The sequence below is a fragment of the Coregonus lavaretus genome (assembly GCF_964263955.1).
Source record: "Coregonus lavaretus genome assembly, contig: HAP1_SCAFFOLD_461, whole genome shotgun sequence".
Taxonomy (NCBI): Eukaryota; Metazoa; Chordata; class Actinopteri; order Salmoniformes; family Salmonidae; genus Coregonus; species Coregonus lavaretus.
In genome coordinates, this window is record NW_028157144.1 from 143,740 (window position 1) to 380,000 (window position 236,261).

A 236,261-nucleotide genomic window follows, 5' to 3' on the forward strand; every position below is an offset into this window, starting at 1 on the left:
GTATTGTATTCGGCTGAGCCCGGTGTAGCACGAAGCTAGCTGGCTAATCCACTACCTAGCGGGTAGCTACTGGAAACTATTAGCAACGGTATAGTTGTTTCACGCCTGAGTGCCTGTAATTACGCCAGCTGGCTGCCTACAATAATTACATACACTATTTGCCTACCATTCAGCTGTTTTCTAACCTCATTGTGTGAACCGTTAACGTTAGGTAGTAAGAGGCTACTGTGCTTGAAATTTAGCTAGCTTGTTGCTACCTGGATAGCAACTAGTAAACAATAGCTGGAACGACCTAGCGAACAGACGCGAACTGGCTGAGTCAATTCAGTGGCTAGCTTTGCACTTGGCTAGCTAACAGTAGCTGCTAGGGGTAAGTCATAACCTACATTTGTGTTTTATTTTTTACATATTGGTAGCTAGAGTCGTCCAAGGAATTCGGGACATGGGTGAATAGTTAACGTTAGTTTTGCTCTCTCTGTGTGCTCGTGCCGTGAAAGGAAGGGTTTCTTCTTTGTCTGAAAGCAATGGCTAGCTAGTATGCTAACTATTCTAGCTAACTAACTGGCTGAATAAGTTGACGACGGACTCGCTCAAGCTGTCGGGACTAACACACAACGTTAGACACAGACACGAACGATCTGCTTGGCGTGTTGACACACTGGTGGTTTGTTGTGGCCGAGTATTGGTGCTAAACCGTGTTGTTGGAGTCCGGTATGCTAGCTGGCTGTGGCGTCTTATGACTAGGTGCCCTGGACGATTTTCACGGAAGAATACTGTACCTAGTTAGCTAGCTGAATAAACTAAGTTAGTCTATTCCTAGAAACATTGAACCACTGTAGTTTACAACAATTATAGTTTCTGAGGTGGAAGTTGGGAGAGTTATATTTGGGTGTTGTGGTGAGGGAGGCCCCGCTCTCTCCTTTCCCAGATGTTTAGTTCATTTCATTCCGATCTCCTTTGCAGTATTGTAGCCATTTTCTGCAGCCTGTCAACTATGCCTCTGCCTATCCCTGTTCTCTCCTCTCCGCACAGGCTATACAAACGCCTCACACCGCGTGGCTGCTGCCTCTCTAACCTGGTGGTCCCTGCACGCACCACCCACGTGGAGTTCCAGGTCTCAGGCAGCCTCTGGAACTGCCGTTCTGCTGCCAACAAGGCAGAGTTCATCTCAGCCTATGCTACCCTCCAGTCCCTCGACTTCTTGGCGCTGACGGAAACATGGATTACCACTGAAAACACTGCTACTCCTACTGCTCTCTCCTCATCTGACCATGTGTTCTCGCATACCCCGAGAGCATCTGGTCAGCGGGGTGGTGGCACAGGAATCCTCATCTCTCCCAAATGGACATTCTCTATTTTTCCCCTGACCCATCTGTCTATCTCCTCATTTGAATTCCATGCTGTCACAGTCACTAGCCCATTTAAGCTTAATATCCTTGTAATCTATCGCCCTCCAGGTTCCCTTGGAGAGTTCATCAATGAGGTTGACGCCTTGATAAGTTCCTTTCCTGAGGATGGCTCACCCCTCACAGTTCTGGGGGACTTCAACCTCCCTACGTCTACCTTTGACTCATTTCTCTCTGCCTCCTTCTTTCCACTCCTCTCCTCTTTTGACCTCACCCTCTCACCATCCCCCCCTACTCACAAGGCAGGCAATACGCTTGACCTCATCTTTACTAGATGCTGTTCTTCTACTAATCTCACTGCAACTCCCCTCCATGTCTCCGACCACTACTTTGTATCCTTTTCTCTCAACTCTCCTCCAACACTACTCACTCTGCCCCTACTCAGATGGTAATGCGCCGTTGCAACCTTCACTCTCTCTCTCCCGCTACTCTCTCCTCTTCCATCCTATCATCTCTTCCCTCTGCTCAATCCTTCTCCCTCCAATCTCCTGATTCTGCCTCCTCAATCCTCCTCTCCTCCCTTTCTGCATCCTTTGACTCTCTATGTCCCCTATCCTCCCGGCCGGCTAGGTCCTCCCCTCCAGCTCCGTGGCTTGATGACTCATTGCGAGCTCACAGATCAGGGCTCCGGGCAGCCGAGCGGAAATGGAGGAAAACTAGACTCCCTGCGGACCTGGCATCTTTTCACTCCCTCCTCTCTACATTTTCTTCATCTGTTTCTGCTGCTAAGGCCACTTTCTACCACTCTAAATTCCAAGCATCTGCCTCTAACCCTAGGAAGCTCTTTGCCACCTTCTCCTCCCTGCTGAATCCTCCTCCCCCTCCCCCCCCTCCTCCCTCTCTGTGGATGACTTCCTCAACCATTTTGAAAAGAAGGTTGACGACATCCGATCCTTGTTTGTTAAGTCAAATGACACTGCTGGTCCTGCTCACACTGCCCTACCCTATGCTTTGACTACTTTCTCCCCTCTCTCTCCAGATAAAATCTTGCGACTTGTGACGGCCGGCCGCCCAACAACCTGCCAGCTTGACCCTATCCCCTCCTCTCTTCTCCAGACCATCTCCGGTGACCTTCTCCCTTACCTCACCTCGCTGATCAACTCATCCTTGACCGCTGGCTATGTCCCTTCCGTCTTCAAGAGAGCGAGAGTTGCACCCCTTCTCAAAAAACCAACACTCGATCCCTCTGATGTCAACAACTACAAACCAGTATCCCTTCTTTCTTTTCTCTCCAAAACTATTGAGCGCGCCGTCTTTAGCCAACTCTCTTGCTATCTCTCTCAGAATGACCTTCTTGATCCAAACCAGTCAGGTTTCAAGACTGGTCATTCAACTGAGACTGCTCTTCTCTGTGTCACGGAGGCTCTCCGCACTGCTAAAGCTAACTCTCTCTCCTCTGCTCTTGTCCTTCTAGACCTGTCTGCTGCCTTTGATACTGTGAACCATCAGACCCTCCACTCCACCCTCTCCGAGCTGGGCATCTCCGGCGTGGCTCACTCTTGGATTGCGTCCTACCTGACCGGTCGCTCCTACCAAGTGGCGTGGCGAGAAGCTGTCTCCGCACCACGTGCTCTCACCACTGGTGTCCCCCAGGGCTCAGTTCTCGGCCCTCTCCTATTCTCGCTATACACCAAGTCACTTGGCTCTGTCATATCCTCACATGGCCTCTCCTATCATTGCTACACAGACGACACACAACTGAACTTCTCCTTTCCCCCTTCTGATAACCAGGTGGCGAATCGCATCTCTGCATGTCTGGCAGACATATCAGTATGGATGACGGATCACCACCTCAAGCTGAACCTTGACAAGACGGAGCTGCTCTTCCTCCCGGGGAAGGACTGCACGTTCCATGATCTCGCCATCACGGTTTACAACTCTGTTGTTTCCTCCTCCCAGTGCGAAGAGCCTTGGCGTGACCCTGGACAACACCCTGTCGTTCTCCGCTAACATCAAGGCGGTGACCCGATCCTGTAGGTTCATGCTCTACAACATTCGGAGAGTACGACCCTGCCTTACACAGGAAGCGGCACAGGTCCTAATCCAGGCACTTGTCATCTCCCGTCTGGATTACTGCAACTCGCTGTTGGCTGGGCTCCCTGCCTGTGCCATTAAACCCCTACAACTCATCCAGAATGCCGCAGCCCGTCTGGTGTTCAACCTTCCCAAGTTCTCTCACGTCACCCCGCTCCTCCGCACACTACACTGGCTTCCAGTTGAAGCTCGCATCTGCTACAAGACCATGGTGCTTGCCTACGGAGCTGTGAGGGGAACGGCACCTCCGTACCTTCAGGCTCTGATCAGTCCCTACACCCAAACGAGGGCATTGCGTTCATCCACCTCTGGCCTGCTGGCTCCCCTACCTCTGCTGAAGCACAGTTCCCGCTCAGCCCAGCCAAAACTGTTCGCTGCTCTGGCACCCCAATGGTGGAACAAGCTCCCTCACGACGCCAGGACAGCGGAGTCACTCACCACCTTCCGGAGACATTTGAAACCCCACCTCTTTAAGGAACACCTGGGATAGGATAAAGTAATCCTTCTACCCCCCCTTACCCCACCCCAAAAAAAAACATATTGTAAATTGGTTATCCCACTGGCTATAAGGTGAATGCACCAATTTGTAAGTCGCTCTGGATAAGAGCGTCTGCTAAATGACGTAAATGTAAATGTACAAGGTGCCGAAAGCGTCCCACTGGGATGCTGGCCGATGTTGACTCCAATGCGTCCCACATTTGTGTCAAAATGGCTGGATGTCCTTTGGGTAGTGGACCACTCTTGATACACACAGGACACTTTTGAGCATGAACAACCCAGCAGCGTTGCAGTTCTTGACAAACACCTGTGTGCCTGGTACCTACTACCATACCCCGTTCAAAGGTACTTAAATATTTTGTCTTGCCTATTCACCATCTGAATGGCACATTTACACAATCCATGTCTCAATTGTCTCAAGGCTTAAAAATCATTCATTAACCTGTCTCCTCCCCTTTATCTACACTGATTGAAGTTGATTTAACAACTTACATAAATAAGAGATCATATCTTTCACCCGGATTCACCTTATCAATCTATGTCATGGAAAAAGCAGGTGTTCATAATGTTTTCTACACTCAGTGTATTAAAATATATGACATAAACAACTAATTATAAGCAGATGCCTTACAGTATATACTCAGATACACAAAATACATCTGGTTTCAGATCTAGAAGATTCTCCTCTTCAATAGTAATATGATACATTTTTACCTAGGGTCAAAGGTCACTGGTCCATTACTAAAATGTATAGGATGATCCATAGAGAAGTCACTCTTCATGGACAGATGACTGGGTACTGGAGAGGCTGATCTCCGAATTTGGTTGGAGATTCTGGAAAACATAATAAATCCCCATGAAACTACATTTTAAAATATATCAAAATTATATTTCAAGAGATAAAATACATTACATGAAGCAATAAAATATATGCCATTACATAAAGCAAAAAACATACACTGAGTATACAAAACATTAAGAACACCCTCCTAATATTGAGTTGCTGCCCCCCCCCCCCCCCTCCCTTTTCGCCCTCAGAACAGCATCAACTCGTCAAGGCATTGACTCTTCAAGGTGTCGAAAGCGTCCAACAGGGATGCTGGCCCATGTTGACTCCTATGATTCCCACAGTTGTGTCAAGTTGGCTGAATGTCCTTTGGGTGGTGGACCTTTCTTGAGACACACAGGAAACTGTTTAGCGCGAAAAGCCCAGCAGCGTTGCAGTTCTTGATACAAATCGGTGCGCCTGGCACTGATTGAAATGGATTCAACAAGTGACATCAATAAGAGATCATATCTTTCAGCTGGATTCACCTCATCAATCTATGTCATGGAAAAAGCAGGTGTTCATAATGTTTTGTACACTCAGTGTACATAAAGCATTAAAATATATGCCATTGCATAAAGCATTAAATTATGTGACATTACACAAAGCATTTAAATATATGCCATTACATAAAGCAACAAACAAACAGTGTAAAAAACATTAAGAACACCCTCCTAATATTGAGCCTCCTGATTCACTTCCTCATCTCAGTTCCACTTTAATCCTTAAGAGTCTATTCATGCACATACTTTATAATATGTCCATATATAGTTATAATCTGTTCTAGGAACATCTACCCAAAATATTACACCTTCTTTATTACTTCACCAAACATACACTACATGATCAAAAGTATGTGGACACCTGCTGCTCCAACATCTCATTACACCCGCTGGTCCAACATCTCATTACACCTGCTGGTCCAACATCTCATTACACCTGCTGGTCCAACATCTCATTACACCTGCTGTTCCAACATCTCATTACACCTGCTGGCCCAACATCTCATTACACCTACTGGTCCAACATCTCATTATACCTGCTGGTCCAACATCTCATTACACCTGCTGGTCCAACATCTCATTACACCTGCTGGCCCAACATCTCATTACACCTACTGGTCCAACATCTCATTACACCTGCTGGTCCAACATCTCATTACACCTGCTGGCCAACATCTCATTCCACCTGCTGGTCCAACATCTCATTACACCTGCTTCTCCAACATCTCATTACACCTGCTGGTCCAACATCTCATTACACCTGCTGGTCCAACATCTCATTACACCTGCTGGTCCAACATCTCATTACACCTGCTGTTCCAACATCTCATTACACCTGCTGGTCCAACATATCATTACACCTGCTGGTCCAACATCTCATTACACCTGCTTCTCCAACATCTCATTACACCTGCTGGTCCAACATCTCATTACACCTCCTGGTCCAACATCTCATTACACCTGCTGGTCCAACATCTCATTACACCTCCTGGTCCAACATCTCATTACACCTGCTGGTCCAACATCTCATTACACCTGCTGCTCCAACATCTCATTACACCTGCTGGTCCAACATCTCATTACACCTCCTGGTCCAACATCTCATTACACCTACTGGTCCAAAATCTCATTACACCTGCTGGTCCAACATCTCATTACACTTCTGGTCCAAAATCTCATTACACCTGCTGGCCAACATCTCATTACACCTGCTGGTCCAACATGTCATTACACCTGCTGGTCCAACATCTCATTACACCTGCTGGCCAACATCTCATTACACCTGCTGCTCCAACATCTCATTACACCTGCTGGTCCAACATCTCATTCCAAAATCATGGCCATTAATATGGAGTTGGTTCCCCCTTTGCTGCTATACCAGCCTCCACTCTTCTGGGAAGGATTTCCACTAGATGTTGGAACATTGTGCGGGGACTTGCTTCCATTCCGTGGTCCTCTGTAGCTCAGCTGGTAGAGCACGGCGCTTGTAACGCCAAGGTAGTGGGTTCGATCCCCGGGACCACCCATACACAAAAATGTATGCACGCATGACTGTAAGTCGCTTTGGATAAAAGCGTCTGCTAAATGGCATATTAATATTATAAGATAATTAGTGAGGTCGGGCACTGATGTTAGGCGATTAGGCCTGGCTCGCAGTAGGCATTCCAAAGGTGTTCGATGGGGTTGAGGTCAGGGCTCTGTGCAGGCCAGTCAAGTTCTTCCAGTTCAAACCATTTCTGTATGGACCTTGCTTTGTGCACAGAATCGTCTAGAATGTCATTGTATGCGGTAGCGTTAAGATTTCCCTTCACTGGAACTAAGGGGCCTAGCCCGAACCACGAAAAACAACCCCAGACCATTATTTCTCCTCCACCAAACTTTACAGTTGGCACTATGCATTAGGGCAGGTAGCGTTATCCTGGCATCCGCCAAACCCAGATTTGTCCGTCGGACTGCCAGATGGTGAAGCGTGATTCATCACTCCAGAGATCGTGTTTCCACTGCTCCAGAGTCCAATGGCGGCGAGCTTGTTGGAAATGTTGCATCCTATGACCGTGCCACGTTGAAAGTCACTGAGCTCTTCAGTAAAGCCATTCTACTACTAATGTTTGTCTATGGAGATTGCATGGCTGTGTGCTCGATTTTATACACCTGTCAGCAACGGGTGCGACTGAAATAGCCGAATCCACTAATTTGATGGGGTGTCCACATACTTTTGTATATATAGTGTATGTGTAAAAATAAATACATATATACAGTACCAGTCAAAGGTTTGGACACAGCTACTCATTTAAGGGTTTTTCTTAATTTTTACTATTTTCTACATTGTAGAATAATAGTGATGACATCAAAACTATGAAATAACACACATGGAATCATGTAGTAACCAAAAAAGTATTAAACAAATCAAAAAATATTTTATATTTGAGATTCTTCAAAGTAGCCACCCTTTGCCTTGATGACAGCTTTGCACAATCTTGAGCAATTTCCAAACGCCTGAAGGTACCACATTCATCTGTACAAACAATCGTACGCAAGTATAAACACCATGGGACCATGCAGCTGTCATACCGCTCAGGAAGGAGACGCGTCCTGTCTCCTAGAGATGAACGTACTTTGGTGCGAAAAGTGAAAATCAGCAAAGGACTTTGTGAAGATGCTGGAGGAAACGCGTACAAAAGTATCTATATCCACAGTAAAACGAGTCCTATATCGACATAACCTGAAAGGCCGCTCAGCAAGGAAGAAGCCACTGCTCCAAAACCGCCATAAAAAAGCCAGACTACGGTTTGCATCTGCACATGGGGACGAAGATCATACTTTTTGGAGAAATGTCCTCTGGTCTGATGAAACAAAAATTTAACTGTTTGGCCATAATGACCATCGTTATGTTTGGAGGAAAAAGGGTGTTGCTTGCAAGCCAAAGAACACCATCCCAACCGTGAAGCACAGGGGTGGCAGCATTATGCTGTTGGGGTGCTTTGCTGGTGCACTTCACAAAATAGATGGCATCATGAGGAATGAAAATTATGTGGATATTTTGAAGCAACATCTCAAGACATCAGTCAGGAAGTTAAAGCTTGGTCACAAATGGGTCTTCCAAATGGACAATGACCCCAAGCATACTTCCAAAGTTGTGGCAAAATGGCTTAAGGACAACAAAGTCAAGGTATTGGAGTGGCCATCATAAAGCCCTGACCTCAATCCTATAGAAAATTTGTGGGCAGAACTGAAAAAGCGTGTGCGAGCAAGGAGGCCTATAAACCTGACTCAGTTACACCAGCTCTGTCAGGAGGAATGGGCCAAAATTCACCCAACTTATTGTGGGAAGCTTGTGGAAGGCTACCCGAAACGTTTGACCCAAGTTAAACAATTTAAAGGCAACGCTACCAAATACTAATTGAGTGTATGTAAACTTTTGACCCACTGGGAATGTGATGAAAGACATTTAACATTCTTAAAATAAAGTGGTGATCCTAACTGACCTAAGACAGGGAATTCTTACTAGGATTAAATGTCAGGAATTGTGAAAAACTGAGTTTAAATGTATTTGGCTAAGATGTATGTAAACTTCAGACTTCAACTGTAGATTGTAATATGTATTTTTCTGGCTTGTCTTCCCCAGTGATTTGACCCACGCACTCCTACTGCTTATTATGTGACTTGTTAAGCGCATTTCTACTCCTGAAACTTTTCAGGATTGCCATAACAAAGGGGTTGAATACTTACTGATTCAAGACATTTCAGCTTTTCATTTTTAATTACATTTGTAAAGACTTCGTAAAACATAATTCCATTTTGACATTATGGGGTATTGTGTGTAGGCCAGTGACCAAATAAATCTGAATTTTATGCATTTTAAATTCAGGCTTTAACATAACAAAATGTGGAAAATGTCAGTCAAGGGGTGTGAATACTTTCTGAAGGCACTTTATATACCTAAAATCCGGCAAATTGAGAGCTCTCCACTAAAGTTTTACAAACAATAAAAACCTTGGGGTGCCCGAAAATATTATTAAAAAGTTTGGTCCTTGGACACAGAGGGGTTAAACACTAAAGTTACCGTCCATCTAGTGAAGAGGAGAACCGGACAGAGGGATGGTAGGTAGCCAGCATCCGTCAACGAGAGAGGGAGAAGCCCTCCACGGTATTTAACAGGTGGAAGAAACAACCAGGGAGCTCCATCGGTCCACAAGAAATGCAGGCAGCCGGTGATGATGTAGTGGTAGCTAGGATAACTAGGATGCTGCTGGTAAAGAGTAGCTAGCTTAGCTAGCTGTACCGACTAGCTTGGCTAGCTAGCAGGTCGTTCGTCTGTCCCTCGAGGATGATGACGAATCCGGTGAACCACAAGATGAAACAAGGATAGCGAGTGAAAAGGATCTGGCTACACTCATACTGTCACTGACCATTACGCAAAAAAAGCAAATTGAACAATAAACTTCGGCGTCTCAACACTGTAGCGAACTCCGTCGTTGTTCCCCAACATCACCTCAGCCCACTCTGCGCGTAACTGGACAATATGCTTGGCGCCAAACCGTCCGTGGACGCGGACAGTTCTGTACGGGGACGCGGACAGTTTCAGAGCGCGGACATGAGCAGAGCCACACAATAAACTAAACCAAGTCTTTAAAGTCGGGTACATTAGTAATATTATTTTATTTATTATGTCAAACAAAAGAAAATCGTTTTTTAAAACAAGATTTTGAGATCTGGGCACGTATCCAAAAAGCGTCTCAGAGTAGAAAAATTGGTCCTCTCTCTCCCCAGACAGACTCATTTAATACTGGGTCGTTACAATATTTTGAGATCTGGGCCCATATCCAAAAAGCGTCTCAGAGTAGAAAATGTGTCGTATAAGTGCTGAGAATAAAGCCATTTTAGTCCTACTCTTATGGGTATAAATTAAAGCTATGCATGAAGCCTCTTTATTCATAAGTGTCCCACCTAGTTGGCAGATATTTAGGACACCTCATGAGCTGTCCTAACCAGTTAAGAGGTACCAGCAGGTGTCTTGATAATAGAAACATGCAGCGAGTCAGTGGTTCCTGTGCAACATGTAATTGCTTTGGAGCAGTGGCGACCTGTCATTCAGGGCAGAGCCCCACCTGTTTAGCAGATGCTCTTACCCAGAGCGATTTACAGTAAGTGCATTCATCTTAAGATAGCTAGGTGAGACAACCAGATAATACAGTCAAATATACAGGATACGAACATTCAATTTCAGCTAAACAATGGATATATAGCGTTTTGCAATAATAATAATAATAATAATGATATACATTTAAAATCTATTAATTAAACATCTGAGAACAGTAATATTGAAGGTACCCATAAGCAACCATTTCTGACTAAAAAACACATGTGAAAAATTGTGGAAATAGCATTTAGGAAATAAACTCTTAATAATTCTTAAACAAAATTGTCATCTCACCTCTTAGCTTTGGTGTCATGTTCCCCAGAGAGACTCATTTTAGAGGCAGGACCCCCCTCCTCTCTCTCCCCAGAGAGACTCATTTTAGAGGCAGGGCCCCCCTCCTCTCTCTCCCCAGAGAGACTCATTTTAGACCACTGACCCCTAAACAGAGATCCAACATGTTGGTTGTAGTTAACACAGTAATTCTTGAATGTGAATTGTTATAATTTATTAATGATCTCTTACACAACATTTACTAACAGACATATCGAAACAGTCAGGTGATTTAATGCAATCACATGAATATGTAGTTGTGACATCTCTTCTCCATGGCCATGTCACACACTTATTTGTATTCATTAAAAGTCGGCCATTTATTATCTTTGAATCTGTTCTTTTCTAAACGTATCTGAGAATGTAGACAGAAGGGCTAAAACAGGCTTGATTGATCTGGGGGGGATCAGTGATCTATACAGAAAGTTTTTTTGCAACAATTAAGAGATTCTTTATAATTTAAAGTCGGCTAGGTTATAATGTATAACAGTTTATTTTTTTGTGTAAAGCAGATCAAGGTCTATACCTCAGCCAGTGGCGACCCGTCATTCAGGGCAGGTGGCCTTTCCTGTTTTGCATGTTATTGTGGCATTAATACATGTCACATATCAGTTCGCTAACAACGTAAAAAATATATACACTACCGGTCAAAAGTTTTAGAACACACACTCATTCAAGGGTTTGTCTTTATTTTTACTATTTTCTACATTGTAGAATAATAGTGAAGACATCAAAACTATGAAATAACACATATAGAATCATGTAGTAACCAAAAAAGTGTTAAACAAATCAAAATATATTTAATATTTGAGATTCTTCAAATAGCCACCCTTTGCCTTGATGACAGCTTTGCACACTCTTGGCATTCTCTCAACCAGCAACCCGTTATTCAGGGCAGGTGGCCTTTCCTGTTTTGCATGTTATTTTGGCATTAATACATGTCACATATCAGTTTGCAAAAAATGTAAAAATAAATAAATATATATATCATTGAGTTAATAAAGCCGCATACAAACATGGTCTCCTTTTTGTTTTCTTGAGTAAGGCAGCTCCAAAATGCCGGTGTTTCAGCCTAGCTCAGTGCTTTCTGTGGTGGTGGGGTAAGACAGAAGAAAATACGGAGCGCTGTGCCGTGATTGGCTCAGTGTTCTGTCATTCATGGGGACACTACGTCACCGCCAAGTCTAAGGGTAGAGCTAGAAAATGCAAGCCCCTTGGGTGCTGCCATAGAGTTACATTAGAAGTGCCCATCCAAGAAGGTCATTGGCCAACAGATAAAATGACCTCAAATCACATTATATCTACAGTAGCTTTGATTGGACTGATCATGTCAACATCATACTTTCAAAATCTTAGCCAGCAGTCATCATCATGAATCAAGTCGACAATCTACAGGCAAATCCTTTTTAATCCTTGTCATATGAAGATAAATAATGAAGAGAAATGATAGGACAGCTGTTGGGACTCTGCTGTTGGGACTCTGCTGTTGGGACTCTGCTGTTGGGATTCTGCTGTTGGGACTCTGCTGATGGGACTCTGCTGTTGGGACTCTGCTGTTGGGACTCTGCTGTTGGGACTCTGCTGTTGGGACTCTGCTGTCGGGACTCTGCTGTTGGGACTCTGCTGTCGGGACTCTGCTGTCGGGACTCTGCTGTCAGGACTCTGCTGTTGGGACTCTGCTGTTGGGACTCTGCTGTTGGGACTCTGCTGTTGGGCCAGCTTTATGTAGGCCCTAATAGTTTGTAGTTTAGCCTAGACCTACGAGAGTCTGCCCGTCTTTCCTACATATCAACACATTTATCCCACTTCTAATGTTACCGAGAAATACGTGCCACAGTTTCAACAGCCATTGTGTAACTGCGTAGGCTACACACTTACTTTCACGTTCATATGAGGAAATCACATAACTTCTTACAGTCGCTGGTGCAGCCGCCTGTTCTCTTGCAGATGAAGTAGCTTTTATAGGCAACTCATTCAACCAGCCTAAACAACAGTAAATAAAAGATGTCAAATGGTCAAAAGTGAATCCTGATATAGCCATGTACATCAAAGAGAGGTGTATTGCTACAGATGTAGGATCTTAATTTTAGCCAGTTTGCTACAGCAGGAAAATAATCCTGCAGCAACAGGACATTTGAATTATTATGGGAATGGCCGGCAGGGATGTAGCTCAGTTGGTAGAGCATGGCATTTGCAACGCCAGGGTTGTGGGTTCGATTCCAGTATAAAAAATAAAAATGTATGCGCTCGCAATGTATGTAAGTCGCTCTGGATAAGAGCGTCTGCTAAATGACTAAAATGTAAAAAATCACCATGTAGAATTATGTGTCCAGATGTAGGATCTTAATTTGATCACCCCCCACAGCAGAATAACTTTCCCTCAACGCAGTAAATGTAAAACTTGTAGTGTATTTGAGGTTTTAAAATGCTTCTGAAGTTTGTAATTTCCACTTGGAAATGGCAGACTTGAGTTTCCCTTACTAAAAATGTATCAACCGATACAAAAATGTCCATTAATTATAAATCACATTTACTGTTGCTGCAGGAATATTTTCCTGCTGTAGCAAACTGGCTCAAATTAAGATCCTACATATGTACATGCAAATGTACTTGGTGAATAAAGGTGATTCTGATTCTGCAAAGGTTGAGTCTCTAGATTCCCTTGCTGCTCTGGGGAAATAATGAAATGGATACCATGGGCGATTTAAACTGGGACTGGTTATCTCCAAACTTTGAGACTATGTCATTTGTTATATTTCACCCTATTGATAAAGGAAGCTAGAAGGCTGAACCCAGAAGACAACTTTAAATCAACACTTACTGATATTATCCTAAAATCCTTTCACTCATATTGTTGTGTCTCTTTGTTCAACGGACGTCGGGTAGCCTGTGATATTAATATTGTAGCAAACAGCGGGGCAGGGCAGTGAACCCAGGTCGCTGGCTAAAACTAGGTTAACCCTATTGCTGCGATGGGAATTGTAACCTGTCTCACACTGCCCCCTATAAAAGCAAGTCTCGTGCTTCGACTACTCAGACCCCTCACACATCCGGGCCGTGCATTCTGATGGCCTCACAGACACCATACTACTTCTGACACCAATGTAGCAAACAGCGGGGCAGGGAAGTGAACACAGGTTGCACTTGTAAAAAGGCAAACAACCTACGCATCGCGCCATTGGCGCCAATTGGGTTACTTGGTTGGAATTGCATCATAGTACATGGGAATGATGATGCATTTTATTTAGTAAAGTGGTTTCTTGCATCAAACACAACAACATTTTCAGTCACCTCCTCCTTGTGTGAAGGACAAGTAGATAAACAGGTTAATGTCAAGCTCTGCATGTTTTTTGGAATGTCTCATGGAATGTAGGCTTACATTGAACACCACACATTGGCTGCTACTGTAGGCTGAATGATAGAACAGCTATTTCCATGTTAAATGTTATTGGAGACCTTTTTTACATTATGATCAAATAGCCTACTTGGTCTCTGTCTAAACTGTAACTTAAAGTGGGTACAGCCTCAGTGTTCACAGTAAACTCACGCCGGAAGTTGCACAGATCGCTACACTATAGTAGAACTATGATACAATTACATTTATCATACGAAATGTGAAATGTAGAACTATGACGAATGAATATTGATGTATTGAATTCACAGGAGGTTGGTGGCACCTTAATTGGGGAGGACGGGCTTGTGGTAATGGCTGAAGCGGAATAGGTGGAATGGTATCATTAATATGAGCCGTCCTCCCCTCAGCAACCTCCACTGATTGAATTTGACTTGCCCACGTCCAGTTAGCGCCATTTTGTATGATTAAACTGTCAAGTCATTATATATTTTCCGTTCTGAGAGCACCTTCCTGATGACTGGCACTCTGTACATTCCTATGGATTAGGCCTGAGTTGGAATGTGAAGATAACTGAAGCTAGCTAACTTTAGAAAACCAGTATATCTAGCTTACATCATAGTACACCCCTCAGGCTAAGTTCAGGTTACAGCATCAGGCAGACATCAACAGCCGAGTTGTAGGCTACAACCTGGGTCGTATTCATTAGTTTACACAGCAGCCAACAGTTTTGCAACAATGCTTAAACAGTTTACTCCAAACGCTGTACAACGTGACCTAAACGGTTTCTGTTGCCAAACGTTTTGCTACGGTGGGCACTAATGAACACACACAACCTGTTTTGAGGAAGTGTAAATTGTTGTTAGTCTTTCCACAGTATTTATTTGTCTCTCTTTCACACAACATACCTTCCTGAGTGAAAAGAGTTAACAGTAGATTAGAAAGAGAAAATGTTGTTGCTTGTTGTGTTTTAAGCCTGTTTTGAGAAGACAAGTCTATAGACCTATGATACAGTACACTCTTAGAAAAAAGAGTTCCAAAAGGGTCCTCTGGCTGTCCCCACAGGAGAACGCTTTTGGGTTCCAGGTAAAACCCTTCTGGCTTCCATGTAGAACCCTCTGTGGAAAGGGTTCTACCTAGGACCAAAAAGGGTTCTACAAAGGGTTCTCCTATGGGGACAGCCAAAGAACCCTTTTAGATTCTAGATAGTGTAGGAGCGATCACCCTGGGGCACACAGATGGAAACAGAACGAATTCACCCCACGCATCTAATTTATATCCAAACATTTTAAGGAGAGTAGGCCTATTATAACACTGTCCACAAAACATATCATCAACTATATGAATACACATAACAATATCATCAACTATATGACTACACATAACAATATCATCAACTATATGAATACACATAACAATATCATCAACTATATGAATACATATAACAATATAATGAACTATATGAATACACATAACAATATCATCAACTATATGAATACACATAACAATATCATCAACTATATTAATACACATAACAATATAATCAACTATATTAATACACATAACAATATCATCAACTATATTAATATCATAACAATCGTCGTTTTACCTTTTATATATCTCCCTCAATAGAAGTAGAGTCTGGAATGATCATTCGGTGGTGGAAAGTTCCTTTAGTTTGTTCTGCTCATTTCCATATCAGGTTCTACCTGTTCTCTCTCCCACTCCCTGTCTCTTTATAGCTCTTACAATGTGCCTTGGCAAACATTCTACAAGGGTCTGGAACTCCAAATGTAGTTCACCTGGAGTACTTCTCCTGTCTTATCCAGTGTCCTGTGTGAATTTAAGTATGCTCTCTCTAATTCTCTCGTTCTCTCTTTCTCTCTGAGAACCTGAGCCCTAGGACCATACGTCAGGACTACCGGGCATGATGACACCTTGCTGTCCCCAGTCCGCCTGGCCTTGCTGCTATTCCAGTTTCAACTGTTCTGCCTGCGGCTACGAAACCCCTACCTGTCCCAGACCTGCTGTTTTCAACTCTTAATGATCGGCTATGAAAAGCCAACTGAGAGACCTGAGCCCTAGGACCATACGTCGGGACTACCGGCCGTGGTGACTCCTTGCTGTCCCCAGTCCGCCTGGCCTTGCTGCTATTCCAGTTTAAACTGTTCTGCCTGCGGTTATGGAACCCCTACCTGTCCCAGACCTGCTGTTTTAAACTCTAATGATCGGCTATGAAAAGCCAACTGAGATTTATTCCTGATTATTATTTGACCATGCTTGTCACTTATGAACATTTTTGAACATCTTGGCATGGTTCTGTTATAATCTCCACCCGGCACAGCCAGAAGAGGACTGGCCACCCCTCATAGCCTGGTTCCTCTCTAGGTTTCTTCCTAGGTTTTGCCTTTCTAGGGAGTTTTTCCTAGCCACCGTGCTTCTACACCTGCATTACTAGCTGTTTGGGGTTTTAGGCTGGGTTTCTGTACAGCACTTCGAGATATTAGCTGATGTAAGAAGGGCTATATAAAATAAAATTGATTGATTGATTGATTGAGTTCTGATTTAGTGTTCCAAATGAAAACAATTTGATTAAACTGGTTAATATGGTTAAAATACATTAAGACTGAGTAATGCTGTGATTGTTTTTATTATTTTGTTATGTATTGAAATGTTTGACTTTATTTTCCCTATGTCCTTTCAATATAGGAACAATTTGTGAAATGACAGCCTTCTGTAAATATGGACAAAAGTCTATGGATTCATTTGATGGTATGTGTCTTGCAACATTATGTAAAATGACAGGTTGAGAAACACTGCATCTTCCTAGGTGCATATGTGAGAAGGAACGCAAACTGTCTCCCTATGTGTGTGCCATCCCTAAACATCAAGTGTTTGTGTTTCATTAAAATGTTTATTGTCAAGGTTGAAAAAAGAAAAAAGAAGAAAATAAAAGTGTCTTGAACTTTATTGGAGGGAAGTGACATCATTCTTCCACAAGAAATTCCATAATTTAGTGTTTTGTTGATGGTTGTCTTCAATTGGGTTGAGACCTGGTGACTGAGACGGCCATGGCATATTGTGAAACATCAGCAAGTTCAGCAGTCTTTATCACTGAAGCTCCTGCCAAACGTGCCCCAAAAATCACCAATCGTTAAGCTCTTCCCGAGCAGGGTTGCAGTCTCTCTTCGTTGCAGCTCCTCTCTCCCCAGGGGTAACAGCTCCTCTCTCCCCAGGGGTATCAGCTCCTCTCTCCCCAGGGGTAGCAGCTCCTCTCTCCCCAGGGGTAGCAGCTCCCCTCTCCCCAGGGGTAGCAGCTCCTCTCTCCCCAGGGGTAACAGCTCCTCTCTCCCCAGGGGTAGCAGCTCCTCTCTCCCCAGGGGTATCAGCTCCTCTCTCCCCAGGGGTATCAGCTCCTCTCTCCCCAGGGGTAACAGCTCCTCTCTCCCCAGGGGTAACAGCTCATCTCTCCCCAGGGGTAGCAGCTCCTCTCTCCCCAGGGGTAGCAGCTCCCCTCTCCCCAGGGGTAGCAGCTCCTCTCTCCCCAGGGGTAACAGCTCCTCTCTCCCCAGGGGTATCAGCTCCTCTCTCTCCAGGGGTAACAGCTCCTCTCTCCCCAGGGGTAGCAGCTCCTCTCTCCCCAGGGGTAGCAGCTCCTCTCTCCCCAGGGGTAACAGCTCCTCTCTCCCCAGGGGTAACAGCTCCTCTCTCCCCAGGGGTAACAGCTCCTCTCTCCCCAGGGGTAGCAGCTCCTCTCTCCCCAGGGGTATCAGCTCCTCTCTCCCCAGGGGTAACAGCTCCTCTCTCCCCAGGGGTAGCAGCTCCTCTCTCCCCAGGGGTAGCAGCTCCTCTCTCCCCAGGGGTAACAGCTCCTCTCTCCCCAGGGGTAGCAGCTCCTCTCTCCCCAGGGTTAGCAGCTCCTCTCTCCCCTAGGATTTGAAGACATTAGTGGCTTAGCCCATAGCCAGTAGGAGGGTCCGGGAAGGAATTTTAACAGCTAAATCCATGAATACATCACCAGTGTATTGCCAAAAACCACTCAAGAACTTCAAACATAGACTCTGACCTGTCCAATGAGCTAAACTGATTAAAGAATCCCTCAGTACCTAAACTCCCTCTCTCTCTCTCTCTCTCTCTCTCTCTCTCTCTCTCTCTCTCTCTCTCTCTCTCTCTCTCTCTCTCTCTCTCTCTCTCTCTCTCTCTCTCTCTCTCTCTCTCTCTCTCTCTCTCTCTCTCTCTCTGCAGTAATTAGAATCCCTATATCAGCTTTTAGTGATAGTCTACTGTGTGATCTCCCCTCCTCTGTCTCTCTCCATCACTTTCTCTCTGTCGTCTATTGATGTCTTTCATCTTGTCTGGTGTCTCTCTCCATCAACATAAATATTGGTGAGGGTTAGGCCTACTCCAATACAACATCTCTCTCTCTCTCTCTCCTGTGTGTTCTCCCCTCCTCTGTCTCTCTCCATCATATCCTATTCTTCTGTTGCTGTCTCTGTGTCTTGTCTGGTGTCTCTCTCCATCATATCCTATTCTTCTGTTGCTGTGTCTGTGTCTTGTCTGGTGTCTCTCTCCATCATATCCTATTCTTCTGTTGCTGTCTCTGTGTCTTGTCTGGTGTCTCTCTCCATCATATCCTATTCTTCTGTTGCTGTCTCTGTGTCTTGTCTGGTGTCTCTCTCCATCATATCCTATTCTTCTGTTGCTGTCTCTGTGTCTTGTCTGGCGTCTCTCTCCATCATATCCTATTCTTCTGTTGCTGTCTCTGTGTCTTGTCTGGTGTCTCTCTCCATCATATCCTATTCTTCTGTTGCTGTCTCTGTGTATTGTCTGGTGTTTCTCTTTAGTTTTGCAATCCAAAACGATCAAGGGGATACTGGGGTCGCTTAACAATGTTTTGGACCTCTATAGGGCTGTTGGGGTGACTGTATCACTGCCACACCGGCAGTCATCAGTCATCAGTCATGACCGCAGTCATCAGTCATCAGTCATGACCGCAGTCATCAGTCATCAGTCATCAGTCATCAGTCATCAGTCATCAGTTATCAGTCATCCGTCATCCGTCATCCGTCATCCGTCATCCGTCATCAGTCATCAGTCATGACCGCAGTCATCAGTCATCAGTCATCAGTCATCAGTCATCAGTCATCAGTCATCTGTCATCAGTCATCAGTCATCAGTCATGACCGCAGTCATCAGTCATCAGTCATCAGTCATCCGTCATCTGTCATTAGTCATCAGTCATCAGTCATCAGTCATCAGTCATCAGTCATGACCGCAGTCAAATTCCACAAGACTGTTGAGTAATCTCTTCTGATGCATCATGCAGCCCATATATGTTTTGATTTCTAAGACATTCTAGGTATCAGAAGAGTATTATTAGTATTATTATTAATAATAATAGTATTGGGGCCGAGTGAAGAGAACAAATAACAAACAGAGAAAGGTGGGATTATAAATTATTATTAAAATGGTTCTTGGATTATAAATTATTATTAACATGGTTCTTGGATTATAAATTATTATTAACATGGCTCTTGGATTATAAAATATTATTAACATGGTTCTTGGATTATAAATTATTATTTAAATGGTTCTTGGATTATTATTATTTGCAGGTTTGTATCATTCACAGCTGAAGTTTCCAAATAACTGTTTCAAATGATCACTTTTATGCTCATCATAGCTACTTCATATGCGCACATGCTCCGGAATGGGAAAAATATCCTTTCTATTTTATTCAGCTTAATTCAATGATATTCTTCTTACTATAAAATCATATGATGTAAAATAATGTCCCAGGACTCATAAGCATAGGCCTGTCTTGTCTGCTTAATGAACAAGCCTACAGCCTATGGCCTGGAGCATAGAGAGATAACATACAGTAGGACACTCATATTCTGTTCTTCTGAAATACATTTTCTTCATATCATGTTTATTTAGATCTGCACTAAAATAAATAATGGATTGATTGTATACATTAAATTGATTTATTAGACTTTTTAAATATAGGTTTTCCAAAGGCGCGCATCAGTGGCTTGCATGCGGCTTGTATGCAGTGGAGGCCTGGAGATGCTAAATGTGTTTATGTTAATTAACGGTAAATTACTGTGAGACCGACAGTCTTTTACATGACAATAACCAGCTGACCCAATGTAGTGACAGCCTCAGCCCAAGGCCTGTGTCTGGGTCACCTAAACCATCCTCCTCCCTACCATGTGCCCCTGGCTGCTGCTGTTCTAAGGGATCCAATGTAGTGACAGCCTCAGCCCAAGGCCTGGGTCTGGGTCACCTAAACCATCCTCCTCCCTACCATGTGCCCCTGGCTGCTGCTGTTCTAAGGGATCCAATGTAGTGACAGCCTCAGCCCAAGGCCTGGGTCTGGGTCACCTAAACCATCCTCCTCCCTACCATGTGCCCCTGGCTGCTGCTGTTCTAAGGGATCCACTGGCCTGCTGTTGTCATCTGTCCTCCTCCTTGGATCATCTGAAAGGTAGAAAGGTTGAGGTGCAACATGTCATTAGTTAGTTTTAAAGGGCGACTGCGCTTCCTGATTTGGCCTCTTTTTAGATTGGGTTCGTTAAGAAATATTAGCGGCCATGACTGAATTCAAACGTGAGTTGGTTTTGGGGTGTGGTTTGATGTGGGTGTCTCTTGTGTGTGTTTACAGGTTCCCAAATGTCACCTGACTGACTTTGGATAGCCTATATCAGGGTCTAGTTAGGGACATGTCACCTGACTGGCTTTGGATAGCCTATATCAGGGGCTAGTTAGGGACATGTCACCTGACTGGCTTTGGATAGCCTATATCAGGGTCTAGTTAGGGACATGTCACCTGACTGGCTTTGGATAGCCTATATCAGGGGCTAGTTAGGGACCGGCAATAAATTACACAATGAAAATGAGACAATAGTGTCATATCTTTACATTTTCTCTTTAAATTCTTTCAATATTTGTAAATGAACAATAGTGTCATTGTCTCATTTAAACATTCATTTGTATATGAATTTCAAAAATGTATAGTTGATTTGATTTTTAAGTAATTTAAGCTATTTGGAGCTATTGACATTTTTACATATTGTCCCATGAACATTGTGTAATTTACCGATGGTCCCTAACTAGCCGCATAGAGATATCTAAAGTCATCCTAAATGTACCACAGACATTAGGACCGGGTGGCGTGCAGCTTCACTCCAAATGGATGATTACTTGTGTGCTGCCAGCCGTCATCTGCCAGCCTCTTTACATTCTGTAGTCAATTTTGACAGAAGAATGAATGTTTCTCACTCATTTCGGTCCCCCAGAGGCTGTTTTCTAAATGAGAAGTGTGTTTTTTTAGGTGCAGTTCCTCTTTAAAGTTTCTGTATACTGACAGGACCAAGGCAACTCAACTATAAAGGCATAACAGCGCAACACAACTCCAATCATGACAGATACGAAGCTACATGGCCCCCAGGGTATATGAATATAAACACGAGACAAAACAAATGAGCCTGTAGAATGGAATAAGTTATAAGACCTCTATGATTCATTTCATTTCGTCAGCTAATGTGAGATTTTTAGATGAAATAATATTTGAGGACACATTACTTAAGGGCCTGTGTATTTTCTAAGTTATGTTCACCTACAATCTAACCACAAAGCTGGCCATCTTTTCTCCTCTATGGCTGACCTCCTCCTTCCTTTCTAAGTTCAAGTGTGTTTATTTATTATATACACATGATATACACTGTGTGGACAAAACATTAGGAATACCTGCTCTTTCCATGACATAGACTGACCAGGTGAATCCAGGTGAAAGCTATGATCCCTTATTGATGTCACCTAAAGCTGTGTCGGTCATGACATTCTGTCAGCCGGTGACTGTCATTCAGATAACTGCCGGTCTCATGGTAATTCACCCTTAATTAACATCAACACGTTTAGCATCTCCTGGATTCCACTCATAGCCTGCAAGCCACTGATGCGGACCTTTGGAACATCTACATTTAAAAAGTCTAATAAATCCATGTAATATAGCCTACACCACCACAATAACTCCATTATTTATTTTAGACAGGTCTAAAGAAACATGACATTAAGAAAATGTAGCCTATTTCAGAAGAACACACTAAGAATTAGGGGTTCAATTAGGAAAGTTGAAATGTAAAAAAAGGTTCTTACATTTGGAGAGTTCCTCTGGGAACCTTTCCTTATCAATGGGTTCATATTGGAACCTTTCTTATCATAAATGGTTCTTGGAGGAACCTGAAGGTGAAAAGGTTCCTGGAGGATCCTTTCAATATGCTGACGCCCTCTTAATATCAATAGGTTCCACATGACTACTACCACCCATATCAACAGTTTCTCCAAATGTACACAAAAATCTCCTGCTAAGTGGTGGTCCCTGTTCTCCTGCATTCTTTAGGGAGAAGAACATCTAGGAAAGTTTTGCTAGCTAGCCCCCCCGCAAACCCAATCCAGAGTTTAAAGCAGCACTCCGTTTTTTGACGGCTGTATGGGCGCAGGCTCCCCACCTGCCCAGCCCCCCACTGGGTTTGATTGAATTAAAAGACAGTGTCCTTCGCTCCCGCCTGCCGAACCCCTCCCCTCGCCGTCGTTAACAGAACAGTGGTAAAACAGTGCCCAACAGGCAGGGGGCGAAGGACACTGTCTACAGGTGTACAGCTAGCTAGCTACTGTTGTCGCCCTCGCCCCTTCTTCTTCGGCGGCTGGCATCCAACCTTATTGTGAGCTGAGAAACCGGTTAGTAAATCACCTGGTTACTGTGCTCAGTACAATGTTTGTGTTATATTGTCAAGTTGAAGGTCCTCTGTATTAAGGGAAGTTACATTCTGTGTACCTCTGTGTTCATCCTGTGCAGTGCAGTCAAGATGAGCCATCCAAGATGTCCACCCTCTTGGACAATCTTTAAATTATAATCCCTGCCCACATTTAATGTGATCAATCCCTCTATATGCTACTCAATGCTAAGTCGTTTTCTCTCAATACAATCTCAGGGTTGGATCATTGCTGCTCTGTCTGAATATCTGGTGACTGACTGCCCATGGTTTTCACTAATTGTCCCAGTTCACCACTTCCATAAGGTCTGTAAAGTCAGTCTATTTCCAGCCTGCAGTCATTTGATCCTAGATTTGCTGTTTTCCTTTTCACTGTATGTATTTTCCAATGACAGCCTGTGTTGTGATATCAGCAAGAAAACATTCTGATAAGTGTCATGTTATTATAGGAAGGGACAGTGATTTGGCACTTTTGCAGTTACCTTTTGGTAATTTGACTAGAACATTTCTGATAAAGAAATATTTTCTTTGAGTTCAGGTCTGGTGATTCCCTCCATTGGACGACATGATGTGAATGTCCCCATTCCCTGTTGACCTTGGTGATCAGGAGAACCTCCCCCTTACTTCCCCCACAAACTCACTGGGTCACTCAGGTCTTCCACTGCTGGACATCTCATCATCCAACCCACTGGGTCACTCAGGTCTTCCACTGCTGGGCATCTCATCATCCAACCCACTGGGTCACTCAGGTCTTCCACTGCTGGACATCTCATCATCCAACCCACTGGGTCACTCAGGTCTTCCACTGCTGGACATCTCATCATCCAACCCACTGGATCACTCAGGTCTTCCACTGCTGGACATCTCATTATCCAACCCACTGGGTCACTCAGGTCTTCCACTGCTGGACATCTCATCATCCAACCCACTGGGTCACTCAGGTCTTCCACTGCTGGACATCTCATCATCCAACCCACTGGGTCACTCAGGTCTTCCACTGCTGGACATCTCATCATCCAACCCACTGGGTCACTCAGGTCTTCCACTGCTGGACATCTCATCATCCAACCCACTGGGTCACTCAGGTCTTCCACTGCTGGACATCTCATCATCCAACCCACTGGGTCACTCAGGTCTTCCACTGCTGGACATCTCATCATCCAACCCACTGGGTCACTCAGGTCTTCCACTGCTGGACATCTCATTATCCCCAAACCCAACGTTCACCGTTTTGGCAACAGGACATTCTCCAGGGCAGCACACAAACAATGGAACTCCCTGCTTCCATCTGTCTGTGGCTGTTGGTAACCAATGGTTATTTAAATGGTTTAAACTTAAAATGTTAACTTTGACCATAGCATACTTTGCTGTCAGACCTCGCATGCAAATACATTTTTCATATTGTGTGGAGTAGGGTGAATAATGTATGTGCCCGAATCAAAACTTTCCAAGTTAGGTGTGGCATCAAAGTAATGCGGTGACCACTTCAAGGTCGTAGGCTTTCATAATATAATATCTATAGAATATATGGATAATATCCATTCATTTAAATAAAGTGTTAACCACAAAGTATGGGCTTGTTGTTTTGTTTTGGATTCATTGTTTCATGTTTATTCGTGTTGTTTCATGTTTCATGTTTAATATTGACAGATGTGTCATATCAATAAGTTGATTAAACAGCATGATCATTACACAGGTGCACTTTGTGCTGGGGACAATAAAACGGCACTCTAAAATGTGCAGTTTTGTCACACAACACAACGCCACAGATGTATCAAGTTTTGAGGGAGCATGCAATTGGCATCCTGATTGCATGAATGTCCACCAGAGCTGTTGAATGAGAATTGAATGTTGAATGTACATTTCACTACCATAAGCCGCCTCCAACGTTGTTTTAGAGAATTTGGCAGTACGTCCAACCGGCCTCACAACCGCAGACCACGTGTAACCAGGCCAGCCCAGGAACTCCACATCTGGCTTCTTCACCTGTGGGATCGTCTGAAACCAGGAGATGTGTCGCGCTGCATGAGGCAATTTACATTTTAATTAGGCCTACATGAAACATGAAACAACAATATTAAACATGAAACATGAAACAACAATAATAAACATGAAAGCAATGAATCCAAAACAAAACAACTTTGTGGTTAACACTTTTTTTAAATGAATGAATATTATATATTCTATAGAAATTATATTATGAAAGCCTACGACCTTGAAGTGACCTTGAAGTGGTCATCACGTTACTTTGATGCCACACCTCATTCATGGAGGAACCAATGAGGTCAAAACGTTAGCTAGCTACACCAGGTAGAAAAATTTGCCAGCTAGCTAGCAAAACTGTCGTTGACGTTCTTCTCCCTAAAGAAGGCAGGAGAACAGGGACTGTCACTAAGCAGGTTTCTTTTTGTGTACATTTCTAGAAACTGTTGTTGTTTTCCAGTGAGTGTTGTCGTGTAGCGACCAGTCTGTCTCCAAGGCCGTTCCTGGAATGGAATGTTGATGTGGGTGGTAGCAGTTGTGCAGGAGCTATTGATAATAAGAGGGCGCCAGCATGATTGTGTTCATGAGTGTGTTCTTCTGAAGTAGGCTACATTTTCTTCATGTCATGTGTCTGTATACCTGTCTAAAATAAATACATAGATTTATTGTGATGGTGTAGGCTATATTCAATGGATTTATTAGACTTTTGCAAATGTAGATGTTCCAAAGGTCCGCATCAGTGGCTTGCAGGCTATGGGTGGAATCCAGGAGATGGTAAATGTGTTGATGTTAATTAAGGTCAATGACAATCACCGGCTGACAGAATGTCATGACCACCACAGTCCTCCGTAACATCAATAAGGGATCATAGCTTTCACCTGGATTCACCTGGTTAGTCTAGGTCATGGAAAGAGCAGGTATCCCTAATGTTTTGTCCACACAGTGTATATCATGTGTATATAATAAATAAACACACTTGAACTTAGAAGGGAAGGAGGAGGGCAGCCAGAAAGGGAGGGGAAAAGATGGACAGATTTGTGGTTAGATTGTAGGTGAACAAAACATTGAAAATACATAGTCTTAAGTTATGTCCTCAAATGTTATGGAATCTAAAAATATCACATTAGCTGGTAGAACTGACGAATGAAATGAAAATGAATCTTAGAGATCTTATAACTTATTCCATTCTACAAGTCTCATGTCTCTTTATATTCATATACACTAGGGCATTGGTGCCCAGGACGTCGATCACTGTCGACCGGTCGATCGCAAACTTCTTTCTAGTAGGCCGCATAAAAGTTTTCAAAATGTATGCACTAAAAATATATATTTTGTCAATTCACAGCGTTACCATCGAGTCTGCTTAAAAATAATGAGGTCCACATTTCTGAAGCACCGTATGCTTTTCTTACAGGTTAGCTTCTTTGTTGAATGTTACTGCACAGCCAAAATATAAAAAAACTGCTTGATTGACATAAAATTGGAAAAACATACATTTGTTTTCCAAATTGTCGCTACCATAGCAACCGTCTGCAGTTAGTACGTTTACATTTCCACGCTTGCGAGACCTGTAATAGACCTGTAATAGACCTGTAATAGACCTGTAATAGACCTGTAATAGACCTGTAACAGACCTGTAATAGACCTGTAATAGACCTGTAATAGACCTGTAACAGACCTGTAATAGACCTGTAATAGACCTGTAATAGACCTGTAATAGACCTGTAATAGACCTGTAATAGACCTGTAATAGAACTGTAATAGACCTGTAATAGACCTGTAACATACCTGTAATAGACCTGTAATAGACCTGTAACAGACCTGTAATAGACCTGTAATAGACCTGTAATAGACCTGTAATAGACCTGTAATAGACCTGTAACAGACCTGTAATAGACCTGTAATAGACCTGTAATAGACCTGTAATAGACCTGTAATAGACCTGTAACAGACATGTAATAGAACTGTAATAGACCTGTAACAGACCTGTAATAGACCTGTAACAGACCTGTAATAGACCTGTAATAGACCTGTAATAGACCTGTAATAGACCTGTAACAGACCTGTAATAGACCTGTAACAGACCTGTAATAGACCTGTAATAGACCTGTAATAGACCTGTAGCAAACCTGTAATAGACCTGTAATAGACCTGTAATAGACCTGTAACAGACCTGTAATAGACCTGTAATAGACCTGTAATAGACCTGTAATAGACCTGTAATAGACCTGTAATAGACCTGTAGCAGACCTGTAATAGACCTGTAACAGACCTGTAATAGACCTGTAATAGACCTGTAGCAAACCTGTAATGGACCTCTAATAGACCTGTAATAGACCTGTAATAGACCTGTAATAGACCTGTAATAGACCTGTAGCAAACCTGTAATAGACCTGTAATAGACCTGTAATAGACCTGTAATAGACCTGTAACAGACCTGTAATAGACCTGTAATAGACCTGTAATAGACCTGTAATAGACCTGTAATAGACCTGTAATAGACCTGTAATAGACCTGTAACAGACCTGTAGCAGACCTGTAATAGACCTGTAACAGACCTGTAATAGACCTGTAATAGACCTGTAATAGACCTGTAGCAAACCTGTAATGGACCTGTAATAGACCTGTAATAGACCTGTAATAGACCTGTAATAGACCTGTAACAGACCTGTAATAGAACTGTAATAGACCTGTAATAGACCTGTAATAGACCTGTAACAGACCTGTAATAGACCTGTAATAGACCTGTAATAGACCTGTAATAGACCTGTAACAGACCTGTAACAGACCTGTAATAGACCTGTAATAGGCCTGTAATAGACGTGTAATAGACCTGTAATAGACCTGTAATAGACCTGTAGCAGACCTGTAATAGATCCGTAACAGACCTGTAATAGACCTGTAATAGACCTGTAACAGACCTGTAACAGACCTGTAATAGACCTGTAATAGACCTGTAACAGACCTGTAATAGACCTGTAACAGACCTGTAATAGACCTGTAACAGACCTGTAATATACCTGTAATAGACCTGTAACAGACCTGTAATAGGCCTGTAATAGACCTGTAACAGACCTGTAATAGACCTGTAATAGACCTGTAAAAGACCTGTAATAGACCTGTAACAGACCTGTAATAGACCTGTAATAGACCTGTAATAGACCTGTAATAGACCTGTAACAGACCTGTAATAGGCCTGTAATAGACCTGTAACAGACCTGTAATAGACCTGTAATAGACCTGTAATAGACCTGTAATAGACCTGTAACAGACCTGTAATAGACCTGTAATAGACCTGTAATAGACCTGTAATAGACCTGTAATAGACCTGTAATAGACCTGTAACAGACCTGTAATAGACCTGTAATAGACCTGTAATAGACCTGTAATAGACCTGTAATAGACCTGTGATAGACCTGTAACAGACCTGTAGCAGAATATTCTGTGTTGTTCCAGTGGTAGTTGTTTTTTTACTACGTTTCTTTCTATGAAGTTGTGGTTACATGTTTAATATGAGTGCTGGACCAAGCACCAAGAAACAGAAAATCTACCACTTTCACAGTGAGTGGGAGGAAGATCATTTTTTCACCACAACAAATTCAAAATGTGTGTGTCTGATCTGCCATTCAAAAGTAGCTCTTGCTAAGAAGGGAAATGTCGAGAGGCATTTCAAAACTGTTCACAAGAAATATGAGCTAAAAGTGAACTATGTAAGAGAAAAGTAAAAGAGTTTCAACTAGCTGCCCAACAATCAATCTTTACAAGGCCCAGCTCAAAGAGTCTCAACTAGCTGCCCTACAATCGATCTTTACAAAGCCCAGCTCAAAGAGTCTCAACTAGCTGCCCAACAATCAATCTTTACAAGGCCCAGCTCAAAGAGTCTCAACTAGCTGCCCAACAATCAATCTTTACAAAGCCCAGCTCAAAGAGTCTCAACTAGCTGCCCAACAATCAATCTTTACAAAGCCCAGCTCAAAGAGTCTCAACTAGATGCCCAACAATCAATCTTTACAAGGCCCAGCTCAAAGAGTCTCAACTAGCTGCCCTACAATCGATCTTTACAAAGCCCAGCTCAAAGAGTCTCAACTAGCTGCCCAACAATCAATCTTTACAAGGCCCAGCTCAAAGAGTCTCAACTAGCTGCCCAACAATCAATCTTTACAAGGCCCAGCTCAAAGAGTCTCAACTAGCTGCCCAACAATCAATCTTTACAAAGCCCAGCTCAAAGAGTCTCAACTAGCTGCCCAACAATCAATCTTTACAAGGCCCAGCTCAAAGAGTCTCAACTAGCTGCCCTACAATCGATCTTTACAAAGCCCAGCTCAAAGAGTCTCAACTAGCTGCCCAACAATCAATCTTTACAAGGCCCAGCTCAAAGAGTCTCAACTAGCTGCCCAACAATCAATCTTTACAAGGCCCAGCTCAAAGAGTCTCAACTAGCTGCCCAACAATCAATCTTTACAAGGCCCAGCTCAAAGAGTCTCAACTAGCTGCCCAACAATCAATCTTTACAAAGCCCAGCTCAAAGAGTCTCAACTAGATGCCCAACAATCAATCTTTACAAGGCCCAGCTCAAATAGTCTCAACTAGCTGCCCTACAATCGATCTTTACAAGGCCCAGCTCAAAGAGTCTCAACTAGTTGCCCAACAATCGATCTTTACAAGGCCCAGCTCAAAATCAAAGGCAGCCACGATTGCATCATTCCGAATGAGTCGCATACTAGCAAAGCACAAGAAACGGGGGGGGGGGGGGGGGGGGGGGTTAGACCGTGTTAGGAAGAGGGTGGATAAAGTAGATCCTGTGTAACTAAAGTGTGGGCTTCTTGTCTGTCATGTTTGGAGTTGTGTTGCGCTGTTATGCATACACTTTATTTTTTTTCTCCAGTTGAGTTGCCCTGGTCATGTCAGTATACAGTAACTTTAAAGATCAACTGCACCTTAAAACCAACTTCTCATTTGGAAAACAGCCTATGTGGCATCGATATGAGTCAGAAACATTTATTATTCTACTGTCAAAATTAACTTTAAAGTGTAAATAGGATAATTTTGGACATAAAGTCAGTCTTGTCCAAAACTGAGTTTTATGAGACTTGTGGTCGTGACTGCATCACAACGTAAATGAAGGTTTCCCACATATCCACAGCTGGCAGCAAACAAGTAATCATCAGTTCAGGGTGCAGCTGCATGCGACCCGATAGTAATGCCTGTGGTAAATTTGGGTTGACTTTGGATATCCCTATGGGACTAGTTAGGGACCATCAGTAAATTACACAATGTTCATGGAACAACATGTTTACATTTACATTACATTTTAGTCATTTAGCAGACGCTCTTATCCAGAGCGACTTACAGGAGCAATTAGGGTTAAGTGCCTTGCTCAAGGGCACATTAACGTCATTTAGCAGACGCTCTTAGCCAGAGCGACTCACAAATTGGTGCGTTCACCCTATAGCCAGTGGGATAACCACTTTACAATTGGGGGGGGGGGGGGGGGGGGGGTACAAGGATTCCTTTATCCTATCCCAGGTATTCCTTAAAGAGGTGGGGTTTCAAATGTCTCCGGAAGGTGGTGAGTGACTCCGCTGTCCTGGCGTCGTGAGGGAGCTTGTTCCACCATTGGGGTGCCAGAGCAGCGAACAGTTTTGACATGGCTGAGCGGGAACTATGCTTCCGCAGAGGAAGGGGAGCCAGCAGGCCAGAGGTGGATGAGCGCAATGCCCTCGTTTGGGTGTAGGGACTGATCAGAGCCTGAAGGTACAGAGGTGCCGTTCCCCTCACTGCTCCATAGGCAAGCACCATGGTCTTGTAGCGGATGCGAGCTTCAACTGGAAGCCAGTGGAGTGTGCGGAGGAGGGGGGTGACGTGAGAGAACTTGGGAAGGTTGAACACCAGACGGGCTGCGGCATTCTGGATGAGTTGTAGGGGTTTAATGGCACAGGCAGGGAGGCCAGCCAACAGCGAGTTGCAGTAGTCCAGACGGGAGATGACAAGTGCCTGGATTAGGACCTGTGCCGCTTCCTGTGTAAGGCAGGGTCGTACTCTCCGAATGTTGTAGAGCATGAACCTGCAGGAGCGGGTCACCGCCTTGATGTTGGCGGAGAACGACAGGGTGTTGTCCAGGGTCACGCCTAGGCTCTTCGCACTCTGGGAGGAGGACACAGCGGAGTTGTCAACCGTGATGGCGAGATCATGGAACGGGCAGTCCTTCCCCGGGAGGAAGAGCAGCTCCGTCTTGCCAGGGTTCAGCTTGAGGTGGTGATCCGTCATCCATACTGATATGTCTGCCAGACATGCAGAGATGCGATTCGCCACCTGGTTATCAGAAGGGGGAAAGGAGAAGATTAGTTGTGTATCGTCAGCGTAGCAATGATAGGAGAGACCATGTGAGGATATGACAGAGCCAAGTGACTTGGTGTATAGGGAGAAAAGGAGAGGGCCTAGAACTGAGCCTTGGGGGACACCAGTGGTGAGAGCACGTGGTGCGGAGACAGCTTCTCGCCACGCCACTTGGTAGGAGCGACCGGTCAGGTAGGACGCAATCCAGGAGTGAGCCACGCCGGAGATGCCCAACTCGGAGAGGGTGGAGAGGAGGATCTGATGGTTCACAGTATCAAAGGCAGCAGACAGGTCTAGAAGGACAAGAGCAGAGGAGAGAGAGTTAGCTTTAGCAGTGCGGAGAGTCTCCGTGACACAGAGAAGAGCAGTCTCAGTTGAATGACCAGTCCTGAAACCTGATTGGTTTGGATCAAGAAGGTCATTCTGAGAGAGATAGCAAGAGAGTTGGCTAAAGACGGCACGCTCAATAGTTTTGGAAAGAAAAGAGAGAAGGGATACTGGTCTGTAGTTGTTGACATCAGTGGGGTCGAGTGTTGGTTTTTTGAGAAGGGGAGCAACTCTCGCTCTCTTGAAGACGGAAGGGACATGGCCGGCGGTCAAGGATGAGTTGATCAGCGAGGTGAGGTAGGGGAGAAGGTCACCGGAGATGGTCTGGAGAAGGGAGGAGGGGATGGGGTCAAGCGGGCAGGTTGTTGGGCGGCCTGCAGTCACAAGTCGCAGGATTTTATCTGGAGAGAGAGGGGAGAAAGAAGTCAAAGCATAGGGTAGGGCAGTGTGAGCAGGACCAGCAGTGTCATTAGACTTAACAAACAAGGATCGGATGTCGATTACAATTACAATAGCTCCAAATTTCAAGCCGCTGATGCGCGCCTTTGGAAAACCTATATTTAAATTAATCAATTTAATATATACAATCAATCCATTATTTATTTTAGGCAGATCTAAATAAACATGATATGAAGAAAATGTATTTCAGAAGAACAGAATATGAGTGTCCTACGGTATGTTATCTTTCTATGCTCCAGGCCATAGGCTGTAGGCTTGTTCATTAAGCAGACAAGACAGGCCTATGCTTATGAGTCCTGGGACATTATTTTATATTATATGATTTTATAGTAAGAAGAATATCATTGAATTTAGCTGAATAAAATAGAAAGGATATTTTTCCCATTCCGGAGCATGTGCTCATATGAAGTACAGTAGCTATGATGAGCATAAAAGTGATAATTTGAAACAGTTATTAGGACACTTCAGCTGTGGATGATACAAACCTGCAAGAAACAATAATCCAAGAGCCATTTTAATAATAATGTATAATCCAAGAACAATGTTAATAATAATTTATAATGCAAGAGCCATTTTAATAATAATTTATAATCCAAGAACCATTTTAATAATAATGTATAATCCAAGAACCATGTTAATAATAATTTACAATCCAAGAACCATTTTAATAATAATTTACAATCCAAGAACCATTTTAATAATAATTTATAATCCAATAACCATTTTAATAATAATTTATAATCCCACCTTTCTCTGTTTGTTATTGTTTCTCTTCACTCGGCCCCGATACTATTATTATTAAGAATAATACTAATAATATTCTTCTGAAACCTAGAATGTCTTAGAAATCAAAACATATATGGGCTGCATGATGCATCAGAAGAGATTACTCAACAGTCTTGTGGAATTTGACTGCGGTCATGACTGATGACTGATGACTGATGGCTGATGGCTGATGACTGATGACTGATGACTGATGACTGATGACTGATGACTGATGGTCTGATGACTGATGACTGATGACTGATGACTGATGACTGCGGTCATGACTGATGACTGATGACTGATGACTGATGACTGATGCCTGATGACTGATGACTGATGACTGATGACTGATGACTGATGACTGATGACTGCGGTCATGACTGATGACTGATGACTGATGACTGATGACTGTTGACTGATGACTGATGACTGATGACTGATGACTGATGACTGCAGTCCTGACTGATGACTGCCGGTGTGGCAGTGATACAGTCACCGCAACAGCCCTATAGAGGTCCAAAACATTGTTAAGCTGCCCCAGTATCCCCTTGATCGTTTTGGATTGCAAAAGACACAAAGACAGCAACAGAATAATAGGATATGATGGAGAGAGACACCAGACAAGACACAGAGACAGCAACAGAAGAATATGATATGATGGAGAGAGACACCAGACAAGACACAGAGACAGCAACAGAAGAATATGATATGATGGAGAGAGACACCAGACAAGACACAGAGACAGCAACAGAAGAATAGGATATGATGGAGAGAGACACCAGACAAGATACAGAGACAGCAACAGAAGAATGGGATATGATGGAGAGAGACACCAGACAAGACACAAAGACAGCAACAGAAGAATATGATATGATGGAGAGAGACACCAGACAAGACACAGAGACAGCAACAGAAGAATATGATATGATGGAGAGAGACACCAGACAAGACACAGAGACAGCAACAGAAGAATAGGATATGATGGAGAGAGACACCAGACAAGATACAGAGACAGCAACAGAAGAATAGGATATGATGGAGAGAGACACCAGACAAGACACAAAGACAGCAACAGAAGAATATGATATGATTGAGAGAGACACCAGACAAGACACAGAGACAGCAACAGAAGAATATGATATGATGGAGAGAGACACCAGACAAGACACAGAGACAGCAACAGAATAATATAATATGATGGAGAGAGACACCAGACAAGACACAGAGACAGCAACAGAAGAATAGGATATGATGGAGAGAGACACCAGACAAGACACAGAGACAGCAACAGAAGAATAGGATATGATGGAGAGAGACACCAGACAAGACACAGAGACAGCAACAGAAGAATATGATATGATGGAGAGAGACACCAGACAAGACACAGAGACAGCAACAGAAGAATATGATATGATGGAGAGAGACACACTAGACAAGACGAGGAAGACATATTGATGGGGAGAGAGGAGCTGTTACCTCTGGGAGAGAGGAACTGCTACCCCTGGGGAGAGAGGAGCTGCTACCCCTGGGGAGAGAGGAGCTGCTACCCCTGGGGAGAGAGGAGCTGTTACCCCTGGGGAGAGAGGAGCTGTTACCCCTGGGGAGAGAGGAGTTGCTACCCCTGGGGAGAGAGGAGCTGTTACCCCTGGGGAGAGAGGAGCTGTTACCCCTGGTGAGGAGGGGCTGCAACCAGGAGAGACTGCGACCCTGCTAAGGAAGAGCTTAACGATTGGTGATTGTTGGGGCACGTTTGGCAGGAGCTTCAGTGACAAAAACTGCTCAACTTGCTGATGTTTCACAATGTGCCATGGATGTCTCAGTCACCAGGTCTCAACCCAATTGAACACTTATGGGAGATTCTGGAGAGGTGCCTGAAACAACATTTTCCACCACCATCAACAAAACACCAAATGATGGAATTTCTCGTGGAAGAATGATGTCACATCCCTCCAATAGAGTTCCAGACACTTGTAGAATGTATGCCAAGGCACATTGTAAGAGCTATAAAGAGACAGGGAGTGGGAGAGAGAACAGGTAGAACCTGATATGGAAATGAGCAGAACAAACTAAAGGAACTTTCCACCACCGAATGATCATTCCAGACTCTACTTCTATTGAGAGACATATAAAAGGTAAGACGACGATTGTTATGATATTAATATAGTTGATGATATTGTTATGTGTATTAATATAGTTGATGATATTGTTATGTGTATTAATATAGTTGATGATATTGTTATGTGTATTAATATAGTTGATGATATTGTTATGTGTATTAATATAGTTGATGATATTGTTATGTGTATTCATATAGTTGATGATATTGTTATGTGTATTAATATAGTTGATGATATGTTTTGTGGACAGTGTTATAATAGGCCTACTCTCCTTAAAATGTTTTGGATATAAATTAGATGCGTGGGGTGAATTCGTTCTGTTTCCATCTGTGTGCCCCAGGGTGATCGCTCCTACACTATCTAGAATCTAAAAGGGTTTTTTGGCTGTCCCCATAGGAGAACCCTTTGTAGAACCCTTTTTGGTACTAGGTAGAACCCTTTTGGGTTCCATGAAGACTCCTTTCCACAGAGGGTTCTACATGGAAGCCAGAAGGGTTCTACCTGGAACCCAAAAGCGTTCTCCTGTGGGGACAGCCGGAGGTCCCTTTTGGAACTATTTTTTCTAAGAGTGTACTGTATCATAGGTCTATAAACAGGCTTAAAACACAACAAGCAACTAACATTTTCTCTTTCTAATCTACTGTTAACGCTTTTCACTCAGGAAGGTATGTTGTGTGAAAGAGAGACATATAAATACTGTGGAAAGACTAACAACAACTTACACTTCCTCAAAACAGGTTGTGTGTGTTCATTAGTGCCCACCGTAGCAAAACCTTTGGCAACAGAAACCGTTTAGGTCACGTTGTACAGCGTTTGGAGTAAACTGTTTATGCATTGTTGCAAAACTGTTGGCTGCTGTGTAAACTAATGAATACGACCCAGGTAGTAGCCTACAATTCGGCTGTTGATGTCTGCCTGATGCTGTAACCTGAACTTAGCCTGAGGGGTGGACTATGATGCTAGCTAGATATACTGGTTTTCTAAAGGTAGCTAGCTTCAGTTATCTTCACATTCCAGCTCAGGCCTCATCCATAGGAATGTACAGAGTGCCAGTCATCAGGAAGGTGCTCTCAGAACGGAAAATATATAATGACTTGACAGTTTAATCATACAAAATGGCGCTAACTGGACGTGGGCAAGTCAAATTCAATCAGTGGAGGTTGCTGAGGGGAGGACGGCTCATATTAATGATACCATTCCACCTATTCCGCTCCAGCCATTACCACAAGCCCGTCCTCCCCAATTAAGGTGCCACCAACCTCCTGTGAATTCAATACATCAATATTCATTCGTCATAGTAATACATTTCACATTTCGTATATGATAAATGTAATTGTATCATAGTTCTACTATAGTGTAGCGATCTGTGCAACTTCCGGCGTGAGTTTACTGTGAACACTGAGGCTGTACCCACTTTAATTTACAGTTTTAACAGAGACCAAGTAGGCTATTTGATCATAATGTAAAAAAGGCCTCCAATAACATTTAACATGTAAATAGCTGTTCTATCATTCAGCCTACAGTAGCAGCCAATGTGTGGTGTTCAATGTAAGCCTACATTCCATGAGACATTCCAAAAAACATGCAGAGCTTGACATTAACCTGTTTATCTACTTGTCCTTCACACAAGGAGGAGGTGACTGAAAATGTTGTGTTTGATGCAAGAAACCACTTTACTAAATAAAATGCATCATTATTCCCATACCATTATTGGCTGCCTATTGGCTACTTAGTTTATTCAAGCATGTCTCAAAATAAAACATTGCCCCTTTAAGACAAAAAAAGCTCTTTACCTGACGCACTTTTTAAAGATGTCTAGAAATGTACACGTTTTGTGCTGTTGTAGGAAGCAATCCCACCCCTATTGCTGACTACAAATGATCTATAACTGGGATAATAACTCACTAACTATCAAAGGATATAAACACATGATCTATAACTGGGATAATAACTCACTAACTATCAAAGGATATGAACAAATGATCTATAACTGGGATAATAACTCACTAACTATCAAAGAATATGAACAAATTATCTATAACTTGGATAATAACTCACTAACTATCAAATGATCTATAACTGATCTATAAAAGGGACGTTTCTTTTTTGCTGAGTTTATGTAGGATCTTAATTTGAGCCAGTTTGCTACAGCAGGAAAATATTCCTGAACAAAAATACTTAACTACTGGGTCGCATCCATAGATACAGAACAAAAAGACTTAACTACTGGGTCGTGTCTCTGGCAACCGAACCGATATGGTAGTGTACAGTTCAGAGATGGCTTGATGTGGTGAGCAGCATAGAGTGTATAGTCCTTTAGTCTCTATGGACCAGATGGTAGTGTACAGTTCAGAGATGACTTGATGTGGTGAGCAGCGTAGAGGGCATAGTCCTTTAGTCTCTATGGGACCAGATGGTAGTGTACAGTTCAGAGATGACTTGATGTGGTGAGCAGCGTAGAGGGCATAGTCCTTTAGTCTCTATGGACCAGATGGTAGTGTACAGTTCAGAGATGGCTTGATGTGGTGAGCAGCATAGAGGGCATAGTCCTTTAGTCTCTATGGGCCAGATGGTAGTGTACAGTTCAGAGATGGCTTGATGTGGTGAGCAGCATAGAGTGTATAGTCCTCCATCTGCATATCACTAACAAACCACTATTATATATTATAACCTAGCCTACTTTACATAATATAAATCTCCTACTTGTTGCAAAAATACTTTCTGAATGTATCAATGATTTCCCCTCAGATCAATCATGCCCGTTTTAGCCCTTCTGTCTACATTCTCAGATTGAAAGACAACAAATGGCCGACTTTTAATGAATACAAATAAGTGTGAGACACGGCCTTGTGTTGCTGCACTGTCTATAACTACCTTAACAAACAGTGACTTATTATTATTATTGACAGTTAACATTGAGAAGAGATGTCACAACCAGATGTTCATCTGATTGCATTAAATAGCCTGACTGTTTCGATATGTCTGTTAGTAAATGTTTTATTTCTAAGAGATCATGAGTAAAAGAGAACAATGGACATTCTAGAATTAGTTGTCACTGTGTTCACCACAACCAACATGCTGCATCTCTGTTTAGGGGTCAGTGCTCTAAAATGAGTCTCTCTGGGGAGAGAGAGGAGGGGGTCCCTGCCTCTAAAATGAGTCTCTCTGGAGAGAGAGAGGAGGGGGGCCCTGCCTCTAAAACGCGTCTCTCTGGGGAACATGACACCAAAGCTAAGAGGTGAGATAACAATTTTATGAAGAATTTGTTAAGTTTATTTCTAAAATAAATAGCTATCTTAAGAGCTATCATAAATCGCTCTGGATAAGAGCATCTGCTAAATCAGGAGTTCTCAATCCGGGGTCAGTGGAGGTACTGCAGGGGTTCAGCAGCACCCTGACTGGACTCGTTGCAATGGAAGACATTTGATAGAATTTTCACACGACACGAACACTTTGCCTACTCTTCATTATTGCCTAATATAATGGAATGCATATTTTTTTAACCAATTCTGATGGTTGTTACAAGCGGAATTTTGACAATATTACCATTATACCAACACACTCTTCACACCCGTTTAACAACTCTAAATAGCTTTGGTATAGTAGGCATCAAGTCCCTTGCCAATAATGTTGCCTACTACGTTGCATACAATGTTCATTTTCATCGAACACATATTTCGCCCTAGATGCCTTCAATTGGCCATTTTATAGCCATGCCCAAATTAGAAGTATTTTCTAACAACGTGATGTTGCGCTCCAAAGGGATAACTTGAAATAACATGAAGTAGGTAATTAAATAATCAAAAGAAAAACGTGTTTATTATACACTTAGAAAAGAAGGTTCATTATAGAACCAAAAAGGCGTCTATCACTTCCTTAATATTTGGAACCACTAAAAGTTAGATATATTGTTGGGTTTAGTGAAGAAGAACCTCTAGAGTTCTGATCAACAAAAGGTGAATGTTTTGAGGATGTGAACCCAGCAGCCCTCCAGTGGTCAGTTCAAGCCCGCCTGTTTTTCCAGCGCCCGGCCCGGGATTCGAACCAGCCACCTTTCTGCCATAGGTCCAACTCCTGCCACAGCTCAAACTCTTTAGCCGCTGGGCGAAAACCTGAGTTACTCTTCAGAAATAAGCATGAGTTGATCTGCCAAAATGAAGACCAAATGCTATGCAGACATACATGGTATCACTTATACATAATTATTATACAGAAATCATTGCCAAAAGCACAAGACATACTGTTGCATGTAGGTCTATATTATTTCTGGATTGATCATATAGAAATATAAAAATATTATTTTGAACTACTCCAAAGCAATTACATGTGGTGCAGGAACCGCTGACTCACTGCATTATTATATAGTATTATCAAGACACCTGCTGTTAACTCTTAACTGGTTAGGACAGCTCATGATGTGTCCTAAATATCTGCCGACTAGGTGGGACTAGAGGCTTCATGCATAGCTTTAATTTATACCCATAAGAGTCAAATGTATTTATTCTCATCAAGACCAATTTTCTACTCTGAGACTTTGTGGATATGGGCCCAGATCTCAAAACTTTGAATGTTTGTTTTACATATAAAAAATAAATAAATGAATATTACTAATGTAAGCCACTGTAAAGACTTGGTTTAGTTTATTGTGTTGCTCTGCTCATGTCCGCGTTCTGGAACTGTCCGCGTCCCCGTACAGAACTGTCGTCCGGTGTCGTCCACAACGTCCGGTGTGGCGCCAGGATATTGTCCAGTTAGGAGCAGAGTGGGCTGAAGTGATCTTGGGGAATAACGACAGAGTTCATTTCAGTGTTGAGATGCCGGAGTTTATTGTTCAATTTGCTTTTTGATTAAGGACAGCATGTATATAGTTAACACTGTAGGCTTACCTCAAGTAACTTATTATTATCAAGGTTATTGACACTTGGTGAGAGGGTTACTGCTCCCCTGAGTAAACTTTGTGTTCACCGAACATGTAAGCGATGGCTGGCGGATATCCATCAAACGTTAAACCGTTTCTGGTCATGGTTAACCATATTTGTTTTCAGAAAAGGGTGTACAACCTAAACAAAACACATGTCCCTGTCCTCTTTTTCAAGATGTGGCTGATTTAAACAGCCAGAATACATTTTTTAATTAAGAAATAACCATTTTTCTTTGACGATTTGTTGTTTCTAAATGGCTGCTGGGTAATTTGATATGTATCGAAACCTTTGTTCAGGCATCAAATTGAGCGAATGCTGCGCAGGTTCACTGAGTTGCAAACCAAATGGGTATAATGGGGTGATTGTTGTCTAATCGGGTGGTCTAGCTAATGGATTTGTAGATCTGACGCAGTTGCTACCTCAGATTCTGAGCCTAGCAAGTGTCATGAATGAGTTATGTAGTACCCACATACGGCCACAGGGAGGAGCAAGAGAGCTATAAACCCATACTGTTTTTTGCCTTAAAAACAGTAAACCTAACAATCAGTCAATCAAAAGTATTTATAAAGCCCTTTGTACTTCAGCAGATGTCACAAAGTGCAATACAGAAACTCTAACCCTACGTATAACCTATTTTAGCCTCAACCCTTAACCCTAATTCTATTTTAGCCTTAACCCTAACCCCTAACCCTAGTTATAACCTATTTTAGCCTTAACCTTAACCCTAATTCTAGGGTAGGGTAGCCTAGAACACTTTTAGAAACTATTTTAGTAATAATATTATCTTAGTAAATACAATTATAGTACTAAATAGCATTTTCAATTTTTTGTTGATCAAAACCTGTCAAACATTTTGCTTTTTTTTGTTGTTATTACTTATTTTATGATATGTATTATTGCAAGACAGAACACTTGATAAATAAGACACTTTTGTTTTATTTTTCAAACGTGGCTTGAACTGGGTGACCTAGTAACCTCTGTTTGAAAGTCCAGCAATTGGCGTGGGATAGGTGGGGCAGGTTTGAGACTGATCTAAGGAATTATCAAGAAAAATACACTTTATTCTCAGCTGCCTCACCAATGTCTGTACGTGAATTAATAACTTTGATTTGCTAAATATTTCCAATATATGGCAGCATAAGACAACGAAGCATCAGTTATAGGCTACAAGCAGCAATATGATTGACATAAAATAGCATGCAACCAAATACTATATGTCCCATGATTTTCTAAAATGGTCACTCATTACTTTAGTTAGCTATAAATCTCGTATTAGGCCTGTGATGGTTTTGGAAGAGCAATTAAATAGTGACTATAGCAGGTGTTGAACCCCTGGTAAATAATCACTAGTCAGATGCGCTAACCTCAACCCTAGTATACATGCATTTTTAAATATCTAATATTGCGATTAAACAACCTCGGAATAGATAAGACAAGGGTGCGTCTTCCAGACCGCCAATAAATTACATCATGCAACCCTCCCAGTTAGCAAATGTACCTCAACATGCCCCTCGCTTGTGCTAGAAGGCAGAGTGCTCGCTGCTGGTTGATGAATCTGACAATGAATGAATACTAGGAAAATACGTTTTTCTCGACCAGAGGTGACTAAATTAATGTTCAGGCTTATTGATAATCGTTATAGTAATGAAGTATAATTTCAAAACATGAGCATAAAAACAGCTAATAATAAACATGAATCATCATTATATTACTTCTCAGTAATCTGTTAAATGCTTTTTCAGTCATTCCTCTTGCGTTAGCAGTGTGGAAAGGGACAGTAAAAAGCGTGTGCAGGAGTTTTCCTGTGAGGGGGAGTGGTGGTGTATCCAGGGAGAAAACTAAACTAACCTTCTGAAATGTCATTCGTTGTCTTATGCTGCCATCTATTGGAATTATTTAGTAACTGCAGTAGTACTGAATAAAGTATATCCTTACTAAAGTAGTAATTACTCAGAAATTTCAAATTATTACATTTTCTAGTTCATTTTACCACTTACAACAATAAAATAACAATGTATAGCATAACAAACAATGAAACTGACATAAACCAAAAACAACATACATTTTGTTAATTATAAAAAAAACTATGTATTTAGATGGGTGATGTTATCTGCCAAAGTAACACCTCGAACGAGCGGTCTTTTTGATGATTATTACTTTGTAAAACCTAGCAGTACTACTTATTTCTCTGAGAGTGAGGCAGATATATATATTATTACTGTGTAAAACCCAGCAGTACTACTTATTTCTCTGAGAGTGAGGCAGATATATATTATTACTGTGTAAAACCTAGCAGTACTACTTATTTCTCTGAGAGTGGGGCAGATATATATTATTACTGTGTAAAACCTGGCAGTACTACTTATTTCTCTGAGAGTGAGGCAGATATATTTTTACTGTGTAAAACCTAGCAGTACTACTTATTTCTCTGAGAGTGAGGCAGATATATATATATATTATTACTGTGTAAAACCTAGCAGTACTACTTATTTCTCTGAGAGTGAGGCAGATATATATTATTACTATGTAAAACCTAGCAGTACTACATATTTCTCTGAGAGTGAGACAGATATATATTATTACTGTGTAAAACCTAGCAGTACTATTTATTTCTCTGAGAGTGAGGCAGATATGTAGCATTTTGCAATAAAAACATGATTATTTGTCTCTCTGAAATGAAACCATCAAGTGATAGATTTAAAACAAATACATGTCTGTCATTGAACATGCCATGATTAGATGGTGAAAAAATACACCAATCTCTTTCATCATTTCTTTAAACTATAAAAGCTAATTTACAAACATTTCTGAAAATGGATATATAGCGTTTTGGAATGAAACTCTTGTTTTCCCATCTGAGCTCAGAGTAGATGAGAGACGTAATGTTTGTCTCTGTTGTGTTGAAGTCCAATCAAGCAGGAGAGACCAGCCTCCCCTGTACCCAGCTGTGTGTCCATGAACAGTGACAAGTCTATGGGTCATCCTATATACTTTAGAGAGGGAGACTTTTCTGCTGAACAAATGTAAGAAGAACTCATGGGTCATGGTCAGTGAGTTAAACAACACTGTCTCTAGTCATTTCTCCTCTCCCATTTTCCCATTTATTTTTGTTGTTTTCATAATCCATACGCTAATCATTTTTTCCATTTTCACAGTCCTAAAACAATATTAAACTAACACAACATTCCCTCCCTGTGTGTGTGCGTGTGTGTGTGTGTATGTGTTAAACTAACACAACATTCCCTGTGTGTGTGTGTGTGTGTGTGTGTGTGTGTATGTGTGTGTGTGTGTGTGTGTGTGTGTGTGTGTGTGTGTGTGTGTGTGTGTGTGTGTGTGTGTGTGTGTGTGTGTGTGTGTGTGTGTGTGTGTGTGCACTCCCTGGATGAGGAGATGTAATCTCATGTTTTGTCCCCAGAAACCAACAGGAGAGATCAGAGTCAGAGATTCTCAGTGGTCAGTCTTCCCAGAGTCATCAAACAGACCTGGCCTCCATATTCAGTGTATGTGGTCCTGTTATTTACATTTGTTTTTGTTTACCTCAAGTAAAGTTGATCTGTCAATCATTCATTCATGTGTTAATGAGAAAGCATTTAGTCTCTTGCTTAACTTATTTACTTGATATATTTCAGTTGCTTGAAGAGAATATTATGACATTTGTGAAGAACGAGCTGAAGATGTTCAAGAGGATTCTTAGTCCAGAACTCCCAGAAGGCTTTGAGAGTCAGAAGCAGGATAAGGAAGTGGTGGATGCTGAAGATGAGAAGCAGGAGAGCAGTGCCAGAGAGGGGGCTCTGAAGATCACACTGCACGTCCTGAGGAAAATGAACCAGAAAGAGCTTGCTGACACACTGGAGAAAAGTAAGAGCTGTCTGCCTCATGTTGAATGCTGTTTTAGAACAAACATTTAAAAGCTGTAGCTAAAGTACAGCTAAAGTAGCTGTGTAACTCAATGATATTGTAGCAGCCTTAACACAACACCTAGTGACCTCATCAAGTAGCAGCAGGCATGTGTTGTGTTGTGTTGTGTTGTGTTGTGTTGAGAGAGAGAGAGAGAGAGAGAGACAACATTAATAATACCATCAATAATACCAATAATGATATAATCAGTCACACCAGTTTGTAATGCATTATGAAAACATTTACAGATTTATACACTCAGTTAAGGGAATAAATTATTATTACATTTACATTTTACATTTTAGTCATTTAGCAGACGCTCTTAACCAGAGCGACTTACAGGAGCAATTAGGGTTAAGTGCCTTGCTCAAGGGCACATTAACGTCATTTAGCAGACGCTCTTAGCCAGAGCGACTCACAAATTGGTGCGTTCACCCTATAATGTACAACTTTATAACACAGTCCAACAATACTGTAGGCATTAAAACAGACGTAATATTAATATCCTCTGTGTTATTTCTTCATTCAGATGAGCTTGCTGTGATTTACCAACGTGAACTCAAATCTAATCTAAAGAAGAAGTTTCAATGTGTATTTGAAGGGATCGCTAAACAAGGAAACCCAACACTTCTCAATAAGATCTACACAGAGCTCTACATCACAGAGGGTGGAACAGGAGAGGTCAATAATGAACATGAGCTGAGACAGATTGAGACAACAACCAGGAAACAAGCAAGACCAGAGTCTGCAATCAAATGTAACGACATCTTCAAACCCTTAACTGGACAAGACAAACCTATCAGAACTGTGCTGACAAAGGGAGTCGCTGGCATTGGAAAAACAGTCTCTGTGCAGAAGTTCATTCTGGACTGGGCTGAAGGAAAAGCAAATCAGGATGTCCAATTTGTATTTTCATTCCCTTTTCGGGAGCTGAATTTGATGAAAGCTGAAAAACACACTTTCATTGAACTTCTCAATCACTTTTCAAAGGAAACCAAAGAATCAAGAATCTCCAACTACGACAAGTACAAAGTTCTGTTCATCTTTGATGGTCTGGATGAGTGCCGACTGCCCTTAGACTTCCAGAAGAACAAGATTTGTTTTGACGTCACAGAGTCAACCTCAGTGGATGTTCTGCTGACAAATCTCATCAAGGGAAATCTGCTTCCCTCTGCTCTCCTCTGGATAACTACCCGACCTGCAGCAGCCAATAAGATCCCTTCAGTGTGTGTTGACCAGGTGGCAGAGGTACGAGGGTTCAATGACCCACAGAAGGAGGAGTACTTCAGGAAGAGATTCAGTGATGAGGACCTGGCCAGCAGAATCATCTCACACATAAAGACATCAAGGAGCCTCCACATCATGTGCCACATTCCAGTCTTCTGTTGGATTTCTGCAATCGTCCTTGAACACATGCTGAAACATAAGAGAGAAGAGATGCCCAAGACTCTGACTGAGATGTACTCACACCTTGTGGAGTTTCATACCAAACAGAAGAATGAAAAGTATCTTGGGAAAGAAGAGACAGGTCCACACTGGAATAAAGAGAGCATTCTGTCACTGGGAAAACTGGCTTTTCAACAGCTTGTGAAGGGCAATCTGATTTTCTATGAAGAAGACCTGAAAGAGGCTGGCATTGATGTCAATGAAGCCTCAGTGTACTCAGGATTGTGCACACAGATCTTTAAAGAGGAATGTGGGCTGTACCAGGACAAGGTGTACTGCTTCGTGCATCTGAGCATTCAGGAGTTTCTGGCTGCTGTATATGTGTTCCTCTCATTCATAAACAACAATGAGAATCTTATGGCCGAACCGCAAGTTACTGAAGTTACTGTCTACAAGAGTGCTGTGGATAAAGCCTTACAAAGTGAGACGGGAAACCTGGACCTTTTCCTCCGCTTCCTTCTGGGCCTCTCACTGGAGGCCAATCAGAAGCACTTACGAGGTCTACTGACAAAGACAAGAAGCAGCTCACAGAGCCATGAAGAAACAGTCAAGTACATCAAGGAGAAGATCAGGAAGAATCCCTCTCCAGAGAGGTGCATCAATCTGTTCCACTGTCTGAATGAACTGAATGACCATTCTCTAGTGGAGGAGATCCAAAGCTACCTGAGCTCAGGAAGTCTCTCAGAAGCCAAACTGTCACCTGCACAGTGGTCAGCTCTGGTCTTTGTGTTGCTGACTTCAGAAAAGGAGCTGGATGTGTTTGACCTGAAGAAATACTCCAGATCAGAGGAAGGTCTTCTGAGGCTGCTGCCTGTGGTCAAAGCCTCCAGAGCTGCTCTGTGAGTACATAAAATCATCAGGAAGAAATATTCAGTTTAGAGAAATATATATATATTATAATATATATATAATATATAATATTACATTGAAAAACTTACTGAATCAATGCATTGATGTTCACATTAGTATAACAATATGACCATACAATTCTAGGAGACGGAAGATTAATCTATATGTTGTTTAAGAGAATAAACCAAATGCATTTGCCATTGTCCTTCTACACTACTGGTGTTAAATTAACAATGTGTTTGTGAAATCATGATGATCTCTTTGTCAGGCTGTCAGGCTGTGGAGTCACAGAGAAAGGCTGTGCTTCTCTGGTCTCAGCTCTGAAGTCAAACCCCTCACACCTGAGAGAACTGGATCTGAGCTACAGTCACCTGAAGGATTCAGGAGTGAAGCTGCTCTCTGCTGGACTGGGGAATCCCCACTGTAAACTGGAGACTCTGAGGTCAGTATTCCTGTAGTTGGTCAACAAGTGATAACTGTTCACCAGATCCACATGTGTTTACCAGGCACACATAGTCCACACCATATGTGTTTGGACAGTGAAGCTTACAGTTTTACATTTGGTGCTATGCTCCAGCATTTTGGATTTCAGATAAAATATTTCATATTAGGTGACAGTACAGAATGTTGCCTGTTATTTGAAGGTAATGGTGAGAGGTTAGCATGTTTTGTTGTAGCCTCTGTAACTTTGTCATTCATATGATTATTCTCAATCATGGCATCATCAGGATTACTTTAGTAGTGTTTAGAAACATGTTATCTACTCACTTAGAAAGAAAATGACTCAACACCAACGAATAGCAGTGTGGTTTTAATATGATTTGACTCTTTGCAGGCTGTCAGGCTGTCTAGTCACAGAGGAAGGCTGTGCTTCTCTGGTCTCAGCTCTGAAGTCAAACCCCTCACACCTGAGAGAGCTGGATCTGAGTAACAATGACCTGAAGGATTCAGGAGTGAAGCTGCTCTCTGCTGGACTGGGGAATCCCCACTGTAAACTGGAGACTCTGAGGTCAGTATTCCTGTAGTTGGTCAACAAGTGATAACTGTTCACCAGATCCACATGTGTTTACCAGGCACACATAGTCCACACCATATGTGTTTGGACAGTGAAGCTTACAGTTTTACATTTGGTGCTATGCTCCAGCATTTTGGATTTGAGATATAATGTTTCATATTAGGCAACAGTACAGAATGTCACCTTTTATTTGAAGGTAATGGTGAGAGGTTAGCATGTTTTGTTGTAGCCTCTGTAACTTTCTCACCCATTATTATTCATGATTCATTCATGATCCTTCTCAATCATGGCATCATCAGGATTACTTTAGTAGTGTTTAGAAACATGTTATCTACTCACTTAGAAAGAAAATGACTCAACACCAACGAATAGCAGTGTGGTTTTAATATGATTTGACTCTTTGCAGGCTGTCAGGCTGTCTAGTCACAGAGGAAGGCTGTGCTTCTCTGGTCTCAGCTCTGAAGTCAAAACCCTCACACCTGAGAGAGCTGGATCTGAGTAACAATGACCTGAAGGATTCAGGAGTGAAGCTGCTCTCTGCTGGACTGGGGAATCCCCACTGTAAACTGGAGACTCTGAGGTCAGTATTCCTGTATCACTCAATGAACACACACACACTGGACACACACACACAGGACACAAACACACAGGACACACACACACACACACACTGGACACACACACACACACACACACACACACACACACACACACACACACTGGACACCAGTGGCGGCTCCTGAAAAAATTCTCAGGGGGGGCAATTTTTCTGACGATTTAGGTGACCTACACACATTTTAAAAAATATATGTCCAGCAACAACATGAAGACAGGGGCAGCATATAAGTCAATACCAGAAGCATTTATTGACTGATCTCAAAAGTGTTGGCTTACAAAAGCAAAATAAGTTATCACAGTAAAAATAATCAAGGGTGTTCTTTCACATTCCTCAACACTGCATAAACAATATGCATTTCCATAAACAAATGAAATATCAGCTGAAAATACAGCATCTTGGTATTTGTTCAGATTGCAGGATCAACAAGAGCTTTTACCACATTTTTTGCCTCATGGTTGAATTGGAAATATGTGCACCTGAGCATAATTCACAACAAGCAAGCAGGAGCTTTTGATAGAGGCTACTGAAAACATTGATGCAAGTTATTGGTAATAATAAATTTTTATAGACTTCCATATTCTGCCCTCTTGTTTAGATTTGTGAAAATGAACAGTGATAGACATTTCGCCTGAAAACAGAATTTGAAAGTAATTTCTAGAAAAGGTAAACACAGCTATCTGTATGGCTTTGTAAAAATGAACAACCATATTCTGGCCAATTGTATAGATTTGTAAATATGAACAACCATATTCTGGCCAATTGTATAGATTTGTAAAAATGAACATGAACAGATTTTTTATTTTTTTGAATGGCAGTACCTTTCAAACATGTCTGCTTGCAGTAAGGTAGCACTCACAAGGTGGCCAGAGAAAGAGAACCTTTCTTTGGTGTGATCCAGGATGGTGTTGCAGACCTCTTCAGACAGCCTCTGCTTCTCCTCTTCTCTCAAAGCTGTTCTGGGTCTTTTGGCTCCTGTTGCTTCTTGCAGCTGCTGTTGAGAGGAGTCCCTGAAGGCAAACAGACCAATGTGTTTGTTGGCTTTGTACAGTATTGTTGTCTATGTGAATGAACCCGTGAATGAATGAACCCGTCCGGATGGCTTCAAAACATTCTATGAGGTCGTCTCGATTCTCGTAGACAGTGTTCACGACTCTGCTGTTGCTAACCTCATCGTTGTGGCGGCGGACAGCTAGTGTCGTCTCAAACAGCTATCCATGTGGGTCTTTGACAGCTCATTTTTCTTAATCTTTTCTGAAAGATGGTGCATGTCGGTTACACCAGTCGCTGTCCAAGCGGTGCTGTCTGCCGTGCCGCCTTCAGGGTGAAAGAGTAGTTTCTTAGTTACGTTCATGGTTATGTTACGTTACGTATGACGAAAGCGTGTAAGTGCAAGCCCTCAGAAACCCATAGAGATTGTATTGAAAGCTCTGATATTTGAAAAAAAAATATTTTACATTAGAGGCTATGAGAGACTTCTGGGCGATTTTCAACCTGACTGAAATCGCCCCAAAACGGGCGGGGACATTTGAAGCACGACTTTAGCCTGATTGGACATTTAGTGGCAGATCAGACGACTAGATTAGAACACTGTACTACTGTTGCCGTGATATAATTGATTAGAAAAAAAATCCCTTCCTTTTCCCGTTTGGCAGTGCGTCGCCCATATCGCCCTAATGAACACACCGCCCCTGCTGGACACACACACACATACACACACACTCTGGACAGACACACACACACTGAACACACACACACTGGACACACACACACACACATATTAATTTAGTAGTGTTTAGAAACATGTTATCTACTGTTAATAATGATACATTAATTAATTTATATACAGTACCAGTCAAAAGTTTGGACACACCTACTCATTCAAGGATTTTTCTTTATTTTTACAATTTTTACATTGTAAAATAATAGTGAAGACATTAAAACTATGAAATAACACATGTGAAATCATGTAGTAACCAAAAAAGTGTTAAACAAATGAAAATATATTTCATTTTTGACATTTTTCAAATAGCCACCCTTTGCCTTGATGACAGCTTTGCCCACTCTTGGCATTCTCTCAACCAGCTTCACCTGGAATGCTTTTCCAACAGTCTTGAAGGAGTTCCCACATATGCTGAGCACTTGTTGGCTGCTTTTCCTTCACTCTGCGGTCCGACTCATCCCAAACAATCTCAAACGGGTTGAGGTCGGGGGATTGTGGAGGCCAGGTCATCTGACGCAGCACTCCATCACTCTCCTTCTTGGTAAAATAGCCCTTACACAGCCTGGAGGTGTGTTGGGTCATTGTCCTGTTGAAAAACAAATGATAGTCCCACTAAGCGCAAACCAGATGGGATGGCGTATCGCTGCAGAATGCTGTGGTAGCCATGCTGGTTAAGTGTGGTTAAATTCTAAATAAATCACAGACAGTGTCACCAGCAAAGCTCCCCCACACCATCACACCTCCTCCTCCATGCTTTACGGTGGGAAATACACATGCAGAGATCATCCGTTCACCTACACCGCTTCTCACAAAGACACAGCGGTTGGAACCAAAAATCTCCAATTTGGACTCCAGACCAAAGGACAAATGTCCACAGGTCTAATGTCCATTGCCCGTGTTTGTTGGCCCAAGCAAGTCTCTTCTTCTTATTGGTGTCCTTTAGTAGTGATTTATTTGAGGCAATTCGACCATGAAGGCCTGATTCACACAGTCCCCTCTGGACAGTTGATGTTGAGATGTGTCTGTGACTTGAACTCTGTGATGCATTTATTTGGGCTGCAATTTCTGAGGCTGGTAACTCTAATGAACTTATCCTCTGCAGCAGAGGTAACTCTGGGTCTTCCATTCCTGTGGCGGTCCTCATGAGAGCCAGTTTCATCATAGCGCTTGATGTTTTTTACGACTGCACTTGAAGAATCTTTCAAAGTTGTTGAAATGTTCCGTATTGACTGGCCGTCATGTCTTAAAGTAATGATGGACTGTCATTTCTCTTTGCTTATTTGAGCTGTTCTTGCCATAATATTGACTTGGTCTTTTACATTTACATTTACGTCATTTAGCCAAATAGGGCTATCTTCTGTATACCCCCCTATCTTGTCACAACACAATTGATTGGCTAGAACACATTAAGAAGGAACGAAATTCCACAAATTACCTTTTAAGAAGGCACACCTGTTAATTGAAATGCATTCCAGGTGACTACCTCATGAAGCTGGTTGAGAGAATGGCAAGAGTGTGCAAAGCTGTCATCAAGGCAAAGGGTGGCTATTTGAAGAATCTCAAATATAAAATATATTTTGATTCATTTAACACTTTTTTGGTTACTACATGATTCCATATGTGTTATTTCATAGTTTTGATGTCTTCACTATTATTCTACAATGTAGAACATAGTAAAAATAGTGATAGTGTATATATACATATATGAATAGATATGGCAGGTTTCAGGACACTGAAAGAATATATTTTCACACCAAAGAATAGCAGTGTGGTTTTAATATGATTTTACTCTTTGCAGGCTGTCAGGCTGTCTAGTCACAGAGGAAGGCTGTGCTTCTCTGGTCTCAGCTCTGAAGTCAAACCCCTCACACCTGAGAGAGCTGGACCTGAGTAACAATGATCTGAATGATTCAGGAGTGAAGCTGCTCTCTGCTGGACTGGGGAATCCCCACTGTAAACTGGAGACTCTGAGGTCAGTATTCCTGTAGTTGGTCAACAAGTGATAACTGCTCACCAGATCCACATGTGTTTACCAGGCACACATAGTCCACACCATATGTGTTTGGACAGTGAAGCTTACAGTTAAAAATTTGGTGCTATGCTCCAGCATTTTGGATTTCAGATATAATGTTTCATGTTAGTGTCACGATCGTCTAATGAGGAGGACCAATGCGCAGCGTTGAAGGTGAACATGACTTTATTAAATTAAAGCCTAAACACGAAAACAACAAACAATGACGAAACGTGAAGTCCTCCGTTACAATGACTGACAAGGAACAAAAACCCACAACCCCAAGGTGAACAATGACAGTTTAAATATGGCTCCCAATCAGAGATAACGAGCCGACAGCTGACACTCGTTACCACTGATTGGGAGTCACTGGACCAAACAATGAAACACAACCAAATACAACACAACCAAATGAACACACCCTGGCTCACAATACACAGTCCCGGAGCCAGAGCGTGACAGTACCCCCCCCTAAAGGCGCGGACTCCGACCGCGCCTACACCCCAAATAGGGAAGGGCTGGGTGGGTATTGTTCCTCGGAGGCGGCTCCGGCTCCGGGCTTGACCACCACCCTATTACAATCCCCCCGTAGTGCCCCCAGTCCGATCTGACCCAGTTAGCTGGATCAGGACTGCCGACGCGCACCCCTGGCTTGGCGCGTGAGGCAGGAATGGACCGGACCTGGCAGACGATACGCACCCTTTGCATGGTGCGTGGAGCCGGAACAGGCCTCACCAGGCTGAAGACTCGCATCCCTGGCTTGGTGCGAGTAGCAGGAATGGGCTGAATCCGGCTGACGACTCGCACCTTTGGCTTGGTGCGAGTAGCAGGAATGGGCTGAATCCGGCTGACGACTCGCACCCTTGGCTTGGTGCAAGTAGCAGGAATGGGCTGAATCCGGCTGACGACTCGCACCCTTGGCTTGGTGCGAGTAGCAGGAATGGGCCGGACTGGGCTGGCGACGTGCACCACAGACCTGGTGCGGAGAGCAGGAACGGGCAGAGCCGGGCTGACGAGACGCACCACAGGCTTGATGCGGAGAGCAGGCACGGGCAGAGCCGGGCTGACGACGCACACCACTGGCTTGGTGCGGGAAGCTTGGATGGGCCGGACTGTACTGGGGACACACCACTGGTCCTACACCGGGATCTGGAACGGGCCGGACCGGACTGGCAACACACGCCAGTACCTCTCGCCGTGCCTCTACTTCCTCCATCCCCTCTTCGACCAGTGGCCCCCGTAACCCGGCGGCCTTCTCCGGCAACCCACTGGGCCGCTCTATCGCGGCCTCCTGCTGGTCCGACGTCGTGAGCCCCCCCCTAAAAATTTTCGGGCCGTCTCTCCTACCCGTGGACCAGGTCTCCATATTGCTCGCCAGCCTCTCGCCCTTCTGCCATAGTGTCAAGCCCTTCTCCTCCTCACTCGGCTTGACCCAGTCCAGGAGGCGAAGGAGATCTGTGAGGGATCTCCCTGGCGACGGCTCCTGGACACGCTGCTTGGTCCCATCTTGGTGGGTTTTTCTGTCACGATCGTCTAATGAGGAGGACCAATGCGCAGCGTTGAAGGTGAACATGACTTTATTAAATTAAAGCCTAAACACGAAAACAACAAACAATGACGAAACGTGAAGTCCTCCGTTACAATGACTGACAAGGAACAAAAACCCACAACCCCAAGGTGAACAATGACAGTTTAAATATGGCTCCCAATCAGATATAACGAGCCGACAGCTGACACTCGTTACCACTGATTGGGAGTCACTGGACCAAACAATGAAACACAACCAAATACAACACAACCAAATGAACACACCCTGGCTCACAATACACAGTCCCGGAGCCAGAGCGTGACAGTTAGGCAACAGTACAGAATGTCTCCTTTTATTTAAAGGTATTCATATATATATATATATATATATATATATATATATATATATTTATTTTACCGTTTAGAAATGAAAGCACTTCATGTATCTTGTTCTCCCATTTGAAAAAGTCGTAATAATTTGGACATATTCACTTATATTGTATTAAAAGTAGTCATAAGTTTAGTATTTGGTCCCATATTCCTTACCTGCAGTGATTATATCAAGCCTGTGATTCTACAAACTTGTTGAATGCATTTGCAGTTTGTTTTGGTTGTGTTTTGGATGATGTTTTTCCCAATAGAAACTGAATGGTGAATAATGTCCTGTCATTTTGGAGTCACTTCACTTGTATTGTCAGTAAGAATAGAAGATGTTTCTGAACACTTCTACATTCATGTGGATGCTACCATGATTATGAATAATCATGAATGAATCGTGAATGATGATGAATGAGAAAGTTACAGAGGAACAAGGATCATACCCCCTCTGTTGGTAATGGTGAGAGGTTAGCATGTTTTGTTGTAGCCTCTGTAACTTTCTCACTCATTATTATTCATGATTCATTCATGATTTTTCTTAATCATGTCATCATCAGGATTGATTTAGTAATGTTTAGAAACATGTTATCCACTCACTTAGACAGAAAATTACTCCAGTCATCATCCACCATTCAGTTACTATCGGGCAAAACATAACCCAAAACACAACCAAAACAAACTGCAAATGCAACCAACGAGTTTGGGACCAAATACTAAACTTTTGACTACTTTAATACACTATGAGTGAATTTATCAAAAAACTTATGACTTCTTCAAAAGTGGGGGACTAGATACATAAAGTGCTTTCATTTCTAAATGGTGAAACAGATATGTATGAAAATACCCTCAAATAAAAGGTGACATTATATACTGTCACCTCATATGAAACATTTGATCTCAAATCCAAAATGCTGGAGTATAGAGCCACATTTAAAATGTTAGCTTCACTGTCAAAATAGATATGGTGTGGACTGTATACTCAATACAATCTACGGTAAATCTGATACCTCACTGTCTGTCTTTTGACTGATACTGCTTTTTAAACTGCTCTGGTCAGTCTACTCAAATATTTGAACTATACATGTTTCTCTCTACAAGCAATACTTTGATAATTTGTCATTTCTAATAATGAAACATTCATTTATGAATGGATATGGCAGGTTTCAGGACACTGATATATCTGAATATGTTGAAAAAATATACTGCCACTATTTTCACCACCAAAGAATAGCAGTGTGGTTTTAATATGATTTGACTCTTTGCAGGCTGTCAGGCTGTCTAGTCACAGAGGAAGGCTGTGCTTCTCTGGTCTCAGCTCTGAAGTCAAACCCCTCACACCTGAGAGAGCTGGATCTGAGTAACAATGACCTGAAGGATTCAGGAGTGAAGCTGCTCTCTGCTGGACTGGGGAATCCCCCCTGTAAACTGGAGACTCTGAGGTCAGTATTCCTGTAGTTGGTCAACAAGTGAGAACTGTTCACCAGATCCACATGTGTTTACCAGGCACACATAGTCCACACCATATCTGTTTGGACAGTGAAGCTTACAGTTTTAAATTTGGTGCTATGCTCCAGCATTTTGGATTTGAGATAGAATGTTTCATATTAGGCAACAGTATGTAATGTCACCTTTTATTTGAGGGATTTCATACATATCTGTTTCAACGTTTAGAAATTAAAGCACTTTATGTATGTAATTCTCACAGATGAAAAAGTCGTAATTATTTGGGCAAATTCATTTAGTCAAAAGTGTAGTATTTGGTCCCATATTCCTTACCCACAGTGATTACATCAAGCTTGTGATTCTACAAACTTGTTTAATGCTTGTTTGTTTTGGTTGTGTTTTGGATGATGTTTTTCCCAATATAAACTGAATGGTGAATAATGTCCTGTCATTTTGGAGTCACTTCACTTGTATTGTCAGTAAGAATAGAAGATGTTTCTGAACACTTCTACATTCATGTGGATGCTACCATGATTATGAATAATCATGAATGAATCGTGAATGATGATGAATGAGAAAGTTACAGAGGAACAAGGATCATACCCCCTCTGTTATTGGTAATGGTGAGAGGTTAGCATGTTTTGTTGTAGCCTCTATAACCTTCTCATTCATTATTATTCATGATTCATTCAAGATTTTTCTTAATCATGGCATCATCAGGATTAATTTAATAGTGTTTAGAAACATGTTATCTACTCACATAGACAGAAAATTACTCCAGTCATCATCCACCATTCAGGTACTATTGGACAAAACATAACCCAAAACACAATCAAAACAACCTGCAAATGCAACCAACGAGTTTGGGACCAAATACTCAACTTTTGACTACTTTAATGCATTATAATTGAATTGGTCAGAATACGTTTGACTTCTTCAAATAGGGGGACTAGATACATAAAGTGCTTTCATTTCTAAACGGTGAAACAGATATGTATTAAAATACCCTCAAATAAAAGGTGACATTATATACTGTTACCTCATATGAATTATTTGATCTCAAATCCAAAATGCTGGAGTACAGATCAACATTTAAAATGTCAGTTTTAAAGAATAGCAGTGTGGTTTTAATATGATTTGACTCTTTGCAGGCTGTCAGGCTGTCTAGTCACAGAGGAAGGCTGTGCTTCTCTGGTCTCAGCTCTGAGGTCAAACCCCTCACACCTGAGAGAGCTGGACCTGAGCTACAATCACCCAGGAGACTCAGGAGTCAGACTGCTCTCTGCTGGACTGGAGGATCCACACTGCAGACTGGAGAAACTCAAGTATGTAGAGGGTTTATGTCAATGTTCATATCAGACATGTTGGAGTTATCAGGCTAGTTAAGACAAACATTCTGACCACCACTTGGACTAAGTTATATAAAGACTGTGTGTGTGTGTGTGTGTGTGTGTGTGTGTGTGTGTGAGTGAGTGAGTGAGTGTGAGTGAGTGTCTGTGTGTGTGTGTGTAGGTCCAGTGTGTGTGTGTGTCCGGTGTGTGTCCGGTGTGTGTACACGTGCACACACACTGGACACACACACACTGGACACACACACAGATTGGACACACACACACACTCACACTGGACACACACACACACACACTGGACACACACATTCACTTGAAAAACACACACAAACACACACACACACTGGACACACACTCACAGGGCACACACACACACACACACACACTGGACACTCACACACAAACAGGACACACACACTGGACACACACACACCACACACACACTGGACACACACACACGCATACTGGACACACACACAGACACACACACACACAGACACACACACACTGGACACACACACAGATTGGACACACACACACGCACAAACACACACACACACTTGACACACACACACACTGGACACACACATTCACTTGACAAACACACACACACACTGAACACACACACTGGACACACACTGAACACTCACACTGGACACAAACTGAACACACACACTGGACACACACACACACACAGGACACACACACACACACACTGGACACACACAAAGAGGACACACATACACACACACTGGACACACACACACACACAAACAGGACACACACACACAAACACACACACTGGACACCACACACAAAACTCACACACTGGACACACACACATACAGACACACACACACTGGACACACACACACACACACACTGGACACACACACAGACAAACATTCTTACCACCGCTTGTACAAAGTATGCTGAATGTGTGTGTGTGTGTGTGTGTGTGTGTGTGTGTGTGTGAGTTCAGGTGTTTCCCTCATTGACTGTCTGTTCTTCTGCTTACCGCTACAGTGTGGAACATGGTGGAGAGAACACAATGAAACCTGGACTTAGAAAATGTGAGTGTTGACTGCTGTGAAGAATATGACTAAGAATAAGTCTTAATTCAAGTGAAGTCAAAGTCAAAGACCACCATCATTACTTACTTGGTCATATTAAATATCAGCTGTAGTTCTACAGAAGCACAAATCAGGGACACCAAAGTTTACAAAGAGTTGCTTTGACAATGTGTGTGTCTGTGTATGTTGTGGCGTGTTCGTGTTACGTTAGAAATGTGTGTGTGTGTGCGTTCATGCATGAAAGTGTGAGTGTGTATGTGTATCCAGTGTGTATGTGTGTGTTCAGGATGTGTGTGTGTGTGTGTTCAGTGTGTGTGTGTGTTCAGGGTGTGTGTGTGTGTTCAGGGTGTGTGTGTGTTCAGGATGTGTGTGTGTGTCCAGTGTGTGTTCAGGATGTGTGTGTGTGTGTGTGTGTGTGTGTGTGTGTGTTCAGGATGTGAGTGTGTTTCCGGTGTGTGTGTGTGTGTTCAGGATATGTGTGTGTGTGTTCAGTGTGTGTGTGTGTGTGTGTGTTTGTGTGTGTGTTCAGGATGTGAGTGTGTATCCGGTGTGTGTGTGTGTGTGTTTGTTCAGGGTGGGTGTGTGTGTGTGTGTGTGTGTGTGTGTGTGTGTGTGTGTGTGTTCAGGATCCTGTGTGGCGCGTTCATGTTACGTTAGAAATGTTTGTGTATGTTCAAGATGTGTGTGTGTGTGTGTGTGTGTGTAATTAATGGGAATAAGTGTGTTTTATATTACCATACAGTATAACATATGATCATTCAACAAGTCTCAAGTTACCTTAACTTCTCCTTTTGATACTTAGAAACATCTACATTAAATGAATTAGTGAAAAGTGAGTTAACATTCTAATGTGAATGATGATGATTTCTAATATTGTGTCTGGTTTCATCCATCAGATGTCTGTGATCTCACACTGGACCTAAACACAGTAAACAGATTCCTCTCTCTGTCTGAGGAGAACAGAAAGGTGACATGGAGGAGAGAGGAGCAGCCGTATCCTGATCACCCAGAGAGATTTGAGGACAGGAGACAGGTGCTGTGTAGAGAGGGTCTGACTGGACGCTGTTACTGGGAGGTAGAGTGGAGTGGGAGTTGGGCTGGTATAGGAGTGGCATATAAAGGAATCAGCAGGAGAGGAAGGGGTTATGACTGTATGATCGGATACAATGACAAGTCCTGGAGTCTGTTCTGCTCTGACAACAGTTACTCTGCCTGTCACAATAATAAGTCCACTACCATAGACGTCCCCTCCTCCAGCTCCCACAGAGTAGGAGTGTATCTGGACTGGCCAGCCGGCACTCTGTCCTTCTACAGAGTCTCCTCTGACACACTGACCCACCTGAACACATTCCACTCCACATTCACTGAGCCCCTCTATCCAGGGTTTAGTGTTTGGTATGATGGGGACTCAGTGTCCCTGTAAATAATAACCATGTTAATGTTTAATAACCCTATGTTAAATACATACTGGACACACACACACACTCACACTGGACACACACACACACTGACACACACACACACACACTGGAGACACACACACACACACTGGACACACACACACACACTGGACACACACACACACTGGACACACACACACACTGGACATACACAAACACTGGACACACACACACACACATACTGAACACACACACACACTGGACACACACACTGACACACACTGGACACACACAAACACTGGACACACACACACACACATACTGAACACACACACACACACTGTACACACACACACACACACACACACACACACACACACACACACACACACACACTGAACAAACACATTGAACACACACACACCGGACAAACACACACTGGACACACACACACTGATCACACACACACACACTGGACACACACTGGACAAACACACACACAATGGACACACACACTCTGGACACACACACACACTGGACACACACACACTGGACACACACACACACACACACACAGAGGACACACACACACTGGACACACACACACACACACTGGACACACACACTTGACACACACACACACACACAGTGGACAAACACACACACACTCATACACACTGGACACACACACATACACACTGGAAACACACACACAGGACACACACATACACACTGTACACACACACACACCTGACACACACACACACAGTACACACACACAGGACACACACACACACACACACACACTGGACACACACACTCACACACACTGGACACACACACACAGGACACACACACACAGGACACACACACACACACAGGACACACACACACACTGGACACACACACACACACACTGGACACACACACTCACACACACTGGACACACACAAACACACACAACACTTGACACACACACTGGACACACAAACATACGCTGGGGACGCACACACACTGGACACACACACACTCACACTGGACCCACACACATACACACTGGACACACACACACACGACACACACACATACACACTGGACAAACACACACCTGACACACACACACACTGGACACACAGGACACACACACTGGACACACACACACACACTGGACACACACACACACACACCTGACACACACACACCTGACACACACACACACAGGACACACACACACACTGGACACACACACACACACTGGACACACACACTGGACACACACACATACACACCTACACACACACACACACACTCACACACACTGGACACACACACTGGACACACACACTCACACACACTGGACGCACACACTGGACACACACACATACGCTGGACACACACACACTGGACACACACACACACATTTGAAACATTTCCATGTGTTGGATTTTGATGAAAGGAAATCCCATATAGCCTACTGGACAGGACTTTGCTATGGCATCTTCTGTTTGGGTGTCTCAGGTCAGGTCTGAGCCATGATCAGAATGTGTCTCTGTGTCTATTTCCAGCCCTGCCATTTCTACCTGTCCTGATCTAGTGTTTCACCCCTGACCTCCTCACACTGTCTCACTGTCCATGTCTGCTTTTAGCTCCCACCTCTACTTCACTGTGTTATAATGGACCTTATGCTTGTTATGTCACCTCTGTAACCAGTTATCAAACATACTGACCTTTCTGACCCTATCCCATGGCCCTACTTTCTACAACTGAACATTTAAATTCCTCTATGAGTTTTGTTTAGTGTCCATTTACTTATCTATGTATTTGTTGTATATTGGGATTGTGCTGCAGAGCATCATGGGGGTTTGTATGTGTTGAGATGATCACGTTCCAGATAAATGGTTGATCTGATTCCTGTCTCCTGTCTCATCATTATTGAATTGTTATACAGACGTGGGTATGAAACCCATGAGACATAACAAAAGATTGGCGATGAGTAAGTCTGAATCTACAGGAACTATTCTGTCTGGAAGAAGTGAGTTTTTACAACTGTTTAAAACTGTTATTTTCTGTGGTCCAGTCTAGGCTAATGTTAGCACAGTGTATTGATAGCAGAGGCAAGTGCATAGTCGAGCTAGCTAAGAAAGAGAGTTAACCAGTGGTGTAAAGTACTTAAGTAAAAATACTTTAAAGTACTACTTAAGTAGTTTTTTGGGGGTATCTGTACTTGACTTTACTATTCATATTTTTGACTACTTTTACTTTTACTTCACTACATTCCTAAAGAAAATAATGTACTTTTTACTCCATACATTTTCCCTGACACCCAAAAGTACTTGTTACATTTTGAATGCTTAGCAGGACAGAAAATGGTCCAATTCACGCACTTATCAAGAGAACATCCCTACTGCCTCTGATCTGGCGGACTCACTAAACACAAATGCTTTGTTTGTAAATTGTCTGAGTGTTGGAGTGTGCCTCTGGCTGAATGTAAATTTAAAAAACAAAAAAAATCGTCTGGTTTGCTTTGTGTAAGGAATTTGAAATGATTTATACTTGTACTTTTACTTTTCATACTTAAGTATATTTTAGCAATTACATTTACTTTTGATACCTAAGTATATTTAAAACCAAATACTTTTTGACTTTTACTCAAGTAGTATTTTACTGGGTGACTTTCACTTTTAGTTGAGTCATTTTCTATTAAGGTATCTTTACTTTTACTCAAGTATGACAATTGGGGACTTTTTCCACCACTGGAGTTAACATCGTCATGGACGGCAGAAAAGGACTGGAGACGGACATCGGAGCGGGAAAACAACGTGATTAAAAAGGGAGGAACATACAGTGATTAAAGGAAAGGACATTTATTCAACTGTGAAAACAAACCTTTTAATTAAATCTGCTAAATGAGCGAACTTAGGAGGAAACATCAGTGAGTGAAGTGAATGAAGATCACGTGACTGAGTAAAATATTGCTGTGGTTGAGGACAAAATTGAAGTGATTGACAATCAGGAGCTTATTGAGAAACAAAACATTATTGGAATTGTTGGAAACATTGGACAGTTTGATGAAAGTATTGAGCAGTGGAGCTCATATACAGAACGGTTTGAATATTTTGTTCTTGTAAATGACATGGATGAGGGCAACATTGTGCCTCCATGTTTTAGTGTAATGGGGCCAAAGACATTTAATGTACTAGGCAGCCTGCTACAGCCAGACAGAACAGGTAATAAGACGTATGGGGATATTGTGGAGATACATAAAGGACATTTTTCACCAGAACCACTAGTTAATGCTGAAAGGTTCAGGTTCCACAGGAGACATCAGGAAGAGGGAGAATCAGTAACAATGTTTGCTGCTGCATTAAAGAAACTATCAGAACACTGAGTTTAATGCTGTTCTAAATTACATCATTAGAGACAGACTAGTATGTGGGCTACGGAGTGAAGCTACACAAAAGAGACTGTTGACTGAAAGTCATCTGGCCTTGGCAAAGGACATTGGAATCAGTGTGTCCATGGAACTAGCTGCTAAAGAGGCTCACCAGTTGAGTTCATCAGGAACTTAGTGGGTTCATCTAACAATCCTAATCATCAGCTGATACATTTTAATCTCATACACAGGGTAAATCTTCCACCAAGAAAACATAATTTAATAGAAATCCCAACCACTCCTCTGTGTGATCTATGTAATCAAGGTGCCTTGGGCTCCTTTAATTATATGTACTGGGAGTGACCAGGGGACATGTTTTGGAAAGAGGTATCCTCGTACCTTGTTCCCCCAAACTGTTATTACTGAATGATAATTCACCACTGTCATTACAGCCAAGACGTATAATGTTGTCAGGTTGGACAGCAGCTAAAAAGATGTTGGAACTAAGATGGCAACCACCACACCTCATTGGATCAGCACTTTTAAAGATATCATTTATTTAGAACTATCCACTGCTAGGATCCATGGGGCTAGCCAAACAACAATTGCAGCTGAAACCATAAAATAACTCCTGTAATGGGTTTTACCCAACAGATTGACCGTTAATTATAATTTTTGTGCAAATGTGTACCTTGATTTAGTATTTCATTTAATGGAAATCAGGTTGGGTGTGTTGGGGGGGTCCCAGGAGGGGTTGGAGGGTGTGTCGGGGTGGTCCCAGGAGGGGTTGGAGGGTGGGTTGGGGTGGTCCCAGGAGGGGTTGGAGGGTGGGTTGGGGTGGTCCCAGGAGGGGTTGGAGGGTGGGCTGGGGTGGTCCCAGGAGGGGTTGGAGGGTGGGTTGGGGTGGTCCCAGGAGGGGTTGGAGGGTGGGTTGGGGTGGTCCCAGGAGGGGTTGGAGGGTGGGCTGGGGTGGTCCCAGGAGGGGTTGGAGGGTGGGTTGGGGTGGTCCCAGGAGGGGTTGGAGGGTGGGTTGATGCAGCTGAGGTTGGTGATTGTATATGTGGTTTATTATGATTGTATTTATCTGCAATAGCTAGTTTCCATAATATACTGATATATATTTTAACAGTATTGTGTCTCTAGCTGTATAACCATTCCTGCTGCTATTTGTTCTGATGTATATTTTAACAGTATTGTGTCTCTAGCTGTATAACCATTCCTGCTGCTATTTGTTCTGATATATATTTTAACAGTATTGTGTCTCTAGCTGTATAACCATTCCTGCTGCTATTTGTTCTGATATATATTTTAACAGTATTGTGTCTCTAGCTGTATAACCATTCCTGCTGCTATTTGTTCTGATATATATTTTAACAGTATTGTTTCTCTAGCTGTATAACCATTCCTGCTGCTATTTGTTCTGATATATATTTTAACAGTATTGTGTCTCTACTTGTATAAACATTCCTGCTGCTATTTGTTCTTGTCTGTGTTCCTTTCAAATAAATAAAAAGTTTCAACAGAGTTTCAACTGAAAATCAGAGACCGGGAAATCAAGTCACATGCTGGTGTAAGGACATGTATTGTCTAGCCTGTGGTAAAAAGGGCAACATCGGACAAGTCTCCAGAAACAAAAAGAGAACAGAGAAATCACAAAAACGGGAAACAAGAAACAGACATTCCAACGAAAGACACATAGACATGTTCACACTGTTGAGTAAGAGAACACTGAGGTGAGTGACTCATCAGACGAGGAAGTCACACTGAAAATCCTGACTTTTTCCTGGCGGGCCGCACGGCTACTATGTCTCCCCCTTGCTAGAGGGACAGCCGGTGGGTATGGAGATTGACACAGGGGCAGCTGTATCTCTTGTGTCAGAAAAAATACACTGAAACACCTTCCACTTCAACCAGCGCACCTCGTGTTAAAGACTTACACAGGTGAATCTGTCGCTGTGAGAGGCATCACTGATGTCACAGTTCAGGTAAACAGACAATCTGAAAAGCTGTCACTCTATGTTGTGAAAGGAGACTATGCATCACTACTGGGATGTTCATATTTGGAGAAAATCACACTGGACTGGCCATCAGGGCATACAATGACACATGGAGACACAGACCTACCTGCCATCTTAAAGAAACATGGAGAAGTCTTTAATGGACAGCTGGGTAGTATGAACAACATTACAGGGAAGCTTAGCATTAAGCCAGACAGCAAACCAACGTTTCTGAAAGCAGGACCTGTACCTTATGCTATCAGACCAGAAGTCAAGGCTGACTTGGACGCTTTAGTCAAGAACAAAGTACTGGATCCGCTCACCATGAGTGAATACATGAGCAACACCCATCTACCAGTCCTTAACACTGGATCCGCCTGTTCTTTCAGCATATAAGAACCCGCTAGAGAAAGTTACCAGGCGTCCACTTTAGCATATGCATCAGATGCATATCAACCAGCAAGGTGCAAGGTGTGTAAACATGGTTGATAAATAAATGCTTGATAAATAGTGCATTAACTGTTGTAAATTATTTTTTGCATGAAGAAATATTAGTGGAAATATATCAATAAAATAACAACAATAGTTAATTCTACAAAGTAAAAATAAAATCGGCCTATAGCCTATTTCTGTTTCCCTTACAATAAAAACATTACAGTGTAAACCATTTAATCAACTGTATTTGTACATTCAATTAGTAATAGAGTTAATAAAGTCGATTTACAGTTTATTTTGATAAAGTACAAATGAAAAAAGTATAATAATAATAATATAACTAGCCAGGTGTTCAGGTGAAATTATTTGCTGTATTCCTAAACAAAAGCACCAGTGCATGAACAATTGTAAAGGATGAATTGCATAAATACATTTTTGTGGAAATATATGTATGACATCATGTAAAAACAATAATGTGTTGATTGTATCAGACACTGTACCGAGCCTTTACACATGAACCAATCACGTCTTCTCTTAATGGTTCGGTTCCACAAACAAATCAAATCGGTTCCCTGCACACAGTTTTCATGGGCCTTGTTCGGTGTGTACCTGCTGTCTTGACATTGTGTATTTTTCCCCAGTGGGAGCTGTGGTTCTTGGGGAAGAGGGAGAACAGGACCTGCTGTCTTGACATTGTGTCTTTTCCCCAGTGGGAGCTGGAACAACAACACGTGTTGATAGCAGCCATGTTGAGCATATTGTAGAACACCTCAACAGGCCAGAGGAGAGTACCCCCTTTTACAGAGTACAGTCAACAGGCCAGAGGAGAGTACCCCCTTTTACAGAGTACAGTCAACAGGCCAGAGGAGAGTACCCCCTTTTACAGAGTACAGTCAACAGGCCAGAGGAGAGTACCCCCTTTTACAGAGTACAGTCAACAGGCCAGAGGAGAGTACCCCCTTTTACAGAGTACAGTCAACAGGCCAGAGGAGAGTATCCCATTTTACAGAGTACAGTCAACAGGCCAGAGGAGAGTACCCCCTTTTACAGAGTACAGTCAACAGGCCAGCGGAGAGTACCCCCTTTTACAGAGTACAGTCAACAGGCCAGAGGAGAGTACCCCCTTTTACAGAGTACAGTCAACAGGCCAGAGGAGAGTACCCCCTTTTACAGAGTACAGTCAACAGGCCAGAGGAGAGTACCCCCTTTTACAGAGTACAGTCTGGACATCTGGTCGAGTGCATCCACACCAACCTTTAACATAAAATAAAATAGAATAGAAAAGGTTATAATTATATACAATGATATTACTAATAGTAATAATATGAATGTAATATAATAAAAGGGGATCCAAGAAATTTGATCATATTACTCCAGTGCTAGCTTCCCTACACTGGCTTCCTGTTAAGGCAAGGGCTGATTTCAAGGTTTTACTGTTAACCTATAAAGCGTTACATGGGCTTGCTCCTACCTATCTTTCCGAGTTGGTCCTGCCGTACATACCAATACGTACGCTACGGTCACAAGACGCAGGCCTCCTAATTGTCCCTAGAATTTCTAAGCAAACAGCGGGAGGCAGGGCTTTCTCCTATAGATCTCCATTTTTATGGAACAGTCTGCCTACCCATGTGAGAGACGCAGACTCGGTCTCAACCTTTAAGTCTTTACTGAAGACTTATCTCTTCAGTAGGTCATATGATTGAGTGTAGTCTGGCCCAGGAGTGTGAAGGTGAACGGAAAGGCTGGAGCAACGAACAGCCCTTGCTGTCTCTGCCAGGCCGGTTCCCCTCTCCACTGGGGTTCTCTGCCTCTAACCCTGTTGCAGGGGCTGAGTCACTGGCCTGCTGGTGCTCTTTCATGCCGTCCCTGGGAGGGGTGCGTCACTTGAGTGGGTTGAGTTACTGACGTGATCTTCCTGTCTGGGTTGGCGCCCCCCCCCCCCCTTGGTTTGTGCTGTGGTGGAGACCTCTGTGGGCTATACTCGGCCTTGTCTCAGGATTGTAAGTTGGTGGTTGGGGATATCCCTCTAGTGGTGCGGGGGCTGTGCTTTGGCGGAGTGGGTGGGGTTATATCCTTCCTGTTTGGCCCTGTCCGGGGGTTTCTTCGGATGGGGCCACAGTGTCTCCGGACCGCTCCTGTCTCAGCCTCCAGTATTTATGCTGCAGTAGTTTATGTGTCGGGGGGCTGGGGTTAGTTGGTTATACCTGGAGTACTTCTCCTGTCTTATCCAGTGTCCTGTGTGAATTTAAGTATGCTCTCTCTAATTCTCTCGTTCTCTCTTTCTCTCTGAGAACCTGAGCCCTAGGACCATACGTCAGGACTACCGGGCATGATGACACCCTGCTGCCCCCAGTCCGCCTGGCCTTGCTGCTATTCCAGTTTCAACTGTTCTGCCTGCGGCTACGAAACCCCTACCTGTCCCAGACCTGCTGTTTTCAACTCTAAATGATCGGCTATGAAAAGCCAACTGAGAGACCTGAGCCCTAGGACCATACGTCGGGACTACCGGCCGTGGTGACTCCTTGCTATCCCCAGTCCGCCTGGCCTTGCTGCTATTCCAGTTTAAACTGTTCTGCCTGCGGTTATGGAACCCCTACCTGTCCCAGACCTGCTGTTTTAAACTCTAATGATCGGCTATGAAAAGCCAACTGAGATTTATTCCTGATTATTATTTGACCATGCTTGTCACTTATGAACATTTTTGAACATCTTGGCATGGTTCTGTTATAATCTCCACCCGGCACAGCCAGAAGAGGACTGGCCACCCCTCATAGCCTGGTTCCTCTCTAGGTTTCTTCCTAGGTTTTGCCTTTCTAGGGAGTTTTTCCTAGCCACCGTGCTTCTACACCTGCATTACTAGCTGTTTGGGGTTTTAGGCTGGGTTTCTGTACAGCACTTCGAGATATTAGCTGATGTAAGAAGGGCTATATAAAATAAAATTGATTGATTGAAATTGATTGATCCTATTTGGTGTTTGGCAGATGGGAAGGCTATCTGTATATGGTAGAGATACTGTATATACCTTTGTGTGATTGTAGTCTGTCACTGTCTCCGGTTTCTTCTTCTGGTCACTGCCGGTGGCAACAGTGGGGTGCATGGTGCTGAGGAAGCTAACACTTATTTATTTAACATCTGTACACCGTGAGTGTTGCTTTACCACTCTCCATCACACCGTGAGTGTTGTTTTACCACTCTCCATCACACCGTGAGTGTTGCTTTACCACTCTCCATCACACCGTGAGTGTTGCTTTACCACTCTCTATCACACCGTATATGTTGCTTTACCACTCTCCATCACACAGTGAGTGTTGCTTTACCACTCTCTATCACACCGTGAGTGTTGCTTTACCACTCTCCATCACACCGTGAGTGTTGCTTTACCACTCTCCATCAAACAGTGAGTGTTGCTTTACCACTCTCTATCACACCGTGAGTGTTGCTTTACCACTCTCCATCACACCGTGAGTGTTGCTTTACCACTCTCCATCACACCGTGAGTGTTGCTTTACCACTCTCCATCACACCGTGAGTGTTGCTTTACCACCCTCCATCACATCGTGAGTGTTGCTTTACCACCCTCCATCACACCGTGAGTGTTGCTTTACCACTCTCCATCACACCGTGAGTGTTGCTTTATCACTCTCCATCACACCGTGAGTGTTGCTTTACCAGCAGCTTCTGCCTTTGTTTGTTCACTGTTCTGAGCAGGATAGTCTTCTTTACGTTCTGTTTCATCTCAGCCCCCTCCCCATCCTGATAATCAAGTGTTTTATTGATATCTTCCACATGATGGCAGTAAACACCTGCTGTAACTAGACTACGACTTCGGTTTCTTGGTCCTGGTGACTCCTGGGCCCTTATTCATAAAGGCAGTTTCCCAGAGGAGGAGTGCTGATCTAGGATCAGGTCCCCCCTGTCCATTTAATCTGTTTCATTATGATCTAAAAAGCAAAACTAAATGAACTGCTTTGACATGAACAGATCTGTGAGGTCTTAACTTAAAGGTACTATATAGACTTTATGGTCATTTTAATGGGGTTGAACATTCATCCCATCAGATTGTGTAAAGGATTTTATGAGTTCAGAAAAATACTGACTTGGAAGCATCTCTCTGACCTCACCCTGCTGAAACACACCCAAGTAAAGACCACATAGCTACAGTTATATGCTTTTCTGTTTTTACCCACTTTTACAGCCAATGAATGGACTGGTATCAATATGAATCAGTGGAATAAACAGACTAGTTAACCATGAATAATGTTTCCAGATCTTGCACTACTCATCTCATATGTATATACTGCATTCTATTCTATAATATTCTACTGTATCTTAGTCAATGCCGCTCTGTCATTGCTTGTCCATATATGTATATATTCTTAAATTCCATTCCTTACTAGTTTTGTGTGTATTGGGTATATGTTGTGAAATTGTTAGATATTACTTGTTAGATATTACTGCACTGTCGGAGCTAGAAGCACAAGCATTTCGCAACACCCGCAATAACATCTGCTAAACACGTGTATGTGACAAATAACATTTGATTTGATTTGATGAGGACTGTTATTTATTTAATCAATTGTAGAATGCTGTAACGTAACAAAATGTGGAAAAAGGTCAACGGGTCAGAATCCTTTCTGAATGCCCTGTATCCTCCTCTTTCTACCTGGTTTCCTTTTCCTCTCTCAACCACCAGCCTCTCATCTCCAAGACAAATGAATGAGGTGAGAAAAGGAAGAGGTGGATGTACTGAGGCGGCAGGTATTTAAGGGGGTCAGCCGCAGCACTAGCCGGGACTCCGGACTAATCACTAATTCTTACTCTGAATGTATCCTGCAGCGCGCAAGGATACCATATTTGAGTAATCTAATGTAGTGCCACATAACTACCTTCATTAGCAGCCAAGCATCGATCAACATGTCACCAGAATAAGACCCTGGATATTTATTGGAAAGGAGCATCAATCTCATCACCTTGCACGTTCACCATCATTTATTTCACCTGTAACCCAGGCCCGGCGGTAGGATTAACTCGGCAAGGGGGCATCAGAAATTACTAAGGGGGCACAACTATTTTCGCTTGCTGATAACACAGGGTGGATAATAATCGATAGTACAATTACACACAATGTATTTGCAGCTGTCTTGCCGCAAGAATACAGGCTACTGCACCGCTTTACAAACGTGGACAATTCATAACCGCCTCCAGAAATTGCAAGTTATGACAACGCTACACAGCTACATGCAAAATACCCATCAATCCAATGCAAAACAGTTGCTAATTACCGTAATAACACTTCCTCATGCCAATACAATGCAAAACAGTTGCTAATTACCGTAATAACACTTCCTCATGCCAATACAATGTATTTCCAATCGCGGAAAGCAAACAATAATGTACAATGCACTACCAGGACTTATCGGTCCAATGCAGCTTGGACGCAGCTACCAAGCTGTCTTCCCACCAGAGTGCCGTCCTACGCTGCGAATGATAACAGAGACATTAGTATTCCATAGCAACAAGTTGTTAATGGCAACACTATAGCTACATCGTTACTCAACCATTGGTCAAGGTCTGCCCACCTTCATCAATGTAATGCAAAGCACCTCTTCTACATTATAAAACAACATTAAAAACAATCCCATGATATTATAAACCAAACATTTCCAATCACATCACAGAAATCAAACAGTAGACTTGGCATCAACGCCAATAAAGAAAATCATGTCTACGCCTATTTCTGACGTTTGCCACGCATTTCCAAAAGCTAGCAAATAACTAAATACTACAAGCCCAGCCAGGCTGCCTGTTCTCACCCAGATTCAAAAGAGTTGCAGCCTCCTTGATGCTGTGCTGAACCTCCTCAGCAGTCTCTCCTTCCACTCCCCACCAAATTTGCTTGTAAGATCCCTCTCAAATGCCAATTGAATCAGCTGCTCTTTCCTCCTGTGCAACATGCTCCGTCTGTGCTCACTGAATACGTTTTTCTATGTTGAAAAGGAGTTCTGGCAAGTTGCCCTTGGATGCTCCAAATGTTAATCCCAGCTTCAATGCCATCATCACAGTAGACATTGCTGTTAGAGGCCCGGAGAATCTCTCCAAAATGCTCTGCGTTGTTCATTTGTCTTCTCCAGATCGGGCGATTTCAGTCTGTAGAAACTGGCGTGCGACAGTAAACTCAGTTTCCACAAAATCTCCTGAGATTTAGTCCAGCAGTGGTTCCACTTTTTCCACATCCATAAAGGTGTCATTCTCTGGGTGCAAGGCACACAGGGCCTCAACAAGTTGGCTGTTTCGTTGGTTAAATCTTGCTGACATTTCTCCCAGTACAGCATCCAGAGTGCTGAAAAACTGTCTGTTACACTCCCTCTCATTGTCCTCTTCTAGCTGGCCCATTGTTTTGTTTCGACCACATATTCTTTCAGATAACTACTCACTACTCTTTGCCGTTTGCTTGGAGCAGGGGTGTCCGAGTGCTTGTATCTCTCCCATAACTCATCAAACTGCATCTGCCTTGCAGCAGTCACTCTCTGCCTTTGAACCACGTGCCTCAAAATGTCAGTTTTCTCCCACAGTACAGCCAGGTTGGGTATTTCCCCAGACAAACCTGCGCTGGCTCCTCATCACATTTTACATTTACATTTTAGTCATTTAGCAGACGCTCTTATCCAGAGCGACTTACAGGATCAATTAGGGTTAAGTGCCTTGCTCAAGGGCACATTTACGTCATTTAGCAGACGCTCTTAACCAGAGCGACTCACAAATTGGTGCATTCACCCTATAGGCAGTGGGATAACCACTTTACAATTTTTTTTTGGGGGGGGCTAGAAGGATTACTTTATCCTATCCCAGGTATTCCTTAAAGAGGTGGGGTTTCAAATGTCTCCGGAAGGTGGTGAGTGACTCCGCTGTCCTGGCGTCGTGAGGGAGCTTGTTCCACCATTGGGGTGCCAGAGCAGCGAACAGTTTTGACTGGGCTGAGCGGGAACTATGCTTCCACAGAGGAAGGGGAGCCAGCAGGCCAGAGGTGGATGAACGCAATGCCCTCGTTTGGGTGTAGGGACTGATCAAAGCCCGAAGGTACAGAGGTGCCGTTCCCCTCACTGCTCCTTAGGCAAGCACCATGGTCTTGTAGCGGATGCGAGCTTCAACTGGAAGCCAGTGGAGTGTGTGGAGGAGGGGGGTGACGTGAGAAAACTTGGGAAGGTTGAACAACAGACGGGCTGCGGCATTCTGGATGAGTTGTAGGGGTTTAATGGCACAGGCAGGGAGGCCAGCCAACAGCGAGTTGCAGTAGTCCAGACGGAAGATGACAAGTGCCTGGATTAGGACCTGTGCCGCTTCCTGTGTAAGGCAGGGTCGTACTCTCCGAATGTTGTAGAGCATGAACCTGCAGGAGCGGGTCACCGCCTTGATGTTAGCGGAGAACGACAGGGTGTTGTCCAGGGTCACGCCAAGGCTCTTCGCACTCTGGGAGGAGGACACAACGGAGTTGTCAACCGTGATGGCGAGATCATGGAACGGGCAGTCCTTCCCCGGGAGGAAGAGCAGCTCCGTCTTGCCAGGGTTCAGCTTTAGGTGGTGATCCGTCATCCATACTGATATGTCTGCCAGACATGCAGAGATGCGATTCGCCACCTGGTTATCAGAAGGGGGAAAGGAGAAGATTAGTTGTGTATCGTCAGCGTAGCAATGATAGGAGAGGCCATGTGAGGATATGACAGAGCCAAGTGACTTGGTGTATAGGGAGAAAAGGAGAGGGCCTAGAACTGAGCCCTGGGGGACACCAGTGGTGAGAGCACGTGGTGCGGAGACAGCTTCTCGCCACGCCACTTGGTAGGAGCGACCGGTCAGGTAGGACGCAATCCAGGAGTGAGCCGCGCCGGAGATGCCCAGCTCGGAGAGGGTGGAGAGGAGGATCTGATGGTTCACAGTATCAAAGGCAGCAGACAGGTCTAGAAGGACAAGAGCAGAGGAGAGAGAGTTAGCTTTAGCAGTGCGGAGAGCCTCCGTGACACAGAGAAGAGCAGTCTCAGTTGAATGACCAGTCCTGAAACCTGACTGGTTTGGATCAAGAAGGTCATTCTGAGAGAGATAGCAAGAGAGTTGGCTAAAGACGGCACGCTCAATAGTTTTGGAAAGCAAAGAAAGAAGGGATACTGGTCAGTAGTTGTTGACATCAGTGGGATCGAGTGTTGGTTTTTTGAGAAGGGGAGCAACTCTCGCGCTCTTGAAGACGGAAGGGACATGGCCAGCGGTCAAGGATGAGTTGATCAGCGAGGTGAGGTAGGGGAGAAGGTCACCGGAGATGGTCTGGAGAAGAGAGGAGGGGATGGGGTCAAGCGGGCAGGTTGCTGGGCGGCCTGCAGTCACAAGTCGCAGGATTTTATCTGGAGAGAGAGGGGAGAAAGAAGTCAAAGCATAGGGTAGGGCAGTGTGAGCAGGACCAGCAGTGTCATTAGACTTAACAAACGAGGATCGGATGTCGTCAACCTTCTTTTCAAAGTGGTTGACGAAGTCATCCACAGAGAGAGAGGAGGGGGGGGGGGGGGAGGATTTAGCAGTGAGGAAAATGTGGCAAATAGCTTCCTAGGGTTAGAGGCAGATGCTTGGAATTTAGAGTGGTAGAAAGTGGCCTTAGCAGCAGAAACAGATGAAGAAAATGTAGAGAGGAGGGAGTGAAAAGATGCCAGGTCGGCAGGGAGTTTAGTTTTCTTCCATTTCCGCTCCGCTGCCCGGAGCTCTGTTCTGTGAGCTCGCAATGAGTCATCAAGCCACGGAGCTGGAGGGGAGGACCGAGCCGGCCGGGAGGATAGGGGACACAGAGAGTCAAAGGATGCAGAAAGGGAGGAGAGGAGGGTTGAGGAGGCAGAATCAGGAGATTGGAGGGATAAGGATTGAGCAGAGGGAAGAGATCATAGGATGGAAGAGGAGAGAGTAGTGGGAGAGAGAGAGCGAAGGTTGCGGCGGCGCATTAACATCTGTGTAGGGGCAGAGTGAGTAGTGTGGGAGGAGAGCGAGAGAGAAAAGGAAACAAAGTAGTGGTTGGAGACATGGAGGGGAGTTGCAGTGAGATTAGTAGAAGAGCAGCATCTAGTAAAGATGAGGTCAAGCGTATTGCCTGCCTTGTGAGTAGGGGGGGACGGTGAGAGGGTGAGGTCAAAAGAGGAGAGGAGTGGAAAGAAGGAGGCAGAGAGAAATGAGTCAAATGTGGACATAGGGAGGTTGAAATCCCCCAAAACTGTGAGGGGTGAGCCATCCTCAAGAAAGGAACTTATCAAGGCGTCAAGCTCATTGATGAACTCTCCAAGGGAACCTGGAGGGCGATAGATGACAAGGATATTAAGCTTAAATGGGCTAGTGACTGTGACAGCATGGAATTCAAATGAGGAGATAGACAGATGGGTTAGGGGAAAAATTGAGAATGTCCACTTGGGAGAGATGAGGATTCCTGTGCCACCACCCCTCTGACCAGATGCTCTCGGGGTATGCGAGAACACATGGTCAGACGAGGAGAGAGCAGTAGGAGTAGCAGTGTTTTCAGTGGTAATCCATGTTTCCGTCAGCGCCAGGAAGTCGAGGGACTGGAGATTAGCATAGGCTGGGATGAAGTCAGCTTTGTTGGCAGCAGAACGGCAGTTCCAGAGGCTGCCTGAGACCTGGAACTCCAGGTGTGGGGTGCGTGCAGGGACCACCAGGTTAGAGAGGCAGCAGCCACGCGGTGTGGGGCGTTTGTGTAGCCTGTGCAGAGAGGAGAGAACAGGGATAGGCAGAGGCATAGTTGACAGGCTGTAGCAAATGGCTACAATAATGCAGAGGAGATCGGAATGAAATGGGCTAAGCATCTGGGAGCGGAGAGAGCAGGGCCTCCCTCACCAAAACTTCTACCTCGGAAACTAAAATTGTTTCACTGAACCACCCAAAGAAAAAAACTCTCCCAACTTCCGCCTTTGGAAATCAGAATTGTTGTGAACCACAGCGGTTCAATGTTTAAAGGAATAGACTCAACCCACTTTGTTCAGCTAGCCAACTATGACTCCATAGCTAACTAGCAAGCTAGCATCCAATAACAATAACACACCGTTTAGCGCCAACACTTGGTCACAACAAACCACCAATATTGTGATAACACACTAAACAGATCATTCGTGTCTGTGTCAAGTTCCTTTCATGACGCAGCAATGATTAGACGTTGGCTAGCTAGGACAAGTAAATTGTGGTTAGCTACTACAGTACAGCCAGCTGGTCATGTTGGGTAGCTAGCAATGGCCACTGTGTCGACTCTGTTTGAAGAACGGCTAGCTAGCTAGCTTCGTGCTACAGCTGGCACGGCCGAGGACACTGCCAAGACACAGTAACTACCCACAACAACCCACGAAGCCTAGCTATGACGCCGTAGCCAACCTGCAAGCTAGCATCCATTAACACACTTGATGTGGTGTGCAGCATAGAGTGTATAGTCCTTTAGTCTCTATGGACCAGATGGTAGTGTACAGTTCAGAGATGGCTTGATGTGGTGTGCTGCATAGAGTGTATAGTCCTTTAGTCTCTATGGGCCAGATGGTAGTGTACAGTTCAGAGATGGCTTGATGTGGTGAGCATCATAGAGTGTATAGTCCTTTAGTCTCTATGGGCCAGATGGTAGTGTACAGTTCAGAGATGGCTTGATGTGGTGAGCAGCATAGAGTGTATAGTCCTTTAGTCTCTATGGGCCAGATGGTAGTGTACAGTTCAGAGATGGCTTGATGTGGTGTGCAGCATAGAGTATATAGTCCTTTAGTCTCTATGGACCAGATGGTAGTGTACAGTTCAGAGATGGCTTGATGTGGTGAGCAGCATAGAGTGTATAGTCCTTTAGTCTCTATGGGCCAGATGGTAGTGTACAGTTCAGAGATGGCTTGATGTGGTGAGCAGCATAGAGTGTATAGTCCTTTAGTCTCTATGGACCAGATGGTAGTGTACAGTTCAGAGATGGCTTGATGTGGTGAGCAGCATAGAGTGTATAGTCCTTTAGTCTCTATGGACCAGATGGCCAGTTGGTGAGGGCCACAGCATGGGGAAAGAAACTGTTCAGATGGGGGTCTATAACATCCAATCACATAGGTTACCAGCAGCGGACAGTTGAAAATTCATCGCTACTAACTCAAACTGCATTGGTTTAAATAAAGACAATTTCTGTAAAGATAAAAAAGTATATAACTTTTAAATTATGAGCCTCATCTTGAGGAGTCACCTGTGACAGTATTCATAAAGAGTAGGAGTACTGATCTGGGATCAGTTTAGCCTTTTAGATCATAATGAAACAGATTAAATGGACAGGGGGGACCTGATCCTAGATCAACAGTCAGCAGGACCAGGAAACCAAACACATGGTGTTGTAAAGTCTAGTTACAGCAGGTGGTTACTGCCATCTAGTGGAAGATACCAATAAAACACATGGTGTTGGAAAGTCTAGTTACAGCAGTGGTTTACTGCCCTCTAGTGGAAGATACCAATAAAACACTTTATTATCAGGGTGGGGAGACGGCTGAGCTGAAACAGAAAGTAAATGTTTCTTTTGTACAGGATCCATTTTGAGACGACCGCGCAGAAAACACTATATGGAGAGAACTGAAAAATAAAGTAAGTATTTCTGAACAATAATCTATTCTAATGGACAGAGTAAGAGAATGAATACCTGGAATGAGATAGTACTAGTTAGTAGAACTGCTACTTGAGCTTAGTTGCTGACAGACAGCAGTTTTCAAAATGGAAACTAATCAGTAGGCCTACATGTTATCAGCAAAACGTCTGGTAAAGATGGTGCAGGAGCTTTTCAATGATATGGTTTGATGTTTATCTCAGGGTTTCTCAATCCTTTTGTTCTTGGCCAGCATATACACACCTGATTCAACTAATCATCAAATATTTTAAGACAGTTTATTTGAGGACTGTTAACAATTATTATAGGCTTACAGTAAATCATATTTCGGAGAGAAAAAAACACAACTAAACCTGGTTTGGAGTATATTATAAGTTTAGCTAAATAATGTAAGAGATGTCTTGAAGAAGCACTAAAAAAATGTTAATCAAGATTTAGCACAATGTCAGGAGTTACTGCAATCGCATGCAACTGACTGTTAGCGCCACCCTCTGGTTACTATTGGTATATAAATGGGTGAGGCCATGACTGCAGTTGAAACTGAAAATAACAAAGTATCTGTACAGGGGCCATTTTGAGATGACAGAGCAGCTCATAGTTTAATCTCTAAACTGCAATGCAGTTTGAAAGTAAAGTGAGTATTTCAGGTTAATAATCTAGAATAAAAGGAACATTTGGAATTCACCAAACTAGTGTTGGAGTGCTGCTGGGCCATTCCTACCATGCAGAGCCTTTTCTGGCCCCAGGAAATATCACTTCTTATTTAGTGGAAAATGTGGATTCCAAAAGGCTTTAAATATAAAGTCAGGTGTCCTTTACCTTAAACTGGAGGGGAAAGAAACACACACCTGTTTAGGAGAGGTGCTGGGTAAGAGAATAGAAGACCTGTTTAGGAGAGGTGCTGGGTAACAGAGGAGAACACCTGTTTAGGAGAGGTGCTGGGTAGCAGAGTAGAACACCTGTTTAGGAGAGGTGCTGGGTAGCAGAGTAGAACACCTGTTTAGGAGAGGTGCTGGGTAGCAGAGGAGAACACCTGTTTAGGAGAGGTGCTGGGTAACAGAGTAGAACACCTGTTTAGGAGAGGTGCTGGGTAACAGAGGAGAACACCTGTTTAGGAGAGGTGCTGGGTAGCAGAGTAGAACACCTGTTTAGGAGAGGTGCTGGCTAACAGAGTAGAACACCTGTTTAGGAGAGGTGCTGGGTAGCAGAGGAGAACACCTGTTTAGGAGAGGTGCTGGGTAACAGAGGAGAATACCTGTTTAGGAGAGGTGCTGGCTAGCGGAGTAGAACACCTGTTTAGGAGAGGTGCTGGGTAGCAGAGGAGAACACCTGTTTAGGAGAGGTGCTGGCTAACAGAGTAGAACACCTGTTTAGGAGAGGTGCTGGGTAACAGAGTAGAACACCTGTTTAGGAGAGGTGCTGGCTAACAGAGTAGAACACCTGTTTAGGAGAGGTGCTGGCTAACAGAGTAGAACACCTGTTTAGGAGAGGTGCTGGCTAACAGAGTAGAACACCTGTTTAGGAGAGGATGTTGGCTAACAGAGGAGAACACCTGTTTAGGAGAGGTGCTGGGTAACAGAGTAGAACACCTGTTTAGGAGAGGTGCTGGGTAACAGAGTAGAACACCTGTTTAGGAGAGGTGCTGGGTAACAGAGTAGAACACCTGTTTAGGAGAGGTGCTGGGTAACAGAGTAGAACACCTGTTTAGGAGAGGTGCTGGGTAACAGAGTAGAACACCTGTTTAGGAGAGGTGCTGGGTAACAGAGGAGAACACCTGTTTAGGAGAGGTGCTGGGTAACAGAGTAGAACACCTGTTTAGGAGAGGTGCTGGGTAACAGAGTAGAACACCTGTTTAGGAGAGGTGCTGGGTAACAGAGGAGAACACCTGTTTAGGAGAGGTGCTGGCTAACAGAGGAGAACACCTGTTTAGGAGAGGTGCTGGCTAACAGAGTAGAACACCTGTTTAGGAGAGGTGCTGGCTAACAGAGTAGAACACCTGTTTAGGAGAGGTGCTGGGTAACAGAGTAGAACACCTGTTTAGGAGAGGTGCTGGGTAACAGAGTAGAACACCTGTTTAGGAGAGGTGCTGGGTAACAGAGGAGAACACCTGTTTAGGAGAGGTGCTGGCTAACAGAGGAGAACACCTGTTTAGGAGAGGTGCTGGGTAACTGAGTAGAACACCTGTTTAGGAGAGGTGCTGGCTAACAGAGTAGAACACCTGTTTAGGAGAGGTGCTGGGTAGCAGAGGAGAACACCTGTTTAGGAGAGGTGCTGGGTAGCAGAGGAGAACACCTGTTTAGGAGAGGTGCTGGCTAACAGAGTAGAACACCTGTTTAGGAGAGGTGCTGGCTAGCAGAGGAGAACACCTGTTTAGGAGAGGTGCTGGGTAGCAGAGTAGAACACCTGTTTAGGAGAGGTGCTGGCTAACAGAGTAGAACACCTGTTTAGGAGAGGTGCTGGCTAGCAGAGGAGAACACTTGTAAAAGAAAAGGAGAGTCTCACTCTATGAGCTCAGATGAAATAATGTAATAACCTGATAACCGAAGTTTCAACAGACAGCAGTCTTCATCATTTACCTTAAAAATACCAAAATATGGATCCTGAAAGGGAATTTGATGCATTTTCAAATGGGTTAATGTCGACTATGCTTATGGAAAACCATATCATGCGAAGGTTTTTACACTCAGTTCTTGGGTTTCGCGAGTGGATATTTGACATTTTGAAAATGGAAGTTATGGAACTCCAACATGTGCTTCCGTGATGAGAAAAACTCCACAATGAAATTGACATTAAATGTGGAGAATGATAGATCTGTTGGCCATTAAATAGCCTATTAATTTGTACAGTGATGGAAAAAAGTATTTGATCCCCTGCTGATTTTGTACGTTTGCCCACTGACAAAGAAATGATCAGTCTTTAATTTTAATGGTAGGTTTACTTGAACAGTGAGAGACAGAATAACAACAAAAAAATCCAGAAAAAACGCATGTCAAAAATTTTATAAATTGATTTGCATTTTAATGAGGGAAATAAGTATTTGACCCCCTCTCAATTAGAAAGATTTCTGGCTCCCAGGTGTCTTTTATACAGGTAACGAGCTGAGATTAGGAGCACACTCTTAAAGGGAGTGCTCCTAATCTCAGCTTGTTACCTGTATAAAAGACACCTGTCCACAGAAGCAATCAATCAATCAGATTCCAAACTCTCCACCATGGCCAAGACCAAAGAGCTCTCCAAGGATGTCAGGGACAAGATTGTAGACCTACACAAGGCAGGAATGGGCTACAAGACCATCGCCAAGCAGCTTGGTAAGAAGGTGACAACAGTTGGTGCGATTATTCGCAAATGGAAGAAACACAAAATAACTGTAAATCTCCCTCGGCCTGGGGCTCCATGCAAGATCTCACCTTGTGGAGTTGCAATGCGGTGAGGAATCAGCCCATAACTACACGGGAGGATCTTGTCAATGATCTCAAAGCAGCTGGGACCATAGTCACCAAGAAAACAATTGGTAACACACTACGCCGTGAAGGACTGAAATCCTGCAGCGCCCGCAAGGTCCCCCTGCCCAAGAAAGCACATATACAGGCCAGTCTGAAGTTTGCCAATGAACATATGAATGATTCAGAGGAGAACTGGGTGAAAGTGTTGTGGTCAGATGAGACCAAAATCGAGCTCTTTGGCATCAACTCAATACGCCGTGTTTGGAGGAGGAGGAATGTTGCCTATGACCGTAAGAACACCATCCCCACCATCAAACATGGAGGTGGAAACATTATGCTTTTGGGGGTGTTTTTCTGCTAAGGGGACAGGACAACTTCACCACATCAAAGGGACGATGGACGGGGCCATGTACCATCAAATCTTGGGTGAGAACCTCCTTCCCTCAGCCAGGGCATTGAAAATGGGTCGTGGATGGGTATTCCAGCATGACAATGACCCAAAACTCACGGCCAAGGCAACAAATGAGTGGCTCAAGAAGAAGCACATTAAGGTCCTGGAGTGGCCTAGCCAGTCTCCAGACCTTAATCCCATAGAAAATCAGTGGAGGGAGCTGAAGGTTCGAGTTGCCAAATGTCAGCCTCGAAACCTTAATGACTTGGAGAAGATCTGCAAAGAGGAGTGGGACAAAATCCCTCCTGAGATGTGAGCAAACCTGGTGGCCAACTACAAGAAACGTCTGACCTCTGTGATTGCCAACAAGGGTTTTGCCTACCAAGTACTAAGTCATGTTTTGCAGAGGGGTCAAATACTTATTTCCCTCATTAAAATGCAAATCAATTCATAAAATTTTTGACATGCGTTTTTCTGGATTATTTTGTTGTTATTCTGTCTCTCACTGTTCAAATAAACCTCCTATTAAAATTATAGACTGATCATGTCTTTGTCAGTGGGCAAACGTACAAAATCAGCAGGGGATCAAATACTTTTTTCCCTCACTGTATGTCTATGTAGGCTACTGTAGTCTACAGTTTTATACTATAAATATGTTGAAATGACTGGAGTCGATGCAAATCATTTTGTGCCACTTGTGTAGCCAACCTGGAGCTGGCAAACAGATGTAATAAATAGCCTTTAACTTCAGTTTATTGTTGTTGTAGCCTTGTGTTATTATGTAATTATTAATGGCCGTGTTTAGTTAATTCAATTGGAAGTTATCAAGTGTCACCATGGTCACAGTTCTATTGCAATTGCTGATCAGATGTTAGAATGCATTAGATTGAAGGTAACAGTCAGCCAGATTAGGCTACAGGTATAATAATAACCTGGCTGTTGTTGACAAGCATGGACCTATTCAGTTCATATCCATATTATTAAAATTTGATTCATTGATTGAAATTACGACCCCATCCTCAGTAGCCTATTCCAGCAGGCTACTGGGCAACAGAAGCACTTCCTACCTCAAAATCGCCTTGCTGTTCATGTCAAATAAATTAGTCTGTCTACTTGAACTAAGCAAGCTGCTAAATCATTCAGCTTACATCTTGCCTACATCTTGCCCAGACTACTGGAGGCTATCTGAAATAAGATGTAGGCCTATCAGGGTCTATGTTTTGGCCTAGTTTTCAGGCCTGGTGGAGTAGTCATTGGGCTAGAAAAAGTAATTGCTTTAAATCACCTAACTGTTTGGATGTGTCTGTTAGTAAACTGTTTTATTTCTAAGAGATCATGAGTAAAAGAGAATAATGTACATTCAATAATTAGTTGTCACTGTGTTCACCACAACCAACATGCTGCATCTCTGTTTAGGGGTCAGTGGTCTAAAATGAGTCTCTCTGGGGAGAGAGAGGAGGGGGTCCCTGCCTCTAAAATGAGTCTCTCTGGGGAGAGAGAGGAGGGGGGCCCTGCATCTAAAAGGAGTCTCTCTGGGGAGAGAGAGGAGGGGGCCCCTGCCTCTAAAAGGAGTCGCTTTGGGGGACATGACACCAAAGCTAAGAGGTGAGCTGAAAATATTGTTTAAGAATTTATATTCCAAAGTGCTATATAGGAGAAAGAAAATCACATTTGTGTTTTTTCATGAGAAATGATTACTAATGGGTACCTTCAATGTAACTATTGTAGATTTGAGATGTGATTCAAAACCATTGTTTTGCTGGAATGTAATGTTCGTATCCTGTATATTTGACTGTGATACGTGGTCGTCTCACCTAGCTACCTTAAGATGAATGCATTTACAGATGCCATATCTTAATTTGACCCAGTTTCTCACAGCAGGAACATAATCCTGCAGCAATAGCAAATGTGCATTTTTATGTGGATTATAATTAAGGGATATTTTCTGTAGGGGTTCATACATTTTTAATGAGGGAAAATCAAGTCTGACATTTTAAAGTGGAAATTACCCACTTTAGACACCTTTATAAAGCCTTGTAGTGGTTTAATAATTTCTTTAAACAATAAAAGCTAATTGACCAACATTTCTGAAAATGGATATACATAGCGTTTTGGAATGAAACTCTTGTTTCCCCATCTGAGCTCAGAGTAGATGAGAGATGTAATGTTTGTCTCTGTTGTGTTGAAGTCCAATCAAGCAGGAGAGAACAGCCTCCCCTGTACCCAGCTGTGTGTCCATGAAGAGTGACCAGTCTATGGGTAAACCTATAAACTTCAGAGAGGGAGACTTTTCTAGTGAACAAAGGTAAGAAGAACTCATGGGTCATGGCCAGTGAGTTAAACAACACTGTGTCTATTCATTTCTCCTCTCCCATTTTACCATTTATTTTTGTTGTTTTCATAATCCATAGGCTAATCCTTTTTTCCATTTTCATAGTCCTGAAACAATATTAAACTAACATAACATTCCCTCCCTGTGTGTGTGTGTGTGTGTGTGTGTGTGTGTGTGTGTGTGTGTGTGTGTGTGTGTGTGTGTGTGTGTGTGTGTGTGTGTGTGTGTGTGTGTGTGTGTGTGTGTGTGCACTCCCTGGATGAGGAGATGTAATCTCTATCCTGATTGCCTAGTCACTTTTACCCCTACCTACATGTACATATTACCTCAACTACCTGGTACCCCTGCACATTGCCTCAGTACTGGTACTCCTTGTATATAGTCTAGTTATTACCTCAACTACCTGGTACCCCTGCACATTGACTCAGTACTGGTACTCCTTGTATATAGTCTAGTTATTACCTCAACTACCTGGTACCCCTGCACATTGACTCAGTACTGGTACTCCTTGTATATAGTTTAGTTATTACCTCAACTACCTGGTACCCCTGGACATTGACTCAGTACTGGTACTCCTTGTATATAGTCTAGTTATTACATCAACTACCTGGTACCCCTGCACATTGACTCAGTACTGGTACTCCTTGTATATAGTCTAGTTATTACCTCAACTACCTGGTACCCCTGCACATTGACTCAGTACTGGTACTCCTTGTATATAGTTTAGTTATTACCTCAACTACCTGGTACCCCTGGACATTGACTCAGTACTGGTACTCCTTATAGCCTCATTAGTGTTATTTCATTGTGTTACTATTTACTTTTTCTTTGTTTTTAACTGCATTGTTGGGAAAGGGCTCGATAGTAAGCATTTCATGGTAAAGTGTACAGCTGTTGTATTCAGCGCATGTGAGAAATACAATTTGATTTGAAGGTCATTGGCTCTAACGGTCATCTCGTGCCGAACAGCGCATGTTCGGATGTTGAAGCACTGTGGCTAGGAAAAACTCCCTAGAAAGGCAGGAACCTAGGAAGAAACCTAGAGAGGAACCAGGCTCTGAGGGGTGGCCAGTCCTCTTCTGGCTGTGCTGGGAGGAGATTATAACAGTACATGGCCATTAAGGCCAGATCGTTCTTCAAAATATTCAAATGTTCATAGACGACCAGCAGGGTCAAATAATAATCACTGTGGTTATAGAGGGTGCAACAGGTCAGCATCTCCGGAGTAAATGTCAGTTGGCTTTTCATAGTCGAGCATTCAGAGGTTGAGACAGCAGGTGTGTGTGTGTGTGTGTGTGTGTGTGTGTGTGTGTGTGTGTGTGTGTGTGTGTGTGTGTGTGTGTGTGTGTGTGTGTGTGTGTGTGTGTGTGTGAGAGAGAGAGAGAGAAAAAGGCAACAGGTAAGAGAGAGAGAGAGAGAGAGAGAGAGAAGGAGAGAGAGAGAGAAGGAGAGAGAGAGAGAGAGAGAGAAGGAGAGAGAGAGAGAGAGAGAGAGAAGGCAACAGGTAAGAGAGAGAGAGAGAGATTAGGCAACAGGTAAAAAAGAAATTACCTGGCTGTTGTTGACAACCATTGTCCTAATCAGTTCATATCCATATTATTAATATTTGATTCAGTGATTGAAATTACGACCCCATCCTCAGTAGCCTATTCCAGCAGGTTACTTGGTAACAGAAGCACTTCCTACCTCAAAATTAGTTAAATAAATTAATCTGTCAATTTGAACTAATCAATTTGAACTAAGCATCATTTTATACGTCCCTTGTTTGCATCAATTGCAAAGACATTTGCAACTTTGTATTTGTTGTCAACTTTGTTCTGAATTTATCTGCGGTCACAAAGAGACGGATAAACCATGTGATTCTATGTTTAGCGGAGATCTTCTGTGTATAAAGTGACGCGGGAGGGCAAAAAAGCATCTATCGACGCACTCAGCTGTTCTACAAGTGGTCTGAGGCAGGTGTTAGAATATGAGTGTTTTCAAGTGCAACGTTAAAAATGATGGTTTTGGGAAACAGCTCAGAGATTTTACAATGCTCCTACGAAGGTTCTAATGATGAACTTAGCCTTAAGATGCTTTTGGGATACCAGGCCCCGGACAAAAACATCTGCTAAATTCAAAGGTAAATGTTTTACATACAGATCTCATATTACTGGATTTATTTTTATAAACAATTTTTTATATTGATGTTACAAATGTATTATGTGTACAGTTCTTTATAAAAAATGTAGTTATTTGTTACATTTGACTGTGTAAAACCTAGCAGTACTACTTATTTCTCTGAGAGTGCGGCAGATGTACATTCAATAATTAGTTGTCACTGTGTTAACCACAACCAACATGCTGTATCTCTGTTTAGGGGTTAGTGGTCTTAAATGAGTCTGTCTGGGGAGAGAGAGGACCAATTTTCTACTCTGAGACACTTTTTGGATACGTGCCCAGATCTCAAAATATTGTTTTAAAAAACGAATAATTTTTGTTTGACATAATAAAAAAAGAATATTACTAATGTACCCGACTGTAAAGACTGGGTTTAGTTTATTGTGTAGCTCTGCTCATGTCCGCGTTCTGGAACTGTCCGCGTCCCCGTACAGAACTGTCCGCGTCCACGTACGGTTTGGCGCCAAGCATATTGTCCAGTTACGCGCAGAGTGGGCTGAGGTGATGTTGGGGAACAACGACGGAGTTAGTTACAGTGTTGAGACACCGAAGTTTATTGTTCAATTAGCTTTTTTGCGTAATGGTCAGTGACAGTATGAGTGTAGCCAGATCCTTTTCACTCGCTATTCTTGGTTAATTGTGTGGTTCACCGGATTCGTCATCATCCTCGAGGGACAGACGAACAACCTGCTAGCTAGCCAAGCTAGTCGGTACAGCTAGCTAAGCTAGCTACTCTACCAGCAGCATCCTAGTTATCCTAGCTACCACTACATCATCACCGGCTGCCTGCATTTCTTGTGGACCGATGGAGCTCCCTGGTTGTTTCTTCCACCTGTTAAATACCGTGGAGGGCTTCTCCCTCTCTCATTGACGGATGCTGGCTTCCTACCATCCCTCTGTCCGGTTCTCCACTCTTCACTAGATGGACGGTAACTTTAGTGTTTAACCCCTCTGTGTCAAAGGACTGAACTTTTGAATATTATTTTCGGGGCGCCTCAAGTGACATTTTTTACAACGTTTATTTCTGATAAAATTAGTTCATTGCATCCGCCATGGAGCCCAGTTTCATAATATTACCTTCTGTCCCTGGTTATGAAGTAATTGCGAAAAAACAAGCCTTATGTTTGGGTATTTTTCACCCTACCAGCTCCTATTAGTTCTATTGAGCTCCGTGGCACCGACTCGCCTTCAGAACGTTCTATTCCCAGTCCATTGTTCTGCGTCACAATGCCAGCTTCACTATTGTTATCAATAAGACCTGCCTGCTTTAACCCTGTAGGTTTACCTCAGGTAACTTATTATTAACAAGGTTACGGCTACTTGGTGAGCGTTAACCCTGTAGGTTTACCTCAGGTAACTGATTATTAAAAAGGTTACGGCTACTTGGTGAGCGTTAACCCTGTAGGTTTACCTCAGGTAACTTATTATTAACAAGGTTATGGCTACTTGGTGAGCGTTAACCCTGTAGGTTTACCTCAGGTAACTTATTATTAACAAGGTTACAGCTACTTGGTGAGCGTTAACCCTGTAGGTTTACCTCAGGTAACTTATTATTAACAAGGTTACGGCTACTTGGTGAGCGTTAACCCTGTAGGTTTACCTCAGGTAACTTATTATTAACAAGGTTACGGCTACTTGGTGAGCGTTAACCCTGTAGGTTTACGGCTACTTGGTGAGTGCGCTGACTGTTACATTTTAGTCATTTTGCAGACCTTCTTATCCAGAGCAATTTACAGGAGCAATTAGGGTTAAGTGCCTTGCTCAAGGGCACATTGACAGATTTTTCAACTAGTCAGCTCAGGGATTAGAACCAGCGACCTTTCGGTTACTGGCACTATGCTCTTAACCACTAAGCTACCTGCAGCTCAGTTCCCCTGAGCACACGTTCTGGTCACAAATAGTGCTAGCGATGGTGGGCGGATATCCATCAAACGTTAAACATTTTCTGGTCATGTTTAACCATATTTGTTTTCAGAAAAATGTGTACAACCTAAACAAAACGTATGTCCTATCCTCTTTTTCAAGATGTGGTCAATTTAAACAGCCAGAATACATTTTTTAATTAAGAAATAAAAAAAATTCTTTGACGATTTGTTGTTTCTAAATGGCTGCTGGCCATTAACAATTTTGTTAATCAAAACCTGTCTTAGCGTTTACTGTTTTTTTGTTTGTTATTAGTTATTTTATGATATGTATTATTGCAAGGCAGAATGCTTGATAAACAAGCCACATTAGTTTTTATTCTCAGCTGCCTCACCAATGTCTGTAAGTGAATTAATAACTTTGATTTGCTAAATATTTCCAATATACAGTAGGGAAAAAAAGTGTTTAGTCAGCCACCAATTGTGCAAGTTCTCCCACTTAAAAAGATGAGAGAGGCCTGTAATTTTCATCATAGGTACACGTCAACTATGACAGACAAAATGAGGAAAAATAATCCAGAAAATCACATTGTAGAATCTTTAATGAATTTATTAGCAAATTATGGTGGAAAATAAGTATTTGGTCAATAACAAAAGTTTCTCAATACTTTGTTATATACCCTTTGTTGGCAATGACACAGGTCAAACGTTTTCTGTAAGTCTTCACAAGGTTTTCACACACTGTTGCTGGTATTTTGGCCCATTCCTCCATGCAGATCTCCTCTAGAGCAGTGATGTTTTGGGGCTGTCGCTGGGCAACACGGACTTTCAACTCCCTCCAAAGATTTTCTATGGGGTTGAGATCTGGAGACTGGCTAGGCCACTCCAGGACCTTGAAATGCTTCTTACGAAGCCACTCCTTCATTGCCCGGGCGGTGTGTTTGGGATCATTGTCATGCTGAAAGACCCAGCCACGTTTCATCTTCAATGCCCTTGCTGATGGAAGGAGGTTTTCACTCAAAATCTCACGAAACATGGCCCCATTCATTCTTTCCTTTACACGGATCAGTCGTCCTGGTCCCTTGGCAGAAAAACAGCCCCAAAGCATGATGTTTCCACCCCCATGCTTCACAGTAGGTATGGTGTTCTTTGGATGCAACTCAGCATTCTTTGTCCTCCAAACACAACGAGTCGAGTTTTTACCAAAAAGTTCTATTTTGGTTTCATCTGACCATATGACATTCTCCCAATCCTCTTCTGGATCATCCAAATGCACTCTAGCAAACTTCAGACGGGCCTGGACATGTACTGGCTTAAGCAGGGGGACACGTCTGGCACTGCAGGATTTGAGTCCCTGGCGCCGTAGTGTGTTACTGATGGTAGGCTTTGTTACTTTGGTCCCAGCTCTCTGCAGGTCATTCACTAGGTCCCCCCGTGTGGTTCTGGGATTTTTGCTTACCGTTCTTGTGATCATTTTGACCCCACGGGGTGAGATCTTGCGTGGAGCCCCAGATCGAGGGAGATTATCAGTGGTCTTGTATGTCTTCCATTTCCTAATAATTGCTCCCACAGTTGATTTCTTCAAACCAAGCTGCTTACGTATTGCAGATTCAGTCTTCCCAGCCTGGTGCAGGTCTACAATTTTGTTTCTGGTGTCCTTTGACAGCTCTTTGGTCTTGGCCATAGTGGAGTTTGGAGTGTGACTGTTTGAGGTTGTGGACAGGTGTCTTTTATACTGATAACAAGTTCAAACAGGTGCCATTAATACAGGTAACGAGTGGAAGACAGAGGAGCCTCTTAAAGAAGAAGTTAAAGGTCTGTGAGAGCCAGAAATCTTGCTTGTTTGTAGGTGACCAAATACTTATTTTCCAACATAGTTTGCAAATAAATTCATTAACAATCCTACAATGTGATTTTCTGGAATTTTTTTTAATCTATTTGTCTGTCATAGTTGACGTGTACCTATGATGAAAATTACAGGCCTCTCTCATCTTTTTAAGTGGGAGAACTTGCACAATTGGTGGCTGACTAAATACTTTTTTTCCCCACTGTATGGCAACATAAGACAACAAAGCATCAGTTAGCAGGAAGCAGCAATATGATTGACATAAAATAGCATGCAACCAAATACTAAATGTCCCAATATATCTCATATTAGGCCTGTGTTGCTTTTGGAAGAGCAATTAAATAGTGACTATAGCAGGTGTTGAACCCCAGGTAAATAATCACTAGTCAGATGCTTTAACATCAACCCTAGTATACATGCATTATAAAATATTCGGAGTAAACAACCTCGGAATAGAAAAGACAAGAGTGCGTTTCCAGCCGGCCAATAAATTACATCATGCAACCCTCGCGGTTAGCAAATGTACCTCAACATGCCCCTCGCTTGTGCTAGAAGGCAGAGTGCTTGCTGCTGGTTGATGAATCTGACAATGAATGTACTAGGAAAATACGTTTTTCTCAACCAGAGGTGACTAAATTAATGTTCAGGCTTATTGATAATCGTTATAGTAATGAAGTATAATTTCAAAACATGAGTATAAAAAGAGGTAATAATAAACATGAATCATCATTATATTATTTCACAGTAATCTGTTAAATGCTTTTTCAATCGTTCCTCTTGTGTTAGCAGTGTGGAAAGGGACAGTAAAAAGCGTGTGCAGGAGTTTTCCTTTTAGGGGGAGTAGTGGTGTATCCAGGGAGAAAACGAAACTAACCTTCTGAAATATCATTTGTGGTCTTATGCTGCCATCTATTGGAATTATTTAGCAACTGCAGTAGTACTGAATAAAGTATATCCTTACTGAAGTAGTAATTACTCAGAATTGCAAAATATGACTTTCTAGTTCATTTTACCACTTACAACCATATAATAACCATTTATAGCATTTACAAACAATGAAACTGACATAAACCAAAAACTCCATACATTTAGTTAACTATATATATATATATATATATACTATTTATTTAGATGGGTGACATTATCTGCCAAAGTAACACCACTGTAGATAAAGAAGAGCTCTCCAGTAGGTGAACCAAAACATTCAAAGCCATTTTCTCAAAATTGAGGTTACAAGTTTATCATCTTTCAATGCAGAATTACTTTCCCATTGTTCCTCATCTATAGTGTATGATATACCATTTTCTAGCTGAATCTGTACTTTTATCCAATGTCAAAAACACAATTTCAAATTTTGCTACATAAGACCGAATCGAGCCGGTCGGTCACATTTTACTGTGTAAAACCTAGCAGTACTACTTATTTCTCTGAGAGTGAGGCATATATATATATATATATTATAACTGTGTTAAACCTAGTAGTACTACTTATTTCTCTGAGAGTGAGGCAGATATATTATTACTGTGTAAAACCTAGCAGTACTACTTATTTCTCTGAGATTGAGGAAGATATGTAGCATTATGCAAAAAAATAACATGATTATTTGTCTCTCTGAAATGAAACCATCAAGTGATAGATTTTAAACAAATACATGTCTGTCATTGAACAACCCCATGCCATGACTAGATGGTGAAAAAACACACCTATCTCTTTCAGAATTTCTTTGAACAATAAAAGCGAATTTACGAACATTTCTGAAAATGGATATATAGCGTTTTGGAATGAAACTCTTGTTTCCCCATCTGAGCTCAGAGTAGATGAGAGACGTAATGTTTGTCTCTGTTGTGTTGAAGCCCAATCAAGCAGGAGAGACCAGCCTCCCCTGTACCCAGCTGTGTGTCCATGAAGAGTGACTGGTCTATGAAACCACCTCTAAACTTTAGAAAGGGAGACTTTTCTACTGAACAAAGGTAAGAAGAACTCATGGGTCATGGTCAGTGAGTTAAACAACACTGTCTCTAGTCATTTCTCCTCTCCCATTTTCCCATTTCTTTTTGTTGTTTTCATAATCCATAGGCTAAACCTTTTTTCCATTTTCATAGTCCTGAAATATTATCAAACAAACACAACATTCCCTCTGTGTGTGTGTGTGTGTGTGTGTGTGTGTGTGTGTGTGTGTGTGTGTGTGTGTGTGTGAGTGTGTGTGAGTGTGTGAGTGTGTGTGAGTGTGTGTGTGTGTGTGAGTGTGAGTGTGAGTGTGTGTGTGTGTGTGAGTGTGAGTGTGAGTGTGTGTGTGTGTGTGTGTGTGTGTGTGTGTGTGTGTGTGTGTGTGTGTGTGTGTGTGTGTGTTTGTGTGTGTGTGTGTGTGTGTGTGTGTGTGTGTGTGTGTGTGTGTGTGTACTCCCTGGATGAGGAGATGTAATCTGATGTTTTGTCCACAGAAACCAACACGAGAGATCAGAGTCAGAGATTCTCAGTGGTCAGTCTACCCAGAGTCATCAAACAGACCTGGCCTCCATATTCAGTGTATGTGGTCCTGTTATGTACATTTGTTTTTGTTTACCTCAAGTAAAGTTGATCTGTCAATCATTCATTAATGTGTTAATGAGAAAGCATTTAGTCTCTTGCTTAACTTATTTACTTGATTTATTTCAGTTGCTTGAAGAGAATATTATGACATTTGTGAAGAACGAGCTGAAGATGTTCAAGAGGATTCTTAGTCCAGAACTCCCAGAAGGCTTTGGGAGTCAGAAGCAGGATAAGGAAGTGGTGGATGCTGAAGATGAGAAGCAGGAGAGCAGTGCCAGAGAGGGGGCTCTGAAGATCACACTGCACGTCCTGAGGAAAATGAACCAGAAGGAGCTTGCTGACACACTGGAGAAAAGTAAGAGCTGTCTGCCTCATGTTGAATGCTGTTTTAGAACAAACATTTAAAAGCTGTAGCTAAAGTACAGCTAAAGTCAAATCAAATGTTATTTGTCACATACACGTGTTCAGCAGATGTTATAGCGGGTGTAGCGAAATGCTTGTGCTTCTAGCTCCGACAGTGCAGTAATATCTAACATGTAATATCTAACAATTTCACAACATATACCCAATACACACAAATCTAGTAAGGAATGGAATTTAAGAATATATACATATATGGACAAGCAATGACAGAGCGGCATGGACTAAGATACAGTATAATATTATAGAATACAGTATATACATATGAGATGAGTAGTGCAAGATATGTAAACATTATCTCCCGAGTGGCGCAGTGGTGTAAGGCATCACAGTGCTAGCTGTGTCACTAGAGATCCTGGTTCGAATCCAGGCTCTGTCGTAGCCGGCCGCGACCGGGAGACCCATGTGGCGGCGCACAATTGGCCCAGCGTCGTCCAGGGTAGGGGAGGGAATGGCCGGCAGGGGATGTAGCTCAGTTGGTAGAGCATGGCGTTTGCAACGCCAGGGTTGTGGCTTCGATTCCCACAGGGGGCCAGTATGGAAACAAAATAATGAAAAATAATAGGTTATTTTCCTGGCACCACACTCCCAGAGCCCTCACCTCCTCCCTATAGGCTGTCTCGTCATTGTTGGGAATCAGGCCTACTACTGTTGTGTCATCTGCAAACTTGATGATTGAGTTGGAGGCGTGCGTGGCCATGCAGTCATGGGTGAACAGGGAGTACAGGAGGGGGCAGAGCACGCACCCAGTGTTGAGGATAAGTGAAGTGAAGATGGTGTTTCCTATCTTCACCACCTGGGGGCGGCCCGTCAGGAAGTCCAGTAGCTGTGTAACTCAGTGATATTGTAGCAGCCTTAACACAACACCTAGTGATCTCGTCAAGTAGCAACGAAATGTGTTGTGGTGATTAATTTAGACAGAGAGAAGAGAAGAGAGAGAGAGAGAGAGAGAGAGAGAGAGAGAGAGAGAGAGAACATTAAAGATACCATCAGTGATACATAATAATAATAATAATAATAATGTAATCAGTCACACCAGTCTGTAATGCATTATGAAAACAATTACACATTTATACAGACAGTTAAGAGAATACATTATTACAATTTAAACTTTATAACACAGTCTTACAATACTGTAGGCATTAAAACAGATGTAATATTAATATCCTCTGTGTTATTTCTAGATTCAGATGAGTTTGCTGTGATTTGCCAACGTGAACTCAAATCTAATCTAAAGAAGAAGTTTCAATGTGTATTTGAGGGGATCGCTAAACAAGGAAACCCAACACTTCTCAATAAGATCTACACAGAGCTCTACATCACAGAGGGTGGAACAGGAGAGGTCAATAATGAACATGAGCTGAGACAGATTGAGACAACAACCAGGAAACAAGCAAGACCAGAGACTGCAATCAAATGTAACGACATCTTCAAACCCTTAACTGGACAAGACAAACTTATCAGAACTGTGCTGACAAAGGGAGTCGCTGGCATTGGAAAAACAGTCTCTGTGCAGAAGTTCATTCTGGACTGGGCTGAAGGAAAAGCAAATCAGGATGTCCAATTTGTATTTTCATTCCCTTTTCGGGAGCTGAATTTGATGAAAGGTGAAAAACACACGTTGATTGAACTTCTCAATCACTTCTCAATCGAAACCAAAGAATCAAGGATCTCCAACTACGACAAGTACAAAGTTCTGTTCATCTTTGATGGTCTGGATGAGTGCCGATTGCCCCTAGACTTCCAGAAGAACAAGATCTGTTGTGACGTCACAGAGTCAACCTCAGTGGATGTTCTGCTGACAAATCTCATCAAAGGAAATCTGCTTCCCTCTGCTCTCCTCTGGATAACTACCCGACCTGCAGCAGCCAATAAGATCCCTTCAGTGTGTGTTGACCAGGTGACAGAGGTACGAGGGTTCAATGACCCACAGAAGGAGGAGTACTTCAGGAAGAGATTCAGTGATGAGGACCTGGCCAGCAGAATCATCTCACACATAAAGACATCAAGGAGCCTCCACATCATGTGCCACATTCCAGTCTTCTGTTGGATTTCTGCAACAGTCCTTGAACACATGTTGAGTACAGACAAGACAGAAGAGATGCCCAAGACTCTGACTGAGATGTACTCACACCTTGTGGAGTTTCATACCAAACAGAAGAATGAAAAGTATCTCGGGAAAGAAGAGACAGGTCCACACTGGAATAAAGAGATCATTCTGTCACTGGGAAAACTGGCTTTTCAACAGCTTGTGAAGGGCAATCTGATTTTCTATGAAGAAGACCTGAAAGAGGCTGGCATTGATGTCAATGAAGCCTCTGTGTACTCAGGATTGTGCACACAGATCTTTAAAGAGGAATGTGTGCTGTACCAGGACAAGGTGTACTGCTTCGTGCATCTGAGCATTCAGGAGTTTCTGGCTGCTGTATATGTGTTCCTCTCATTCTTCAATAACAATGATAATCTAATGGCTGAACCTCAAGTTCCTGAAGTTACTGTCTACAAGAGTGCTGTGGATAAAGCCTTACAAAGTGAGACAGGAAACCTGGACCTGTTCCTCCGCTTCCTTCTGGGCCTCTCACTGGAGTCCAATCAGAAGCACTTACGAGGTCTACTGACAAAGACAAGAAGTAGCTCACAGAGCCATGAAGAAACAGTCAAGTACATCAAGGAGAAGATCAGGAAGAATCCCTCTCCAGAGAGGTGCATCAATCTGTTCCACTGTCTGAATGAACTGAATGACCATTCTCTACTGGAGGAGATCCAAAGCTACCTGAGATCAGGAAGTCTCTCAGAAGTCAAACTGTCACCTGCACAGTGGTCAGCTCTGGTCTTTGTGTTGCTGACTTCAGAAAAAGAGCTGGATGTGTTTGACCTGAAGAAATACTCCAGATCAGAGGATGGTCTTCTGAGGCTGCTGCCAGTGGTCAAAGCCTCCAGAGCTGCTCTGTGAGTACATAAAATGACATTTAAGTACTAATCATCAGGAAGAAATATTCAGTTTAGAGAAATATATGTATTATAATATGTATATAATATATAGTATTACATTGAAAAACTTACTGAATCAGTGCATTGATGTTCACTTTAGTATAACAATATGACCATACAATTCTAGGAGACGGAAGATTAATCTATATGTTGTTTGAGAGAATAAACCAAATGCATCTGCCATTGTCCTTCTACACTACTGGTGTTAAATTAACAGTGTGTTTGTGAAATCATGATGATCTCTTTGCAGGCTGTCAGGCTGTGGAGTCACAGAGAAAGGCTGTGCTTCTCTGGTCTCAGCTCTGAAGTCAAACCCCTCACACCTGAGAGAGCTGGACCTGAGCTACAATCACCCAGGAGACTCAGGAGTCAGACTGCTCTCTGCTGGACTGGAGGATCCACACTGTAAACTGGAGACTCTGAGGTCAGTATTCCTGTATCACTCAATGAACACACACACACTGGACACACACTGGACACACACACACACTGGACACACACACACACTGGACACACACACACACACACACACACACACACACTGGACACACATACACACACTGGACACACACACACACACACACAAAGATTAATTTAGTAGTGTTTAGAAATATGTTATCTACTGTTAATAATGATACATTAATTCATTTATATACAGTACCAGTCAAAAGTTTGGACACACCTACTCATTCAAGGATTTTTCTTTATTTTTAAATTTTTTTACATTGTAGAATAATAGTGAAGACATCAAAACTATGAAATATCACATATGGAATCATGTAGTAATCGAAAAAGTGTTAAACAAATGAAAATATATTTTATATTTGAAATTTTTCAAATAGCCACCCTTTGTCTTGATGACAGCTTTGCACACTCTTGGCATTCTCTCAACCAGCTTCACCTGGAATGCTTTTCCAACAGTCTTGAAGGAGTTCCCACATATGCTGAGCACTTGTTGGCTGCTTTTCCTTCACTCTGCCGTCCAACTCATCCCAAACCATCTCAATTGGGTTGAGGTCGGGTGATTATGGAGGCCAGGTCATCTGATGCAGCACTCCATCACTCTCCTTCTTGGTAAAATAGCCCTTACACAGCCTGGAGGTGTGTTGGATCATTGTCCTGTTGAAAAACAAATGGTAGTCCCACTAAGCCCAAACCAGATGGGATGGCGTATCGCTGCAGAATGCTGTGGTAGCCATGCTGGTTAAGTATGCCTTGAATTCTAAATAAATCACAGACAGTGTCACCAGCAAAGCACCCCCACACCATAACACCTCCTCCTCGATGCTTTACGGTGGGAACTACACATGCCGAGATCATCCGTTCACCCACACCGCTTCTCACAAAGACACAGCGGTTGGAACCAAAAATCTCCAATTTGGACTCCAGACCAAAGGACAAATGTCCACCTGGGTATGTCATTGCCCGTGTTTGTTGGCCCAAGCAAGTCTCTTCTTCTTATTGGGGTCCTTTAGTAGTGATTTATTTGAGGCAATTCGACCATGAAAGCCTGATTCACACAGTCTCCTCTGAACAGTTGATGTTGAGATGTGTCTGTGACTTGAACTCTGTGATGCATTTATTTGGGCTGCAATTTCTGAGGCTGATAACTCTAATGAACGTATCCTCTGCAGCAGAGGTAACTCAGGGTCTTCCATTCCTGTGGCGGTCCTCATGAGAGCCAGTTTCATCATAGCGCTTGATGTTTTTTGCGACTACACTTGAAGAAACTTTAAAAGTTCTTGAAATGTTCCTTATTGAATGACCATCATGTCTTAAAGTAATGATGGACTGTGGTTTCTCTTTGCTTATTTGAGCTGTTCTTGACATAATATGGACTTGGTCTTTTACCAAATAGGGCTATCTTCTGTATACCCCCCTACCTTGTCACAGCACAACTGATTGGCTCAAACGCATTAAGAAGGAAAGAAATTCCACAAATTAACTTTTAAGAAGGCACACCTGTTAATTGAAATGCATTCCAGGTGACTACCTCATGAAGCTGGTTGAGAGAATGCCAAGAGTGTGCAAAGCTGCCATCAAGACAAAGGGTGGCTATTTGAAGAATCTACAAAAGAAAATATAGAACATTTGTTTAACACTTTTTTGGTTACTACATGATTCCATATGTGTTATTTCATAGTTTTGATGTCTTCACTATTATTCTACAATGTAAAAAATAGTTTTTAAAACACTAAACAAAAATTTGAATGAGTAGGTGTGTTCAAACGTTTGACTGGTACTGTATATATACATTTATGAAAAGATATGGCAGGTTTCAGGACTCTGATGTATCTGAATATGTTGAAAAAATATATTTTCACCACCAAAGAATGTCAGTGCGGTTTTAATATGATTTTACTCTTTGTCAGGCTGTCAGGCTGTCTAGTCACAGAGGAAGGCTGTGCTTCTCTGGTCTCAGCTCTGAGGTCAAACCCCTCACACCTGAGAGAGCTGGATCTGAGTAACAATGACCTGAAGGATTCAGGAGTGAAGCTGCTCTCTGCTAGACTGGGGAATCCCCACTGTAAACTGGAGACTCTGAGGTCAGTATTCCTGTAGTTGGTCAACAAGTGATAACTGCTCACCAGATCCACATGTGTTTACCAGGAACACATGGTCCACACCATATGTGTTTGGACAGTGAAGCTTACAGTTAAACATTTGGAGCTATGCTCCAGCATTTTGGATTTGAGATATAATGTTTCATATTAGGCAACAGTACAGAATGTCTCCTTTTATTTAAAGGTATTCATATATATATATATATATATTTTACCGTTTAGAAATGAAAGCACTTTATGTATCTAGTTCTCCCATTTGAAAAAGTCTTAATAATTTGGACATATTCACTTTTAAAGTAGTCATAAGTTTAGTATTTGGTTCCATATTCCTTACCTGCAGTGATTATATCAAGCTTGTGATTCTACAAACTTGTTGAATACATTTGCAGTTTGTCTTGGTTGTGTTTTGGATGATGTTTTTCCCAATAGAAACTGAATGGTGAATAATGTCCTGTCATTTTGGAGTAACTTCACTTGTATTGTCAGTAAGAATAGAAGATGTTTCTGAACACTTCTACATTCATGTGGACGCTACCATGATTATGAATAATCATTAATAAATGGTGAATGATGATGAATGAGAAAGTTACAGAGGCACAAGTCTTTTGACTGATACTGCTTTTTAAACTGCTCTGGTCAGTCTACTCAAATATTTGTACTATACATGTTTCTCTCTACAAGCAATATTATGATCATTTCTAATAATGATACATTCATTTATGAATGGATATGTCAGGTTTCAGGACACTGATATATCTGAATATGTTGTAAAAATATACTGCCACAATTTTCACCACCAAAGAATTGCAGTGTGGTTTTAATATGATTTTACTCTTTGCAGGCTGTCAGGCTGTCTAGTCACAGAGGAAGGCTGTGCTTCTCTGGTCTCAGCTCTGAAGTCAAACCCCTCACACCTGAGAGAGCTGGATCTGAGTAACAATGACCTGAAGGATTCAGGAGTGAAGCTGCTCTCTGCTGGACTGGGGAATCCCCACTGTAAACTGGAGACTCTGAGGTCAGTATTCCTGTAGTTGGTCAACAAGTGATAACTGTTCACCAGATCCACATGTGTTTACCAGGCACACATAGTCCACACCATATGTGTTTGGACAGTGAAGCTTACAGTTTTACATTTGGTGCTAAGCTCCAGCAATTTGGATTTCAGATATAATGTTTCATATTAGGCAACAGTACAGAATGTCAGCTTTTATTAGAGGTTTTTCATACATATCTGTTTTTCCGTTTAGATAGGAAAGCATTTTATGTGTCTAGTTCTCCCATTTGAAGAAGTCGTAATTATTTGGACAAATTCATTTAGTCAGAAGTTTAGTATTTGGTCCCATATTCCTTACCTGCAGTGATTATATCAAGCTTGTGATTCTACAAACTTGTTGAATACATTTGCAGTTTGTCTTGGTTGTGTTTTGGATGATGTTTTTCCTAATAGAAACTGAATGGTGAATAATGTCCTGTCATTTTGGAGTCACTTCACTTGTATTGTCAGTAAGAATAGAAGATGTTTCTGAACATTTCTACATTCATGTGGATGCTACCATGATTATGAATAATCATGAATGAATCGTGAATGATGATGAATGAGAAAGTTACAGAGGAACAAGGATCATACCCCCATCTGTTATTGGTAATGGTGAGAGGTTAGCATGTTTTGTTGTAGCCTCTGTAACTTTCTCATTCATTATTATTCATGATTCATTCATGATCTTTCTCAATCATGGCAGTCACAGGCTTGATTTAGTCATTGCATTCAAAGAATATGGGACCAAATACTAAACTTTTGACTACTTTAATACACTATAAGTGAATTGGTCAGAATACTTATGACTTCTTCAAATAGGGGGACTAGATACATAAAGGGCTTTTATTTTTCTAAATGGTGAAACAGATATGTATGAAAATACCCTCAAATATAAAGTGACATTATATACTGTCACCTCATATGAAACATTTGATCTCAAATCCAAAATGCTGGAGTATAGAGCCACATTTAAAATGTTAGCTTCACTGTCAAAATAGATATGGTGTGGACTGTATACTCAATACAATCTAAATCTGATACCTCACTGTCTGTCTTTTGACTGATACAGCTTTTTAAACTGCTCTGGTCAGTCTACTCAAATATTTGTCATATGCATTTTTCTATCTACAAGCAATACTTTGATAATTTGTCATTTCTAATAATGATACATTCGTTTATGAATAGATATGGCAGGTTTCAGGACACTGGTGTATCTGAATATGTTGAAAATATACTGCCACTATTTTCACCACCAAAGAATAGCAGTGTGGTTTTAATATGATTTGACTCTTTGCAGGCTGTCACGCTGTCTAGTCACAGAGGAAGGCTGTGCTTCTCTGATCTCAGCTCTGAGGTCAAACCCCTCACACCTGAGAGAGCTGGATCTGAGTAACAATGACCCAGGACATTTAGAAGTCAGAATGCTCTCTGCTGGACTGGAGGATCCACACTGGAGACTGGAGAAACTCAAGTATGTAGAGGGTTTATGTCAATGTTCATATCAGACATGTTGGAGTTATCAGGCTAGTTAAGACAAACATTCTGACCACCACTTGGACTAAGTTATATAAAGACTGTGTGTGTGTGTGTGTGTGTGTGTGTGTGTGTGTGTGTGTGTGTGTGTGTGTGTGTGTGTGTGTGTGTGTGTGTGTGTGTGTGTGAGTTCAGGTGTATCCCTCAATGACTGTCTGTTCTTCTGCTTACCGCTACAGTGTGGAACATGGTGGAGAGAACAGAATGAAACCTGGACTTAGAAAATGTGAGTGTTGACTGCTGTGAAGAATATGACTAAGAATAAGTCTTAATTCAAGTGAAGTCAAAGTCAAAGACCACCATCATTACTTACTTGGTCATATTAAATATCAGCTGTAGTTCTACAGAAGTACAAATCAGGGACACCAAAGTTTTGCTTTGACAATGTGTGTGTGTGTGTGTGTGTGTGTGTGTGTGTGGTGTGTTCGTGTCACTTTAGAAATGTGTGTTTGTGTTCATGCATGCATACCGCTGTGTGTGTATGTGTGTGTGTAATAAATGGGAATAAGTGTGTTATTTTACCATACAGTATAACATATGATCATGAGCAAATCTCAAGTTACCTTAACTTCTCCTTTTGATACCTAGAAACATCTACATTAAATGAATTAGTGAAAAGTGAGTTAACATTCTAATGTGAATGATGATGATTTCTAATATTGTGTCTGGTTTCATCCATCAGATGTCTGTGATCTCACACTGGACCCAAACACAGTAAACAGACACCTCTCTCTGTCTGAGGAGAACAGAAAGGTGACATGGAGGACAGAGGAGCTGCCGTATCCTGATCACCCAGAGAGATTTGAGAACTGGGGACAGGTGCTGTGTAGAGAGGGTCTGACTGGGCGCTGTTACTGGGAGGTAGAGTGGAGTGGGTTAGGGGCTGTTATAGGAGTGGCATATAAAGGAATCAGCAGGAGAGGAGAGGATAATGACTGTAGGATTGGATGGAATGACAAGTCCTGGAGTCTGATCTGCTCTGACAACAGTTACTCTGCCATGCACAATAAGAAGTCCACTACCATAGACGTCCCCTCCTCCAGCTCCCACAGAGTAGGAGTGTATCTGGACTGGCCAGCCGGCACTCTGTCCTTCTACAGAGTCTCCTCTGACACACTGACCCACCTGAACACATTCCACTCCACATTCACTGAGTCCCTCTATCCAGGGTTTAAGGTTTGGTATGACTCCTCAGTGTCCCTGTAAATAATAACCATGGTAACACTGACACACACACACACACACACTGGACACACACACACACACAAACACATTAAACACACACACACACACATACACACACACACTGTACACACACACACACTGAACACACACACTGGACACACAAAAACACACACACACACACTGGACACAAACAAACACACACACACACACACACTGGACACACACACACACTGGACACACACACACACACACACTGGACACACACAGACTGGACACACATACACACTGGACACACACACACTGGACACATACACACACACTGGACACACACACACTGGACACACTCACACTGGACACACACACTCACACACACACTGGACACACACACACACACACCAGACACACACACACACACACACATACACTGGACACACACACACACACACACACACACACACACACACACACACACACACACACACACTGAACACACACACTAGACACACACACACTGGACACACACACACTGGACACACACAAACACACACACACACACACACACTGGGCAAACACACACGCTGGACACACACACTGGACACACACAAACACACACTATAACACAATGCACACACACACACACACACACACACACACACAAACACTGGACAAACACACACATTGGATACACTCACACTGTACATGCACACACACACTGGACACACACACACTGTACACACACACACACACACACTGAACACACACACACTGGACACACACACACTGGACACGCACAAACACACACACACTAACACAAACACTAGACAAACACACAAACTGGACAAACACACAAACTGGACACACACACACTGGACACACAAACACAAACACTAGACACACACACACACTGTACACACACACACACACGCACACACACTGGACACACACAAACACATACACACACACACACACACAAACACACACACTGGACACACACACACACAGTGGACACACACACACACACTGGACACACACACACACACACACACACACACACACACACACTGGACAGACACACGCAGGACAAACACACACACACACTGGACACACACACACACACACATACACTGGACACACACACACACTCAACACACACACACACTGAACACACACACACTGGACAAACACACACATACACAAACACACTTGGGAAACACACACACACACACACACGAGACACACACACACACACACTGAACACACACATTGGACACACACACAAACACACTGAACACACACACACACTAGACACACACACACTGGACACACACACACTGAACATACACATGCTGAACACACACACACACACACTGGACACACACACTGAACACACACTGGATACACACACACACACACACTAGACACACACACACAATGGACACACACACAAACAGTGGACACACACACTCTCACACACTGGACACACACACACACACTGGACACACACACACACACTGGACATACACACACACACACACACACACACACAGGACACACACACTGGACACATTTCCATGTGTAGGATTTTGATGAAAGGAAATCCCATATAGCCTACTGGACAGGACTTTGCTATGGCATCTTCTGTTTGGGTGTCTCAGGTCAGGTCTGAGCCATGATCAGAATGTTTCTCTGTGTCTATTTCCAGCCCTGCCATTTCTACCTGTCCTGATCTAGTGTTTCACCCCTGACCTCCTCACACCGTCTCACTGTCCATGTCTGCTTTTAGCTCCCACCTCTACTTCACTGTGTTATAATGGACCTTATGCATGTTATGTCACCTCTGTAACCAGTTATCAAACATACTGACCTTTCTGACCCTATCCCATGGCCCTACTTTCTAGAAATGAACATTTAAATTCCTCTATGAGTTTTGTTTTGTGTCCATTTACTTATGTATTTGTTGTATATTGGGGTTGTGCTGCAGAGCATCATGGGGTTTTGTATGTGTTGAGATGATCACGTTCCAGATAAATGGTTGAACTGATTCCTGTCTCCCGTCTTATCATTATTGAATTGTTGTACAGAAGTGGTTATGAAACCCACGAGACATAACAAAAGATTGGTGATGAGTAAGTCTGAATCTACAGGAACTATTCTGTCTGGAAGAAGTGGGTTTTTACAACTGTTTAAAACTGTTATTTTCTGTGGTCCAGTCTAGGCTAATGTTAGCACAGTGTATTGATAGCAGAGGCAAGTGCATAGTCCAGCTAGCTAAGAGAGAGTTAACCAGTGGTGTAAAGTACTTTAGTAAAAATACTTTAAAGTACTACTTAAGTAGTTGTTTTGGGGGTATATGTACTTGACTTTACTATTTACATTTTTGACTACTTTTACTTTTACTTCACTACATTCCTAAAGAAACTAATGTACTTTTTACTCCATACACTTTCCCTGACACCCAAAAGTACTTGTTACATTTTGAATGCTTAGCAGGACAGAAAATGGTCCAATTCACACACTTATCAAGAGAACATCCCTACTGCCTCTGATCTGGGGGACTCACTAAACACAAATGCTTTGTTTGTAAATTGTCTGAATGTTGGAGTGTGCCTCTGGCTGAACGTACATTTTAAAAACAAGAAAATATTCAACTGTGAAGACAAACCTTTTAATTAAATCTGCTAAATGAGCGAACTTAGGAGGAAACGTCAGTGAGTGAAGTGAATGAAGATCATGTGACTGAGGAAAATATTGCTTTGGTTGAGGACAATATTGAAGTGAGTGACAATCAGGAGCTTATTGAGAAACGAAAAATGGCTGGAATTGTTGGAAACATTGGACAGTTTGATGAAAGTATTGAGCAGTGGAGCTCATATACAGAACAGACATGGATGAGGACAACATTGTGCCTACATGTTTTAGTGTAATGGGGCCAAAGACATTTAATTTACTAGGCAGCCTGCTACAGCCAGACAGAACAGGTAATAAGACGTATGGGGATATTGTGGAGATACTTAAAGGACATTTTTCACCAGAACCACTAGTTAATGCTGAAAGGTTCAGGTTCCACAGGAGACATCAGGAAGAGGGAGAATCAGTAACAATGTTTGCTGCTGCATTAAAGAAACTACCAGAACACTGAGTTTAATGCTGTTCTAAATGACATCATTAGAGACAGACTAGTATGTGGGCTACGGAGTGAAGCTACACAAAAGAGACTGTTGACTGAAAGTCATCTGACCTTGGCAAAGGACATTGAAATCAGTGTGTCCATGGAACTAGCTGCTAAAGAGGATCACCAGTTGAGTTCATCAGGAATTTAGTGGGTTCATCTAACAATCCTAATCACCAGCTGATACATTGTAATCACCTTACACCTAGAAAACATAATTTAATGAAAATCTTAACCTCTCTGTGTGATCTATGTAATCAAGGTGCCTTGGGCTCCTTTAATCATATGTACTGGGAGTGACCAGGGGACATTGTTTGGGAAAGTGATACCCTCTGTCTTATCTGCTGTAGTGGATATCCTCATACTTTGTTCCCCAAAACTGTTATCACTTAATGATAATTCACCACTATCATTACAGAAAAGACGTTTAATGTTGTCAGGTTTGACAGCAGCTAAAAATACAGTGGGGAAAAAAAATATTAAGTCAGCCACCAATTGTGCAAGTTCTCCCACTTAAAAAGATGAGAGAGGCCTGTAATTTTCATCATAGGTACACGTCAGCTATGACAGACAAAATGTGAAGAAAAATCCAGAAAATCACATTGTATGATTTTTTATGAATTTATTTGCAAATTATGGTGGAAAATAAGTATTTGGTCACCTACAAACAAGCAAGATTTCTGGCACTCACAGACCTGTAACAACTTCTTTAAGAGGCTTCTCTGTCCTCCACTCATTACCTGTATTAATGGCACCTGTTTGAACTTGTTATCAGTATAAAAGACACCTGTCCACAACCTCAAACAGTCACACTCCAAACTATACTATGGCCAAGACCAAAGAGCTGTCAAAGGACACCAGAAACAAAATTGTAGACCTGCACCAGGCTGGGAAGACTGAATCTGCAATAGGTAAGCAGCTTGGTTTGAAGAAATCAACTGTGGGAGCAATTATTAGGAAATGGAAGACATACAAGACCACTGATAATCTCCCTCGATCTGGGGCTCCACGCAAGATCTCATCCCGTGGGGTCAAAATGATCACAAGAACGGTGAGCAAAAATCCCAGAACCACACGGGGGGACCTAGTGAATGACCTGCAGAGAGCTGGGACCAAAGTAACAAAGCCTACCATCAGTAACACACTACGCCGCCAGGGACTCAAATCCTGCAGTGCCAGACGTGTCCCCCTGCTTAAGCCAGTACATGTCCAGGCCCGTCTGAAGTTTGCTAGAGTGCATTTGGATGATCCAGAAGAGGATTGGGAGAATGTCATATGGTCCGATGAAACCAAAATATAACTTTTTGGTAAAAACTCAACTCGTCGTGTTTGGAGGACAAAGAATGCTGAGTTGCATCCAAAGAACACCATACCTACTGTGAAGCATGGGGGTGGAAACATCATGCTTTGGGGCTGTTTTTCTGCAAAGGGACCAGGACGACTGATCCGTGTAAAGGAAAGAATGAATGGGGCCATGTATCGTGAGATTTTGAGTGAAAACCTCCTTCCATCAGCAAGGGCATTGAAGATGAAACGTGGCTGGGTCTTTCAGCATGACAATGATCCCAAACACACCACCCGGGCAACGAAGGAGTGGCTTCGTAAGAAGCATTTCAAGGTCCTGGAGTGGCCTAGCCAGTCTCCAGATCTCAACCCCATAGAAAATCTTTGGAGGGAGTTGAAAGTCTGTGTTGCCCAGCGACAGCCCCAAAACATCACTGCTCTAGAGGAGATCTGCATGGATGAATGGGCCAAAATACCAGCAACAGTGTGTGAAAACCTTGTGAAGACTTACAGAAAACGTTTGACCTGTGTCACAAATAATCAGCCAAGACCTCAGAAAAATAATTGTAGACCTCCACAAGTCTGGTTCATCCTTGGGAGCAATTTCCAAACGCCTGAAGGTACCACGTTCATCTGTACAAACAATAGTGCGCAAGTATAAACACCAGGGGACCACGCAGCCGTCATACTGCTCAAGAAGGAGACGCGTTCTGTCTCCTAGAGATGAACGTACTTTGGTGCGAAAAGTGCAAATCAATCCCAGAACAACAGCAAAGGACCTTGTGAAGATGCTGGAGTAAACAGGTACAAAAGTATCTATATCCACAGTAAAACGAGTCCTATATCGACATAACCTGAAAGGCCGCTCAGCAAGGAGAAGCCACTGCTCCAAAACCCCCATAAAAAAGCCAAACTACGGTTTGCAACTGCACATGGGGACAAAGATCGTACTTTTTGGAGAAATGTCCTCTAGTCTGATGAAACAAAATAGAACTGTTTGGCCATAATGACCATCGTTATGTTTGGAGGAAAAAGGGGAACGCTTGCAAGCCGAAGAACACCATCCCAACCGTGAAGAACAGGGGTGGCAGCATCATGCTGTGGGGGTGCTTTGCTGCAGGAGGGACTGGTGCACTTCACAATATAGATGGCATCAAGAGGAAGGAAAATTATGTGGATATATTGAAGCAACATCTCAAGACATCAGTCAGGAAGTTAAAGCTTGGTCGCAAATGGGTCTTCCAAATGGACAATGACCCCAAGCATACTTCCAAAGTTGTGGCAAAATGGCTTAAGGACAACAAAGTCAAGGTATTGGAGTGGCCATCACAAAGCCCTGACCTCAATCCTATAGAAAATGTGTGGGCAGAACTGAAAAAGCGTGTGCGAGCAAGGAGGCCTACAAACCTGACTCAGTTACACCAGCTCTGTCAGGAGGAATGGGCCAAAATTCACCCAACTTATTGTGGGAAGCTTGTGGAAGGCTACCCGAAACATTTGACCCAAGTTAAACAATTTAAAGGCAATGCTACCAAATACTAATTGAGTGTATGTAAACTTCTGACCCACTGGGAATGTGATGAAAGAAATAAAAGCTGAAATAAATCATTCTCTCTACTATTATTCTGACATTTCACATTCTTAAAATAAAGTGGTGATCCTAACTGACCTAAGACAGGGAATTTCTACTAGGATTAAATGTCAGGAATTGTGATAAACTGAGTTTAAATGTATTTGGCTAAGGTGTATGTAAACTTCCGACTTCAACTGTATCTATAAAAGTGCTGATCCAATGAGGCGTGGTGGTTGACAACATATTTTTTGCTGCTGTCAAACCTGACAACATTAAACGTCTTTTCTGTAATGATAGTGGTGAATTATCATTAAGTGATAACAGTTTTGGGGAACAAAGTATGATGATATCCACTACAGCAGATAAGACAGAGGGTATCACTTTCCCAAACAATGTCCCCTGGTCACTCCCAGTACATATGATTAAAGGAGTCCAAGGCACCTTGATTACATAGATCACACAGAGAGGTTAAGATTTTCATTAAATTATGTTTTCTAGGTGTAAGGTTTACCCTGTGTATGAGATTAAAATGTATCAGCTGATGATTAGGATTGTTAGATGAACCCACTAAGTTCCTGATGAACTCAACTGGTGAGCCTCTTTAGCAGCTAGTTCCATGGACACACTGATTTCAATGTCCTTTGCCAAGGTCAGATGACTTTCAGTCAACAGTCTCTTTTGTGTAGCTTCACTCCGTAGCCCACATACTAGTCTGTCTCTAATGATGTCATTTAGAACAGCATTAAACTCAGTGTTCTGGTAGTTTCTTTAATGCAGCAGCAAACATTGTTACTGATTCTCCCTCTTCCTGATGTCTCCTGTGGAACCTCGACCTTTCAGCATTAATTAGTGGTTCTGGTGAAAAATGTCCTTTAAGTATCTCCACAATATTCCCATACGTCTTATTACCTGTTCTGTCTGGCTGTAGCAGGCTGCCTAGTAAATTAAATGTCTTTGGCCCCATTACACTAAAACATGTAGGCACAATGTTGTCCTCATCCATGTCATTTACAAGAACAAAATATTCAAACCGTTCTGTAAATGAGCTCCACTGCTCAATACTTTCATCAAACTGATTTTCACTCACTTCAATATTGTCCTCAACCAAAGCAATATTGTCCTCAACCACAACAATATTTTCCTCAGTCACGTGATCTTCATTCACTTCACTCACTGATGTTTCCTCCTAAATTCGCTCATTTAGCAGATTTAATTAAAAGGTTTGTCTTCACAGTTGAATAAATGTCCTATCCTTTAATCACTGTATGTTCCTCCCCTTTAATCACGTTGTTTTCCCGCTCCGATGTCCGTCTCCAGTCCTTTTCTGCCGTCCATGATGATGTTAACTCCAGTGGTGGAAAAAGTACCCAATTGTCATGCTTGCGTAACAGTAAAGATACCTTAATAGAAAATGACTCAACTAAAAGTGAAAGTCACCCAGTAAAATACTAATTGAGTAAAAGTCTAAAAGTATTTGGTTTTAAATATACTAAAGTATCAAAAGTAAATGTAATTGCTAAAATATACTTAAGTATCAAAAGTAAAAGTACAAGTTTAAATAATTTCAAATTCCTTACATAAAGCAAACCAGACGATTTTCTTTTTTTTAAAATGTACATTCAGCCAGAGGCACACTCCAACACTCAGACAATTTACAAACAAAGCATTTGTGTTTAGTGAGTCCCCCAGATCAGAGGCAGTAGGGATGTCCTCTTGATAAGGGTGTGAATTGGACCATTTTCTGTCCTGCTAAGCATTCAAAATGTAACGAGTACTTTTGGGTGTCAGGGAAAATGTATGGAGTAAAAAGTACATTATTTTCTTTAGGAATGTAGTGAAGTAAAAGTAGTCAAAAATATAAATAGTAAAGTCAAGTACAGATACCCCAAAAAACTAATTAAGTAGTACTTTAAAGTATTTCTACTTAAGTACTTTAAACCACTGGTTAACTCTCTTTCTTAGCTAGCTCGACTATGCACTAGCCTCTGCTATCAATACACTGTGCTAACATTAGCCTATTCTGTACCCCAGAAAATAACAGTTTTAAACAGTTGTAAAAACCCACTTCTTCCAGACAGAATAGTTCCTGTAGATTCAGACTAACTCTTCACCAATCTTTTGTTATGTCTCGTGGATTTCATAACCACGTCTGTATAACAATTCAATAATGATGAGACAGGAGACAGGAATCAGTTCAACCATTTATCTGGAACGTGATCATCTCAACACATACAAACCCCCATGATGCTCTGCAGCACAACCCCAATATACAACAAATACATAGATAAGTAAATGGACACGAAACAAAACTCATAGAGGAATTTAAATGTTCAGTTGTAGAAAGTAGGGCCATGGGATAGGGTCAGAAAGGTCAGTATGTTTGATAACTGGTTCCAGAGGTGACATAACAAGCATAAGGTCCATTATAACACAGTGAAGTAGAGGTGGGATCTAAAAGCAGACATGGACAGTGAGACGGTGTGAGGAGGTCAGGGGTGAAACACTAGATCAGGACAGGTAGAAAAGGCAGGGCTGGAAATAGACACAGAGACACATTCTGATCATGGCTCAGACCTGACCTGAGACACCCAAACAGAAGATGCCATAGCAAAGTCCTGTCCAGTAGGATATATGGGATTTCCTTTCATCAGAATACAACACATGGAAATGTGTCCAGTGTGTGTGTGTATGTGTGTCCAGTGTGTGTGTGTGTGTCCTGTGTGTGTTTGTCCAGTGTGTGTGTGTGTGTGTGTGTGTGTGTGTCCTGTGTGTGTGTCCTGTGTGTGTGTGTGTGTTCAATGTGTGTGTGTCCAGTATGTGTTTGTGTTCATAGTGTGTGTGTTCAGTGTGTGAGTGTGTGTGTGTCCAGTGTGTGTCTGTCCAGTGTGTGTGTGTGTGTGTCCAGTGTGTGTGTGTGTGCGTGTGTTTGTGTGTATCCAGTGTGTGTGTGTGTGTCCAGTGTGTGTGTGTTTCTGTCCAGTGTGTGTGTGTGTGTGTGTGTGTGTGTGTGTGTCTAGTGTGTGTGTGTGTGTCCAGTGTGTGTGTGTGTGTGTGTGTGTATGTGTCCTGTGTGTGTGTGTGTCCAGTGTGTGTGTGTGTCTAGTGTGTGTCTAGTGTGTGTGTGTGTGTGTGTGTGTGTGTGTGTGTGTGTGTGTGTGTGTGTCCAGTGTGTGTTTGTATCCAGTGTGGGTTTGTCCAGTGTGTGTGTGTGTATCCAGTGTGTGTGTGTCCAGTGTGTGTGTGTATCCAGTGTGAGTGTGTGTGTACAGTGTGTTTGTCCAGTGTGTGTGTGTGTGTGTGTGTGTGTGTGTACAGTGTGTGAGTGTGTGTCCAGTGTGTGTGTGTGTGTGTGTGTGTCAGTGTTACCATGGTTATTATTTACAGGGACACTGAGTCCCCATCATACCAAACCCTAAACCCTGGATAGAGGGGCTCAGTGAATGTGGAGTGGAATGTGTTCAGGTGGGTCAGTGTGTCAGAGGAGACTCTGTAGAAGGACAGAGTGCCGGCTGGCCAGTCCAGATACACTCCTACTCTGTGGGAGCTGGAGGAGGGGACGTCTATGGTAGTGGACTTCTTATTGTGACAGGCAGAGTAACGGTTGTCAGAGCAGAACAGACTCCAGGACTTGTCATTGGCTCCAAGCCAACAGTCATCACCCCCTCCTCTCCTGCTGATTCCTTTATATGCCACTCCTATATCAGCCCCTCTCCCACTCCACTCTACCTCCCAGTAACAGCGCCCAGTCAGACCCTCTCTACACAGAACCTGTTCCCAGACCTCAAATCTCTCTGGGTGATCAGGATACGGCTGCTTCTCTCTCCTACCTGTCACCTTTCTGTTCTCCTCAGACAGAGAGAGGAATCTGTTTACTGTGTTTAGGTCCAGTGTGAGATCACAGACATCTGATGGATGAAACCAGACACAATATTAGAAATCATCATCATTCACATTAGAATATTAACTCACTTTTCACTAATTCATTTAATGTAGATGTTTCTAGGTATCAAAAGGAGAAGTTAAGGTAACTTGAGACTTGTTGAATGATCATATGTTATACTGTATGGTAATATAAAACGCACTTATTCCCATTAATTACACACACCCACACACACACACACACACACACACACACACACACTGGACACACACACACACACACACATTTCTAAAGTAACCCAAACATGCCACACACACACACAGACACACACATTGTCAAAGCAACTCTTTGTAAACTTTGGTGTCCCTGATTTGTGCTTCTGTAGAACTACAGCTGATATTTAATATGAACAAGTAAGTAATGATGGTGGTCTTTGACTTTGACTTCACTTGAATTAAGACTTATTCTTAGTCATATTCTCCACAGCAGTCAACACTCACATTTTCTAAGTCCAGGTTTCATTGTGTTCTCTCCACCATGTTCCACACTGTAGCGGTAAGCAGAAGAACAGACAGTCATTGAGGGATACACCTGAACTCACACACACACACACACACACACACAAACAGCATATAACTTTGTGTGTGTCTAGTGTGTACAGTGTTTGTGTGTGTGTGTGTGTGTTTGTGTCCTTTGTGTGTATGTGTCCAGTGTGTGTGTGTGTCCAGTGTGTGTGTGTGTGTGTGTGTGTGTCCAGTGTGAGTGAGTGAGTGTGTGTGTCCAGTGTGTGTGTGTGTGTGTGTGTGTGTGTGTGTGTGTGTGTGTGTCCAGTGTGAGTGAGTGAGTGAGTGAGTGAGTGTGTGTCCAGTGTTTGTCCAGTGTGTTTGTGTGTGTGTCCTGTGTGTGTGTGTGTGTGTGTGTGTGTGTGTCCACTCTGTGTGTGTGTGTGTCTGTCCGGTGTGTGAGTGTGTGTGTGTGTGTGTCCAGTGTGTGAGTGTGTGTGTGTGTGTCCAGTGTGTGTCCAGTGTGTTTGTGTGTGTATCCAGTGTGTTTGTGTGTCCATTGTGTGTGTGTGTGTGTGTGTGTATGTGTGTGTGTGTGTGTGTGTCCAGTGTGTGTGTTTGTCCAGTGTGGGTGTGTGTGTGTGAGTGTGTGTGTCCAGTGTGTGTGTGTGTGTGTATGTGTGTTTGTCCAGTGTGTGTGTGTTTGTCCAGTGTGTGTGTGTGTCCAGTGTGTGTGTGTGTGTATGTGTGTGTCCAGTGCGTGTGTGTGTGAGTGTGTGTGTGTGTTTGTGGGTCCAGTGTGTGTGTGTGTGTGTCCCGTATGTGTCCTGATACAAATGCACACACACACACTGGACACACACACACACACACACACACAAACACACACACACACACACACACACACACACACACTGGACGGACACACACACACACACACACACACACACACACACACACACACACACACACACAGTCTTTATATAACTTAGTCCAAGTGGTGGTCAGAATGTTTGTCTTAACTAGCCTGATAACTCCAACATGTCTGATATGAACATTGACATAAACCCTCTACATACTTGAGTTTCTCCAGTCTGCAGTGTGGATCCTCCAGTCCAGCAGAAAGCAGTCTGACTCCTGAGTCTCCTGGGTGATTGTAGCTCAGATCCAGCTCTCTCAGGTGTGAGGGGTTTGACTTCAGAGCTGAGACCAGAGAAGCACAGCCTTCCTCTGTGACTAGACAGCCTGACAGCCTGCAAAGAGTCAAATCATGTTAAAACCACACTGCTATTCTTTGGTGGTGAAAATAGTGGCAGTATATTTTTTTCACCGTTTAGAAATGAAAGCACTTTATTTATCTAGTCCCCCATTTGAATAAGTCATAAGTATTCTGACCAGTATTTGGTCCCATATTCCTTACCTGCAGTGATTACATCAAGCTTGTGATTCTACAAACTTGTTGAATGCATTTGCAGTTTGTTTTGGTTGTGTTTTGGGTTATGTTTTGCCCAATAGTAACTGAATGGTGGATGATGACTGGAGTAATTTTCTGTCTAAGTGAGTAGATAACATGTTTCTAAACACTACTGAATTAATCCTGATGATGACATGATTAAGACAAATCATGAATGAATCATGAATAATAATGAGTGAGAAAGTTACAGAGGCTACAACAAAACATGCTAACCTCTCACCATTACCAATAACAGAGGGGGTATGATCCTTGTTCCTCTGTAACTTTCTCATTCATCATCATTCACGATTCATTCATGATTATTCATAATCATGGTATCATCCACATGAATGTAGAAGTGTTCAGAAACATCTTCTATTCTTCCTGACAATACAAGTCAAGTGACTCCAAAATGACAGGACATTATTCAACTTTCAGTTTCTATTGGGAAAAACATCATCCAAAACACAACCAAGACAAACTGCAAATGCATTCAACAAGTTTGTAGAATCACAAGCTTGATGTAATCACTGCAGGTAAGGAATATGGGACCAAATACTAAACTTATGACTACTTTAATACAATATAAGTGAATATGTCCAAATTATTACAACTTCTTCAAATGGGAGAACTAGACACATAAAATGCTTTCATTTCTAAACGGTAAAACAGATATGTATGAAAAACCTAAAATAAAAGGTGACATTCTGTACTGTTGCCTAATATGAAACATTATATCTCAAATCCAAAATGCTGGAGCATAGCACCAAATTTAAAACTGTAAGCTTAACTGTCCAAACACATATGGTGTGGACTATGTGTGCCTGGTAAACACATGTGGATCTGGTGAACAGTTATCACTTGTTGACCAACTACAGGAATACTGACCTCAGAGTCTCCAGTTTACAGTGGGGATTCCCCAGTCCAGCAGAGAGCAGCTTCACTCCTGAATCCTTCAGGTCATTGTTACTCAGATCCAGCTCTCTCAGGTGTGAGGGGTTTGACCTCAGAGCTGAGACCAGAGAAGCACAGCCTTCCTCTGTGACTAGACAGCCTGACAGCCTGCAAAGAGTCAAATCATATTAAAACCACACTGCCTATTCTTTGGTGGTGAAAATAGAGTGGCAATATCTTTTTTCAACATATTCAGATATATCAGTGTCCTGAAACCTGCCATATCTATTCATAAATTAATGAATGTTTCATTATTAGAAATGATCATATATTGATTGTAGAGAGAAACATGTATAGTACATATATTTGAGTAGACTGACCAGACTAGTTTAAAAAGCAGTATCAGTCAAAAGACAGACAGTGAGGTATCAGATTTAGATTGTATTGAGTATACAGTCCACACTATATCTATTTTCACAGTAAAGCTAACATTTTAAATGTGGCTCTGTACTCCAGCATTTTGGATTTCAGATGAAATGTTTCATATGAGGTGACAGTATATAATGTCACCTTTAATTTGAGGGAATTTTTATACATATCTGTTTCACCATTTAGAAAAATAAAAGCCCTTTATGTATCTAGTCCCCCCATTTGAAGAAGTCAAACATATTCTGACCAATTCACTTATAGTGTATTACAGTAGTCAAAAGTTGAGTATTTGGTCCAAACTCGTTGGTTGCATTTGCAGTTTGTTTTGATTGTGTTTTGGGTTATGTTTTGCCCAACAGTAACTGAATGGTGGATGATGACTGGTTTAATTTCCTGTCTAAGTGAGTAGATAACATGTTTCTAAACACTACTAAATTAATCCTGATGATGACATGATTAAGAAAAATCATGAATGAATCATGAATAATAATGAATGAGAATGTTACAGAGGCTACAACAAAACATGCTAACCTCTCACCATTAACCTCAAATAAAAGGTGACATTCTGTAATGTCATATAATATGAAACGTTTTATCTCAAATCCAAAATGCTGGAGTATAGCACCAAATGTAAAACTGTAAGCTTAACTGTCCAAACACATATGGTGTGGACTATGTGTGCCTGGTAAACACATGTGGATCTGGTGAACAGTTATCACTTCTTGACCAACTACAGGAATACTGACCTCAGAGTCTCCAGTTTACAGTGGGGATTCCCCAGTCCAGCAGAGAGCAGCTTCACTCCTGAATCCTTCAGGTCATTGTTACTCAGATCCAGCTCTCTCAGGTGTGAGGGGTTTGACTTCAGAGCTGAGACCAGAGAAGCACAGCCTTCCTCTGTGACTAGACAGCCTGACAGCCTGCAAAGAGTCAAATCATATTAAAACCACACTGCCTATTCTTTGGTGGTGAAAATAGTGGCAGTATATTTTTTCTACATAATAAGATATATCAGTGTCCTGAAACCTGCCATATCTATTCATAAATGAATGTATCATTATTAGAAATGACAAATTATCAAAGTATTGCTTGTAGAGAGAAAAATGTATAGTACAAATATTTGAGTAAACTGACCAGAGCAGTTTAAAAAGCAGTATCAGTCCAAGACAGACAGTGAGGTATCAGATTTAGATTGTATTGAGTATACAGTCCATACCATCTCTATTTTGACAGTGAAGATAACATTTTAAATGTGGCTCTGTACTCCAGCATTGTGGATTTGAGATCAAGCGTTTCATATGAGGTGACAGTATATAATGTCACCTTTTATTTGAGGGTATTTTAATACATATCTGTTTCACCGTTTAGAAATGAAAGCACTTTATGTATCTAGTCCCCCCATTTGACGAAGTCAAACGTATTCTGACCATTTCACTTATAATTCATTAAAGTTGTCAAAAGTTGAGTATTTGGTCCCAAACTCGTTGGTTGCATTTGCAGTTTGTTTTGGTTGTGTTTTGGGTTATGTTTTGTTGAATAGTAACTGAATGGTGGATGATGACTGGAGTAATTTTCTGTCTAAGTGAGTAGATAACATGTTTCTAAACACTACTAAATTAATCCTGATGATGCCATGATTAAGAAAAATCATGAATGAATCATGAATAATAATGAGTGAGAAAGTTACAGAGGCTACAACAAAACATGCTAACCTCTCACCATTACCAATAACAGAGGGGGTATGATCCTTGTTCCTCTGTAACTTTCTCATTCATCATTATTCACGATTCATTCATGATTATTCATAATCATGGTAGCATCCACATGAATGTAGAAGTGTTCAGAAACATCTTCTATTCTTACTGACAATACAAGTGAAGTGACTCCAAAATGACAGGACATTATTCACCATTCAGTTTCTATTGGGAAAAACATAATCCAAAACACAACCAAGACAAACTGCAAATGTATTCAACAAGTTTGTAGAATCACAAGCTTGATGTAATCACTGCAGGTAAGGAATATGGGACCAAATACTAAACTTATGACGACTTTAATACAATATAAGTGAATATGTCCAAATTATAACGACATATACAAATGGGAGAAATAGATACATAAAGTGCTTTCATTTCTAAACAGTAACACAGATATGTATGAAAATATCCTCAAATAAAAGGTGACATTATATACTGTCACCTAATATGAAACATTTGATCTCAAATCCAAAATGCTGGAGTATAGCACCAAATGTAAAACTGTAAACTTCACTGTCCAAACACATATGGTGTGGACTATGTGTGCCTGGTAAACACATGTGGATCTGGTGAACAGTTATCACTTGTTGACCAACTACAGGAATACTGACCTCAGAGTCTCCAGTTTACAGTGGGGAATCCCCAGGACAGCAGAGAGCAGCTTCACTCCTGAATCCGTCAGGTCATTGTTACTCAGGTCCAGCTCTCTCAGGTGTGAGGGGTTTGACTTCAGAGCTGAGACCAGAGCAGCAAAGCCTTCCTCTGTGACTAGACAGCCTGACAGCCTGCAAAGAGTCAAATCATATTAAAACCACACTGCTATTCTTTGGTGGTGAAAATAGTGGCAGTATATTTTTTCATTCATACCAGTGTCCTGAAACCTGCCATTTATATATTATTATTAGAAAAAAATCATAATATTGCTTGTAGATAGAAAAATGTATAGTACAAATATTTGAGTAGACTGACCAGAGCAGTTTAAAAAGCAGTATCAGTCAAAAGACAGACAGTGAGGTATCATATTTAGATTGTATTGAGTATACAGTCCACACCATATATAGTTTGACAGTGAAGCTAACATTTTAAATGTGGCTCTATACTCCAACATTTTGGATTTGAGATCAAATGTTTCATATGAGGTGACAGTATATAATGTCACCTTTTATTTGAGGGTATTTTAATACATATCTGTTTCACCGTTTAGAAATGAAAGCACTTTATGTATCTAGTCCCCCATTTGAAGAAGTCATAAGTATTCTGACCAATTCACTTATAGTGTGTTAAAGTAGTCAATAGTTTAGTATTTGGTCTCAAACTCGTTGGTTGCATTTGCAGTTTGTTTTGGTTGTGTTTTGGGTTATGTTTTGTCCAATAGTAACTGAATGGTGGATGATGACTGGAGTAATTTTCTGTCTAAGTGAGTAGATAACATGTTTCTAAACACTACTAAATTAATCCAGATGATGCCATGATTAAGAAAAATCATGAATGAATCATGAATAATAATGAATGAGAAAGTTACAGAGGCTACAACAAAACATGCTAACCTCTCACCATTACCAATAACAGAGGGGGTATGATCCTTGTTCCTCTGTAACTTTCTCATTCATCATCATTCACGATTCATTCATGATTATTCATAATCATGGTAGCATCCACATGAATGTAGAAGTGTTCAGAAACATCTTCTATTCTTACTGACAATACAAGTGAAGTGACTCCAAAATGACAGGACATTATTCACCATTCAGTTTCTATTGGGGAAAACATAATCCAAAACACAACCAAAACAAACTGCAAATGCATTCAACAAGTTTGTAGAATCACAAGCTTGATGTAATCACTGCGGGTAAGGAATATGGGACCAAATACTAAACTTATGACTATTTTAATACAATATAATTGAATATGTCCAAATCACCTAATATGAAACATTCTATTTCAAATCCAAATTGCTGGAGCATAGCGCCAAATTAAAAACTGTAAGCTTCACTGTCCTAACACATATGGTGTGGACTAAGTGTGCCTGGTAAACACATGTGGATCTGGTAAACAGTTATCACTTGTTGACCAACTACAGGAATACTGACCTCAGAGTCTCCAGTTTACAGTGGGGATTCCCCAGTCCAGCAGAGAGCAGCTTCACTCCTGAATCCTTCAGGTCATTGTTAATCAGATCCAGCTCTCTCAGGTGTGAGGGGTTTGACTTCAGAGCTGAGACCAGAGAAGCACAGCCTTCCTTTGTGAGTCCACAGAATGAAGAGATCATCAAGATTTCACAAACACACTGTTAATTTAACACCAGTAGTGTAGAAGGACAATGGCAGATGCATTTGGTTTATTCTCTTAAACAACATATAGATTCATCTTCAGTCTCCTAGAATTGTATGGTCATATTGTCATACTAATCTGAACACCAATGCACTGATTCAGTAAGTTTTTCAATGTAATACTATATATTATATACATATTATAATACATATATTTCTCTAAACTGAATATTTCTTCCTGATGATTAGTTCTTAAATGTCATTTTATGTACTCACAGAGCAGCTCTGGAGGCTTTGACCATTGGCAGCAGCCTCAGAAGACCTTCCTCTGATCTGGAGTATTTCTTCAGGTCAAACACATCCAGCTCCTTTTCTGAAGTCAGCAACACAAAGACCAGAGCTGACAACTGTGCAGGTGACAATTTGGCTTCTGAGAGACTTCCTGATCTCAGGTAGCTTTGGATCTCCTCCACTAGAGAATGGTCAGTCAGTTCATTCAGACAGTGGAACAGATTGATGCACCTCTCTGGAGAGGGATTCTCCCTGATCTTCTCCTTGATGTACTTTACTGTTTTTTCATGGCTCTGTGAGCTGCTTCTTGTCTTTGTCAGTAGACCTCGTAAGTGCTTCTGATTGGACTCCAGTGAGAGGCCCAGAAGGAAGCGGAGGAAAAGGTCAAGGTTTCCCGTCTTACTTTGTAAGGCTTTATCCACAGCACTCTTGTAGAAAGTAACTTCAGGCTTGTCTCTGAATAGCACAAAAAAGTATTTGGACAATGATTGAGGTTCATCCATTAGATTTTCATTGTTGTTGATGAATGAGAGGAACACATATACAGCAGCCAGAAACTCCTGAATGCTCAGATGCACGAAGCAGTACACCTTGTCCTGGTACAGCCCACATTCCTCTTTAAAGAGCTGTGTGCACAATCCTGAGTACACTGAGGCTTCATTGACATCAATACCAGCCTCTTTCAGGTCTTCTTCATAGAAAATCAGATTGCCATTCATAAGCTGTTGAAAAGCCAGTTTTCCCAGTGACGGAATGCTCTCTTTATTCCAGTGTGGACCTGTCTCTTCTTTCCCAAGATACTTTTCATTCTTCTGTTTGGTATGAAACTCCACAAGGTGTGTGTACATCTCAGTCAGAGTCTTGGGCATCTCTTCTTTCTTGTCTGTACTCAACATGTGTTCAAGGACTGTTGCAGAAATCCAACAGAAGACTGGAATGTGGCACATGATGTGGAGGCTCCTTGATGTCTTTATGTGTGAGATGATTCTGCTGGCCAGGTCCTCATCACTGAATCTCTTCCTGAAGTACTCCTCCTTCTGTGGGTCATTGAACCCTCGTACCTCTGTCACCTGGTCAACACACCCTGAAGGGATCTGATTGGCTGCTGCAGGTCGGGTAGTCATCCAGAGGAGAGCAGAGGGATGCAGATTTCCCTTGATGAGATTTGTCAGCAGAACATCCACTGAGGTTGACTCTGTGACGTCACAACAGATCTTGTTCTTCTGGAAGTCTAGGGGCAGTCGGCACTCATCCAGACCATCAAAGATGAACAGAACTTTGTACTTGTGGTAGTTGGAGATTCTTGATTCTCTGGTTTCGATTGAGAAGTGATTGAGAAGTTCAATCAAAGTGTGTTTTTCACCATTCATCAAATTCAGCTCCCGAAAAGGGAATGAAAATACAAATTGGACATCCTGATTTGCTTTTCCTTCAGCCCAGTCCAGAATGAACTTCTGCACAGAGACTGTTTTTCCAATGCCAGCGACTCCCTTTGTCAGCACAGTTCTGATAAGTTTGTCTTGTCCAGTTAAGGGTTTGAAGATGTCGTTACATTTGATTGCAGTCTCTGGTCTTGCTTGTTTCCTGGTTGTTGTCTCAATCTGTCTCAGCTCATGTTCATTATTGACCTCTCCTGTTCCACCCTCTGTGATGTAGAGCTCTGTGTAGATCTTATTGAGAAGTGTTGGGTTTCCTTGTTTAGCGATCCCCTCAAATACACATTGAAACTTCTTCTTTAGATTAGATTTGAGTTCACGTTGGCAAATCACAGCAAGCTCATCTGAATAAAGAAATAACACAGAGGATATTAATATTACGTCTGTTTTTATGCCTACAGTATTGTGGGACTGTGTTATAAAGTTGTACATGATAATAATTCATTCTCTTAACTGACAGTATAAATGTGTAAATGTTTTCATAATGCATTCCACACTGGAGTGACTGATTATATCTCTCTCTTATATTATTATTGGTATTCTCTCTCTCTCTCTCTCTCTCTCTCTCTCTCTCTCTCTCTCTCTCTCTCTCTCTCTCTCTCTCTCTCTCTCTCTCTCTCTCTCTCTCTCTCTCTCTCTCTCTCTCTCTCTCTCTCTCTCTCTCTCTCTCTCTCTCTCCTCTGTCTTTTTTTTATTTTTTATTTATTTCACCTTTATTTAACCAGGTAAACCAGTTGAGAACAAGTTCTCATTTACAACTGCGACCTGGCCAAGATAAAGCATAGTAGTGCGATAAAAACAACAACACAGAGTTACATATGGGGTAAAATAAAACAAAAATCAAAAAAAATACAACAGAAATACAATTAATATACAGTGTGCAAATTTAGCAAGTTATGGAGGTAAGGCAATAAAATAGGCTATAGTGCAAAATAATTACAATTTAGTATTAACACTGGAATGATGTGCAAGAGATGATGTGCAAATAGAGATACTGGGGTACAGATGAGCAAAATAAATAACAATATAGGGATGAGGTAGTTGGGCGGGCTAATTTCAGATGGGCTGTGTACAGGTGCAGTGATCGGTAAGGTGCTCTGACAACTGATGCTTAAAGTTAGTGAGGGAGATAAGCGTCTCCAGCTTCAGAGATTTTTGCAATTTGTTCCAGTCATTGGCAGCAGAGAACTGGAAGGAATTGCGGCCAAAGGAGGTGTTGGCTTTGGGGATGACCAGTGAGATAAACCCGCTGGAGCGCAGACTACGGGTGGGTGTTGCTATGGTGACCAGTGAGCTAAGATAAGGCGGGGATTTGCCTAGCAGTGATTTATAGATGGCCTGGAGCCAGTGGGTTTGGCGACGAATATGTAGTGAGGACCAGCCAACAAGAGCGTACAGGTCACAGTGGTGGGTATTATATGGGGCTTTGGAGACAAAACGGATGGCACTGTGATAGACAACATCCAATTTGCTGAGTAGAGTGTTGGAGGCTATTTTGTAAATGACATCGCCGAAGTCAAGGATCGGTAGGATAGTCAGTTTTACAAGGGCATGTTTGGCAGCATGAGTGAAGGAGGCTTTGTTGCGAAATAGGAAACCGATTCTAGATTTAACTTTGGATTGGAGATTCTTAATGTGAGTCTGGAAGGAGAGTTTACAGTCTAACCAGACACCTAGATATTTGTAGTTGTCCACGTACTCTAGGTCAGACCCGTCTAGAGTAGTGATTCTAGTCGGGTGGGCGGGTGCAAGCAGCGTTCGGTTGAAGAGCATGCATTTTGTTTTACTAGTGTTTAAGAGCAGTTGGAGGCTACTGAAGGAGTGTTGTATGGAATTGAAGCTCGTTTGGAGGTTTGTTAACACAGTGTCCAATGAAGGGCCAGATGTATACAAAATGGTGTCGTCTGCGTAGAGGTGGATCTGAGAGTCACCAGCAGCAAGAGCGACGTCATTGATATACACAGAGAAAAGAGTTGGCCCAAGAATTGAACCCTGTGGCACCCCCATAGAGACTGCCATAGGTCCAGACAACAGGCCCTCCGATTTGACACATTGAACTCTATCTGAGAAGTAGTTGGTGAACCAGGCGAGGCAGTCATTAGAGAAACCAAGGCTATTTAGTCTGCCAATAAGAATGCGGTGGTTGACAGAGTCGAAAGCCTTGGCCAGGTCAATGAAAACGGCTGCACAGTACTGTCTATTATCGATCGCGGTTATAATATCATTTAGGACCTTGAGCGTGGCTGAAGTGCACCCATGACCAGCTCGGAAACCGGATTGCATAGCGGAGAAGGTACGGTGGGATTCGAAATGGTTGGTGATCTGTTTGTTGACTTGGCTTTCAAAAACTTTTGAAAGGCAGGGCAGGATGGATATGGGTCTGTAACAGTTTGGATCTAGAGTGTCACCCCCTTTGAAGAGGGGGATGACCGCGGCAGCTTTCCAATCTCTGGGGGTCTCAGACGTTACGAAAGAGAGGTTGAACAGGCTAGTAATAGGGGTTGCGACAATTTCGGCGGCTAGTTTTAGAAAGAAAGGGTCCAGATTGTCTAGTCCAGATGATTTGTAGGGGTCCAGATTTTGCAGCTCTTTTAGAACATCAGCTGTCTGGATTTGTGTGAAGGAGAAGCGGGGGGGGCATGGGCAAGTTGCAGCGGAGGGTGCAGAGCTGGTGGCCGGGGTAGTGGTAGCCAGGTGGAAAGCATGGCCAGCCGTAGCAAAATGCTTGTTGAAATTCTCGATTATTGTAGATTTATCGGTGGTGATAGTGTTTCCTAGCCTCAGTGCAGTGGGCAGCTGGGAGGAAGTGCTCTTATTTTCCATGGACTTTACAGTGTCCCAAAACTTTTTGGAGTTAGTGCTACAGGATGCAAATTTCTGTTTGAAAAAGTTAGCCTTTGCTTTCCTAACTGCTTGTGTATATTGGTTCCTAACTTCCCTGAAAAGTTGCATATCACGGGGGCTATTTGATGCTAATGCAGTACGCCACAGGATGTTTTTGTGCTGGTCAAGGGCAGTCAAGTCTGAGGAGAACCAGGGGCTATATCTGTTCTTAGTTCTGTATTTTTTGAATGGGGCATGTCTATTTAAGATTGAGAGGAAATTACTTTTAAAGAACAACCAGGCATCCTCTACTGACGGAATGAGATCTATATCCATCCAGGATACCTGGGCCAGGTCAATTAGGAAGGCCTGCTCGCTGAAGTGTTTTTGGGAGCGTTTGACAGTGATGAGGGGTGGTCGTTTGACCGCGGACCCGTTACGGACGCAGGCAATAAGGCAGTGATCGCTGAGATCCTGGTTGAAGACAGCGGAGGTGTATTTAGAGGGTAAGTTAGTCAGGATGATATCTATGAGGGTACCCATGTTTACGGATTTAGGGTTGTACCTGGTAGGTTCGTTGATAATTTGCGTGAGGTTGAGGGCATCTAGCTTGGATTGTAGGATGGCTGGGGTATTAAGCATATCCCAATTTAGGTCACCAAGCAGTACGAACTCTGAGGATAGATGGGGGGCAATCAGTTCACATATGGTGTCCAGGGCACAGCTGGGGGCTGAGGGGGGTCTGTAGCAAGCGGCAACAGTGAGAGATTTATTTCTGGAAAGGTGGATTTTTAGAACTAAAAGCTCAAACTGTTTGGGCACAGACCTGGATAGTATGATGGAGCTCTGCAGGCTATCTCTACAGTAGATTGCAACTCCACCCCCTTTGGCAGTTCTATCTAGACGGAAAATGTTATAGTTGGGGATGGAAATTTCAGAATTTTTGGTGGCCTTCCTAAGCCAGGATTCAGACACTGCTAGAACATCAGGGTTGGCGGAGTGTGCTAACGCAGTGAATAACTCAAACTTAGGAAGGAGGCTTCTGATATTTATGTGCAGAAAACCAAGACTTTTACGGTTACAGAAGTCAATAAATGATAGCTCCTGGGGAGTAGGAGTGATACTGGGGGCTGCAGGGCCTGGGTTAGCCTCTACATCACCAGAGGAACAGAGGAGGAGTAGAATAAGGATACGACTAAAGGCTTTAAGAACTGGTCTTCTAGTGCGTTGGGTACATAGAATAAAGGGGGCAGTTCTCCGGGCGTTGTAGAAAAGATTCAGGGCATTATGTACAGAAAAGGATATGGAAGGATATGAGTACAGTTCAGGTAATCCTAAGTGTTGGGTAACAATGAAAGAGATAGCATCATTGGAGACATCGATTGAGCCGGTCTCGGCTTGTATGGGGGGGGGAACAAAGGAACTATATGAGACAGTTTGAGAGGGACTAGGGGTTCTACATTGAAATTGTATAATAAGAACTAACCCAAACAGCAATAGGCAAGGCATAATTGACACGGGAGAGAGGCATAAAGCAGTCACGTGTTATTAAAGAGAGCTAAGACAACTGGAAATAGCGATAACGTTTGGGCTAAGACTAAACAGAAAAAAAACAGGACAGAGTACCGTGTAAAGGAACAGTCCAGCGGGCATCAGCTGTGCAGCTAAGTGATCATAAGGTCCAGTGAACAGCAATATGTGAGTCCGAGAGCAGTTCAAATTGGTGCTTCAGCACAGCTAGCAGGGAGCTAGCAGGCTAGCTCAAGGCTAACTGGTGCTTGCTATATGGCAATGGTATCAGCCAGCAACAGGTTGCAGCTAGCTAGCTGGTTGTGATGATCCGGCGCTAGGGTCCAGTGATTCCGGCAGAAAGTCCAATAAGCTATGGGTCGATAGCACGCTGGGTCGATAGCACGCTGTGAAGACTGGCCGACGAATTGTCCAGGCTAGCTAGAGCTGGCTGGTGGATAGTGTAGGCCACGGACAATGATGAAGACGCTAACAGTGACTAATAACATGTAGCTATTTAGTTGCAGCTAGCTAGCTGGTTGTGATGATCCGGCGCTAGGGTCCAGTGATTCCGGCAGAAAGTCCAATAAGCTATGGGTCGATAGCACGCTGGGTCGATAGCACGCTGTGCAGACTGGCCGACGAATTGTCCAGGCTAGCTAGAGCTGGCTGGTGGATAGTGTAGGCCACGGACAGTGGTGGAGACGCTAACGTTAACTAATAGCAGGTAGCCAATTCAGATTGCTGCTACACACGTTTCTGTTTACGGTTCTTGATGAAAGTTATAAAGAAATAATATAATCCTTTCCACGTTGGGTGAGGCGGGTTGCAGGAGATTATATTTAGTTAAAGAATGAAAGTAAAAAAATTGAGAAATATAGACAAAAAAAACAAGAAACGGGATATTTACACAGGACGAAAAATAAAAGCGACCGTACTGCTACGCCATCTTGGAAAAAAAAGTCTTTCCTCTTCTCTGTCTAAATTAATCAACACAACACATTCTGCTGCTACTTGACAAGGTCACTAGGTGTTGTGTTAAGGCTGCTACAATATCATTGAGTTACACAGCTACTTTATCTGTACTTTAGCTACAGCTTTTAAATGTTTGTTATAAAACAGCATTCAACATGAGGCAGACAGCTCTTACTTTTCTCCAGTGTGTCAGCAAGCTCCTTCTGGTTCATTTTCCTCAGGACGTGCAGTGTGATCTTCAGAGCCCCCTCTCTGGCACTGCTCTCCTGCTTCTCATCTTCAGCGTCCACCACTTCCTTATCCTGCTTCTGACTCTCAAAGCCTTCTGGGAATTCTGGACTAAGAATCCTCTTGAACCTCTTCAGCTCGTTCTTCACAAATGTCATAATATTCTCTTCAAGCAACTGAAATAAATCAAGAAAATAAGTTAAGCAAGAGACTAAATGCTTTCTCATTACCACATTAATGAATGATTGACAGATCAACTTTACTTGAGGTTAATAAAAACAAATGTACATAACAGGACCACATACACTGAATATGGAGGCCAGGTCTGTTTGATGACTCTGGGAAGACTGACCACTGAGAATCTCTGACTCTGATCTCTCCTGTTGGTTTCTGTGGACAAAACATCCAAGGAGTTCGCACACACACACACACACACACACAGACACACACACACACACACACACACAACACACACACACACACACACACACACACACACACACACACACACACACACACACACACACACACACACACACACACACACACACACAAACACAGGGAGGGAATGTTGTGTTTGTTTAATATTGTTTCAGGACTATGAAAATGGAAAAAATTATTAGCCTAAGGATTATGAAAACAACTAAAAGAAATGGTAAAATGGGAGTGGAGAAATGACTAGAGACAGTGTTGTTTAACTCACTGACCATGACCCATGAGTTCTTCTTACCTTTGTTCAGAAGAAAATTCTCCCTCTCTGAAGTTTATAGGTTGACCCATAGACGTGGCAGTCTTCATGGACACACAGCTGGGTACAGGGGAGGCTGGTCTCTCCTGCTTGATTGGGCTTCAACACAACAGATACAAACATTATGTCTCTCATCTACTCTGAGCTCAGATGGGGAAACAAGAGTTTCATTCAAAAACGCTATATATCCATTTTCAGAAATGTTGGTAAATTTGCTTTTAATGTTTAAAGAAATTATTAAACCACTACAAGGCTTTATAAAGGTGTCTAGAGTGTGTAATTTCCACTTACAAATGTCAGACTTGATTTTCCCTGATGAAAAATTTATGAACCCCTACAGAAAATATCCCTTAATTATAATCCACCTAAAAATGCACATTTGCTATTGCTGCAGGACTATGTTCCTGCTGTGAGAAACTGGGTCAAATTAAGATATGGCATCTGTAAATGCATTCATCTTAAGGTAGCTAGGTGAGACAACCACGTATCACAGTCAAATATACAGGATACGATCATTACATTCCAACTAAACAATGGTTTTAAATCACATCTCAAATCTACAATAGTTATATTGAAGGTACCCATTAGTAATCATTTCTGATGAAAAAACACAATTGTGATTTTCTTTTCTCCTATATAGCGTTTTGGAATATATATTCTTAAACAATATTGTCAGCTCACCTCTTAGTTTTGGTGTCATGTTCCCCAAAGAGACTCATTTTAGAGGCAGGGACCCCCGCCTCTCTCTCCCCAGAGAGACTCATTTTATAGGTAGGGCCCCCCTCCTCTCCCTCCCCAGAGAGACTCATTTTAGAGGCAGGGCCCCCTTCCTCTCCATCCCCAGAGAGACTCATTTTAGAGACAGGGCCCCCCTCCTCTTCTCCCCAGAGAGACTCATTTTAGAGCACTGACGCCTAAACAGAGATGCAGCATGTTGGTTGTGTTGAACACAGTGACAACTAATTCTAGAATGTCCATTGTTCTCTTTTATTCATGATCTCTTAGAAATAAAACATTAACTAACAGACACATCCAAACAGTCAGGTGATTTAATGCAATTACTTTTTCTAGCCCAATGCCTCCTCAAAACCCACCAACAAGGCCTGAAAACTAGGCCAAAACATAACCCCTGATATGCCTACATCTTATTTCAGACAGCCTCCAGTAGCCTGGGCAAGATGTAGGCAAGATGTAAGCTGAATGATTTAGCAGCTTGCTTAGTTCAAATTGACAGATTCATTTATTTAACATGAATAGCAAGACGATGTTGAGGTAGGACGTGCTTCTGTTGCCCAGTAGCCTGCTGGAATAGGCTACTGAGGATGGGGTCGTAATTTCAATCACTGAATGAAATATTAATAATATGGATATGAACTGAATAGGCCTATGCTTGTCAACAACAGCCAGGTTATTTTTATACCTGTAGTCTAATCTGGCTGACTGTTACCTTCAATCTAATGCATTCTAACATCTGATCAGCAATTGAGATAGAACTCTGACCATGGTGACACTTCCAATTGAATTAACTAAACACGGCCATTATTAATTACATAATAACACAAGGCTACAACAACAATAAACTGAAGTTAAAGGCTATTTATTACATCTGTTTGCCAGCTCCAGGTTGGCTACACAAGTGGCACAAAATGATTTGCAACGACTCCAGTCATTTCAACATATTTATAGTATAAAACGGTAGACTACAGTAGCCTACATATACGTACATACAGTGAGGGAAAAAAGTATTTGATCCCCTGCTGATTTTGTACGTTTGCCCACTGACAAAGACATGATCAGTCTATCATTTTAATAGTAGGTTTATTTGAACAGTGAGAGACAGAATAACAACAAAATAATCCAGAAAAACGCATGTCAAAAATGTTATAAATTGATTTGCATTTTAATGAGGGAAATAAGTATTTGACCCCTCTGCAAAACATGACTTAGTACTTGGTAGGCAAAACCCTTGTTGGCAATCACAGAGGTCAGACGTTTCTTGTAGTTGGCCACCAGGTTTGCTCACATCTCAGGAGGGATTTTGTCCCACTACTCTTTGCAGATCTTCTCCAAGTCATTAAGGTTTTGAGGCTGACATTTGGCAACTCGAACCTTCAGCTCCCTCCACTGATTTTCTATGGGATTAAGGTCTGGAGACTGGCTAGGCCACTCCAGGACCTTAATGTGCTTCTTCTTGAGCCACTCCTTTGTTGCCTTGGCCGTGTGTTTTGGGTCATTGTCATGCTGGAATATCCATCCACGACCCATTTTCAATGCCCTGGCTGAGGGAAGGAGGTTCTCACCCAAGATTTGATGGTACATGGCCCCGTCCATCGTCCCTTTGATGTGGTGAAGTTGTCCTGTCCCCTTAGCAGAAAAACACCCCCAAAAGCATAATGTTTCCACCTCCATGTTTGATGGTGGGGATGGTGTTCTTACGGTCATAGGCAGCATTCCTCCTCCTCCAAACACGGCGAATTGAGTTGATGCCAAAGAGCTCGATTTTGGTCTCATCTGACCACAACACTTTCACCCAGTTCTCCTCTGAATCATTCATATGTTCATTGGCAAACTTCAGACGGGCCTGTATATGTGCTTTCTTGGGCAGGGGGACCTTGCGGGCGCTGCAGGATTTCAGTCCTTCACGGCATAGTGTGTTACCAATTGTTTTCTTGGTGACTATGGTTCCAGCTGCTTTGAGATCATTGACAAGATCCTCCCGTGTAGTTCTGGGCTGATTCCTCACCGCATTGCAACTCCACAAGGTGAGATCTTGCATGGAGCCCCAGGCCGAGGGAGATTTACAGTTATTTTGTGTTTCTTCCATTTGCGAATAATCGCACCAACTGTTGTCACCTTCTTACCAAGCTGCTTGGCGATGGTCTTGTAGCCCATTCCTGCCTTGTGTAGGTCTACAATCTTGTCCCTGACATCCTTGGAGAGCTCTTTGGTCTTGGCCATGGTGGAGAGTTTGGAATCTGATTGATTGATTGCTTCTGTGGACAGGTGTCTTTTATACAGGTAACAAGCTGAGATTAGGAGCACTCCCTTTAAGAGTGTGCTCCTAATCTCAGCTCGTTACCTATATACTGTACCACAGTATACTGTAAGTAAATATATGTTTCAGTACATCACTGTACCAATGTACTGTAGTATTGTATTGGAGGGTTGGTCTAACTGTTTGTAGGCCTAGTATTCCATGTATATTTTTTGTAACTCCATGTTCTCTTTTTGTAGAATTGAAAGACTGCCACATGGGGGTGGGAGGACAGGTATGTTCTCCCCACACCAAGAGACCCTAATTGTTGATATGGTCCGTGAGAACAATGCCATTAAACTGAGCGAAATTCAGCAGAAGATCATTGAGGACCATTTAAATTTTGAGGGTATCAACAGTGTCAATCAATCAATCAATTTTATTTTATATAGCCCTTCTTACATCAGCTAATATCTCGAAGTGCTGTACAGAAACCCAGCCTAAAACCCCAAACAGCTAGTAATGCAGGTGTAGAAGCACGGTGGCTAGGAAAAACTCCCTAGAAAGCCGAAAACCTAGGAAGAAACCTAGAGAGGAACCAGGCTATGAGGGGTGGCCAGTCCTCTTCTGGCTGTGCCGGGTGGAGATTATAACAGAACCATGCCAAGATGTTCAAAAATGTTCATAAGTGACAAGCATGGTCAAATAATAATCAGGAATAAATCTCAGTTGGCTTTTCATAGCCGATCATTAAGAGTTGAAAACAGCAGGTCTGGGACAGGTAGGGGTTCCATAACCGCAGGCAGAACAGTTGAAACTGGAATAGCAGCAAGGCCAGGCGGACTGGGGACAGCAAGGAGTCACCACGGCCGGTAGTCCCGACGTATGGTCCTAGGGCTCAGGTCTCTCAGTTGGCTTTTCATAGCCGATCATTAAAGAGTTGAAAACAGCAGGTCTGGGACAGGTAGGGGTTTCGTAGCCGCAGGCAGAACAGTTGAAACTGGAATAGCAGCAAGGCCAGGCGGACTGGGGACAGCAAGGTGTCATCATGCCCGGTAGTCCTGACGTATGGTCCTAGGGCTCAGGTTTTCAGAGAGAAAGAGAGAACGAGAGAATTAGAGAGAGCATACTTAAATTCACACAGGACACTGGATAAGACAGGAGAAGTACTCCAAGTATAACCAACTAACCCCAGCCCCCCGACACATAAACTACTGCAGCATAAATACTGGAGGCTGAGACAGGAGCGGTCCGGAGACACTGTGGCCCCATCCGAAGAAACCCCCGGACAGGGCCAAACAGGAAGGATATAACCCCACCCACTCCGCCAAAGCACAGCCCCCGCACCACTAGAGGGATATCCCCAACCACCAACTTACAATCCTGAGACAAGGCCGAGTATAGCCCACAGAGGTCTCCACCACAGCACAAACCAAGGGGGGGGCGCCAACCCAGACAGGAAGATCACGTCAGTAACTCAACCCACTCAAGTGACGCACCCCTCCCAGGGACGGCATGAAAGAGCACCAGCAAGCCAGTGACTCAGCCCCTGCAACAGGGTTAGAGGCAGAGAACCCCAGTGGAGAGGGGAACCGGCCCGGCAGAGACAGCAAGGGCTGTTCGTTGCTCCAGCCTTTCCGTTCACCTTCACACTCCTGGGCCAGACTACACTCAATCATATGACCTACTGAAGAGATAGGTCTTCAGTAAAGACTTAAAGGTTGAGACCGAGTCTGCGTCTCTCACATGGGTAGGCAGACTGTTCCATAAAAATGGAGATCTATAGGAGAAAGCCCTGCCTCCCGCTGTTTGCTTAGAAATTCTAGGGACAATTAGGAGGCCTGCGTCTTGTGACCGTAGCGTACGTATTGGTATGTACGGCAGGACCAACTCGGAAAGATAGGTAGGAGCAAGCCCATGTAACGCTTTATAGGTTAACAGTAAAACCTTGAAATCAGCCCTTGCCTTAACAGGAAGCCAGTGTAGGGAAGCTAGCACTGGAGTAATATGATCAAATTTCTTGGTTCTAGTCAGGATTCTAGCAGCCGTATTTAGCACTAACTGAAGTTTATTTAGTGCTTTATCCGGGTAGCCGGAAAATAGAGCATTGCAGTAGTCTAACCTAGAAGTAACAAATGCATGGATTAATTTTTCTGCATCATTTTTGGACAGAAAATTTCTGATTTTTGCAATGTTACGTAGATGGAAAAAAGCTGTCCTTGAAACAGTCTTGATATGTTCGTCAAAAGAGAGATCAGGGTCAAGAGTAACGCCTAGGTCCTTCACAGTTTTATTTGAGACGACTTTACAACCATCAAGATGAATTGTCAGATTTAACAGAAGATCTCTTTGTTTCTTGGGACCTAGAACAAGCATCTCTGTTTTGTCCGAGTTTAAAAGTAAAAAGTTTTCAGCCATCCACTTCCTTATGTCTGAAACACAGGCTTCTAGCGAGGGCAATTTTGGGGCTTCACCATGTTTCATTGAAATGTACAGCTGTGTGTCATCCGCATAGCAGTGAAAGTTAACATTATGTTTTCGAATAACATCCCCAAGAGGTAAAATATATAGTGAAAACAATAGTGGTCCTAAAACGGAACCTTGAGGAACACCGAAATGTACAGTTGATTTGTCGGAGGACAGACCATTCACAGAGACAAACTGATATCTTTCCGACAGGTAGGATCTAAACCAGGCCAGAACTTGTCCGTGTAGACCAATTTGGGTTTCCAGTCTCTCCAAAAGAATGTGGTGATCGATGGTGTCAAAGGCAGCACTAAGGTCTAGTAGCACGAGGACAGATGCAGAGCCTCGGTCTGACGCCATTAAAAGGTCATTTACCACCTTCACAAGTGCAGTCTCAGTGCTATGATGGGGTCTAAAACCAGACTGAAGCATTTCGTATACATTGTTTGTCTTCAGAAAGGCAGTGAGTTGCTGCGCAACAGCTTTTTCTAAAAAAAAAATTTGAGAGGAATGGAAGATTCGATATAGGCCGATAGTTTTTTATATTTTCCGGGTCAAGGTTTGGCTTTTTCAAGAGAGGCTTTATCACTGCCACTTTTAGTGAGTTTGGTACACATCCGGTGGATAGAGAGCTGTTTATTATGTTCAACATAGGAGGGCCAAGCACAGGAAGCAGCTCCTTCAGCAGTTTAGTAGGAATAGGATCCAGTATGCAGCTTGAAGGTTTAGAGGCCATGATTATTTTCATCATTGTGTCAAGAGATATAGTACTAAAACACTTAAGTGTCTCTCCCGATCCCAGGCCCTCGCAGAGCTGTGCAGATCCAGGACAGCTAAGCCCTGGAGGAATACGCAGATTCAAAGAGGAGTCCGTAATTTGCTTTCTAATGGTCATGATCTTTTCCTCAAAGAAGTTCATGAATTTATCACTGCTGAAGTGAAAGCCATCCTCTCTTGGGGAATGCTGCTTTTTAGTTAGCTTTGCAACAGTATCAAAAAGAAATTTTGGATTGTTCTTATTTTCCTCAATTAAGTTGGAAAAGTAGGATGATCGAGCAGCAGTGAGGGCTCTTCGGTACTGCACGGTACTGTCTTTCCAAGCTAGTCGGAAGACTTCCAGTTTGGTGTGGCGCCATTTCCGTTCCAATTTCCTGGAAGCTTGCTTCAAAGCTCGGGTATTTTCTGTATACCAGGGAGCTAGTTTCTTATGACAAATGTTTTTCGTTTTTAGGGGTGCAACTGCATCTAGGGTATTGCGCAAGGTTAAATTGAGTTCCTCAGTTAAGTGGTTAACTGATTTTTGTCCTCTGACGTCCTTGGGTAGGCAGAAGGAGTCTGGAAGGGCATCAATGAATTTTTGTGTTGTTTGAGAATTTATAGCACGACTTTTGATGCTCCTTGGTTGGGGTCTGAGCAGATTATTTGTTGCGATTGCAAATGTAATAAAATGGTGGTCCGATAGTCCAGGATTTTGTGGAAAAACATTAAGATCTACAACATTTATTCCATGGGACAAAACTAGGTCCAGAGTATGACTGTGGCAGTGAGTAGGTCCAGAGACATGTTGGACAAAACCCACTGAGTCGATAATGGCTCCGAAAGACTTTTGGAGTGGGTCTGTGGACTTCTCCATGTGAATATTAAAATCACCAAAAATTAGAATATGATCTGCTATGACTACAAGGTCTGATAGGAATTCAGGAAACTCAGAGAGGAACGCTGTATATGGCCCAGGAGGCCTGTAAACAGTAGCTATAAAAAGTGATTGAGTAGGCTGCATAGATTTCATGACTAGAAGCTCAAAAGATGAAAACGCCATTTTTTTTTTTGTAAATTGAAATTTGCTATCGTAGATGTTAGCAACACCTCCGCCTTTGCGGGATGCACGGGGAATATGGTCACTAGTGTAACCAGGAGGTGAGGCCTCATTTAACACAGCAAATTCATCAGGCTTAAGCCATGTTTCAGTCAGGCCAATCACATCAAGATTATGATCAGTGATTAGTTCATTGACTATGACTGCCTTTGAAGTGAGGGATCTAACATTAAGTAACCCTATTTTGAGATGTGAGGTATCACGATCTCTTTCAATAATGGCAGGAATGGAGGAGGTCTTTATCCTAATAAGATTGCTAGGGTGAACACCGCCATGTTAAGTTTTGCCCAACCTAAGTCGAGGCACAGACACAGTCTCAATGGGTATGGCTGAGCTGACTACACTGACTGTGCTATTGGCAGACTCCACTAAGCTGGCAGGTTGGCTAACAGCCTGCTGCCTGGCCTGCACCCTATTTCACTGTGGGGCTAGAGGAGTTAGAGCCCTATCTATGTTGGTAGATAAGAGGAGAGCACCCCTCCAGCTAGGATGGAGTCCGTCACTCCTCAGCAGGTCAGGCTTGATCCTGTTTGTGGGTGAGTCCCAGAAAGAGGGCCAATTATCCACAAATGTTATCTTTTGGGAGGGGCAGAAAACAGTTTTCAACCAGCGATTAAGTGCTGAGACTCTGCTGTAGAGCTCGTCACTTCCCCTAACTGGGAGGGGGCCAGAGACAATTACTCGATGCCGACACATCTTTCTAGCTGATTTACACGCTGAAGCTATGTTGCACTTGGTGACCTCTGACTGTTTCATCCTAACATCGTTGGTGCCGACGTGGATAACAATATCTCTATACTCTCTACACTCGCCAGTTTTAGCTTTAGCCAGCACCATCTTTAGATTAGCCTTAACGTCGGTAGCCCTGCCCCCTGGTAAACAGTGTATGATCGCTGGGTGATTCGTTTTAAGTCTAATACTGCGGGTAATGGAGTCGCCAATGACTAGGGTTTTCAATTTGTCAGAGCTAATGGTGGGAGCCTTCGGCGTCTCAGACCCCGTAACGGGAGGAGTAGAGACTAGAGAAGACTCAGACTCAGACTCCGACTCGCTACATAATGGGGAAAACCGGTTGAAGGTTTCTGTCGGCTGAATGAGCGACACCGGTTGAGCATTCCAACAGTATTTCCCTCCAGAAGCCATGAGAAAGTTGTCCGGCTGCAGGGACTGTGCGGGGGGATTTATACTAACGTTACTGTCTGTACTTACTGGTGGCACAGACGCTGTTTCTTCCTTTCCTACACTGAGATTACCCTTGCCTAACGATTGCGTCTGAAGCTGGGCTTGTAGCACAGCTATTTTCGCCGTAAGGCGATCGTTCTCCTGTATATTATGAGTACAGCGACTGCAATTAGAAGACATCATGTTAATGTTACTACTTAGCTTCGGCTGTTGAAGATGTTGATGAACCATGTCCAGATAAAGCGTCCGGAGTGAAAAAGTTGAATAAGGGAAAAAAAAGTTGCGATGGAAAAAAGGAAAATAACGTAAAGTTGGCAGCTAAAACGCACAGGAAAATGACTCTTCTGTCTCGGGATAAACGTCCGGGGTGAAAAAGTTTAACGAAAAAAGATGAGTGAGGACAAAACTAAAAAGTTGGTAAATTTGTTGAACACAAAGATTGATTAAACGTTTATTAAAAGTAAAACGTGAATAGTTTGGCAGGTAGCCAAGTAGCAACAAACAGCACAGCAGTCAGCCTCTCTACTGTTGATCGTGTCCTCAAGCGCAACAGACTGCACATGAAACAGCTATACAGAGTGCCCTTTGATCGCAACTCAGACAGAGTCAAAGAGCAAAGATTCCAGTATGTACAGGTTGGCATATATCCAGACACATTCAATGTTGATTACTCTAAGTATTGATTTACTGTAGTGGCCTAAATCACTTTTTCCGTATCACTTACAAAACTATATCTATTTCTACAGAGGGTTTTTCAACTGGATGCAATGGAAAGACCCCATCAATACATCTACATGGATGAAGCTGGGTTTAATCTCACCAAAAGGAGAAGGAGAGGCCGTAATGTGATTGGCCATCGGGCCATTGTTGGTGTTCCTGGGCAGCGTGGTGGCAATGTCACATTATGTGCTGCCATCAGCAATCATGGGGTTGTCCACCATCATGCCAACCTGGGGCCCTACAACACTCACCAGCTCCTCATTTTCCTCAATCACATGCGAGATGCTTTGTTAGGGCAGCAGGATGAGCATCCCATCTATGTTGTTGTTTGGGACAATGTGAGTTTTCACAGAGCCCTCCAGGTTAGAGAGTGGTACAATTTGAACCAAGGTTTTATCAATCTTTGCCTTCCACCGTACTCCACTTTCCTAAACCCCATTGAGGAATTCTTCTCCTCATGGCGGTGGAAGGTATATGAACGCCAACCTTACACCAGGGTAAATCTCCTGCAAGCCATGGGACTTGCCTGTGGTGACATAGGTGTGGAGGCATGCCAAGCCTGGATACGGCATGCCAGGGGTTTTTTCCCCCGTTGCCTGGCCAGACAAAATGTGGCCTGTGATGTGGATGAAGTCCTGTGGCCTGACCCAGTACGGAGACATGATGCTGTGGCTGAGTAATGCACTTATTTGTATATTTTTGTACTTTATTTTTTACATGGGCTTACTGTACACAAGTGGAAAATGCATAAGATTTCTGTTTGTTTTTACAAGTGCTACATGTAAATGCACAAGATTTCTGTTTTGTCTTTTTGTACAAGTGCTAAATGCACAGTTTTTTTTTTCTTTTGCAACATGCATTTAGCCTACAGTGAACAATAAACATTTATTTCTCCAGCTTCATGTCCTGAGCATTGTGTTTTCTATTTTTCTACGTAGTGTTTAGTGACTGTTCAGTAGTGTTTTTTATTTTGATTGACTCGGGGCACGATTTGACAACATAGTTCAGTTTTGAGCACAGATTTAACTGTTTTGAGGTGAAAGTTTGGTTTTGCAAGAAGAGTCTGAGGTTTTGTGAATGTAGCTTGAAAATTGGGTTTTGTGTTCACAGTTAAGAGAAAAGGAGAGCAGCTTTCAAGAAATGTGTCTTAGCAATCGAGAAAAACTGTAACACGGTTTAATGCAATTTCCTTTTACTAAAATAGTTTAGTCATGTTAATTTGTAGTTCTCTCTGTATGGCAGATTCTCAGTAGGTTTCCATAGTCCATTAACCTAACAGCCTGGCAGGGAGGGAGAGAGAGAGAGAGAGAGAGAGAGAGAGAGAGAGAGAGAGAGAGAGAGAGAGAGAGAGAGGACTGGATAACACTCAGTCTGCCTCCTCAAATGGCACCCTATATAGTGCACTACTACAGCCCTATTGGTCCTGGTCTAAAGTAGTGCACTATGGAGGGAACAGGGTGTCATTTGGGACGGTGCTTCAGACTTGAATCACTGGACCTGGACACTGCAAGTTGTTCATACCGTATTGTTTTTAATGATTAACCTTGTCCTGCAGTGGCCTAAATCAGGGTCACACAGTTTTTCTTGGTATTCTTAAACAAATCTACTTTGAAACCAAAGTACACACCTCACACACATGGTTATGGGCTTAATAAAAAGAAGACACCTGGACCATGTCAGATATAGAGTAGAAAGACCCCTGGACCATGTCAGATATAGAGTAGAAAGACCCCTGGACCATGTCAGATATAGAGTAGAAAGACACCTGGACCATGTCAGATATAGAGTAGAAATGGATTACATTTTGAGTCTACATCCCAATATTACACTTTATATACATGACAGAAGACTGAAATGTAACAAAACTTGTATTAATTATGAAATTATTAAAAATATAAATGCCATTCCATCCATGAGACCTCTAGCAGTAGCTACACAGCCATGTTGTAAACCCATGGCTTTTCTCCTAAACAGGTTCAACTGGTTTTCTGATTATTCTGACATGGGGTCAATGTCACTAGACTTTAGCAGATGTTAAATTAATCAGTAACAAAAATGACACAAAGTCAGTTGACATTGGGGAGGTTTCTTTCTCAGCACAAAGGAAAATCTCAATGATTTGACATGTTCTGTTTTTGAATTCAGGCTGCAAGGTAAGGATCCTACCAGGGATTATTTATGTATGATGTTGGTAGAATGTATACATTGGGATAGTATTAAGGATCCTACCAGGGATTATTTATGTATGATGTTGGTAGAATGTATACATTGGGATAGTAGTAAGAGGCCGGTGGGTAAATGACTAAGATTCAAGCCTCCTGTCAATTAGGGAGATTTGTTTCTTTATTGTGTGTTTAGTTGTACCTTTACCTTCCTGTAGTTGGCCATTTGGAAGGATTCTAAATTGAGGAATGGTCTAAGATCACTCCTAATGTGTTCTCCAACTCATAAAACATTTTAGAAAAAGGCTCAGTGCCGTTATCCTCGCAAGGGAGGTATTGAAAGGGGGGGTCAATTTTGACCCCGACCTTTTTGAGAAAAGAAAGTATTACTTGTTAAACAAAATCTCTTTCTCTGAGCAAACGTATTAGTATAAAATAATTTAATCTACCATTGTTTTGAGCATTCAATATAGCTCAGTATTTGAATGATATATTTTATACAGTCATTTTTACTCATCTTTATCAAGGGAGTCAATAATTTGGGACCTAATTGTATACTTCAAAGTTAGAGATATGTTGGAACTGGATCCATCATTATTGTATTATTATTATGATCATTATTAATATTATTATTATTATTATTATTATTATTAGTTCCACTACATGGAGAAAAGGTTAAAAATATCAGTCATGACTACATGTTGATGTGATTGCATTAAATCTCCTGACTGTTCGGACGTATCTCTTAGTAAATGTTGTATTTCTAAGAGATAATGAATAAAATAGAACAATTGACTTTCAATAATTAGTTGTCCCTGTGTTCACCACAACCAACATGCTGCATCTCTGTTTAGGGGTCAGTGGTCTAAGATGAGTCTCTCTGGGGAGAGAGAGGAGGGGGGCCCTGCCTCTAAAATGAGTCTCTCTTTGGAGAGAAAGGAGGGGGGCCCTGCCTCTAAAATGAGTCTCTCTGGGGAGAGAGAGGAGGGGGGCCCTGCCTCTAAAATGAGTCTCTCTGGGGAGATAGAGGAGGGGGGCCCTGCCTCTAAAATGAGTCTCTCTGGGGAACATGACACCAAAGCTAATAGGTGAGATGACAATTTTGTTTAAGAATTTATAAGGAGTTTATTTCTAAAACGTTATTCCCACAATTGTTTCACGTTTGTTATTTTACATCAGAAATGATTGCTTATGGGTACCTTCATGTGCGTGTAAAATATTGTTGTTCTAAGATTTTTATTAATAGATTTTTGTGCATACATTTTTGTTTAGCAAAACGCTATATAGCTGGAATGAAACGTTTGTATCCTGTATATTTGACTGTGATATGTGGATGTCTCACCAGCACACACACACACACACAAACACACACACACACACACACACACACACACACACACACACACATCTTTATCATCATACACACACATCTATAGAAGTTCTGCATGACACAATCATTGATCCTACTCTTAGTTATTGTCTAATATGTTGTCATGCAGAACCTTATTGTTTTTACTAATTCTGATCGTTGTTACAAGCGGAATTTTGACAATACTATCGTCAAATCAACACACTCTTCACTCCTGTTTTAACCAAAAAGGTTATATCACTTGCTTAATATATCGAACCACTAAAAGTTCTATATAGAAAACTTTTATAGGGTTCTTTGATCAGAACTGCTGGGGATTTGGAAAGCCATAGTCAGTCAATCAACAACAGAATAATACTCTTACGAAAAATATATATCTTTAACTTACAGTCTGTGGATACTATGCGACTAGAAAGGTTAAAAATGCATGTATGACATCACAGCACAGTTGAAAAAAACATGGCAGGTGGAAATCAAAAGAGGATGTTCTACGGAGATAGGTGGGCGGGGCTGAGAGTAGCAGAGGGGTGGGATTAAAAAAGATCATGATCGGTAATAGTCATTACTGTAAACACTATAGATGTCTGAGTACTATCTATCCAAAATGTAATGTGTATAAGAAATTATTATTATTATTAGTATTATTATTATTATTATTATTAGTATTATTATTATTATATATAAAAAAGTAATTACTGTGTATAAAAGTATTGTATGGGGGGTAGAATTGATCTTCGTTATATGCAAACACACTGGTGGCCAGGGAGGCATCTCTTTGTTTGAACGATGGCCCACGTATGCTCCGTCCTTAACCACTCCAAACAGCAGACCTCACACATACATTTGAGACCAGGACAGGTTCAAGCTGCAGTGCAGCACCCCTGGATAAAGAGCATGTTGTGGGGTTAAGGGCCTTGCTCAAGGGCCCAACGAAAGGTGAATGTTTTGAGGACGTGAACACAACAGCCCTACAGTGATCAGATCAATTACGCCCCTTCTTTCCAGCGCCTGGCCCGGGATTCAAACTGGACACTTTTCGGCCACAGGTCCAACACCTGCCACAGCTCCAACTCATTTGCCAGACTGAGCCAAACATAGATAGATGGTGTGTTAAAAGTCATGGAATGATTAACTAGGCTATTGAATCACCAACACTTATTATACATCATTATTATACAGAAATCATTGTCAAAAGCTGAAGAGATACTGTTCCATGTAGTTCTATATTATTATGGATTGATCATATAGAAATATAGAAACATTTTTTAAACTACTCCAAAACAATTACATGTGCCGCAGGAACCACTGACTCGCTGCATTATTCTATAGTATTATCAAGACACCTGCTGTTAACTCTTAACTGGTTAGGACAGCTCATGAGGTGTCCTAAATATCTACCGACTAGGTGGGACTAGAGGCTTCATGCATAGCTTTAATTTATACCCATAAGAGTAGAAGTCTTTATTCTCAGCACTTATACGACCAATTTTCTACTCTGAGATACTTTACGCCCAGACCTCAAAATATTGTTATAAAAAACGTTGAATGTTTGTTTTAGGTCTGCTTCATTCATTTTTTTACATCAGCAGTTGTCACAAAGTGTTTATATAGAAACCAGTCTAAAACCACAAACAGAAAATGCAAAAAAAACATTTGTCTCTCTGAAATGAAGCCATTAAGTGATCGATTTTAAACAAACACATGTCTGTCAATGAACAACACCATGCCATGATTAGCTAGTGAGAAAACACAGCCATTTATTTGATAATTTCTTAAAACAATAGAAGCTAATTTACAAACATTTCTGAATACGGATATATAGCGTTTTGGAATGAAACTCTTGTTATGTTTCCAAATCTGAGCTCAGTGTAGATGAGAGACGTAATGTTTGTCTCTGTTGTGTTGAAGCCCAATCAAGCAGGAGAGACCAGCCTCCCCTGTACCCAGCTGTGTGTCCATGAAGAGTGACCGGTCTATGCATCAACCTATACTGTTTAGAGAGGGAGACTTTTCTACTGAACAAAGGTAAGAAGAACTCATGGGTCATGGTCAGTGAGTTAAACAACACTGTCTCTAGTCATTTCTCCTCTCCCATTTTACCATTTAATTTTGTTGTTTTCATAATCCATAGGCTAATCCTTTTTTCCATTTTCATAGTCCTGAAACATTATCAAACAAACACAACATTCCCTGTGTGTGTGTGTGTGTGTGTGTGTGTGTGTGTGTGTGTGTGTGTGTGTGTGTGTGTGCACTCCCTGGATGAGGAGATGTAATCTCTATCCTGATTGCCTAGTCACTTTTACCCCTACCTACATGTACATATTACCTCAACTACCTGGTACCCCTGCACATTGACTCAGTACTGGTACTCCTTGTATATAGTCTAGTTATTACCTCAACTACCTGGTACCCCTGCACATTGACTCAGTACTGGTACTCCTTGTATATAGTCTAGTTATTACCTCAACTACCTGGTACCCCTGCACGTTGACTCAGTACTGGTAGTCCTTGTATATAGTCTAGTTATTACGTCAACTACAGTGAGGGAAAAAAGTATTTGATCCCCTGCTGATTTTGTACGTTTGCCCACTGACAAAGAAATGATCAATCTATAATTTAAATGGTAGGTTTATTTAAACAGTGAGAGACAGAATAACAACAACAAAATCCAGAAAAACGCATGTCAAAAATGTTATAAATTTATTTGCATTTCAATGAGGGAAATAAGTATTTGACCCCCTCTCAATCAGAAAGATTTCTGGCTCCCAGGTGTCTTTTATAACAGGTAACGAGCTGAGATTAGGAGCACACTCTTAAAGGGAGCGCTCCTAATCTCAGCTTGTTACCTGTATAAAAGACACCTGTCCACAGAAGCAATCAATCAATCAGATTCCAAACTCTCCACCATGGCCAAGACCAAAGAGTGCTCCAAGGATGTCAGGGACAAGATTGTAGACCTACACAAGGCTGGAATGGGCTACAAGACCATCGCCAAGCAGCTTGGTGAGAAGGTGACAACAGTTGGTGCGATTATTCGCAAATGGAAGAAAAACAAAAGACCTGTCAATCTCCCTCGGCCTGGGGCTCCATGCAAGATCTCACCTCGTGGAGTTGCAATGATCATGAGAACGGTGAGTAATCAGCCCAGAACTACACGGGAGGATCTTGTCAATGATCACCAAGAAAACAATTGGTAACACACTACGCCGTGAAGGACTGAAATCCTGCAGCACCCGCAAGGTCCCCCTGCTCAAGAAAGCACATATACATGCCCGTCTGAAGTTTGCCAATGAACATCTGAATGATTCAGAGGAGAACTGGGTGAAAGTGTTGTGGTCAGATGAGACCAAAATGGAGCTCTTTGGCATCAACTCAACTCGCCGTGTTTGGAGGAGGAGGAATGCTGCCTATGACCCCAAGAACACCATCCCCACCGTCAAACATGGAGGTGGAAACATTATGCTTTGGGGGTGTTTTTCTGCTAAGGGGACAGGACAACTTCACCGCATCAAAGGGACGATGGACGGGGCCATGTACCGTCAAATATTGGGTGAGAACCTCCTTCCCTCAGCCAGGGCATTGAAAATGGGTTGTGGATGGGTATTCCAGCATGACAATGACCCAAAACACACGGCCAAGGTAACAGGCGTTTTTCTGGATTTTTTTGTTGTTATTCTGTCTCTCACTGTTCAAATAAACCTACCATTATAATTATAGATTGATCATTTCTTTGTCTGTGGGCAAATGTACAAAATCAGCAGGGGATCAAATACATTTTTTCCCTCAATATATACTTTTTATTTAGATGGGTGACATTATCTGCCAAAGTAATACCACTGTAGATAAAGAAGAGCTCTCCAGTTGGTGTACCAAAACTTTCAAAGGCCATTTTTCTCAAAATTGAGGTTACAAGTTTATCATCTTTCAAAGCAGAATTATGAAGATGTTCAAGAGGATTCTTAGTCCAGAACTCCCAGAAGGCTTTGAGAGTCAGAAGCAGGATAAGGAAGTGGTGGACGCTGAAGATGAGAAGCAGGAGAGCAGTGTCAGAGAGGGGGCTCTGAAGAGCACACTTCACGTCCTGAGGAAAATGAACCAGAAGGAGCTTGCTGACACACTGGAGAAAAGTAAGAGCTGTCTGCCTCATGTTGAATGCTGTTTTAGAACAAACATTTCAAAGCTGTAGCTAAAGTACAGCTAAAGTAGCTGTGTAATTAAATGATATTGTAGCAGTCTTAACACAACACCTAGTGACCTCGTCAAACTTTATAACACAGTCGTACAATACTGTAGGCATTAAATCAGACAGAATATTAATATCCTCTCTGTTATTTATAGATTCAGATGAGCTTGCTGTGATTTGCCAACGTGAACTCAAATCTAATCTAAAGAAGAAGTTTCAATTTGTATTTGAGGGGATCGCTAAACAAGGAAATCCAACACTTCTCAATAAGATCTACACAGAGCTCTACATCACAGAGGGTGGAAAATGGGAGGTCAATAATGAACATGAGCTGAGACAGATCGAGACTACAGCCAGGAAACAAGCAAGACCAGAGACTGCAATCAAATGTAACGACATCTTCAAACCCTTAACTGGACAAGACAAACCTATCAGAACTGTGCTGACAAAGGGAGTCGCTGGCATTGGAAAAACAGTCTCTGTGCAGAAGTTCATTTTGGACTGGGCTGAAGGAAAAGCAAATCATGATGTCCAATTGGTATTTTCATTCCCTTTTCGGGAGCTGAATTTGATGAAAGGGAAAAAACACACTTTGATTGAACTTCTCAATCACTTCTCAATGGAAACCAAAAAATCAAGAATCTCCAACTACGACAAGTACAAAGTTCTGTTCATCTTTGATGGTCTGGATGAGTGCCGACTGCCCCTAGACTTCCAGAAGAACAAGATCTGTTGTGACGTCACAGAGTCAACCTCAGTGGATGTTCTGCTGACAAATCTCATCAAAGGAAATCTGCTTCCCTCTGCTCTCCTCTGGATAACTACCAGACCTGCAGCAGCCAATAAGATCCCTTCAGGGTGTGTTGACCAGGTGACAGAGGTACGAGGGTTCAATGACCCACAGAAGGAGGAGTACTTCAGGAAGAGATTCAGTGATGAGGACCTGGCCAACAGAATCATCTCACACATAAAGACATCAAGGATCCTCCACATCATGTGCGACATTCCAGTCTTCTGTTGGATTTCTGCAATCGTCCTTGAACACATGCTGAAACATAAGAGAGAAGAGATGCCCAAGACTCTGACTGAGATGTACTCACACCTTGTGGAGTTTCATACCAAACAGAAGAATGAAAAGTATCTTGGGAAAGAAGAGACAGGTCCACACTGGAATAAAGAGAGCATTCTGTCACTGGGAAAACTGGCTTTTCAACAGCTCGTGAATGGCAATCTGATTTTCTATGAAGAAGACCTAAAAAAGGCTGGCATTGATGTCAATGAAGCTTCAGTGTACTCAGGATTGTGCACACAGCTCTTTAAAGAGGAATGTGGGCTGTACCAGAACAAGGTGTACTGCTTTGTTCATCTGAGCATTCAGGAGTTTCTGGCTGCTGTATATGTGTTCCTCTCATTCATCAACAACAATGAGAATCTAACGGCCAAACCGCAATCAACGTCCAGGAATGTTTTTGCGCTGTTCAGAGACAAGCCTGAAGTTACTTCCTACAAGAGTGCTGTGGATAAAGCCTTACAAAGTGAGACGGGAAAGCTGGACCTTTTCCTCCGCTTCCTTCTGGGCCTCTCAATGGAGTCCAATCAGAAGCACTTACGAGGTCTACTGACAAAGACAAGAAGCAGCTCACAGAGCCATGAAGAAACAGTCAAGTACATCAAGAAGAAGATCAGAGAGAATCCCTCTCCAGAGAGGTGCATTAATCTGTTCCACTGTCTGAATGAACTTAATGACCATTCTCTAGTGGAGGAGATCCAAAGATACCTGAGATCAGGAAGTGTCTCCAGTGAAGAACTTTCACCTGCACAGTGGTCAGCTCTGGTCTTTGTGTTGCTGACTTCAGAAAAGGAGCTGGATGTATTTGACCTGAAGAAATACTCCAGATCAGAGGAAGGTCTTCTGAGGCTGCTGCCAGTGGTCAAAACCTCCAGAGCTGCTCTGTGAGTACATAAAATGACATTTCAGTACTTATTATCAGGAATAAATATTCAGTTTAGAGAAAAATATGCGTTATAATATGTACAGTGGGGGAAAAAAGTATTTAGTCAGCCACCAATTGTGCATGTTCTCCCACTTAAAAAGATGAGAGAGGCCTGTAATTTTCATCATAGGTACACGTCAACTATGACAGACAAAATGAGAAAAAAAAATCCAGAAAATCACATTGTAGGATTTTTAATGAATTTATTTGCAAATTATGGTGGAAAATAAGTATTTGGTCAATAACAAAAGTTTCTCAATACTTTGTTATATACCCTTTGTTGGCAATGACACAGGTCAAACGTTTTCTGTAAGTCTTCACAAGGTTTTCACAGACTGTTGCTAGTATTTTGGCCCATTCCTCCATGCAGATCTCCTCTAGAGCAGTGATGTTTTGGGGCTGTCGCTGGGCAACACAGACTTTCAACTCCCTCCAAAGATTTTCTATGGGGTTGAGATCTGGAGACTGGCTAGGCCACTCCAGGACCTTGAAATGCTTCTTACGAAGCCACTCCTTCGTTGCCCGGGCGGTGTGTTTGGGATCATTGTCATGCTGAAAGACCCAGCCACGTTTCATCTTCAATGCCCTTGCTGATGGAAGGAGGTTTTCACTCAAAATCTCACGATACATGGCCCCATTCATTCTTTCCTTTACACGGATCAGTCGTCCTGGTCCCTTTGCAGAAAAACAGCCCCAAAGCATTATGTTTCCACCCCCATGCTTCACAGTAGGTATGGTGTTCTTTGGATGCAACTCAGCATTCTTTGTCCTCCAAACACGATAAATTGAGTTTTTACCAAAAAGTTATATTTTGGTTTCATCTGACCATATGACATTCTCCCAATCCTCTTCTGGATCATCCAAATGCACTCTAGCAAACTTCAGACGGGCCTGGACATGTACTGGCTTAAGCAGGGGGACACGTCTGGCACTGCAGGATTTGAGTCCCTGGCGGCGTAGTGTGTTACTGATGGTAGGCTTTGTTACTTTGGTCCCAGCTCTCTGCAGGTCATTCACTAGGTCCCCCTGTGTGGTTCTGGGATTTTTGCTCACCGTTCTTGTGATCATTTTGACCCCACGGGGTGAGATCTTGCGTGGAGCCCCAGATCGAGGGAGATTATCAGTGGTCTTGTATGTCTTCCATTTCCTAATAATTGCTCCCACAGTTGATTTCTTCAAACCAAGCTGCTTACCTATTGCAGATTCAGTCTTCCCAGCCTGGTGCAGGTCTACAATTTTGTTTCTGGTGTCCTTTGACAGCTCTTTGGTCTTGGCCATAGTGGAGTTTGGAGTGTGACTGTTTGAGGTTGTGTCTTTTATACTGATAACAAGTTCAAACAGGTGCCATTAATACAGGTAACGAGTGTAGGACAGAGGAGCCTCTTAACCCTCCTGTTATGTTGTGGGTCAATTTGACCCGTTTCCACTTTTGCGTTGTCTAAAATACTAGTTAACCACTCTTTTTCGCCATGAAATTACATGACTTTTCCTCATTTAGGGTCATGAACCTAACTGCAAAATGTGGACACACTGATGTGTTGTGGAATGTCTGTGTACATTTTGTATACAAACATGATGTTGTGGGTCATTTTGACCCGGAGGCTTTCATGTGTATATATATTTGCACAGGTGCAAAACAAAAAAGTGTCTTTGATTTATTTTGTTTTGACTGGTCCTGGTTGCACTTTTAGAATTGTGTTTGGGTTAAAAAGGGCTTTCCCAAGCTTCTCCTCAGTGTGAGAGCAGCAGGTCCCTGACACAGACACTCAAAAATGAGCTCCAAAAGATTTTCAATCAATGAAGTCTTATCACAAATTCTGGACTGTGACAGTGAAAAAGAAGAAGAGGTTTCAGAGACAGAGGATATTTCAGAGATAGAGGACAATGCTGTTGATGATCCAGATTTTGTCTTCATTGAAGAGGATTCAGAGGAGGAGTCTGCCGTACCATCCCCTACATCAGATGAGAGACAGAGCATGCAACAAGCATCATCAAGAGAAGAGAAGACATGGAAGTCTAAAGATGGTCATATTGAATGGTCACCGTCACCACAACGAGGTCAAGGTAGACTCTCAGCTTCCAATGTAATAAAAATGGTTCCAGGACCTACACGATTTGCTGTCACTCGAGTCCATGACATACAATCAGCTTTTGAGCTCTTTTTACCCCAAGCAATAGAGAAGATTGTTCTGGACATGACCAACTTGGAGGGGAGCCGTGTGTTTCAAGAGAACTGGAAGCCACTGGATCGGATTGACTTGCATGCATACATTGGATTGCTCATATTAGCTGGAGTCTACCGGTCAAACGGAGAAGCAACGGCCAGCCTGTGGAATGAAGAGAATGGAAGGCCAATATTTCGGGCAACAATGTCTCTACAAGAATTCCACATAATTTCTCGGGTGATTCGCTTTGATAACCGTGATACCAGACCGGGTCGACGTGAAAGAGACAAACTAGCTGCAATCAGAGATGTATGGGATAAATGGGTGGAAATTCTACCGTTACTGTACAATCCCAGTCCTCATGTTACAGTTGATGAACGCCTTGTTCCATTCAGAGGACGTTGTCCCTTCAGACAGTATATGCCAAACAAGCCTGCAAAATATGGCATCAAAATATGGGCAGCATGTGATGCCACATCAAGCTATGCATGGAATATGCAAGTTTACACTGGGAAGCCACCCGGCGGAGTGCCTGAGAAAAACCAGGGGATGCGGGTGGTGCTGGATATGAGTGAAGGGCTGCAAGGTCATAACATCACGTGTGACAACTTCTTCACATCCTACCGCCTTGGTGTTGAACTACAGAAGAGAAAGCTGACCATGGTTGGAACAATCAGAAAAAACAAACCTGAACTTCCCAGTGAGCTTCTGAAAATGCAGGGCAGAACTGTGCATTCCTCTAAATTTGCTTTCTCTGAAAATGCAACTGTTGTTTCATACTGCCCAAAGAAGAACAAGAATGTTCTTGTAATGAGCACAATGCACAAAGATGCATCGCTGAGTGCAAGAGAGGACATCAAGCCACAAATAATACTGGACTACAATTCCACCAAAGGAGGAGTTGACAATTTGGATAAAGTCACAGCAACATATAGTTGTCAGCGCATGACTGCCCGCTGGCCTTTGGTGATTTTCTACAACATTGTGGATGTGTCTGCTTACAATGCCTATGTCCTGTGGACTGAAATCAACCAGCAATGGAATGGTGGCAAATTGTACCGACGCCGGCTTTTCCTAGAGGAGCTCGGCAAAGCTCTCATCACTCCCAAGATCCAGAGGAGAGTCCGGCCTCCTCGGTCGACAGCAGCTGCATCTGCCGTCCAGAAAATTCAAGCTGGACCATCAACACATGCCTCCAATCAACCAGAAATTGATCCAGTGGATACAGGCAGTGGCAAGAAACGGAAAAGATGCCAGCTCTGCCCCCCTCGACAAGACAGTAAAACAAGCACCACTTGTGTAGAATGCAATAAATACATCTGCAGAAAGCACACACACACATTGTGTTCAACATGTAGAGAGAAAGACTGAAGGGATAATATGGACCAATAGGGGGGGAAAAAACCTACTTGGGGAAACTGAAAAATCTTGTTTGTGAGAAAGGAAATATGTTTAACAAATAGTTCTTAAATATTGTTTAAAAAAAATAAAAAGTATTGTATTTCTTCTTTCTGAAATGTCTGATAAGACAAAATAAAGTTGTTTCTGTTTTTACTTAATTCTTTGACTGTCTTGAGTGTGTTTAAACTGTGCGGGTCAATTTGACCCGTAACATAGTGGATGTAATTTTTTTTTAGCATAACAGGAGGGTTAAAGAAGAATTTACAGGTCTGTGAGAGCCAGAAATCTTGCTTGTTTATAGGTGACCAAATACTTATTTTCCACCATAATTTGCAAATAAATTCATAAAAAATCCTACAATGTGATTTTCTGGAGAAAAAAAATCTCAATTTGTCTGTCATAGTTGACGTGTACCTATGATGAAAATAACAGGCCTCTCTCATCTTTTTAAGTGGGAGAACTTGCACAATTGGTGGCTGACTAAATACTTTTTTCCCCCACTGTATATAATATATAATATTATATTGAAAAACATATTGAATCATTGATGTTCACATTAGTATAACAATATGACTACATACAATTCTAAGATAAATCTATATGTTGTTTGAGAGAATAAACCAAATGCATCTGCAATTGTCCTTCTACACTACTCGTGTTAAATTAAAAGTGTGTTTGTGAAATCTTGATGATATCTTTGTCAGACTGTCAGGCTGTGGAGTCACAGAGAAAGGCTGTGCTTCTCTGGTCTCAGCTCTGAAGTCAAACCCCTCACACCTGAAAGAGCTGGACCTGAGTAACAACGACCTGAAGGATTCAGGAGTGAAGCTGCTCTCTGCTGCACTGGGGAATCCTCACTGTAAAGTTGAGACTCTGAGGTCAGTAGTCCTGTATTTGGTCAACAAGTGATAACAATTTGATTGTTAGTGTATATCAATTCCCCATTATGTATATCACTAGTAGTACATTTACCGTTAATTCGTATAATTTATAATCTACAATATTTGTTACTGTGGTTACGGTAATGTATTTTAATATATTCAATATTATTATTCCAGTCTTCCCGTTCTCATTGTCAGAGTGGACACATTGTTTGCAGAGCACACAACCTATGCTACACTTGTGAGAAAAAGTCATGGTTTATTTCATTCCATTTACGAGTTTTGTCAATTTAGTCATTGTCTTTTGTTTGGAGCGCTCCTGTCAATGTTGAGTAAGGACGCACACGCATAGAAGTAGCCCTATAGGCTACCTGGCCTGCGCGCAAATGTAGGCATATACTGTAAATGTGCCCATTTGGGGATCTGATAGTATTTCTGATTGGCTTAACGCATCACCACTAATGACCTTTGGAGTTTCTCAAAATAATGTTTTCTTCACCTCAAACAGAAAGCAAATTAAGTCTATTTTTACATCCATTGAGAATTACAATAGTTCCTCAATGTGTTTGAAAAATCTTTCCAGCTCTCTCCCTTTCAATAACCACATAGTGTGAAAGGGAAAAATGCTCTAATCCAGTGGAAACATCATAAAATAGGCCTACCTGATTACTACTTATCAGTGCTTGACTTGGTCTGAAACAGGTTCCGGTACTATTTTTGGGTGCTGGAACTGTATATATTTAGGTGCAGGAGCTCCACAATACTTTTGAGCTAATATTCTATAAGAGGAACAGGAGCTCAAGCAGTAGAACATTTGAGGTGCCGGTACTCAGCTCCGGTCAGCTCCTGCCCAAGTCAAGCACTGCTTCTTATCCCTTGCGCCTACAGCTGTGTCTGTCCCGAGCTCACTGGAGCAGGAAACTCTGAGGGCCCATAATATTTTATACAATGTTGCAAGTTTGCTAGTACAAGCTTCCTGCCAGGTCCAAGTTAACAGTTTATACAATGTTTCAAGTTCCTTGCAGACAGGCCAATGTGATTTATAGGAGATGTATTTTTATCAGGATATTTTCTACCTGCAGGCTGCAATGTTTTTATTTTTTGGCTTTATGTAGGCTATTTTTACAAAGTTGGAAATGGCAACAGAAGTTACTTTTCATTTAGATTTGGATAGAATTTTGATTAACCACATGACAATGATTTTTAGATATAAAAAAAAAACTGTTTCACAAACATTTGCATATGAAAACCATAACTGGCACGCAGATCGGTAGAAATGTGAAGATAAATTGGCATTCCACATGAGAATGGTTTGCCGACTCCTCGTGTAGCCTCACGAGCAACGTCAGGAGAGTAATGGCAGGATCTGAGAAAGTCAGCAGGAAAGGGAGGAGAATAGTTGGGTCAGGTTACGTTTTTGTTCTTCTGGTTATCTAGATCTCTGGTGCCCTCTTGAGGCATTTGTCTTATTTAATCAAACCGTAAGCTTTAAGCATCAGACAAGCTCAGTGCATATTGTTGATTTTAAATGACATGCACAGCACAATTATTTAAACTGACACACAGAGAGCCAAACATCTTCTCAAGTCTCCAAAAGTCTAAACACATTTTCTGCTTTACACACATTTTGCAATTCAAAATGGCACTTTTTAAATGCACTGCACACGGTTCTCTGCATAAGACACAACAATCTGACATAAAGTCACATGTTTGCCATTTCAAAACACTGCCATTCAAAATGACACTACATGAGCTAATTGGCCAATACATGTGCCACCTGGCCAGACACCTCAATGGTTAATTGTTACCACTTCAATCAGGAAGTAAGCACTATGAAAAGACCACAGGTGAGCACCTTTTATTTTACAACAACAATGGAAGATGTTGCAGAGAGAGGAAGAGGAAGAGGAATAGGAAGAGGAAGGGTGAGAATGAGAGGGGGAGGAAGAGTGAGAGGTAGGGGTAGAGCTGGTAGAGGAGTTCATGGCCAAAGAAGACAACAACTTTCAAATGAAATCAGAGCAACCTTAGTTGATCATGTCATCAACCATGGGCTGACAATGCGAGAGGCTGGACAGAGAGTGCAGCCCAACTTGAGCCGTTTTACTGTCGCCTGTGTCATCCGGACATTTAGATTGGAGTACAGGTATGTAACCAACATTTCTTTCACACTATGTAGTACACCCCATGTCATAGTGTATCAGTTGGGTGACACCTGTTTACTTCATGAATGGCTGATGTCTACATGTTTCCTGTACAATTTACTCTACTGTGGGGGAAATATCTTAAGGCTGCATTGTCCAAGCCCTATATTTTAGTTTTTTTGTTTTTCTAAAGGACTGAGAGCCATGGTGGAGGAAGGGGTCAAATGTTCACCGGGGTACAGGAAGCTGCCATTGTAAACTTGGTTTTGGAAAATAATGAAATCAGATTACGAGAAATTCAAAGCCACATCATCCAAGACAACACCATATTCAACAACATTCAACGAGTCAGTCTGTCCACATTGGCTCGCATTCTCAAGCGAAACCAAATCAGAATGAAACAACTTTATAAGGTGCCGTTTGAGAGAAACTCTCAAAGAAACAAAGAGGTCAGACGAGCATATGTGGATGTAAGTACAATATTGACTGCAGTACACTACACGCAACATTGTTTCCTAGTGTACTGGATAACACCATATTGATTGCTTTTGTTATTTGTTTTCAGGGAGTACTGGAAATGGATGCTCATGCAATCCCACATGAGTTCATCTTTATAGATGAGGCTGGGTTCAACCTAGCAAAGACCAGAAGAAGTGGGAGAAACGTCATTGGCCACAGAGCCATTATAGATGTTCCTGGCCAACGTGGTGGGAACATCACAATGTGTGCTGCCATCTCCAATACGCATGGTATCCTCCACCGTCATGCCAACCTTGGACCATACAACACAGCCCATATTCTGACATTTCTGGACAGACTCCACAACATTCTCATACCACCAGAGCGTATGAATGATGCAGACCATCAACGAACCCGGTACGTTGTAGTATGGGACAACGTGAGCTTTCATCGTGCAGCCCCAGTCCAAAACTGGTTTGCTGACCACCCACCATTTCTCGTGCAATACCTCCCACCATACTCACCATTTCTGAACCCCACAGAAGAGTTATTTTCGGCATGGCGGTGGAAGGTATACGACCGGCAGCCCTTTGTGCGCATGCCTCTTGTGCAGGCTATGGAAGAGCCATGTGATGAGATTGATGTGGGTGCGATTCAGGGATTGATAAGGCACTCAAGGCGCTTCTTCCCTCGATGTCTGGCAAGGGAAGATATTGCCTGTGATGTGGACGAGGCGTTGTGGCCAGACCCAGCTGTGATGTGGACGAGGCGTTGTGGCCAGACCCAGCTGTGATGTGGACGAGGCGTTGTGGCCAGACCCAGCTGTGATGTGGACGAGGCGTTGTAGCCAGACCCAGCTGTGCGGCAAGATGCTGCCTAATTATTTTTCTTGCCTCTTTTTTTTTTAGTATATATATTTTTTCTGCAAATTTTTTCTGCAATTTTCTTTTTCAGTTTACTGTTTTTTGTGAGCATATTTTTTTCAGTGCAATGTAAATATATCTGCTGTGCATATGTTGCACTGACTTGTTTGGTGAAAAATAAAAATACAAATGTTTCAACAGCATGTGTGTATCTGCAAATATTTCTGTGCATGTGAACAATCTGAAGAATTTTCTACAATTTGAACTATTTTAGTATTATGGCAAAGCATACTAAAGATGACAGTGCTTTTCATTATGCCCAACAGAGTGTAGTTGGTTAGACAAAAATCTGGTAATATGAATGAAGTGTGTGCCATTTCGTGCAAACTTTTGATTTTGATAATGCTATATGTAGTTTTTGGTTGCAGTGCTTCATTTTGCAGGATATATTAGGTATTTTCCAGTTTGGGTGTGTGGTTTTGTGAATTGTGTTAAGTATTTTGATAAAACCAGCCTAGTTTGCAAAATTGTGTTTTAGCAATTGGGAAAAACTAAAACACATAGGGTGTGTCTATCTATGGAAAAATACACTTTTTGAAATTTCGACCAATCATTGGTTGAAAGAACTGACGACTTTCGGTAAACCAATATTTTTTCTGGGTCGGAGACAGCCCTAGTGTGGACTGTATACTCAAAACAATCAAAATATGATACCTCACTGTCTGTCTTTTGACTGATACTGCTTTTTAAACTGCTCTGGTCAGTCTACTCAAATATTTGGACTATACATGTTTCTCTCTACAAGCAATGCTTTGATAATTTGTCATTTCTAATAATGATAGATCCATTTCTGAATAGATATGACAGGTTTCAGGACATTGATATATCTGAATATGTTGAAAAAAATATACTGCCACTCTTTTGACCACCAAAGAATAGCAGTGTGGTTTTAACATGATTTTACTATATGCAGGCTGTCAGGCTGTCTAGTCACAGAGAAAGGCTGTGCTTCTCTGGTCTCAGCTCTGAGGTCAAACCCCTCACACCTGAGAGAGCTGGACTTGAGTAACAATGACCTGAAGGATTCAGGAGTGAAGCTGCTCTCTGCTGGACTGGGGAATCCCCACTGTAAACTGGAGACTCTGAGGTCAGTATTCCTGTAGTTGGTCAACAAGTGATAACTGTTCACCAGATCCACATGTGTTTACCAGGCACACATAGTCCACACCATATGTGTTTGGACAGTGAAGCTTACAGTTTTAAATTTGACGCTATGCTCCAGCATTTTGGATTTGAGATATAATGTTTCATATTAGGTGACAGTATATAATGTCACCTTTTATTTGAGGATATTTTCATACATATCTGTTTTACGGTTTAGAAATGAAAGCACTTTATGTATGTAGTTCTCCCATTTGAAAAAGTCTTAATAATTTGGACAAATTCACTTATTGTCTATTACAGTAGTCAAAAGTTTAGTATTTGGTCTCATATTCCTTGCCCGCAGTGATTATATCAAGCTTGTGATTCTACAAACTTGTTGAAAACATTTGCAGTTTGTTTTGGTTGTGTTTTGGATTATGTTTTTCCTAATAGAAACTGAATGGTGAATAATGTCCTGTCATTTTGAAGTCACTTCACTTGTATTGTCAGTAAGAATAGAAGATGTTTCTCAACACTTCTACATTCATGTGGATGCTACCATGATTATGAATAATCATGAATGAATCGTGAATGATGATGAATGAGAAAGTTACAGAGGAACAAGGATCATACCCCCTCTGTTATTGGTAATGGTGAGAGGTTAGCATGTTTTGTTGTAGCCTCTGTAACTTTCTCACTCATTATTATTCATGATTCATTCATGATTTTTCTTAATCATGGCATCATTAGGATTAATTCAGTAGTGTTTAGAAACGTGTTATCTACTCACTTAGACAGAAAATTACTCCAGTCATCATCCACCATTCAGTTACTATCGGGCAAAACATAACCCAAAACACAACCAAAACAAACTGCAAATGCAACCAACAAGTTTGAGTCACAAGCTTGATGGAGTCATTGCGTTCAAGGAATATGGGACCAAATACTCAACTTTTGACTATAAGTGAATTTGTCAAAATACTTATGACTTCTTCAAATTGGGGACTGGATACATAAAGTGCTTTTATTCTTCTAAACAGTGAAACAGATAAGTATGAAAATACCCTCAAATAAATATACTGTCACCTCATATGAAACATTTGATCTCAAATCCAAAATGCTGCAGTATAGAGCCACATTTAAAATGTTATCTTCACTGTCAAACTAGATATGGTGTGGACTGTATACTCAATACAATCTAAATCTGATACCTCACTGTCTGTCTTTTGACTGATACTGCTTTTTAAACTGGTCTGGTCAGTCTACTCAAATATTTGTAATATACATTTTGATCATTTGTAATTTTTTATAATGATACAGTACATCCATTTCGGAATACATATGGCAGGTTTCAGGAAACTGATGTATCTGAAAAGTTGAAAAAAATATATACTGCCACTCTATTTTCACCACCAAAGAATAGCAGTGTGATTTTAATATGATTTGACTCTTTGCAGGCTGTCAGGCTGTCTAGTCACAGAGGAAGGCTGTGCTTCTCTGGTCTCAGCTCTGAGGTCAAACCCCTCACACCTGAGAGAGCTGGACCTGAGCTACAATCACCCAGGAGACTCAGGAGTCAGACTGCTCTCTGCTGGACTGGAGGATCCACACTGCAGACTGGAGAAACTCAAGTATGTAGAGGGTTTATGTCAATGTTCATATCAGACATGTTGGAGTTATCAGGCTAGTTAAGACAAACATTCTGACCACCACTTGGACTAAGTTATATGCTGTGTGTGTGTGTGTGTGTGTGTGTGTGTGTGTGTGTGTGTGTGTGTGTGTGTGTGTGTGTGTGTGTGTGTGTGTGTGTGTGTGTGAGTTCAGGTGTATCCCTCAATGACTGTCTGTTCTTCTGCTTACCGCTACAGTGTGGAACATGGTGGAGAGAAAACAATAAAACCTGGACTTAGAAAATGTGAGTGTTGACTGCTGTGAAGAATATGACTAAGAATAAGTCTTAATTCAAGTGAAGTCAAAGTCAAAGACCACCATCTTTACTTACTTGGTCATATTAAATATCAGCTGTAGTTCTACAGAAGCACATATCAGGGACACCAAAGTTTACAAAGAGTTGCTTTGACAATGTGTGTGTCTGTGTGTGGCGTGTTCGTGTTACTTTAGAAATGTGTGTGAATGTTCATGCATGCATGAAGGTGTGTGTGTGTGTGTGTTCAGGGTGTTTGTGTGTGTGTGTGTGTTCAGGATGTGTGTGTTCAGGATGTGTGTGTGTGTTCAGGATGTGTTTTTGTTTGTGTGTGTGTGTGTGTTCAGGATGTGTGTGTAATTTTAATGGGAATAAGTGTGTTTTATATTACCATACAGTATAACATATAATCATTCTAATATGAATGATGATGATTTCTAATATTGTGTCTGGTTTCATCCATCAGATGTCTGTGATCTCACACTGGATCCAAACACAGTAAACAGACACCTCTCTCTGTCTGAGGAGAACAGAAAGGTGACATGGAGGAAAGAGGAGCAGCCGTATCCTGATCACCCAGAGAGATTTGACTGGAAACAGGTGCTGTGTAGAGAGGGTCTGACTGGGCGCTGTTACTGGGAGGTAGAGTGGAGTGGGAGAGGGGCTTACATAGGAGTGGCATATAAAGGAATCAGCAGGAGAGGAAGTGGTAATGACAGTGGGATTGGATGGAATCACAAGTCCTGGAGTCTGTTCTACTCTGTCAACAGTTGTGTTGCCTGGCACAATGATAATCCCACCACTATAGACGTCCCCTCCTCCAGATCCCACAGAGTAGGAGTGTATCTGGACTGGCCAGCCGGCACTCTGTCCTTCTACAGAGTCTCCTCTGACACACTGACCCACCTGTACACATTCTACACCACATTCACTGAGCCCCTCTATCCAGGGTTTCATGTTTGGTTTGATGTCACCTCAGTTTCCCTGTGTCAGGTGGTCCCTGTGTCAAACACAACATGATGTTTCAATCTGATCATGGTCATGTTCAGTAAGACACACTGGAGCAACAATGTAGAATATCTCTCTAGTGTGTAAACATATGATTGTAAATATTCATGAATACACACCGTTGAAGTTTACAGAGATTGTCAACTAGTCATTCATTAATAGAATGAATCACCACACTGTGTTGTAAAAACTGGTTTCAATTAGACATCATTGATCTTGTTGTTATTGGGCTTCTATGTGTTTGTAAATATTGTTGTCTGTATAATGTTTATTTGTCAAATTCTTGACAAAACAATCTTGTTTCTGTATGAACTCAATTCCACTGAATGAAATGTACATGTGACAGATTTGACTAATAAAGGTTCATCAAACAGATGAAAGAAGAGGTTGAAATGTTGTAATATTGATCAGAACATGGCAGTACAGGAAATGGAATACAGTAATAAGGGTTGTGTTCAGTACATAGAAATGGGTCTTATTCAGGTGAAGAGGAAGGCTTGATGTCACATGTCTCTCCCTCTCCCCCTCTCTGGCGCTAGACGTCACCGGTCTACTAACCACCGGTCCTGGCAACCCATAATTTGACTCAGCTGGCAACCTTCATTACTCACATCTGCTCCTCAACATTACACACACCTGGCAACCTTCATTACTCACATCTGCTCCTCAACATTACACACACCTGGCAACCTTCATTACTCACACCTGCTCCTCAACATTAGAAACACCTGGCAACCTTCATTACACACATCTGGCAACCTTCATTACTCACACCTGCTCCTCAACATTACACAAACCTGGCAACCTTCATTACTCACACCTGCTCCTCAACATTACTCACACCTGTCCTCAACATTAGACACACCTGGCAACCTTCATTACTCACACCTGCTCCTCAACATTACACACACCTGGCAACCTTCATTACTGACACCTGCTCCTCAACATTACACACACCTGGCAACCTTCATTACTGACACCTTCTCCTCAACATTAGACACACCTGGCAACCTTCATTACTCACACCTGCTCCTCAACATTACACAAACCTGGCAACCTTCATTACTCAAACCTGCTCCTCAACATTAGACACACCTGGCAACCTTGATGACTCACACCTGCACCTCAACATTAGACACACCTGGCAACCTTCATTACTCGCACCTACTCCACAACATTAGACACACCTGGCAACCTTCATGACACACACCTGCTGCTCAACATTACACACACCTGGCAACCGTCATTACTCACACCTGCTCCTCAACATTAGAAACACCTGGCAACCTTCATTACTCACACCTTCTCCTCAACATTAGACACACCTGGCAACCTTCATTACTCACACCTACTCCTCAACATTAGACACACCTGGCAAACTTCATTACTCACACCTTCTCCTCAACATTACACACACCTGGCAACCTTCATTACTGACACCTGCTCCTCAACATTACACAGACCTGCCAACATTCATTACTCAAACCTGCTCCTCAACATTAGACACACCTGGCAACCTTCAATACTCACACCTGCTCCTCAACATTAGACACACCTGGCAACCTTCATTCCTCACACCTGCTCCTCAACATTAGACACACCTGGCAACCTTCATTATTCACACCTGCTCCTCAACATTAGAAACACCTGGCAACCTTCATTACTCACACCTGCTCCTCAACATTACACAAACCTGGCAACCTTCATTACTCACACCTGCTCCTCATCATTAGACACACCTGGCAACCTTCATTACTGACACCTGCCTGCTCCTCAACATTAGACAGACCTGGCAACCTTCATTACTGACACCTGCTCCTCAACATTAGACACACCTGGCAACCTTCATTACTGACACCTGCTCCTCAACATTACACACACCTGGCAACCTTCATTACTGACACCTTCTCCTCAACATTAGACACACCTGGCAACCTTCATTACTCACACCTGCTCCTCAACATTACACAAACCTGGCAACCTTCATTACTCACACCTGCTCCTCAACATTAGACACACCTGGCAACCTTGATGACTCACACCTGCACCTCAACATTAGACACACCTGGCAACCTTCATTACTCGCACCTACTCCACAACATTAGACACACCTGGCAACCTTCATGACACACACCTGCTGCTCAACATTACACACACCTGGCAACCGTCATTACTCACACCTGCTCCTCAACATTAGAATCACCTGGCAACCTTCATTACTCACACCTTCTCCTCAACATTAGACACACCTGGCAACCTTCATTACTCACACCTACTCCTCAACATTAGACACACCTGGCAAACTTCATTACTCACACCTTCTCCTCAACATTACACACACCTGGCAACCTTCATTACTGACACCTGCTCCTCAACATTACACAGACCTGCCAACATTCATTACTCACACCTGCTCCTCAACATTACACATACATGGCAACCTTCATTACTCACACCTACTCCTCAACATTACTCACACCTCTTCCTCAACATTAGACACACCTGGCAACCTTCATTACTCACACCTGCTCCTCAACATTAGACACACCTGGCAACCTTCATTCCTCACACCTGCTCCTCAACATTAGACACACCTGGCAACCTTCATTATTCACACCTGCTCCTCAACATTAGACACACCTGGCAACCTTCATTATTCACACCTGCTCCTCAACATTAGAAACACCTGGCAACCTTCATTACTCACACCTGCTCCTCAACATTACACAAACCTGGCAACCTTCATTACTCACACCTGCTCCTCATCATTAGACACACCTGGCAACCTTCATTACTGACACCTGCTCCTCAACATTAGACACACCTGGCAACCTTCATTACTGACACCTGCTCCTCAACATTAGACACACCTGGCAACCTTCATTACTGACACCTGCTCCTCAACATTAGACACACCTGGCAACCTTCATTACTGACACCTGCTCCTCAACATTAGACACACCTGGCAACCTTCATTACTGACACCTGCTCCTCACCATTAGACAGACCTGGCAACCTTCATTACTGACACCTGCTCCTCAACATTAGACACACCTGGCAACCTTCATTACTGACACCTGCTCCTCAACATTAGACACACCTTGCAACCTTCATTACTGACACCTGCTCCTCAACATTAGACACACCTGGCAACCTTCATTACTGACACCTGCTCCTCAACATTAGACACACCTGGCAACCTTCATTACTGACACCTGCTCCTCAACATCTCCTCTCTGATGACTTCCCCTTTATCCAGCACTCTGATGTCACCCATCAGGCAGTATTGGTTTTGTTTCTATGTTAGACGCTGCTCTTGTTTTGTGTCGCTCCATGTCATTAAACTCACTAACTGCACCTGCTTCCTGACTCCCTGCGTATACCTTACACTTTATGATCACACACACACACAAACATAGTGCTGTGTTCAGTACGTAGAAATGGGTCTTATTCAGTTGAAAAGGAAGCTTTTATGATCACACACACACACTAATCATTGTATGTTTTTACGACTGTATGATACTGAGAGAACAGGACAATGGGAGCATCTCAGCAATCTGAAGTGGCCTCCTCTCCTTATCTCCTCTCCTTTCTCTTGACTCATCTGAAAACACAAGATAGGTCAAAGTAATATGTTGGCTGTCTACCGGGACATTGCTTTCACCTGTCCAGTTCTCTCATGTCAGCTGAGATGAAGGAAGTTAGACAGAAAATCCACTGGAACGCCCCTCCTACTGGTTATTAGTGGGAGACCCATCTATCAATCCACTGGAACGCCCCTCCTACTGGTTATTAGTGGGAAACTCATCTATCAATCCACTGGAACGCCCCTCCTACTGGTTATTAGTGGGAAAATCATCTATCAATCCACTGGAACGCCCCTCCTACTGGTTATTAGTGGGAGACTCATCTATCAATCCACTGGAACGCCCCTCCTACTGGTTATTAGTGGGAAACTCATCTATCAATCCACTGGAACGCCCCTCCTACTGGTTATTAGTGGGAGACTCATCTATCAATCCACTGGAACGCCCCTCCTACTGGTTATTACTGGGAAACTCATCTATCAATCCACTGGAACGCCCCTCCTACTGGTTATTAGTGGGAAACCCATCTATCAATCCACTGGAACGCCCCTCCTACTGGTTATTAGTGGGAAACCCATCTATCAATCCACTGGAACGCCCCTCCTACTGGTTATTAGTGGGAAACCCATCTATCAATCCACTGGAACGCCCCTCCTACTGGTTATTAGTGGGAAAATCATCTATCAATCCACTGGAACGCCCCTCCTACTGGTTATTAGTGGGAGACTAGTCTATCAATCCACTGGAACGCCCCTCCTACTGGTTAATAGTGGGAAACTCATCTACCAATCCACTGGAACGCCCCTCCTACTGGTTATTAGTGGGAAACTCATCTACCAATCCACTGGAACGCCCCTCCTACTGGTTATTAGTGGGAAACTCATCTATCAATCCACTGGAACGCCCCTCCTACTGGTTATTAGTGGGAAACTCATCTACCAATCCACTGGAACGCCCCTCCTACTGGTTATTAGTGGGAGACTCATCTATCAATCCACTGGGACGCCCCTCCTACTGGTTATTAGTGGGAAACTCATCTATCAATCCACTGGAACGCCCCTCCTACTGGTTATTAGTGGGAGACTCATCTATCAATCCACTGGAACGCCCCTCCAACTGGTTATTAGTGGGAAACGCATCTACCAATCCACTGGAACGCCCCTCCTACTGGTTATTAGTGGGAAACTCATCTATCAATCCACTGGAACGCCCCTCCTACTGGTTATTAGTGGGAAACCCATCTACCAATCCACTGGAACGCCCCTCCTACTGGTTATTAGTGGGAAACTCATCTACCAATCCACTGGAACGCCCCTCCTACTGGTTATTAGTGGGAAAATCATCTATCAATCCACTGGAACGCCCCTCCTACTGGTTATTAGTGGGAGACTAGTCTATCAATCCACTGGAACGCCCCTCCTACTGGTTAATAGTGGGAAACTCATCTACCAATCCACTGGAACGCCCCTCCTACTGGTTATTAGTGGGAAACTCATCTACCAATCCACTGGAACGCCCCTCCTACTGGTTATTAGTGGGAAACTCATCTATCAATCCACTGGAACGCCCCTCCTACTGGTTATTAGTGGGAAACTCATCTACCAATCCACTGGAACGCCCCTCCTACTGGTTATTAGTGGGAGACTCATCTATCAATCCACTGGGACGCCCCTCCTACTGGTTATTAGTGGGAAACTCATCTATCAATCCACTGGAACGCCCCTCCTACTGGTTATTAGTGGGAGACTCATCTATCAATCCACTGGAACGCCCCTCCAACTGGTTATTAGTGGGAAACGCATCTACCAATCCACTGGAACGCCCCTCCTACTGGTTATTAGTGGGAAACTCATCTATCAATCCACTGGAACGCCCCTCCTACTGGTTATTAGTGGGAAACCCATCTACCAATCCACTGGAACGCCCCTCCTACTGGTTATTAGTGGGAAACTCATCTACCAATCCACTGGAACGCCCCTCCTACTGGTTATTAGTGGGAAACTCATCTATCAATCCACTGGAACGCCCCTCCTACTGGTTATTAGTGGGAAACTCATCTATCAATCCACTGGAACGCCCCTCCTACTGGTTATTAGTGGGAAACTCATCTATCAATCCACTGGAACGCCCCTCCTACTGGTTATTAGTGGGAAACTCATCTATCAATCCACTGGAACGCCCCTCCTACTGGTTATTAGTGGGAGACTCATCTATCAATCCACTGGAACGCCCCTCCTACTGGTTATTAGTGGGAAACTCATCTACCAATCCACTGGAACGCCCCTCCTACTGGTTATTAGAGGGAAACCCATCTATCAATCCACTGGAACGCCCCTCCTACTGGTCATTAGTGGGAGACTCATCTATCAATCCACTGGAACGCCCCTCCTACTGGTTATTAGTGGGAGACTCATCTATCAATCCACTGGAACGCCCCTCCTACTGGTCATTAGTGGGAGACTCATCTATCAATCCACTGGAATGCCCCTCCTACTGGTAATTAGTGGGAGACACATCTATCAATCCACTGGAACGCCCCTCCTACTGGTTATTAGTGGGAAACTCTGAGCTTCCTACATGTTATGAATGTAGCATCAGTAACAGGTTGGGGTGAGTTGCTCTGCTCAGACGTTGCTGACTCCTGCCAGATCTTCCAACTCCTGGACAGGTGTTTTACATCAGTAACAGGTTGGGTGAGTTCCTCTGCTCAGACGCTGCTGACTCCTGCCAGATCTTCCAACTCCTGGACAGGTGTTTTACATCAGTAACATGTTGGGGTGAGTTCCTCTGCTCAGACGCTGCTGACTCCTGCCAGATCTTCCAACTCCTGGACAGGTGTTTTACATCAGTAACAGGTTGGGGTGAGTTCCTCTGCTCAGACGTTGCTGACTCCTGCCAGATCTTCCAACTCCTGGACAGGTGTTTTACATCAGTAACAGGTTGGGGTGAGTTGCTCTGCTCAGACGTTGCTGACTCCTGCCAGATCTTCCAACTCCTGGACAGGTGTTTTACATCAGTAACAGGTTGGGGTGAGTTGCTCTGCTCAGACGTTGCTGACTCCTGCCAGATCTTCCAACTCCTGGACAGGTGTTGTACGTATCAGCATACCACATCAGATGCTATAGAAATCTGGTGCCTGACAGCAAAGTCCATGACGTGGCACGGAACCATTGCTCGATGCATGCAACGTCTGAGCAGGGGAACGCAACCGTTAACTTTCCTAACAGTGCGTGTACAATCAAAGATGGTGGCTGAATGAAGATGTCGCACTCAGGCCCGTTTACCATTGAAACAATTTGTCACAGTTCCGGTCTACTTTAAGAGGCAATCAGCAGTTGCTACATCCATTAATGATGTGTCCCCATTGATTCTTGAAGAATGTAACTCATAAATGCATCATGAGCTTAGTTGAAGTGTTGTACCCAATCAGAAGCCAGAATATAAGCCTGTTTTACTCCAATGTTTGTAAACAAAGAAAATGTAAACAAACACTATATAGCCTCAAAACATCATGGATAAAACTATCATGTTTATATAATGGATGGTCAGTCCTCGCATCCCTTAGCTCTGTCTATTGATTAGAGAGCCCCATCCCTCAGCTGTTTACTGAATTAGGGGCGGGGCTCATCCCTCAGCTGTTTACTGAATTAGGGGCGGGGCTCATCCCTCAGCTGTTTACTGAATTAGGGGCGGGGCTCATCCCTCAGCTGTTTACTGAATTAGGGGCGGGGCTCATCCCTCAGCTGTTTACTGAATTAGGGGCGGGGCTCATCCCTCAGCTGTTTACTGAATTAGGGGCGGGGCTCATCCCTCAGCTCTTTACTGAATTAGGGGAGGGGCTCATCCCTCAGCTGTTTACTGAATTAGGGGAGGGGCTCATCCCTCAGCTCTTTACTGAATTAGGGGCGGGGCTCATCCCTCAGCTCTTTACTGAATTAGGGGAGGGGCTCATCCCTCAGCTGTTTACTGAATTAAGGGCGGGGCTCATCCCTCAGCTGTTTACTGAATTAGGGGCGGGGCTCATCCCTCAGCTGTTTACTGAATTAGGGGAGGGGCTCATCCCTCAGCTCTTTACTGAATTAGGGGCGGGGCTCATCCCTCAGCTCTTTACTGAATTAGGGGAGGGGCTCATCCCTCAGCTGTTTACTGAATTAGGGGCGGGGCTCATCCCTCAGCTGTTTACTGAATTAGGGGCGGGGCTCATCCCTCAGCTGTTTACTGAATTAGGGGCGGGGCTCATCCCTCAGCTGTTTACTGAATTAGGGGCGGGGCTCATCCCTCAACTGTTTACTGAATTAGGGGCGGGGCTCATCCCTCAGCTGTTTACTGAATTAGGGGCGGGGCTCATCCCTCAGCTGTTTACTGAATTAGGGGAGGGGCTCATCCCTCAGCTGTTTACTGAATTAGGGGCGGGGCTCATCCCTCAGCTGTTTACTGAATTAGGGGCGGGGCTCATCCCTCAGCTGTTTACTGAAATAGGGGCGGGGCTCCCACTTTGTTATTGTTTCTGCTGCTGATTGACGCTTTAAGGGGTGGCTCTCTGTTAGTGCTATCTGGGATCCTTGGGACGTCCCGGCCCTAAACCCTAACATTAACCCTTACCCTAACCTTAACCCCTACCCTAACCCTTACCCTAACCTTAACCCCTACCCTAACCATAACCCTTAAAAGGGAAAGACTGGGACAGAGCTGCTGCTGTCTCCAAGTCCCAAACCAGACCTACGGTAGCTTGCAAAACGTCACCTTTTTCTAGTCTCGCTGTGTTGTAGACACAGATTTCATCGTGGCCATGAAAGATTGACCTCTAAAACAAGAGTTGTTGCAGCACAGTTTCACACTCAATACGTGCAATATTATTTACAAAAAGTATTGCAGAAGATTTTGTGCAACTTCATTCGAGGGAAAATACAAGTTTCTGTGTCTCACGCCCTGGCCTTGAGAGGCCGGTGGTCTTTAGTTGGTTTGGTCAGGGCGTGAGAATCTATGCTAGAAATTCTATGTTTATGTTCTAGGTATTGTAGTTCTATGTTTGGCTGGGTGTGATTCCCAATCAGAGGCAGCTGTCGCACGTTGTCTCTGATTGGGGATCATACTTAAGTAGCCTGTTTGCCTACCTTAGTTGTGGGATCTTGTTCCGTGTTTTAGGCTTGTATGTGTACAGCCTGAGGACTTCACGTTACGTTGTTTCTTGTTTTGTTTATGTTTATTGAGTTGAATAAATATGTATGCTTTTCACGCTGCACCTTGGTCTGACCCGTCTCTCAACGATCGTGACACTGTGCGACTTCATTCATAGGAAACTTTTAGCAAACTTCAGAACAATCATTTGAAAGTTGAAGCAATGCTTGATGGACAGTGGTGTTCTAAACTGCCTTGTTCTGTGTCCTATGTTTCTGTCAAAAAACAAACGTGTTAACCCAATATTGTTCATCATATAGGTAATGCATTTTATACAAGGCTACATCGGAGATCGGTCTCGCATCTTGAGTGTTGCCAGATTGTAGAAAAACACCAGACTGTTTCTTTGTTGTTGATGGTGGTATAAATGATAAGGAGTCTACGGTCCATTGGGCCTAAGCCTTATCAACACTCAATTCGTGTAATAACATGCTAAAAGTATTGTAGCAGATTTTGTGAATTTTTGCGTTCCACATTTATTTCTTCTTATTTCATGATTTAATATTTGAGTTCGTTTTGAAGTATAAGTTTACAGTACAGCGATTCATCATAGAGGGAGTGGAGTCATCTTCATCATCATAGTCCAGCTCCTATACCCATTCCCTATGTACCTTGAGTCATGCCACGTTCACCTGCTGGTCAGAACTAGGAAACTCTGACATTTTCGACTTGCTAACTGGTAGTAGTTCTACACGACAACAGAAGGGTGTGGGTCAACGTGTGTCCAGCCCCTATACCCATTCCAGACCACTGCGGAGTGTGTCAGTAGCCTTCTGTGTCCGTGCTATGTGCAGTCAACTAGTATAATTACTGCTTGTGAAGTAAGTATGGTGATTATTATTAAGGTGCTGGTCATCTGAGATGCCAACAAGTATACAACAAACAAGATAACTATAGAATTAAGAAACTAAAGTAAATAAATTAATAATTAAAACAATACTAAAAATACAATAATAAAAATGTAATATCAATTCATCATATGTTTGGTTGCTTTGAGACTAATGAGTCTTATGTCTTCACAATACTATTTACAAGGAGCGTTTCCCATCTTATTTCACATACATCTGTCTGCAGTTTTATTTTATGGGTGATCTTTTCCATTAAATACATTTCTTTCTCTCTACAAATCCACTCTTCCATAGTAGGTATGTCGCTATTTAACCAACGTTCTGTACTACGTCTTAGCTGCAGACAAGGATATTCAACAGGTTGGCATTTTGGAATCCTTCAGGCATTACTCCAGGGAACATCTGAATACATTGTTTACAAAGTCCAAAACATTCCAGAATGTCATTATTGCAGGACAAGACCAAGCAATCTGTAGGTAGTTTGAGGACAATTCCCCACATTCTCTCCAGCATTCACTGGTTGTTTCTGGTCTCATCTTCCCCATTATGCCTGGAGTTAGAAAGTACCTGATGATTTTCCATTGATACTCTTTCCATATGTTTGAGGGGTAATGGTGTCAGCATTCCTACAGCTCGCCTCGCACTTCCCACATTTATTTATTTAAAAAAACAAACGTGTAAACCCAATATTGTTAATCAACCAGTTTGTCATCTAAATAATTCTAATAGAGTAGCCTTATGTTAAAAAGAAAATCAATGCTGTTTTCTATGCTTGATAAAGGATTATGGATATACTGACTAAATACAGGTCTCTCCGCCCTAAAAATGGGCGTCATCAAAGCAGCACTGTGGGCCGTCTAGCTCCCATCTATCCTTTCTTTGGATTGGTGGATACATCTCATTATTGTAATCGTTGTTTGCATATTCGATAAGGGTTGATGACATCAACAGCCTGTATTCAATGGAGAGAGATGCTACTAGCCTCAGATGGTTGGCTTCCAATATGTTGCATTATCGCCCCCCACTGGACTATAGTATATATCCATGATCCTTTATGATGCAAAAATAATACTACTATAAAAACATTAAACAATAAACACCCTTCCAACTAACCCTAAACTCATTAAAGCCGACGACCCCATTCTACTACGTTGACCCCATCTGCTCCTGCACCATGCCAACGGCCTGGGAGGACGGGACACCACCACTCAACACACCCTGGAACTCTTCTGAACGCTAAGAAGACAAACTGACAATAAGGCCCTAGGGGGTGTGGTATATGGCCAATATACCACGGCTAAGGGCTGTTCTTACGCACGACACAACGCAGATATTGGCAATATACCACAAACCCCAGAGGTGCCTTATTGCTATTATAAACTGATTACCAACGTAATTGGAGCAGTAAAAATAAATGATTTGTCATACACGTGGTATGATTGGCTTTCAGCCAATCAGCATTCAGGGCTCGAACCACCCAGTTTATAATGAAGCATACAGTGGGGAGAACAAGTATTTGATACACTGCCGATTTTGCAGGTTTTCCTACTTACAAAGCATGTAGAGGTCTGTAATTGTTATCATAGGTACACTTCAACTGTGAGAGACGGAATCTAAAACAAAAATCCAGAAAATCACATTGTATGATTTTTAAGTAATTAATTTGCATTTTATTGCATGACAAAAGTATTTGATCACCTACCAACCAGTAAGAATCCGGCTCTCACAGACCTGTTAGTTTTTCTTTAAGAAGCCCCCTTGTTCTCCATTCATTACCTGTATTAACTGCACCTGTTTGAACTCGTTACCTGTATAAAAGACACCTGTTCACACACTCAATCAAACAGTCTCCAATCTCTCCACAATGGCCAAGACCAGAGCTGTGTAAGGACATCAGGGATAAAATTGTAGACCTGCACAAGGTTGGGATGGGCTACAGGAAAATAGGCAAGCAGCTTGGTGAGAAGGCAACAACTGTTGGCGCAATTATTAGAAGTGCAAGATGACAGTCAATCACCCTCGGTCTGGGGCTCCATGCAAGATCTCACCTCATGGGGCATCAATGATCATGAGGAAGGTGAGGGATCAGCCCAGAACTACACGGCAGGCCCTGGTCAATGACCTGAAGAGAGCTGGGACCACAGTCTCAAAGAAAACCATTAGTAACACACTACGCCATCATGGATTAAAATCCTGCAGCGCACGCAATGTCCCCCTGCTCAAGGCAGCGCATGTCCAGGCCCGTCTGAAGTTTGCCAATGACCATCTGGATGATCCAGAGGAGGAATGGGAGAAGGTCATGTGGTCTGATGAGACAAAGATAGAGCTTTTTGGTCTAAACTCCACTCGCCGTGTTTGGAGGAAGAAGAAGGATGAGTACAACCCCAAGAACACCATCCCAACCGTGAAGCATGGAGGTGGAAACATCATTCTTTGGGGATGCTTTTCTGCAAAGGGGACAAGACGACTGCACCGTATTGAGGGGAGGATGGATGGGGCCATGTATCGCGAGATCTTGGTCAACAACCTCCTTCCCTCAGTAAGAGCATTGAAGATGGGTCGTGGCTGGGTCTTCCAGCATGACAACGACCTGAAACACACAGCTAGGGCAACTAAGGAGTGGCTCCGTAAGAAGCATCTCAAGGTCCTGGAGTGGCCTAGCCAGTCTCCAGACCTGAACCCAATAGAAAATCTTTGGAGGGAGCTGAAAGTCCGTATTGCCCAGCGACAGCCCCGAAACCTGAAGGATCTGGAGAAGGTCTGTATGGAGGAGTGGGCCAAAATCCCTGCTGCAGTGTGTGCAAACCTGATCAAGACCTACAGGAAACGTATGAACTCTGTAATTGCAAACAAAGGTTTCTGTACCAAATATTAAGTTCTGCTTTTCTGATGTATCAAATACTTATGTCATGCAATAAAATGCAAATTAATTACTTAAAAATCATACAATGTGATTTTCTGGATTTTTGTTTTAGATTCCGTCTCTCACAGTTGAAGTGTACCTATGCTAAAAATTACAGACCTCTACATGCTTTGTAAGTAGGAAAACCAAATATCCAAGTATCAAATACTTGTTCTCCCCACTGTATATCACTCGTCAGCCTATCCCTCTGTGCTGGCACAGATCTACTCCTTACAGGAATCCTCTCAGGATGCCTCACCCTTGACCCTTGACCCATCCTCCTCTACTCTCTTCACTGCCTCAGCATACGACATCTTCTGCACTACTCTGACTCTTGTCACCTCAACCTGCCTCTCTCGCACCGGACACTTCCGATCCCCAGCAACATGGGCTGCCCTACAGTTGGCACACACAACTTTATCCACCAAACTACCCAATCCTCTGTCCCATGACCTCCTGCACACTTCCCACATCTTGGAATATCCCTCCTACACACTGCTGTGACATGAACATAACCGTTGCACCTGAAACAGCACAGTGAATTCGGCACAAAAGCTCTATCAGGATAACTTCTATATCCTAACATGACTTTGTCGGGTAAAGACTCTGACTAAAAACTCAAAAGGACTGACAGTGACTCCTCTGTTTCACCACGCTCACCACCGGGTCTGCGTCGCACCAAACGGCAGGCAATACAAACACCAGGAATCTTCAACTTCAATTGCTCCACTTCCACTCTTAACACTACCCCAGAAATCACTCCTTTCAATGGTGTCCTGTTCCTAAGAGCAAAGCAAGAAACGGATCTTAACCCAAGTTGCGTGACACTGAGTGCCCGCTCCCTCTGGGCTGAAGAAACACAAACAACTATCACAAGTCCACTATGGGTTTCCCTCACTGATTCAACTGCACCTAACTCCTTTCCTACCCTGAAACTACAACTGGATCAGCCAAAAAGAAAGGATCCACTCTCTCCAAAGATGTCACTCCTACTGGACCAGATTCTTCTTTATCAGGTCCATCGATGGCTCGGACTCCAAGCTCTTCACAACACCTTCCACCTCACTTAACTCTCCCTCATTCACTTCCATTTCCCCTCCAGAACTCAGTCTGGCATACAGCTCACTCTGTTTGGACTTGACAACCATCTTCTTCTTTGACACAATCTGTCTTTTTTTTATTTTCCTCCATATTCAGATTGACTCAACGTCTCTCTCTTCAACCTGTTCTTCCTCTCTTTTTCCCTCCATTCCTCCTCCAAAATCCAATGAAACTATTTCTTGTAAAAGTACTCGACTTTTCCGAATAGAAATCTCTTTCTTGCCTTCTCAAGCGACGTCATCTATCAAAAAGCCAGCATCCACTGAGTTTACCAATTCCAAACTCCCGACCCAGCCTCCCCAATCTTCTATCCATCCTGTTGATAAATATCTCTTTATCCAACCTCTGGCTGCTTTATAAGGAAATGGAGACTTTGTCTAGTTTAATTCACATTTGCTACCCATTTCTTGTGTTCTGACAAACCAAACCAGGTTGTAAAATACAAACCAACTGAAGGAGACTATCCAAAAACTGTATTTAAAAAAAAGTAACCAAATCCCACTGGCCTGGGTACTGTTTCTTCTGTCAACTAGCGACGCTCATTCCACTATGCACCTGAGGTTATGGTACTGTTTCATCTGGCAACTAGCGATGCCCATTCCACTATGCACCTGAGGATATGGTACTGTTTCATCTGTCAACTAGCGATGCTCATTCCACTATGCACCTGGGGTTATGGTACTGTTTCATCTGGCAACTAGCGATGCCCATTCCACTATGCACCTGAGGATATGGTACTGTTTCATCTGTCAACTAGCGATGCCCATTCCACTATGCACCTGAGGTTATGGTACTGTTTCATCTGTCAACTAGCGATGCCCATTCCACTATGCACCTGAGGTTATGGCACTGTTTCATCTGGCAACTAGCGACGCTCATTCCACTATGCACCTGAGGTTATGGCACTGTTTCATCTGGCAACTAGCGACGCTCATTCCACTATGCACCTGAGGTTATGGTACTGTTTCATCTGGCAACTAGCGACGCTCATTCCACTATGCACCTGGGGTTATGGTACTGTTTCATCTATCAACTAGCGACGCTCATTCCACTATGCACCTGGGGTTATGGTACTGTTTCATCTGGCAACTAGCGACGCTCATTCCACTATGCACCTGGGGTTATGGTACTGTTTCATCTGTCAACTAGCGATGCTCATTCCACTATGCACCTGGGGTTATGGTACTGTTTCATCTGTCAACTAGCGATGCCCATTCCACTATGCACCTGGGGTTATGGTACTGTTTCATCTGGCAACTAGCGATGCCCATTCCACTATGCACCTGAGGTTATGGTACTGTTTCATCTGGCAACTAGCGACGCTCATTCCACTATGCACCTGGGGTTATGGTACTGTTTCATCTGGCAACTAGCGACGCTCATTCCACTATGCACCTGAGGTTATGGTACTGTTTCATCTGGCAACTAGCGACGCTCATTCCACTATGCACCTGAGGTTATGGTACTGTTTCATCTGGCAACTAGCGACGCTCATTCCACTATGCACCTGAGGTTATGGTACTGTTTCATCTGGCAACTAGCGACGCTCATTCCACTATGCACCTGAGGATATGGTACTGTTTCATCTGTCAACTAGCGATGCCCATTCCACTATGCACCTGAGGTTATGGTACTGTTTCATCTGTCAACTAGCGATGCCCATTCCACTATGCACCTGAGGTTATGGCACTGTTTCATCTGGCAACTAGCGACGCTCATTCCACTATGCACCTGAGGTTATGGCACTGTTTCATCTGGCAACTAGCGACGCTCATTCCACTATGCACCTGAGGTTATGGTACTGTTTCATCTGGCAACTAGCGACGCTCATTCCACTATGCACCTGGGGTTATGGTACTGTTTCATCTATCAACTAGCGACGCTCATTCCACTATGCACCTGGGGTTATGGTACTGTTTCATCTGGCAACTAGCGACGCTCATTCCACTATGCACCTGGGGTTATGGTACTGTTTCATCTGTCAACTAGCGATGCTCATTCCACTATGCACCTGGGGTTATGGTACTGTTTCATCTGTCAACTAGCGATGCCCATTCCACTATGCACCTGGGGTTATGGTACTGTTTCATCTGGCAACTAGCGATGCCCATTCCACTATGCACCTGAGGTTATGGTACTGTTTCATCTGGCAACTAGCGACGCTCATTCCACTATGCACCTGGGGTTATGGTACTGTTTCATCTGGCAACTAGCGACGCTCATTCCACTATGCACCTGAGGTTATGGTACTGTTTCATCTGGCAACTAGCGACGCTCATTCCACTATGCACCTGAGGTTATGGTACTGTTTCATCTGGCAACTAGCGACGCTCATTCCACTATGCACCTGAGGTTATGGTACTGTTTCATCTGGCAACTAGCGACGCTCATTCCACTATGCACCTGAGGTTATGGTACTGTTTCATCTGGCAACTAGCGACGCTCATTCCACTATGCACCTGAGGTTATGGTACTGTTTCATCTGGCAACTAGCGACGCTCATTCCACTATGCACCTGGGGTTATGGTACTGTTTCATCTGTCAACTAGTGATGCTCATTCCAAAATGCACCTGAGGTTATGGTACTGTTTCATCTGGCAACTAGCGACGCTCATTCCACTATGCACCTGGGGTTATGGCACTGTTTCATCTGGCAACTAGCGACGCTCATTCCACTATGCACCTGAGGTTATGGTACTGTTTCATCTGGCAACTAGCGACGCTCATTCCACTATGCACCTGAGGTTATGGTACTGTTTCATCTGGCAACTAGCGACGCTCATTCCACTATGCACCTGGGGTTATGGTACTGTTTCATCTGGCAACTAGCGACGCTCATTCCACTATGCACCTGAGGTTATGGTACTGTTTCATCTGGCAACTAGCGACGCTCATTCCACTATGCACCTGAGGTTATGGTACTGTTTCATCTGGCAACTAGCGACGCTCATTCCACTATGCACCTGAGGTTATGGCAGGGAGCCTATATCTAGGCTACAATAGCAGCCAACAGTTAGTAGGACACATTGTTATGTTCCAGTGTGGAATGAGGGGAAATGGCTTAGCCTCAGGCTTAGGTTCAGCACCAGGTCCATTATCAGATCCGACCCAAATGATTGAGTCATTGAAACCCATGTCACCTTCAAACACCTTCACACACAGCACTTCCTTAACGGGTTTGAGAAGGGTCAGGGCTTGACCGTTGAATGTGAGCTCAAGGTCTGCTCCTTAGTTGGCCAAACTCTCTTTATTAATGACTATTGTTAGTGTTGTTTTTATCTCACAATCTTGAGTTCTCCTTGTCAATTCAAGCCCCATGCCAGAGTGGACGTCGCTGGTGCATTGCATCAGTCAAGGCTGTGTGTATAGGGCTATTCTTTCTGATATCCACCTTTCATACACAATGGCTCCTGGCTCCACCTGTAAGCTTTGTCCTAGCTGTAAAACTTCAATACGAGTAGTGTCAAAGAAATGCTAGTTCTGTGGTACAGCTAAAGGTAATGTTAGAGGACAAAGAAATGAAGGAAACAGATGAATGGGCAAATAAGAAAATGAAAGAAGGAAGATATGAACCTTGGTTAATGCAGCAAACAAGCTGGTCCACTTTATTACGTTTTCCTCTAAAAAATATTTCTGCATTTCTAGCGTTGGGAAATGATAGTCCCTATGCACTTATTTTTAATTGTTTCATTTAAGACGGTAAATCTAAATGTCATTATTTGACTGATATTTGTTGTTTCTGGAACTGATTTAGTCATTAATGATTCCAGGTACATAGGAGTGTACCCCCTGCTACTCCTCAGCAAGAGGAAGAAGGATAATATTTAGTCGTCGCTCATCAGGTACGGGGTGTGTCTGTGTGTCTGTGTGACCCCTGATGTATACCTAGAGTTAAAGGACTAGTCCTCACAATGGGATGATGAATCAGACGTCAATGGCAGCGATCCAAAGGTTGTATGAGGCAATTGTGAAAGGTATTTGGACAGAAATATGCGTCTGTCTATCTAAAAATCTTATCCTTCAACCACCACATCTGTCAGACTGTAAAAACCTAATTATTCCACTTACGCAATATGTGACTTGTTTCAGGAAACTAGGCATATGTCGCGCGTCACTAGTTCACAGGAGAGGCATTTGAACGTAAACTTTTTTTTAAATCGAAATGCGTTTTTGGGGCAGAAATGAACTTTCATGTGCCTTAATAACAAACTAGTATGCCATCTGTAAATACAAATACAATTGTTAAATTACGAGCCTAGTTGGTTTAGCCTTGGAAAAAGACAGGAACCTTCCCGCTAGCCATGATTGGCTGAGATAATGGATGGGCTGGACATGCCGAGAGATGAGTTTGGATTGGTCTGCCATGTAGCACGGCTCTCTCTATAACATGAGCTGGTCAGTATGTGTAGGTAATCCTTTCTAACGTGGCTTTAATATATATATATATATATATATATATATATATATATATATATATATATATATATATATATATATATATATATAAACATGTAGAACCGCAACTTGTTGCTCTCCACTTTCTGGAGGAATACGTTTTGAAATCAGTGGAATGCTCTGTGGAAGCAGAGTATGACAGCTAAGGAGATGGAGAAAATTCTGGCTTTTGATTGCAAATATGCAGAGGAACTTGAAAAGAGAACACAGAAAGCTGTTGTATAAAACACTTGTCCCCGGATGACATCTTCAAACTAAGGGCAACCATGGCATCTGTGACAGAGAGGGAGATGGGTTCATCCATGTATATGGGTAAGAGAGTCTAGCTAGCTACATTTTCAAATATGATACTTTTCTAATTTTGTCAGAAAGTCGTTTTCATTGCAAGTTAAAGCGTACTGTTAGCTAGCTAACGTTAGCTTACTGGCTCGCTAGCTAACGTTGCTTGTATGATTTGTTTAGTAATAAAATGTGTATATCAGAGCCATTTGCATTGCTAGTTATAGCCTAATGTTAGCTAGCTAACATTGAACCTGGTTGGTTAGCAACCAGCAGATTCATGCAGGGTAGTAACGTTATGATTTGGGATTATGGTTCATTGTTTAGCTAGCTAGCTAGCTAGCTACATGTCAAAACAAAAGACTCCACTATGCGAGTAACACTTTCAGTGTACCGTTTACACCTTATTCATCCTGTTCATGTGACACATAAACTTAGATTTTGTTTGATATAGTGTGTGTGTTTACCAGAGACGGTAATGTGAAGAACAACATGACCTGCACCAAAGTCAAATTAGGATATAATGTTAGGCCAACGAGACAGTGTCCAAGTTATAAAATCCTCTGCTAGAATGCCCTGCTTTTATTTCATCACACTCACAACCGTAAGCTATTTTCTGTAATTAGCTCGCCATTAACTTGTAAAATAATGATTTTGTTGTGAGTTTATTTTCCTGTAATAAGGAATATAAATGAGTTAAAGGGAAGACATTGTCAGCTATATGATATGGTCATTATTGGAACTGGCTAGCCAGCTAACTTAACGTTAGTTAGTCAGCTAACAAGCTAGAAACAAACCAAAACATTGTTTAGAAAGTTGCTTTTAGTCAACTGGTTTGCTAGTTTGACATTCATTTTTAAACAGGTGGGTTTATTGGTGTTAAAGAACACTAGTTATGCTATTTTGGACCACCAGGCTGCTGATGAACAGGAGACCAGATACACCACCATCATCAACCAGGTTGAACCCTGATAACCCCCACCCCCCAGGAGACCAGATACACCACCATCATCAAGCAGGTTGAACCCTGATAACCCCCCAGGAGACCAGATACACCACCATCATCAACCAGGTTGAACCCTGATAGCCCCCCAGGAGACCAGATACACCCCCATCAACCAGGTTGAACCCTGATAACCCCCACTCCCCAGGAGACCAGATACACCCCCATCATCAACCAGGTTGAACCCCTCATAACCTACTCCCTAGGAGACCAGATACACCACCATCATCAACCAGGTTGAACCCTGATAGCCCCCCAGGAGACCAGATACACACCCATCAACCAGGTTGAACCCCTCATAACCCACTCCCCAGGAGACCAGATATACCACCATCATCAACCAGGTTGAACCCTGATAACCCCCAACCCCCAGGAGACCAGATACACCCCCATCAACCAGGTTGAACCCCTCATAACCCACTCCCCAGGAGACCAGATACACCCCCATCATCAACCAGGTTGAACCCCTCATAACCTACTCCCCAGGAGACCAGATACACCCCCATCAACCAGGTTGAACCCCTCATAACCTACTCCCCATGAGACCAGATACACCCCCATTATCAACCAGGTTGAACCCCTCATAACCCACTCCCCAGGAGACCAGATACACCCCCATCAACCAGGTTGAACCCCTCATAACCCACTCCCCAGGAGACCAGATACACCCCCATTATCAACCAGGTTGAACCCCTCATTACCTACTCCCCAGGAGACCAGATACACCCCCATCATCAACCAGGTTGAACCCCTCATAACCTACTCCCCAGGAGACCAGATACACCCCCATTATCAACCAGGTTGAACCCTGATAACCCACTCCCCAGGAGACCAGATACACCCCCATCATCAACCAGGTTGAACCCCTCATAAACCACTCCCCAGGAGACCAGATACACCCCCATCAACCAGGTTGAACCCTGATAACCCACTCCCCTGGAGACCAGATACACCCCCATCATCAACCAGGTTGAACCCCTCATAACCCACTCCCCAGGAGACCAGATACACCCCCATCATCAACCAGGTTGAACCCCTCATAACCCACTCCCCAGGAGACCAGATACACCCCCATCATCAACCAGGTTGAACCCCTCATAACACATTTATAAAAAATAAAAACAGAAATATAAGTATTCAGACCCTTTACTCATAACTTTGTCTAAGCACCTTTGGCAGTGATTACAGCCTCAAGTCTTCTAGGGTATGACGCTACAAACTTGGCACACCTGTATTTGGGGAGTTTCTCCCATTCTTCTCTGCAGATCCTCTCAGGCTCGGTCAGGTTGGATGGGGAGCGTTGCTGCACAGCTATTTTCAGCTCTCTCCAGAGATGTGGTTCATTCGATCGGGTTCAAGTCCGGTCTCTGGCTGGGCCACTCAAGGTCATTCAGAGACTCGTCCCGAAGTGTGCTTAGGGTCGTTGTCCTGTTGGAAGGCGAACCTTCACTCCAGTCTGAGGTCCTGAGTGCTAAGGAGCAGGTTTTCATCACGGATATCTCTGTACTTTGCTCCGTTCTTCTTTCCCTTGATCCTGACTTGTCTCCCATCCCCACAGCATGATGCTGCCACCACCATGCTTCACCTTAGGGATGGTGTCAGGTTTCCTCCAGACTTGATGCTTTGGCATTCAGGCCAAAGAGTTCAAGCTTGGCTTCATCAGAACATAGAATCTTGTTTCTCATGGTCTGAGAGTCCTTTAGGTGCCTTTTGACAATCTCCAAGCGGGCTGTCATGTGCCTTTTACTGACGAGGGTTTTCCGTCTGGCCACTCTACCATAAAGGCCTGATTGGTGGAGTGCTGCAGAGATGGTTGTCCTTCTGGAAGGTTCTCCCATCTCCACAGAGGAACTCTGGAGCTCTGTCAGAGTGACCATTGGGTTCCTCGTCACCTCCCTTACCAAGGCCCTTCTCCCCCGATTGCTCAGTTTGGCCGGGCGGCCAGCTCTAGGAAGAGTATTGGTTCCAAACTTCTTCCATTTAAGAATGATGAAGGTCACTGTGTTCTTGGGGGACCTTTAATGCTGCAGAAATGTTTTGGTACCCTTCCCCAGATCTGTGACTTCGACACAATCCTGTCTCGGAGCTCTACGGACAATTCCTTCGACCTCATGGCTTGGTTTTTGCTCTGACATGCACTGTCAACTGTGGGATCTTATATAGACAGCTGTATGCCTTTCCAAATCATGTCCAATGAATTGAATTTACCACAGGTGGACTCTAATCAAGTTGTAGAAACATCTCAAGGATGATCAATGGAAACAGGATGCACATGAGCTCAATTTTGAGTCTCATAACAAATGGTCTGAATACGTATGTAAATAAGGTATTTCTGTTTTTAAATTTTAATACATTTGAAAACATTTCTAAAACCCTGTTTTCGCTTTGTCATTATGGGGTATTGTGTGTAGATTGATGACGAAAAACATTAATTTAATCCATTTTAGAATAAGGCTGTAACGTAACAAAATGTGGGAAAAGTCAAGGGGTCTGAATACTTTGTTTATTCATAAGTCTTATTGATGTCAATAACTTTAATGTTTTTAATCAATGAACACAAAAATGGCCGTGATTGATGATCCCCTACTTAGCAGGAGGCTGACATAGTCTAAGGCTAGGTGGAGATGTAAAGTTAATACTGCTAATGACTGGCACTTGATTCATGTTCAGATGGGGGTGATTGAAAGACTTTATTTATTGTTTCAGTGTCCAGTGCATCCGGAGGCAAACCATTTCCCCCATTCTAGAAATGATTGCCAATAGAACTTCCAAGGAGGTAAGTCATCTGCAGTACATTGAAATGATTGCCAATAGAACTTCCAAGGAGGTAAGTCATCTACAGTACATTGAAATGATTGCCAGTAGAACTTCCAAGGAGGTAAGTCGTCTGCAGTACATTGAAATGATTGCCAATAGAACTTCCAAGGAGGTAAGTCATCTGCAGTACATTGAAATGATTGCCAATAGAACTTCCAAGGAGGTAAGTCATCTACAGTACATTGAATTGATTGTGACTGTATTTACTGAGCCTTTACTAGTCCTTTATTAACACACTGATGTAACCGTCTGTAGTGTGGGCTAAATATTTTTTTTCAGCCTCCCCACAATTATTTTCATCATTCTTCAAACTCTGTCAAGATGTTGGGGATCATGACAGCAGTTTCAAGTCTTACCATGGATTTTCAATGAGATTTAAGTAGAATATCTAACTTGGCCACTCAGGAACATTCACTGTCTTCTTGGTAAGCAACTCCAGTTTAGATTTGGCTTTGCGTTGTAGGTTATTGTCCTGCTGAAAGGTATATTCCACTCCCAGTGTCTCAGGAATTTGTTATGTTGGATTTGCCCCAAACATAAGGCTTTGCATTTAGGCCAAAACGTGTATTCCTTTGCAGGGTGTTTCTTGCAGTATTACTTTAGTTCCTTGTTGTACCAGATGCATGTTTGGGAGTATTTCTATTCTGTATATTTCTATCCTTCTGTTCAATATATCATCAAAGTCAGTATTGTGGAGTCACTACAATGTTGTTGATCCATTCTCAGTTTTCTCCCATCACAGCCATTGAACTCTGTAACTGTTTTAAAATCACCAATGGCCTCATGGTAACATCCCTGAGCAGTTTCATTCCTCTCCTGCAGCTCAGTTCAGAAGGACGACTGTATCTTTGATGTGTCTGGCTGGTTTAATACATCATCCACAGCATCATTATTAACTTGACCATGCTTAGAGAGCTATTCAGTGTCTGATTTGTTGTTGTTACCCATCAACCAATCACTGCCCTTCTTTATGAGGCTTTCGAAAAAGCTCCCTGGTCTCTGTAGTTTAATCTGTGCTTGAAATTCAATACTTGACTGAGGGACCTTCCAGATGCTATATGTATGGGGGACAGAGGAAGGGTCAGTCATTCAGAAATCATGTCAACCCCTATTATTTCACAGAGTGAGTCCAGGTAACTTATTATGTGATTTGTTAAATCAAATGTTACTCCTGAACTAATTTAAGCTTAAACAAAAGGGCTGAATACTTATGCAATGACTATATCTAATTTGTATTCATCTCTTTAAAACAAAAAGATCTTCCACTTTGATATTACAATTTAATCCGACTTTGTAACACAATAAAATATGAAGAAATCCAAGGGGTCTGAATACTTTAGCAAGACACAGTAGTTTAAAACAAAGACAGTATTTGAGAGGAGAAGAAGGTGTCAGACCGACGTGAGACAAGGTGCAACCAAAAATCATAAAACCCTTTGTAAGGAATAGGTCCACAACTTGCTCACGATTAAATAATGAATGATTTATTTGCTATTTCTGCTTAAAAACATGACTTCCTTTTTATGTTTTCTTGCTAGTCTTACAGTGGCAAGACCAGGGACAATGACTGGATCAAGGCCGAGGACTGGGTTTCTCCAGTTTAATCTATACTTTACGCACAAATGTATTGCTCACCCTGCCTTCACATTTATCACTGTCAATCGTGAATGATATGGTCAATTCTTCATGATTTACCGGTGAAACGTTCCTGGAGCATATGCATGCCAACCAATGTCCCCTCTAAGCTGTGCACTTCCTCCAGGACTGCCGCGCAGAAGAAAGGCCTTGTGTTGTTAACATGTTTGTTTTATATATATAAATAAATGTGGGACACAAAAAAAGTAAGTGTAGAACACCGTTGCCCATCATGCATTGCTCTAATAACTTTCAAAAGATTGTTCTGAAGTTTGCCCCCCAGAAAATATATTTTCCTATGAATTAAGACGCACGAAAATGTGTGTATTTTCATATTTACATTTACATTTTTGTCATTTAGCAGACGCTCTTATCCAGAGCGACTTACAGTTAGCGCATACATGAATTAAGACACACAAAAACTCACAAAATCTGCTGAAATATTTTTGTACATATTTGCACGAATTGAGTCTGAGATTGTGTTGCAACACACATATAGGCTACTGTAGGGTATCCTGTATCATAGAAATCAAACGCTACTTCCTCCACGACTGCTGTGCAGAAGAAATGCCATGCTGCACAAAGACGCAAGACATTGAACTTCACTGCGTTCGCCCCCTTGGTTTGCACTATATTACAGATCAATGTTTTTTCTGTGATCGAACCAACATTATATCAGCCCTTTTTCAATGCAAAAAACCCAAACAAATATAACTTTGCAAGACTGAGTGTGTGATTTAGTTGTAGGCAGAGCCAGAGCGCAACGGAGTAAAATTCTATTGGTGGGATCAGCTCAGATCGGAGCGCATTTGTCGACATTCTTTTCTAGCGAGTTATTATCCCCGTTATAGATAAGCACAGGTCGGCAATGAGAAGTTACTGCTCCCTACAAGAGCACAAAACGTCTAGGCTACATTTCAAGCTGTCTTTGAAAAGCCAGTCAGGGAAAAAGCTTACGTCTTAATTAAAGGGGCAGTGTCTTATTTTGAGACATTGTCTAATTCTCTGTCTGGTAATAATAATTAATTGTATTTTGCAAAGTGGTTTCTTGCATCATACAACACAATACAATGCAATTTACAATCAGCTATTTGGCCCATGGAGTTTCAGACCAAGTAAGAAATAATTAATGCCAAGCCCTTCATAATGTAAAAACGTTTTTAAAAGTCTCATTCAATGTAGGCCTTCATTGAACACCACATATAGGCTACTGTAGGCTCTATCATAGAAATCAAAAGTTATTCCCATGTGAAAATGTTCTGGGATTTACTCCATTGGTTTTGTTGTTAGACCTACATTATGCTCAGATAGACACAATAACCTGTTGGCTACTGTCTAAAACTGTAAGGGTACAGCCTATTGGCTACTGTCTACAACTGTCAGGGTACAGCCTATTGGCTACTGTCTACAACTGTAAGGGTACAGCCTATTGGCTACTGTCTACAACTGTCAGGGTATAGCCTATTGGCTACTGTCTACAACTGTCAGGGTACAGCCTATTGGCTACTGTCTACAACTGTCAGGGTACATCCTATTGGCTACTGTCTACAACTGTCAGGGTACAGCCTATTGGCTACTGTCTATAACTGTAAGGGTACAGCCTATTGGCTACTGTCTAAAACTGTAAGGGTACATCCTATTGGCTACTGTCTAAAACTGTCAGGGTACAGCCTATTGGCTACTGTCTACAACTGTCAGGGTACAGCCTATTGGCTAATGTCTACAACTGTAAGGGTACAGCCTATTGGCTACTGTCTACAACTGTATAGGTACAGCCTATTGGCTACTGTCTACAACTGTAAGGGTACAGCCTATTGGCTACTGTCTACAACTGTAAGGGTACAGCCTATTGGCTACTGTCTAAAACTGTAAGGGTACATCCTATTGGCTACTGTCTACAACTGTCAGGGTACAGCCTATTGGCTACTGTCTACAACTGTCAGGGTACAGCCTATTGGCTACTGTCTACAACTGTCAGGGTACAGCCTATTGGCTACTGTCTACAACTGTCAGGATACATCCTATTGGCTACTGTCTACAACTGTCAGGGTACAGCCTATTGGCTACTGTCTACAACTGTCAGGATACATCCTATTGGCTACTGTCTACAACTGTCAGGGTACATCCTATTGGCTACTGTCTACAACTGTAAGGGTACAGCCTATTGGCTACTCAATCAATCAATCAATTTTATTTTATATAGCCCTTCTTACATCAGCTAATATCTCGAAGTGCTGTACAGAAACCCAGCCTAAAACCCCAAACAGCTAGTAATGCAGGTGTAGAAGCACGGTGGCTAGGAAAAACTCCCTAGAAAGGCGAAAACCTAGGAAGAAACCTAGAGAGGAACCAGGCTATGAGGGGTGGCCAGTCCTCTTCTGGCTGTGCCGGGTGGAGATTATAACAGAACCATGCCAAGATGTTCAAAAATGTTCATAAGTGACAAGCATGGTCAAATAATAATCAGGAATAAATCTCAGTTGGCTTTTCATAGCCGATCATTAAGAGTTGAAAACAGCAGGTCTGGGACAGGTAGGGGTTCCATAACCGCAGGCAGAACAGTTGAAACAGGAATAGCAGCAAGGCCAGGCGGACTGGGGACAGCAAGGAGTCACCACGGCCGGTAGTCCCGACGTATGGTCCTAGGGCTCAGGTCTCTCAGTTGGCTTTTCATAGCCGATCATTAAGAGTTGAAAACAGCAGGTCTGGGACAGGTAGGGGTTTCGTAGCCGCAGGCAGAACAGTTGAAACTGGAATAGCAGCAAGGCCAGGCGGACTGGGGACAGCAAGGTGTCATCATGCCCGGTAGTCCTGACGTATGGTCCTAGGGCTCAGGTTCTCAGAGAGAAAGAGAGAACGAGAGAATTAGAGAGAGCATACTTAAATTCACACAAGACACTGGATAAGACAGGAGAAGTACTCCAGGTATAACCAACTAACCCCAGCCCCCCGACACATAAACTACTGCAGCATAAATACTGGAGGCTGAGACAGGAGCGGTCCGGAGACACTGTGGCCCCATCCGAAGAAACCCCCGGACAGGGCCAAACAGGAAGGATATAACCCCACCCACTCCGCCAAAGCACAGCCCCCGCACCACTAGAGGGATATCCCCAACCACCAACTTACAATCCTGAGACAAGGCCGAGTATAGCCCACAGAGGTCTCCACCACAGCACAAACCAAGGGGGGGGCGCCAACCCAGACAGGAAGATCACGTCAGTAACTCAACCCACTCAAGTGACGCACCCCTCCCAGGGACGGCATGAAAGAGCACCAGCAAGCCAGTGACTCAGCCCCTGCAACAGGGTTAGAGGCAGAGAACCCCAGTGGAGAGGGGAACCGGCCTGGCAGAGACAGCAAGGGCTGTTCGTTGCTCCAGCCTTTCCGTTCACCTTCACACTCCTGGGCCAGACTACACTCAATCATCTGACCTACTGAAGAGATAAGTCTTCAGTAAAGACTTAAAGGTTGAGACCGAGTCTGCGTCTCTCACATGGGTAGGCAGACTGTTCCATAAAAATGGAGATCTATAGGAGAAAGCCCTGCCTCCCGCTGTTTGCTTAGAAATTCTAGGGACAATTAGGAGGCCTGCGTCTTGTGACCGTAGCGTACGTATTGGTATGTACGGCAGGACCAACTCGGAAAGATAGGTAGGAGCAAGCCCATGTAACGCTTTATAGGTTAACAGTAAAACCTTGAAATCAGCCCTTGCCTTAACAGGAAGCCAGTGTAGGGAAGCTAGCACTGGAGTAATATGATCAAATTTCTTGGTTCTAGTCAGGATTCTAGCAGCCGTATTTAGCACTAACTGAAGTTTATTTAGTGCTTTATCCGGGTAGCCGGAAAATAGAGCATTGCAGTAGTCTAACCTAGAAGTAACAAATGCATGGATTAATTTTTCTGCATCATTTTTGGACAGAACATTTCTGATTTTTGCAATGTTACGTAGATGGAAAAAAGCTGTCCTTGAAACAGTCTTGATATGTTCGTCAAAAGAGAGATCAGGGTCAAGAGTAACGCCGAGTTTCTTCACAGTTTTATTTGAGACGACTTTACAACCATCAAGATGAATTGTCAGATTTAACAGAAGATCTCTTTGTTTCTTGGGACCTAGAACAAGCATCTCTGTTTTGTCCGAGTTTAAAAGTAAAAAGTTTTCAGCCATCCACTTCCTTATGTCTGAAACACAGGCTTCTAGCGAGGGCAATTTTGGGGCTTCACCATGTTTCATTGAAATGTACAGCTGTGTGTCATCCGCATAGCAGTGAAAGTTAACATTATGTTTTCGAATAACATCCCCAAGAGGTAAAATATATAGTGAAAACAATAGTGGTCCTAAAACGGACTACTGTCTACAACTGTCAAGGTACAGCCTATTGGCTACTGTCTACAACTGTAAGGGTACAGCCTATTGGCTACTGTCTACAACTGTAAGGGTACAGCCTATTGGCTACTGTCTAAAACTGTAAGGGTACAGCCTATTGGCTACTGTCTAAAACTGTAAGGGTACAGCCTATTGGCTACTGTCTAAAACTGTAAGGGTACAGCCTATTGGCTACTGTCTACAACTGTCACGGTACAGCCTATTGGCTACTGTCTACAACTGTCAGGGTACATCCTATTGGCTACTGTCTACAACTGTAAGGGTACAGCCTATTGGCTACTGTCTAAAACTGTAAGGGTACAGCCTATTGGCTACTGTCTACAACTGTAAGGGTCCAGCCTATTGGCTACTGTCTACAACTGTCAGGGTACAGCCTATTGGCTTATGTCTACATCTGTCAGGGTACAGCCTATTGGCTACTGTCTACAACTGTAAGGGTACAGCCTATTGGCTACTGTCTACAACTGTCACGGTACAGCCTATTGGCAACTGTCTACAACTGTCAGGGTACAGCCTATTGGCTACTGTCTACAACTGTAAGGGTACAGCCTATTGGCTACTGTCTAAAACTGTAAGGGTACAGCCTATTGGCTACTGTCTAAAACTGTAAGGGTACAGCCTATTGGCTACTGTCTACAACTGTAAGGAAACAGCCTATTGGCTACTGTCTGCAACTGTAAGGGTACAGCCTATTGGCTACTGTCTACAACTGTCAGGGTACAGCCTATTGGCTACTGTCTACAACTGTCAGGGTACAGCCTATTGGCTACTGTCTACAACTGTCAGGGTACAGCCTATTGGCTACTGTCTAAAACTGTCAGGGTACAGCCTATTGGCTACTGTCTACAACTGTCAGGTTACAGCCTATTGGCTACTGTCTACAACTGTCAGGGTACATCCTATTGGCTACTGTGTACAACTTTCAGGGTACAGCCTATTGGCTACTGTCTACAACTGTAAGGGTACATCCTATTGGCTCCTGTCTACAACTGTCAGGGTACAGCCTATTGGCTACTGTCTACAACTGTAAGGGCACAGCCTATTGGCTACTGTCTATAACTTTCAGAGTACATCCTATTGGCTACTGTCTACAACTGTCAGGGTACAGCCTATTGGCTACTGTCTACAACTGTAAGGGTACATCCTATTGGCTACTGTCTACAACTGTCAGGGTACATCCTATTGGCTACTGTCTACAACTGTAAGGGTACAGCCTATTGGCTACTTTCTACAACTGTAAGGGTACAGCCTATTGGCTACTGTTTACAACTGTCAGGGTACAGCCTATTGGCTACTGTCTACAACTGTCAGGGTACAGCCTATTGGCTACTGTCTAAAACTGTCAGGGTACAGCCTATTGGCTACTGTTTACAACTGTCAGGGTACAGCCTATTGGCTACTGTCTACAACTGTAAGGGTACAGCCTATTGGATACTGTGTACAACTGTCAGGATACAGCCTATTGGCTACTGTCTAAAACTGTCAGGGTACAGCCTATTGGCTACTGTTTACAACTGTCAGGGTACAGCCTATTGGCTACTGTCTACAACTGTAAGGAAACAGCCTATTGGCTACTGTCTGCAACTGTAAGGGTACAGCCTATTGGCTACTGTCTAAAACTGTCAGGGTACAGCCTATTGGCTACTGTTTACAACTGTCAGGGTACAGCCTATTGGCTACTGTCTACAACTGTAAGGGTACAGCCTATTGGCTACTGTCTACAACTGTCAGGGTACAGCCTATTGGCTACTGTCTACAACTGTCAGGATACAGCCTATTGGCTACTATCTACAACTGTAAGGGTACAGCCTATTGGCTACTGTCTACAACTGTCAGGATACAGCCTATTGGCTACTGTTTACAACTGTCAGGGTACAGCCTATTGGCTACTGTCTACAACTGTAAGGGTACAGCCTATTGGCTACTGTGTACAACTGTCAGGATACAGCCTATTGGCTACTGTCTACAACTGTCAGGGTACAGCCTATTGGCTACTGTCTACAACTGTCAGGGTACAGCCTATTGGCTACTGTCTACAACTGTCAGGGTACAGCCTATTGGCTACTGTCTATAACTGTAAGGATACAGCCTATTGGCTACTGTCTACAACTGTCAGGGTACAGCCTATTGGCTACTGTCTACAACTGTCAGGGTACATCCTATTGGCTACTGTCTACAACTGTAACGGTACAGCCTATTGGCTACTGTCTACAACTGTAAGGGTACAACCTCAGTGTTTACTGTAAACATGTTCCAGAAGTTGCATAAAATTCTCAAAACTTTCAAGTTTCCGCTCACTAGACCTAAAATGTGCTCTGGGCTCCCATAAATTCGAGCGAACATTGATGCAAACCATTTGAACTTAGTTAGTCATGTTGGCAACAGAATAAGCTTTCAAATGATGCCCACTTTTCCTGTTTGAAAATTGTAATGGATTGTTTTTGGATTGTGCAAACAACAGCCGTAATGGTGATGATGCAGGGCCGTGTTCCAGGTGGGATCGCTTCAGCGCCTCAACGGCAGAGCTAGGAAAGATCAAATAGGACCTCATAGCTGAAGGCTCTTTCTCAACGGCATAGCTAGGAAAGATCCAATAGGACCTCATAGCTGAAGGCTCTTTCGTTGGGTCATAAAAGTGTTTTGGAATGACTTAGGAAGTGTTCATAAAATTGTAATATATACAGTACCAGTCAAAGGTTTGGACACACCTACTCATTCAAGGGTTTTTCTTTATTTCGACTATTTTTTACATTGTAGAATAATAGTGAAGAAATCAAAACTATGAAATAACACATATGGAATCATGTAGTAACCCCCTAAAAAAAATATATATAAATACAAAAAAAAATCCTTTGTCATCAGCCCTTGAAAAGATAAATGAAACATAAATGACATATGAAATATACACAGTGTACAAAACATTAAGAACACATTCCTAATATTGAGTTGCACCCACATATTGACTTCAATGCTTCCCACAGTTGTGTGAAGTTGGCTGGATGTCCTTTGGGTGGTGGACCACTCTTGATACACACAGGAAATTGTTGAGCGTGAAAAACCCAGCAGCGTTGCAATTCTTGACACAAACCTGTGCGCCCTTCGCTCCTGCTTGACAAGCACTACTGTCTGGCAATGGCTGGGAAGTAGCTACTAAAACTAACTCAGACTCAATGGGAAGTATCTACTAAAACTAACTCAGACTCAATGGGAAGTAGCTACTAAAACTAACTCAGACTCAATGGGAAGTAGCTACTAAAACTAACTCAGACTCAATGTGTCACGGTTTCGGCCGAGGCTGCTCCTCCTCCTGGTTCGGGCAGTCTTCGGCGGTCGTCGTCCCCGGAGTACTAGCTGCCACCCATCGATGTTTCATGTTCGTTTGGTTTTGTCTTTATGTTTTACACCTGTGTCTTGTTAGTCCTCGTTAGTGTCCTATTTAGTTCTCGTTAGTTGTGTTTGTCTTTGTGTATGATTGCTCATCTGTTTTCGTGTTGGAGCTACGTACTTCCCTCCAGTGTTTTGGAGAGGGTTTTCGCTCATGTTTGTGCGCCATTTGTTTGACGCCTGTGTGCGCCGTGATTTCGCCTTCGGGCTTATTGTGCTTATTTTCTACGTGATTATTGCACTAAAGTCTTTTGGACTGAGCTTCTGCGTCCTGCGCTTGATTCATGCACCACACCCACCTTCAGCACCCCTTGACAGAATCACACACCCGAATGGAATCAGCAGGATCTGCAGTTACGCCTGAGTCGCTCGAGGAGCATGTCCGCGGCCAAGATGACCAGATACGACAACTGGGGACCGCTCTACAGGATGTCATCAACACCTTGCACCGATGGGAGGCCAGCGGGGTACCCACGCCTCCACCTACTCTGCCAACCCCATCGGCCAGTCCACCAGTCCCAGATCCGGAACCCAGGGGGATTCGGCTCTCGCTCCCGAGGGCGTATGACGGAACAGCTGCCGGGTGTCAGGGGTTCCTCCTGCAGGTGGAGCTCTACCTGGCCACTGTACACCCGGTGCCCTCGGGACACGAGAGCGTTTCCGCCCTCATCTCCTGTCTCACGGGCAAGGCGTTGGAGTGGGCTAACGCCGAGTGGAGGAAGATGGACGCCAACACCATCTCCTACGCCGAGTTCTCCCGTCGCTTCAAGGCCGTGTTCGACCATCCACCTGAGGGCAAAGCGGCGGGGGAGCGTCTAGTCCACTTGAGGCAGGGGAGGAGGAGCGCACAGGCGTTTGCTCTAGAGTTCCGGACTCTAGCGGCGGACGCAGGGTGGAATGAACGGGCCCTCATTGACCATTTTCGATGTAGCCTACGGGAGGACGTTCAACGTGAGTTGGCCTGCAGGGATACCCATCTTACCTTCGACCAGTTGGTCTATATGTCCATCCGTCTGGACACCCTGCTGGCCACCCGTGGACGTCCCGAGGGGGGTCCGTCCATTCCGCTCTCCGGCACCTCCGAGCCGAGCCCTATGGAGCTCGGGGGTGCCGGCGCTAGAGAAAGGAGGAGGAGGAGCCCAAGGGGGCCTGTCTCCTGCACCAAGTGCGGTCGTGGAGGGCACACTGCAGCCAGGTGCTGGGGAGGTTTCTCCGGGGGAGAAGACAACAGGCCACGCACTGGGGGGGCCTCCCAGGTGAGTAGACGTCCCACTTACCCAGAGCTCTCTGTTGCGCACTTTTGTCTACCTGTTTGTTTTCCACAGGTTGCACCTCATTCCCAGCATAAGGCGCTAGTAGATTCAGGCGCAGCTGGGAATTTTGTCGATCGGATGTTTTCTGTAGATTTAGGGATCCCTCTCCTACCTGTTGACAAACCTTTTCCCGTTCATGCCTTAGATAGCCGCCCGTTGGGGTCGGGGTTGATTAGGGAGATCACAGCGCCACTTAGGATGTGTGCGCAGGGGGGTCATGAAGAGACTATACAGCTGTATCTGATCGACTCTCCTGCGTACCCAGTGGTGCTGGGAATTCCCTGGTTAAGCACCCATAACCCTGCTATTTCGTGGCAACAGAGGGCTCTCGATGGGTGGTCTGCTCAGTGCGAGGGGCGATGTCTGGGTGTTTCCGTGGGGGCGACTTCGGTGGAAAGTCCAAACCAAGTGCCCGCACTGCACATTCCGCCTGAATATGGGGATTTAGCTCTCGTGTTTAGCAAGACTAGGGCGACGCAGTTGCCTCCTCCTAGACAGGGGGATTGTGCGATTGATCTCCAGGCAGGAGCAGCGCTCCCACGGAGCCATGTGTATCCTTTGTCTCAAGAGGAGAGAAAAGCAATGGAGACTTACATAGCCAAATCTTTGAGACAGGGATACATTCGGCCCTCCACTTCTCCCGCCTCCTCAAGCTTCTTTTTTGTGAAAAAGAAAGATGGAGGGTTGCACTTGGCATTGATTACCGTGGTCTCAATCAGATTACTGTGAAATACAGTTATCCACTCCCTCTGATTGCGACCATGACGGAGTCATTGCATGGAGCGCGGTTTTTCACAAAACTGGATCTCAGGAGTGCGTATATCTTGATGCGCATTAGGGAGGGCGACGAATGGAAGACAGGGTTTAGTACCACGTCAGGTCATTTCGAGTATCTTGTCATGCCATATGGGTTGATGAATGCTCCATCAGTCTTCCAATCCTTCGTAGATGACATTTTCCGGGATATGCAGGGACAAGGGGTGGTCGTGTACATTGATGATATTCTGGTGTACTCGTCTACCCGAGCCGAGCATGTAACCCTGGTGCGTCGTGTATTGAGGAGGCTGTTGGAGCACGACCTATATGTCAAGGCAGAGAAATGTCTGTTTTTCCAGGAGTCGGTCTCCTTTTTGGGTTATTGGTTGTCCGCGTCAGGGGTGAGAATGGAGGTGGATCGTGTGTCCGCTGTGCGTAATTGGCAAACCCCAACCACTGTAAAAGAGGTGCAGCAGTTCTTGGGCTTTGCGAATTACTACCGGAGGTTTATCCAGGGTTTTGGACAGGTGGCAGCTCCCATCACGTCCCTTCTGAAAGGGGGTCCGGTGCGCCTGCAGTGGTCAGCTGATGCGGACAGGGCCTTTGGGAGACTGAAGGACCTGTTTACGTCGGCTCCGGTGCTGGCGCATCCGGATCCCGCATTACCCTTTCAGGTTGAGGTGGACGCGTCTGAGGCAGGTATAGGGGCCGTTCTCTCTCAATGGTCCGGCTCGCCACCTAAACTCCGCCCCTGTGCTTTTTACTCAAAAAAGCTCAGCCCGGCGGAGCGTAACTATGACGTTGGGGACAGGGAGCTGTTAGCTCTAGTTCAAGCACTTAAGGTGTGGAGGCATTGGCTTGAGGGGGCTCAACACCCTTTCCTCATTTTGACTGACCATCGGAACCTGGAGTACATCCGGGCAGCGAGGAGACTGAACCCTCGCCAGGCTCGATGGAGTATGTTTCTCACCAGGTTCGTATTTAAAATCACGTACATCCCTGGGTCCCAGAATGGTAAGGCAGAGGCACTGTCCCAGCGGTATGACATGGAGGAGAGGTCCGTTTAGCCTACTCCCATACTACCGGAGTCTTGCCTTGTGGCACCGGTGGTGTGGGAGGTCGATGCCGAAATCGAGCGAGCGTTGCGAACCGACCCCAGCCCTCCACAGTGTCCTGAGGGTCGGAAGTACGTTCCGCTCGAGTTTCGGGATCGACTCATTTACTGGGCTCACACGTCACCCTCCTCTGGACATCCGGGTATTGGCCGGACAGTGCATTGCCTTAGCACTAAATACTGGTGGCCTACTTTGAGTAGGGATGTGAGGGTTTATGTCTCCTCCTGCTCGGTGTGCGCCCAGTGTAAGGCGCCCCGACATCTGCCCAGGGGTAAGTTACAACCCCTGCCCGTTCCACAACGACCATGGTCCCACCTCTCGGTGGATTTTGTGACAGACCTTCCCCTCTCTCAGGGGAATACTACCATCCTGGTCGTTGTGGACCGGTTCTCAAAGGCCTGTCGTCTTCTCCCTATGTCGGGTCTTCCTACTGCCCTACAGACCGCTGAGGCCCTATTTACCCACGTCTTCCAGCATTACGGGGTACCCGAGGATATAGTGTCTGATCGAGGCCCCCAGTTTACCTCCTGTGTTTGGAGAGCGTTCATGGAGCGTTTGGGGGTCTCGGTTAGCCTTACCTCAGGGTACCACCCGGAGAGTAACGGGCAGGTAGAACGTGTCAACCAGGATGTGGGTAGGTTTCAGAGGTCGTATTGCCAGGACCGGCCTGAGGAGTGGGCACGGTACATTCCCTGGGCCGAGATGGCCCAGAACTCTCTCCGCCACTCCTCTACCAATCTAACCCCCTTCCAATGTGTGTTAGGTTACCAGCCGATTCTGGCACCGTTGCAGCAGAGCCAGATCGAGGCCCCTGCGATGGATGATTGGATGAGGCGCTCGGAAGAGACGTGGAACGCTGCCCACGTCCACCTGCAGCGGGCCGTCCTTCGTTACAAGGCGAGCGCCGATCTCCACCGCAGTGAGGGGCCGGTGTACGCACCTGGAGATCGAGTCTGGCTCTCTACCAGAAACCTACCCCTCCGCCTGCCCTGCCGGAAGCTGGGTCGGCGGTTTGTGGGGCCCTTTAAAAGTCCTGAGAAGATTGAACGAGGTGTATTATAGGTTACATCTACCTGTTGAGTATAAGAATATTAACCCCTCGTTCCATGTGTCTCTTCTCAGGCCGGTGGTAGCTGGTCCACTCCAGGACATTGAGATAGGAGAGACTCCTCCGCCCCCACTGGACATCGAGGGGGCTCCGGCGTACACCGTTCGGTCCATCTTGGACTCCAGACGCCGGATGGGGGGTCTCCAGTATCTCGTGGAGTGGGAGGGGTACGGCCCGGAGGAGCGGTGCTGGGTCCCGCGGAGGGACATCCTAGACCCATCTCTCTTGTCGGAGTTCCAACGTGACCATCCCGCGCGCCCTGCTCCGCGTCCTCCTGGTCGTCCCCGAGGCCGGGGTCGGCGCACGGCTGGAGGGTACTGTCACGGTTTCGGCCGAGGCTGCTCCTACTCCTGGTTCGGGCAGGCTTCGGCGGTCGTCGTCCCCGGAGTACTAGCTGCCACCCATCGATGTTTCATGTTCGTTTGGTTTTGTCTTTATGTTTTACACCTGTGTATTGTTAGTCCTCGTTAGTGTCCTATTTAGTTCTCGTTAGTTGTGTTTGTCTTTGTGTGTGATTGCTCATCTGTTTTCGTGTTGGAGCTACGTACTTCCCTCCAGTGTTTTGGAGAGGGTTTTCGCTCATGTTTGTGCGCCATTTGTTTGACGCCTGTGTGCGCCGTGATTTCGCCTTCGGGCTTATTGTGCTTATTTTCTACGTGATTATTGCACTAAAGTCTTTTGGACTGAGCTTCTGCGTCCTGCGCTTGATTCATGCACCACACCCACCTTCAGCACCCCTTGACAGAATCACACACCCGAATGGAATCAGCAGGATCTGCAGTTACGCCTGAGTCGCTCGAGGAGCATGTCCGCGGCCAAGATGACCAGATACGACAACTGGGGACCGCTCTACAGGATGTCATCAACACCTTGCACCGATGGGAGGCCAGCGGGGTACCCACGCCTCCACCTACTCTGCCAACCCCATCGGCCGATCCACCAGTCCCAGGTCCGGAACCCAGGGGGATTCGGCTCTCGCTCCCGAGGGCGTATGACGGAACAGCTGCCGGGTGTCAGGGGTTCCTCCTGCAGGTGGAGCTCTACCTGGCCACTGTACACCCGGTGCCCTCGGGACACGAGAGCGTTTCCGCCCTCATCTCCTGTCTCAAGGGCAAGGCGTTGGAGTGGGCTATCGCCGAGTGGAGGAAGATGGACGCCAACACCATCTCCTACGCCGAGTTCTCCCGTCGCTTCAAGGCCGTGTTCGACCATCCACCTGAGGGCAAAGCGGCGGGGGAGCGTCTACTCCACTTGAGACAGGGGAGGAGGAGCGCACAGGCGTTTGCTCTAGAGTTCCGGACTCTAGCGGCGGACGCAGGGTGGAATGAACGGGCCCTCATTGACCATTTTCGATGTAGCCTACGGGAGGACGTTCAACGTGAGTTGGCCTGCAGGGATACCCATCTTACCTTCGACCAGTTGGTCGATATGTCCATCCGTCTGGACACCCTGCTGGCCACCCGTGGACGTCCCGAGGGGGGTCCGTCCATTCCGCTCTCCGGCACCTCCGAGCCGAGCCCTATGGAGCTCGGGGGTGCCGGCGCTAGAGAAAGGAGGAGGAGGAGCCCGAGGGGGCCTGTCTCCTGCACCAACTGCGGTCGTGGAGGGCACACTGCGGCCAGGTGCTGGGGAGGGTTCTCCGGGGGAGAAGACAACAGGCCACGCACTGGGGGGGCCTCCCAGGTGAGTAGACGTCCCACTTACCCAGAGCTCTCTGTTGCGCACTTTTGTCTACCTGTTTGTTTTCCACAGGTTGCACCTCATTCCCAGCATTAGGCGCTAGTAGATTCAGGCGCAGCTGGGAATTTTGTTGATCGGAAGTTTTGTGTGGATTTAGGGATCCCTCTCCTACCTGTTGACAAACCTTTTCCCGTTCATGCCTTAGATAGCCGCCCGTTGGGGTCGGGGTTGATTAGGGAGATCACAGCGCCACTTAGGATGTGTGCGCAGGGGGGTCATGAAGAGACTATACAGCTGTATCTGATCGACTCTCCTGCGTACCCAGTGGTGCTGGGAATTCCCTGGTTAAGCACCCATAACCCTGCTATTTCGTGGCAACAGAGGGCTCTCGATCTGTGGTCTGCTCAGTGCGAGGGGCGATGTCTGGGTGTTTCCGTGGGGGCGACTTCGGTGGAAAGTCCAAACCAAGTGCCCGCACTGCACATTCCGCCTGAATATGGGGATTTAGCTCTCGTGTTTAGCAAGACTAGGGCGACGCAGTTGCCTCCTCCTAGACAGGGGGATTGTGCGATTGATCTCCAGGCAGGAGCAGCGCTCCCACGGAGCCATGTGTATCCTTTGTCTCAAGAGGAGAGAAAAGCAATGGAGACTTACATAGCCGAATCTTTGAGACAGGGATACATTCGGCCCTCCACTTCTCCCGCCTCCTCGAGCTTCTTTTTTGTGAAAAAGAAAGATGGAGGGTTGCGCCCGTGCATTGATTACCGTGGTCTCAATTGTGATTATTTTCTATGTGATTATTGCACTTAAGTCTTTTGGACTGAGCTTCTGCGTCCTGCGCTTGATTCATGCACCACACCCATCTTCAGCACCCCTTGACACAATGGGAAGTAGCTACTAAAACTAACTCAGACTCAATGGGAAGTAGCTACTAAACTAACTCAGACTCAATGGGAAGTAGCTACTAAAACTAACTCAGACTCAATGGGAAGTAGCTGCTAAAACTAACTCAGACTCAATGGGAAGTAGCTACTAAAACTAACTCAGACTCAATGGGAAGTAGCTACTAAAACTAACTCAGACTCAATGGGAAGTAGCTACTAAAACTAACTCAGACTCAATGGGAAGTAGCTACTAAAACTAACTCAGACTCAATGGGAAGTAGCTACTAAAACTAACTCAGACTCAATGGGAAGTAGCTACTAAAACTAACTCAGACTCAATGGGAAGTAGCTACTAAAACTAACTCAGACTCAATGGGAAGTATCTACTAAAACTAACTCAGACTCAATGGGAAGTAGCCACTAAAACTAACTCAGACTCAATGGGAAGTACCTACTAAAACTAACTCAGACTCAATGGGAAGTAGCTACTAAAACTAACTCAGACTCAATGGGAAGTAGCTACTAAAACTAACTCAGACTCAATGGGAAGTAGCTACTAAAACTAACTCAGACTCAATGGGAAGTAGCTACCTAGTAGCTGGGTGACAGCTGCACACGCATTCTACACATGAACTACACTCATCATCAATACTTTTAATCACAAATAAACAATCATCAGTTTTAGAACTGACAATGTACCATTATTTGTGTAAAACTAACAGTGAAATACAACTCACACTCATCCTCTGGCTTAAAAACAGAAGTCCAAACTCTGGTGGTACGGTATCTCAATGTACGGTAGTTTCCTGGGAAGACACAGAAGAAAAACAACACTTCTCAATCAAAATCGTCTAACCTATAGCAGAGCGCTTTGACACACCCACTCCTTTTCCACACGCCCACTACTTTCCTTTCGACACACCCACTCCTTTTCCACACGCCCACTACTTTCCTTTCGACACACCCACTCCTTTCCACACGCCCACTACTTTCCTTTCGACACACCCACTCCTTTTCCACACGCCCACTACTTTCCTTTCGACACACCCACTCCTTTTCCACACGCCCACTACTTTCCTTTCGACACACCCACTCCTTTCCACACGCCCACTACTTTCCTTTCGACACACCCACTCCTTTTCCACACGCCCACTTCTTTCCTTTCGACACACCCACTCCTTTTCCACACGCCCACTACTTTCCTTTCGACACACCCACTCGGCCATACTCCGTTGGCCATATTTGGATGCAGCTACCCCCTTTCCAGTGGAAAGCCAAAAGGTGGTTCCACCCAGAGCCATGTGTTTAGACTGAGCCAGCTCACAGTACAATTCCACCCTATCCGCTTAGGGGGTAATGTTTTGGTTGGCCAACAATATTTTAAGACTATTTTAATGCCTGTCTGTTTAGTGGTCCTTGCTTGATGTTGCTGAACCCTTATTGGGAGGTGGCTAACTAGTCTGTATATTCCACTGATTCATATGGATACCAGTCCATTCATTGGCTGTCTGTTTAGTGGTCCTTGCTTGATGTTGCTGAACCCTTATTGGGAGGTGGCTAACTAGTCTGTATATTCCACTGATTCATATGGATACCAGTCCATTCATTGGCTGTCTGTTTAGTGGTCCTTGCTTGATGTTGCTGAACCCTTATTGGGAGGTGGCTAACTAGTCTGTATATTCCACTGATTCATATGGATACCAGTCCATTCATTGGCTGTCTGTTTAGAGCTCCTTGCTTGATGTTGCTGAACACTTATTGGGAGGTGGCTAACTAGTCTGTATATTCCACTGATTCATATGGATACCAGTCCATTCATTGGCTGTCTGTTTAGTGGTCCTTGCTTGATGTTGCTGAACCCTTACTGGGAGGTGGCTAACTAGTCTGTATATTCCACTGATTCATATGGATACCAGTCCATTCATTGGCTGTCTGTTTAGTGCTCCTTGCTTGATGTTGCTGAACCCTTATTGGGAGGTGGCTAACTAGTCTGTATATTCCACTGATTCATATAGATGCCAGTCGGCTGTAAAAAGTGGGTAAAAACAGAAAAGCATATAACTGTAGCTATGTGGTCTTTACTTGATGTGGTGTGCAGCATAGAGTGTATAGTCCTTTAGTCTCTATGGACCAGATGGTAGTGTACAGTTCAGAGATGGCTTGATGTGGTGTGCAGCATAGAGTGTATAGTCCTTTAGTCTCTATGGGCCAGATGGTAGTGTACAGTTCAGAGATGGCTTGATGTGGTGAGCAGCATAGAGTGTATAGTCCTTTAGTCTCTATGGACCAGATGGTAGTGTACAGTTCAGAGATGGCTTGATGTGGTGTGCAGCATAGAGTGTATAGTCCTTTAGTCTCTATGGACCAGATGGTAGTGTACAGTTCAGAGATGGCTTGATGTGGTGAGCAGCATAGAGTGTATAGTCCTTTAGTCTCTATGGACCAGATGGTAGTGTACAGTTCAGAGATGGCTTGATGTGGTGTGCAGCATAGAGTGTATAGTCCTTTAGTCTCTATGGACCAGATGGTAGTGTACAGTTCAGAGATGGCTTGATGTGGTGAGCAGCATAGAGTGTATAGTCCTTTAGTCTCTATGGGCCAGATGGTAGTGTACAGTTCAGAGATGGCTTGATGTGGTGTGCAGCATAGAGTGTATAGTCCTTTAGTCTCTATGGGCCAGATGGCCAGTTGGTGAGGGCTACAGCATGGGGAAAGAAACTGTTCAGATGGGGGTCTATAACATCCAATCACATAGGTTTAGAGCAGCTGACAGATGCAAAATCATCGCTACTAACTCAAACTTCCTTGGTTTAAATACAATTTCTGTAAAGATTTTTTTTTAAAAAGTATATAATTTATAAATCATGAGCCTCATCTTGAGGAGTCACCTGTGACAGTATTCATAAAGAGTAGGAGTACTGATCTGGGATCAGTTTAGCCTTTTAGATCATAATGAAACAGATTAAATGGACAGGGGGGACCTGATCCTAGATCAGCACTCCTCCTCTGGGAAACTGCATGTATGAAACCGAACACATAGTCGTAGTCTAGTTACAGCAGGTGTTTACTGCCATCTAGTGGAAGATACCAATAAACACTGTATTATCAGGGTGGGGAGAACGCTGAGCTGAAACAGAAAGTAAATGTTTCTTTTGTACAGGATCCATTTTGAGACGACCGCGCAGAAAACACTATATGGAGAGAACTGAAAAATAAAGTAAGTATTTCTGAACAATAATCTATTCTAAAGGACAGAGTAAGATAATGAATACCTGGAATGAGATATTACTAGTTAGTAGAACTGCTACTTGAGCTTAGTTGCTGACAGACAGCCGTTTTCAAAGTGGAAACTAATCAGTAGGTCTACGTGTTATCAGCAAAACGTCTGGTGAAGATGGTGCAGGAGCGTTTCAATGATATGGTTTGATGTTTATCTCAGGGTTTCTCAATCCTTTTGTTCTTGGCCAGCATATACCCACCTGATTCAACTAATCATCAAATATTTTAAGACAGTTTATTTGAGGACTGTTAACAATTATTAAAGGCCTACAGTAAATCATATTTTGGAGAGAAAAAACACAACTAAACCTGGTTTGGAGTAAATTATAAGTTTAGCTAAAATAATGTAAGAGATGTCTTGAAGAAGCACTATAAAAAAAAAATGGAATCAAGATTTAGCACAATGTCAGGAGTTACTGCAATCACATGCAACTGACTGTTAGCGCCACCCTCTGGTTACTATTGGTATATAAAGGGGTGAGGCCATGACTACAGTTGAAACTGAAAATAACAAAGTATCTGTACAGGGGCCATTTTGAGATGACACAGCAGCTCATAGTTTAATCTCTAAACTACAACGCAGTTTGAAAGTAAAGTGAGTATTTCAGGTTAATAATCTAGAATAAAGGGAACATTTGGAATTCACCAAACTAGTGTTGGAGTGCTGCTGGGCCATTCCTACCATGCAGAGCCTTTTCTGGCCCCAGGAAATATCACTTCTTATTTAGTGGAAAATGTGGATTCCAAAAGGCTTTAAATATAAAGTCAGGTGTCCTTTACCTTAAACTGGAGGCAAAAGAAACGCACACCTGTTTAGGAGAGGTGCTGGGTAGCAGAGTAGAACACCTGTTTAGGAGAGGTGCTGGCTAACAGAGTAGAACACCTGTTTAGGAGAGGTGCTGGGTAACAGAGTAGAACACCTGTTTAGGAGAGGTGCTGGGTAACAGAGTAGAACACCTGTTTAGGAGAGGTGCTGGGTAACAGAGTAGAACACCTGTTTAGGAGAGGTGCTGGGTAACAGAGTAGAACACCTGTTTAGGAGAGGTGCTGGCTAACAGAGTAGAACACCTGTTTAGGAGAGGTGCTGGGTAACAGAGGAGAACACCTGTTTAGGAGAGGTGCTGGCTAGCAGAGTAGAACACCTGTTTAGGAGAGGTGCTGGCTAGCAGAGTAGAACACCTGTTTAGGAGAGGTGCTGGCTAACAGAGGAGAACACCTGTTTAGGAGAGGTGCTGGGTAGCAGAGGAGAACACCTGTTTAGGAGAGGTGCTGGGTAACAGAGGAGAACACCTGTTTAGGAGAGGTGCTGGGTAGCAGAGGAGAACACCTGTTTAGGAGAGGTGCTGGGTAACAGAGGAGAACACCTGTTTAGGAGAGGTGCTGGGTAACAGAGTAGAACACCTGTTTAGGAGAGGTGCTGGCTAACGGAGTAGAACACCTGTTTAGGAGAGGTGCTGGCTAGCAGAGTAGAACACCTGTTTAGGAGAGGTGCTGGCTAACAGAGGAGAACACCTGTTTAGGAGAGGTGCTGGCTAACAGAGGAGAACACCTGTTTAGGAGAGGTGCTGGGTAACAGAGGAGAACACTTGTAAAAGAAAAGGAGAGTCTCACTCTATGAGCTCAGATGAAATAGTGTAATAACCTGATGACCAATGTTTCGTTAGACAGCTGTCTTCATCATTTACCTTAAAAATACCAAAATATGGATCCTGAAAGGGAATTTGATGCATTTTCATATGGGTTAATGTCGACTTTGCTTATGGAAAACCATATCATGCGAAGGTTTTTACACTCAGTTCTTGGGTTTCGCGAGTGGAAATTTGACATTTTGAAAATGGAAGTTATGGAACTCCATCATGTGCTTCTGTTATGAGGAAAACTCCACAATGAAACTGACATTAAATGTGGAGAATGATAGATCTGTTGGCCATCAAGTAGCCTATTAATTGTTATGCCTGTCTAGGCTACTGTAGCCTGCCATTTTATACTATAAATATGTTGAAATGACTGGAGTCGTTGCAAATCATTTTGTGCCACTTGTGTAGCCAACCTGGAGCTGGCAAACAGATGTAATAAATAGCCTTTAACTTCAGTTTATTGTTGTTGTAGCCTTGTGTTATTATGTAATTAATAATGGCCGTGTTTAGTTAATTCAATTGGAAGTTATCAAGTGTCACCATGGTCACAGTTCTATTGCAATTGCTGATCAGATGTTAGAATGCATTAGATTGAAGGTAACAGTCAGCCAGATTAGGCTACAGGTAAAGAAATAACCTGGCTGTTGTTGACAAGCATGGACCTATTCAGTTCATATCCATGTTATTAATATTTGATTCATTGATTGAAATTACGACCCCATCCTCAGTAGCCTAATCCAGCAGGCTACTGGGCAACAGAAGCACTTCCTACCTCAACATTGTCTTGCTGATCATGTCAAATAAATTAGTCTGTCTACTTGAACTAAGCAAGCTGCTAAATCATTCAGCTTACATCTTGCCTACATCTTGCCCAGGCTACTGGAGGCTGTCTGAAATAAGATGTAGGCCAATCAGGGGCTATGTTTTGGCCTAGTTTTCAGGCCTTGTGGGTGGGTTTTGAGGAGTCATTGGGCTAGAAAAAGTAATTGCTTTAAATCACCTGACTGTTTGGATGTGTCTGTTAGTAAACTGTTTTATTTCTAAGAGATCATGAGTAAAAGAGAATAATGTACGTTCAATAATTAGTTGTCACTGTGTTCACCACAACCAGCATGCTGCATCTCTGTTTAGGGGTCAGTGCTCTAAAATGAGTCTCTCTGGGGAGAGAGAGGAGGGGGTCCCTGCCTCTAAAATGAGTCTCTATGGGGAGAGAGAGGAGGGGGGCCCTGCCTCTAAAATGAGTCTCTCTGGGGAGAGAGAGGAGGGGGGCCCTGCCTCTAAAATGAGTCTCTCTGGGGAACATGAAACCAAAGCTAAGAGGTGAGCTGACAATATTGTTTAAGAATTTATATTACAAAATGCTATATAGGAGAAAAGAAAATCACATGTGTGTTTTTTCATCAGAAATGATTACTAATGGGTACCTTCAATATAACTATTGTAGATTTGAGATGTGATTTAAAACCATTGTTTAGCTGGAATGTAATGTTCGTATCCTGTATATTTGACTGTGATACGTGGTTGTCTCACCTAGCTACCTTAAGATGAATGCATTTACAGATGCCATATCTTAATTTGACCCTGTTTCTCACAGCAGGAACATAATCCTGCAGCAATAGCAAATGTGTATTTTTATGTGGATTATAATTAAGGGATATTTTCTGTAGGGGTTGATACATTTTTCATCAGGGAAAATCAAGTCTGACATTTTAAAGTGGAAATTACACACTTTAGACGCCTTTATAAAGCCTTGTAGTGGTTTAATCATTTCTTTAAACAATAAAAGCTAATTTACCAACATTTCTGAAAATGGATATATAGCGTTTTGGAATGAAACTCTTGTTTCTCCATCTGAGCTCAGAGTAGATGAGAGATGTAATGTTTGTCTCTGTTGTGTTGAAGCCCAATCAAGCAGGAGAGACCAGCCTCCCCTGTACCCAGCTGTGTGTCCATGAAGAGTGACCAGTCTATGGCTGAACCTATATGGTTTAGAGAGGGAGACTTTTCTGCTGAACAAAGGTAAGATGAACTCATGGGTCATGGTCAGTGAGTTAAACAACACTGTCTCTAGTCATTTCTCCTCTCCCATTTTCCCATTTCTTTTTATTGTTTTCATAATCCATAGGTTAATCCTTTTTTTCCATTTTCATAGTCCTGAAACAATATTAAACAAACACAACATTCCCTTCCTGTGTGTGTGTGTGTGTGTGTGTGTGTGTGTGTGTGTGTGTGTGTGTGTGTGTGTGTGTGTGCACTCCCTGGATGAGGAGATGTAATCTCTATCCTGATTGCCTAGTCACTTTTACACCTACCTACATGTACATATTACCTCAACTACCTGGTACCCCTGCACATTGACTCAGTACTGGTACTCCTTGTATATAGTCTAGTTATTACCTCAACTACCTGGTACCCCTGCACATTGACTCAGTACTGGTACTCCTTGTATATAGTCTAGTTATTACCTCAACTTCCTGTACCCTGCACATTGACTCAGTACTGGTACTCCTTGTATATAGTCTAGTTATTACCTCAACTACCTGGTACCCCTGCACATTGACTCAGTACTGGTACTCCTTGTATATAGTCTAGTTATTACCTCAACTACCTGGTACCCCTGTACATTGACTCAGTACTGGTACTCCTTGTATATAGTCTAGTTATTACCTCAACTACCTGGTACCCCTGCACATTGACTCAGTACTGGTACTCCTTGTATATAGTCTAGTTATTACCTCAACTACCTGGTACCCCTGCACATTGACTCAGTACTGGTACTCCTTGTATATAGTCTAGTTATTACCTCAACTACCTGGTACCCCTGGACATTGACTCAGTACTGGTACTCCTTGTATATAGTCTAGTTATTACCTCAACTACCTGGTACCTCTGCACATTGACTCAGTACTGGTACTCCTTATATATAGTCTAGTTATTACCTCAACTACCTGGTACCCCTGGACATTGACTCAGTACTGGTACTCCTTGGATATAGACTAGTTATTACCTCAACTACCTGGTACCCCTGCACATTGACTCAGTACTGGTACTCCTTATATATAGTCTAGTTATTACCTCAACTACCTGGTACCCCTGGACATTGACTCAGTACTGGTACTCCTTGTATATAGTCTAGTTATTACCTCAACTACCTGGTACCCCTGGACATTGACTCAGTACTGGTACTCCTTGTATATAGTCTAGTTATTACCTCAACTACCTGGTACCCCTGCACATTGACTCAGTACTGGTACTCCTTATATATAGTCTAGTTATTACCTCAACTACCTGGTACCCCTGCACATTGACTCAGTACTGGTACTCCTTATATATAGTCTAGTTATTACCTCAACTACCTGGTACCCTGCACATTGACTCAGTACTGGTACTCCTTGTATATAGTCTAGTTATTACCTCAACTACCTGGTACCCCTGCACATTGACTCAGTACTGGTACTCCTTATATATAGTCTAGTTATTACCTCAACTTCCTGGTACCCCTGCACATTGACTCAGTACTGGTACTCCTTGTATATAGTCTAGTTATTACCTCAACTACCTGGTACCCCTGCTCATTGACTCAGTACTGGTACTCATTGTATATAGTCTAGTTATTACCTCAACTACCTGGTACCCTGGACATTGACTCAGTACTGGTACTCCTTGTATATAGTCTAATTATTACCTCAACTTCCTGGTACCCCTGCAGATTGACTCAGTACTGGTACTCCTTGTATATAGTCTAGTTATTACCTCAACTTCCTGGTACCCTGCACATTGACTCAGTACTGGTACTCCTTGTATATAGTCAAGTTATTACCTCAACTACCTGGTACCCTGCACATTGACTCAGTACTGGTACTCCTTGTATATAGTCTAGTTATTACCTCAACTACCTGGTACCCCTGCACATTGACTCAGTACTGGTACTCCTTGTATATAGTCTAGTTATTACCTCAACTACCTGGTACCCCTGGACATTGACTCAGTACTGGTACTCCTTGTATATAGTCTAGTTATTACCTCAACTACCTGGTACCCTGGACATTGACTCAGTACTGGTACTCCTTGTATATAGTCTAGTTATTACCTCAACTACCTGGTACCCCTGCACATTGACTCAGTACTGGTACTCCTTGTATATAGTCTAGTTATTACCTCAACTACCTGGTACCCCTGCACATTGACTCAGTACTGGTACTCCTTGTATATAGTCTAGTTATTACCTCAACTACCTGGTACCCTGCACATTGACTCAGTACTGGTACTCCTTGTATATAGTCTAGTTATTACCTCAACTACCTGGTACCCCTGCACATTGACTCAGTACTGGTACTCCTTGTATATAGTCTAGTTATTACCTCAACTACCTGGTACCCTGCACATTGACTCAGTACTGGTACTCCTTGTATATAGTCTAGTTATTACCTCAACTACCTGGTACCCCTGCACATTGACTCAGTACTGGTACTCCTTGTATATAGTCTAGTTATTACCTCAACTACCTGGTACCCCTGCACATTGACTCAGTACTGGTACTCCTTATAGCCTCATTATTGTTATTTCATTGTGTTACTATTTCCTTTTTTTATTTAGCTAATTTTTCTTACTTTTTAACTGCATTGTTGGGAAAGGGCTCGTTAGTAAGCATTTCACGGTAAAGTGTACACCTGTTGTATTCAGCGCATGTGAGAAATATAATTTGATTTGAAGGTCATTGGCAGAAACACGTCATTGGCTCTAACGGTCGTCTCGTGCCGAACAGCGCATGCCTGGATGTTGAAGCACTGTGGCTAGGAAAAACACCCTAGAAAGGCAGTAACCTAGGTAGAAACCTAGAGAGGAACCAGGCTCTGAGGGGTTGCCAGTCCTCTTCTGGCTGTGCCGGGTGGAGGTTATAAGAGTACATGCCCATTAAGGCCAGATCGTTCTTAAAGATGTTCAAATGTTCATAGATGACCAGCAGGGTCAAATAATAATCACAGTGGTTATAGTGGTTGCAACAGGTCAGCATCTCAGGAGTAAATGTCAGTTGCCTTCTCATAGTCGAGCATTCAGATGTCGAGACAGCAGGTGTGGCAGAGAGAGAGAGAGAGAGAGAGAGAGAGAGACAGAGAGAGAGAGAGAGAGAGAGAGAGAGAGAGAGAGAGAGAGAGAGAGAGAGAGAGAGAGAGAGAGAGAGAGAGAGAGAGAGAGAGAGAGAGAGAGAGAGAGAGAGAGAGAGAGAGAGAGAGAGAGAGAGAGAGAGAGAGCTACAGGTAAAAAAAATAACCTGGCTGATGTTGACAAGCATATGCCTATTTAGTTCATATCCAATTTATTAATATTTGATTCATTGATTGAAATTACGACCCCATCCTCAGTAGCCTATTCCAGCAGGCTACTGGGCAACAGAAGCACTTCCTACCTCAACATCGTCTTGCTGTTCATGTCAAATAAATTAGTCTGTCTACTTGAAATAAGCAAGCTGCTAAATCATTCAGCTTACATCTTGCCTACATGTTGCCCAGGCTACTGGAGGCTGTCTGAAATAAGATGTAGGCCTATCAGGGGCTATATTTTGGCCTAGTTTTCAGGCCTTGTGGGTGGGTTTTGAGTAGTCATTGGGCTAGAAAAGTAATTGCATTAAATCACCTGACTGTTTGGATGTGTCTGTTAGTAAATGTTTTATTTCTAAGAGATCATGAGTAAAAGAGAATAATGTACGTTCAATAATTAGTTGTCACTGTGTTCACCATAACCAACATGCTGCATCTCTGTTTAGGGGTCAGTGGTCTAAAATGAGTCTCTCTGGGGAACATGACACCAAAGCTAAGAGGTGAGCTGACAATATTGTTTAAGAATTTATATTACAAAATGCTATATAGGAGAAAATAAAATCACATGTGTGTTTTTTCATCAGAAATGATTACTAATGGGTACCTTCAATGTAACTATTGTAGATTTTAGATGTGATTTAAAACCATTGTTTAGCTGGAATGTAATGTTCGTATCCTGTATATTTGACTGTGATACGTAGTTGTCTCACCTAGCTACCTTAAGATGAATGCATTTACAGATGCCATATCTTAATTTGACCCAGTTTCTCACAGCAGGAACATAATCCTGCAGCAATAGCAAATGTGTTTTTTTAGGTGGATTATAATTAAGGGATATTTTCTGTAGGGGTTGATACATTTGTCCTCAGGGAAAATCAAGTCTGACATTTTAAAGTGGAAATTACCCACTTTTGTCAAGGCTGAGGTGTATGTGGTGTGGGAGTCAGGCGCAGGACACCGAAGCTTAGTCCAACAAAGTTTACTGGTGAAACTACAAGGCAAAGACACAGTAAACGGCCTCAAGAAAAACAGAGGCGAGCTATACGCAAACTATGCGTAAAACAAAAAACATTGAAACAGAGACAAAACACGCAGCACTACGGACAGGCGAAAAACAACACACAACCTAACCAATACAACACAGGCAACTTATAGAACACGTAATCAGACACAAACGGACACAGGTGTAACAGACAGACAAAAGCAATCACACATAGAAACATTCAACGGTGGCAGCTAGTACTCCGGGGACGACGAACGCCGAAGCCTGCCCGAACTAGGAGGAGGAGCAGCCTCGGCAGAATCTGTGACAACTTTAGACACCTTTATAAAGCCTTGTAGTGGTTTGATAATTTCTTTAAACAATAAAAGCTAATTTACCAACATTTCTGAAAATCGATATATAGCGTTTTGGAATGAAACTCTTGTTTCCCCATCTGAGCTCAGAGTAGATGAGAGGCGTAATGTTTGTCTCTGTTGTGTTGAAGCCCAATCAAGCAGGAGAGACCAGCCTCCCCTGTACCCAGCTGTGTGTCCATGAAGAGTGACTGGTCTATGGTTCAACCTCTAAACTTTAGAGAGGGAGACTTTTCTACTGAACAAAGGTAAGAAGAACTCATGGGTCATGGTCAGTGAGTTAAACAACACTGTCTCTAGTCATTTCTCCTCTCCCATTTTCCCATTTCTTTTTATTGTTTTCATAATCCATAGGCTAATCCTTTTTTTAATTTTCATAGTCCTGAAACAATATTAAACAAACACAACATTCCTTCCCTGTGTGTGTGTGTGTGTGTGTGTGTGTGTGTGTGTGTGTGTGTGTGTGTGTGTGTGTGTGTGTGTGTGTGTGTGTGTGTGTGTGTGTGTGTGTGTGTGTGTGTGTGTGTGTGAGCACTCCCTGGATGAGGAGATGTAATCTCTATCCTGATTGCCTAGTCACTTTTAACCCTACCTACATGTACATATTACCTCAATTACCCCAACTACCTGGTACCCCTGCACATTGACTCAGTACTGGTACTCCTTGTATATAGTCTAGTTATTACCTCAACTACCTGGTACCCCTGCACATTGACTCAGTACTGGTACTCCTTGTATATAGTCAAGTTATTACCTCAACTACCTGGTACCCTGCACATTGACTCAGTACTGGTACTCCTTATATATAGTCTAGTTATTAACTCAACTACCAGGTACCCTGCACATTGACTCAGTACTGGTACTCCTTGTATATAGTCTAGTTATTACCTCAACTACCTGGTACCCCTGCACATAGACTCAGTACTGGTACTCCTTGTATATAGTCTAGTTAGTACCTCAACTACCTGGTACCCTGCACAATGACTCAGTACTGGTACTCCTTATATATAGTCTAGTTATTAACTCAACTACCTGGTACCCTGCACATTGACTCAGTACTGGTACTCCTTGTATATAGTCTAGTTATTACCTCAACTACCTGGTACCCCTGCACATTGACTCAGTACTGGTACTCCTTATATATAGTCTAGTTATTACCTCAACTACCTGGTACCCTGCATATTGACTCAGTACTGGTACTCCTTGTATATAGTCTAGTTAGTACCTCAACTACCTGGTACCCTGCACAATGACTCAGTACTGGTACTCCTTATATATAGTCTAGTTATTAACTCAACTACCTGGTACCCTGCACATTGACTCAGTACTGGTACTCCTTGTATATAGTCTAGTTATTACCTCAACTACCTGGTACCCCTGCACATTGACTCAGTACTGGTACTCCTTATATATAGTCTAGTTATTACCTCAACTACCTGGTACCCCTGCACATTGACTCAGTACTGGTACTCCTTATAGCCTCATTATTGTTATTTCATTGTGTTACTATTTCCTTTTTTTATTTAGCTAATTTTTCTTACTTTTTAACTGCATTGTTGGGAAAGGGCTCGTTAGTAAGCATTTCACGGTAAAGTGTACACCTGTTGTATTCAGCGCATGTGAGAAATATAATTTGATTTGAAGGTCATTGGCAGAAACACGTCATTGGCTCTAACGGTCGTCTCGTGCCGAACAGCGCATGCTTGGATGTTGAAGCACTGTGGCTAGGAAAAACACCCTAGAAAGGCAGTAACCTAGGTAGAAACCTAGAGAGGAACCAGGCTCTGAGGGGTTGCCAGTCCTCTTCTGGCTGTGCCGGGTGGAGGTTATAAGAGTACATGCCCATTAAGGCCAGATCGTTCTTCAAGATGTTCAAATTTCATAGATGACCAGCAGGGTCAAATAATAATCACAGTGGTTATAGTGGTTGCAACAGGTCAGCATCTCAGGAGTAAATGTCAGTTGCCTTTTCATAGTCGAGCATTCAGATGTCGAGACAGCAGGTGTGGCAGAGAGAGAGAGAGAGAGAGAGAGAGAGAGAGAGAGAGAGAGAGAGAGAGAGAGAGAGAGAGAGAGAGAGAGAGAGAGAGAGAGAGGGAGAGAGCTACAGGTAAAAAAAAATAACCTGGCTGATGTTGACAAGCATATGCCTATTTAGTTCATATCCAATTTATTAATATTTGATTCATTGATTGAAATTACGACCCCATCCTCAGTAGCCTATTCCAGCAGGCTACTGGGCAACAGAAGCACTTCCTACCTCAACATCGTCTTGCTGTTCATGTCAAATAAATTAGTCTGTCTACTTGAACTAAGCAAGCTGCTAAATCATTCAGCTTACATCTTGCCTACATCTTGCCCAGGCTACTGGAGGCTGTCTGAAATAAGATGTAGGCCAATCAGGGGCTATGTTTTGGCCTAGTTTTCAGGCCTTGTGGGTGGGTTTTGAGGAGTCATTGGGCTAGAAAAGTAATTGCATTAAATCACCTGACTGTTTGGATGTGTCTGTTAGTAAATGTTTTATTTCTAAGAGATCATGAGTAAAAGAGAATAATGTACGTTCAATAATTAGTTGTCACTGTGTTCACCATAACCAACATGCTGCATCTCTGTTTAGGGGTCAGTGGTCTAAAATGAGTCTCTCTGGGGAACATGACACCAAAGCTAAGAGGTGAGCTGACAATATTGTTTAAGGATTTATATTACAAAATGCTATATAGGAGAAAATAAAATCACATGTGTGTTTTTTCATCAGAAATGATTACTAATGGGTACCTTCAATATAACTATTGTAGATTTGAGATGTGATTTAAAACCATTGTTTAGCTGGAATGTATTGTTCGTATCCTGTATATTTGACTGCGATACGTAGTTGACTCACCTAGCTACCTTAAGATGAATGCATTTACAGATGCCATATCTTAATTTGACCCAGTTTCTCACAGCAGGAACATAATCCTGCAGCAATAGCAAATGTGTTTTTTTAGGTGGATTATAATTAAGGGATATTTTCTGTAGGGGTTGATACATTTGTCCTCAGGGAAAATCAAGTCTGACATTTTAAAGTGGAAATTACCCACTTTTGTCAAGGCTGAGGTGTATGTGGTGTGGGAGTCAGGCCAGGACACCGAAGCTTAGTCCAACAAAGTTTACTGGTGAAACTACAAGGCAAAGACACAGTAAACGGCCTCAAGAAAAACAGAGGCGAGCTATACGCAAACTATGCGTAAAACAAAAAACAATGAAACAGAGACAAAACACGCAGCACTACGGACAGGCGAAAAACAACACACAACCTAACCAATACAACACAGGCAACTTATAGAACACGTAATCAGACACAAACGGACACAGGTGTAACAGACAGACAAAAGCAATCACACATAAAAACATTCAACGGTGGCAGCTAGTACTCCGGGGACGACGAACGCCGAAGCCTGCCCGAACTAGGAGGAGGAGCAGCCTCGGCAGGATCCGTGACAACTTTAGACACCTTTATAAAGCCTTGTAGTGGTTTAATCATTTCTTTAAACAATAAAAGCTAATTTACCAACATTTCTGAAAATGGATATATAGCGTTTTGGAATGAAACTCTTGTTTCCCCATCTGAGCTCAGAGTAGATGAGAGACGTAATGTTTGTCTCTGTTGTGTTGAAGCCCAATCAAGCAGGAGAGACCAGCCTCCCCTGTACCCAGCTGTGTGTCCATGAAGAGTGACCAGTCTATGGCTGAACCTATATGGTTTAGAGAGGGAGACTTTTCTGCTGAACAAAGGTAAGATGAACTCATGGGTCATGGTCAGTGAGTTAAACAACACTGTCTCTAGTCATTTCTCCTCTCCCATTTTCCCATTTCTTTTTATTGTTTTCATAATCCATAGGTTAATCCTTTTTTTCAATTTTCATAGTCCTGAAACAATATTAAACAAACACAACATTCCCTCCCTGTGTGTGTGTGTGTGTGTGTGTGTGTGTGTGTGTGTGTGTGTGTGTGTGTGTGTGTGTGTGAGCACTCCCTGGATGAGGAGATGTAATCTCTATCCTGATTGCCTAGTCACTTTTAACCCTACCTACATGTACATATTACCTCAATTACCTCAACTACCTGGTACCCCTGCACATTGACTCAGTACTGGTACTCCTTGTATATAGTCTAGTTATTACCTCAACTACCTGGTACCCCTGTACATTGACTCAGTACTGGTACTCCTTGTATATAGTCTAGTTATTACCTCAACTACCTGGTACCCCTGCACATTGACTCAGTACTGGTACTCCTTGTATATAGTCTAGTTATTACCTCAACTACCTGGTACCCCTGCACATTGACTCAGTACTGGTACTCCTTGTATATAGTCTAGTTATTACCTCAACTACCTGGTACCCCTGCACATTGACTCAGTACTGGTACTCCTTGTATATAGTCTAGTTATTACCTCAACTTCCTGGTACCCTGCACATTGACTCAGTACTGGTACTCCTTATAGCCTCATTATTGTTATTTTATTATGTTACTATTTCCTTTTTTTATTTAGCTAATTTTTGTTACTTTTTAAAGGGAAAGGGCTCGTAAGTAAGAATTTCACGGTAAAGTGTACCACTGTTGTATTCGGTGCATGTGACATACAATTTCATTTGATTGAATTTGAAGGTCATGCGTAAAAACATGTCATCAGGTCGAGCAGTCGTCTCATGCCGAACGGTCGTCTCACGCCGAACTGCGCATGTGCAGGCCGTCAAATCAAAGGCACTCCTTCGATATAAAGTTGTTTTTGACTAACATGAAAACGTGTCAGTTTGTCACTTTCACAAGGTTGAAGTAATAATGTGTTCAACTACTAAAGACAGAACATTTATAAAATGAACAAATCAATCAATCCAAATTAGATTTGTCACATGCTCCTAATACAACAGGTGTAGACCTTACTGTGAAATGCTTACTTACGAGCCCTTAACCAACAATGCTGAGTTAAAAAATGTTTTACTAACAACTAAGGAAGTCATTTTTACTTATTTGACTTCTCAAACCCTAAACCCTGGCCTGGTCTGCTTCATATGCGTACCACAATTATATATTTTTTTACATCAGCAGTTGTCACAAAGTGCTTGTATAGAAACCCAGTCTAAAACCCCAAAGAGCAAGCAATGCAGATGTAGAAGCACGGTGGCTAGGAAAAACTCCATAGAAAGGCAGCAACCTAGGAAGAAACCTAGAGAGGAACCAGGCTCTGAGGGGAGGCCAGTCCTCTTCTGGCTGTGCTGGGGGGAGGTTATAAGAGGATATGGCCATTAAGTACAGATCGTTCTTCAAGATGTTCAAATGTTCATAGATGACTTGCAGGGTCAAATAATAATCACTGTTGTTATAGTGGTTGCAACACGTCAGCACCTCAGGAGTAAATGTCAGTTGGCTTTTCATAGCCGAGCATTCAGAGGTCAAGACAGCAGGTGTTGTAGAGAGAGAGAAGGAGAGGGAGAGAGAGAGAGGGTCGAAACAGCAGGTTTGGGACAAGGTCGCACATCCGGTGAACAGGTCAGAGTTCCAGATCCGCAGGCAGACCAGCAGAAACTGGATCAGTCACGTCCGGTGGAGCATGTGTCGATACTGATAGGATCGAAAGAAGGGGAGTGCTGCTCTCGGATCAGTTTTCTCCATTAAAATCTTTCCTTAACATTATAATTATTTCACAATACTGACCACGGATCAGCTTCTAGAAAGATATGACTACCTACGGCTGCAAATATTGAGGTAGTTTATTCTAATGCTTACACAATAAAAATGCACTAAATCACAGATTTGGCACATCATTGGGCACATGTTAGGCTACACATCATGAAATATATTGAGACAATTTACAGACAGTAGCCTACAGGTAGCAAAATAAAACTAAATATATTGAACATGGAATATATTTCAATATGATTGAAATAGGCCTATAGCCTACTGTTTATATTTTAATGCAGTCATCTCGGTTTTCATTTGATGTCAGAAGGCGACGGTGAAATGCGGTAGGCGAAGTCAAACGCAGGACACAGAGCTTACTGGAAACGTACTTTACTAGAAAGTAACCAGAGCAGAAAACCATCTCCATACAAGGAGGAAAACAACCCGCACACTGACACTGTCGAAGACGAATACAATAACACACAACACACAATGCACGACAGAGGGTTAAATAGGGGAAACAATACAACATAATGGGAAACAGGTGTACACAATCAGGACAAAACAAGTCAAACACCGAAACATAGATCGGTGGCAGCTAGTACTCCGGGGACGACGAACGCCGAAGCCTGCCCGAGCAAGGAGGAGGAGCAGCCTCGGCTGATTCCCGTGACAGTACCCCCCCCTTGACGCGCGGCTCCAGCCGTGCGCCGACCCCGGCCTCGGGGACGGCCAGGAGGACACGGAGCAGGGCTAGTCGGATGACTCCGGTGGAAGTCCCTCAACATGGAGGGATCTAGAATGTCCCTCCTGGGGACCCAGCACCATTCCTCCGGACCGTACCCCTCCTACTCCACGAGATACTGCAGGCCCCCCGTCCGACGCCTCGAATCCAAGATGGAACGGACTGAGTACGCCGGAGCCCCCTCGATGTCCAACGGGGGCGGAGGAGCCTCTCGTACCTCATTCTCCTGGAGTGGACCAGCCACCACCGGCCTGAGGAGAGACACATGGAACGAGGGGTTAATGCGATAATACCTGGGCAGTTGTTACCTATAACATACCTCGTTCAATCTCCTCAGGACTTTAAAGGGCCCCACAAACCGCCGACCCAGCTTCCGGCAGGGCAGGCGAAGGGGCAGGTTTCGGGTCGAGAGCCAGACCTGGTCTCCTGGTGCGTACACCGGAGCCTCACTGCAGTGGCGATCGGCGCTCGCCTTTTGCCGCCTGATGGCACGCTGCAGATGGACATGCGCAGCTTTCCAAGTTTCCTCCGAGCGCCGAAACCACTCGTCCACCGCAGGGGCCTCGGTCTGGCTCTGATGCCAAGGTGCCAGAACCGGCTGATAACCTAACACACACTGGAAAGGCGTCAGGTTAGTGGACGAATGGCGGAGGGAGTTTTGGGCTATCTCTGCCCAGGGAATATATCCCGACCACTCCTCTTGCCGGTCCTGGCAATATGACCTCAGAAACCTACCCACATCCTGGTTAACTCTCTCCACCTGCCAATTACTTTCGGGGTGAAAACCTGAGGTAAGGCTAATCGAGACCCCCAGACGTTCCATAAATGCCCTCCAGACTAGAGGTGAACTGGGGACCCCGATCAGACACTATATCCTCAGGCACCCCATAGTGCCGGAAGACATGTGTAAACAGGGCCTCAGCAGTTTGTAGGGCAGTAGGGAGACCTGACAGGGGAATGAGACGGCAGGCTTTAGAAAACCGATCCACAATGACCAAGATCGTAGTGTTCCCCTGGGAGGGGGGAAGGTCCGTGACAAAATCCACCGAGAGGTGAGACCACGGCCGTTGTGGAACGGGTAGGGGTTGTAACTTCCCCCTGGGCAGGTGTCTAGGCGCCTTACACTGGGCGCACACCGAGCAGGAGGAAACATAAACCCTCACGTCCTTGGCTAAGGTTGGCCACCAGTACTTCCCGCTAAGACAGTGCACCGTCCGACCAATACCAGGATGACCAGAGGAGGGTGACGTGTGAGCCCAGTATATCAACCGGTCGCGAACCTCGAGCGGCACGTACCTCCGACCCTCTGGACACTGTGGAGGAGTAGGGTCGGAACGTAACGCCCGCTCGATTTCCGCATCCATCTCCCACACCACCGGCACCACTAAACAAGACTCCAGGAGTATGGGAGTGGGCTCAATGGACCTCTCCTCTGTGTCATATAGTCAGGACAGGGCGTCTGCCTTAGCGTTCTGGGACCCTGGTATATAGGTGAGCTTAAAGACAAAGCGGGAAAGAAACATTGACCACCTTGCCTGGCGAGGATTCAGCCTCCTCGCTGCCCGGATGTACTCCAGGTTACGATGGTCAGTCAGAATGAGAAAAGGGTGTTTAGCCCCCTCAAGCCAATGTCTCCACACCTTCAGGGCTTGAACCACAGCCAGCAGCTCCCTATCCCCCACGTCATAATTGCGCTCCGCCGGACTGAGCTTCTTAGAATAGAAAGCACAGGGGCGGAGTTTAGGTGGCGTACCCGAGCGCTGAGACAGCACAGCGCCGATCCCAGCCTCGGAAGCGTCCACCTCCACCTGGAATGCCAAAGAGGGATCCGGATGCGCCAGCACCGGAGCCGAGGTAAACAGGTCCTTCAGACGTTTAAATGCCCTATCCGCCTCAGCTGACCACTGCAGGCGCACCGGACCCCCCTTTAGCAGAGAGGTAATGGGAGCTGCTACCTGTCCAAAGCCCAGGATAAACCTCCGGATGCACCTCCTTTACCGTGGTGGGAGTCTGCCAATTACGCACGGCAGAAACGCGGTCAATCTCCATCTCTACCCCTGACGCGGACAACCGATGTCCCAGGAAGGAGATGGGACTCCTGGAAGAACAGACATTTCTCCGCCTTCGCATACAGGTCATGCTCCAACAGTCTACCATGCACTCGCCGCACCAGGGACACATGCTCGGCTCGTGTAGCGGAATATATTAGGATGTCATCAATATATACCACAACACCCTGTCCATGCAAGTCCCGAAAAATCTCGTCCACAAATGATTGGAAGACTGAAGGAGCATTCATTAATCCGTATGGCATGACGAGGTACTCATAGTGACCCGAGATGGTACTAAATGCTGTCTTCCACTCATCTCCCTCCCTAATGCGTACCAGATTGTACGCGCTCCTGAGATCTAATTTTGTGAAGAATCGCGCCCCGTGTAATGACTCCGTCATGCTAGCAATCAGAGGAAGAGGATAGCTGTATTTGATGGTGATCTGACCACGGTAATCAATACACGGGCGTAAACCCCCATCCTTCTTCTTCACAACAAAGAAACTCGAGGAAGCAGGGGAAGTAGACGGCCGTATGTACCCCTGTCTCAAAGATTCGGTGACGTAGGTTTCCATAGCGGCCGTCTCCTCTTGAGACAGAGGGTACACGTGACTACGTGGAAGCGCAGCGCCTACCTGGAGGTCTATCGCACAATCCCCCTGTCGATGAGGTGGTAATTGAATCGGCATACTCAGGTGGAATGTGCAAGGCGGGAACTTGGTTCGGGCTTTCCACCGTCGTTGCCCCTACGGAAACACCTACACACCGCCCAGTACACTGATCAGACCATCCCTGGAGAGCTCTCTGCTGCCATGAAATGTTGGGGTCATGAGCTGTTAACCAGGGAAGCCCCAACACCACGGGACACGCAGGAGAATCAATCAAATACAAACGTACTATCTCCTCATGACCCTCCTGCGTTTTCATCCGGAGAGGTGCCGTGACCTCCCTAATTAACCCAGACCCCAACGGGCGTCTATCTAGGGCATGAATGGGGAAGGGCACATCAACAGGTACGATAGGAATCCCTAACTTATAGGTGAACTGGCAATCGATAAAATTCCCAGCTGCGCCTGAATCTACTAGCGCCTTATGCTGGGAGTGAGGAGAAACCTTGGGAAACACCACTTTAATACACATATGATCAGCAGAGAGCTCTGGGTAAGTTGGGTGCCTACTCACCTGGAATGACTCATCAGTACGTCGCCCACTGCCTCGATTCCTAGGAGACCCTCCCCAGCACCGACCAGCAGTGTGTCCTCTGCGGCCACAGTTGGTGCAGGGGACGGCCTCCCTCCTGGTCTCCCTCCTGGTCTCCCTAGCACCAGCACCCCCGAGCTCCATAGGGGTCGGCTCGGAAGTGCTGGGGGATGGAATGGACGGCCCCGAATCCGGGTGTCCGTGGGTAGCCAACAGGGTATCCAGGCGAATCGACATGTCCACCAGTTGGTCAAAGCTGAGGTTGGTGTCCCTGCAGGCTAATTCCCGACACACGTCCTCCCGCAGGCTGCATCTGTAGTGGTCGATGAGGGCCCTCTCAATCCATCCCGTGTTGGCTGCTAGCGTCCGGAAGTCCAGCGCGAACTCCTGCGCGCTCCACCTCCCCTGTCTAAGGTGGAATAGACGCTCACCCGCCGCTTTACCCTCTGGGGGATGATCGAATACTGCCCGGAAGCGGCGGGTGAACTCCGTATAGCTGACCGTAGCGGCGTCTATCCCACCCCATTCGGCGTTGGCCCATTCCAGCGCCTTGCCGGACAGATAGGAGATGAGGGCGGACACGCTCTCGTATCCCGAGGGCACCGGGTGGATGGTTGCCAGGTAGAGTTCTACTTGGAGCAGGAAACCCTGACACCCGGCTGCGGTGCCATCATAAGCCCTCGGGAGCGAGAGCCGAATCCCACTGGACTCCGGAGAAGGACCGATGGGTATGGCTGATGGTGGTGGTATCGTAGGATGAGGTGTGGGCAAACCTCCACTCTCCCATCGCCTCAAGGTGTCCATCACCCCTTGGATGGTGGTGCCATGGTGCTGGATCACGGCCTCTTGTTGGGTTACACGCTCCTCCAGTGCTTCCCTGAGCGCGGACGATCCTGCTGACTCCATCTGATGGTGTGTTATTCTGTCAGAAGGCGACGGTGAAATGCGGTAGGCGAAGTCAAACGCAGGACACAGAGCTTACTGGAAACGTACTTTACTAGAAAGTAACCAGAGCAGAAAACCATCTCCATACAAGGAGGAAAACAACCCGCACACTGACACTGTCGAAGCAGGGCAGGACAGAGGGTTAAATAGGGGAAACAATACAACATAATGGGAAACAGGTGTACACAATCAGGACAAAACAAGTCAAACACCGAAACATAGATCGGTGGCAGCTAGTACTCCGGGGACGACGAACGCCGAAACCTGCCCGAGCAAGGAGGAGGAGCAGCCTCGGCTGATTCCGTGACATTTGAAGCATAATTTGTGTAGTTCCCTTGTTTGCATCAATTGCAAAGACATTTGCAACTTTGTATTTGTAGTCAACTTTGTTCTGAATTTATCTGCGGTGACAAAGAGACGGATAAACCATGTGATTCTATGTTTAGCGGAGATCTTCTGTGTATAACGTGACGCGGGAGGGCAAAAAAGCATCTAACGACGCACTTGGCTGTTCTACAAGTGGTCTGAGGCAGGTGTTAGATTACGAGGGTTTTCAAGTGCAACGTTAATAACGATGGTTTTGGGAAACAGCTCAGAGATTTAACAATGCTCCTAAGAAGATTCTAATGATGAACTTGGCCTTAAAATGCTTTTGGAAAACCGGACCCTGAATAAAAAACATCTGCTAAATGACTAAAATATCAAATATAAATGTTTTACATACAGATCTCATATTACTGTATTGAATTATTATTTTACAATATTTAAATATTGATGTCACAAGTGTATCATTTGTACAGTTCTTTATTAAAAATGTAGTTATTTGTTACATTTAACTGTGTAAAATCTAGCATTACTACTTATTTCTCTGAGAGTTAATTAGATATATAGCATTTTGCAAAAAAAAAAACTTTGTCTCTGAAATGAAGCCATTAAGTGAATTATTTTAATCAAACACATGCCTGTCATTGAACAACACCTTGCCATGATTAGCTAGTGAGAAAACACAACCATTTATTTGATAATTTCTTTAAACAATAGAAGCTAATTTACGAACATTTCTGAAAATGGATATATAGCATTTTGGAATGAAACTCTTGTTTCCCCATCTGAGCTCAGAGTAGATGAGAGATGTAATGTTTGTCTCTGTTGTGTTGAAGCCCAATCAAGCAGGAGAGACCAGCCTCCCCTGTACCCAGCTGTGTGTCCATGAAGAGTGACCGGTCTATGACTGAACCTCTAAAGTTTAGAGAGGGATACTTTTCTACTGAACAAAGGTAAGAAGAACTCATGGGTCATGGTCAGTGAGTTAAACAACACTGTCTCTAGTCATTTCTCCTCTCCCATTTTCCCATTTCTTTTTGTTGTTTTCATAATCCATAGGCTAAACCTTTTTTCAATTTTCATAGTCCTGAAACAATACTAAACCAACACTACATTCCCTCTGTGTGTGTGTGTGTGTGTGTGTGTGTGTGTGTGTGTGTGTGTGTGTGTGTGTGTGTGTGTGTGTGTGTGTGTGTGTGTGTGTGTGTGCACTCCCTGGATGACGAAATGTCATCTCATGTTTTGTCCACAGAAACCAACAGGAGAGATCAGAGTCAGAGATTGTCAGTGGTCAGTCTTCCCAGAGTCATCAAACAGACCTGGCCTCCATATTCAGTGTATGTGGTCATGTTATGTACATTTGTTTTTGTTTACCTCAAGTAAAGTTGATCTGTCAATCATTCATTAATGTGTTAATGAGAAAGCATTTCTTCTCTTGCTTAACTTATTTACTTGATTTATTTCAGTTGCTTGAAGAGAATATTATGACGTTTGTGAAGAACGAGCTGAAGATGTTCAAGAGGATTCTTAGTCCAGAACTCCCAGAAGGCTTTGAGAGTCAGAAGCAGGATAAGGAAGTGGTGGATGCTGAAGATGAGAAGCAGGAGAGCAGTGCCAGAGAGGGGGCTCTGAAGATCACACTGCACGTCCTGAGGAAAATGAACCAGAAGGAGCTTGCTGACACACTGGAGAAAAGTAAGAGCTGTCTGCCTCATGTTGAATGCTGTTTTAGAACATTTAAAAGCTGTAGCTAAAGTACAGCTAAAGTAGCTGTGTAACTCAATGATATTGTAGCAGCCTTAACACAACACCTAGTGACCTCATCAAGTAGCAGCGGGGATGTGTTGTGTTGTGTTGTGTTGTGTTGTGGTTGTGTTGTGTTGTGTTGTGTTGAGAGAGAGAGAGAGAGAGAGAGAGAGAGAGAGAGAGAGAGAGAGAGAGAGAGAGAGAGAGAGAGAGAGAGAGAGAGAGAGAGAGAGAGAGAGAGAGAGAGAGAGAGAGAGAGAGAGAGAGAGAGAGAGAGAGAGAGAGAGAGAGAGAGAGAGAGAGAGAGAGAGAGAGAGAGAGAGAGAGAGAGAGAGAGAGAGAGAGAGAGATCAGTCACACCAGTCTGTAATATTTCTTCATTCAGATGAGCTTGCTGTGATTTGCCAACGTGGACTCAAATCTAATCTAAAGAAGAAGTTTCAATGTGTATTTGAGGGGATCGCTAAACAAGGAAACCCAACACTTCTCAATAACATCTACACAGAGCTCTACATCACAGAGGGTGGAACAGGAGAGGTCAATAATGAACATGAGTTCAGACAGATTGAGACAACAACCAGGAAACAAGCAAGACCAGAGACTGCAATCAAATGTAACGACATCTTCAAACCCTTAACTGGACAAGACAAACTTATCAGAACTGTGCTGACAAAGGGAGTCGCTGGCATTGGAAAAACAGTCTCTGTGCAGAAGTTCATTCTGGACTGGGCTGAAGGAAAAGCAAATCAGGATGTCCAATTTGTATTTTCATTCCCTTTTCGGGAGCTGAATTTGATGAAAGAGGAAGAACACACTTTCGTTGAACTTCTCAATCACTTCTCAATGGAAACCAAAGAATCAAGGATCTCCAACTACGACAAGTACAAAGTTCTGTTCATCTTTGATGGTCTGGATGAGTGCCGACTGCCCCTAGACTTCCAGAAGAACAAGATCTGTTGTGACGTCACAAAGTCAACCTCAGTGGATGTTCTGCTGACAAATCTCATCAAGGGAAATCTGCTTCCCTCTGCTCTCCTCTGGATAACTACCCGACCTGCAGCAGCCAATAAAATCCCTTCAGGGTGTGTTCACCAGGTGACAGAGGTACAAGGGTTCAATGACCCACAGAAGGAGGAGTACTTCAGGAAGAGATTCAGTGATGAGGACCTGGCCAGCAGAATCATCTCACACATAAAGACATCAAGGAGCCTCCACATCATGTGCCATATTCCAGTCTTCTGTTGGATTTCTGCAACAGTCCTTGAACACATGTTGAGTACAGACAAGATAGAAGAGATGCCCAAGACTCTGACTGAGATGTACTCACACCTTGTGGAGTTTCATACCAAACAGAAGAATGAAAAGTATCTTGGGAAAGAAGAGACAGCGCCACACTGGAATAAAGAGAGCATTCTGTCACTGGGAAAACTGGCTTTTCAACAGCTTGTGAATGGCAATCTGATTTTCTATGGAAATGACCTGAAAGAGGCTGGCATTGATGTCAATGAAGCCTCAGTGTACTCAGGATTGTGCACACAGATCTTTAAAGAGGAATGTGGGCTGTACCAGGAGAAGGTGTACTGCTTCGTGCATCTGAGCATTCAGGAGTTTCTGGCTGCTGTATATGTGTTCCTCTCATTCATCAACAACAACGAGAATCTAATGGCCAAACCTCAATCAACATCCAGCAACTTTTTTGCTCTGTTCAGAGACAAGCCTGAAGTTACTTTCTACAAGAGTGCTGTGGATAAAGCCTTACAAAGTGAGACGGGAAACCTGGACCTGTTCCTCCGCTTCCTTCTGGGCCTCTCACTGGAGTCCAATCAGAAGCACTTACGAGGTCTACTGACAAAGACAAGAAGCAGCTCACCGAGCCATGAAGAAACAGTCAAGTACATCAAGGAGAAGATCAGGGAGAATCCCTCTCCAGAGAGGTGCATCAATCTGTTCCACTGTCTGAATGAACTGAATGACCATTCTCTAGTGAAGGAGATCCAAAGCTACCTGAGATCAGGAAGTCTCTCAAAAGCCAAACTCTCACCTGCACAGTGGTCAGCTCTGGTCTTTGTGTTGCTGACTTCAGAAAAGGAGCTGGATGTGTTTGACCTGAATAAATACTCCAGATCAGAGGAAGGTCTTCTGAGGCTGCTGCCAGTGGTCAAAGCCTCCAGAGCTGCTCTGTGAGTACATAAAATGTCATTTAAGTACTAATCATCAGGAAGAAATATTCAATTTAGAGAAAAATATGTATTAGAATATGTATATAATATATAATATTAAATTGAAAAACTTACTGAATCAGTGCATTGGTGTTCACATTAGTATAACATTATAACCATACAATTCTAGGAGATGGAAGATTAATCTATATGTTGTTTGAGAGAATAAACCAAATGCATCTGCCATTGTCCTTCTACACTACTGGTGTTAAATTAACAGTGTGTTTGTGAAATCATGATGATCTCTTTGCAGGCTGTCAGGCTGTGGAGTCACAGAGAAAGGCTGTGCTTCTCTGGTCTCAGCTCTGAAGTCAAACCCCTCACACCTGAGAGAGCTGGATCTGAGTAACAATGACCTGAAGGATTCAGGAGTGAAGCTGCTCTCTGCTGGACTGGGGAATCCCCACTGTAAACTGGAGACTCTGAGGTCAGTATTCCTGTAGTTGGTCAAAAAGTGATAACTGTTCACCAGATCCACATGTGTTTACCAGGCACACATAGTCCACACCATATGTGTTTGGACAGTGAAGCTTACAGTTTTACATTTGATGCTATGTTCCAGCATTTTGGATTTGAGATAGAATGTTTCATATTAGGCGACAGTACAGAATGTCACCTTTTATTTGAGGTTAATGGTGAGAGGTTAGCATGTTTTGTTGTAGCCTCTGTAACTTTCTCATTCATTATTATTCATGATTCATTCATGATTTTTCTTAATCATGTCATTATCAGGATTAATTTAGTAGTGTTTAGAAACATGTTATCTACCCACTTAGAAAGTAAATTACTCAAAACCAAAGAATAGCAGTGTGGTTTTAAAATGATTATATTTTTCTCTCTACAAGCAATACTTTGATAATTTGTTATTTCTAATAATGATAAATCCATTTATGAATAGATATGGCAGGTTTCAGGACACTGATATATCTGAAAATGTTTAAATAATATACTGCCACATTTTTCACCACCAAAGAATAGCAGTGTGGTTTTAATATGATTTGACTCTTTGCAGGCTGTCAGGCTGTCTAGTCACAGAGGAAGGCTGTTCTTCTCTGGTCTCAACTCTGAAGTCAAACCCCTCACACCTGAGAGAGCTGGATCTGAGCTACAATGACCTGAAGGATTCAGGAGTGAAGCTGCTCTCTGCTGGACTGGAGGATCCACACTGCAGACTGGAGACTCTGAGGTCAGTATTCCTGTAGTTGGTCAATAAGTGATAACTGTTCACCAGATCCACAATGAACACACACACACTGGACACACACTGGACACACACACATACTGGACACCCACACAATACACACACACACACAGTGGACACACACACACTAGACACACACACAAACACACACACTGGACACACACTCATTGGACAACACACACACACACACTGGACACACACACAAACACACACTGGACACACACACAAACACACACACTGGACACACACTCATTGGACAACACACACACACACTGGACACACACACAAACACACACTGGACACACACACATACACACACACACTGGAGACACACACACATGCAATGATTAATTTAGTAGTGTTTAGAAACATGTTATCTACTGTTAATAATTATACATTCATTCATTTATATAAAGTACCAGTCAAACATTTGGACACACCTACTCATTCAAGGGTTTTTCTTTATTTTTACTATTTTTTACATTGTAGAATAATAGTGAAGACATCAAAACTTTGAAATAACACATATGGAATCATGTAGTAACCAAAGAAGTGTTAAACAAATTAAAATATGTTTTATATTTGAGATTCTTCAAATAGCCACCCTTTGCCTTGATGACAGCTTTGCACACTCTTGACATTCTCTCAACCAGCTTCACCTGGAATGCTTTTCCAACGGTCTTGAAAGAGTTCCCACATATGCTGAGCACTTGTTGGCTGCTTTTCCTTCACTCTGCGTTCCAACTCATCCCAAACCACCTCAATTGGGTTGAGGTCGGGTGATTGTGGAGGCCAGGTCATCTGATGCAGCACTCCATCACTCTCCTTGGTCAGATAGCCCTTACACAGCCTGGAGGTGTGTTGGGTCATTGTCCTATTGAAAAACAAATGATAGTCCCACTAAGCGCAAACCAGATGGGATGGCGTATCGCTGCAGAATGCTGTGGTAGCCATGCTGGTTAAGTGTGCCTTGAATTCTAAATAATTCACAGACAGTGTCACCAGCAAAGCACCCCCACACCATAACACCTCCTCCTCCATGCTTCACGGTGGGTACCACACATGCAGAGATCATCCGTTCCCCTACTCTGCGTCTCACAAAGACATGGCGGTTGGAACCAAAAATCTCAAATTTGGACCCATCAGACCAATGGACAGATTTCCACCGGTCTAATGTCCATTGCTCATGTTTCTTGGCCAAAGCAAGTCTCTTTCTTCTACAATGTAAAAATTAGTTTTAAATGTAAAAAATACATTTGAATGAGTAGGTGTGTTCAAACTTTTGACTGGTAGAGTATACAGTTGAAGTTGGAAGTTAACATACACTTAGGTTGGAGTCATTAAAACTTGTTTTTCAACCACTCCACAAATGTCTTGTTAACAAACTCTAGTGTTGGCAAGTCGGTTAGGACATCTACGTTGTGCATGACACAAGTAATTTTTCCAACAATTGTTTACAGACAGATTATTTCACTTATAATTCACTTCATCACAATTCCAGTGGGTCAGAAGTTTACATACACTAAGTTGACTGTGCCTTTAAACAGCTTGGAAAATTCCAGAAAATGATGTCATGGCTTTAGAAGCTTCTGATAGGCTAATTGACATCATTTGAGTCAATTGGAGGTGTACCTGTGGATGTATTTCAAGGCCTACCTTCAACCTCAGTGCCTCTTTGCTTGACATCATGGGAAAATCAAAAGAAATCAGCAAAGACCTCAGAAATAGAATTGTAGACCTCCACAAGTCTGGTTCATCCTTGGAAGCAATTTTTGCCAAACGCCTGAAGGTACCACGTTCATCTGTACAAACAATAGTACGCAAGTATTAACACCATGGGACCACGCTGCCGTCATACTGCTCAGGAAGGAGATGTGTTCTGTCTCCTAGAGATTAACGTACTTTGGTGCGAAAAGTGCAAATCAATCCCAGAACAACAGCAAAGGACCTTGTGAAGATGATGGAGGAAACAGGTACAAAAGTATCTATTTCCACAGTAAAACAAGTCCTATATTTACCTTTTAGCAGACGCTCTTATCCAGAGCGACTTACAGTTAGTGAGTGCATACATTTTTCATACTGGCCCCCCGTGGGAATGTAACCCACAACCCTGGCGTTGCAAGCGCCATGCTCTACCAACTGATGTACAGGAGGCCTATATAAACAGGTATAAATGTATCTATATCCACAGTAAAACGAGTCCTATATCGACATAACCTGAAAGGCCGCTCAACAAGGAAGAAGCCACTGCTCCAAAACCGACATAAAAAAGCCAGACTACGGTTTGCAACTGTACATTGGGACAAAGATCGTACTTTTTTGAGAAATGTCCTCTGGTCTGATGAAACAAAAATATAACTGTTTGGCCATAATGACCATCGTTATGTTTGGAAGAAAAAGGGGGATGCTTGCAAGCCGAAGAACACCATCCCAACCATGAAGCACGGGGGTGGCAGCATCATGCTGTGGGGGTGCTTTGCTGCAGGAGGGCCTGGTGCACTTCACAAAATAGATGGCATCATGAGGAACGAAAATATTATGTGGATATATTGAAGCAACATCTCAAGACATTAGTCAGGAAGTTAAAGCTTGGTCGCAAATGGGTCTTCCAAAAGGAAAATGACCCCAAGCATACTTCCAAAGTTGTGGCAAAATGGCTTAAGGACAAAAAAGTCAAGGTATTGTAGTGGCCATCACAAAGCCCTGACCTCAATCCTATAGAATATTTGTGGGCCAAAATTCTGAAAAAGCGTGTGCGAGCAAGGAGGCTTACAAACTTGACTCAGTTACACCAGGTCTGTCAGGAGGAATGGGCCAACATTCACCCAACTTATTGTGGGAAGCTTGTGGAAGGCTACACGAAACATTTGACCCAAGTTAAACAATTTAAAGGCAATGCTACCAAATACTAATTGAGTGCATGTAAACTTCTGACCCACTGGGAATGTGATGAAAGAAATAAAAGCTGAAATAAATCATTCTCTCTACTATTATTCTGACATTTCACATTCTTAAAATAAAGTGGTGATCCTAACTGACCTAAGACAGGGAATCTTTACTACGATTAAATGTCAGGAATGATGAAAAACTGAGTTTGAATGTATTTGGTTAAGGTGTATGTAAACTTCCGACTTCAACTGTATATACATATATGAATAGATATTCCAGGTTTCAGGACTCTGATGTATCTGAAAATGTTGAAAAAACATATAGCAGTGTGATTTTAATAGGATTGTATTCTTGCAGGCTGTCAGGCTGTCTAGTCACAGACAGAGGCTGTGCTTCTCTGGTCTCAGCTCTGAAGTCAAACCCCTCACATCTGAGAGAGCTGGACCTGAGTAACAATGACCTGAAGGATTCAGGAGTGAAGCTGCTCTCTGTTGGACTGGGGAATCCCCACTGTAAACTGGAGACTCTGAGGTCAGTATTCCTGTAGTTGGTCAACAAGTGATAACTGTTCACCAGATCCACATGTGTTTACCAGGCAAACATAGTCCACACCATATGTGTTTGGACAGTGAAGCTTACAGTTTTACATTTGGTGCTATGCTCCAGCATTTTGGATTTGAGATGTAATGTTTCATATTATGCAACAGTACAGAATGTCACCTTTTATTAGAGGGTATTCATACATATCTGTGTTACTGTTTGGAAATGAAAGCACTTTATGTGTCTAGTTCTCCCATTTGAAAAAGTCGTAATAATTTGGATATATTCACTTATATTGTATTAAAGTAGTCATAAGTTTAGTATTTGGTCCCATATTCCTAACCTGCAGTGATTACATCAAGCTTGTGATTCTACAAACTTGTTGAATACATTTGCAGTTTGACTTGGTTGTGTTTTGGATTATGTTTTTCCCAATAGAAACTGAATGGTGAATAATGTCCTGTCATTTTGGAGTCACTTCACTTGTATTGTCAGTAAGAATAGAAGATGTTTCTGAACACTTCTAAATTCATGTGGATGCTACCATGATTATGAATAATCATATGAATGAATCGTGAATAATGATGAATGAGAAAGTTACAGAGGAACAAGTATCCTACCCCCTCTGTTATTGGTAATGGTGAGAGGTTAGCATGTTTTGTTGTAGCCTCTGTAACTTTCTCATGCATTATTATTCTTGATTCATTCATGATTTTTCTTAATTATGGCATCATCAGGATTAATTCAGTAGTGTTTAGAAACATGTTATCTACTCACTTAGACAGAAAATTACTCCAGTCATCATCCACCATTCAGTTACTATTGGGCAAAACATAACCCAAAACACAACCAAAACAAACTATAAATGCAACCAACGAGTTTGGAACAAAATACTAAACTTTGAAATACTTTAATACACTGTAAGTGAATTGGTCAGAATACTTATGACTTCTTCAAATAGGGGGACTAGATACATAAAGTGCTTTTACTTTTCTAAATGGTGAAACAGATATGTATGGAAATACCCTCAAATAAAAGGTGACATTATATACTGTCACCTCATATGAAACATTTGATCTCAAATCCAAAATGCTGGAGTATAGAGCCACATTTAAAATGTTAGCTTCACTGTCAAAATAGATATGGTGTTAACTGTATACTCAATACAATCCAAATCTGATACCTCACTGTCTGTCTTTTGACTGATTCTGCTTTTTAAACTGCTCTGGTCAGTCTACTCAAATATTTATTCTTTTATATTTTTCTATCTACAAGCAATACTTCGATAATTTGTAATTTCTAATAATGATACATTAATTTATGAATAGATATGGCAGGTTTCAGGACACTGATATATCTGAATATGTTGAAAACATATACTGCCACTATTTTCACCACCAAAGACTAGCAGTGTGGTTTTAATATGATTTGACTATTTGCAGGCTGTCAGGCTGTGGAGTCACAGAGAAAGGCTGTGCTTCTCTGGTCTCAGCTCTGAAGTCAAACCCCTCACACCTGAGAGAGCAGGACCTGAGTAACAATGACCTGAAGGATTCAGGAGTGAAGCTGCTCTCTGCTGTCCTGGGGAATCCCCACTGTAAACTGGAGACTCTGAGGTCAGTATTCCTGTAGTTGGTCAACAAGTAATAACTGTTCACCAGATCCACATGTGTTTACCAGGCACACATAGTCCACACCATATGTGTTTGGACAGTGAAGCTTACAGTTTTACATTTGGTGCTATGCTCCAGCATTTTGGATTTGAGATAGAATGTTTCATATTAGGCCACAGTACAGAATGTCACCTTTTATTTGATGTTAATGGTGAGAGGTTAGTATGTTTTGTTGTAGCCTCTGTAACTTTCTCATTCATTATTATTCATGATTCATTCATGATTTTTCTTAATCATGGCATCATCAGGATTCATTCAGTAGTGTTTAGAAACATGTTATCTACCCACTTAGACAGAAGATTAATCCAGTCATCATCCACCATTCAGTTACTATTGGACAAATCATAACCCAAAACACACGCAAAACAAACTGCAAATGCAACCAACAAGTTTGGGACCAAATACTAAACTTTTGACTACTTTAATACACTATAGGTGAATTGGTCAGTATACTTATGACTTCTTGAAATGGGGGGACTAGATACATAAAGTGCTTTCATTTCTAAATGGTGAAACATATGTATGAAAATACCCTCAAATAAAAGGTGACATTATATACTGTCACCTCATATGAAACATTTGATCTCAAATCCAAAATGCTGGAGTACAGAGCCACATTTAAAATGTTAGCTTCACTGTCAAAATAGATATGGTGTGGACTGTATACTCAATACAATCTAAATCTGATACCTCACTGTCTGTCTTTTGACTGATACTGCTTTTTAAACGGCTCTGGTCAGTCTACTAAAATATTTGTACGTTATATTTTTCTCTCTACAAGCAATACTTTGATCATTGGTAATTTCCAATAATCATACATTCATTAATTTATAAATAGATATGGCAGGTTTCAGGACACTGATATATCTGAAAATGTTGAAAAAATATACTGCCACTATTTTCACCACCAAAGAATAGCAGTGTGGTTTTAATAGGATTTTAATATTTGCAGGCTGTCAGGCTGTCTAGTCACAGACAGAGGCTGTGCTTCTCTGGTCTCAGCTCTGAAGTCAAACCCCTCACACCTGAGAGAGCTGGATCTGAGTAACAATGACCTGAAGGATTCAGGAGTGAAGCTGCTCTCTGCTGTCCTGGGGAATCCCCACTGTAAACTGGAGACTCTGAGGTCAGTATTCCTGTAGTTGGTCAACAAGTGATAACTGTTCACCAGATCCACATGTGTTTACCAGGCACACATAGTCCACACCATATGTGTTTGGACAGTGAAGCTTACAGTTTTACAGTGGTGTGAAAAAGTGTTTGCCCACTTTCTGATTTCTTATTTGTTTGCATGTTTGTCACACTTAAATGTTTCAGATCATCAAACAAATTTAAATATTAGTCAAAGATAACACAAGTAAACACAAAATGCAGTTTTGAAATGAAGGTTGTTATTATTAAGGGAAAACAAAATCCAAACCCACATGGCCCTGTGTGAAAAAGTGATTGCCCCCTACAACCTAATAACTGGTTGGGCCACCCTTAGCAGCAACAACTGCAATCAAACATTTGAATTCCAATGAAGTTTTTATAGCGCTGTGGAGGAATTTTGGCCCACTCATCTTTGCAGAATTGTTGTAATTCAGCCACATTGGAGGGTTTTCGAGCATGAACTGCCTTTTTAAGGTCATGCCACAGCATCTCAATAGGATTCAGGTCAGGACTTTGACTAGGCCACTCCAAAGTCTTCATTTTGTTTTTCTTCAGCCATTCAGAGGTGAACTTGCTGGTGTGTTTTGGATCATTGTCCTGCTGCAGAATCCAAGTTTGCTTCAGCTTGAGGTCTCGAACAGATGGCCGGACATTCTCCTTCAGGATTTTTTGGTAGACAGCAGAATTCATGGTTCTATTTATCACAGCAAGTCTTCCAGGTCCTGAAGCAGCAAAACAGGCCCAGACCATCACACTACCACCACCATATTTTACTGTTGGTATGATGTTCTTTTTCTGAAATGCGGTGTTACTTTTACGCCAGATGTAATGGGACACACACCTTCCAAAAAGTTCAACTTTTGTCTCGTCAGTCCACAGAGTATTTTCCCTAAGGTCTTGGGGATCATCAATATGTTTTCTGGCAAAAACGAGACGAGCCTTAATGGTTTTTTTGCTCAGCAGTGGTTTTCGTCTTGGAACTCTGCCATGCAGGCCATTTCTGCCCAGTCTCTTTCTTATGGTGGAGTCATGAACACTGACTTTAACTGAGTAAGTGAGGCCTGCAGCTCTTTGGATGTTGTTGTGGGGTCTTTTGTGACCTCTTGGATGAGTCGTCGCTACGCTCTTGGGGTCATTTTGGTCGGCCGGTCACTCCTGGGAAGGTTCACCACTGTTCCATGTTTTCGCCATTTGTGGATAATGGCTCTCACTGTGGTTCGCTGGAGTCCGAAAGCTTTAGAAATGGCTTTATAACCTTTTCCAGACTGATGGATCTCAATTACTTTCTTTCTCATTTGTTCCTGAATTTCTTTGGATCTCGGCATGATGTCTAGCTTTTGAGGATCTTTTGGTCTACTTAACTTTGTCAGGCAGGTCCTATTTAAGTGATTCCTTGATGGAGAACAGGTGTGCCAGTAATCAGGCCTGGGTGTGGCTAGAGGAATTGAACTCAGGTGTGATAAACCACAGTTGAGTTGTGTTATAACAGGGGGGGCAATCACTTTTTCACACAGGGCCATGTAGGTTTGGATTTTGTTTTTCCTTAATAATAACAACCTTCATTTCAAAACTGCATTTTGTGTTTACTTGTTATCTTTGACTAATATTTAAATTTGTTTGATGATCTGAAACATTTAAGTGTGACAAACATGCAAACAAATAATAAATCAGGAAGGGGGCAAAGACTTTTTCACACCACTGTATTTGTACTTTTATATTTGTCTCTCTACAAGCAATACTTTGATAATTTGTCATTTCTAATAATGATACATCCATTTATGAATAGATATGGCAGGTTTCAGGACACTGATATATCTGAATATGTTGTAAAAATATACTGCCACTATTTTCACCACCAAAGAATAGCAGTGTGGTTTTAATATGATTTGACTCTTTGCAGGCTGTCAGGCTGTCTAGTCACAGAGGAAGGCTGTGCTTCTCTGGTCTCAGCTCTGAAGTCAAACCCCTCACACCTGAGAGAGCTGGACCTGAGTAACAATGACCTGAAGGATTCAGGAGTGAAGCTGCTCTCTGCTGGACTGGGGAATCCCCACTGTAAACTGGAGACTCTGAGGTCAGTATTCCTGTAGTTGGTCAGCAAGTGATAACTGTTCACCAGATCCACATGTGTTTACCAGGCACACATAGTCCACACCATATGTGTTTGGACAGTGAAGTTTACAGTTTTACATTTGGTGCTATGCTCCAGCAATTTGGATTTGAGATATAATGTTTCATATCAGGCAACAGTACAGAATGTCACCTTTTATTTGATGTTAATGGTGAGAGGTTAGCATGTTTTGTTGTAGCCTCTGTAACTTTCTCACTCATAATTATTCATGAATAATTCATGATCTTTCTCAATCATGGCAGTCACAGGCTTGATTTAGTCATTGCATTCAAAGAATATGGGACCAAATACTAAACTTTTGACTACTTTAATACACTATAAGTTAATTGGTCAGAATACTTGACTTCTTGAAAAAGGGGGACTAGATACATAAAGGGCTTTTATTTTTCTAAATGTTGAAACAGATATGTATTAAAATAACCTCAAATTAAAGGTGACATTATATACTGTCACCTCATATAAAACATTTGATCTCAAATCCAAAATGCTGGAGTATAGAGCCACATTTAAAATGTTAGCTTTACTGTGAAAATAGATATGGTGTGGACTGTATACTCAATAAAATCTAAATCTGATACCTCACTGTCTGTCTTTTGACTGATACTGCTTTTTAAACTGCTCTGGTCAGTCTACTCAAATATTCGTACTATACATGTTTCTCTCTACAATCAATATATTATCATTTCTAATATTGAAACATTCATTAATTTATGAATATATATGGCAGGTTTCAGGACACTGATATATCAGAATATGTTGAAAAAATATATTGCCACTATTTTCACCACCAAAGAATAGCAGTGTGGTTTTAATATGATTTGACTCTTTGCAGGCTGACAGGCTGTCTAGTCACAGAGGAAGGCTGTGCTTCTCTGGTCTCAGCTCTGAAGTCAAACCCCTCACACCTGAGAGAGTTGGACCTGAGTAACAATGACCTGACGGATTCAGGAGTGAAGCTGCTCTCTGCTGGACTGGGGAATCCCCACTGTAAACTGGAGACTCTGAGGTCAGTATTCCTGTAGTTGGTCAACAAGTGATAACTGTTCACCAGATCCACATGTGTTTACCAGGCACACATAGTCCACACCATATGTGTTTGGACAGTGAAGCTTACAGTTTTACATTTGGTGCTATGCTCCAGCATTTTGGATTTGAGATAGAATGTTTCATATTAGGCAACAGTGTATAATGTCACCTTTTATTTTAGGTTTTTCATACATATCTGTTTTTCCGTTTAGATACGAAAGCATTTTATGTATCTAGTTCTCCCATTTGAAGAAGTCGTAATTATTTGGACAAATTCATTTAGTCATAAGTTTAGTATTTGGTCCCATATTCCTTACCTGCAGTGATTACATCAAGCTTGTGATTCTACAAACTTGTTGAATACATTTGCAGTTTGTCTTGGTTGTGTTTTGGATGATGTTTTTCCCTATAGAAACTGAATGGTGAATAATGTCCTGTCATTTTGGAGTCACTTCACTTGTATTGTCAGTAAGAATAGAAGATGTTTCTGAACACTTCTACATTCATGTGGATGCTACCATGATTATGAATAATCATGAATGAATCGTGAATGATGATTAATGAGAAAGTTACAGAGGAACAAGGATCATACCCCCTCTGTTATTGGTAATGGTGAGAGGTTAGCATGTTTTGTTGTAGCCTCTGTAACTCTCTCACTCATTATTATTCATGATTCATTCATGATATTTCTTAATCATAGCATCATCAGGATTAATTTAGTAGTGTTTAGAAACATGTTATCTACTCACTTAGACAGAAAATTACTCCAGTCATCATCCACCATTCAGTTACTATCGGGCAAAACATAACCCAAAACACAACCAAAACAAACTGCAAATGCAACCAACGAGTTTGGAACAAACTACAAAACGTTTGACTACTTTAATACACTATAAGTTAATTGGTCAGAATACTTATGACTTCTTCAAATAGGGGGACTAGATACATAAAGTCCTTTTATTTTTCTAAATGGTGAAACAGACATGTTTAAAGATAACCTCAAATGAAAAGTGACATTATATACTGTAACCTAATATGAAACATTTGATCTCAAATCCAATATGCTGGAGTATAGAGCCACATTTAAAATGTTAGCTCCACTGTCAAACTAGATATGGTGTGGACTGTATACTCAATACAATCTAAATCTGATACCTCACTGTCTGTCTTTTGACTGATACTGCTTTTTAAACTGCTCTGATCAGTCTACTCAAATATTTGTACTATACATGTTTCTCTCTACAAGCAATACTATGATAATTTCTAATAATGATACATTCATTTATGAATAGATATGGCAGGTTTCAGGACACTGATGTATCTGCAAATGTAGAAAAAAACATTCTGTCACTATTTTCACCACCAAAGAATAGCAGTGTGGTTTTAATATGATTTGACTCTTTGCAGGCTGTCAGGCTGTCTAGTCACAGAGGAAGGCTGTGCTTCTCTGGTCTCAGCTCTGAAGTCAAACCCCTCACACCTGAGAGAGCTGGACCTGAGCTACAATCACCCAGGAGACTCAGGAGTCAGACTGCTCTCTGCTGGACTGGAGGATCCACACTGCAGACTGGAGAAACTCAAGTTTGTAGAGGGTTTATATCAATGTTCATATCAGACATGTTGGAGTTATCAGGCTAGTTAAGACAAACATTCTGACCACCACTTGGACTAAGTTATATAAAGACTGTGTGTGTGAGTGTGTGTGTGTGTGTGGGTCCAGTGTATGTTTAGAAACATGTTATCTACTCACTTAGACAGAAAATTACTCCAGTCATCATCCACCATTCAGCTACCATTCAGTTACTATCTCAAAATAGGGTTACTTAATGTTAGATCCCTCACTTCAAAGGCAGTCATAGTCAATGAACTAATCACTGATCATAATCTTGATGTGATTGGCCTGACTGAAACATGGCTTAAGCCTGATGAATTTGCTGTGTTAAATGAGGCCTCACCTCCTGGTTACACTAGTGACCATATTCCCCGTGCATCCCGCAAAGGCGGAGGTGTTGCTAACATTTACGATAGCAAATTTCAATTTACAAAAAAAATAATGGCGTTTTCGTCTTTTGAGCTTCTAGTCATGAAATCTATGCAGCCTACTCAATCACTTTTTATAGCTACTGTTTACAGGCCTCCTGGGCCATATACAGCGTTCCTCTCTGAGTTTCCTGAATTCCTATCAGACCTTGTAGTCATAGCAGATCATATTCTAATTTTTGGTGATTTTAATATTCACATGGAGAAGTCCACAGACCCACTCCAAAAGTCTTTCGGAGCCATCATCGACTCAGTGGGTTTTGTCCAACATGTCTCTGGACCTACTCACTGCCACAGTCATACTCTGGACCTAGTTTTGTCCCATGGAATAAATGTTGTAGATCTTAATGTTTTTCCACAAAATCCTGGACTATCGGACCACCATTTTATTACGTTTGCAATCGCAACAAATAATCTGCTCAGACCCCAACCAAGGAGCATCAAAAGTCGTGCTATAAATTCTCAGACAACACAAAAATTCCTTGATGCCCTTCCAGACTCCTTCTGCCTACCCAAGGACGTCAGAGGACAAAAATCAGTTAACCACTTAACTGAGGAACTCAATTTAACCTTGCGCAATACCCTAGATGCAGTTGCACCCCTAAAAACGAAAAACATTTGTCATAAGAAACTAGCTCCCTGGTATACAGAAAATACCCGAGCTTTGAAGCAAGCTTCCAAGAAATTGGAACGGAAATGGCGCCACACCAAACTGGAAGTCTTCCGACTAGCTTGGAAAGACAGTACCGTGCAGTACCGAAGAGCCCTCACTGCTGCTCGATCATCCTACTTTTCCAACTTAATCGAGGAAAATAAGAACAATCCAAAATGTCTTTTTGATACTGTTGCAAAGCTAACTAAAAAGCAGCATTCCCCAAGAGAGGATGGCTTTCACTTCAGCAGTAATAAATTCATGAACTTCTTTGAGGAAAAGATCATGACCATTAGAAAGCAAATTACGGACTCCTCTTTGAATCTGCGTATTCCTCCAGGGCTTAGCTGTCCTGGATCTGCACAGCTCTGCGAGGGCCTGGGATCGGGAGAGACACTTAAGTGTTTTAGTACTATATCTCTTGACACAATGATGAAAATAATCATGGCCTCTAAACCTTCAAGCTGCATACTGGATCCTATTCCTACTAAACTGCTGAAGGAGCTGCTTCCTGTGCTTGGCCCTCCTATGTTGAACATAATAAACAGCTCTCTATCCACCGGATGTGTACCAAACTCACTAAAAGTGGCAGTGATAAAGCCTCTCTTGAAAAAGCCAAACCTTGACCCGGAAAATATAAAAAACTATCGGCCTATATCGAATCTTCCATTCCTCTCAAAAATTTTAGAAAAAGCTGTTGCGCAGCAACTCACTGCCTTTCTGAAGACAAACAATGTATACGAAATGCTTCAGTCTGGTTTTAGACCCCATCATAGCACTGAGACTGCACTTGTGAAGGTGGTAAATGACCTTTTAATGGCGTCAGACCGAGGCTCTGCATCTGTCCTCGTGCTACTAGACCTTAGTGCTGCCTTTGACACCATCGATCACCACATTCTTTTGGAGACACTGGAAACCCAAATTGGTCTACACGGACAAGTTCTGGCCTGGTTTAGATCTTACCTGTCGGAAAGATATCAGTTTGTCTCTGTGAATGGTCTGTCCTCCGACAAATCAACTGTACATTTCGGTGTTCCTCAAGGTTCCGTTTTAGGACCACTATTGTTTTCACTATATATTTTACCTCTTGGGGATGTTATTCGAAAACATAATGTTAACTTTCACTGCTATGCGGATGACACACAGCTGTACATTTCAATGAAACATGGTGAAGCCCCAAAATTGCCCTCGCTAGAAGCCTGTGTTTCAGACATAAGGAAGTGGATGGCTGAAAACTTTCTACTTTTAAACTCGGACAAAACAGAGATGCTTGTTCTAGGTCCCAAGAAACAAAGAGATCTTCTGTTAAATCTGACAATTCATCTTGATGGTTGTAAAGTCGTCTCAAATAAAACTGTGAAGGACCTCGGCGTTACTCTTGACCCTGATCTCTCTTTTGACGAACATATCAAGACTGTTTCAAGGACAGCTTTTTTCCATCTACGTAACATTGCAAAAATCTGAAATTTTCTGTCCAAAAATGATGCAGAAAAATTAATCCATGCATTTGTTACTTCTAGGTTAGACTACTGCAATGCTCTACTTTCCGGCTACCCGGATAAAGCACTAAATAAACTTCAGTTAGTGCTAAATACGGCTGCTAGAATCCTGACTAGAACCAAGAAATTTGATCATATTACTCCAGTGCTAGCTTCCCTACACTGGCTT

General features: G+C 43.1%; 4 protein-coding genes and 1 long non-coding RNA gene across 9 annotated transcripts; 3 read left to right on the top strand and 2 right to left on the bottom strand.

The window, feature by feature from the left end:
• Positions 1-43,385: 43,385 nt before the first annotated feature.
• LOC311125778 (NLR family CARD domain-containing protein 3-like) lies at positions 43,386-47,725 on the top strand (the record flags this gene model as incomplete). The annotated part of the gene is made up of 5 exons (XM_084199810.1): positions 43,386-43,633; positions 44,202-45,957; positions 46,236-46,409; positions 46,803-46,976; positions 47,389-47,725. The coding sequence occupies exons 1-5, from the start codon at positions 43,423-43,425 to the stop codon at positions 47,723-47,725; spliced, it is 2,652 nt and encodes an 883-aa protein (XP_084055936.1). The 5' UTR covers positions 43,386-43,422.
• A 28,119-nt stretch (positions 47,726-75,844) lies between these two features.
• Positions 75,845-206,688, top strand: LOC311125782 (uncharacterized protein). 3 transcript variants are annotated; one of them, XM_084199815.1, is made up of 6 exons: positions 75,845-75,926; positions 197,966-198,022; positions 200,853-201,041; positions 201,624-201,740; positions 205,486-205,539; positions 206,527-206,688. In XM_084199815.1, exons 3-6 carry the CDS (start codon positions 200,869-200,871, stop codon positions 206,645-206,647), a joined length of 465 nt encoding a protein of 154 aa, XP_084055941.1. In that variant the 5' UTR covers positions 75,845-75,926; positions 197,966-198,022; positions 200,853-200,868; the 3' UTR covers positions 206,648-206,688. The 3 variants fall into 3 exon arrangements, 1 of the variants encoding a protein (XP_084055941.1); XR_014612909.1 differs by lacking the exon at positions 205,486-205,539; XR_014612910.1 differs by lacking the exons at positions 197,966-198,022; positions 200,853-201,041; positions 201,624-201,740; positions 205,486-205,539; positions 206,527-206,688 and adding an exon at positions 81,196-81,376.
• On the bottom strand, positions 114,188-119,521 carry LOC311125780 (NLR family CARD domain-containing protein 3-like). Of its 3 annotated transcripts, none has more exons than XM_084199812.1 (4): positions 117,726-119,521; positions 117,270-117,414; positions 115,791-115,964; positions 114,188-114,342 (listed from the first exon to the last, which is right to left on the bottom strand). In XM_084199812.1, exons 1-2 carry the CDS (start codon positions 119,108-119,110, stop codon positions 117,348-117,350), a joined length of 1,452 nt encoding a protein of 483 aa, XP_084055938.1. In that variant the 5' UTR covers positions 119,111-119,521; the 3' UTR covers positions 114,188-114,342; positions 115,791-115,964; positions 117,270-117,347. The 3 variants fall into 3 exon arrangements, with proteins under 3 accessions (XP_084055938.1, XP_084055940.1, XP_084055939.1); XM_084199814.1 differs by having other exon boundaries at positions 117,270-117,418; XM_084199813.1 differs by lacking the exons at positions 114,188-114,342; positions 115,791-115,964 and having other exon boundaries at positions 117,218-117,414.
• Positions 124,991-126,211, bottom strand: LOC311125783. The gene is made up of 3 exons (XR_014612911.1): positions 126,141-126,211; positions 125,442-125,558; positions 124,991-125,101 (listed from the first exon to the last, which is right to left on the bottom strand). It is a non-coding gene; the product is annotated as an uncharacterized lncRNA (long non-coding RNA).
• Positions 206,689-209,919: 3,231 nt separating the features above from the next.
• LOC311125779 (NLR family CARD domain-containing protein 3-like) lies at positions 209,920-230,818 on the top strand (the record flags this gene model as incomplete). The annotated part of the gene is made up of 10 exons (XM_084199811.1): positions 209,920-210,169; positions 218,161-218,277; positions 218,577-218,661; positions 218,791-219,019; positions 219,456-221,197; positions 221,550-221,716; positions 225,737-225,910; positions 227,362-227,535; positions 228,545-228,718; positions 230,645-230,818. Coding segments are annotated over exons 1-10 (3,104 nt in total), but the record flags the coding sequence as incomplete, so codon positions are not given.
• Between the last annotated feature and the right edge of the window lie 5,443 nt (positions 230,819-236,261).

Excerpts from the sequence above, each read along its gene's own strand:
- LOC311125782 (XM_084199815.1), top strand. The coding sequence starts at position 200,869 with ATGAGTCTCTCTGGGGAGAGAGAGGAGGGGGTCCCTGCCTCTAAAATG. Across the intron at positions 201,042-201,623 it reads CATGAAACCAAAGCTAAGAG|CCCAATCAAGCAGGAGAGAC; the intron begins GTGAGCTGACAA and ends GTTGTGTTGAAG. Across the intron at positions 205,540-206,526 it reads CATGACACCAAAGCTAAGAG|CCCAATCAAGCAGGAGAGAC; the intron begins GTGAGCTGACAA and ends GTTGTGTTGAAG.
- LOC311125780 (XM_084199812.1), bottom strand. The coding sequence starts at position 119,110 with ATGAATGGTGAAAAACACACTTTGATTGAACTTCTCAATCACTTCTCA. Across the intron at positions 117,415-117,725 it reads AAAGCCTCCAGAGCTGCTCT|GCTGTGCTTCTCTGGTCTCA; the intron begins GTGAGTACATAA and ends TCACAAAGGAAG.